Source organism: Podarcis tiliguerta (assembly GCF_965153285.1).
Source record: "Podarcis tiliguerta genome assembly, chromosome: 5".
Classification (NCBI taxonomy): Eukaryota; Metazoa; Chordata; class Lepidosauria; order Squamata; family Lacertidae; genus Podarcis; species Podarcis tiliguerta.
The window spans coordinates 28,742,794-29,031,151 of NC_139538.1; the positions used below are offsets into that span (position 1 = coordinate 28,742,794).

Genomic DNA, 288,358 nt, shown 5'->3' on the forward strand with positions numbered 1-288,358 from the left:
CCGTGCTGGCTCCAACACAATTTCCCCAACCCTCAGTACACCAAAATTACAATGGAATACTGAAAGAAGTCTCGTCTAGAACTAGAACTAGGAGACAAGTATTAACTTGTTGCGGATACTGCATAGGTCAAGATTGACCGGCTTCCTGCCTGCAGTCCTGTGAAGGCTGGAGCCTTTACCAACTTTCCGAGACCCTGCGCACGACACACTTTTAGAAGGGTCTCTGAAAAATTAAAGCTTTACTCCAGCAGACATTGCAGCGGACTGAATTCTGATAGTTTTAACAGTGCATCCGATCTGCAGCAGGTGGGCGAATTACTGCAGGTCCTGCTCAGAGAATGGAGGCAAGTTCCTCTGAATGGCCGAGGACTGCCAGCTAAACGCTAAGAAATCAGTCCAGGCCTTCTCATAAGACCTGAAAGCAGAAGGGGAAATGTAAGCTACTCCTCCTCTTAATTATCAATTGTTGCCAAAGCGCCACAGGAGCTCCAGAAAATCCGGCTATAGCTGGGCGTCCAGAGCCCAGGATCTGAAGCTCTCCAACTGAAAACGGGATATAGTGACAGCGAAAACAATAGATGATCCCGTAATAAAGCGAGCAGAAACGCAATATTAAACCTTAAGCAGTGCAGCTGGAAAGCACATAAAAGTGGGGCGGAGACTGCCGAAGCATGAGGACCATTTTGCCAGGACCCTCACACTGACTGGTTATCAGACCAAGACAGACCCGACGGTCCCTGCACTCCTCAGTCCAGATGTGCGCTGACACTACAATGGGGAAAACTCAAGAAAAGTTAGGTCACATGTGATTGCCTTGCCCTGCCAGGCTCAAGGCCACTGTACAGGATGATGAAGGGACCCAGGGCCATGAGACCACCTGGCCAAGCAGGAATGGAAGGGGCAGCCTGGAACAACCACCCTGCATGCCATTTTTATTTTATTTTATTTTTTAAAACTGACCTAGCAATGATAGAATCTGACAAAGCAACATTTGCTATCAGAGGAAGTATTACAAGAATAACGTCCTTCACGGCAAACAGTTTTTCCACAGGGAAGCAGAGGTATGAGCAACGGTATCCAGCTAGCCCCCAAATACGTTAAAGGGGCAGTGGAGCCACTGTCCTAACCACTGGGAACACCCAGCTCCTCAGGGAATAAAAGGGGCGTACAGTAAGCCTTAGCAGAGGCTGATGTCACATGAACCAGCCAGTAAGATAATCCAAATAATGGTACCCCCAGTTAAACGAGTCTTGACTCGCAATGTTCAATCCAGAAAGATGCTAAAGAACTCGAGTGCTGAACAGCCTATAGTGCAACCCATTGGCATCGCCTTATAAATGCAAGGACCATCCAATTAAAGCCCAACTGCATATAATCTAGAGGGTGAACCGGCAGCAGCCTAACAGCCAATTCAATATCGCATAATGCCAACCAGGCCCTCATCCAATTTGTTGGTAAGCTCAACTGCCTGATCCAAAGATGCATATTTCACGGAACAATTCCAGAGAGTCATTCACTGAGGTGCCTATGGGATGCGATAAATTATAAGGGGGATTATATGGGGCTTTCTTAGGGACGATCCCCAAAGGGGATAAATGAAAATAGGAATAGCAGGAGAATCAAGGGGATACCTCCATACGTCCCAATGAAAGCTGCTTCCTAACCTTCTTACTTGCTACCACAGGTAGCTCTCTGACTGGCTTTGAGTTGCTGTGTTCTGAGCCACTGGCTGAAAAGCCAGAGGAATCCCAAACCTTGGGAAAAACCCTTCTCACAAGCACAAAACCACTGACCCATCTAGATAACCTTTTAGCCAGGCTTTCAAGGAAGATATTTTTATGGAAATATGGGTGAGAGGTATCGAGTTATTGCTTGCTAGTCCCCAGCCCCCACTTGGGCAGAATGCCCTGCCTTGAGTTGCCACCATGATGTGTAAATTTACAGGGCCTACGCCGGCCAGAAACCCTAAAAAGTCCCAACAAAGCTGCTGCCGGGCCAGCTTCCTGCATACAGCTTAAGATTCTATTGCTCAGGGAATTTCCATTTGAAATGTGGAGCTGCGCAAGTGGTCCACATGTCCCCGTCCCTGTGATCCTAGCAAGCTGAGGGGATAATGGCAGCCCTCCATCTAATGTTCCCATAGTGAACTGCAACTTAAAGAATAGTGGGGTGGAAGGGACCCTGAGGATGATCTAGTCCACTCTCCCACAATATAATAATAATAATAATAATAATAATAATAATAATAATAATGATGATGTATTTGTACCCCGCCCATCTGGCTGGGCTTGCTCAGCCACTCTGGGCAGCTTCCAACAACAGATTAAAATACAGTAATGCAGCAAACATTAAAGGCTTCCCTAAACAGGGCTGCCTTAGATGTCTTCTAAAAGTCTGGTAGTAGACATCTGATGTTGACGTACCTGCAAGGAGGTGTAAGCATCATCCCTGCTCCCCTTTTCCCTGCTCCTGGATCGCCGTCTCTGAAGATGCTTCCTTCTGGAATAAGGCACCTAGGCCATCAGCAAGTCAACCTCTGCAGGAGAAGCAATCTCTGGAGGCATCTGCAAAGGCTCTGTCATAGTCTGCAAAAAACTAAATGAGAGGAACTGGTGAAACCAATGCTTTGTGCACCACATGGGGAAGCTATTCAGGCCGGAAACGCTGCCAGAGGCCATCAAATTCTAGGGCCAAGCGGGCCAAGTCTTAAGACCACCTGCTAGGCCAGACATAAATGTTTCCAATGACTTAACAAACTCGAGGCAGCCCACCACCTGTCCAGGTACACCTGTTTGCCCTTTAGAGGGAAGCACGCCCTCAAGAAACCCAAAGTTCTTTTTAGGAGCAATATCACAAGTGGGCCAAACTACCAAGCAACAGAATAGTCCAAAAGGAGCAGCTTGTTTTGTTATGTGATAACAATGGCTAAGTGGGGGATATGAACCCTGTCTCCCAGGTCCTAGTCCTGCGCTCTAGCCACTAAGCCACAATGGCTCGTCTCTAAAATGGCAGTTGCCACTATCAGGGCAAACAAACTTGAAGAAAATAAACTTGTTCAGAAACAGCATAGTTAAAGAGCATACACAGAGTGCTCACTGGAGGCACAGAGAGCCTCTGGTTCCACTCTGTCTGCCTAAGATATACATTAGCAAAAAGTGAGCCTGCAAACAGATAAATTCTTATAGAGAAAGTGAGTCACATGCCACAGAGACTTAACAATTGCTGTACTGCTAACTGTAGCAGGCTTAGGCTTAAATGATATGTGCAGGCCGAGAAGGCCGTGAAGGCCTCCCAGCTTCTGCTCTCTGCCTTTTTTGTCTCATTGCAATATTAAAGGAACTCAATATAGTGCTCCTGCCCAAGGCTAAATTAAAACTTGGCCAACAGCACTGCATGCAACCAAAATAAAGCCAACCTCTGGGGATACTATAGACGAAGTGATTCTAGCTAGGCTGGGAACAGCCCTGACTAGCCCCACAATTAAACAGGCAAAAATGGGGGAAACCTCTTTGCAAAAGAAAGCCCCTAATGGGGGCTCTCTCCCTATTGGGAAAGGCAAGCCCAGGAGGATTATGCACAGGCAGCGCTCACAGGTACAGGGAGAATCTTCCCAAAGGGCAGGGAAAGGGGTGGGGTGAGAAATCAAACAGGAAAAAAGGAGAATTAAATTAATTAAGGGACTAGAGAGGGGAATTAAATTAATTAAGGGACTAGAGAGGATTAAAAAGAAGGGGGAGAATAAAGAAATGTAACCAGACAATGAGAAGATTGCTCCTGATCCGATGCACTCTGCAAAGAGAAAGAGAAACCAGAGTGCACCAATATTTAAAGACTATGGTCCCACCCACCCAATTTGCAACATATAATATGCCCCAGCAACCCGGGTTTCCAATCACAAATGCCAGGCAATAACTATTAACCAGCCGGCAACAAGAGGCCTGGCCCGGTGGCCCACACCGCAACACGTGCTCTCATTTATTGGAGAACACGCTTTAGCTCAATGTGCTACAAAGCAACATTGTCATACTCTATGGTGGACTGACTTTCAGTATGTTTATAAAATGTATGATTATTAACACATCTTGCAAATGTTAGGTTCTATCAGTGAGTTCTAATTATTTCCCTTTTATCAAACTCCATGCTCCAAGAAACTACACCTTTGTACTAGAAAGGGGTCCAGAAATTTTGGGGACCCAAAGACATCTTCGCAAATCTATCAGGATACCTATATAAGACGCTGGCCTAGATATATCCTTGATCAGGTTCACCAAGCCACTTCTGATATTCATAGGTATTTCTATTAACGTGATAAATATTTTAGAGAAGCAAACATTTCAGACTATTTCAGCCTTCCCCAACCCGTTCTGACCGGGGCTGATGGGAATTGTAGTCCAAAGGATCTGGAAGGCACCAGGTTGCAGAAGGCTGGTCTATTTCACTGAATGTACTAAAAGAAACTCTAACAGGCTGTCAGTGTGTCTTCTGGAATGCTTTCAAATTCCATATATATGTTCTGAGCCCACATTACAGGCAAGTGCAATATCATTTAAAAATATGTTTTTCAGCAACAGGAGAGGAAAATATATATTTTCCAGTCCCAGAACTTGTTTGCCAAGTTTCAGCCCAGAGCAAATTTTTATGGTTCAGTTACAAACCTCTGAAAATAGGGGTTTATAATGGAAACACTGAGACGACGTTAACTATAGTGGCACAAGCAGGGCAGCTATAATATACACTAGGAATAGAAAATAAGATTAGATATGACATTTTGGACATGGGGCCTTCTCCAGGGTGTGGGAAAAATAGCTTGTGTTCTATTTCCCCCCCCAAAGCCTGAACAAGGCCCCTTGGACCAAGTGTCACCTCTAATCTCATTTTCCATTTCTACCATGTATTTAATTATCCTCTTTTTATTATTTAGTTTTTAAAAATTACTTTTAGGGACAACCTTATAGGTTCCCCTAGTTGAGGCCTTTGAAGCTGGGGGAGTCCTACCCAAAGAAAGGTTCGCCCTCATTGGTAAAGGCTGTGTAAAGCAGTGATGGGGAACCTGTGGTTCTCAAGATCTTGTGGGATTCCAAGTCCCCTCAGCCCCAGCCAGCATGGCCAATGAAGCCCAGGGATTAAGGAACCTGTAGTCCAACAATATCTGAAGTTCAGGACATCAGGAGGTTCACCATGTGCTGTGCTGTTTTATTGTTGTCTAAGATGCTTTCCCCCTTCGTGGATCACTGCCTTGACATGGCAAAGGGGCTTGAATAACTCAAAGAAGCTGATCGCCGAAGAATTGATGCTTTTGAATTATGGTGCTGGAGGAGACTCTTGAGAGTCCCATGGACTGCAAGAAGATCAAATCTATCCATTCTTAAGCAAATCAGCCCTGAGTGCTCACTGGAAGGACAGATCGTGAAGCTGAGGCTCCAATACTTTGACCACCTTATGAGAAGAGAATACTCCCTGGAAAAGACCCTGATGTTGGGAAAGATGGAGGGCACAAGGAGAAGGGGATGACAGAGGACGGGATGGTTGGATAGTGTTCTCGAAGCTACCAGCATGAGTTTGACCAAACTGCGGGAGGCAGTGGAAGACAGGAGTGCCTGGCGTGCTCTGGTCCATGGGGTCACAAAGAGTTGGACACGACTAAACAACAACAACAAGATGCTTTTGCCATGTTTGTGTTTCATACTCTTTCACAAGCCATTCTTGAGAATGCAGAACGGTTTACCTTTACCTCATACCTTTCATAAAGGAATAAAAGAAAGAAATGGATATAATCTGCTCCCCTGGCCCCCCTTAGAGCTCATGTTTGGTTGCCCAAATAGGGTGGCTGTTTATGCATTGCCAGAAGAGGAAACATGTCACCAGAAATAGTAAACAAAAGAACACAGTAATTTGTCTAAAATTTAAATATGTGAATTTATATGTAAAGATGCAAATTTGGAACTAATTACTTTAATTTAAATAGAAATATATTCTGGAGAAGACTGGCCTCTGTGCCTGTTCTCTCAAAGTGCTGTGAAGGATAATTTCTATGCTCTCCTCCTTCTCATGGCTATCCTTAAACTGGACCTGAAACAGAGGACTCCAATCAAACAAAAGGAAGACTGTCCTCTGATAGTCCTTTAAAACAAAGAACTGTCCTCTGTTATAGTCACGTCATTGAAAGTTGTGGCTCCAGCTTAACTCTGTACAAGAAAATAGTGTTTGAGTGAAGGCAGGGGCGTACGAAGTGGGGGGCGGAGGGGGCGGTCCACCCCGGGGGCCACTCTGGGGTGTGTGTGACAAGATGGCCCCTGCCTCCCCCAGCTGTAGAGTGACCAAGGGCATGCGCAGTCCGTATGGCATCCATATGGGCTGCAGTGCATGTGCACTCGGTACGGGCTGCCTCGCCCCGGGTGCCGGAGAGGGTTCCTCTGCCACTGAGTGAAGGATCAGGGACCCCATATGTGCTCATGGTGTGTCTCAGGTGTTGGAACTAAACATTTCAATGCAGTTCAAGCTTCTAGATTGATGTGCATTTTGGGTTTTTTTTACCAGTACAATTGCCCTTTCATTCAGTTGTCATTTAAGTGTTTGACAAATAATGAAATATATTGTGAATTTGAAAAAGGGGGAAATAATTTCCTTCTCTCTTTAGTTGACACTCAGTGGTACTTGCATAACAAACCCTTGAGAATTATTTTTCTTTTGGTTATTATGAACTTAGTGTACTGTGGCAGCTACCCTGACTTTGTGTTGGGATATTGCTTTTGTCAGTGAAGAGGAGATTAAATAGAAGCTCTCCAGAGACAAGAGAAACTACTTAGACCTATTTGCAGTATAGTGATGCAGTATTGAGATTTTAAGTTGTTTGGACTGGTCATTAATTATAATGGGATAAAATGTACTATGAAGAGGACACTTGAGCTAACTAATGTATGACCTTTCATTAATAGAGTGCTATAATAACTGAACATACAAAATCAGAAAGCATAAAAATGCATAGGAACTATTTCCAGGTATTTACACAGCAAGGCCAGGGAAATCTGATGCCAAAAGAGAGGGATGGCGCTAACAAATCCAAAATACCTCCAAACCATTTCTTCATTTTTAATTGCACTGGTCAAAAACAACTGATGCATTTTTAATCAGAAAACAGCACTGATATATCAGAGATCTGAACATGTTATACATATGCGCCGAGAAAGGGTCACGTTAACTTTATAATGTGCCATGTATGTAACTTAAAAAGCACATGATGTAGTTAAATTTAATATGTAAAACATTGATAACTGCCAGCAAAGCAGGGTCAAAATAATGATTTGACTGTGCAAACCAGGTTGTCTCTGAAGATCATTTTACTTACTGGGTTTTTATCTAATGCTGGAAAAGGTTTGGAAAAGTGCAACCAGAATGATGGATGGGATGGAGCAACTCCTCAATGAAGAAAGTTTGCAGAGAAAAGGAAAGTAAGAGTATACACTTGATAGAAGTACAGTGAGGGGGGAAAGTATTTGATCCCCTGCTAAATTTGCCCATTTGCCCTCTGACAAAGAAATGACCTGTCCATAATTTTAATGGTAGGTTTATTGTAGCTGTGAGATCCAGAATAACAACAGGAAAACCCCCAGAAACCCAGAAGACAAAAGTCAGAGATTGATGTGCATTATAAGGAGTGAAATAAGTATTTGATCCCCTATCAACCAGCCAGATGTCAGGCTACCTGGTATCTTCCCTGTATATAATGAGCTGAGATTAGAAGCACCTGCTGTAAGGGAGAGGTCTTACCTGTAATCCCAGCTCGTTACAATACCTGTACAAAAGACACCTGTCGACACAGCTACAATAAACCTACCATTAAAATTACGGACTGGTCATTTCTTTGTCAAAGGGCAAATGGGCAAATTTAGCAGGGGATCAAATCCTTTCCCCCCTCATTGTATATAAAATTATGTATCGCATTGAGAAAGTGGATAGAGAATTTTCTCTCTCTCATAACACTAGACCTTCTGGAGAGCCAGTGAAGCCAAATCTTCACAGATACAGTACAGATAAAAGAAAGAACTTCTTCATACAATGTGTAGTTAAACTCTGGAACTCACTACCACATGAGTCTGTAATGTCCACCAATCTAGATGGCTTTGAAAGAGGATTAGACAAATTCATGGAGGAGAGGGCTATTGATGGCTACTAGGCACGAGGGCTGTGCTCTGCCTCCACGGTCAGCGGTAGCAATGCTTTTGAATACCTGTTGCTGGAAACCACAAGGGGAAAAGTGCTCTTGTGCTTGATGGTTTCCTACACACATCTGAATGGCCATGGTAGGAACAGGATGATGTGCTAGCTGGGCCTAATCCAGCAGCCTCTTCTTGTCCTACCAGAGCCATGTAACCACTACATGCAAAGTACTCTGGACATAGTTGCATATGTTATACTGCAAACCTCTGCGAATGTCTGACATTGTATATAAATAATGTTTTTGCATGATAAAAAATTACTTTGGGGAAGGGAAAAAAAAAGAGGATTACACAGTTGGTGCCTGTAAAAGTTGCCCAGTTTCATGAGACCTCTTCACAGCATGCCTTTTAGGAAGGTCAGAGTTATAGCAATTGCACATTTCCTGCATTATGTGAAGATCAAGTTGCAGTTGTTAACAAGTTTTTAAAGAATTCAATCAGGAGGAATGTGGGCAGACAAGGGTGTGTTGTTTTGCATGTGAGCACATTCACTGTAGAATTGTTTCCTTGTTTGGGGGATTAGGAACTGTGATTGAATGAAGCATCTTACAGCAATATCCCAAATCATTTTTTAAAGGTCTGTGTATCTGACATGTGATGGTGTTCTGCTATTGCATCAATAGCCTTTGAAAACAGAATACAGGAACTGAGTGCAGTTAAAAAAACAAAAACAAAAAAACCCCCGCACAATTTGTGTAGGGCTTGTTCCAGGTTCAAAGGGGCCCTCAGCTATGTTTCCTCCATGAATGTTCTCCTAGGCTGGTGCCCTCCTTTCTGCTGGCAGCCTGACAGCAGTGCCAAATAACTATGAGTAATCACATTAAATTCCCCACATTGCCCGGGAGAGCCTGATGTAACATTGCTGCAAAGCATTGTGGGAAGTGTAAAATGACAGCCCACAGGGCAGGCGGCAAAAGGTGCCCATGCCAGGGCATGGGGATGAGTAAGTAGAATAAGTCAATATGCCCCTCACATGAACTGTATTATTTATTCATTTCAGAGATTTCTACACCACCCTTTACCCTTTATAGACATGTAGGCAGTGCTGAATCTAACTTGGAGCAAGACATTTCTTCTGTTCCTGATGCATTGCTGTTGTCATAGCTTGTATAACATGAGCTACTGAAGTGCTTCCTTCTTCCTGTTTTTATTTTTGCATTGAATGTTTTTTATGAATGAGAGGAGTTTTACATTGTTTTGTGAGGTGACTGTCCTAAAAAGTGGTATAAAGATAAAAGGACCCCTGACCATTAGGTCCAGTTGTGACCGACTCTGGGGTTGCTGTGCTCATCTCGCTTTATTGGCCGAGGGAGCCGATGTACAGCTTTCGGGTCATGTGGCCAGCATGACTAAGCCACTTCTGGCGAACCAGAGCAGCGCACGGAAACGCCGTTTACCTTCCCGCCAGAGCGGTACCTATTTATCTACTTGCACTTTGATGTGCTTTCGAACTGCTAGGTTGGCAGGAGCAGGGACCGAGCAACAGGAGCTCACCCCGTTGCGGGGATTCAAACCGCCAACCTTCTGATCGGCAAGTCCTAGACTCTGTGGTTTAACCCACAGCGCCACCTGCGTCCCAAAAAGTGGTATAGAAATCTTTTTAAGGCATCCACAGTGGCTCACGAAAAGGCACAGCAATAGTTACCCTGCCGTATATTATCTCGAACATTCCCTGAAGCTTTCCATGGGCATTCAAATCCCCTGGGAGGATGCAACTCCTTCCCACTCCCCCCAAATGGAGCGATGACCCTAACCTCCTGCAACCTAGTCCTGTTCTCTTAGTAGTACAGGAATTTGTGTGTTGCTCATTATAATCAGAAAGTACAATCATATCCTGATGAGCAAATCACACAGTGGAAAGTGAATTGTACAAACATGAAGAGCTGCTCAACATTACACCGGTAGCAAAACTTTGAATGAAGATGTGTTTTGACATCTAGAGAACTGGGACACTGATGGAAACTGATAGAGCCAATACCAGGAAGTCGCTAGCTGCAGGAGGACACCCAGCAAATTAATGAGCTGTTTGTAACAGACCCACTTCCCCTAAAGGCAAAAGCCAGAAACTAAAGACTGGTGCAAAAAAGCAAATGGGAAATACCGGCACTTTTTCTCTCTCTCCATAATAACAACAGTTTAACAGCTTTGAAGAAACAACCACCCTTCTTTTTAAATAATATGCAAAGAGGGGCTCTGCAGGCAAATGTTGCCTATAGAGGCATTTGTTTTCAGATCGCAGGATTATTATCCAGTGTTGATCATAAGATATTTTTTGCCCAGACAGGTTATCTCCCATTTATGTATCAGAACAAAGCCCAAAATATAAAACAATAAAGTAAAACATGATGCGAGAAACAAAAGTTTGTGGTATTTCCCGAGCGCTTCTGGTGAGATGGTTTTTAAGATGAGATCAGCTGTGGATGTTCTATCACCATTCCATTTATTCCCAATATTCAGATACATGGGGCCTCTAGGGAATTGATCATAGAGATACCCCACTGTCATGGAAATTCCTGTCCTTGGAAATTTGCCCAAAGGCTTAAGGACCAGTGTAATATTGCAGCCTCATGTGGAGGGATCCGAGCAACAGATCCTCACACTCCTAGTGACTAGTGATGCAGCAGAACTGCTAAACCTAAGTGTTTCTTTCATAACATTACACTCAGCAGCTGATGTACTACCACTACAGAGCATGACAAACTTCCTAAATGTGAAGGAACAATATCCATGGAGGGAATTCATCCATGTCCCAACTGGCCCCCACAAAATCTCACCTCTGTTTACCTTAAGGAACCTTTGTAAGACATTCTTATAAGATTTGAAAGTGACTGTCTCACAGAGAAAAACATTATTTTGTGTTTTAATTTAATTTTTTTATGAGGATTTAATCCCCCCTGGTTTCCCAGCATTTTTTATACCTGCATAAAGAAAACCCTTTCCCACCACGATCTGAATCATAGCACTGAATGTGACTGGAAGATAATTTTTTATATATATAATTATACAACCAAGTCTGATTACTAACTCAGTAATCTTAAAGACCAACACCTTTATATTGGCATAAGCTTTCGTATACTTCATCAGATGCACAAAGGATTATGATTTTCATTCATTGGTTCATTATCTTGGATTGCCCAAGTCTCTCTCTCTCTCTCTCTCTCTCTCTCTCTCTCTCATACACACACATTATTTGGGTAACTTAGGTTAGGGGAAGTGAACTGCAGTGATAATGATGTCACTCACAAAACAGTTGTCGACACAGACATCCTGACGTTGATAAGCCAATCATCAGATATTTACTAAAATCCTTTCTCTCAGTTGAGCCCACAAATGAAAGTACTGAACATCTTGCAATTTGGTGGTTTTATACTGCAATCCCCATTTGATGTTCTTCTACTTTAATATGGCCACCTGTAAGTCATGACACCATTTCATGTGTCTGATGAACTGGACCATAGTCTGCAAAAGCTTATGTCATATTAAATGTGCTAGTGTTTAAAGTGCCACATGATGCTTTGTTGTTGTTGTTTTTCTGCAACAGACTCTGAGAGCAACACTTCTGGAAATCTTTTCGTGGTCTATGACAGTTCTGAACAGAGCTAAGGTTCTCCATTCAGTTCAATTCCTTCTTGTTACATAAGCTTTCTCTGCCCTGTGTTCTGGTGCTCCTGAATGCTCTCTTAAATAAGTCCCAATCTAAATACAGTGAATGGGAGCTACCCTCACATGCAAATGGCAGGTGTGGATAGAAGCTCCAAGTTGAGCTTGGAGTCTACCTAACACCCCACCTTGCGCTAGCTATTTTCTGAAAGGAAATAAAATATTGCACTGCAGGGAAAACTACATGGCCCTAAGAGAATTCATAAATGATTTCTGGAATGAAAGCATGCCCAATTTGCTGGAAAAGTATGGATGTGCATGTATGGGTAGTGAGAGGGATGTGACGAATGAACCGAAAAACCGCTACAGTCAAACTGCACACAAGTTTGGATTTTTATTTTTAAAAATGAAATGCCCCAATTGAGGAAGTGTCTGGGCAGTTCAGAACTCCAACTTCCAGGGAGAAAAATGGATGAAAAATTTCAGGTGAATCTTTCACTTTAAAGTGCAATTCACAAAGCTGTTCTGATGCAACCAGCTATGACCCCACACTGGTGCAGAGTCAAGCCTGTGAACTGGGTACTAAGCCAAACACTGCTCCCTTTCTGTGTGGAGCTTATTTTTGCAAGTGGTTTTGCAATCTCGAAAGTTCCCAGCCAGAAATGAGACAACTCCCGTTAAGGATTGCACCCTTTGCCTTCTTATTTACTACAATATAATTTTTTACATAGGGGAACAGTAGGGCTAGATACTGCGGTATGTTAATTATTCATTAAATGTGTTTTAATTATCTACATGTGCCCAGAGGCCCTTGGTTACAGGGTGCCTTTTAAAAAACATAAATAATCAGATCGCTATCAAATTAGCAGGGCTTCTGAAAAAGCAACGGGGGTGGGGGGTGGGGTTCTGGCACCGTGTTGCTATAAAATCCACACAAAGACTCAAAGCACTGCATAAAGATGGGTGGTCCTGAGCATCAACCTCTATATCTTTTTGCTTCTTTCATAATACAGTCGTACCTTGGTTTTTGAACAGCTTAGTTCTCAAATGTTTTGGCTCCTGAATGCTGCAAACCGGAAGTGACTGTTCTAGTTTCTGAATTATTTTTGGAAGCCGAATGTCCAATGGGGCTTCCACAGCTTCTGATTGGCTGCAGGAGCTTCCTGCAGGCAACCGGAAGCTGCACTTTGGTTTCTGAACGTTTTGGAAGTCGAACGGATTTCCAGAATGGATTCCATCTGACTTCCAAGGTACAACTGTATAGGAGAAATGAAACCTTGCATATCTGTGGAGAATTGCAAGTGGGGGCAAGAATGATATAAAGGTAAAGGTAAAGAATCCCTGACAGTTAAGTCCAGTCGCGAACAACTCTGGGGTTGCGGCGCTCATCTCGCTTTACTGGCTGAGGGAGCCGACGTTTGTCCACAGACACTTTTTCCAGATCATGTGGCCAGCATGACTAAGCTGCTTCTGGTGAAGCAAAGCTGCGCACAGAAACACTGTTTACCTTCCCGCCACAGTGGTACCTATTTATCTACTTGCACTTTGACGTGCTTTCGAACTGCTAGGTGGGCAGGAGCAGGGACCGAGCAATGGGAGCTCACCCCGTCACAGGGATTCGAACCGCCAACCTTCTGATTGGCAAGCCCTAGGCTCAGTGGTTTTAGACCACAGCGCCACCCGCATCCCATATAAGAATGATATAGGAGTCCCCTATCAGGGCTGCTGAGAAATGCCACTGAGGACTGGCAAGGCGAGTACTCCAGAAGGTTGATTTATTAATTAAATGGATATACCAGTCTTCCTCCCAAAGGGGCGTAGGGCAGCAAACACACAAACCGTAAAACATATTAAAAACATTTCCAATACAGATGCAGGCTGGGAAAGTTTTATTTTAGTATTCCTACTGTAACAATTTGTTGCCTTCTCTCAAATCCTTCTGCGGCTTTCTCTCTCCCCCCCCCTTTCCCCCTGGCACACTTGCAATGTGTGCGTAGAACAGGCCTTTCATGAAAGTGTAGGTGTTTAGGTAGAATGCAGGGATTCCTTCGTGCCTCACAAGGCGCACAATCCTTCGCAGTCATGACACAGTGATTCCATTACAACCTGCCTTCCTCAGTTTGGAGCCTGCCAGACGTTCTGGACTGCAGCTCACATCCCATCAGCCCCGGCCAGCAGGGCCAGTGGTAGAGGATGATGGGAGTTGTAGTCCAGCAACCTCTATAGGGCACCAGGTTGCAGAAGGTTGCCTTACCCTGGTATCAGTTAGAACTTTAGGAAGAGGAAATCTCCTAAATTAGCCAGTTCTCCAGATATAGACAAATAAATGTTGGGGAGGGGTGGGGAAGTCAAACTCTTTTCTCATCTATCATCTATCTAATCTATCTATCTATCTATCTATCTATCTATCTATCTATCTATCTATATCATCTATCTATCTATCTATCTATCTATCTATCTATCTATCTATCTATCATCTATCTATCTATCATCTAATCTATCTATCTATCATCTATCTATCTATCTATCTATCTATCTATCTATCTATCTATCTATATCTATCTATCATCTATCTATCTATCTATCTATCTATCTATCTATCTATCTATCTATCATCTATCTATCATCTATCATCTATCTATATCTATCTATATCTATCTATCTATCTATCTATCTATCTATCTATCTATCTATCTATCATCTATCTATATCTATCTATCTATCATCTATCTATCTATCATCTATCTATCTATCATCTATCTATCTATCTATCTATCTATCTATCTATCTATCTATCTATCTGTCTATCATCTGTCTATCATCTATCTATCATCTATCTGAGATATATGTGTGACACACAAACACACAAACACAGTAACACTTTTACACCATACTACAGATTCTGAATTCTGTAGAGCACCGGAAATCGAAGCACTTTGGGCACCACTATCCTATTCACTGTGAATTTCTCATTTGTGCAGTGCAACATTATTCATGTTCTTATGGAGCCTTTCACTGAGTGACAGGATTTAATAGGTAAGCAGTTGGTAATAGGGCCATGGCTTCGGGCTGATCATAGCTTTTCTAAATAATGGTGCCCTGGCACTGACTTTATTAAGGTTCAGATGCTTTTCTCCACCAAGAGAATTGTAGAATTTGCTTTTCTTCCCCTGAGGACTTCTGAATTACAGCCGCGCTGAAACTGGTTGAAATCCCCAATACTTATAAATGGGTTATTTTAACAACTTATAATGGAAAAAACACACACAAAACATTATTGGTGCGATTCAGCAGGTGTGATGCTCATAAAGGGGCTCCATTGAGCAAACAGAAACCCTTGCATGCAAACTGGCTTATCAGTTCCACAAACTGTGTGCAATGCAGTAGCCGCGGGTGGGGTGGGGTGGAGCTGCAAGCGATGCCTGAGAATTCTAACGAAAACAGAAACAGGAGTGGAAATTGCCTGTTTTCACTCATTCGTCCCATATCTAGAATAGAAATCAATCAAGCCAACACTATCGGTATTGGCTGTTGCTGCAGCTTTCAGTCCACCAATGACACTCACAAATGATTGATTCCCCCCCCCCCAAGAAATTCCATTGCTTTTCCTTTGCATTGGAATATATGGCTGAAATAATGAATGGCAACCTAATGTGATTTATGCAACTTACATAATTATTTACAGTGGTACCTTGGGTTATATATGCTTCAGGTTGCATGCACTTCAGGTTACAGACTCCGCTAACCCAGAAATAAATATTACCTTGGGTTAAGAACTTTGCTTCAGGATGAGAACAGAAATCGTGCTCCAACGGTGCAGCGGCAGCAGGAGGCCCCATTAGCGAAAGTGGTGCTTCAGGTTAAGAACAGTTTTAGGTTAAGAACAGACCTCCAGAACGAATTAAGTTCTTAACCCGAGGTACCACTGTATGTTAATTACTTAAATTACATAATTTTAGCACAGTGGACAGCGAGACAAATCACATAGGTTTTGGTGGAAGAAGAACTGCAGTGGAACAGAAACAGCACTGCATGCTGCAAATACAGGGTGGGATGGGAAAAGATGCTTTCTTACATCCATAGGAGCTTTTCAGCTGACACCAGCATCACTGCTGCTTAGGTAGATGGGACTGGGTGGCAGTGAGGTCAGGGCCATGTGGTTGCACTGGTGGGAGTGCTGGCACCAAGTTGTGCCAGCACATGGCCCTAACCTCACCACAGATGTACCCAGTTCCAGCCTTACCCAGGTAAGCAGCACCCATGCCTGTTTCTGATGGGTGGCTCCATGGCTCTGTCCCATCATGTCACTGCTACTGGTACAATGTGTGCTTTACAGAGAGCCAGTGTGGTGTAGTGGTTAAGAGCGGTAGACTCGTAATCTGGTGAACCGGGTTCGCGTCTCCGCTCCTCCACATGCAGCTGCTGGGTGACCTTGGGCTAGTCACACTTCTTTGAAGTCTCTCAGCCTCACTCACCTCACAGAGTGTTTGTTGTGGGGGAGGAAGGGAAAGGAGAATGTTAGCCGCTTTGAGACTCCTTCGGGTAGTGATAAAGTGGGATATCAAATCCCAAACTCTCTCCTAGTTGTGCATGCTGAGCATTTTCTGACATAGAAAAATAGGACAGGACCTGTGTATGCTGAGATCCAGCTTTAGATCAAACTCATGATTTGTCCCCTGTTTAGAAAAATAAATATACATATATTCTGCTTCTCTGAATATTTTCCTTTCCCTACCCTAAATCTGCCACTCCTGGCATATTTCCAGGAATATCAGGTTGATAAGTGCATCCTCTGAACATAAACAATTGATTTTGATCAACATTAATGCATCTGCCTCCTTGAACATTGCTGATGATTACATAATGGCACTCATTTCCTCCCTGTAATGATTTCAAATATCAGCAGTATGGTTTTTTTTTATTTGTCTGTTACTATTTTGTGTCTTTGCAACTTCCTCTTAAAACAGCATGCTCTGCTCTTATGGAGTTTTATGCTTCTCTGAGCACCCACTTCACCAGTGAAGAGGAGATTGATATAGGAACAATATGTCCACTTTTAATCTGCAACACCATTTCTTACTGAGCAAGTCAATCAGGGATTTGTTTGTAAAAAGTATAGGATTTTACTTTAAAACAAAAAAACCCCCACCCTTTACTCGGTTATTTTAATTAGCAATCAAAACTTCCTGGCTCTTTGCTTCTACTTCATTAATAATTGGAGCAGCCAGCTGATTAAATAATCTTAGTTCATTAGCCACCCGCATTTAGATTCAGGCTGCAATTTTTTTGCACATTCGCTCGGCAGTGACAGAGCAATCCTGACTGTGGAAAGGCGGGGTAAGTTACGCCAACTTACGTCAAGCCGGTGTAAAGTATGCTGGATCCGAACCCATTCAAGAGGACCTGGGAGGGGCAAATGGTCCCATCCTGGTGGAGAGAAAAGAAGCCAGCAAAACAGAGAGAGCCAACTCTGCTGGTGTCGTAGCAGGAAATCTGAGCACCTGTTGAAACACTGGGGAGCATTTGCATGTGCCCTTACCAGGTGTGTGCAAACTGCGAGACCACTCAGAGGTAGCTCATTGGAACTGGCTTGAAAATGGCAGCACAGGGTTGCTGGTGAATGGGAGACGAGCGCAAACAGCCAGACTCAGTGCATGCCACATGCCCCAGGCCTGTCCACAAGGCCACCATGTTTGAGGTGGTGGCCCTCTGCCAGAAACACCCTGCTTCATAGTGTTACTTGAGTCCACAGCCCTGCCACAATCCAAGAGAGGAACTGAGGAGGGAGGGACCCCGGGCATGTGGTCAGATGGGCTTCCTGTTATCCAAATTGGCCTCAATTGTCATCTTCATGGCCCTATTCATTGCCATCATATTTTCACCTATACCTCTGGGTAAAAATGTATGAGATTGTGCTGCATGGCTGATCCTGTAGCCACACTTGACTGGGAGCAGGACTGATGGAGCACAGTGGGACTTACTTCTGGGTAAGTTGCAGTTGTGCTGCAACTTCGATTAAAGTTACATTAATTTGTTTGAAACAACATATCTAAATATAGGTGCCTTTTGGAGATGTTGGTGGAAGTAAAAAGATAGCATGAGCCTGTGATGGTTAGCATGAACCACTGAAGATCTGTTTCTCTCTGGACTGCATATGTAGGCCACCTTCCCCAAATCTTATTTATCTCATATAGGTGTTTATAAAATCCCTGAACAAATTGCTATATATGAATATATACACAGCTAAACTGTACTGATCAAAGAGCTGTGCAGAGGATGCCAGATTCCCACCCTCACCCCCATTCCACGGACTAAGATGCAATAAATGTAAGGAATAGGGAGTGTTGAGCATTTCATCTCAATGGCCCCTTACAATTCTGTGGCTGAGCCCTCGCCTACACACCACATTATCATCAAGTGTTGGGAAAGGTATGTTTTGTGCAGTGATCTGGAAGCTTAGAATCTAGGTTAGTAGCAGACATTTTCCATTCATCTGCACACGGAGTAGAACTGGGAGCATGAGGAGAAGAAGCTAATCGTTTCCTTACTATGATCTCCAGGTTGCTAGCAATGCCTTCATTCATTCATTCATTTAAGAGAATGCTCACAGATTGCTTTACATTTAATATCGCATTCCATCAAAATAAAATAACAAAAATGTGAGACAATTTACTTCCTTCCTGTTGTACTTTTGCTTTGTTCTATTCTGGAATTTCCGGGGGAGAGGGGTTCTAATAAGGGGGGAATTTGAAACCCGAGGAAAGCCACAAGGGAGTTTTGTTTTTGGAGGAACACCTCTAATGAGCATGTAGGCAGCATCCCTTGTAATGATGGCTGGAAAATTCTGCACAGGCTATAAACATAAAAAGCACAATAAATTTGTTCCCCTAGTTCTACTATATTTCTGATATTTCTGTTGCATTTTCCTGGTGTTTACCTGTAAACCCCAGATCCATTCATGCTGCTTTACATCCAAACTGTGCTTTAGACCATGAAACCTGGAATACGTTGTTTTTGTTTTTGCTGGAAGAGAATTAAAAAAGAGAGATGACCTTCCACCTGTCACGCCATGAAGGGCATTCCTCTGTCTTTTTGTTCATCGGCGGCAGGGATGGAGAAAACCCTCCCTTTCTGCTGCACTAAGCGAGCTCAGGTGGAGAGATGCTAAGGAAAACCTTAGATCAGGGAGTGGCTAAGGAACAAGGATTCCCCAGCAACCACACGCTGATGGGGATGCTGCATAATCACCAAACATTTGAATTCTGGAGCGTACTCCGTCTCTGTGCTTCTATGCATGCAAAGCTGCTACTGCTATTACTGCTGCAGCTGCAGTGAGAGGATTTTGCTGAAGTAAGCAGGGAGACCTGCTGATTAAAAAAAAGAGAAAAAAAGAAGAATCTTCCTTGCTTCCAAGAAAGAAAGAAAGAAAGAAAGAAAGAAAGAAAGAGAGAGAAAGGCAATCAAATGTCTGAAAGCAAAGAACTGGTCTTGTTTGTTCTGCTTGGAACTACAGGATGAAGGAATGTCCTATGCAAGATGAACTCCCGAGGAAGGAAGGCTGGATCTGCCCCTACAGAAAGTAACAAAAGATGCAGAGGGGAAAATGGGTTTTAAAAATATATCTTTGCAGGTGTCTGGAAAATTCACAATGGTGCACAATAGCCCAGTTCTGGCCAAGTGATTTCATTTTTTTTTGGGGGGGGGGGGAAGCCGCCCAGAGTGGCTGGGGAAGCCCAGTCAGATGGGCAGGGTATAAATAATAAATTATTATTATTATTATTATTATTATTATTATTATTATTATTATACATTTACAGCTTATTAACACAGTGGTATTTAAAAGCATGTATGGCCATTTATCTCACATTTAGATAAATATAAATTATGTATGTTGTTAGAAGTGATTGTTAGTTGTCTCCTCTTCTTACAGCCTTGTGATGCCTTGTTCATCTAGTGTTTCAAGGCATTCTTGTTCGAAATGGATATTTTCTTTCCATAAACAGGGAGGCTAAAGTGATTTCTGTGGCATGTGTAAGATTAGAATGTAAGAGGATGAGAACAGCCTTCTGGATCAGGCCAGTGGCCCATCTGGTCGAGCATCCTCTTCTCACAGTAGCCAGTCAGATGCCTGTGAGAAGCCTGCAAGCAAGACATTCTTCAGGGAGCCAGGAAAAAAACACAGAGAGAAACATGGTTTAAGCAAAGTACGGTTTTATTACAAGAACATTGGCCTCAAATAGAGTTGTGTATTTTCCCAGTAGTGATGGAAGTGAGAGCTGGACCATAAAGAAGGCTGATCGCCGAAGAATTGATGCTTTTGAATTATGGTGGTGGAGGAGACTCTTGAGAGTCCCATGGACTGCAAGAAGAACAAACCTATCCATTCTTAAGGAAATCAGCCCTAAGTGCTCACTGGAAGGACAGATCGTGAAGCTGAGGCTCCAATACTTTGGCCACCTCATGAAAAGAGAAGACTCACTGGAAAAGACCCTGATGTTGGGAAAGATGGAGGGCACAAGGAGAAGGGGACGACAGAGGACGAGATGGTTAGACAGTGTTCTCGAAGCTACAAACATGAATCTGACCAAACTGCAGGTGGCAGTGGAAGACAGAAGTACATGGCATGCTCTGATCCATGGGGTCACGAAGAGTCGGACACGACTGAACGACTAAACAACAACAGAGTTGTGTATGAATATTCTCTTAAGATTCCCAACCCTATTTGTGGACAGAGAAGTGGGTTTTGTGTGTGTGTGTGTGTGTGTAAGAGAGAATTTCAATCAGGGTTTTTTTTTCAGCCGGAAATCACCTGGACCTCACTGGACCTCAGTTCCGGCACGTCTCAGGTGGGTGCCATTGCCATTATAAGAAAACAAGAAAGCCATTTGTGGCAAGTTCTGGCACCCCTTTTTCTAGAAAAACAGCACTGATTTCAATGAATTTCTCAGTGGGGAGAAAAAGAGAAAATATCCAGCCATTTCTTTGGAGTTTGGGCTCACAACCAGCACTGGTAACCAGCAGCTTCCATCTTTTTGTTACCTAAGTTTTTTTGTTTTTGCTGCAGCTGCAAGTGGATTGCAGAATGAAAGGATACACACTGACTTCCCTCAGGAAACTAAGGGAAGCACATCGAGAACAGTGCACCCCACCCATGAGAGTTGAAGTGAAATTTTCTTTTGCCTTTGAATGCAATTCCTTGTCTCATTAACTGATAGGTTTAAAAAAGGAGGAGGGGGGCTCAGCACAGCACCATTTGCACAGCTCAGCACAGCTACTGCCACTCAGTCTGTACAAAGCTAGGCTCAGTAGAGCAGTAGCCTCACTTGGTACAAATTGTTGTTGTTGTTGTTTAGTCATTCAGTCGTGTCCAATTCTTCATGACCCCATGGACCAGAGCACGCCAGGCACTCCTGTCTTCCACTGCCTCCCACAGTTTGGTCAAACTCATGTTGGTAGCTTCGAGAACACTGTCCAACCATCTCGTCCTCTGTCATCCCCTTCTCCTTGTGCCCTCCATCTTTCCCAACATCAGGGTCTTTTCCAGGGAATCCTCTCTTCTCATGAGGTGGCCAAAGTATTGGAGCCTCCGCTTCAGGATCTGTCCTTCCAGTGAGCACTCAGGGCTGATTCCTTAAGAATGGATAGGTTTGATCTTCTTGCAGTCCATGGGACTCTCAATGGCACAGCCCTAATCCTCATGGCTGACAAATTTTATCTTATGCCCAGTGTGCACTGCTTGGATGCTGTAAATGGTTACATCGGCACCATACACTATTATACCACTTGAACAGTAATGGAGAATCATGGGAACTGTAGTTTCCTAAGGTGCCGAGTTCACAGAGCTACAATGCCCAGGAACCTTAACAAGCTCTCATAACAATGGAAGTTGCAGACATGCAATGAAGCTGAATCTTGGGAAACAGAGAAGCATAGAATGGTCAATCTGGAGGGGACCATGGGTGATCTAGTCCAAGCCCCTGCAATACAGGAACCTTTTTTGCCCAGTGTGGGGCTTGAACCCACAATCCCGAGATCTCATGCTCTACCGACTGCGATGAAAGAAAGGACTTCTTCATGCAGCACAAAGATAAGCTGTTGAATTCGCTCCCACGGTAGCCTGCGATGGGCAACAACTAGGATGGCTTTAAAAGAGGACTGGGCAAATTCAGGGAGGATAAGGTTACTAGGCATGATGGCTACACTCTGCCTCCATCGGTGTGGCGATCACACAGGGTCCCCGGATGTTTAACGGTCTGTTGATCCCTGTGCCACCACTGTGCTCACTTCCTCGCTGCCACCAACCAGTTACTCTATGGTAAAACACTGAGTCCAGTCAGTTGCTAAAAGTGAACCAAAAAACAAGTTTATTTTACAAACATTAACAAGTTTATGGTTTCTCAGATAATATTCCTGTCAGTATCTTAACTTTAGTTTCTTTACTGGCCTATACCTTCCTAATACCTTCTGACTGATTATCTCAACTGTTTGACTGACTCTTAACAAATTCTCTCACTTTCTCACACCAGACTAGCCCAAACCACAGACTTATCTTCTCTGTCTCTTCTAACTCCAGACTGTCTTCTCAACAACCCTAACTAACTAAAAAACCTCTGTGCTTAAACCTTATACAGTGGTACCTCAGGTTAAGTACTTAATTCGTTCCGGAGGGCTGTACCTAACCTGAAACTGTTAACCTGAAGCACCACTTTAGCTAATGGGGCCTCCTGCTGCTGCTGTGCCGTCGGAGCACGATTTCTGTTCTCATCCTGGAGCAAAGTTCTTAACCTGAAGCACTATTTCTGGGTTAGCGGAGTCTGTAACCTGAAGCGTATGTAACCCGAGGTACCACTGCACACAGTTAACTCTGCCCCCTGGGTTCCCATTGGTTAGTCATTGTACAATTAGTTAACCCTTTCCCTATGAACCCAGTATGATGTCACACACCTAGGAGGGCAAACGCCACAATCGGTGGCAGCAATACTGCGGAAAACCAGTTGCTGGACACCACAGAAAGGGAGAGCGTTCTTGGGCTGAGGTCCAGCTTGCGGGTTTCCAACAAGCATCTGGTTGGCCACTGTGAAAATAGGATGCTGGATTAGATGGGCCCTTGGCCTCATCCAAACAGTGTCTTCCAACATGTTTCTTCATCTTTCAGTTCCCAGGAATCTTCATGCCTGTCAAAGTGGTGTAATAATGTGCTGGTGGACTAAGATCATGCATTTCCCATGCTCCAGCTTGGGTGCCCCAGAGACCCAGAAAAAAAGCACACATGGAAAGAACACTGCTGCCTGGTTTTGCACATAAGAAGAAAGCTGCAAGGTTGCTATTTCAGATTTGCCTTTCACAGGGTGAAAATAATATTAGACTTCTGCTTTAATCGGTCGCAATGCTATGCAATCTGGAAATCCTTTAGAGCCAAAAACTAAAAGAAGAAAAGGACCGCCAGCCCCTCCCTAACTCCTAAGTTTTAGTGTATAGCTGCCTGCCTGAAATATTTCCTTAGGGAAGCATTCAATTCAGACAATGTCCTGGAGGGTTAAACAAACAGGAACCCAGAGTTTTATTGGGTTGTTGTTATGTATGTTGCCAAGGGAACCAAGAGCTGGAATGTTGAAATGTGTTCTTTCTCCCCAAACCCATAGGAAGGCAGCTTGAGTGCCCTGGTGTGCTTTAATCTTTGCAATTAGATGCTGTTTGGTGGGACTCATGTGGGGCTGCATCAGACTAGATGCCTCTCAATGGTGCTGGGTAACATTTTCAACGTTCTGGTCCAGTTTATTTCATGTAGCGCAGTACAGGTGTCCTGAAAATGTTGCGTTTCTGTCAAAAGGGATTCTCTGACACTACATTTATAAGGAAAGCAATGAACGGACCTTTGGGTATTGTCAGATAAGTCTGAAACTGGCTTCTTAAAAGAGGCTGTTAATCACAATTTCATGCATGGTGAAGCAATTTCTTATTTCTTTTTAAAAAGAATACTTTGGTGATCAGGTTTAGGCAACCATAACCCAAAACCTACACTTTTTGGCACAGAGCAACTGTATTGGAGGGACGCGGGTGGCGCTGTGGGTTAAACCACAGAGCCTAGGACTTGCCGATCAGAAGGTCGGCAGTTCAAATCCATGCAATGGGGTGAGCTCCTGTTGCACTGCTCCTGCCAACCTAGCAGTTCGAAAGCACGCCAAGTGCAAGTAGAGAAATAGGTACCGCTGCAGCGGGAAGGTAAACAGCGTTTCCGTGTGCTGCTCTGGTTCGCCAGACGCGGCTTAGTCATGCTGGCCACATGACCCAGAAGCTGTACACCGGCTCCCTCAGCCAATAAAGTGAGATGAGCGTCACAACCCCAGAGTTGGTCATGACTGGACCTAATGGTCAGGGGTCCCTTTACCTTTAACTGTATTGGAATGGCAAAAATTAGCCCAGATCAGGGATGATGTGCTACAATGGGCTATGGATGAGCTGTTTATTCCAGTCCCCTACTGGTCTGTGTTCACAGGTCCTGTAAGGTTTCTTACACTGATCTTCCCAAAATAAGACATGAGCCGTCTCTCTCTCTCACACACAGAGATTTACACACATGTTGTAACGTGTGACGTCGAATCTGTGTATGGATAACATAGACTGCACACATTTATCTAATATTTCTCTGCTTTACTGTTATTTTTTAAAGGATTGCTGGTATTTTGTATGCCACTTGGAGTATGTTAACAGAAGTGTGGCTTAAAATTTATTTGCTTATTACGAAATATATGTGTAAGCTCAGTTCTCATGAGGTTTACAACCCTCCCCCCAAGTGGACAGGTTGTCAGAATCGAACCTTTATCTGAGCACTCAATTGTTGAGTCCTTACTTGCAGATTCAATGACTGGCATTTGCAGGAGCTGTGGTTGGGAAAGACATCTGAAGGCACTTCAGGTTAGTAGTAAACTATGGTATACATCAGGCAGCTTCCTTTGTTCTTCAGTTTGAACAGGAGCAGTTTCAGAATAGTTTGGCACACACTTCCTGTCTGCCCTTTACACACACACAATGTTGTGCTAGATATCAGTTTGGTACAGATTTTGGGTTTTGCAGCCATTGTGTCTAGTCAAATTTGGGAGTTTGCAAGACAGAAGGTTTGACTACCATTTCTGTTTCTTCCACCTGCCTTGCTTAAAAGACAGCAAATATTCACATGATATAAGTGGGGTAGGAGGAATTTCTACCCCACCAAAATTGCATGTTCGTATCTTAAAACCAAAGCTGGAGAATATTTGATGCAGCTCATCCGTACCAGTTCAGGCCAGAATTTTGTGTACATTTTGCTGTACTACAGTTTTCCTTTGCTGTCCCAAACTGATAACAGGTATTTTTTAAAAAGAACAGAAATAATACATTTTGTGTTTAAGATGCTGAATTGAAAATATTAACCTTTTTTGAAGCTTAGTTACTCTCTCTATGTTTGTTGACATTGTCAAGGATCCCCTCAAAGCAAGAGTAGGGCTACTTATGACGACTGCCAAAATAAGTTAGCATGGTTATGTCTGAATGCCCATTTCTATGGATCATAAAATTATTGCACAATTTGGTTTGACTGGCAGCTTCAGCTTGTGAGCGGCCAAGTCCCAGAAAACCCAGAGCTTGCTTGTATGATAAAACTGAGTTGTTCTCTCAAGGGTTGAACGCAACTGCCCACAGTACAGCTAGCTTAGACCAATCCTTCATCGTTGAAATTATTTGTTTTAAAAAACAGTTTGAGAGAATCACAGTTTTGTTTGAGGATTTCCAGGTGGGTGGAAAATTTGCTACCTAAACTGATGACTTCAATTGGAACGATGGGTGGACTGTGTTCAAACTGAGGGCCTGATTGGAACTTGCTTAACCTTCCAGGTGTCATATTCAAATGGCGGATAGGCCAAAAAGGTGGGGTAAAATAGGGCTTTGGCAATGGGGTGTGTGTGCTATCCCTCCATTGTCACAAACACACAAGCACTAGACAGCAGTCCTTGCAGTTGAAATTACATCGTGCAAGGGAATGTATCCAAAGTGGACTCATAAAGGTGTCCTACATGTCAGGAAAAGAGATTCCTGTAGATCTGTTGTCAAAAGTTGTTAACAGGGAACAGCATGATGCATATGTACAGAGGTTGCAGTTGTGCTGAAAACTGCAGCAGCGGTGTACATGGAATGGGGGAGGATGTTGGGATTCAATTCCCCCGCTGTGCAGATATGTGGGATTGTATCATCACATGTCTGTGTTTACATTCCAACATTGTTGGAGTCATGGGAGCGGAAGTTGCTTTACACTGTTCCGTTCTGCTTTTGTATTCCCTTCTCTCTGAGGAAGAAGAGAGACAGGAGACATGTTTTTCTTTGTCCTGTTATATATATAATAAAGTAGCTTAGTATTCACACCTTGAGCCTGGCTTTCGCTATTGTATAGACTCTGCTAAGTCAAAGTGTGCTCACATCTTCGGACGTGAGTCGCAGGAGCACGTTGGGGCAGAAGATTGATGGATCTCCCGACCGTTGCTCAAAAGGGAGTAACAGGCCGTGGCACATGCAGTATGTGTAGCCCCGCTCCTGACACACACGTGCAGGTGCACACACATGCGATCAACATTTCCAGTTGTCTCCACTCCAACACTGGGGTGGAGTGATGGAAAGATCTCTGCCTGCTCTTTAGAAAAGAACTCTAAAGAACAGGCACAGGGATTCTATCTTCCTTAGTGCTAAGCACCATACTGCTAAGACTGAAGATAAACCCTCTGGCTGCTCCATAGATGTGAACGGCAGCATTCCACACACCCTAGAGCTGGAGTGGAGGTGACAAATAGATGCTGCCTTTTGCTGTCAAAGAGCAGGCAGAAAGCTTATCTCTGATCTTAGTGCTGTGGTGATCTGGGCGTTCCCAACCTCTGGATCATATAGACCAAATCAGCAAGTGAACATTAATTGCCCTTCAAGTTATCAAACAGGAATGGATAAATTTTGTCAGTTTTTCATCTTTCTAGTGCAGAAACTTACACATCAGTTTTTGATTTTTGTGTGTGAAAATTCTTCCTGAGAATTCAGCATTGTGGTGTGCATTTCTCCTAATTTTTGACAGTGTTACCTAATATAATGCATTTCATGATGCTTAAAAAACCCCCCTATTTTATTATATATTATATATAAAATTTATATACCACCCTTCTCCCAAGTTTCCTCTGACATATTTAATTTTGTACATGTTTAGTAGTTGGGGAACTGCACCATAAAATTTCGGAACATGCACATTTCAAAGGCTATTTGTTTTTTCAGCTTGCGTATTGTTTTGGGACTTGTGAATTAGGTAGGAATCAAACTGAATTTCCCTCCCATCCCTATTATCAAATACCTCAAATCACTTTAACATTCTCCCTTAAAATAAGAGTAATTTGCATCTGTCCTATCACTACACATAACTATCAGGTACTAAAATGTTATTGAAAAATGTGATGTGAGAGGAAGGGTGTGGGGGAACAAAAGAGAATGGATTTATTATATATTTCTTTGAAGGAGAAGAAAAATCCTCATACCCAGCTTTTACCCTCCACAAATGAGCTTCTCAGAGAAACATACAAATCTAAAGCAAAGCTAACAACAACAGTAATTCAACCATTAAAATACAAGTTATCAACCTGAAAACATTAGCAAAGGAATAACAGCAGGAAGAGCAGCATTCACAATCAATATATTAAGCAGCAACGGAACCCAAAGCTTGTTCAAAAAAGGAATGTTTTCAATTGCCAGCAAAGCGCTAATAAAGAGGGAGGCCAGATTCTTTGCTTTTAGTGATCACCATGGACAATATTTCATAAACAGTCTGTATGGAGAAGCATCCTCCTGTTTAAAGATACACACACACACACACACACACACACACACACACACTTTTTAAACTTTTAATTTGTCATTCTAAAAAATAGTGCATGAACATATGAGAAAATTGCCATAGAATCTATACTCTTTGAAGATGTGCAGATGTTCCTTTAGGTCTTCCAACAAATAGTTCCAGGAAAGAAATAATGACATACATATGGACATCTAATGTTATTTCTCATTTTCTGCCCCCCCCCCCCAGTATATGTGATCAGCTATGAACCAGGAGTTCAATGCACACAAACCTGCCCTCAAAATTGTAAAGTTAAGCTACCGTATTTTTCGCCCTATAGGACGCACTTTTTCCCCTCCAAAAATGAAGGGGAAATCTGGGTGGGTCCTATGGGGCGAATGCAGGCTTCGCGGACCTCTCCGCTAGCAGCGGGAGCGCTCCCGCTGCTGGCGGAGAGGTGCCTGCATGCCGAAGCCTGCGCGCGCTGAGCTCAGCGCGTCCAGGCTTCGCGGACCTCTCCGCTAGCAGCGGGAGCGCTCCCGCTGCTGGCGGAGAGGTGCCTGCATGCCGAAGCCTGCCCGCGCTGAGCTCAGCGCGTCCAGGCTTCGCGGACCTCTCCGCTAGCAGCGGGAGCGCTCCCGCTGCTGGCGGAGAGGTGCCTGCATGCCGAAGCCTGCGCGCGCTGAGCTCAGCGCGTCCAGGCTTCGCGGACCTCTCCGCTAGCAGCGGGAGCGCTCCCGCTGCTGGCGGGGAGGTGCCTGCATGCGGAAGCCTGCGCGCGCTGAGCTCAGCGCGTCCAGGCTTCGCGGACCTCTCCGCTAGCAGCGGGAGCGCTCCCGCTGCTGGCGGGGAGGTGCCTGCATGCGGAAGCCTGCGCGCGCTGAGCTCAGCGCGTCCAGGCTTCGCGGACATCTCCGCCAGCAGCGGGAGCGCTCCCGCTGCTGGCGGAGAGGTGCCTGCATGCGGAAGCCTGCGCGCGCTGAGCTCAGCGCGTCCAGGCTTCGCGGACCTCTCTGCAAGCAGCGGGAGCGCTCCCGCTGCTGGCGGAGAGGTGCCTGCATGCCGAAGCCTGCGCGCGCTGAGCTCAGCGCGTCCAGGCTTCGCGGACCTCTCTGCAAGCAGCGGGAGCGCTCCCGCTGCTGGCGGAGAGGTGCCTGCATGCCGAAGCCTGCGCGCGCTGAGCTCAGCGCGTCCAGGCTTCGCGGACCTCTCCGCTAGCAGCGGGAGCGCTCCCGCTGCTGGCGGAGAGGTGCCTGCATGCCGAAGCCTGCGCGCGCTGAGCTCAGCGCGTCCAGGCTTCGCGGACCTCTCCGCTAGCAGCGGGAGCGCTCCCGCTGCTGGCGGAGAGGTGCCTGCATGCCGAAGCCTGCGCGCGCTGAGCTCAGCGCGTCCAGGCTTCGCGGACCTCTCCGCTAGCAGCGGGAGCCAGCACTCGGCTCCCACGGCTTGCAGAGAGCTGCCTGTTTGGGGGCTGGGGTCGGGGGAAGCTCGGGCTTCCCCAACCCCGCGCCTGGGGGGGGAAAATAATTTTTTTCCTTTATTTCCCCCCCAAAAAACTAGGTGCGCCTTATGGGACGGTGCGTCCTATAGGGCGAAAAATACGGTAATCTTTGCTTACATTCTATTTATTTATTTGCTTATATTACAAATTGCTTCCCATAAAGCATCTTAAAGTGATTTCACCATTTTAGGAAATCAGCCATAAATAAATAAAAATTACACAATTTCATGTGTAAATGCAGTTATGAGTATTAGAAGCACTTTCATATATATAAAAACAATTACAAATACTTTCATTCGTAAAAACAGTTTCTAATCCAATGCACATGCAGGCTGGGACAAATATCTCCACTTAAAAGACTTGTTCAAAAAGGAAGGTCTTCAAAGTTTAGGTGCCATTACGCTAAAGACTTGATTCCTGTATCATATGGAATGGTCCTCTAGATGTGCAGGAGGCCCTCTCCCACAGAGCACATTGATCAGTTGGGTATGTAAAGGGCAGAGATGATTTCTAGGTATCCTAAATAAAACTTATAAACAAAACATGATCAAAACTTGAAGTAGAATATTAGCATTCAGACTAATACAAGGTGTGGCTGGAAAGTTCGGTGAATGGTCACAGAAATTGGACAGCAAGAAATATTTGAACATACATACTTTACAGGCCTTCAAAGTAGGCCACCTCTGATACAGTGCACCATTGACAAAGTTTTTAGAACTCTTGGAAACTTCTGGAGAAGTTCTCTTTTCATACTGCTTTCAGTTCTCTCACCACAGCAGCTTGGACATGTGAAATGTTGGAAAATGTGCGCCCTTTCAGTGCAGATTTCAATTTTGGAAAAAGAAAGAAATCTGGTGGAGCCAGATCAGAAGAATATGGAGGGTGGGACAACTCAGTAACTTCAGTAATGATTTCACATGGAATATGCAATTCTTTCGCCATCATTTGAACAGACAAACGCCAACCCCGCATCAATAAGTCACGAACTCTGTTGACATTTGCCGCTGTTCTGCTCGTTGAGGGTCTGCCAGACAGAGGGTCATCTCTGATGGTTTGCTGCCCTTCACAGAAACGCTTAAACCACACATACAATGTCTTTTGAGTTACAGCTTCACTTCTGTACACCGTTATGAACATTTCATGGGTTTCAAATGCCAATTTACCCAATTTGAAACAGAATTTCATATTGACTCTTTGCTCCATTTTCAATCACAACACACTGCACTATTAACAGCTACTAAATGCTACTACATGAATGTAGGCCTGTCAACAAATGTTGAACCACGTGCGCATGCTAGCTGAGATACAGACGAACACCTCCCATGTTTCTCTGCGAATCCAGCAGTTCCCATTATTGCACACAGGGGTGATTCACCTTACTTTCTGCTCACACCTTGTAGATTCATAGAATTGGAAAGGACCTCAAACATCACATATTCCAATCCTCCAAGCCTCCGCTTACCAACGACTAATGAAGGAGAGACAACCACCTTCCAAAGCCATCAGTCCCACTGTCAAACAGCATGTGTCATCAGGCAGTTCTTCTTAACGTTATGTCTAAAGCCATTTTCTTGCAATTTGAGCACAATAGCTTGGGTCCTACTCTCTGGAGCGACAGAAAATCAATGTAACCCTTATCAGTATGAATAATAGTAATTATTAGTCCTTTATATCTGCCAGCCCTTTCCAAGATTTGAAAATGGCCTCTATCACATCACCTCTTAGGGAGCGATCCCGTACACAGGAAGGTGGTGTAAAGCAAGCCAATGTAAATGAAGCCAGCTTTAAGTTACACCAGATCTAAACTCCGTTCAGCAGCACCCTTTTTGCTGGCTTAACTTATGCAGAGTTGCTAGGTGACATGGCCAAGCTGAACGGGTTTAGGATCCAGCCTAAGTCTCATCTCTCTGGCCCCACCCTTAGAACACCCATTTTCAGGGCTTACATTGCCTTAAGATCCACTAGACTCAACTCAGTTGGGTTGGGTACCAACTTAGCTGGGATGGGGGAGTATATACAGGTATATCACCCACTGATCTGCAGTGAGAATAAGAGAGTTAAGCTGGACCCTAACCCTAAACCTAGCCCAGCTGCGTCAGGAACCTTCCAGCCCAGCCAGAGAGCCCCTGGATCCTAACCTGTTCATCCCAGTGGATCTTGCTGGGCTGGAGACTCATCTAACGATGCAGTATTTATATAGTTGTCAGGACCTGTTAATACTGACAAGTTTGCAGCAACCTAAGTCTCTTGATGCAGCTTGCAATGCTACATGGCGAAGCATATTCAGAAAAACATTCGAGAACTGTTGAAACCCTTTACTGTCACAAAGAGACTTTTTTTTTTAGCTGCTTTAAAAATCCCTATGCCTAAATGAAAGCCACCATTTCCACCCATCTCAATGACTTAGGAAATACTTCTGAGGCAGCAGGTCTCCCACATAAACAGTATTTCACTATATGCACAATTAATAACATTCCCCCCTCCCTGCCGCCTTAATTTTGCTCCATCTTTTTTATATATAAAGCAATTATAAGCCTTGAATGACGATGCCTTTGCCGTCCCTACAATTAATAACATTCCACCCTGCTAGATTCAATTCAATGGAAATATGCCCTGACAGCCATCAGCAGAGTGAATGAAACCAGCTCGCAAATTCTATAGGAGGCGTATACTTTTTTCCCCTTTTCTTTTTTGGTACCAAGGTTGAGGCTATGTAGAAAGATGGTGACAACAGAAACAAAACCCCGTAGCCTTTGATTAGTTTAGCCGACATCAAATGGCAAATCGGGCATTCAGAGTCAACACTATAGGAGGCCTCGCAGAGGGAGAGCGGGGAGGGCTGATCCTTCAAACCACTTGCACACACAGCCCGCCAATGAGTTTCAGACAATGCCATTTAAACTACCTTTAGAAGACCCCTTGTCCATTTGTACGCACAGTCTGCCCACCCCCATACAACGCTTTGCAAGGCTTTCCTCCTGCATGTACCCCAGAAGCCTTTCAAATGGGAAATTTACTCTCTGCTGAAATAGTTGGTGTTGCAAGGAAACAGCAAGGGATGGTATTCAGACTGCAATTAAACCTGAACACCATGCCCCTCTCTCCAAGGCAAGGGTGTTGTTTGCATCACGGTCCTCTCTCTTGGCCTCTCCTTGACTGTTATTAGGTGCTGGGCTTTCCCCCTCCCCTTCCACAACGACCGTCCCCATCTCCCCTTCCGACAGGTCATGGTTAAAGAGTGGAGCTGGCAAGCCCATTATATACCATATTGGCCTGAATATAAGCCTCCCCCCCCCCCATTCCAACCGTGAGAAGTTAAAGTGCAGCTTATACAGTGGTACCTCGGGTTAAGTACTTAATTCATTCCAGAGGTCAGTTCTTAACCTGAAACTGTTCTTAACCTGAAGCACCACTTTAGCTAATGGGGCCGCCGCGCCGCCAGAGCACGATTTCTGTTCTTGTCCTGAAGCAAAGTTCTTAACCTGAAGCACTATTTATGTGTTAGCGGAGTCTGTAACCTGAAGCATATGTAACCTGAAGCATATGTAACCCGAGGTCCCACTGTATTTATGACCTAATGGTATGCAGCCAGGAGCGTGGGGCAAACAGCGCCAGGAGCGTAGCAAAAAGGCGCCTGCCCTGCATGTGGTTCCCCCAAGGCCATGAAGGGAGAGAGCGAGGAAGGGGAAAGGCCGCCAGCAACGCAGCACGGTTCCCACCCTCCCCGGCCAGTGTGCAGCCAGGAGCAGCGAGGAGGGGAGCGGCTTATATTCGGGTATTTTTTTCCCCTCTCCCCTTCCCTCCAATTTTAAAGGTGCGGCTTATATTCGGGTGTGGCTTATATTCGGGCCAATACGGTAACATGGAGCTCTGCTTATTGTTTCGGTTGCAAGGCAGTGGGTTGGCCAAAGTGGCCTCTTTTGCTTAAGTTCCTTGAGTTCAGTGAGGTCATTTTTCTCATCTTCTCCTGTTTTCTGTATTTTCCACAGGCATGCGAGCCTCAAACAACACCCTCTTTCTTCATATTAGAAATGGAAACACGTCCTCTGCAGGAATTTTCCACTTAATAGCTTGTGCTTTCCTACCGGGGGCCTCAGTGCACCACCACTGCAATGCTGTATTTCTTTCCTCTGCAGTTTGACATTTTGCAGCCAGCACAATAAGCTCTATTCACTCATTGCAGATTTTTTTTGAAAAAAACAACAACTACACCACACACACACACACATACACACAGATATATCGCCACATCGACACGGAAGATGTAACGGCAAGCACCATCTCTGCCATCACAGAGCAGAAGATATTTGAGCAAGATTTTGTGGATGGCATTGTCAAATAGTAATGATCTTTTATAGCACTTTCCCGAGCTTCTACCCTTTCAGAGACATAAATACAGAAGCAAGCCCTCTGTTTTGCAGCTTGCTTTCCTCGGTGTGCTTTTTTAAAAAAAAGGCAATCCGGGTGTTTGTTCTGTAGCCGGTGATAATTGTTTCCCTTTGTAAATTATACCCTTTGCGTAGCATGTGCAAACTGTACGTCAGTGTCCTGACACTGTGATAAGAGGGGACACAGATTGCTTATAATCTCAGCAGTAAACAAGAAGCCCCCTTGCAAATGTGCTGAGCGACCTGTCTGGAGGCTGTCGTCTCTCTTGCAAGATCACCACCCAAAATTAAATCTAAAAGGAAGCTTGACCTTGTTTTATGGCGAGGAGTTCTGGAAACGCAATGGTAATAATAATGTAAATAAAAGAGCAGCATTGACATTAATCCCCACCCCCACAATGTCATTAAAGCCTCATTTATATCAGGCGCTTTCTCCTTAATTCGGTGGAGATCGCCTCTGCCATTCCGCAAAGCCAGACCAGAGTGTCGCAGTGTTTGCTGCTGCGTTTCTTGAGGGACCAGTGGATTCCCCTGTCTGCCCACAGTGGCAGAGCCTTCAGGCAGCACCAGGTGCCAGTAGGTCAAACTACCTTGCATGTTGAATTTGTGTGTTATCAAACGGAATCAGGGTTTGGAGAGAATAGGTGGGGGAAAGGAGGGAGAAGGAGAGAGAGGTAGTGGGCAGGCAGGGAGGGTGGGCCAGCTGGGGGAGAAAAAGTGATTGATAGTTTGCAGGACACCTAGGGTATTTCTTTCAGGGGGTATTACTTCCACTCTTAGCCAGGAACAAGAGCAGGGAGGAGGGGGAAGCGACAGGAGCTGACAGCCTGGTGTTGATCAAAGGGACATAGCACTGAATGCCTTCCTAGCTATTTATTAGAAAGACCAGGGAGGGGGGCGCTTTGCCATTCTAAGAGGGAAAGAGGGATTAAAGATAAAAAAAAGAGGGGAAGGGGCCTGTGAGGCTCTTTTGTTTATAAAATATACTTTTATTTTTTAAAAAAGAGAGAGCTTCCACTAAAAGAAGAAGGGGAAAGCAACCCTCTAACCCTTTCCCCCACCTGAAGTCCTTCCCTTCTATTTCCAGTGGTCAGAATTTATGATTATGAACCACCATGCCAGCATTTTGTTTTTTTTTAAAATGCAGAGATGTTGTCCCCCCTGGGGAAACCCAGCTATTCGGGAAACGGTCTTTTAGCTTGATTAACCTAGGAAATAAAGTTTTAAAAGCACTGCTGGGATTCTATTAGGATCATCCATTCACACAGTCAACAAGGAGGAGGGTTAAAAATGCTTTTGGTCAGATCTCCTACTGTCAGAATGATGGGCTGATTCGGGAAAGGGGAAGCCAGCTCAGTTTCGGCAGTTCTGGGGCAAGCTACATATTACACTGCGGTCGTGTGCAACACAACCCCAATGGCCCTATCTTTCTTGCAAAATGTCTGTGAGAGGGGGTGCTCTAAAGCAAGAAGGAACAGAAGAGAAGGAGGAAGAGTGTTGATCCTTCCCTTGCCAACTCATTTCCTTCAGAAACCCCCAAAGATGAGCTACTATTCTATAGTGCCACTGTATTCTGCTCTGGTCAGACCTCACCTGGAGTACTGTGTCCAGTTCTGGGCACCACAGTTCAAGAAGGACACTGACAAACTGGAACGTGTCCAGAGGAGGGCAACCAAAATGGTCAAAGGCCTGGAAACGATGCCTTATGAGGAATGGCTAAGGGAGCTGGGCATGTTTAGCCTGGAGAAGAGGAGGTTAAGGGGTGATATGATAGCCATGTTCAAATATATAAAAGGATGTCATATAGAGGAGGGAGAAAGGTTGTTTTCTGCTGCTCCAGAGAAGCGGACATGGAACAATGGATTCAAACTACAAGAAAGAAGATTCCACCTAAACATTAGGAAGAACTTCCTGACAGTAAGAGCTGTTCAACAGTGGAATTTGCTGCCAAGGAGTGTGGTGGAGTCTCCTTCTTTGGAGGTCTTTAAGCAGAGGCTTGACAACCATATGTCAGGAGTGCTCTGATGGTGTTTCCTGCTTGGCCGGGGGTTGGACTCAATGGCCCTTGTGGTCTATTCCAACTCTATGATTCTACCTTTTTCGTCAAAAGCTGTATTACCTCAGGGGCTAACCTGTCACAGGCTGCATGCTGGCTGTGTTTGGGATAGCTCAGTTGGTAGAGTTTGAGACTCCTAATCTCAGGGTTGTGGGTTCAGGATTCCTGCATTGCAGAGGGCTGGCCTAGATGACCCCCGATGTTCCATTCCAACTTTACAATTCTATAATTCTAAATTGAGCCAGAGATAATGATAAGTGAAGCCAGAGGCATAAAAACATAGGAAGATGGATGAGCCATCTAGTTCAGCACCCTGTTCTCACAGTGGCCAATCAGATCCCTGTTGGAAAGGATTCAAACACACAAGAACTGATCCTGTCACCCCACCTTGAATGAATATACATGGATTCCAAACAACTCAGCAGGGCTCTCATCACCTGCTAAAAATTGGTTGCGTATTAGACCACTGTCAAAGGCACAGTTACAATGGCTAGAGAAAAAGAGGACAGGCCTTCTAATGAAGACTACAGGGTGGGGGTGGGGGTGGGGATAGACGATTACAAAAACCATGCACAGCAGAGAGCAAATGATAGACAACGAGGCAAGACGGTAACAAGACCCCTAGATCTCAAAGTGACTCCATTATGACAAATGGTCAAGAATGTTCCACTGCCTTGCATTTGTCCACCCATCACTGAGCAGGCCTTAAGTACATTTCATTGCTTGGGAGTCAGATTTCATGGCAAAGTATCTGTGTTGCCCGTTTCGTAGATGCTACAACTAATTGAAACTGCTTAGGGTTACAGACCTGGAGTAAGGCAGTCAGGGCATCCTGGCTGAAATCCTTACCGGTAGGGGGAAAGGACGCCAAAAGTCTTTCTTTGTTCCCTTTTCAAATGAACGAACTTGAGAAAAGTGCTGGCTAACTATGTCTCCTTATGTATGCCACATTCTTGCTTCCCTCAATTCCCTTTTTTTGTTCTAATTTCCTTGTTTAGAAATCAAAGGAGATTCCCATAGACTGCATAATTAGCAGTAATATGCAGCTTTGCCTTCTTGAGGTGTATACACTTTCTGCATGAGCAGAAGTTTCCCATTGAATATCTAGCAATCACCTGTGGATAGGCTGGTTAATTAACAGAGTTAGAACTCCATTTCATCCCATTTCATACCGCAGTAATTTGGACAAAGGTAATCATCCGCTGCAGTACGCATTCATTTAGGATCCCTTTTCAAGGTTATTTTAGCAATTATAATGCCAGAGAACATGTTGGTGAGCACTTTTGCTATTTCCTACCCTGCTTGATTTTCCTGAACTTTCCCAGCCTGTGGCTCATCTTATAATTAAACTATCACTACTTAGGCCTTCCTTGAGCACCACACAGGGCTGCAAAAATAGTGGAGCATCATCATTCTCAACCTGCAAACGACACATGATTGTAGCAGACTCATGTGCTATTCAAGTGCCCAGTCTTGCTGCTATATTAAACCAAATAAATAAAATGAAATGAAAAGGACCCCTGGATGGTTAAGTCCAGTCAAAAGCGACTACGGGTTTGTGGCGCTCATCTCGCTTTCAGGCTGAGGGAGCCGGCGTTTGTCCACCGACAGCTTTCCGGGTCATGTGGCCAGCATAACTAAACTTCTTCTGGCACAATGGAACACAATGGCAGAAGGCAGAGTGCATGGAAATGCCATTTACAGTACCTTCCCACCACAGCAGTACCTATTTATCTACTTGCACTGGTGTGTTTTCAAACTGCTAGGTTGGCAGGAGCAGGGACAGAGCAATGGGAGCTCACTCCCTCGCGGGTATTCGAACCACCTACTTTCCAATCAGCAAGCCCAAGAGGCTCAGTGGTTTAGACCACAGTGCCACCCATGTCCCATTAAACCTAATGCTAGTACCTTGACTCTAAGAAACCCCACTGTCTGGGAAAGTGAGTTGAGACTGAGGGTGTGTTCACATTATTACCTTATTGCTCAGGGAAGTTGTGTGGGGCTTCTTGCCTCTGCGTTTCACAGCTCTTTCCTTCCTAGCTGTTCATATCACCATAGCTTCAATTCATTTCTGCTTGTGGACACACCAAGAGATGTACACACTGAGAGGTATGCAAAGGTGTTCACATCTTGGCTAGAGATGCAGCCTGTTCCACACAGGATGCTTCACCTGAGGTGTAGCAATGTGGCAATGAGTTGTTCCATTGTTAGCAGTGGCAGGAATAAGCGAGCGGTAATCTCATAGGTGTGGATCTTCCATAGTCTACAAGGGGTTGGCAGCCATTGATTACATTGAAGGTTGGTGGACCTCAAGCATGTGGGATCTGCTTCGTTTTCTTCCGAGAGCTCCACCAATGGGATCCAGATGCAAAATACTGGCTCAGAAAGAATCAGGAACTGTGCAAGTGTTCAAAAGTAGGGTGGTTGGTCCAGTATATCTTCAAGTGTTCAAATGTAGGGCCTCGGTCCAGTATATCTGAAGAAGCATCTCCACCCCCATCATTCTACCTGGACACTGAGGTCCAGCACTGAGGGTATTCTGGTGGTTCCCTCACTGCGAAAAGCCAAGTTACAGGGAACCAGGCAGAGGGCCTTCTCAGTAGTGGCACCCGCCCTGTGGAACACCCTCCCACCAGATGTCAAAGAGAATAACAACTACCAGACTTTTAGATGACATCTGAATGCAGCCCTATTTAGGGAAGCTTTTAATGTTTGATGCATTACTTAATTTTAATATTGTGTTGGAAGCTGCCCAGAGTGGCTGGGGAAACCCAGCCAAATGGGCGGGGTATAAATAATAAATGATGATGATGATGATGAGGGTTCAGAAAAAAGGCAACTAAAATTATCTACTTGATATGGTAGAAGTGTATAAAATTATGCATGGCATAGGGAAAGTGGATAGACAAAAGTCCCCCCCCCCCACCATAACACTAGGACTTGTGGACATCCAGTGACACAGAATGTTTGAGGATTCAGAATAGACTAAAGAAGGTATTTCTTCCCACAGCACGTAGTTGAAACTATGGAATTTGCTCCCATGGGTGGCAGTGATCGCCATCAACCTGGATGGCTTTAAAAAAGGAATAGCCAAATTCCTCCAGATTTTGGAGGATAAAGTTGTCCATGAGTTCTAGCTCTGATGGCTGCGCTCTGCTACCATGGTCAAAGGCTGTATGCTTCCAAATTCCAGCTGCTGGAAACCACAGGAGGGGAAGAATACACTTGTGCTTGTGTCCTGCTTGTGGACTTCCCAGAGGCATCTGCTTGGCCACTGTAAGAATGAGGTGCTGGACTAGATGAGCCATTGGCTTCATCCACCAGGCTCTTCTGCAGGTGGAAATCAGCGCAGGAATTTGTTTTCTGCACCAAAATTGAGGTCACAGTCATTTCACTAAAAAATCCGTTCCTAGTTTTCCCTCGGGCTCTCTTTGTTTTAGCAGCTTAATGTGGGTGGGGGCAGTGGGTGGGTGGGGGCAGTGAGTTGTGGCTGTCAGAGATCCTTGGCGCTCTCCTGTTAATCTACTGGTGCTGTACCAATGGATTCTGGTCTACCTTCAGCCCGACTCTGGTTTACATATTGAATCACCATATACACTCTTTGTCATTGCGTTGCTTACTCTACTACTCACTAAGAAAATGTAAGGTATGCTTCATAAGAGCTACTCCCAGCAAATGTTTGGCTACAACAAGCAACCAAGCCTAGCTTAATATTTATCAATGCATTACAAACATATTACATAATAGAGGCTTCATTAAATAATCCTGAACACATTGGCTTATTCATTGCATCATTTGGAACAATCTGCAGCAGAGAGATGCTTGATCCAAGGATGGGTTTGCCTAGAATAATTTATACACAAGTTATCCCTGCGGGCCTTACAAAGTAATGAGTCCTGTCAAATGCTGGCAAGCTTGCTTACTTTGTAAGTGAAAAGAAAGAAAAGAAAACAGAAAATTGTGAGCAGTATCTCTTTAATTCTTTTGTGGAAGAGAGAATCCTAAAAAAGATCCTTGCTGGATCAGAATGGAGGCCCATCTAGTCCAGATTCCTGGTCTTAAAGTTTCCAACCAGATGCCTGTTGGAGGCCAGCAAACAGGATCCAAGCATAACAGCACTCTTCTCATTTGTGGTTCCTACTAACTAGTATTCAGACTTTTCAGAGGTAGTCCCCTGGTGCACTTTTATTATTTCCCAGGAAAACAACATCAACCCGCCCCTCGTCCCTGAAGGATCAAATGCTTGCCCCCAAACACCCATCCCTTAACATAACTCATCATAGCTGTGATGGGTGTGGGAGAAATTCTGTTTAATTTACATTTCTATGTGAACCTAGCTAATTCATACTTCCTGAGACAATACACAAACTGAAGCACAGTTGACCTTCAGAACTTTCGTTTCTCAGAATTTTGCTATTGAGTCTTGCAACTGAAGAGTGTGTACAAAACTGCGTATACTGGGGGGAAGTGTCCATAAAAATGCATGCGTTTGTGAAAATAACATACAAAAAATTGTAATATCAGGTAAAATGGCATACAAAAATGTGTCCCCCAAAACTTGTACGGGCTTTGCTTTCTTTCTTTCTTTCTTTCTTTCTTTCTTTCTTTCTTTCTTTCTTTCTTTCTAAACATGGGAATGTGAGAAACTGAATGAAGACCTGAAATGTCAGATTTGTCCATCCCTGGCAAAAGGTGCAGAAGTAATTCACTAAAAAAGACAGGTAGTGTGATATAGTGGTTAGAGTGCTGGCCTACGACAGAGGGGACTGTTAAGTTGTGGGTGAACATATCAGACGACACAGCGATTCTTCAAACAGCTCTTGTTTATTCAGAGGCCAAAACAGAACTGAGCTGAAGGGTTCAGTCAACCTGCTTATATAGAGCTCCAGTACACATAATTGTAACAACTTTCTAAAACTAGCCAATCACTGAACGTCACTTTCGATCCCTTATTTGCATAACTATCTACAGTATCCCCCTGCTGGCCCAGGGTGGGAACGTCAGTATATAACAGGGACCCAGGATCGAATTCTCCCCTCAGCTGTGAACATCCCTGAGTCATCATGGCTCATTCGCTTTCTTACAGCTTAATTTACCTCAAGGGTTGTTATGAGGATAAAGTTGGAGGCAGGGAAGAACAGTGTACTGTACATTGTTTTGAGCTACTCAGGGTTGGGGGGGGGAGGAGGGATAGAGTGGTAACAAACAATCAATTTAGTGGCACTTTTTGAACGTCAGTTTTGCCTTGGCTCCTTACCATCGCTTGTATGAATTCCTGTTGGTACTGACTATAAAAACAAACAAAGCTATTTACTCAGATTTAGATCCAGCCCACTTGGCTTCCCAAAGCCCTCTGGGTGGAGTAAAGAATCCTGTGCATGCCAACAAGTTAGCCAGCTTTGCCACAGGCTGGAAACAATTAAGATTCAATACAGGTAAGCTTGTCCCTGAAACCAACATGCAGTGAGGCGACTGTGAGACTAAAACATGAATGCCAGAAACACACTCAAGTGCTGCCTAAGCCTCTGTTTGCAGACCAATCTCCTGTGTAGATATAGTCTACCATAGTGGTTAGAGTGTCAGATCTGAACCTGGGAGACCAGAGTTCAAATCCCCACTTGGCCATGAAATTCACTGGGTGACCATTGGCCAGTCACTGAGGAAGGGGCAAAAGTGATAGGCAAAATTAAAAATCCCTCACATACCCTCCAATATTTCTCTGATGACAATAGGGACATCCTGTATAACAACAACAATTTTACTATTAATACCCCGCCCATCAGACTGGGCTGCCCCAGTCACTCTGGGCAGCTTCCAACATATATAAAAACACAGAAAAGCAATAAATATATATATTTTAAAAAACCTTCCCTATACAGGGCTGCCTTCAGATGGCTCAGGGGTCAGATAACCAATATTACTTTGATGAAAATAGGGACATCCTACCATAATAGATGCTTTTGAATTATGGTCCTGGAGGAGACTCTTGAGAGTCCCATGGACTGCAAGAAGATCTTAAGGAAATCAGCCCTGAGTGCTCACTAGAAGGACAGATCCTGAAGCTGAGGCTCCAATACTTTGGCCACCTCATGAGAAGAGAAGACTCCCTGGAAAAGACCCTGATATTGGGAAAGATGGAGGGCACAAGGAGAAGGGGACGACAGAGGACGAGATGGTTGGACAGTGTTCTCGAAGCTGCGAACATGAGTTTGACCAAACTGCGGGAGGCAGTGGAAGACAGGAGTGCCTGGCGTGCTCTGGTCCATGGGGTCACGAAGAGTCAGACATGACTAAACGACTAAACAACAACAACCACATCCTTCAGAATTTCCACAATGAAAATAGGGACATCCTAAGGAAAAGTGGGACATTTTGGGATCAAATCTGAAACGGGATGGCTTCTGTAAATCTGGAACTGTCCCTGGAAAATAGGAACACTTGGAGGGTCTGCCCTCATCTCTTGCCTTGTCTCCTGTAGGGTTATGGGTGCTTCTCTATGAAATAGCTCTCAAATTCTAGTCCATTTAAATCCCCCCCCACACACACACACAGAGAGAGAAAGAGAGAGAGAGAGAGAGAAAGAGAGAGAGAATCTGCGAGGGTTTCTGCAACACTAATGGTAAGAGACAAATATGCATCCATGTTATTCACATTCTCCTGTGAACGCATGAGTAGCTCCTCTCTGACGACTGAGGCAGGAAATGAGACTCAGTTGCCTGTCTAAAACAACAGCAAGAAGAAGAACCACCACCCTGGAATCTCTTTGGGCTTCTCCTCCCCATTTTCCCTTACCCTGGGTGACTTCATTATATGCAATCCCACCCTTCTCACATGCTCAATTAGCACATGCTTTCACCATAATAAAAAGAGAGCCCTCTTCCTCCACCTTCCCAGCTGCAGATTCCCACCCAGGCTTACATGATGAGTCATGGCAAATACATTCATTTCAAATAATACAAGTATCTCTTTCTCCTCTCCTTCACCTTGCTACGCATTCCCACCCATAACTTCCTCCTCAGCCTGACTCCAGTGAAAATATTCTCTCATGCTCCCCCCGAGCATTGTACATCTCTCTTTCGCAGCAAATCTCTCCCGCTGCTTCCAGAGCAGGACACGACCATAGAGACCTCCACACAGCAATGTCAGGGACTGCTGCCATACTCATTTAAAGTAATCAGGCAAAACAGACACAAAAGGGCAAGGCAAGCTGCATGCAGGCTTTGTGGGTGAACAGAGGAGCAAAGTCCAGGCTTGCTGCTTCTTTGCGAGTTTACAGGGCTTTGCGTACCAGAGGTTAAATCTCTTACGAACAGCTCATTGCAAAGAGATCTCGCTGTGAATGTTAGATTTGTCAGGAAACAGCAATGCATAAACAAAAAAAGAAACAACAAACTTGTATATATCACAGGTGATTTCAGTCACAACTTTTCCAGATAAGACTAAATTTTGCCCTGTGGTTAAGTCCATGCCAGATTTGAATTAAAAATGACAGCCTTTCGATAGGTTTACTGAAGCATCTAATGGCCACTAAAGGAAAATAGTAGTGTTTTTTTTAAAGCCCTCTGAGAGTTAAAGTTATTCAAAAGAATGCATTTGCAATTGTAAAGCAATCTCCCGATTTTAAGTTATTGGATCTTATTAGTTTGGTTGTTGTGTAGATAGCCAAGGGCATTTTCTGGAGATAGGGGCTGGTAGTGCTCTCTGTTTTTAAATGTACCTGTCATGCTAAATCCTTATCCCAGGATTTCTTTGAATTGCCCAATTTCACCAGCCTGGGTGACAAGCTTAGTTGTTTCTTGGAAAAAGAAATGCTATCGCAACCACATGTAACCTTTTTGGTGCCAAACAGGAAAGCTTTTCCGTGTTCACCTTTGACAGGATGATTCACAGCTTTCTGCTCAGGATTCATTAAGAATCTCCGTAAATTTGCAAAGTGATGTGCAGGCTCTGTCGCTTTATTTGACAAGTCATCATCCTGATTGTTAAAAATCCAGAGCTCCAAATATGCATGTGGTATGCTAGCAGGGCCATCTTTAGCATATGCACCGCCAGGGTGCAAAGATCCTCCCAGCGCCCCCCCCCCAATTTAGTTTAGCCCCCAAATTAACTTTGATTATGCTTATGTCAGACACCACGTTTACGCCTTATCTCTTGTTTATAAAAGAAGGGAGGAAAAAGAAACAAACTTTTTTATTTGCTCATTTATTTACAATACACTTATACTCGTTGAGTCTGATAATAATAATAATAATAATAATAATAATAATAATAATAATAATAATAATATATTGTTTATACCCTGCCCATCTGGCTGGGTTTCCTCAGCCACTCTGGGAGGCTTCCAACAAAATATGACAAGCGCTGCCATTGTGAATGACAAGCGCTGCGTCTTTGGTAAATGAGCACACAAAGTCGAAAGTCCTTTAGTGAAACAGTAGGTATACATTTCAGTAATACCTAGGTATATATGTATTTTTGTCTTTCTAGCTTGCTTAAAATTATTTATTATCTCATAACAGGTAGATCGTTAAGAGCTTAGGCGGCTTCAGCAGCGGGTGCCTGGCACCCAGAATTCGGCGCCCGGGTGCCCCGCACCCCTTGCACCCCTGGGTAAAGACAGCCCTTTAAGTTGGCAATGACCCATAACTGGCAAAGAGGAAACTGAATGGCCACCAAAAACTTTGCAAGAAAATTTAGGAAATCTCCAGATTCAGCCTGTTCTGTCATGGTGACTGCAATCCTATGCCTACTTCTCTTGGAGCAAAATGCCACTCATGTGTTACTTGTGTGTAGCACATAAATATGCACACTGTGGCTGTGCTTTGAGCCCTTCCCCCCAACTTTGCATCTTCTACTTTTAAAAAATGCATAGGGACAGAGGGGAAATTCAATTCAGTTTGCACTTAATATGTGAACTCTGAATTTTGCACCTGGTCCTCCAGACAATGAAAGTGTACAAAAATGCATATCTTAGTGAAAATAGCACACCAAGGATGCATTATATTAGAGGAAATTCCATTGTGAAAATTTGTATACTAGGGGAAAATCCATATGGATGTATACATTAAGAGAAATTTGTGTTAAAATTCTGATGAACTTTCATGAGGACTTGTTTTATTTTATTTTGCAAACTAATGTCAAAATGTGGAGCACTGAACTTAATACTGAATAAAAAAATTGTGAAACTGTGAGATGGATTTACTCAACCCTGGTAGTGCACCAGTAAAACCATCTCATGCCTGAAAGATAATACCAAATGCTTTCACAGTTTTCTGAAAATCCCTGCAGCGTATTAATAGGACACAGATCTGAAGGGAGAGTATTCCAAAGCCATGGGGCCACCACTGAAAAAGGCTGTTTCCTTGTGGTCACCCACATCACCAGCCTAGGAGATGGATGTACACCAAGGACAGTCTCTGTTGTGATCTCAGTGCATAGACATGTAGAGATGTAAGAAAGCAACAATTTCCATTCTAACTGGCCTTTGTCACAATCAGCCTTGTTCCCATTCTGCTGCAGTTCAGTTTCCACTATGTTATTTTTCCTCAATGTCTGCTATTTAAGGTAATTTGCACAATTAGTTATGCAATTTATATAAAATACAAATTTAACATAATTATCTACACAATTAGTTCTGCACCATTCATTGCAGTTGAAAGGAAATGGTGAGATAATGTAAAAGAAGAAGTCACCAGCTGATTGCAGCCTAAAAAGACAACCCAGGAACCAAGAACATTGTGTGTAAATATCTATGGTAATTGCTGAACTGATATCAATTGTATTTGAGTTTTTGATTTCTGTTCCAGAGGTGGGGGGGGGGGGGGACACAAACAGTGGCAATTTCCCTTTTTGCTTCGGTTTCCAACAGATTGTCCAACACTCCTACAGACAGGTGTAGGTGGTCCAGTAAATAACTCAGTCTGAAACCACTGAACGCTTTAAAGAATGAAAAACTCACATGATAAATTGGGCCCAGATTGTTCCTATTGGGACTCTGGCAGAATCAATTGAAGTCTCTAAACTATCTTCAAAGACAGCCCCATATAGACCATATTTTGCTAGTCTAATTTGGACGTGACCTGGCCAGGGATCCATGTGGCAAGGTCAGACCTTTCCACATAAGGCTGAAGATAGAAATAAATCATCGTCCTAAATAATGCTTTACTCCCTCCCCCTGCAAAAGCTAACATTCTCCATAGGCCCCTCTAATCTTTGGAGCAACTTTCCACAGATTACCTCAGCTCCCACACATGCAATATGTAGTCAACGAGACACGAACGCCAGTCTATGGCTTTATTTAATGAATCTCGTTTCTGAGTTCTTTTTCTGTGGTAGCTATAAGCAAACGTATAAACAAAAGGCTCCGAGCTATACGCTGGTTCTGAGGCTAGTTGCAAGCAGCACTTACAACAGCTGCCTCAGCAAGCTACTTTGGGCTCATGATATGTGCCAACAATAAAAAGGTCAGGCTGAAGACATAGAAAGCAAAGGTCACTCGCAGTGCCCAATGCAAACAGGTTGGTATATTAGTCCTTTGGCTCCCCTAGCAGTTTGAATCCTGGGACTTCTGCCTAGGTCAAAAAGGGCAGCAATGCAGCATTTAGTCATGACCACTGAACTGGATCTCGTTGCTGTTTATACATATACATTTTTCTGAGGCCACGTTCACACAATTCTTAAAGCACTATGATGCCACTTAAACCAGGCATGGCTTCCCCTGAAATAATTCAGGCAGCTGTAGTTTTTGAGGGTATTAAGAGTTGTTAAAGGTAAAGGTAAAGGGACCACTGACCATTAGGTCCAGTCGTGACTGACTCTGGGGTTGCGGTGCTCCTCTCGCTTTATTGGCCGAGGGAGCTGGCGTACAGCTTCCGGGTCATGTGGCCAGCATGACTAAGCCGCTTCTGGCGAACCAGAGCAGTGCACGGAAATGCCATTTACCTTCCCGCCAGAGCGGTACCTATTTAATAATAATAATAATAATAATAAATTTTATTTATATCCCGCCCTCCCCAGCCGAAGCCGGGCTCAGGGCGGCTAACAACAATAAAACAGTACAAACAACACTTTAAAATCATTCATTATAAAATTAATTAATTCAAGCCACTGGCAACCATTGGGCCAGAGCTCTGCGAAGATTGCCAATGGAGGGAGTCAGGCTGTGCCCTGGCCAAAGGCCTGGTGGAACAGTTCTGTCTTGCAGGCCCTGCGGAAAGATGTTAAGTCCCGCAGGGCCCTGGTCTCTTGTGACAGAGTGTTCCACCAGATCGGAGCCATGGCCGAAAAAGCCCTGGCTCTAGTTGAGGCCAGCCTAACTTCTCTGTGGCCTGGGACCTTCAAGATGTTTTTATTTGACGACCGTAAGTTTCTCTGTGGGGCACAGCCTGACTCCCTGCCAGGAGAGGCGTCTCGTAGGTACGAGGGTCCTACGCTGTATAGGGCTTTAAAGGTTAAAACCAGCACCTTAAACCTGATCCTGTACTCCACCGGGAGCCAGTGCAGCTGGTATAGCACCGGGTGAATGTGATCTCGCAGCGAAGACCCCGTAAGGAGTCTCGCTGCAGCATTCTGCACCCGCTGGAGTTTCTGGGTCAGTCTCAAGGGCAGCCCCACGTAGAGCGAGTTACAATAATCCAGTCTGGAGGTGACCGTCGCGTGGATCACAGTGGCTAGGTCAGGGCGAGAGAGGTAAGGAGCCAACTGCTTAGCTTGGCGGAGATGGAGAAATGCCGCCTTTGTTGTAGCTGCAATCTGCACCTCCATGGAAAGGGAGGTGTCGAAGATTACACCCAAACTCTTAACGGACGGTGCTGGCACTAATTGCGCCCCCGCAAGAGATGGGAGTTGCCCCCCCAATCCCATATCGTCCCGTCCCAGCCACAGGACCTCTGTCTTCGAAGGATTTAACTTCAACCGGCTCCCACGTAGCCATCCAGCCACAGCTTCCAGACATCTGGTCAGTGTGTCTGGGGCCGAGTCAGGATGGCCATCCATTTTTATCTACTTGCACGTGCTTTCGAACTGCTAGGTTGGCAGGACCAGGGACCGAGCAACAGGAGCTCAGCCTGTTACAGGGATTCGAACCACTGACCTTCTGATCGGCAAGTCCTAGGCTCTGTGGTTTAACCCACAGCACCACCCGCGTCCCATTGAGAGTTGTTAGGGGATCCCTGTTCCCCTCCCCAAACCACAGTCTCCAGAGTGGTTCAACAATTGCTCTCTCTTCACAGAGAACTCTGGAATTTGTAGTTCCTAACAACTCTTGGCACCTTTAATAAATGGCAACTCCCAGAATTCCTTGGCTCCAGGATCACCCAGTCATGGGTTTCCCCAACCAATTCATTCTTTGAATGTATCCTGTCTTACGATATATTCCTTAGTAACAACTCGCAGGATCCAAAAATCTCATTAGCATTATTTACATACCATATTTTTTGCTCTATAAGACTCACTTTTTCCCTCCTAAAAAGTAAGGGGAAATGTGTGTACATCTTATGGAGCAAATGCAGGCTGCGCAGCTATCACAGAAGCCAGAATAGCAAGAGGGATTGCTGCTTTCGCTGCGCAGCAATTCCTCTTTCTGTCCTGGCTTCTGAGATTCAGAATATTTTTTTCTCCAAAAACTAGGTTTTCTCCTCCAAAAACTAGGTGCGTCTTGTGGTCTGGTGCATCTTATAGAGTGAAAAATATGGTAATTACAAAGTAATTATTGGAAGGGAGGAACCTTGGTTTGGTGCTAGTTCAGTTAGAATATTTCCTACTGAGAGTTCTCTTCTGTGGCAGGAATGCGAAGTCTGTTGCCTTCTAGATGCTGCTGCAAAACAACTCCCTCATCTCTGACCAATGGCCATATTGGCTGGGAGTCGGAGTCCTACAATAATATTGGAAAGTCCACAGATTTCCCACCCCTGCAATATAGTCCTGATATTACAGGTATATCTTATAGATATATTTGACCTGTACCACCTTGCTGGAACTCCATCATTGTCATGTCACCAACAAATAAAGCCCCAAACAACTCAGGACCAAGTTACCTGAATGACCACCTGCTCCTGTAGAGAGCTGTAATATCACTCGGATCATTGGTGGGAATTTTACTCATGACACCCTACACCAGGGGTGCCCAAACTTTTTTCAAAGAGGGCCAGATTTGATGAAGTGAACATGCGTGAGGGCCGACCAAAGTTGTTGCGCTTTTTTTAGGATTGAAGTTGCTGAGCTTTTTTTTTTAGGATTTTTTTAGGATTTTACCCCAGGACATATACTGCTGCAGGGCCCAGATTAAATCTACTGGCGGGCCGGATTAGGCCCCTGAAATGGACTTTGGACATGCCTGCCTTACACCATAGGGTGCTGAAGCTAAAAGAGGAATTTTCTGCTGTTTCCCCTACTTCTCTGGAATGCCCTTCCTTCTGCCTTCCAAGAAGTATCTTCCATCAGTTGTTTCGGGTGCCTTGTAAAGGCGCATCATTATGTCTAGGCGTTTCCTGCCCTATAAGACTGGGTTGTTGTTTTTTTAATCTCTGCTTTTATGATATTGTTTTGCTGACTTTCTGTTCATTTGTTCTGTTTGCACAGCAGTAAGAAGCTTCAAAACAGTAAGTAATTTTGAGCTACTTTTAAGTTAATAATTAGTAAATAAATCCTTGTCATGTGGATGTAGACCACCACCATTTGGGACTTCCTAAGCTTCCTGTTTTAGCTTTATCTGACTTCCTGGGACTGCAGAAGGGGAGCAGAAGTCAAACTTCTGACCAGTCATGTAACATAGTGTGTGAGCTGCATGTGTAAATGTGTTTTAGGTGTCACCCCATCTCCTTGAACATTAATATTTCCACTGCTGCTTCTGTTTCTTTTTCTTTGAACATTATTTTCAAACCTCTTCACATCACATGTGCTTCACTGGCACAAGATCGAATACGAAGTGGTACTTAATGTTTGAGCTTTAGAAGCTAGATTAGTAGCGTGTTACAACGTACTACCTTTCTCTCCCCCTTTATTCTGAGATGCAGGAAGTTTACTAATGCAATGCTAGAAAACCCGGGAAAGCATGCTGGGTTAATCCTAATGTCTTGGTATAATAGCTTTATGTATTGAGAAGCCCACATCTCTTAAATCTGAAATGCACTAATCCACATATCTACTTTTACAGTGGGTTTACTTATGAATTTTCCAGAATGTGGTTTGCATTTCCAGGCACTTTATAGTGCAGTACTCAGAGCCAAATTAGAACATGCATTAAATGCACGAGTGGATTTAATAGGTCTGGGTTTCATTATTTTTTTTAAAAAAGCTGGAAAGTACCCAGAATAGGACCAGGACCTTGGTGTGTGGCTGCTTTCTCCCATACTGCAGTCCCTCTTCCCCATCTGCTGTGGTCCTGATCCTGACACCATGGCTGCTTTTAAAAATCATACATATTAAATGTCTTCACTTACTTACCTGTTTGCTATATTGTTTTTACTGGCTTATTGTCATTGAGTTATATCCAATGTTAATAATTCTCAAAGTAGACTTCTTGAAATCAATGAACCTAAGTCCATTAATTGCTATAGGTCTACTCTGAGTATGACTTAGCTAAATAATTATTATCTTTAATGCCCTTTTTATTATGTGTTTCACTGTTAGCCACCTTGGGAGCTTTATAAGGAACAAATTGAACAAAGTAACATACAGGGCTCATGCGTGTTTAACTTTTGCCCCGCATTTTCTACACACAGGTAGGCATTTTAAAGCACCAAGAAAAACTCAAATTGCCATTTGTTCCAATCAGGGCTTTTTTCAGCTGGAATTCACTGGAACTCAGTTCCAGCTCCTCTCAGATGGGTGCCATTGTAAGAGAACAAGGTGTTCATGGTGAGTTCCAGTGCCGTTTTTTTCTAGATAAATAGCACTGGTTCCAATTCAGCGGGTTTTTGTGGGTAAAGTGCCAGGGCAAAAACCACTTGGACATGATGCTTTAAAGTGCAGACCTATGTCTAGAAATGTAGCACAAAAGGAAGTCTGGATGAGACCACACACACGTACTCTATATCATTGGGGTCCCTTCCAACTCTACAAGTCTATGAGTCTATGGTTTAGTTTGGCCCTCAGTACGTAAAGGCTTTTGAATAGCTGCTTCAGCCTTAAAAAAGATCCAGCCTTTGTTGAGCATCAATCTGATTCACAATCTGGTTAAACTAAGCACTAGGATTTAAACTGATTGAATTAGCTTTGTTCCAAGTACATAGATTTAGCTGGGTCTGGGCTAGCGCTGCATTCTTACTTTGCGATGAACTAGTCTGCTGCTTAACAGTAGAATCCGTCACAGATGTATGCGTTTTAAAAGGTAACACCGGAATAATTTGTATTTACAGCAGTGTGCTTTTTAAGCGCTGTTATTTAAATGTGCTTGTCCTCCCTTAGCTATATGTAAATAAGCCCCAGGAGAAAACAAGCAAGCAAATAGGTACTTTATTTTGTAGCACTGCATCATGTGCTGCGGCTGACGCCTCTTTGCTTCAGTTTGTGAACACTCCTGCCAGCTCACTTTATGCATTTCTCTACACAGCTTCCGACTGACAAGGAGAATATTTACAATTATGGAAACAATTCAGCAACAAGCTCTGCTGAGGGAAAAAAAAGTGTTCACTTGGTTCACTACTGATAGGGTATTTGGATTTTACAAAAAAACATTGAGTGCCGTGTTTCGAGCCGAAAAACAAACTAGGCCACTGACCTTTCCCATGACCTTGACACAAATTCCGACTCACATTGACCAGCAGAAGGTAAACATGAATGGGACCTGTCCTTTCGTTTTTTTCACCATGCCTCACTCATTTCAAAGTGACAGAGGCAGAACAGAAAACCATAAGTTAGGACTGAAAGGCCTTTTCTTAATGACAAAAATCCCCCCAGGGCCTCACGTTCCTTTCTTTCTGATTTAAGGAAGCTGAGTCATTTTGTTCAAATGCTGATTTTTAACACTGAATGTTGGTGGTGGTTTTAATAAACGGTACAACCCGCAAACAATACACTTAAGCAGGATCAATTTAAGGAATAAATGATTTCTAAAAAAACCCAAAACTTTTAAAGATATGAAGAATGCAAATGGTTGGTTTTATAAAACCATTTTTTGCTGGCATGTAAGATTTCCTTGTATTACAGCAACGAGCTGTTTGAGATTTTGCACGTTTTTGCTGTCACAAAAAAGGCTTGTTGCCTTACATACCACACACCTGAGGGAGCTTCCAGATAAGTGTTTATCGTGGGATTGGTGCTCCTCATGAGGAGAAGAGGCTAATTTCAATTTCTTTCAGGTTCTCATTTTTCCAATCATGAGTTCAGTTCTCTACATTTCCACATCACTTAACAACTTTTTTTTTTAAAAAAATAAGTCTTCAGGAAGATTCATCAGCATTCTGTACAAATCTGTACTGAAAGACACATTTCATTTCATTTTTTTGCAATTTTGCCTAATATGCGGCAGGAAGGTAAATGGCATTTCTGTGCGCTCTCGCTTCCATCATAGTCTTCCGTTGCACCACAAGCAGTTTAGTCATGCTGGCCAGATGACCCAGAAATCTGTCTGTGGACAAACGCCGGCTCCCTCGGCCTGAAAGCGAGATGAGCGCCACAACCCCAGAGTCACCTGTGACTGGACTTAACCATCCAGGGGTCCTTTACCTTTACCTTTTATTGTTTTGGAAAGTCAAAGTTAGAAAAGTTTGCATGCAAGTTACCAACAGCAGCCATGTGATAAGAATGCAGAACATACCACCACTGCGCCCAATAATCTGGAATTACCCTTTTCTGTGAAAACCAGAGAACTTAAATATACTTTGTTGCTGGCAACCCAACTGGAATATCTGAATGACCCATTTGCAATATTAAGGCCCTGGTGTGGAAACACCCAAGAGACTGCTTCTACTTCTGTGTCTCGTTATAGTCTCTGAAGATTCACTGAAGAGCAAAATACTGCCTGCTTCTGTACTCAGGGCAAGTGTGTCTAGGATTGTAGCCTAAGAGCAAGATGGGAGAAATGTCTGCTGCTGTGGAGCCAAGTGAGGATTCCCAGGTAAGATCCTCCCTCAATTGTGTGGGCAGGTAATCCCTCCCCTACCTGGCCTGGTCTCCTTGCCAACGCTTCCCCCAGGTGGGATTGGACAACTGATTGAGGTAGGCGGAGACCTCCAGGTATCCCACCTAAGGGAAGGCAAAGCCAAGCCTATGCTGTTGGAGCCGCTCCAGATCTAGGGGCTGCGCGCGTCCATGCAAAGGGCGCCCTCCGTTTTAAGCGGGGAGCGGTCATAGTGTACTTTTGTTTCTATTGCTTCAGGTGCATATCAGGTGAGTATCCTCATCTTCTGGTTTAAATGCATTAGTCATCTGTAGTGCTACCCAAGTTAATTGCACCACATCGCCATTGCACTTGTTCAAGCAAGAGATTCCTAAGTGTGGTGTCTCCAAGTTCACATTTCTCAAAACAAATGTCAGCAACTTGCTTATAGAGTTTACTGACTGGTCTGCTTCAACTGTTCCAGCCCACTATATCATACTTGCTTGGTAAACATTTTCAATCATCTCTAAAGTCATAAAAACCTGAAGCTTTCTAGTAACAAAATACTTGTTTGTCTCCTTAAGTGCTTGTCTGTAATTCAGTTTAATGATGCCACACTTCCTCATGGTCTCTCCTGGCCTAGAGGGTAGTTTGTATTGATTTAGTCATTGTGTTAGTCTCAGTAACAAAGTACCACATAAAACAGAGACTGGGGAAAGTGGAAACTTTCCTCAGACGGAAAAAGCACATTTGTCAGTGAAAGAAACTTTGTATTCAAGGGACTTTTTTTCTTTTCTTTTTTGGAAAGGGGGGAATCTTAACACTTCATGAAGAATATGCACCAGTATATATTTACCTACACACCCAAAATGAACACATTTTTTTAAATAAAAAAAATAAGAAGTAGCTGAAATTTAGTTTCACCTCATGCATTCAAATTGCTTATTTCTTAATTGAACCCAGAATTTCTTCACAGATCATGCCTCAGATGCAATACCTCATGATCTCTCTTTAGGGTAATGTGCCATGGAAAGCGATTCTGTTGTAAGTGGCTGTTTCTTAGCATTCTCTCACTATACTTTTTGTTTGGTACAGAGGTAACTCAGATTTAAGTAGTGTGTGAATTGCCAGTTTCCCCTTTAAAATGCTTGGAAACATCTACTGAGCACAGAACCTAATTCCATGTATTTTAAAGGACAAAGACTCGATTTATACATGAGGGAATCCTTCAAGGCAAGACTGAATTCCTACCAACACCACCTCTAAGGAGTTTGGAGTTTGGAATTGATATCCCGCCTTTCACTCCCTTTAAGGAGTCTCAAAGCGGCTAACATTCTCCTTTCCCTTCCTCCCCCACAACAAACACTCTGTGAGGTGAGTGGGGCTGAGAGACTTCAGAGAAGTGTGACTGGCCCAAGGTCACCCACAAGCTGCATGTGGAGAAGCGGAGACGCGAACCCGGTTCACCCAATTACGAGACTACTGCTCTTAACCACTACACCACACTGGCTCTCTACACCACACTAACTATTGGATATGCTGGCTGGGATGATGGGAGTTGAAGTCCAGTAACATCTGGAAGGCCACTGGCTTCTCATGCCAGTTGCAGTCAGCACAACTGACAACAAAATGTGCTGGACACAAAATTGCTCAGGTAGAGATATTGTGACCAGAAAAGGAAATTGTGTCACGGGAAATTTTCCCAAACTCCTTTTAAGGATAGCCAACCTCCCCCCCCCCCCCTTTCTTTGTAAAAGTCAGTGGATGATATCTGGAATTCTGAAATAAATGCAGCTATCTTAAATCCATTTATTTCATTGGGCTTTTTCCAAATATGTCACCAGAACACCACCCAGCATCTTTCAAAAGAATTAAGAAACCACTTCAGTTTTCAGATACAATATATTGTAATTCTTTGATTGTCTGTCTGTCTCTATCTGTACTGTGGCCAAAATAATAATAAAGAATTCAGGTTTGAATGCTAGTATTTTCTTACACGGAGTGAGTTGATAAACTAGTTGTTTTTTTAAAAAATGTGCTTTTACTTTGGTGCATATTAAAAATGCAACATTAGCTCTGATAGTCAACAAAGGATGATCTATGATGCTTTCCTTTTAAAAAAGAAATATAAAATCCTGATGTACCCTATTGTAGTAGATGGTTGCATATTTTCGTAATAAATCGTATTGTAAACATATCGTAGCCCCTTTTCACACAGCCCCTGAATGATTCTGAGGGTGGGGAGTGAGTGCCATGCCTGTTGTCTGTGCTGCCTGACTTTCATGCATTCAGGTGAAGGTGTGAATAGAGCCTCTTTCAACAGGTTATATGCACACAGGCTCTCTTCACATGGTCAGAAACTGTGCATTCAGTTTTGTCTATCCATGCAAGTGTACATGCAGTGGAGTGTGTGTGTGGGGGGGGGGTTCCTAACACTTCAGGATTTTGGCTGAACACATGGATGTTGTGGGGCAGAGACTGTAGACACGATTCTCCTGTCCTCCTTGATACATCCAGTGAATGTGAATATGTCATCTGAATAGGCTATGGTGATGTTGCTTGAGAATAAGATAAAACTTATATGGAAGTAGCAGGAACAACTGAAGTGAGGTGGCTCTGGCACTTTTATTTGCTGCAGCAGCAACAGATTTAGCAGCAGCCACTATCCTAGTGATGTCTTGCTGAGTGACGCCCAACAAGACTTTAGGTGGTCATTTTCACATTTGTTTGGACATACAGGCCTGTCTTATTTGAAGGGTTACATGTGCACTGATATTGGGTGGGCTGTAGCTGTTCAACTTCCCTGTAAATCCTCTGCCACATTCAACATATTATAAAAGTTCACTGCAAGAAGCCTGCACAGTCCGTCACAGAGCAGAAAGTCAGCATATTGCTTCTTCACACTTTCCAGCAAGCTAATTGCTCCCGTAGCAATGTAAAGCAGAGATAACTTTCTGGTATTAATTCATGCTAAACACCAATAAACAGCAATGATTCTTATTGTAAAACAATATATGTAGATTTCAATGAATTTAATGCACTGAAATTTTGGCTTTGTTTTCAGGGCCAAATCCTTGTTAAGTTTTTTTTATTCATATTATCAATATAAATCCTTAAAATTTATGTTGAAACAGTCTAGTTACTCTCTACAGCTTCCAGCACATTCCTATCACTGTCTCATTCATCTTCACCAATATTAGGAATGTTATTATGCAGCTTGACATTTAACACAAGCAAAAAGTACAGGAGAGATCTGATGTTCTGCAAGAACTTTATTGTGTTTCCCATTTCATTTTGCAGTTTCAATGGATTGCTTTCAGAAGATTCTCTGATGCTGGAAATCACAGTCATTAGTTCACAAGCTCTCTCTGTAAACTTCCAGCCCATTCATCTGGTAGCAAAGTGCATATTTAAAGTCCAATTATCTGCAAAAAGCACTTTTCAAGCCATGAAACTGAAGAGCTGCTGGAATCCATAGGAAACTCTCTGGCCAAGCAAATGAAGCTGCAGTTGCTAGTTTGATCCTGAAATTCCATCGCAAGAATTCTAATTGTGGAATTTCAAAAGGGGCTGGAAAGCATCATTAGAGCTGCATTGTTGTTTTTTTAAAAAAACTTTAAATAGTGATGCACAGTGCTCTCTTTGGAATTATACACCATTCTTCCCTGCATAGGAAACCCTTAAAGCAGTGATGGGAAACCTGTGGCCTTCTAGATATTTGTTGTTGTTTAGTTGTTTAGTCGTGTCCGACTCTTCGTGACCCCATGGACCAGAGCACGCCAGGCACTCCTGTCTTCCACTGCCTCCTGCAGTTTGGTCAAACTCATGCTGGTAGCTTCAAGAACACTATCCAACCATCTCGTCCTCTGTCATCCCCTTCTCCTTGTGCCCTCCATCTTTCCCAACATCAGGTTCTTTTCCAGGGAGTATTCTCTTCCCATTAGGTGGCCAAAGTATTGTCAGGATCTGTCCTTCCAGTGAGCACTCAGGGCTGATTTCCTTAAGAATGGATAGGTTTGATCTTTTTGCAGTCCATGGGATTCTCAAGAGTCTCCTCCGGCACCATAATTCAAAAGCATCAATTATTTGGCGATCAGCCTTTTTTATGGTCCGGCTCTCACTTCCATACATCACTACTGGGAAAACCATAGCTTTAACTATACAGACCTTTGTTGGCAAGGTGATGTCTCTGCTTTTTAAGATGCTATATAGGTTATAGGCCTACAATTCCCATCACCCTTGACCATGGGCTATGCTATCTGGAACTGAGAGATTTGGAGTTCTACAACATCTGGAGAGCTACAGATTCCACATCCCTGCCTTAATGCCTGGGACTGCTTAGAAAGGGAACCTCTTAAGTCTAACTCTTTGTCTCATATAACCTAGTGTGACTGATGTATTTGATTTCAACTCCAGCCTTTTCCAAGCTCACATTTTCATTAGCATCACTCTGTGTTCTGCTCTTGCAAATGGCTGAACATATAATCAGCAGAACACTTCAAAATCTCCTGCCACATTTTATGACCTGCGGGGAGGAAAATTGTTGTGTGAATGTACTCTGAGACAAAAAAATCCCATAGATTCAAAGCATTTCTAAGACTAATCTAGTTTGTGGACAATAATGCAAGTGATAATGCACTGTAACTAAAATAGAGGACAGAAAGCAGACAGAGACATACAGTGGTACCTCTACTTATGAACACGATTTGTTTTGGGGTGTCGTTCACACCCCAAAAAGTTCATAAGTAGAGCGCTGCTACTGTGCGTGCTCAAAGCACACAGAACCTGGAAATAAACCCTTCTGGGTTTGCTGCATTCATAACCTGAAAAGCCGCAATATGAAGCAAACATAACATAAAGTATGAGTGTATCTCTGATAAAGGTGGGCTCCCCTGGTCTACCTACATTTAAAAGCCAGTGTGGTGTAGTGGTTAAGAGTGGTAGACTCGTAATCTGGTGAACCGGGTTCGCGTCTCCGCTCCTCCACATGCAGCTGCTGGGTGACCTTGGGCTAGTCACACTTCTTTGAAGTCTCTCAACCCCACTCACCTCACAGAGTGTTTGTTGTGGGGCAGGAAGGGAAAGGAGAATGTTAGCCGCTTTGAGACTCCTTCGGGTAGTGATAAAGCAGGATATCAAATCCAAACTCTTCTTCTTCTACACTTAAAATGTTAAAAATGTGTGTGAAAATGCTGCTGAAATTCTAGTAAAACAGTTAGGGCTTGTTCACACTTCCATGCCGAGAAAGCATGGGTCTGAGCAGTTTCCCCCTTGCCCTCTCTTTTTCTATAGAAAACTTGCTCTTTAGCTTTAAACTGTAACAAACAGCAGTCCACAGAAAACCTTACTGCTGTTTGTTCCAACTGAGCGCCAAAGAGCATTTTCCCCTGGAGGCAGTGAGAGAGAAACAGTGGCAGAAGAGGAACTGTGGATAAGCCCTTAGTTTCTCTAGTTCAGTCTTTTCCAGCTTGGTTCCCTCCACCTGTTTTGCACTACAACTTCCATCAGTCCAGCATGCATAGTCATGCAGGCTGGGGCTGATGGGAATTTTAAATCAAAGTATCTGGAGGGAACAATGTTGGGGAAAACTGAGCTAGTTTCCCCCCACCCATCCAGTAGTAAAAAGCTTTACAAGGCAGTCCTATGCATGTCTTCTTAAAAGTAAGCTCCATTGAATCCAATGGGGCCCTACCCAAAGGAAAGTAGGCTTAGGATTGCAGCCTTAAGTGCTTTAAAATAAAGATCAAAGTTTGTTACATTTTACTAATTTTAGATGAATTTTACTAATGGGCAATTTCTACAGAAAATATGCTACATTTAAGATGAATTTCACTAATGGACAAATTCTGCAAGAAATGTGTTATTCGATTTCCTGATGCCTATTTAAAAAACAAAACAAAATGGAAGAAATGGACTGGGTACCCATTTTCTCCCAACAATAGTGCAGGGGAAGAGGGTTGGACTTTTCTTCAGATTCTCATCCAGATCAAAGTCCGATCTCTACCCCCACCCTGCCCACCAGCTGATGTTAGCTCTGCAGATAACTAAGATAAAATAAAATACTTCGGAAAAGGCTGGGTACATGGTGTGTGTCAGAAAGGGTTAATATTCCTCCTCCCTAGCACCAGAAACTGGCAACCCCCATACAGTTGATTTTTTTTTTAAGAGTTTCAATCACAAATTTCAGCAAAATATGAAGATTGGCCCTAAGCCCAGGCACTTGGATTTAAACTGATATCGCCCCTTTGGCTTTAATGAAACTAAACTGGCTTTAATCCATTTGACTCCAGCTTAACTAATTTGTGGACCAGGCAGCTTGTATTCTTGTAATTCATTTATGGATGCTTGCATTAATATTTAACAAACAAACAAAAAATGTATCAAGCCTTCGCTTAGAATAAATCATGGCAAAATAAAAAGCTACTTTCCTCAAAAGTCCAACTTCTCAGAATTATTGCTTCCATTTCAACTCCCAGGCATAAATAAAATATTTATATAAAATTACATGCAACATTAAAAGCAGAGCGCTAGTAAAAGTACTTGAAATAATTTATGGTAGATAAACAGCGCTGCCGGCATTTTCTTTGGCAATTTATAATCGACCATATTAGAGAAGACATACAAAAATCCCTTTCATTGTAAAATATTCAGGGCTCTGCTGAGTTAGGAAGACACACTTTGTCATTTGTCAGCTCCAATCCCAGGGCACCTCTTGATGTTTCCATGAATCAAATTCATGGAGGATTGGGCTATTGAGGGCTACTAGCCATGATCACTGTGCTCTGCCGCCACAGTTGGAAGCAGCAATGTTTCTGAATACCAGTTGCCAGAAGCCACAGGAGGGGAGAGGCATCTTGCGCTCAGGTCCTACCTGCCAGTTTCTCACAGGCTTCTGGTAGGCCACAGTGAGATGCTGGATTAGAATCATAGAATTGTAGAGTTGTAAGGGACGTGTGTGGTGCTGTGGGTTAAACCACAGAGCCTAGGACTTGCCGATCAGAAGGTCGGAGGTTCGAATCCCCATGACGGGGTGAGCTCCCATTGCTTGGTCCCTGCTCCTGCCAACCTAGCAGTTCGAAAGCACGTCAAAGTGCAAGTAGATAAATAGGTATCGCTCTGGCGGGAAGGTAAACGGCGTTTCCGTGCGCTGCTCTGGTTCGCCAGAAGCGGCTTTGTCATGCTTGCCACATGACCCAGAAGCTGTATGCCGGCTCCCTTGGCCAATAAAGTGAGATGAGCACTGCCACCCCAGAGTCGGTTACGACTGGACCTAACAGTCAGGGGTCCCTTTACCTTTAAGGGACCTGAAGAGTCATCTAGTCCAACCGCCTGCAATGCAGACATCTCAGCCATAGCATCCATGACAGATGGCCACCCTGTTAGAATTCCTGCTCCATTATTGCAGTCATGGGATTGTTGTCTATCACATGATGGTGAATGTTTTGACTCCACAGAGTGGGAAATGACAGAGACAGGATGTTTGTGTTACTGTGTTCCGTGAAGTGGGACTATTGTCCTTTGTTCTTTTTCTCTTTGCTGTCTGATACTAAAGAGAGAGGGAGCCATGTTGCAGTGCTTTGTGTGTGTTTATATGTAAATAAAGTAGATTAGCCAAAATGCTGAGTTGCTGAGGTCTGTTACACAAGATGCAAACTCTGCGGATCCCTAAGTGTGCCGGTGTCGGTTTTGCATCGGTCGCTGTGATGTTCAGGCTGAAGAAAGCTTATGAAGCTCCTGAATGATCGACCAGGAGGGAGGGAACGTGCCAGTCGGGCACGTGTCTCTGCCAGGGTCCTACTTGAGTGTAGGCTGAACTCCTGACACACCTAACGTCTGCTTAAAAACCTGCAAGGAGAGTCCACTTACCTAGGAGAAAGTTCAGCTGAACTCAGCAGGACTTCAGAGTAGTCACTGATGGGATTTTACTTTAACATCTTGAATATTAAATAGTATTCATAGTTTTTTAAAAAAAAAATCTACCAAAATACTTTTTTAAAAAAAAACCCTGCTATTTTGTTTGCTTGTTTATGACAGTGTGATGGCTGGCTGCCAATTATTTTATTGGGAAGATTCCTTACAAATAGACCTGAATGGTAAATTGGTATCTCTTTATGGGAGCCAATATTATCAGAGTGTTTCTGGAAACTTCTCTGTAGTGTTTTGAGTGAGAGAGGCATCGGAGCATGGAGAAGATTAGGTGATTTCCTTCTCCTTGAGGGAACCGATTGAATGTTGCTAGAGATCTGGCGCCAGCGGTTAGATTTATAAAATTTATATATCACTTTGCACACACGCACATGCACATATACAGTCCTGAAGCAAATTACAAAAGATATCTCATTTTCTCTTCTCCAGATATCTCCATTATGTTATGGGCATGAGTCAGGTGCCAAGTTCCCAGCTGCTTGGGGGCACCCCCCCTTCTTCTTATTGCCATTATCAGAGCCGGATCGGAAGCAAAATAAGCAAGAGAAGCAGGGTGGTAGCAGGAGGGCCATTAAGGACTTGTGGGTCAATAGTTCCAGTGCTTTTTTCTGGGGGGGACGCAGGAGTACGCATAACCCTAAACATTTTGTGAATCTAATGGGAGAAGGAACTTTTTTAAAAAACAGTTTCTTCTCTAGCACAGTGAATCGTCAGTTCTGTTGAATAGCGTGGTGAATCATCAGTTCCATTGCTAGCCCCGATGGCGGCCTCATTTCCTGTCACGGTGTTTCCTGGGTCTCAGACACAAGTGAGCGCTTAATGTGTGAAGCAGTGTGGAATGTGGATGTGTGGTGTTTTACTCATGAATTTTTGGTTTCATTGAGGGGCAGTATTTCAATATGAGTAATTTTGTCCAGTTACTGTATTTATTTCCCCCCGATCTGAATTATAAAATGGTGATTTGCTTGAGTCAAAATGAGAGTACCCCTAGACATTTTTTTAAAAGGGAAAAAGCACTGGCTAGCTCAGTGGTTGGATGAAGTGGATGTGAGAGCCTGTTGCAGATGGGCACTTGCACATTTACAAGCAAAAGGAGGTGCATATGCTAATCTGTGCGGTGTGTAATGCTTTTCTCCTACTGGAGGCTTAGGATTCAAGTTAAATCATGGTGAAACCTTTTCTGAATTTGCAATTCCTCTACAATGTGCAGTTGCACAGAAGCATTTAGGAAATTGCTTCTCATCACCCACAGAATTATTGCACTTGGAGAAAATGAAACCATTCGTCAATTACCAGATTGGCTGTATTTCTCCCAAGATGCAGTAAACTGTGTTCTTTAGCATCCTTTCTTCAATGCTGGATAATATCGTTACGCCACCAAGGTATGGATGTTTGCAAACACCGCTGTTTCAGCAATCTCTCTTTTCCATTTTTATGTGTCATGATTATTGGCAACTTTGTTTGCATTTGAGCAGATGTTGGGGTAGAGGTACGATTCAAATAAGACCTAGAAAATAGTTCAAAGATGTTGTGTTAGCTAAGGTGCTAAGGTGGTACTGATAACTCTGTAAGCGACAAATTTCTATCAACTAGTCAAGGGATTTTTTACAGTACACACTGGATAATGTTTTTATCTTATTACTTCATTATGGGAGGAATAAGCTACAGCTAAATTTGTGACACTGTGTCTTTATAACTTAAATAATCAAATCACCCTCTTTTAAGTGACCCAGCTCCTATCAGACATGGGCTGAGTTACTTACTTAATAATGAATTCAGTCTCACTTCATTTTCAGCCAAGATTTCAAGCTATGATTGGCTGAGCGCAAAGTTAGACCCGAACTAAACACAATTCCTCACAAACATTTTTGAGCTCTGCCTGACAGGATATTACTTTTTCAACAATTTTTTTGACATTTTGTGTGTGGAAACTTTCACCTATTTATTCGCTTTCTTCATAGCACCTTTCAGTAATATCCCACAGCCAGGTCTGATTTGCTCTGCAGTAGGAGTGTGTGCAGACCCCAAGTTTCACCTTATATCTGTGCATTTTTAAAAATTCAAATTTGCTTCTGAGTCACTCTGTGCACTCCCCACTTCAATCTGTAATTTGGCTCCTTGAGCCACTCTTATTCACTATGCCGGGGACAAGAAAAATGGCTATAACTTTTTCCACTTTGGCAAAGTGGAAACAGAAAGACACTTCCTGCTGCTACGTGAAGCCACACTGAGATTAAGCTCAATTAAAAGAGAGAGGAAAAAACAAAAGAGAGAACTTAATCTCTCCTGCCTCTCACCTTGATCAATAACTGATAGCTCATCTTCAGAACCATTCTGCTGATTTCAGCAGATGCTTTAAAATATGAACTTCTGGCCTCCACCAGAGACTCTAATTTGGCTGGAAAGGATTAATTTATTTATAGCATGCTTCTCTTTGAACTGGTCACACAGATAATAAAGAAACCCTCTTAGAAGACAGAGTGCAACCTCCTTGCAGAGCCAGGGCTCCTATTTTAAGCCATGATGATAAAGGGTCCCGAGGTTCCTTAAAGGCATGAGTTTTCAGTCAGCTGCTCTAGGACACCATTGGCTGCAGTCCTGAACATGTTTAGGTTGTCGCTCGTGTGTGTGTGTGTGTGTGTGTGTGTGTGTGTGCATAGCTCAGTATATAAAGCCTTCAGTTCAGTCTCCAGCACCTCCAGTTAAAACAGAGGTGGGGAACCTGTGCCTCTTTGCATGGTGTTGGACAAGAACTCCAATCATCCCTGACAACTGGCCATGGGATCTCTGGGGGGTCACTGCCAGTTAAATACAATATTGTATGGGCTGCTATGCCAACAGTCTGTATAAGAACGAAGCAGTCCCATACACTTTCATATACTTGCATTGTAGTCAATAGCACACAGGTGGAGGTGCTTTGGGGGTTATAAACAGGTATTGAGTTGGTGCATGACAGGGGTGGGAAGCTTGTGGTCCTCCATATATTGCTGGATCACAACTCCCATTATTCCTGAACACTGGACATGGCGGCTGGGGGTGATGGAGACCAAACAACATCTGTACACCTTTGGACTCTTCTTCCATGTAGGCTTTTAAGCAGAGATTGGATGGCCATCTGCCATAGATGCTTTAGTTGAGTTTTCTACATTGCGAGTGGTTGAACTAGTTGGAGCCTCAGGGTCCCTTCTACGTCTACAATTCTATGATTGGCACTTATTTCATTATTTCCCCTTCTTCTGGCCTGACCTGTACTCCTCTGACTCTTGTTTCCCCTTTCATTGCCTCACAGTTCCTATCCCCCAAATCTGAATTTCCCAAAGCACATTTATTCAAAATAACACACTTTGGACAGCCTAGTAGTTTAAACACTGTGTTTCCCCATGGCAACTTGAACTTAGGACGTGGTCAAGATGGAACATTTCTGTGACTTAAGTTCATATCACATCTTTAAAGATTATCAACATCCTTCTCAAGGTGCTGCATTTGTGCAGCTGGACCATTTGAATTAAAATTGTTTACACTAGTAAACAATTGATGCTTTTGAATTATGGTGTTGGAGGAGACTCTTGAGAGTCCCATGGACTGCAAGAAGATCAAACGTATCCATTCTTAAGGAAATCAGCCCTGAGTGCTCACTGGAAGGACAGATCCTGAAGCTGAGGCTCCAGTACTTTGGTCACCTCATGAGTAGAGAAGACTCCCTGGAAAAGACCCTGATGTTGGGAAAGATGGAGGGCACAAGGAGAAGGGGACGACAGAGGACGAGATGGTTGGATAGTGTTCTCGAAGCTACCAGCATGAGTTTGACTAAACTGCGGGAGGCAGTGGAAGACAGAACTGCCTGGTGTGCTCTGGTCCATGGGGTCACGAAGAGTCGGACACGACTAAACGACTAAACAACAGCAACAACAACACTAGTGAAATACTATGAGGCTAGCACTGGGCTGCTTTCTTTCATAAAAGGGAATCCAGGGAGACCATTGCCATTTTTTTTTTACTTTAAAAAACCACCAGAATGTTTTCCACATTGAACATTAGGCAGAAATTACATTCTTTTCTTCCATTTCACAGTCCTTTTTTGGGGATAGTGATTTATTCTTTTTTCTTTTCTTAAAGAGGCAAGTAAATAAATAAATGCTGTTCAGCATTTGTACAAAACTCTTGATGGAGGACCTATTGTTACAAACAAGTTAATAAGATAATTATAGAAGTTCAGATTGGTTTCCTTAGATACATAACAGTACCCAAACATTTTGGTTGCAATTCTGTGGCAGTGGCCTCAGAGTTATATTTGATTAAAATGCAGGGCTGCTTCAAGCTGGGAGTGCCTGATATCACTGAAAACTCCTTAGAAGTGCTTCAATGTACAATTACAACATACCCTATTTAAAGGTATATTTTTAGTCTTTGGTGCCAAATATAAACATAGTTCCATACATCACTTGTAATGTCTCTGATGAGCTGGTCAGAAAAAAATCCCTCACCCAGCATCAATCAAAGGTCAGCAATTTGGTGTCTGAAGCAAGCAAGCAAAGCAAAGCATTAAGTTCTTTATGTGCAGCTCTCTGCTGAAGTTACACTGGCTGATGGCCTTTAGGATTTGGGGGAAGCCACACAACAGCCAGCAGTGGTGTGTAAGCAGGGGAACAACAGGAATGGTACCATTTACAGTAGCGTAGTGGCAAAATTTAGATGTGCAAGGTCTCTTTCATGATAGTCACAGCCATGCACCCTCACAGTCCTCTTCTAAGATTGTGGATAATATTATAATTGAACAATAATAATACTTGGGGACAGTGTTTTTTTCTGGGGATACTCAAGGATACACAATACTGGCACCTTTTTATTTCTAGAAGAAAAGCACTGCTCAGGGGTGCATTGCAATGATCAGCGCAGATCTCCATGTGTTTCTTTTCCAGCTAGATCTGCTATTTTATGTGCACATACATGAGCAAATGATTTGGAGTGCTGCATATCTTCTTTCAGAGTGACTTAAGTTGTGCTTTCCTTGATGTTCCACTGTATGTAACAGAACCTGCACACCTTTCTCTTGAAGTGGACACACTTTGCATTTTCAGTATCCCTAAATGCTTAGCTTTGGAGCATACAGAATAACTGCTGCTTTGGGTTCGTCCCATGCATCTTCTCCAGAGTGACCCTAGGAGCCGATTCCCAGTGCCTGACTCACCACTTTCCCCTCTGATTGGCTCTAACCAGCACAAAGGGTGAGGAGGCTTATTCTCAGTGGATGAAATCTCCCCTTTCATGCTAATGGGATGCTGGAGATAGAGACTCTGCTGAAGAAATAGTAACAGGTCTACTGCCCACCCCCACAACCCTGAACCACTACTTCTCTGCCTTTCTGGCAGCAGTGATATGGGGGGGGGGCGTTTCTCTCTCATTTCCTGCCATTTTTGTAATTTCTGGTTGTATGTTTCCCCCCAGCCTCACTGGCCAGGCTACATACTTGAATATGGTAGCTGCTCCCTTTGAATCCTACAATTCCATTATTCCTCTGGCATGGCAGAAGCATATTTATGATCTTAGCATAGTGTGTATAGAATGGCTTGCTTAGAATCATAATTCATATAATTGTAGAGTTGGAAAGGACACCAATGGTCATTTATTCCAATGCAGGAATCAACTACATCATACATGACAGATGGCCATCCAACCTCTGCTTAAAAACTTCCAAGGAAGGAGAGCCCACCACCTCTTGTGGGAGTCTGTTCCACTGTCGAACAACTCTTACTGTCAGAAAGTTCTTCCTGGTGTTTAGTCGGAGTCTCCTTTCTTGTAACTTGAAGCCATCTGGAGCAGGAACAAACAAGCTTGCTCAATCCTCCATGTGCCAGCCCTTTAATAATAATAATTTATTATTTATACCCCGCCCATCTGGCTGGGCTTCCCCAGCCACTCTGGGCGGCTTCCAACAAAATATTAAAATACAGAAATGCATCAAACATTAAAATTTCCCTAAACAGGGTTGCCTTTAGATGTCTTCTAAAAGTCTGGCAGTTGTTGTTCTCTTTGACATCTGGAGGGAGGGTGTTCCACAGGGTGGGTGCCACTACCGAGAAGGCTCTCTGCCTGGTTCCCTGTAACTTGGCTTCTCGCAGTGAGGGAACCGCCAGAAGGCCTTTGGCACTGGACCTCAGAAACTTGAAGTTGCCTATCAGATCTCCTCTTTTCCAGGCTAAACATTCCCAGCTCCCTCAAGCCACCCAAATTCCCCAGTTACTCTTTAAACAACAAAGCTTGTAAAGTTGAAATGTGATATTCTCCAAAAACAACTAGGTTTCAAATTACAGAATCTTGCTGACACCCTTTCAAATTACGTTTTTAGAATCTGTTTGGCCTTTTGCAGTTCCCATTTCATTGATGCCTGATGGATTTTGCCATATTTCATAAATCCCTGATACGATGAATGATGATACTATGATACTGTGAATGATGAAAACGATCAGAAAGCAATAACAGCTTGATGTCTTCCCCTGGCCTTCACAAATCTGCGGAAAACCATTTTGTTTAGTAGGAAGGAATGGGATTTGCATAGCTATTTCCCAAGTGGCCTATTGTGTGCATGTGAACATATGTATTTAATTCATCATGGGATAAAACCCAGCTTTTTAAAAAATGGCATTATTAGTTAAACAGTAGTTCATCCTATGCTCCAGCCAAAAGTTCCATCTATTATTTAAAAGGTGAGAAATCTATTGGCAGATGACTGGAAACTAATCATCAAATATATCACCTATCCCACAACAAAGACAGCACCTGGAAAGTGTTCATTAAAGCCTGCCTCCATAAGATATTTTGGGATGTGACTCACAATAATTACTAATAGAAAATGACATTATTGCTCAATCTGCTTTGGCATCGATGCACATTTTATCATTGGTTCAACAAAAAGCAGAACAATTTAGCAAGATGTTCACATACAGATCCAGTTCACATGATTGGTTCTATAGCTGTTGAAAGTGTAGACCATTGTGATATTTTGATACTATGTTTCAGGGAAGTTTTCTTCTTATTTGAGGCGTTTCTTGCAATAGAAATTCCAGGTAAACCATCTAAAGGCCAAAGCAGAATTATTATTATTATTATTATTATTATTATTTAAAAAAATAAGGTCACAGTAATCACAAATGCATTAATGTTGCAGCAAATCCCATTAGTTTTAGTGGAATGTCCTCCTAAATACCCAATCTGACTGCAATGAAGAATTTAACTTGTCTTAAATAAATCCCCCTAAAACATTTTTAGCACATGTGGGTACTAAGGACATGTGTTAAATTCATAAAACATCTCAATACTTTGCATTTTTTAAATACTTCTACCTTTCATGTGAATTGCAAGCAGGTTTCAGGCTGCTTTCACTTTAGAATGGAGAAGAATTTTGACTGTGTATCTCTGGGCTGGGAAAACCTCCAGTCCATGGGGCAAGTTAGGGCCCACAGTTTCAATCCTGTTTGGTTTTTGTTTAAAAAGTGTGCTTAATATAACATGTAATCTGGCCCTAAACAATTTCAAGGTGAGAGGTGTCTTGATAGAATACTACAAGCAATGAAAAAGATGGCAAGAGCCAAAGCTTGTTAACAGAGCATCTGCTTTTCATGCAGGAAGTTCCAGGATCCATCACCGGACTCTGCAGGCAGGCTTGGGAGAGACTCCTGCCTGAAGCCCTGAAGAGCCTCTACCAGTCAGTGTAGGACATACTGAACTAGATGGACCAGTAATCTTGCTCTGCATAAGGCAGATTTCCTCTGCTAACTTTGTCACAACAGAGACTATGAGAGAAGGAAGCAGGTTATTATTATTATACTGGTGAAATTTCTAAGGGACTTCTGCACACCCATAAGCTTTCACCAGTTTTGCTTAAAGTGACATTATGAAACAAATGTGGAAGTTCCTGTTTGGGGGAAATGTCCAAAGTACTTTGAAGAAAGAAAGAAAGAAAGAAAGAAAGAAAGAAAGAAAGAAAGAGGAGTTCTGACTAATATGTATCTCACCAAACAGCAAGGGAAATTCTTATAATGGGAACTACTTAGTAAACACATTCATAACTGTGACGAAAATTCTTTTAATGTGGAACTCAAAACCATTTTGCAAGCTGCTCATTGGCAGAGATATACCACAGCTGAACAATAGCCAGGATTCAGTGCTCCTCTTCCACATGCAGAAACAATATCCTACACCATGGGTAGGCAAACTAAGGCCTGGAGGCCGGATCCAGCCCAATCGCCTTCTAAATCCGGCCCACGGACAGTCTGGGAATCAGCATGTTTTTACATGAGTAGAATGTGTCCTTTTATTTAAAATGCATCTCTGGGTTATTTGTGGGGCATAGGAATTCGTTCATTTTCCCCCTTCAAAATATAGTCCAGCCCCCCACAAGGTCTGAGGGACAGTGGACCGGCCCCATGTTGAAAAAGTTTGCTGACCCCTATCCTACACCATGCAGAACAGCTATTTTTTTCTGTTTCATGAAGCTCGTGTAAAACAAAACAAAATGCACACTCTTTTTTTATGTGAAGGCAGTTATACTTGTTCTCACTCATGGTTGTTTCTCTGACTGAGAAGAAGGGATGCAGATTAGTGGTAGAGCACAGGAGGTTTCAGGTTCAATCCAGGCAGGACTGAGAAAGAATGTAGCTTGTCTGAAACCCTGGGCAGCCACTGCATATCAGTACAGTGGTACCTCGGGTTAAGTACTTAATTCGTTCCGGAGGTCCGTACTTAACCTGAAACTGTTCTTAACCTGAAGCACCACTTTAGCTAATGGGGCCTCCTGCTGCTGCCGCGCCACTGGAGCACGATTTCTGTTCTCATCCTGAAGCAAAGTTCTTAACCTGAAGCACTATTCCTGGGTTAGCGGAGTCTGCAACCTGTAGCGTATGTAACCCGAAGTGTATGTAACCCGAGGTACCACTGTATAGACAATACTGAGGAATATCTGAGTGGTTTACACTGAGTTGTCTGACTTGTTATAAGGCAGCTTCCTGCGTTAGAGGAGAACGAAGGGTGGTTTCCAATGGACAAACAGCTTCAGAGAATGAGAAAGACCCTCAACCAGAAAAAGCATCCAGTTCTGCATCCCAAATCGCCTGTTTTACACAGCTAACTGTGCTCATATCTAGCAATTGCTTACACATCTGTGCATGGAAATGGCTGGGTAGCATTTCTTCCCCCTGTACTGCTCCATAGTCCTCTGGATCACAGCCAATTCTCAATACATAGAAAGTTCACCATTTCCTTCAAGTGGGGAATCAGTGATGTACTGTTTTCATTTTTATATGGGTCTTTGGTGGTGGTCAAAAGTGAAAGGCAGAATGGTTTATTTCCCCTGCTCATTTCATGTGAAACACACCTGCTTGTGTTGGGACCAGCAAACCAAATGCAGCCCACCAACTGTGCATTGCGGGCAGTCAGGTGCTTGAGAACTGTTCTTGTAGGTCAAAACAGGCAGCAAAATCATTCAGTTGTGGACGCCTCCCATTCCCCTCATAGTACCTATGTACAACTAGTTGCATGTCACCTGCTGTTGGAGGATAAGACAGGCCAGACCATCTGAAATGGAGCGGTGTGTAATTCACCGCCATATTTGTCAGCAGACAAATGGAGGGACCATTCCAGTTACTTTTCTCCCAAAGGAAAATAAGTTGTCCATCAGTTTCACAGGGCTGGGCTTCACCGTTCACAGTGGGGCTGCTGCATTAAGTTTATTCTGTTTCTCTGACATTTCCCAAACTGTTAATTTCTGCATAAGATTTGAGTTTTCACCCATCTTGCAAATTAGGTGTTTGAAAGAATATCATCCTAGTAGGTGACAGTCTACACTGGTCATCCTTTGCTTGCTCCCTGCCTTAAATCATGTCATCATTATCTTATCAGGTGTTGAGTAGACTTTACTTGGCAACTTCATTTACAAGGTGTGAGGAATTAGAATATTTCCTGAATGCCTTCCAGGAGATGATGCTGGAATCAGACTTGTACCAAGGTCACCACAGTTCATAATGGGGTATCTCTTGCCATATTAAGGTCATGCCAATGTTTACATATGCCATGATTGACATTAATAAACCATATAGATTCACACACACACACACACACACACAACTATTCATAACAGCAGTCCCCAAATTGAGGTACTTCCTGCCCATAGAAATGTGTCAAGTATCTACATTGTACAGTGGTACCTTGGGTTAAGAACTTAATTCGTTCTGGAGGTCCATTCTTAACCTGAAACTGTTCTTAACCTGAAGCACTACTTTAGCTAATGGGGCCTCCCACTGCCGCTGTGCCGCTGCGCGATTTCTGTTCACCTCCTGAAGCAAAGTTCTTAACCCGAGGTACTATTTCAGGGTTAGCGGAGTCTGTAACCTGAAGCGTATGTATCCTGAAGTACCACTGTACAGGTTTTGCCATACACTGAAGCGGCAGCTCTTTATCTTGACAGGTAAGGCATTTTATTTCAAAGAACCCACCTCTTTCACTTAATATATATTGTTCTGTTCCATGTGGAATGGTTTTGCATGTTTTATAATTGTAATGGTTTCAGCAGTTTTTATAAGTGTGTATTCTAGTGTTGCAACCCACCCTGGGACCTCGTGCTGGAGGGCGGGTAAGAAATCTTATAAATATGTGTTCAAAATAATATGAAATGCAAGGATTTGGAAGTAAGTTGATCTGGCTGCTCTCATGTCATGATTCCTGGCAGAATTTCTTGCAGTCAATCAACACTACACTAAGCTTCAGCTGCAATACAGGCAGGGCAAACCAAACCTTGTTCTACTCAGAAGTAAATCCTATTGAATTCAGCACGACTTACTGCCAGGTAAGTGGGGTGCTAGTTTACAGCCTTATAAGTCTGTTTACCTGGAAATAGGCCTCACTGAAATCAACGTGTCTTTTTGTTCAGTAGACATATTAGCCACTTGCTACGTTAGACTCTTTAAAAATACACCTGGACTATTGGAAATACATTGTGCTTACACATGGATGGGGCTAGTTCATTGCTGTGCTGCATTATCACCAACATAGAAACAGCAATGTGCTAACAACCGGCAGCACAGTAAAGAAACCAGCTCTCTGATCGTGAAAACAAGCTTTGAAATTGGCACTTTGCTGCCGTTGGTCACATTCCAGGCATCTAAAACTGGGCAATAACATCCCTTTCGCTTTAGGACCATCTGTGATCATGCTGGCAGGTAAAATGAAGATGGAAATAGCCGGAGTTACCACCACAGAGGGACAGGGATAGAAAGTCAATCAATATATTTACTTGCCTATTATTGCAGAGTTGGCTACAGCTGAACAGTTGGCCTGGTCTAGCCCCGAGGAGACATAACAGGTATCCTAAACTTAAAGGCTGTCCAAGTATTAAAAATACTAGATTATGAACAGCTCATTTCCCTTTGCCATTTGAATACAGAGGACTAGAATTTAGCATCCTTATACTTTCAAGGCACATTTTCTTCCGGGGGGGGGGGGCAGGGGGATGTTTGGCAACGTGCTATGAAGACATATCTGGCTCCACTAACATGGCTTAATATCATTGTTATTTCCAGCTCTCAAAAATATTAGCACAACGTGGATCATTCGTTTGAAATAGGCTTGGTGATACGGCTCTTGTGTTTCACGTAGGTTTCTAACCTTTTCTTAAGGCTTGCCTCATCATTTATTATGAGGGGCTAATACCCATATTCCAATACCTTCAGAAAACTTTGGCAGCCTGAGAGTATGATTCACCAGGACAACAAATAAGGACCACATTGATCAAACATGTACAATGTCACAATATCTTGGAGGGACTGTTGAAAAGACAGATGTTGTACTGTTGAGAACATGCAGTTGCCTTGCCAATAGCACAAACAGACCAGCATTTATGTCTTTAGCCAAATGCTTCTGGAAGCTCACAAGGAGGTCCATATCCTGTGGTTTACATCAAATGTCCAATGACCAAAGATCAGGGCTGGCTCAAGACATATTTTTCGGCTTCAGTCCGGCTTCCGCGCTGGTCATGGGTCCGAGACGGCTCTGGTTGCCCTAACAGATGATCTTCGTAGACAGCTGGATCGAGGTGGGTCGGGGCTGCTGATTCTTCTAGATCTGTCAGCCGCTTTTGACATGGTCGATCACGAACTTCTGGACCACCGCCTTGCCGACGTGGGGATTCAGGGCACAGCCCTTCAATGGCTGCGCTCGTTTCTCTCTGGTCGGGGACAGAGGGTGGCGCTTAGGGGGGAATTGTCATCGCGCCACTCTTTGGTGTGTGGAGTACCTCAGGGTGCGATACTCTCCCCGATGCTTTTCAACATCTTTATGCGCCCCCTCGCCCAGCTTGTCCGGAGTTTTGGGCTGGGTTGCCATCAGTATGCTGATGACACCCAACTCTATCTGTTGATGGATGGCCATCCTGACTCGGCCCCAGACACACTGACCAGATGTCTGGAAGCTGTGGCTGGATGGCTACGTGGGAGCCGGTTGAAGTTAAATCCTTCGAAGACAGAGGTCCTGTGGCTGGGACGGGACGATATGGGATTGGGGGGGCAACTCCCATCTCTTGCGGGGGCGCAATTAGTGCCATCACCGTCCGTTAAGAGTTTGGGTGTAATCTTCGACACCTCCCTTTCCATGGAGGCGCAGATTGCAGCTACAACAAAGGCGGCATTTCTCCATCTCCGCCAAGCTAAGCAGTTGGCTCCTTACCTCTCTCGCCCTGACCTAGCCACTGTGATCCACGCGACGGTCACCTCCAGACTGGATTATTGTAACTCGCTCTACGTGGGGCTGCCCTTGAGACTGACCCAGAAACTCCAGCGGGTGCAGAATGCTGCAGCGAGACTCCTTACGGGGTCTTCGCTGCGAGATCACATTCACCCGGTGCTATACCAGCTGCACTGGCTCCCGGTGGAGTACAGGATCAGGTTTAAGGTGCTGGTTTTAACCTTTAAAGCCCTATACGGCCTAGGACCCTCGTACCTACGGGACTGCCTCTCCTGGTATGCCCCACAGAGAAACTTACGGTCTTCAAATAAAAACATCTTGAAGGTCCCAGGCCACAGAGAAGTTAGGCTGGCCTCAACTAGAGCCAGGGCTTTTTCGGCCGTGGCTCCGATCAGGTGGAACACTCTGTCACAAGAGACCAGGGCCCTGCCGGACTTAACATCTTTCCGCAGGGCATGCAAGACAGAACTGTTCCACCAGGCCTTTGGCCAGGGCACAGCCTGACTCCCTCCACTGGCAATCTTCGCAGAGCTCTGGCCCAATGGTTGCCAGTGGCTTGAATTAATTAATTTTATAATGAATGATTTTAAAGTGTTGTTTGTACTGTTTTATTGTTGTTAGCCGCCCTGAGCCCGGCTTCGGCTGGGGAGGGCGGGATATAAATAAAATTTATTATTATTATTATTATTATTATTATTATTATTATTATTAAGGAGGTCCATATCCTGTGGTTTACATCAAATGTCCAATGACCAAAGATCAGGGCTGGCTCAAGACATATTTTTGCTTGAGGTGGAGTAGCCAAAGTTTCTTCCATACCTCAGTCAAGGCGCGCATTACCCTAGGGCAGTCAAAATATTTTTGCTCTTGAGGCAGTCGGACTGGGAGTAAATAACTAACAATTTGTTGCCTTTTCCATGTCACTGAAAATCAACTGCCTTAGGTGCAGCCTCAGTCGGCCAAATGATAAGCACCAGTCATGAGACATACTCAGCCAGACCAAAAAATTGCATTAAAAAGTAGAAATGTATCTCCCAGTCACACTGTTGTACCTGGAAATGTCAGGGGTTGAATTTGGGACCTTCTGCATTCCAAGCATAGGCTCTGCCACTGAACTATAACCTTTTTGAAAGGAAGATAACGAAAATTATGCTAATTATGAGACAAGCTGAGAAAGGGGCATGGGAGGAAGGGGTTGGGGAGGGTCCTGATAGCTACACAGTTGATATGGTTACCAAGACCAAAATGTGGCCAAAATGTGTAGATCTCTGATTTTAAACATATTTTCATGATGCTTGAAGTGAAATAGGTAATGAAGAAATGTCTAGATATTGTAAAGGATTTCCCCCCAGCTGCAGTAGATACCAAACTTTGTAATCTTGAACTAAAAGGAATGATAAAGTTGAGATTCGATAGGTATAGGACTATGCAGCATGATTGCAACCCACAAAGATAAAGTGAAAACATTTTATGAATGAATAATAATTGATCAGAGGGGGATGTGTACACGGGGAGGCATCAAGGAAGTTTGGGTGTTCTAAAATTGTAACCTGCCTCAGGTGCCTTGGTAGCAATCCATTCACTGAATCTGTCCTTATCATCACCTCCATAATTAAAGCTACAATGGAAACATCACATTTCTTAACATTTTTTTTCTTACTATTGCTCCTCAACCAACCTTCTGTGACTTCAGAATACGATCTTGGATTTGGGCTTTATGGAAACGTTTGTCAAGAATGTCATAACCACAAAACGACGGTTGTAGCAGTATATGCTAAAGACCTTTTGGCAATGCAATTAAGCATAGTGTGACTCTCTGGCATGAGTAGCACTGGGATTAATCTCTTCAACCAAGGGAAAAAAACCCATCAGATGAAAAGGCAATGAAGAAAATCATCAGCCGCAAGGTCTCCTTCTGTCATCACCAGAGCCAACAATGGTATGTGCTTTGTCTTGCTTTTTATTTTAATAAAAAATGAACTTGGTAATACAGTCAAAGATCTACAAGTCAAAGTATTAATGGCCATGTTAATTAAGTTAAATTTCTGCTATCTAGCTGTCTCCCCCTCTTGACCACATTCTTGGAGGCCATAAATATATGAAGGTTTAAGAAGAGTTCAGATGTGCCTCTCTGAATGTTATTTGGGTTGGGAAGTTGATTCATTTAAGGACTCAGACACCACTTTACATTCAGAGAATACCCAAGCTGTGTACAGAAATGTTGGCACCCATCCGTCTCAAAAGACAACGGAGTGTGCCTCTGGGGATGGAGTCAAATTGCTAGAGAACCAAAGCATCCACTGTGGCTGAGGAGACTGGTAACTCCTAACTGCTGCCTCCCGTGTTGTTTTTGCTGTGTTAGCAGCACTGAAGTGACCTCTCTGGGGCTCAAGTCCGGGCAGTGTATACAGAAATATGAAATGAATTACCATGAATTGTCCTTTCGAATTGTCACTCTTTTATATGATCAAATCCTTTTATTAATTTTTTTTTTTAATGTCCCAATCTGTTTCTCTTCCAGGCATTTGGTAGCCCAAGAAAACAGTTCCAGCTCCTTCTAGAATCACCTGGGGTGTTCTCAAGGCAATCGCACGTGAACCCTTAAGTATTTTGCTCATAAGGTATTCATTGTCAGATGGTGTGCTCTGTGCAAGTCAGAGAAAGTTAATTTCCTTGGGGGAAAGACACATCGAGTGAGTAGGTACCAGAGGGCTTGGTTGCTTCAAGGGCTTCAAGCAGAAATCCGATTCCCAAGTCGCTTTAGCACATGTTTTCTTTCTTGAAAATTCTGCCGTCAGCTCAATTTCCACAACTTTAGAGTGAGCGTATTCATTTGAACTCTAAAGTGTGCATGCAGGCATGATTTATATCTATCCTCCTAAGCATTTCCCCACAGTATTCTTTAGACGTTTGCTCCATTCAAGCCAATGTACAAACAAAACAAGGGGGAACTCATATGAAGTGAAGTCTCTGCCACAAGGCGATTCAACTTCACTTAAGGTTTTGCTTATAAGTGGTTTAAATCTATCAAGTGTTCACCCAAGCGGTTGCCTTAAAAAAAAATCTTAATCCATATAGCAGTAATCTTTTTCTAAAACAAAAAAAAATCTGGAAAAAATGATTGCAAACAAACAAACAAACAAACAAACAGAAAAGATATCTTTTTTTGTTTCATTTGATAAATTAAAATAGTCTGTTGACAAAATTACACAGTGAAAAATGTTGTTAATATTTATTTTGCACTTGTTTTTTTAAAAAAATATCAAAACATGTTATAATAGGAACAGTCTATGTTTCTTAAAGATAATGATTTCATTTCAACTATAGAGAAAAAGGGCAACTTATTTTGTTTCTGTAGTGGCTGTTTACAAAGGTAAGATTGATCAGGTAACAAGTTCACAGCAAAAAAAAAAAAAAAAAAAAAGTCCAAAAGCAGAGCAACACCCTTGAGGCCTTAAGTGCCTGTCATATCTAAATGTAGAGCTTGCCAAATAAAGACATACCTCACTGGGATAAGTGGCTTCATATGTTGCTTGCTCTTTGCATCACAAAAGCCCTACCACCAGCAGCAAAATCCATTGCTTAACTGACCCTTTAAGATGATGGGGTAATTTTTCTGAGACAATGGTCAAGGGTGATGGAGGGCTGTTGTCCAGCAGCATCTGGCGGGCCACAGGTTCCCTCCCCTGGGTTAAAGGGAGAATCCAAAGGAGAGGTGGAGCCCAATCAAGAAGGAACTATCTCCTTGAGGAGACACACTTCAGCGTCTGTTTCACACAGGGCTTAGCTGAACAATGGAATATCCTATCACACATTGTAGTGATGGCCACCATCTTGAAGGCTTCAAAAGGCATTTCATGAAGGACAAGGCTGGCAGTGGCTGCTAGCCATAATGACCACGTTCTACCTCCAAAGTTGGGGTCAGTAAGCCTCTGAGGATCAATTGCTAGGGCTCACAAGAGTGCTGTTGAACTTGCATTTTGCTTGTGGGCTTCACATGGACAGCTGGTTGGCCACTGTGAGAACAGGATGCTGGACTAGATGGGGCCTTTGGTCTGATCCAGGTCTTAATGGACCATTGTGAGCATTGAATGGGGGCAAAGCACAGATCCATGTTCTCCATAGTGGCCATCAGATTTCAGGCTCCTGCCACAGTGCATTATCTGTTTGTGGGACTAAAAGACGAAAACGGAAGGTCCATATTTGGATCTGCTCCCGCAACATGCACATATGGATGCAAGAGTGAATGGATCATGCCCTGTTATTCAGCATAATAACATTAATAATAATAATAATAATAATAATTAATAATTTATTTATACCCCGCTCTCCCCAGCCAAGGCCGGGCTCAAAGCAGCTTACAAGTAATAATAAAAACAAGTAGAATGATTACAACTTAAAAACAAAATTAAAATACAACATTAAAATATTGAAACATTAAAATATTAAAATGTAGCCTCATCGCAGGAGGAGAAGGAAAGGAAAAAAGAAAGAGAGGGAGGGAATCAAATTGGCTCCAAGCCAAAGGCCAGGCGGAACAACTCTGTCTTATAGGCCCTGCGGAAAGAAATCAGATCCTGCAGGGCCCTGGTCTCATGAGGCAGAGCGTTCCACCAGGCTGGAGCCAGAGTTGGAAAGGCCCTGGCTCTGGTTGAAGCCAATCTAACTTCCTTAGGGCCTGGGACCACTAGGGTGTTGCTATTTATGGACCTTGAGGTTCTCTGTGGGGCATACCGGGAGAGGCGGTCCCGTAGGTACGAGGGTCCTAGGCCGTGAAAGGCTTTAAAGGTCAAAAGCAGCACCTTAAATCTGACCCTGTACTCTACCGGGAGCCAGTGCAGTTTGAAAAGCACTGGGTGAATATGCTCCCATGGCAGAGACCCCGTGAGGAGCCTCGCTGCAGCATTCTGCAGCCAGGTTCTCAAAAACAGTAAAACTATTGAGAATAAACCCAAGAACTCTAAGTTGACTTGGTTGTGGGTCAGACTGCCTGCATGATAGAATTAGATAACTCACGCTGAAAATAAGAGGAAGGGGAAAAAATCACTTCTTGCTTTATAAGGAGTTTCAGAGTTTTCAAAATAGAACACAGCAGATTTTCAGTGGGAACGAGTGAATTTAAAACTATTTTAGATGTTTTTACCATAAAGACAGCTCAACCTCTCTTGAGCCTAAGATAACATCTTCAAGGGGCATTATGTACCTAACTGACATAAATAAAATATTTTAATTACAGCTAATAAGGATTGGATTTTTGTTTCTGAGCTCCATAATGTCAAATTTGGCAAGCTGCTGGAAGGAATCTGCACAATAGGTTTTTCTATAACTCACTCCGACTGCTATGTTCATGTCAGTTTGACCTTGTAAAGAACACATTGTGCTTAGAGTCTAAAAAGCACATTCTAACCAAATGTTCTTGCCTACAGACTTTTCCCAAAACTTTTAGAGTGCAATTTGTTAGTACCGCAGGAGAATGAAAGCAAAAGAGAGAATCATAAGTCTGGTTTGTACTTTTAACTTCGTCTAATGTAATGCAAGGAGAGAGCTCATTTGCATTTGCTTATGGGTGGAATTGTTCCGATTTTGCATTTGCTACATGATCACTCCACCCCAAAGCTTCTTTTTGTGCTGCAGCGTATAAGATTGTAAGGTCCCCGTACTGCATATATTTACATATGCAGCGAATGTCCCATTAAAGTCAGCGTAACTCACAGAACTGCAACTATTTGCAGCCTTCCAGCGCTATGACTTGATTACTCCCAACCTTTTGCCTGCGGGCGTGTTTGTTCCACCCCAATGAAGGAGGAAGACTCTAAATAATTCCTCCCAAAGGGAGAGAGGGGAGAACTTTTCCATATGGCCTTTATTAGGCCTCAGGGAAGGGTTACCTATAAAAGATGGCCTCTCCCTGAGTTCTTCCTGTTTCTTAGTTGTGGCACTTCACCCTTTGAATAGCTTGGCCAGTTGCCACTTGGAGCTTATTAGGAATTTTCCAGTGCATGGACTGCATACCCCACAAGTTTCCCAGGAAAAGGGGACACCCTGTTTTTTCACATGATAGCACAGCAACCATCTTGGGTGCTGTGAGCTTGCATGATTTCAGACCACGACCTCGCCTCCCCAAAATGCTTTTTTCAGGGCCGCAATCTCACAAACACAGCAAAATGTGTGTTTTGGGGTACTGTGCAAGCAAGAATGGAGGAATGGAGGCAGTCCTGAAACCCTTTAAGCATTTCTTTTTATAAAAAACCCCACTGTTTCCATTTGCAATTTAATGCAACAATGTATACACTTTCCATTTAGTGATCTTGTCTGTAAAATTTATAGCCAAATCATATCTATCTATAAATTTGTTCCCTTTATGGGACATTTATGAAGTCCTCATTCTGATTGTTGTCCAATATATCTCCACTTCACTTAAGTATTTTCACCTTCCACTTGTATTTCTGTTTTAGCTTTGTTGCTTGCTTACACTTTTTTATTGTAAGAAAGTACAGTGGTACCTCGGGTTACACATGCTTCAGGTTACATACGCTTCAGGTTACAGACTCCGTTAACCCAGAAATAGTGCTTCAGGTTAAGAACTTTGCTTCAGGATGAGAACAGAAATCGTGCTCCAGCGGCACAGTAGCAGCATGTCCAACCTTTAGAGGATGGGAGAAGCTCAGGAGTGGGGAATACATTGAATGCTACATTGTGATGTTGGTGCTGTGTATATGTGACTGGAATCTGATTACAGTGGTGCATTGGGTTAAGAACTTAATTCGTTCTGGAGGTCCGTTCTTAACCTGAAACTGTTCTTAACCTGAAGCATCACTTTAGCTAATGGGGCCTCCCGCTGCCACCACACAATTTCTGTTCTCATCCTGAAGCAAAGTTCTTAACCCAAGGTACTATTTCTGGGTTAGCAGAGTCTGTAACCGGAAGCATCTGTAACCCGAGTTACCACTGTATTAACGTTTTGTATGAATGGTGGGATGAGTTTCTGTACAATTTCCCTAAGTGGTTGTGGGAATGTGTGTTTATGAAATGAGACACATTGATGTGATTTGGGGACAAGGGTGTGTGTGTGTGTATTGCACCCACCCACTTCATTCAGATATGCAATAACCCACTTTTTTTTTTTACACAGTTGAATGTCTGAATGAAATGGTTCATGAGGATGGTGAGGGATGAATGATATGAGTATATATCTGAATGGTAGAGACTGAACAGAGGCAAATGCTCAGCTGCTATCCTTCTTGGAATATACTGCATAGTATATATTTATCTCCTTATCCTTGATACATAATTTATCAGAGGAAACTTTAAATGTCTTTCAAGTTTTTAATTTTAAACCAGATCCTCACATTCCTTTGCCAAGCAGCCATATCCATCAAAAGTCTCAGGAACCACAAGAAAGCACCCGGTTTCCTTGTTCTGACGCTCGGCTGGACAAGCTGGCAAAACCACTGTCAGAATTATGTAAAGTTGTAAATAACTAAGTTTTTAGCTCACAGACTAACACTTCATCCAGATGTGATGCAGAAACCACCAAAAGTTGTCTTCAGATATAGATCTCTATTGAGGCCCCAATGAAAGGAACTGTGGAGTAACCACAAAGCTGTGAGATCATTTATGATATAAACAACCGTGACAATAATGATTTACTTAAACACTATCAGTTGGCCAGAGAACCATATTGTATGCACGCAGAGAGGGAAGTAGCTTAATTCTCTAAGATGAAGTATTAAATATGTTGTCTCCTTCTGACATCTAGTGCTTTGGAGAGAGATTAGTGGCACAATGCTATGTATTCTTCATGCACTAGGATAGTTGTGCCAGATTCATATTCACTAAATTTGTTCCCAAACTCTTTGTTGGTGGTTCCCAAAATTGAAAAATAGAGAGACTGTGTATCAAACACAACGGCTTCATTTTATGAACTGTGTGGTGGCATTAAAGAAAGATTTAGCGATTGTAATTTATTCCAGATTTTTGCTAGAATAAAAGAGTATATTTTCTTAGATGTTTAGCAAGTAGGGATGGAAGTTGACGTAACTTTGTTAACTCTGAATGACTTTGGTATTCAAATGTAAGAGTTTACTTCACCTTCATGTGTAATTTCCCATTTGCTAAATCCATCCTGCAGGTTTAAACAAAGATGTGACCTTAGCTAGGAGAATGTCTTTCACCTTACCTCTAAGGGTCCAGTATTCAACAACTGCTTGAACAAGTACCACTCCACTTCTTGTAAGTTTGCAGTCTTCCCAGTGCTATTTTTCTAGAAAAAGTGGTGTCGGAACCAGTGCTCTTTTTCTAGAGATACTCAAGGCTATGAAGTACAGTGGTACCTTGGGTTAAGAACTTAATTCGTTCTGGAGGTCTGTTCTTAACCTGAAACTGTTCTTAACCTGAAGCATCACTTTAGCTAATGGGGCCTCCTGCTGCTGCCGCGCTGCCAGAGCATGATTTATGTTCTCATCCTGAAGCAAAGTTCTTAACCTGAGGTACTATTTCTGGGTTAGCAGAGTCTGTAACCTGAAGCGTCTGTAAACTGAGGTACCACTGTACTGGCCTCCCCCACCCCCCCAATAAGGTTAAAAGTGTGTTGCTTACTGTAATAACTTCATGGTGAGTACTGCCACATTTTCCCCTAACAAAAAAGCACTGCCCAGAGCTCACCATGGATGCACCCCTTTTGCCCACCCAAGAGGTGCGGGAACTGAGTTTTCGGCTGGGGAAAAAAAAGCCCCGAGTCCTCCTATTCCACTGGAAAATCTGGCCTCACCCTGTATCAATCTCTTTTACAAATATGACCACCTAGCAAATGACCAGCACCTTGCTCATGGAATGGTGCAATGTTTTGAAGACCTTGCTGTGAAATCCAGAGATAGCTAAAATGCCCATTAAAGTTCCTGGGAAAGTTCTGGTTTGCCAGCTAGGAGAGTACAACCATCAAACTAAAAATCTCAGGTCTGATAGGTAATCCCAAAGCTCCGAGAATGGTGACAAGTCTATATAATATTAGGGAAAGCCTTTATGGGGCAGATTTCATGAGGCCAGAGCATCATAAATAGAGACCCCTTGTGTGTTTCCTTTGCATCAAGTATAGAACTCTTCTCGCTTCCAGCTTTCAATCCCCTCCTTCAGTATTGCAATATATTAGCCAGCTGATCCTTTAATCTCAATGTGCCAAACTGGAATCTTTGTTCTCGAGCAATGCATCTTTTCCTAAAGCCTGCATGCTGTCTCAGAGGCTTATTGCAATCTCTGCTGTGACTCCTAAGGTATTTAATATAATGATTTACCCGGAACCAAGATATGCCCAACTTCTCACAATTTGAAATTTGCACTTGAAACAAATTCAGACTTGTTGGGTTGACTGAATCTTTTTTTTCTGACATTCCTCAGCAACAGCTATTTATTATTTAATACTACTGAATCCCTAAACCTGGCTCTTTTGGTTTTGTAAATCTGTCAGCATCCACAATAGTTGGCATTTAACCATCAGAGAAAGTTGAATTCGGCTTTATCATGTTATCAGAGCTACTTGCTTCTGTCTAAGGAAGTTTAACCTATTTTAGAGGTTATTCTGTCATACTCAGCCACAGGGATTAATTTGGGTCTCAGAACCTGTTTTCAGCATTCTAATTCAACACAATAACATGTAAAATGATATCAATTGATGGAGCCCCTTAGAGCATGTTATGGTGCCTTTCTGGGAAACCTGCGGCCAATGTCTCTACATTGAAGCCAGCCAGGAAAATGTGACATTTTTAGTTTTAAACACTGGTGTTTTTTTTTGACTGGCTGCCTTATTGATTGTTGCATAAGGCATGTTGTGATCAGGTTATAAATATTAAAAATAAATGACTAAAATGAGCCAAAGGAATCTCACCCATCACTATCTATGGTACCTATAGTGTTTTATCTGAAAGTAAGGCTGTCATCAATAGAATTCTCACAATGGAACCCTAGAACCCTAGATTGTTTCCACACATACATGAGTTTCTAGCTAGATCAGGGTAATGATAATAAATGCCCCATATTTCTTAAAGTGTTTGGTGGACCACACTGTTTGTGTTTCTGCTGTTTGTGATTTTATAATGCTGAATGGCAATAATTACAGGATTCTGAAAATTGCATATTCCAGACAGTCAAAGAGCTATAGATGTACAACATGTACAAAGATGAAAAGAGCTAAATTAATATCTAATAAAGTAACGTTGCCATTGTCATAAAGGCTGAAGAGCTACAAGCCAATATTTTCCTTAAATAAAAAGGACATTCCAAAAATGGTTTCTGGAATATCAAAAGCATGTTTAAGCCACTTTGTGGAACTTTAAAATAATAAAAGCAAAACAGATTGAAATAAATCAAATGTAATTGAAGTCTAAACAAAGAAGGGCTGAAACCATTAGACATATGTGCCATTAATTTGACACAGACTAATATTTTAAAGTCAGGACATAGTTTCTCTTGGAATATTTAGCATAAGGTATTATTAACACCAGACACCCAAAGGGGTGTTTATTCCAATCATGTAGAGATTTATTTTATTATCTGTTAGTTCACTTACAATCTGTATGTAGGAACACATGGAAAGTAGGAAACTTGCACTTGAGGAAATAGTCATAAGCATATACAAAAAGAAATATATTGAATATTAGAAAATAGTCACCTAGTATATATTGCCTAATATGTGTTCAAACATAGGAAAATCCACCAGAAGAAGCAAAGGGCAGCGGCACAGATTTGTGTTTTTGATGTTTCCCCCCAAAATGTTTATTTTTCACATGACGCACTCAGAGCAGGTGTGAATATTTTCCACTCAGTTTTAAAACTCCTTATTGTCCTTGAAAAAATTTAATGTATTGGGGAGGCGGGGTGGGGTAGGGTAGGGTATGCAACCACTAGTAACCTTTAGGAATTAAGCTATGAATAAAGCGTTTAGATTTTTTAAAAAAATGTAATCTTTTTATTTTTTCAAAAACCTTGTAGAACTATTTGTGAGTGCATGATTGTTTAATTTTCAGGTTCTGCTTATCTGCAAAAAGGTCCTTATTTTTCTTCTGCAAGGAAGTATTTTACTATGTGTCTTAATGCCCTTTTCATTGTTGGGAATATTAATTGGCATGTTGATAAGTCCCCCACCCCACACAGTGTTTTAAAAGTTTCCATTACATGCATTTAAAGGAAATTTTACATCTAGGTTCAGACCCAACATGTCTGCTATGTCAGATTAAGGGACATTGAAAAGCAAAACATCGAGTCAGCTGTAAATAAAATTTCCTCCCTCAAGTTTTATTGTTTAAATCCAACAGATAACAGGGTCACTTACATTTCAAAATTAATAATTCCAGTCCAACGCAGGGCCTTTATGTTAGCCTGACTGAAAGTTTCTCCCTCAGCTTTTGTCAAGGGCAGATATTTAAACATCCCCAAAAACAACAGACATTGCAGATGTTTTTTTGAATATGCTGGACACAGTAGAACATATTCTTTTCTACTGTCCACTGTACAACCAGCTACATCATGGCAGAATGAAAATATCAGATTCCATCTGTCTGACATTAACCTGGAGGTAACTGCAAAGGTGGCTGTGTTTTTATCAATAGTATCTCTTAGAGTGGCAAATGGCACTATTTCGTGGGAAGAAACTTCAATGAAACCCCTTGTTATTACCGTATTTTTCGCCCTATAGGACGCACTTTTTCCCCTCCAAAAATGAAGGGGGAATCTGTGTGCGTCCTATGGGGCAAATACAGGCTTTCGCTGAAGCTTGGAGAGCGAGAGGGGTCGGTGCGCACCGATCCCTCTCGCTCTCCAGGCTTCAGGAAGCTATCAGCAAGCCTGGGGAGCCCACGGGAGTTCCCTCGGGGCTCCCCACGCTGCAGATAGCAGCCTGCTGCCTGGCGCGCGGGGTGCCCTGAAGCAGAGCGCCCCGCGCGCCGGACAGACATCCGCAGCGTGGGGAGCCCTGCGGTTTGGAGAAGTAGTAGTAGTACATGTCTGCTATAACACACAGTGTCAGATTGAATGCTAGGAAGAATGTATAGCTACCATATACTCACAGGGGAACCCACAAGAATGTAGAAGAGCCTTCAGAATTTCTTCTCACCAGTGCTGAAGCAATGATTCTTCAACATCAACTTTGTTGGACTGGTCATGTTGTGCAGATGCCTGATGATCGTCTTCCAAAGCAACTACTCTATTCCGAACTTAAAAATGGAAAGCGTAATGCTGGTGGTCAACAAAAGAGGTTTAAAGACTGTGTCAAGGCAATTTTTAAAAAATATAGTATAAACACCAACAACTGGGAAACACTTGCCTGCGAGCACCCCAGTTGGAGAACAGCCTTTACCAAAGGTGTCATGGGCTTTGAAGACGCTCGAACTCAAGACACAAGGGAGAAACGTGCTAGGAGGAAGGCACACTTGGCAAATCCACACCGTGATCAACTCCCACCAATGTCTCCACTGTGGAAAGATGTGTGGATCCAGAATTGGCCTCCACAGTCACTTACGGACTCATTGTTAAAACCGTGTTTATGGAAGACAACCTTACTCGACTACGAGTGATCGCTAAAGAAGAAGAAGATTTCTTCTCACAGCAGCAATGGGGTCATCTGGAAGACAGGCTGGTCTGGTACATGATCCCTTTGTTAGATAAGCTAGGTTCAGACAATCACTGGCCCCAGGTAGTAGTAGTAGTAGTAGTAGTAGTAGTAGTAGATAAATAAAGTCATCCAGTAAATATTATGGCTGTGAATCCAGGTCTTCTCAACCAAAGTCCAACATGCAGGCTACCACACAACCCTTTGCTATTTCTTGCACTTTTCAACTTTCCATGGGGATGTGGCTCTGTAGTGTCTTTGGGAGTATGACTCTGGGGGCTTTGAAATGAGCCCCTGCATTTCAAAATTTACCATTGCACTACTGCTTACTCAGATCTCTTCCCAATAAAGTTTTGCTTATCATAGCAAGGAAATTAAGGGACAAAAGATAAACCTATCTTGTCTTCCTCCAGAGAAGGATTTTAATATTTCTTGTGAACCATTTCGTATCGCTTTCATCACCTGTTTTTGTTGAGTTATATTGATGACCCTGTTTGTTTCCACCAACATACAACTACAGTGGTACCTCAGGTTACAGATGCTTCAGGTTACATACGCTTCAGGTTACAGACTCCGCTAACCCAGAAATAGTACCTCGGGTTAAGAACTTTGCTTCAGAATGAGAACAGAAATCGCACGGTGGCAGCACGGCGGCAGTGGGAGGCCCCATTAGCTAAAGTGGTGCTTCAGGTTAAGAACAGTTTCAGGTTGAGAACGGACCTTGAGAAAGAATTAAGTTCTTAACCCGAGGTACCACTGTATAGCAATGTTGGAAGGAATATTGTTGGAAGGAATGCACTGTCTGGGTTCCCACCCAGCCAGCCAGGTTCTCATTTATCATTATGTACAAACATTCATGCTTCTGGTCCATAATGGCATTATTTATAAACGACAGAGAAAAATGGTCAAGGGTATGTGACATTAAAACCTAAACACAAACTAGCACAAGAATGGGCCAAGCTGTAATCAAAATAGACCTAACTATATCAGGAGTGCTCTGGTACCCTATTCTTGTTCCAGTCAGATATTTTCCTTCATTGGCTTAGTTTCATTAAAGGGAGTGCATTTTTTCTTGTGGGTTTTGTTTTGAATTGAGGAAAGAAAGTTCAACAAGGTAATTGCGTGTTGATCCATGTTAAAGAATTTTTAAAAATACTGCCCTGGAAAGTTGAATAATGTTCGTCCATAATGCAGGCAAAGGATGGAAAGTGGCAATTATGATGCAGAAAGAAGATATTATCGAAGGCCAAGACCTCTGATATTTCTGAATTGTTGGTAAAATATGGGGGACTGGCTGCTATTGAACTTTTATTAAAGCCGAGATTTATCTCTGGCAATTTGAGCCAGCCAACCCAGGCTCATCCAGAGATAAATCAACCCTTTGTATAATATTCTCTGCCTAAGGTAAATCTGAAGAGGTAGTTCTTCAGAGCTTAGTGGCACGGTGAATGCACCATTAATTATTCTTCCCTTTCACATTATCCATGCTCTTAACTTGAGGTATGGTGTGTTTGAGGACAGAAGACATCCTGTCAAAATCAATGTTCTGTGTCAGCATTCTGTCTGGGTTCCTCACCACCACTTTTCTCTCTCTCCCAAAGTTTAGTGTTGAAAGACAAATGCACTTTGGAAGAAGGACCTTGAGGACAGAAGCGGAAAGAAATTTTGGAGGGGATCAACCTCACATTCTCCACCTGTTGCCATTGAAAGCTGTACAGTGGGCCAGCAGACACAAAGGAAAACACGGGGAATGTGTATAAAGAAAAAGTTCTAGCACATTGGCAGGTTCAAATGTTGAGTAGTAATAGCAGTAGTACTCAAGGTTTAGGTAATATGAAGAAGAGGAAGAAGAAGAAGAAGAAGAGGAGGAGGAGGAGGAGGAGGAGTTTGGATTTGATATCCCGAAGGAGTCTCAAAGTGGCTAACATTCTCCTTTCCCTTCCTCCCCCACAACAAACACTCTGTGAGGTGAGTGGGGTTGAGAGACTTCAGAGAAGTGTGACTGGCCCAAGGTCACCCAGCAGCTGCATGTGGAGGAGCGGAGACATGAACCCTGTTTACCAGATTACGAGTCCACCGCTCTTAACCACTACACCACACTGGCTTTATTAACAGTAGCAATGAAGACATTATTGATTTTTTTTTTGTCACTTTATATTTCCTGTGACTCAGAACAAAATGAACAGGCAGACTGAAAACTACACATAGATACATTAAAACCAAGTGGAAAAAAGAAATACATTTAAAAACATCCTGGTTACTTTTAAAAGGCAACAGGTAGTTAAAGGCAAAATGCCTGGTTATAGAGGAAAGGTTTTTCCTGGCACCTAAAGAGATATAATTACCTATGTTGCCAGGTCAGCCTCTCTGGGGAGAGCATTCCACAAACAGGGAGCCACTGTAGAAAAGGCCTGTTCTCGTGTTGCCACCATCTAGAACTTTCATAGAGGAGGCACATGAAGAACAGCTTCAGATGGTGATCGCTGGTTCCGAGTCAGTTCATATGGAGAGAGGCGGCCCTTGAGGTGTTGTGGTATAAAGCTGTGAGGTTAAAACCAGCACTTTGAATTGGACCTGGAAACTAATTGGCAGCTGGTCCAGTCGGGCCAGGATTGGTGTTATATGCTCAAACCACCTTGCCCTGGAGAGCAAGTTATAGTAATAACAGTAGTAAGTTAAGCTGAAATCAGCTGCTTGCTGAGCATTTAGGAAGCTCCATGCAAAGGACTTTGCGAGCTCTGTGCTTCTCAAATGCCAACTATATGTCTTACACAGCATTTTCTAAGTGCCTAGTGATCAGATGGTATGTTGGCATGAAGTTAAACAACTTACTATCTCAACCGCCCCACGTTCTTGTAAGCAAAAGCAACCCACCAGCAGGGAATCTGGCAAAGCACTTCTGGCAAGAAAGTACTGGGGAGAGATGCAATTCTCCATGAACATCACTGAAGTCAGTTGCCATTAGAAGGGACAGTATTTGCTCTCTCAATGGGCACAAGTGTCAGTCTGCCTGTTGCCCATGTAGGTCTTCAGTCCTCTCGTCTTGGCAAGTGCATGTTATTGTTTTCCCCAGACAGATTTGGGCCTCAAACAAATCTTCACCTTGTGGAATACTTACATTTTAAACCATTAAGTGTGTGCTGTGCTGCAGAAGACAAAACTCTTGGGGAACAGGACATATACAATCTCTTTAAACCACCCTTCCTCAACCTGATGACCTCCAAATACTTAATATTGATATGAATCTTTGGGGGTGGTCTTCTGGGGCTTGGTGTCATCAACATGTAGAAGATATCTCACTCTACCTCTCTATACTAACTAGACCAGATGGAGCTGTCTTGGTACTTGACTGGTGCCTGCATGCAGTTATGGATTGGATGAGGACCAATAAACTAGAGTTAAATCCTAACAAGACAGAGACAGTGTTGGTACGTAGTTCATGGGTTTGAGAACATGGGAGATCAACCTGTTCTAGATGAAGTTGCTTTCCCCCTGACAGAGCAGGTTTGTAGCCTGGAGGTAACCATGGATCCAGCCTGTATACCCTGAAGTTTGTTAAGAGTGCTGAGAGTAGCATTAGGAGAAATGGGGTTAGGAGAACCTTATTTCCCTCAAACAGCTACAATTTCCAGAGTTCTCTGGGAAAATGGGATTGTTGAACCACAAAAATAAATATTGTATCTGAATATGTGTAAAAGGCTCAAGGTTTTATTTATCCTCTTATTTTGCTCCTTCCAGACAAACCAGCTTGAATCCTGGCATAATTAATCGGAGATAAAAGGCTGAATATTTAAACTATTGCTTTTATTATAATTACACTGGCGCACAAATAAATAAGCACTAAGTTATTGTAAAATATTGTCAATGCACGAAAGGAAACAAAACTGATTTTCAAACAACATCTTATTACTTCAGAAGTATCAAAGTACATTTAATTACATTTTACTTAAAAAAAGAATCAAGTACAAAAATGAAAAGAAATAAATATGTATTCATACTGTGTATATAGAAATGGCTAATTTATGATTACAGTTATCATCTAGCTACTCCGTACACATTTCAGGCACATACCTGACATTTCTAATGAAATATGAAAAAGCAATATGACATTCAGTTTTAAAATATCGGTAAACATATTACATTGGAATGGGCATGTTACGGTTTCATTTCCTTTAAAAACCCTGTTGCTTAAAAATGTAGGGCCATTGGCCGCTTAAAAAAACCCAACATACTATTTAATACCATCAGCTATAAATTAAGGAGGGGAGCAATAAAGGAAACATACATTTGCTAATATACGTAAACACATTTTTAGTGCAAGAATTAACAAGACCTGTGACCTTACTGTGCTTTCTTGAAATCACAGTGCACTTGACACAAATTGCTACGCTAGAATGTTGAACTTTAGAAATTTAAAGCAAAGTTAAGTGCATACCAAACATTTTCGTATATACAGTCAGTATAAGTGTGTGGGTATATATGTGTGACCTGGATGTTAGAGATTGCATATTTAATCACAGCTTTTTATGAGCTCCCCATGCTAATCCTCGTCATTCTCCCTGTACAGAAATAGGAGAGAATCAAGAAAATGCTTAAATAGGATTTGGTAGTAGTGGAGGCATGCTATTTCTTTGTGAGCAGCACCATCTCCTTATATCAGTGACACCCACTTTTGTGTTTTCAGGAATGATGTGTAATTTGGGAGAGTGATGGCTTCATCCCCAAACCATTTGTGTTTTTCCAACGTTTTCCTGTCAAACGCTTCAAGGGATTTTTGGAGCATTGAACAGGAATGCCTGCAAAGTCCAAATGGGTAATATCTGCCTGCCCAATAGAGGAAAAAAATGTGAAATGCTCTGGAAAGTGTGCGATAGCACTTGCTTTGATACAACTTCATCTAATCACCCTGTAATCAAATCTGAATGGCTGCTCATTAAATACCCAATGTTGTCTAATCTCCCTGCAAACAAATCAAGATGAATCTTCCATAAACAGGTCATTAGGGAGAAACCCCAGAATAAGGCAGTGTCCTATGTTGCTAAGCATGCCCCAAAATGTTCAGAGAATTTCTTTTCCTCACCCCCCACCAAAAAAGCAGCAGAAAATCTGCCTATGTTTTTATAGGGGGGGGTAACGTTTCATGAACCTTAAGGGTGGGGAAGGAAGAGTTCTTGACAAAGCTCTACTATATATATATAATCACAGATGTGCTAAGGCAAGTTACTCCTATGTATGAAACTGCATGCTGAGTCAACATAACTTCAGAATGACAACACCACACACAGGTCAGTTTACTATGAGTTAGAGGACCTGGCTGGTGAGATCTTTTTACAAATAGCTGTGGATATGATCACTTTACATTATATTTGTGTGATTAGACATTTTAGGGCTGAAGAAAGGTTTAAAAACTAATCTAAGACTTGCTTGGTGGTATACAGGCATGTCCAAGGGTGCTGATTTGTGTTGCTAAGAGCAGCATTCATTAAAATGGCACATTGTTTCCGGAATGGCACATGGGGATGCAGTGCCTTTCTCAGACTGACTTCAACAAGCCAAACAACTGATCCCTGCAAACTGGAATTTGGATTTTCCATGTTACATATGCCTACATCAAGCTTCCATTGGGAGCTCAAGTCATTCCCCTAACTTCACCCACATGAACCTCCAAAACCATTTCCCATTCATCTATTTCCCTTGTGGCCACTCATGCTCTTATGGCTAAGGAGAAGGAGCACTCTCTCTCCACCCATTGCCCCTACCCAGTACCTGGTGTTGATGCTGGCATAGTAGCAAATCAGGAACATTTGAAACACACCTTTTTCAGCACTCCTGATACATATTAGGGACACTGGGGAAAGAACATTTCCCAGCATCCCTCATGCTCGTCTCCTCATTTCTGCCAGCATCAGCACCAAGTATGCATAAAGATCCCCAACAAGAGGAAAATTCCTCCCTTGTGCCACCAGAACTTAAACAGCCTCAGGATAAGCAAATGGGAATGGATTTCTGGAGACCTCCTTGACTTTCTCCCATCGCTGGAGCAAATGGAAAGGTGGGTGTCGCATAGGATTAAAGCTGGAGACACTTGCATTTGTGGAGGGAGGAGGTGGAAACAAGTAGGTGAGTCAGAGGGACTCGGTGGCAAGTTGTGGAAGGGCTGTGGCTCAGTGGTAGAGTATGAGTTTTGCATGCAGAAGGTCCCAGGTGCTAGCACCTCCAGGTAAGGCTGAAAATGTCCCCCATCTGAAACCCTGGAGAACTGCTGCCAATTAATGTGGACAGCACTGGTCCAGATGGATCAGTGGTCTGACTTGTCGTAAGGTAGATCCCTATGTTTCTAACCAAGTGAGGTGCTTAATGGGCGGGCTAGTGGATGGATGGAAGGATTAGTGAATTGGAGACAAGTTCTTCTCCAACTGCAATTCAAATCCAAGTCAGAAAGAATTCAAGAGTCATAGTGCTTGCTGTGCCTTGGAGGCCCTTCAGGAGTCTCGATCCCTGTCCAAGTAATTTCAAAGCTAAATGCCATCTCTGTGCAGAAGGAGAAGCAAGATGACTCTTAGGAGGACAAATTCTTGGACCACTCCTGGTTATCTTAAGAAGCGAAGTCCTGCACACTTCAAAAGAAGTGACAATTTTGCAGTATTTCCAAGTATCTATTTCAACATTTTCTTTGCTAAGAATGTAACGGTACTTTCTTTTGCATATAACATTTTCTTGGATTGCTTCCAACATGCTTGTACTTTGTTTTCTGACTTGGGGCATGTGAGCAGGTGTAAACTAGCAACTGAATCACATACCCATTTTTGCTGCTGCATATGCACAGAGTGGCAACATGCATGCATGTATATGTGTGTGTGTGTGTGTGTGTGTGTGTCCTTATGTTGTGGATAAAACATAAATAATGATGCTTGAGTAACTCCTATATACACTTATAGACCCCCACACTACTTCTTCTTTTAAATCTGATACAGAAATTGTCAATTTGGACATCAAAATATACATTAGTTATAAAATATTTAAAAACTTTATTTTTTTTATTTGTCTGGAAAGAAACTACTATTGGTAAAGTAATAATCAATTTTATCAATATAGATTACAAAATAACCTACTAAAATTTTGTTTCATTTTTGGTCTTATTGATCAGCAGTTGCACTTGTGGCACTGCTGTCAATATCATTTTAAAAGAAAAAAGAAAAAGCCAATATGACAATAAATTCAAATGACACATTTTTCTTCTTCTTCTCAGAGAATATAATATTCTTAAAATGATTGTTAAAAGAGGAATCCTTTCATGCTGCCAAACTTTTAGAAGCATCGATAAAAATTTAAATATATAAAATATATGTGATCACATCAACTCTACGGCAATATGGATTTTTAAAAATCTTATCCTACACAGTGCCTTCTAGAAGATACTTTAATGCACAGATCTCACCCTCATGTACAGCATATAAACCATCTCTTTCTCCTGCTAAAACCAAGAGGTCATAATTCTTTGGTCATGACATTATAGTCTAGTAAGATGGGTGTGATGTCACAGAGGACTATGACCCAATTACAGGATCAACCAGGAATACGACAATGGTTACTTGAGAGAAATGTGCTCTACAGACCCAATCCAAAGGGTCAGACTTTCCAAGATGAAGTCAACCTTTCTCATTGACTTTAGTGAGATTCCACACTAACTCATTCTATAACTGGACACAAAATACAATATATTAGAAAAGTAACGTGAACATTGTGAACGGATTTTCTTTTTCTTTTTTTTTGTTACCTTTACTTTCAGGGACCCAAGACAAATGAGGATGGGAATTGGAGCTGCATTATCACCATTTCAACCTGCTAAATGAATAGAGGATAACTGAATCATGTGATGTATACAATTCCTTAATCACAGTGAACCCTGGTCTCCACAAATCATCTGAATAGAAGAAGGAAGAGTTCTCCGTTGAAGATAACCTTTCTGCAGCAAAGCTAACTCACATTTCTAGCTAAACTACTTGATCCGTTTTGCTCAAGACGTTCACCCTGATCCAGACGGTTGATCCATGTGAAGTAGTCTATTTCTTTGTGCAGATCCTCCTTGCATTATTGTTTACTCAAAGTTATGTGGTCAAGGCTTAACCCCCGCCCACCATATCAACATGCAATATTCCTGCATCTGCTATACAAACATCTCACTAAGCTGAGTTGTTAGCTCTGACAACCTATCTGGAAGGATGGGGTTCGAGTACGGGCCTGATTTTAGACACCCTTTCCCTACCACCAATTCCTTCTAATGGACTGAATGCTGTTTGGCAGGAAAAATCCTTGCACAGCTTCTGCACAGACAGGTCTTTGGATCAGGGCCCTATGGTACAAGCCATTAGACAGTCTCCAGCCACATTAGCAAGGCTGATGCAGGAGGTTGCGAAGCAGTCGCGCTTGTTTCTAATGCGTTAATACAATTTTACAATAGCAAATATACTTTTTTTAAAAAAAAAATGACACATTGTTAACATAATTCTGACATCTGAATGAATACTGTTTTACCTGCCTTGCTTGCAGTTCCATCCACCTTCCTGCCAAACGGTATACAGAAAATGAAATCAAATGAGTTCTTTTAAAATTATTATTTAATTTCACTTCTACATCCCTAGCACCGGTTTGTTACTGTTAAATAAAAAATGTACAACCACATGCTTATGTCAAGATAGAGAATGTAGGCTTATGGGATAATTTCAAATTGTTTTTTTAAAAAGAACAAAAAACAAACCCCAAAACATAAAGGTAACACATAGAAAACAGTTAGAACAGTTTATGAGTAAAATTCTTCATACATGTTTGCATTATATTTTAAATAGTGTATTGTCTCAGGTTTTTTTAAAGAGATTGGCAAAATATTTACATCTTTCTATTTTTTTCTGGATCCCAAAGAATCCTCAAAAATGTGCATGCCTTCATTTAGTGGGAGACATAGATTTTTCTTTTGATTGACAGGTGGGTACCGCTTTAGCAAGCTTTATCCCTAGGTAGTTCTTCACCTGAAAATTAAGTCCCAGCCACCACCTTATTAGGAGGATAGGCTGACAGTGCATGTTTTAGCAATGTGCGGAAGATAGCCCCTCACGCTCCTATCATATTGCAGTGTCCCAGAAAACGGTTTGTTGCTTGGAATACGGAGGGGGGCTGTACTTCTTGGACCCTGTGTTCTTCTTCCAACTCGGCAAGATAGGCATGCTGTCCTGTTTGCAAAGTCCTTTCTCGGATTTCTGCCGTGCCTTGATTTCTTTGCACAGGCAACGTTTTTTCTCAATCATTTCCAGCATTGTATGGTCTCCGTGCAACCACTGCATACATGTCACCTATTAAAAAAGGCACAAGAGTTTAACTGCAGGCAAAGTGGTAGTGCTGGTTCTCAGAAAGCATTTTCAAAATACTTACGGCAATCACTGGAGGAGAAAGAAAGAAAGAAAACCAGAAACTACACAGCCGGGCACCTTTAACTTTCACCCCCAAGACCAACAAATGGGCACAAGTTCTGTGTTAAATATACATAATAAATTTTGGACTGATAGCTAGAACAGTAAAGGACCATAGCTAGACAGTTCAGTACCTACTTAGCATGCAGAATGTCCCATGTTCAAAACCCAGGCATCTCCCAGTAGCACTGGAAATGTCCCCTGCCTGAAACAGTGGAAAGCTACTGAGACAGATGGATCAATAATCTGGCTTCGTAGAAAGCAGACTTCCTATGTTCCTTTACACAACAGTTCTTGGATGGAACCATGTAAGGGTGCAGGTAGTGGTAGGGTTTTCTTGTTTGAACTTTTCTCACTGGAAGGAAAATCCTTACACAAGGGAAAACTAACATGCCAAAGAGAAGGGTAAGGTCTTCTTTTTTATTATTTATTTAAAAGAAACCTAAACTCTTCTTTCTGTTTTCTTTCTTTGTACATCCGCTGAGTTTTAAAATGAGAGAATTCGATCATCCAGTTTCCGCACTTGTTGACTCAAGTGATACAGGAAATTTTGTGCATGTAATCAACCATTTTCTTTAGACCAAAGAAAAGATTGTGAGTGAATTTCTGTATGCAGAAGCCATCTTCGTCATTCTTCATTTGAGTTAACTAAACACACATGAGGGGTAGTGGGAATGAGTGTGCTAGATTCATCTCCATTGTTATTCCAGTCACCCTCCTTAAGTTGGAGGGTGAACTTGTGAAGTGGGGAGCCTTCTGTGCTTGCGGAGAAACCCTACATGTTTTGCAACTCTGAAAAATCAGGATTCTCATAGTGGCACATTTCCTGGAAAAGGTACGGATCAAGGCCGTGTTATTTCTCTAGAAAAAGAGGTGCCAGAACTCACCACGAACACCTCCCTTGTTCTCTTATAATGGCAATGGCGCCCACCTGAGAGGTGTCGGAACTGAGTTCCGGCAAGTTCCGGCTGAAAAAAAGTCCTGGATCAAGGTCATATCACATCACTGTGTGTTGTTCTCTAAACATGCTGGGGAGTGCGGCCAATGAGAGTGGAAGAAGACTCTCTTCAGAGTTTCCCACTGGCTGCACTTCCAAGTGATATTCAATATGGTAAGCAACAATCATCCCCCCATAATTTTGGAGAAATATCTCCTCCTGCCTCCGCTCAGTTTTGCAGGGGAGAATATTTTCTGGAAACAGGAGAAGCTGATCTAGACCTAGCCTATGTTCTGTCCCCTAGACTTCTCTTCTCATTCAAAGAGTCCCTATGCCAGAGCAGCAACTTCTCTCAATTAGAAAAAATGGTGAAGTTCAGCCTTCTGCTCATCTTTTCCCTCAAAGTCTCTCTCCCCACTGGTCTTCTCCCATTCAGTACTGATCTTTTAGAGTTTTGCCCTGGAGCAATGCTTTGTTTCCATTTGTATGGCAAAGTTCCCTTTATTTTTATGACTTCCAGCAAGTGTGAGTCTGTGTGAGAGAGATAGAGAGTGTGTGTACATGTGTGTTCAGCATGTAAAAATCGTTCCAACGATGTGTTCCCATATGAGAAGATCACAATAAGGTGCAGAGTTAACCCCAATGATTAGCCACCTGACAGCTTCTTCAAATGTTTAAGTACAGGGCAAAATTCAGTTGGGTGCCAAATCACAGCAAAAGAAATGGATGCCCACCAAAGAGTAAAGATGATTCTGAAGGGCTCACTAAAGGTAACATAATATTGTTCAGGTATCAGATGGTCACCTTGGCAACCATGCTTATTCTCCCTCAGCTCTGTAGTCAACAGTGACTGAAGGCACGTTCAGGTGGCATGAAACTGATCATTGGGTGGCCCTGCAAGGTGAGCACATTAACTGCACCATCCCTCCATCATTATCATCACCCTTCATGGTTTGGTGGGTGGCTATATGCCCAAAGTCAGAACCCTAGAAAATCAGGGTCAAAAAATGTGTGGGGATCCTTTATTAATGCAGGAGACTCCAGCTTCACACAGTTGCCCCCAAATTCATGGAGGGCACTGAGACTGCTCATGAGGTAAAGCAGAGGCAGTGCACATATCACTTTAACCCCCTCTCCCCCCCCACATGACGACAGTGTTACAGCATTGCAGTGATGGAAGAGGGCTCAGGGTGCCTCTGCATCTGCCTTGAGATTTTGGAAAACAGTGGTTTTGGTAAAAAGAAACCACAAAAATGGCCATAGCTTCCATAGCATTAAGACTGTTCTCATGATGTGTGAAAGCTGGGGAATTGAGGTAGTGATGTAGGAGGGAGCTGTTTTAAATTGATTTACACAGGCAATTCCAACCAGTGGCGTGTGGTCAGTGGACTAGGGGGCTAGGCTAGTCCCTTAAACATTTCTGGTAAATTAGAATATTAAAGTATTAAAGCCCAGCGCCTCCTTCCCAAAGTCCAGGAACCTTCTGCCCAGCTTAGGAAGGGAGGATTGATCATAGAATCATAGAGTTGGAAGAGACCACAAGGGCCATCGAGTCCAACCCCCTGCCAAGCAGGAAACACCATCAGAGCACTCCTGACATATGGTTGTCAAGCCTCTGCTTAAAGACTGCTTAAAGATTGGTGTTCTACAGGGTCCAAGAGCTTTCCCACCACCTTTCTAAAGCCTGCCTGCATTTGGGAAGGAGGAAGCAGGGCTCCAGCATCCTGTCAGAGGCCTGGTGCCTCGTTCCCAAAGCCCGGGAATTTTCTGCTTGGCTTAGGGAGGTAGGTGTGATGCTCACACACATGACATTGGGACGTCAGGATATTCCCTGCACCACCACCATCCGCAATCTTGCTCACAATCTGGTGCCTCTGGCCCTAACTGTTCCCCTACGGAAAATTTCACCACACGCCACTGGTTCCAACCCCATCATTCTTTGCTCACATTGAAGCAGGTCTTGCATTGAGCACCCAGTTATGTCTGAGCATAACATACTCAGCTGCAATGTCAGCCAGTCAGAAGATGAGGAATACAACAAGCCTGCATTCTTTCTTACTATTGGGTAGTAACATTGCATTCTGAAGAATGGTTACACAATTCAGTCATTTCCTGAAGAGGAAATAGGAGTGCTGTTAATGCTTGGAAGACAAAAAAATTAATATTTCACTGAATTAGTACGAGCTTTTAAAAATGTCAGGCACTGCAATGTCGACTAATTAAAGGGTTTTTAAATCAATTAATTTTATTGCCTCTGAGCAAATTAACTGACTCGTTCATCAATTAAAGTATCACATAGTATGTAAGAACTGACAAACCTTTGTATGACTAAATAATAAATATATTTTGTCTGTTAAATGAAAACTAGATAAAATGTATTTCCTCAATCAAGAGATGTGCTAAGCTTGTCTACCACAATGCTATCAGTGCACAGCATCCTTTCAGAGGGCACATCTCAAATGTAATTTCATCTTTTTAATCTGCAATTAATCAAATTAGGTCCACTGATTAGCTGATTAAATTGTTCATTCCTACTCAGACATTTATGGCTAGTTAGTTTCAATAAAATGTGACTCTCAATGGAGGCAATAATATCAGCATTTCAATATGCAGATCTTCTTTTAGTGCCTCTCAGCACTGAAAGCACCAAACACGCACCACAAGAAACAAACGGTGTCAACACTGTACACAAAGTCAATAAGTCAATACACAAAACACGAGTGAAAAAAAATATGGAAACACCTATAAGAAAACACCTTTTTTTCTGCAAACGAAAAAGTGACCAAAAATATAGAGAGATTATGGAGGTGGAAAAAATGATATTAATAAAAATAAAAGAAGAAGACAAAAGCCTTATCATTATATGAATGTGATTCTGCTTCAGCAGCCGATTCTCTTTTTAATAATAAACTTATTACATGCACCCATGCCTAATTGAACAAAAAGTGCATCTGCACAAGCCCCACTGAAATAAATGGAAACATTTGCTGTGTTTCAGTGCAGTTCTTGTTCAATGGAAGTTTGAGAAGGGGAACTTCCAGTTAGAGTGTACCTAAATATGAATCGATCTATTATGTTATAGGGATGCAGGTGGCGCTGTGGGTTAAACCACAGAGCCTAGGGCTTGCCAATCAGAAGGTCGGCGGTTCGAATCCCCACGACGGGGGTGAGCTCCCGTTCCTCAGTCCCTGCTCCTGCCCACCTAGCAGTTCGAAAGCACGTCAAAGTGCAAGTAGATAAATAGGCACCACTCTGGCGGGAAGGTAAACAGCATTTCCGTGCGCTGCTCTGGTTCACCAGAAGCGGCTTAGTCATGCTGGCCACATGACCTAGAAGCTGTACGCCAGCTCCCTCGGCCAATAAAGAGAGATGAGCGCCACAACCCCAAAGTCCGTCACGACTGGATCTAATGGTCAGGGGTGCGTTTACCTTTTTATTATGTTACCATATAGCATTAGCTATCTTCAGAAGTTCCCACACCACATTCTTCAAGCACGCAAGGGGAAGATGAGGTTGTGGGTTCGAGTGTTCTAGCTCCCTTCTCCTCACTGTCACTCTCATCACCTCCAAGAGTTGTAGGGGATGATCAGAATGATGATGGGGGAGGCGGAGCTAGCTAACTTGACCCCTCAGCCTTACCTCGCATGTTTCCAGGGCACAGTGCTGGAACTCCTAAAGATGGGTAGGAGCATATTCCCCTCTCATTCTTCCACCCTCAACTCCACAGCACCTTAATTCTGCTTTGCCTTGTGGATGGGCAAGATACTACTGTTTTCCCCCAGCTGCAGAGCTATTCTCAAGTAAATAAATAAACAAACAAATAAATAAACAAACACATTGCTGTTCACAGCAGAAATGGGGCAAATTGTCTCTCTCCATTTTCTCTCTCCATGTAGAACTATTTAAAAACAATGCTGAGCCATTGTGCTGCAAAAACCCTTCCAACTGCAGCTCCCTGGGACAAGGTGGTTGACATCATAGCGGGGAAAAAATTTCTTCTTAGTTTTCCTCAGAAGAAAAGCCTTTCCCACCTCTTTATGCATATGGCAGCATTTGAAGCTCTGGTCACTGAGACATGCCCACACTTCAGTAGGTGTTTCCATACTTTCCCCCAGTATTGCATTATCACACTTACTTTACTGTAATTGTTTACGCTACTAGGCTGTGGAAGTGGTTGTTCTCTCCTGGTTCTGGTGGGTTTCTTCCCTCTCCTATTGGGTGTGCAGTGGGGTTGATTCTACATTTAGAGTAGGTATGGGGGAGAACCAAATAAAATGATTTCGGTGTGATCATGGAGCTCATTACGTATCAAAACAAAGTTCTTTTCCACAATTGCTGCACAGGAACAAAATGGACAAACCAATGTGAGATGAAAGGATGCACAGAAGCGATGGCTGAATTTAATTAAAAATGCAGTCGTTTCAAAATGGCCAGTGTGTCCAAAAATAAAGGAACCCGTAAGGTGGTTTCCTGAAAAGTGCAACGCTTTTCACTTTTTGTAGAGCTCTCATCAGGCAAACAAAAAGGAGAAGCTTGTTGAAGGAATCACTTACCGTTTGCTTTAAAGAGGGAAAAGTGAGGGCACTACATGCCAACTCTGACTGGACAATTAAGGCACAGGATTCTTCAAACTCCTGGATTCAGTATGTCTGGTGAATGCATTTTTCTATTATATTGATTAGATATGCAACTTCTGGTACAAATCTATTAACTATACAAATATGGGATGTCTCTGTTATTTACCTGCAGATTTTTGAAGCAAGACAGCTGGCATGTTAGATTATGAACCCCGGGTTCTATTAATAGAATCATAGCATCATAGATTGTAGAATTGGAAGGGACCTGAAGGGCCCTCTAGTGCAACCCCCTGCAATGCCGGAATCTCGACTAAAATATCCATGACAGATGGCCATCTAACCTCTGCTTTAAAACCTCAAAGGAAGGAGAGTCCACCACCACCTTCCAAGGGAGTCAGTTCTACTGCTGAACAGCTCACCATCAGAAAGTTCTTTCTGATGTTTAGTCGGAATCTCCTTTCTTATAACTTGAAGCTATTGGTTTGGACCCTATCCTCCAGAGCAGGAGAAAACATGTTTGCTTTATCCTCTATGTGACAGCCCTTTCGGTATTTGAAGATGGCTGTCAGTCTCTTCTTTTCCAGGCTAAATATGTCCAACTCCCTCAACCGTTCCTCCTAAGGCTTAAGTAGTAGTTTTCGTACCCTTGATCATCTTGGTGAAACTCCTCTGTACACATACCCGCTTGTCAATATCCTTCTTAAATTGTGGCAGGCAGAAATACACACAGTACTCTAGGTGTGGTCTGACCAAGGTAGAATAGATCAAGACTATGACTTCCGTCATTTGAGACAGTATTCTTCTGTTGATAGAGCCTAGAATAGCATTAGCCTCCCCCCCCCCTTTTTGCTGCTTTTGCTTCACACTGTTGACTCGTTCAGTTTGTGGTCTACTAAGACCCCTAAATCATTTTCACATAGTTGAACAACCGTGTGCCTAGGACAGAACCCTGCGACATCTGCTTGCCACTTCTTTCAAGTTGATGAGAAACGATTAGTGAGCCCTCTTTGGGTTTGGTCAATTAACCAGCTACAGATCCAACTAACAGTTACCTTGTACAACCCACATTTTACAGCTTCTCCACAAAAATATGAAGCTTTACTGAAATCAAGATACACTACAACCACAGCATTCCCCTGATCCACCAAGCTTGTAACTGTATCAGAAAAAGAAATGAGATTCGTCTGGGATGACTTGTTTTTGAGAAACCCATGCTGGGCCTTTGTAATCACACTAGAACATTATCTGTTCCAGGATCTTTCCTGAAGGACCACAGGATCTCCATCCCTTGAGTAGGGCTAGAAAACAGGCTGTAGAAGGGAAGAGTCACAGTACAATTATTATTAAGAAGCACACGCGAGATAATGTCAAAACACTGAAGTCATTTGAATGACACAGGGACAGATTGTTTTATGTCTGAGGCCTAAAGGTTTAATTCATCACTGTTCTGTCTTCTGAGAATGTTTAGGCTTATTAAATTGATGCATCCCACATCTGAAAAGGATGCAGGATTAAGTAAAAAGGGAAGATTCTCCCCACTCCTCAGGTGACAAATCCTTAACATCGAAGTGAGTCACAGAGCAGCAGGCAGCATGACTCAAGGTAAGTCACTGCCAGTAAATTCAGTTCCCTCCTGCACAATGAAGTAAATGGGAGTATTTTCATCTTCTGTCAGAAGAAAATAAGAGGAGATAATTCTTGGCATTTGGAGTTCTGCAAGTTATGCTGTGAAGGGACTCATGGAACAGGGGAGGACCAGACAAAGGACCTGGAAGTTATCTTCACAGGTCAGCTGTATTTTCCAACATGGAACTAATGTTCTGTCGGCATAGTGCTTATTTCTTGCGCTAAAAAGAACAGCAGTGGGAATATATTTACATTCATTTTTTATTAAAACAGGCAGTCATTGGGAAGAGTCAACATGCATTCAGCAGGCTGCCCTGCAGCAATATGCCCTCAACCCATTGAGAGCCTTTGGGTGGGATGTCATGGTGGGGGCAGGACAAGCACACACAACCCTGCTCTTCTCCCCCAAGCAATTATCAATGCTTTATTTTGACCATCTGAGCAGGGCAGGATTCTGAAGCACTTTGTAAACCTGAGCACACACAGTAGTCCAAGCACTGTCCAGTACAGAATTTCCAACCCTAGTGACTGTGTCCTTCAACACTTAAGGCTTGAGTAAAATTTCTTCTAACTCACTAGAATGAATCTCATTAACCCGAGAGAGATTTGGATCAGATTGGACTCCCAAGAACCTCTGGTGGAACATATCCTCAACTCATTTTGTTGTTGTTGGTTTCCAGAATCCATCCTTCTAAGCTACTTCCTCCCTAACCCCATAAGCTACAGGCTACAACTGAGTTTCTGAAAATGAAGAAGAAAAAGTTAACCTGCAGAAGGAAGGTCTTGCATAAAAGAAGGATTTTGAGTTTGGCAATCAAAAATTATTATTTTAGAACAACCACCCACCACCTCTTTTTGTGAAAATGTGTTGTCCTTCCAGAAAGAAGGTACATGAGGCTGCCATAATTTATTGTTCAGTTAGAGCAATCCAGCTGGACCAAGTCCCCAAAGATAAATAATAAAATTAACACTAATTGAATGGAAGTTATTACCCTTAAAAAGTAAATATGCCTTATGTTAGCACAGACAGTTCCTAATAGAGGCTGTAATCCAGCAAAGCACTTATGTGCCCAATGTAAAGTCTGGTGTTACTGATCATCTGTATGTCCAGTAAGAACAGGCCAAGATTTCATCTGGAGCCTCTTTGTGGCAGGTGTCCAGTGTGGGGAATAGGATGTTAAAGTGGGGCTGTGGAGTGGTACTCAGAGCCAAACATCACTATGGAAACATATTATGAGCTGGAGGGCAACAGCTAGTTTCCATGTATTATTTACCTAACCAGGGACTGTGAAAATGATCGTGTTGAGAACTGTGATAGATTCCATCACCTTAAATGCATTTTTACTCAGTGAATATGATCAACAATCTTAGCACCATCCACCCATTTTTTTTCTTTTTTTAACGACAAGCATGCTAAAATGAAGACGGAAACATTGACTTTGAGATGATGAGATTTTTGACACCTAGTACATCTGGGATTCTTTTCATTGAGACTTTGGGCTACTCACTGCTGCCATGCTTTCGATTTGGGTGGGGTTACAGTGGGACATGGTTGCAGACATAGATAAAATTATTGAGAGTTGGGGGTCCTAGACCAACTTGGCCCCACATGCACAGCAATCTCTAATTACCCCAGTTGCAAGAAGATGAAAAGAGGCACATATCATATTCTAACAGAATGAAGGAAATCCAAAGTGGCCAAGGTAAATATTAAAACCAACCGTGTTTGTACTTTAAGCCAAATTTAACAATGTGTGATTTACCAGCATCAGCCCTATGAAACAGAAAACATCTCAGGATGAACTTTAATTTAGCAATGATCAGGGTTAGAAATGTTTCATTTGTTTACCATTTTGATTTTAACAAGAATGCCTAACCCTAACAAGTCTAACTCAATACTATTAATACTATTTATTGGCTGCAAGAAGTCACACCACGATATAGCTTATTGAGTCTGCTTTTAATTATCTGAAACACATATCAGTGCCTATAGCCCATGGTAACTAGCATGTAGTTATGAACCTTGCAAAAGAAATGAATATAAAACTAAGAATATAACTACAAGGCTGCGACCTTCATTATTTGTTAGAAGAGAACTTAAGAGTAACAACCCTTGCTGCTTAACTAAACAACCCAAACTAGTTGAGCAAAGACCGAAATACCCAGGTGTGGGAATGGTGTTTAGGCTTCCCTCTGTGGTGCCTAAGGCTAGGAGAAGAAAATGATGGCTAAATGCAACACCCTGTGGAGAAGCTCTATGCTTTATGAATTCCCCTCTTGTATCCGAGTTTTCCATCTCTGTCCATGTATGGGCAATGATATAATGGGACAGCTAGTGATAGACTGTGATTCCCCCAGTGAGGGACTAACATTGAGGCACCCCTAATGTTTCTATAAAAGGGACACGGGTGGTGCTGTGGGTTAAACCACAGAGCCTAGGACTTGCCGATCAGAAGGTCGGTGGTTTGAATCCCCATGATGGGGTGAGCTCCCGCTGCTCGGTCCCTGCTCCTTCCAACCTAGCAGTTCGAAAGCACGTTAAAAGTGCAAGTAGATAAATAGGTACTGCTCTGGCGGGAAGGTAAATGGCATTTCCGTGCACCACTCTGGTTCGCCAAAAGCGGCCTAGTCATGCTGGCCACATGAGCTGGAAGCTGTACCCCAGCTCCCTCGGCCAATAAAGCGAGATGAGCACCGCAACCCCAGAGTTGGTCACGACTGGATCTAATGGTCAGGGGTCCCCTTTACCCCCTTTAATGTTTCTATGGCAATTCTCTACAGATGGTACAGCTTTCCCACCCTTCAGTCTAATATCACAGCACTGATACTTGTTTTTCTGCTGTTCTGCCTTGTCCCCTTTAAGGATCGCTGGCTTGTTCGCCATTAGGAAGCCATTTTCTTGAACCCAGACAGTTGCTCTCTACTCCCTGAACATAAACATGAGATCATAAGCATAGCCCTGCGGGATTGGGCCAATAGCAGATATAGTCTAACATCCTGTTCTCACAGTGGCCAACCAGAGGCAGGAGCCAAGCACAAGAGCACTTTCTTCTCCTGCTTTTTCCAGCAAAAGTTGGTGGCCATCACTGCCTCTGGAGTGAGAGAATACCATAGTTTAAATATGTGCTGTGCGAAGAAATACTTCCTTGGTTCCTCCTGAATTTCCCAACCTTCAAATGCACTGAATTGTCCATGAGTTCTGGTATGACAGAGGGAGACTTTTTTTTAATCTACCTTTTTCATGCCATGCATAATATGATACGCTGAGACCTTTGCTCTTAAGAGGGAATCATTCCAGCTGTCCACCCTACACCTGAACCAAGAATCCCCACACAGGCTGCTAAAACAAATGACCCCACCCTATCCCAAGGGGCCACGCTTGAAAGCAAAAGAAAAGTAACCACTGTTTTAAAATTCTCATTTAAAATACACGAAGTTTTTATTTTCATTGTTTAACAAGACAAAATGAAGGTTATAAGTTATCAAAAGTGAGTGCTGGCATCCATACTTCATCATAACTTGCAGACATATAATGTTTGTGAGGAAGTCAAACATTTCAGAGACAGACTATGAAGAGACACACATACATATACAGATATATAAACAAACTATACATACATACATGGGTGAATAAATATACATATTTATGGGCATACAGTATACAGACAAGATACTATACAGTTGCAGTAAGTGCAATATACTGTATAAGGCTATACAAACATTTGAGGGGGGAATCTGATGAAATTATGGTCACCATGGCAACAAGGCTAGAGCGGTCTGTGATGTAACAAAAGAGATGGTGATAAAGAAAACGGTACTTTTGTTCACAGTGTCCTGTGTGGTGTCTCCCTCTCTCACACACACAGTTTAAACAGAAGACGCACGGGTGAAACCCAGCAAATTCACATATCAGAAAGGCAAAAAAGCAGTGTTTGTGGATAAAAGAGAAATATGTGCTGGATGAAAGAAGTGGCACTCTATTTATAGCACATTATAAATAGGCTCTCTATTTTTCTTTCACAAGGGAATGGCGAAACTACAGGCAGTCTGCCATGCTGCCATAAACTTTTGCTTCATGCCACTTTTAATCATTGTTTTCTCTTTTTTTCTCCATTTATGAGTAAATACCCTATAAAATTGTTGCCCTGAGTCAAACATAAATGTACACCAAAGGAGAAAAGAAAGGCACAAGGATTTCAACAGCAGGTGCAGAAGAGCCACAGGAAAGCAACTGAGCAGTCCTGTGTGGGCCACATTTATTTTCTCAACTTGATTAAAATGATAATTTCAGCTCCAGGTCTTAGAAAGCAAATTCCCCCTCTCCCCCATTATATGAAAAGGTGAGTCTCTTATGAAGGATCTTGGACTCTTACACAATAAAGTTACAACCAACCTATAGGTACACATAGGCTGACAAGTAATATTAATATCTTATTATCATAAGCTTCATTTCATTCAACCATCACGTAGTCCCTCGTAAGTCCACTGTGATGTTTGAATGGTATCACATGAAAGGCAGTTATAAAAAGCGAATGAAGCACTTACATTTTATTTCTTTTTATTTGCTAAGTAGACAAAAACAAAACATGGTTCAAAAGCCGTAATAAATTCAGGAAGCAGTCCTATGCCCAAGAAACTAGCACCAAGCAGGCCAATGTAAGTTAAGCCAGTGTAAAGTTACACTAGTTGAAATGAGAAAGCCTCTCTGGAATATCTTCCACTGAGCAGGGGCTGGGGACTTAACACTGCTTGAGCCAGGAATCAGCTGCCTGAGCTGGAGATCTGCTGCATCCTAAACTACCGTATTTTTTGCTCTATAAGACTCACTTTTTCCCTCCTAAAAAGTAAGGGGAAATGTGTGTACGTCTTATGGAGCGAATGCAGGCTGCGCAGCTATCTCAGAAGCCAGAACAGCAAGAGTGATTGCTGCTTTCACTGCGCAGCGATCCCTCTTGCTGTTCTGGCTTCTGAGATTCAGAATATTTTTTTTCTTGTTTTCCTCCTCCAAAAACTAGGTGCGTCTTGTGGTCTGGTGCATCTTATAGAGCGAAAAATACAGTAATCACCCTGGAGAACCCTGTCATGGAATAGGCCCCTGTAGACCAATGAAGCCATAAGGATAAAATGTTTGTCTACCAATAACCACGTTTGGTTAGTCGCTGTACAACTGCCTCACAGATGCCGCTGTGCTGTTGTGACTGTGAGGTCTTTTTGGTGGAAATAATATATTTTATTGCACACATTTACATCTGCATAAATTTTTATAGTATACTAGTATAAAAACTAACACCCTGATCCTAAACACATCTACTTAAAGAACTGTTTTACTTTCATTTAATAGCAGGTACTTCCGAGGAAGTGAGCTTAGAATTGCAGTTTTCAGCTGCACTCCTCAAAGCTCTTACGTGCACCACATGTTCAAAAGGTACCTATGGCTACAATCCTCTACATGCTTACATGGGAATAAGCCTCACTTAACCCTGTAGAACTTCCTTCTGAATAGACACATCTAGGATTGCATGGGAAATGACTGTGGATGAGAGACTTAACAGGCATCTCTGTGCATCCTTATCCCTATTTGTTTTGCCTTTGTTCTGTTGCAGTCTACAGATCTGCCCTACTGTAGCCTAGCCTCAACCTTTCATTATCAAATTGCCTTTCTGGATTCTGGCTCTTATCCTCCAGCTTCTGATTCCTGAGCCGTGATTTGGCTCTAGTTCTCTATTTTCCATCACCTACATCTTTCAATCTTTCTTCATTCCTGAATAATCTAAGCTCAAGTACAGCACCCTCAGATCTTTTGGACTGATTTGCTTGATTCACTTGAGCTTTTTCTCAGATTATAAGGAAGGCCATCATTGGTTTATAGGAGACCCTGGAAGAGTTCTTAACATTTCTCCAATGAGGACCACTTATTCCCTTGGTCTGGTGTCTGCCTTTCCTTCCATGAATTTCCCATTCTTATTACAGCACTCTTATACCACTTTAACAGTCATGGCCTTCCCCGGGGAATTCTAGGAACTGTAGTTGGTTGATGGTGATTAATCCACACAACCACAATTCCCTGCACCCTTAACAAACTACAGTAACCAGGATTCTCTGTGACTGTTCAAAGTGGCATAAGAATGATTTAAATGTTTGATGTGGACTGAAACATGACACCAGGTATCTAAATAATACTCATGGAAGGTTCAATTTCCCTGTTAGCTTTCTATATTAACAGGGCAGTCAGCAACTCCATATACAGCTCAGGACTTTGCAATATGGATGTAGCAATGTTGCATGGTCAGGTGTCAGTGAACCAACTTATGGATAATACCAAGCTTATATAACACTGGTCCTGAAAGATCTTCATTGGCTTCCAGTACAATTCCGAGCACAATTCAAAGTGTTGGTGCTGACCTTCAAAGCCCTAAACTGCCTTGGTCCTGTATACCTGAAGGAGTGTCTCCACCCCCATCGTCCAGCCCGGACACTGAGATCCAGCGCCGAACGCCTTCTGGTGTTTCCCTCGCTGTGAGAAGTGAGGTTACAGCGATCCAGGCAGAAGGCCTTCTCAGTAGTGGTGCCTGCCCTGTGGAACACCCTCCCAGCAGATGTCAAGGAAATAAGCATCTATTTTACTTTTAAAAGACAACTGGAGGCAGCCCTGTTTAGAGAAGTTTCTAATGCTTGGTGCTGTATTGTTTTTAATATTAGGTTGGAAGCCACCCAAAGTGGCTGGGGAAACCCAGCCAGATGGGCAGGGTATAAATAAATTATGATGATGATGGTGGTGGTGATGATGATGATGAAAACCTCCATAGGTTAGTGTTCTGATGGGGTCTTGTCTCCAATGGTAGTTTTGCACTAGTGGAAAGCACTTCCACTCATGAAGGGTTGGTTACCAGGTTTTTGCTAATCCTCCTGTATCCACTACAGCCCCCACCCCATACCTCCTGAAAACTGCTCCTAAGTGTTGGGGAACCCTCTCTAGCAGTATGCGATGTGGCACAGAGGGCTGCAATAGGAAAAAGAGTGACTGGTGGGAAATGGATGAGCTGCCTTGCATGGGCATAAGCAAAACCACCATTAAATCACCTTTAAAATGTGGGTTCCAGTGTACAGTCTAAGGGCACACGAGGCCACCACCTTGCTGAAGCTAAGCAGGTCTTGGTTCAGTTAGTCCCTGGATGGGTGACCATCCAGTGCAATGCTTTGGATTCCATGCTTGGATATTAAAAAGTAAGCATGCCAGAAATGTGAGGTGATGCCCTGCCTGTGAAAACTCTGGCAATGTAGTTTGTATGAGATGCTACTCGTGTGTTGTGAGAGCAGCTGATCCATAAGAGGGAAAATACTGAGATAACCTGGATGCAACAGTTTGTCTACAAAAATGTACAGTATTAATCCCAATGCCAATAATGGTGCTGGATTCAAGTTATGGATCACTGAATGTTAATAAATGAAAAATCTGTCAATTCAGTATGTGAAGGAAATGGGAGGATGGATGAAGGCTGATGAAATCTGTGCTGACATGCTTAACCTTATGAGAAATGTGTTTTATTTTAGACCAGTTGTCTGACTAGATAAACCCCAATGAAATGCTGCCTACTGTAAAGGAGTAAAATAGTTGTCACTGTGTTTCACCAGTTCATTTTCAGAAAATTTAGAAATTCTAGGCTCCATCAGACCACATGATTGTTCCTTTGTATGGTGGGTAAAACTTTTTCCTTTACTATAAAACAAAGTAGATCAATACCTCCCTCTTGTGGGCACCCAAAAAAGAGAAACACAAATCTCAGTTAATAACCACCTACACATCAAACAGTACAAAAACAATTGTACACAACACATTTCAAGTCCACATAAGTTTGTGTGTGTTTTAAAGTTTGAACATCAAAACCAATAGGGTTTGGGGAACATTTTGTACATCTTTCAAAGAAAGATGAGGCTAAATTTTAGAGGTAGATTTTGCTAGGCTAGGTTCCATCAATTAAGCAGTTCTTAATCTTCGAAAAGAGGGATGCGGGTCTGCAGAAGCGGACAAACGCCGGCTCCCTTGGCCTTTAAAGTGAGATGAGTGCTGCAACCTCAGAATCGTTCACAACTAGATTGAATTGTCAGGGGTCCCTTTACCTAAGCTTTGAAAGGCTTTTACACGAGGCAAATAACAACTTTAAGACTGCAGAGTCACAAACTGTTTATATCATCTATGTATCTTTTATATGTTCTTGTCCATTAAAGACATCAAACTTCACACATTTAACACCTACCTTCCATATAGAACCAACATTGGTTCCTCCATCTCTTTAATTTTTCTGTCCAGCTGCTGTCCTGTGTCACATTTTCTACCCTGGGATCCACTAACCCTGCTGTAGAGCTTTTCTCTTGCAGAACACTCCTGCAACACCTGGCTATAATGACCACCCAACAGACCCCTCTCCCCCCCCCACTTTCCTGGAGTAGCAAAGGGAGACTAAGGATCTTTCAGAATTGTGGCAACTCATAGATTAAGGGGAATAGTGATGAGGCATGCAATGGGCTGTATCTAATGTTCTCTGCCTGTTAGCACAAGAACTCTTGCACTAGCAGACAGGTAAGTTTTAATGCTGCACAACGGGGGAATCCAATGCAACAGTTGTCCTAGTGGAAACCCGTTGTGCAACTGGTTGTGCAATCTGTTTTGCAACAGAGTTAACAGCAACCTGCTAATGCATTCTCTTGTGTGACAATATTCCACTGATGAAAAGCAATTTGCCAGTAGAACAAGTATACCTCTAAATGAGTTCAACTTAGCAATGCATTGGATACAACCCCATATTTGAAAATAAAAATTAGGCCTTGGGGTGGGATTGGTGAAATGCATACTCTGAAGCACAATTCACTTTAAGGAAACATCATAGCAGTAGCTTTGATTCAACTCATTTCCTTCCAGCTTCCTCCACCAACAGCACAACTGTAATTTTTTTATGATGCTTCCGTACTTTCCCCTTTGCTGGAATTGCTTTGACTTGATCTAATATTGATGTCATTCAGTGAATCACCTGACAGTCTTTCTGAGCTGTTCTGATTGCACTAGCAAATATATCAATGGCAGTCAGAAAATAGCAGGGAAAATGGAACTCCCCTCCATTTCCCTTTCATAAAAATAAAGCAAGATATTCACTTAAATAATAGTGTGGATTCCAGCTCCATCTAGTGGCTGTTACTGTGCACAGTGCAATGGAAGAGTATAAACATGCAAGCAAATTCATTTCCAAAGTAAAAGCTGGAAATTATGCATAGACAAAGAACAAAACTGCAATGGACAGATTTCATATTCACAAAAATAATCTTGACTTTGATGCTGTCAAGGGGAAATACATGTAGTTGGTTTGCTTTGCTCATTCTAAAGCATTACCAGAATGCACCAGCTTAATTTTAAGACTCTGAGAAGCAAAGAACAAATTTCATAAGCTGACTAGTCTCACAGTCATTGCAAGGCCAGCTTTTTTGGACCTCTCCATAGAGATCTTCTTAAAGTTAAAACCTATTACTAGGGAGAAATTTGATTTACTTCACATGCAAAGTCAGATTTATCAAATTTGCCATTTCTGAAACAACAGCAATCCTTCAAAATTCGCAGTTATCTGAATTTTGCAATGCAGTTGTCCAACCAAACAACTTGAAATGTGCATAAAAATGAACATATTGCTTAAAACAATACACAAATGCATTATATTAAGAGAAATCGCTTGCAAAAATGTGTGCATTAGTCAAAACTGCATCCAAAAATACAGTGCTACCTCAAGTTACAAACGTTCAGGTTACAAACGCTTCAGGTTACAAATTCTGCTAACTACTTGGAAGAATTACCTCGAGTTGAGAACTTTGCTCCAGGATGAGAACGGAAATCGTGTGCCGGCGGTGCAGCGGCACCAAGAGGCCCCATTAGCGAAAGCACGCTTCTAGTTAAGAGCAGTTTCAGGTTAAGAACGGATCTCTGGAACGAATTAAGTTTGTAACTAGAGGTACCACTGTATGTTTATCAGGAGAAATTTGCACTAAAGTACTGAAAATTTCTCATGAGGGTTTTATAGCAGAAAAATCTGCAAATTGTGGAGAGCTGATTTTAAGATTGGAAAAATGAGAAACGGAGAAAACCAAAATGGACAGATTCTCCTACTCCCTAGCCGCTACTTATACATGTTATTTCAGACCTACAAATGGAACTATGAAGGACTGGTGCAGGAAAGTAGTAATAGTCAGTGAGGCAGGGTGGGAAGGAGTGGCACAGCTTAGCTGGCTGGAGTTACATCCGGGTACCAAAAGGGGGAGGGGTGAGGCAATGGGCAAGATGGCACGGGTTGGGTGCAGTGGCTGTTAATCTGACACTCTGTGCCACCTTGCCTATGCTACCAGAACTACCCGACTACATCTTGCTCCACCAACCACTGATGGGAATAAATCAGACAACTTGGTGAAAATAAGGAAAGAAAGAAAGAAAGAAAGAGAGGGAGGGAGGGAGGGAGGAAGGAAGGAAGGAAGGAAGGAAGGAGAAGAAGAGGAAGAGGAGGAGGAAGAAGAAGAGTTTGGATTTGATATCCCGCTTTATCACTACCCTAAGGAGTCTCAAAGCGGCTAACAATCTCCTTTCCCTTCCTCCCCCACTACCCTAAGGAGTCTCATAGAATCATAGAATCATAGAGTTGGAAGAGACCACAAGGGCAATCGAGTCCAACCCCCTGCCAAGCAGGAAACACCATCAGAGCACTCCTGACATATGTTTGTCAAGCCTCTGCTTAAAGACCTCCAAAGAAGGAGCAAAACGTCTCAAAACGGCTAACATTCTCCTTTCCCTTCCTCCCCTACAACAAACACTCTGTGAGGTGAGTGGGGCTGAGAGACTTCAGAGAAGTGTGACTGGCCCAAGGTCACCCAGCAGCTGCATGTGGAGGAGTGGAGATGCGAACCCGGCTCCCCAGATTACGAGTCCACCACTCTTAACCACTACACCACACTGGCTCTCACCAGCACCTCACAGCTAAAAAGAAGTAGATTTGCGGCCTCAAGTGCCCAAAGGACTTGATGAACCTTGACTTAAGGCGATGTACCATTTGTTGGTCTGCTAAAAAATGAGCAAGTCTGTGGGGTTGCTTGTGGGTTGAATCTGTGTCAAGATCCTAGTTGCTGGGGTTAGGAATTATTATACCCCCACACTGTGGCTCAATGCCCTGTGCCTGAACTCTGCATTGGGGGAAAAGTCCCATTCATTTTGATGACAGTTTTCCCCATGTGTCCCCTGTGCCCCCCCCCAAATTTCCCTGGAGGGTTGAGGGAACACCTAGAACAGATTTAGAGGGTATTGGGTGGGAGGAGTGGCAAGTTCCATTGCACAAGCAGAAATCCTTGAGCTAATTGGAAAATGTTAGTTGGATAATGCCCAAGCATTTAGTCAACACACAGAGCTGGTCTTTAGAGGTTAAAGGTAAAGGTAAAGGTACCCCTGACCATTAGGTCCAGTCGTGACCAACTCTGGGGTTGTGGGCTCATCTCACTCTATAGGCCGAGGGAGCCGGTGTTTGTCTGCAGACAGCTTCTGGGTCATGTGGCCAGCATGACAAAGCCGCTTCTGGTGAACCAGATCAGCACACGGAAACACTTCACCTTTCCGCCGGAGCGGTACCTATTTATCTACTTGCACTTTGACGTGCTTTTGAATTGCTAGGTGGGCAGGAGCAGGGACTGAGCAACGGGAGCTCACCCCGTCGCGGGGATTCGAACCGCCGACCTTCTGATCGGCAAATCCTAGGCTCTGTGGTTTAACCCACAGCGCCACCCATGTCCCATTCTTTAGAGGCTAGGCTAGTGCATATCTCCCACTTACATGAAGGCATGCGCATGGGGCCCTATAGTCACTATTCCTTAAAGTTAAATGGCATCTGCACAGAGAAAACTGCATTGCCCCACCAATCCATAGGCATTACGTGCAGCACAAGGGTTCACTGCTCTGTAATCTTACCAAGTGGCCTGGAAATTCAGAAGTACAAACAAACAGTAGGATGCTATCAAACGGCTAGAGCTTTGTCTTCCTTTGACTCCCTTCCATCCGGAAAAGATTTTGCTAGAATATAGCCAGAATGTGGCATTTCTTTAGAGTTTCTGCAACATTCTAGTTTCACCAAAGTGAAACAGAAGAGACGCGGGGAAGGATTCAAATATTGCCTTCATACTTTGGGTCTGAGAAAAGACGCTAATAACACTTAAGTGAAGTCCCTGTTCCTCCAGTTCCTCAATCCTAAACATGTTGCATGTTTTGGATTGCTGCGTAAGTAATTTTATATTTTAAATCTTGCACTTACGTAAAACACTACTTGATACGATCTCGACATTCATCTAATAAAGCTAAATATTCATATCTTCTTATCTTTCTTCAAGTTATATACATAGAATGATTATTCTACTGACTTATCTGCTGCCTCTGCAGTTGTAAAATCTTTGTAATATATTGTAAGTAGTAATATTTAAACTGGGTAGTTTTTAAACACGATTTATCTATCTATTGCCCTACCTACCTACCTACCTACCTACCTACCTACTTTCTCAACATTGCATCCTATTCTCTAATGTGACTATGGCTTGGTGTAAACATGCAGCAATATAGGTAGCAGAATGCTAAGGTGGTATCATTAGTGCTGAACTGAAAGTTCAATGGTATGAACTTTCAGCTCAGTGTAAAAAAATATAAGGCTTTGTTTTGTTAAACATATTCACTGCCAGTTTCATAATTGTGGTGAAGAGGCACTTCTCCTTGTAATTGATGCTATGCTGTTTAGACACCCTCTCCATTTCACAACGCCAATCCCCAGAACCTCTACTATTTTTCCTCTTGTTGAACTATAAAGGACTCTTCCACTTCATAGTATAGGTGGGGAATACCACATTTGAATCTCCCTTGCTAAAACCAAAACCTCCTTGCAAAGAGAAAACTAGTACACTGGCATGAAAAGTTCCAAGCCATCCCTTTGCCTAATGAGCTAGCTTTCTGTTTTTAACACAATGGAGCATTCAAATGTGAGATACCCTGTGAAGCAGTGCTGATCACTTGGACATCTCAGCACCTGCGCACCTTTTACTGCTGCATTTGTAAGCTAAGTTTCTAGGGTGGGGCTATGTAGATAGGCTTAAGGAGAGAAAACCCTGTCTGCTAACCCAGAAAAAGAGGTATCCTTTACTTACTCTAACAGTTAGAGCCCAGCTGAATTGACGTATTTGCTTAGAAGGTTCATTTTGGAGACAATATTGTAGTGAGGGCAAAACCTGAACTAACACAACAGAGAAGATTACAAAACAGCTATGGGGGGGGGGGGACTGGGAAATCCAAGAACTTAAGTGTCAGCTGCACAAACATGTAGTTCCCAACATGTTTTGAGAAAGGAAGATAAAAACTGCTTTGGACAACTTTTCTCTTCCAGTTCACTGAAAGTCTGCTTTGGAACCATCTCTATTTGTGTAGCTGTCTGAGATGTTCTTGTTCTTGGGAGCCAAACATGCCCAGAGCCCCTAGGTGACTTGCCTGTGTGATTGTGGTGGGACCTTCAGCAGGATATCCTCAGCGGACCCATCTACTCCTTGCTTCTGTTCCTACTGCCCATTCAGTCACCATTTCCCCCAGGGCCCAACCACCCAAAGGCAAAGTGCACAGCAAGCAAAGGATGCTAATTTATCTCCTCCTTCTGGTCCAGCAAATAGGCAGTAAAAACCAGGAGAAGGAGCAGTGGGAAGAGGAGGCTTCTGGAATTAGCAGTGGGCCTTCAACAGTAGTGTGGGCCTTGGCCAGTGCCCAATAACACCTAGCGGACAGGAAAACCCATTAGTGAGGTGGTTTGCAGAGAGCACATTGCACCGCCTGTCATTCACAATATATGGGACTTCCTTCCATGTATACCAGGCTTCCTCAACCTCGGCCCTCCAGATGTTTTTGGCCTACAACTCCCATGACCCCTAGCTAGCAGAACCCGTGGTCAGGGATGATGGGAATTGTAGTCTCAAAACATCTGGAGGGCCGAGGTTGAGGAAGCCTGATATATACCCTGCTCATTGCAAGTTTTTGCCAGTTTATAAAAACGCAAGATATTAATTTATAGTCCCACTACTATTATATAGAAGCAAGAGCTGATGAAAAATGAGCTGCCACATGCAGAAAACAAAATATTTTGCAGCTTCGCTAAAATGTATGTGTATATATATATATATGTATAGACAGATAGATAGATCTATATGACTGCTAATCATGCACCAAGCTCAAAACGGATGCACGTATAATTTCAATACAAGAAGTCAAAGTTCAAATGGTATATACAAAGTCAGTGAGAAATAAAGTAAAAAAAAAGTTGTACGTGAAATATTTAAAAGAAATATATGTTATAAACAGCATCAATTAAATTGATAAATTGTTGATAAAAAAATATACCACAGGATCATTTTTTCCCTCAAAAAAAAAAAAAAGCGCGCACAGCATTCAGCTAATATATAGAGTATGAAAGGTCAGCACATTTATATTACAGAATGAAGAGGAGACAAACAGAGATTTAAAATGAATTAACAGCAAAGAAAGTCTTGACATGGTACTGGAGAGGGTAGAATTTCTTTGCTTATAAAAGAGAGAGAGAGAGAGAGAGACACGCACATGTACAGGCATACAAACAGAAATCAAACCAAATACACAGAAGAACAATTTACAGCAACAGATGACAGACACACAGAGAGGTGAGAAAATTTGGCATGTTGCATCACAGGAAGTCATTCGCGATTGGCTAACGATGGTACCTGGCTCGGTTGCAGATCGCTGGCTTGCCTGAGAGGAGTAACGGAGGGAGGAGGCACACCTGATGTGGATGCAGATCGTCCTAACCTGCAGCTTGCTTTCGGCTCTGGAAAGGAAAGGAAACAGGTCAGAGATCAAGTTCTGGAGTCCCTTGTCCAAATCCAGACAGCCACGGAAAAGCATAGTTGTAAAAGACAGTGGTTTATGATGTTCTCGTTTCTCTTTTGCTCTCTATATTCTGGCAGCGTGGTCTAGGTTGCTGCCCTCCAACGGTTCCCAACTTGTTTTCGTTTTTGAGATTTGCCTCAAAGAAGCCCTTGATTCTCCACCACAAGGGCCTATGGAACAGAACCCGCTGTCAACAAAACACAGCTGAAACATGTGCTTAGCAGGGAGTGGATTTGATCTCCCTCAGGTGACTGTGGAAATAGGGATCATGTGCAGGGAGCACACTGACATCAAGATGCTCAGGATGCCATGCCGAGACAAGGTGGCACTGGCATCATGATAAAAGCTCTCCCCCCTCCCTTGTCAGCCTTCTTTGGTGTGGCATCCCACCTGCCTGCTCTAGGTTGAGAATCAGCTTCAGCTGGCTGCTTCTTTGGAGCACTGAGTAGTCCCCCCTCCCGCCCCCCAGATTTCCCGATTGGCCATGTGGTTCCCTCTTTTTCCACACAGTCCATCTCTGGGTGTGATTTGGCAGATTGGCTTTTGTCATGGCTGGCAGGAAGTACAAGCAGGAAATCGCAAGTAAGCTGAATGATTGGCCAGCACTTGAGGCCCTTGCGAGGTGGCACCAGAACACCTCTTTGCTGTCTGGCTTGAACTGGATACTAGTGAATGGTCCTGGGGTCCATTGGTCATACCCCACTGAACACCAGGAGTAGGGTTGACCACAGTGCCTCCTCTTCTCCTCTTCTGGAGTAGGCATTGAAGATCTGGGCCATGCCAATCAAATAGTTTTGAGCATGTTATGTCACTGTAAAGTGACTGAGGGTGAACTCAATAATCATTTCTCCAGCACTATGCAGCCTCCCTGGTTGCTCTCACTTCCTGATTTGAAAAAAGCCCTGTGGAAGCAGTTACCTTGTGACTTCTTCCCATAGGGCTATCATTGACACTTAGGCATCCAGGAAGGCTACAGACTGCAAATTGCTGGAGAGATTATTTGCAGAATGAACGAAAGGACACTCGCAAATACTCCCCAACCACCTCAAACATAAGGCAAGTGCATCAAAAACCCTACACCTCACCCAATAAAATTTCACCCATGTTTTCTCCCCCCTTTGATAATTTTTGAACATAATTCCCTTTCTCATTAATTGACGGAGAATCATTGGGGTAGGGGTGTTTGGCACATCTCTGCTTCTTGTAGGCAATGTGGCCTTCTTTAGTTTTGTTGATGTGAAAAACTGCAAGGTCTTGTCTACCACAGCTTCTGAACTGTTTGTTTCCAGAAAATGGAAATGCTAGCATTCTCAGTTGGGCACATACATCATCATGGAAGATTATCACATCTTCAGTAGCAAAAAAAACCCTTTCATCTGGCATCAAAGGAATGGAATGTATCATACTCAGAGAGAATGGTTGTTCCTTTTAAAGCATCTACCCTGCCTTATATTTCTAGCATGGTGTGCCTGTTGCAGCTTTCAGGCTACAATCCAATACACACTCGCCTGAGAATAAATCCCATTGAATGGGTAATAAGTAGATAGGTATTAGATAAGGATTTCATTGCCAGTTTTCTAGTACTAATAATTTCCTGTTACTGCTCCAGCACCTTCCTATGTCCATTATTCTAAGACTCAAAACAAAAAGTGATTGTTGTTTATAATATTTCAAAACTATTTTCTTTAAAAAAAAACCAAGTAAGAAAATAAAAACAATATTGAAATCATTCAAATTATTTACTGACGCCTTAGTTAGGAAATAGCCTATTTCTTTCTCATGCAAACAATGCCTCTGTATGTTTATTCCCATTCAAGATCGAAATGCTGCATTTTAAATTCCTTTATGTAATAATGGAGCTGCATGTCATACAGAATTATAGAGTTGGGACCCTGAGGATCATCTAGTCCAGGAATATGTAGCTGTCCCATACAGTGATTGAACCTGCAACCTTGGCATTATCATCATCAGCATCAGCATCAGCATCATCATCATAATATTTGTATGCTTGCCTATCTGACTGGGTTGGCCAAGCCACTCTGGGTGGCTCCCAACAGAATAGTAAAACATGTCAAAACACCATGCTCTAACCCACTGAGCTACATGTGTGTGTTTCAATGAGTAGGTCAGCTAAATATGCAGTAGTTTCCTGGTACCAGTGATCAGTAGTGGAGGCTGCTTGACTCTAGATGTCACTGTACTGCCAGATTTTCCTCTCCAACTCTGGGAGAGGAAACTCTGATAAACCCCACCCTCCTCTGTTAACCCCTCCAACTAATATACCGTAGTTATTAACAAATGAAAAGGACCACAGCAAGCGTTTCTGTTCCCTTGGGGTCCCTTCCAACTTTACAGTTCTATGACTGTATAGCTTGGTCTCTTCTATATCTATCTATCTATCATCTATCTATCACGTTTATATCCCACCTTTTCTCTAAGGAGATCATGGTGGCATGCACAGTTCTCTTCCCATTTTATTCTCACAACAGCCCTGTGAGGTAGGTTAGGCTGAGAGACTATGAATGAGCCACAGTCATCCAGTGAGTTTCATGGCTGATCGGGGATTTGAACCCTGGTCTCCCAGGTCCTAGTCCAGTACTCTAGCCACTACACCACACTGGCTTTCTCTAAAAAAAGGCACAGATTATTATTACTTTTTAAAATTGAATTTATATACTGCCCTTACCCGGGGGTCTCAGGGCGGTTCACAGAATAAAATCAAGATATAAAACCACAAAATACCTGATAAAAATAAAAACAACAACCCAATAGTGCCCCTAGTAGTAATTTTACTACCTTGCACTTGTTCCCGGTAGAAAATCTAGTCTCTTTCTAAGTAAGAACAGGGCTGGCCCACCTGTGAGACAGACTGAGCCAACTGCCTCAAGCAGCAGAATCCCCTGGGGAAGCGAGGAGAAGCAGTGGCAGCGGCTTCTAGCAAGTTCTCATGGGAGTTCCACGAAATCTCATTAGAAGCCACTTCCACGTGACTCTGGTGAGCAAGTCTTTGATGGAAGGGCAGCAGCGGGAGGGAGTGGCTGCCCCTGGTTAGGAGTGCCATCTGGCAACTCAAGAGACAACTCTGCAGTGCCTTGCATTCTTCCCCTCACTGTAGCAGGGCACCCAGAAAGTTTGGGGCACCCCCCTTCTCCCTGCTTAGGATCATCTGGGGCTTATCGGATGATGGCAGGTGGCAGTGCTGTGAGCAGCACCACAAGCAGGGGTGGAGGAAGGAGGTTGTGGTGGGGTTGGGCCACCATGGGGGTCTTAGCTGAGCGGGGTGACATTTGGCATGAACCCACCTGCGACTCCCAAGCCTACCCTGAGCCATCGGGGGAAGCGGGGCGGAGAGCTGTGTTGCTTTGCTGGTGACAATCCTTCCTTCCCCCTTCATTTTGACAGCTGGGGGAGGCTTGGGAGTCGGGGATGGGCAGTGCGTCAAATGTTGCCCCATGGGTGGCTCTCTCCGCCCCTGGCACCAGAGCGGCTATCCTGCACCTGGGAGGGCACCCTTGGAAGTGTGCCCACCTTGGGCAACACAAGCATATGCTCCACTGCTGAACATAAGCAGCCCCAGGCGACTTGAGCTCAGCCACCATTTTAATTTCCCACAATGCCTCAAGGATGCTGTGTTAGGTCCATTGTGGGGAATTACTACAGTGGCTAGACTCAGTCACACAGCTCTATTCAGACTGCTGCACCAGGTTCTTTCTTTTTTAAAATGGGGAGCCCAAGGTAGGCATCAGCTTTTGGCCCTCCTGGAAATCTGACAGCCACAAAAGGATTCCAGGTGCTGATTTCAGCCCTGTACAAAAGTAAATTGGGGGTGGGAGGAAGAGGATTTCAATCCAGATTCTTGTCCGATAAGCCCTAAAGTCCAGGCGTGGAGTATCAGCAATAAAATGTGCAGCAGATGACATGATGACTTTAATTGTATCGGCATCGCACATCTCTGGGTAGACTCTTTCAGGAAAGGCAGCAGAAACTGGTTAATTTGTTGACAAACTGGCAAAGGAAGTTAGTAAAGTGGTTTTCCTCCTGCTGAATTAAAAGAAGAAGACAGAATTTGCTATTCCCCTTGCATTAGATGGAGGTGAGCGAAGGCAAATGTCTCGAGCATCCTTTTTGTCAACATTTAGACCTTAATATCTAAGATTAATTATGTATTAGCACCATTCCTCTCTAATCCTAAGCACCTTTACTAAGTGCACAACTGTTTTACTTGCAAATCGCTTTCACCTGACTTCTAAATGATCTGGCCAAGTGCCAGCTTTGCAATGTTAAGAAATGAAAAATAAAACCGCAAGTAAACAATACAGTGTGGGACAGCATCTTAAAATGGAGAGCAGTGCATCTTTGCAGCAGTAGGTGGCAGTGCAAAATGCCTTATATCCCAAGCAGGCAGCAGCCTTCTGGAAAATGCTGTTTGAAACATCCACAGTTGAGTTCGATGAAGCCTCCCATTTTGCCAACCCCCTGTGGTTTTCCACTGAAACAGCAATGGCATGTTTTTGAGGCTGCAGTGTTTCTTTCTCTTTTTTCTTTTCTTTTTTAAAAAATCACTGACAGCTATTCCTCTAAAAAGCCTCCTGATGGCAGAGACCTGAAATGAAACGTCCCTGAGAAATTATCTAAGAGACGAGGGGATGACACATAGCAATGAAAGGCAGCGGCGAACGCAGTGCCCAAGGTCACCTTAATATTTACAAACTCAGAGGGGAAATAGCCTAGTTTCAAAGGTACAGCATCCCAGCACATGGGCTATAATGACACAGGCTGGGAGCAATTGAAACTAATTGAATGGCGCCACGCAGTATCAGAAGTGGAAGTCGGCGAGAGGGGGGATCAGGTGAACCAGATCTGATGCTGCGGGAATGCACAGCTGTGCCTCCACATGAAAGGGGACTTGGAAGGGAGGATGGCCGCCTGCCCTCCGCTTTCACGCTGAAGATAACAAGAGGACTAGTGTGAAGGCTCTACGTCCCACTGTGCAACACCAGAACCAGCTGGGTCCTGCTGAGCTGTTAGGCGGCTCAGCTGCACGGATCCTGCTGTCTGCCGATGCAGCAGGCAAGGGGAACTGCACAGAGCCAGAATTGCTGTTTGCACTCCAGCTCAAGTAAGAGAGTGAGGAAGCTGGGCTCTTCAGACCTCTCTGTCCAGGCCTTGGGAATCACCCCAGTCCATACCCTCACCATCCCTGTTCCACATCCTTCTTGAGTGTTTTTGCCTGGTTGGGACATGTGCTGTGATCATGCCTCCTGCTCGCCTGGGTGGAAGATGATGTACATAGAGCCATCTTCCTTTTGTGGGGTTGAAACAAAGGGTCCCATCCATTGCTCTTCATACTTTTTCCTAGGGCCACATCCACCTTTGGGAATGTGAGGCTGAACAGTGTTTCCATCCCTGAGCCACATCCCAGGGGTAGGTATTATGGGTAGTTGGCACTGTGGGTTAAACCACAGAGCCTAGAACTTGCCAATCAGAAGGTTGGCAGTTCGAATCCCCGCAATGGGGTGAGCTCCCGTTGCTCAGTCCCTGCTCCTGCCAACCTAGCAGTTTGAAAGCACGTCAAAGTGCAAGTAAATAAATAGGTACCACTCTGGAGGGAAGGTAAACGGCATTTCTGTGCACTGCTCTGGTTCGCCAGAAGTGGCTTAGTCATGCTGGCCACATGACCTGAAAGTTGTACGCCAGCTCCCTTGGCCAATAAAGTGAGTTGAGTGCCGCAACCCCAGAGTCGGTCACGACTGGACCTGATGGTCAGGGGTCCCTTTACCTTTACCTATTTTCTCCTACTTTTTAAATTGCAGAGTCATCCAATCCTCAAAACAAATCTTACACAACACATCGGCTTCTATGCTTAGCAGAGATAACAACAGCAACAACAACTTATTATTTATACCCCGCCCATCTGGCTGAGTTTCCCCAGCCACTCTGGGCAGCTCCCAATCAAGTGTCAAAAACAAGCATTAAATATTAAAAACTTCCCTAAACAGGACTGCCTTCAGATGTCTTTTAAAGATAAGATAACTGCTTATTTCCTTCACATCTGAAGGGAGGGCATTCCACAGGACAGGCACCACTACCGAGAAGGTCCTCTGCCTGGTTCCCTGTAACCTTACTTCTCGCAATGAGGGAACCGCTAGAAGGCCCTCAGCGCTGGATCTCAGTGTCCGGGCTGAACGATGGGGGTGGAGACGCTCCTTCAGGTATACAGGACCGAGGCCGTTTAGGGCTTTAAAGGTCAGCACCAACACTTTGAATTGTGCTCGGAAACATACTGGTATCCAGCCTTCCTTGTTGCATAGTTCTGTTGCATTTTTTTTTTTAATATACAGCTGAGAAAATGAACACTCAGCTGAGCAACTAGAGACCATGAATGTTAAAAATCTAGGAATGGAAAATTTCGGTGGTGCCCCACTTCCCTCGATGCCCTTAGCATGTACTTGTTTTGCTTAATGGGTAAACCAGCCCTGCCTGACAGTCACCCTGACCATGGCCCTTAACTCCTACAGCTTTGCTCCACATGCAACTGTGCCAAGCTAGGACTTGGGCCAGCATCACTGTAGTGTCCCGTAGGTTTGAGAAGGGTACTGACCATGTGGAGATACCTTACACTGAGTCTGCCCTAATACCAGGAAGCCAGCGGGGGTCAAGATAACTTCAAAAGTTATCAGCAGAGCAACTAAGCCTTGTTAGCAGGTAAGACTAAGGTTCCAGCTAGTTTCCAATTAATTATGGAAGGAACCACACCCAGGGAGGAGTGCAGTCACACTACAGTGACCAAAGAAGGAAACTTTAGTATGCAATAGCTACACACTCTAATAGGAAGTAAACTTTGCACTCATTGCATGTAAGGAGCAGGGGATCTGGAGAGATGCAAATGTATTACTTTACACTGGATCCCCTCAACAACCAGCCACAATCTATTTCCTCCCTGTAACTGGTGGACAGGACAATGTCTTCATAGCACACTGCAAACTGCTACCCAAGATCTTGAAAAGTGCAGCTTTTTCGGTGACACATGCACACTTGATGCATTTTAACAATCCGATTCTGAGAACAGTCTCGAAAGCTGGTCTACATGGGATTATATCCCCCCCCCCCAATCCACACACATAAAAAAAAGATTGTTATAAAGCAGAAACGTTTTCTGGAAGTGTTGCAAAATATTGTGATTTGATTGGCTTTTGACATGTGGGGTTAGCTAAATAAGGGGCAATTTTAATATTGATCCCAACCCACTCTGATCAGCTGTGCTGTGGATTTATTTGCAAAATTAAGGATGCTCATTTCAGGTGTGCTGCTGATTCAGGATTATCTTAAAGAAATAATGCCCTGTCTAAATGCCTACAGAAATTCCACCGTGTTTCAGCTTTATATCATTTTGTTCACCATCTCAAGTCATTAACAGATCAGTTTGCCTGCATGAGTTTCAAAACTCCAGCTGTTTGTGATAACTGTAGATAATACAGCTATGTTACTTTTCTCTTGATCACTTCTCCATACTTTAGAGGCACGTGTTGCAAAATGCATTCACTGTATTTTCCTTTCTTTGGATAACAGCACCACACTCTGTATCTGAAACAGATAAGACTGCAAGCAATTTTAAATTCTAATCTCTGTGTTTTATAATTATAACACATTCTAGCCCAGAGTCAGGTATACTTTACTCTGGGCTGGAATATGCCAGAACTATAAAAAAACAGAGATTAGAATTTAAAATTGCTTCCACGTGGAAAGCAATCTGCTTCACTCTTAGCTGGATTTAGTGGGTCCACTTACACATCACCAACAAAGAGGAAATTCACCAACAAAACAGAGGACAAGGAAGGACATTGATATAATAATAACTACAATTGCATATACTGATTTATGTGTATATGTATACGTGCCAAGTTAGAAAGAAGTTTTAGAATTTAAAAAGAAATGCAATACATCTCGCCATTGTGGGGAAGACTGTGACCAGGTGACCTGTGTGCTTGTTCATTCTGCTGTCTTGGTACTAGCTGCTGAAGCAGATTAGTGCAGGGTGGGGTGGTCCAGCTGCTAAACTAGTTAGGTCGCTGTTGTTTACTGGGAGGAAAAGGGGACAAGATGCCAGGGAGGGTGGCATGGATTTGTCTGGTCTGCTTTAAAAAGAAAGAACCATGAGAAGGGATAGCAGCAGTGACCCACCTGCAGAGAAAATAGCATGCTGGCTTTATCCCATCCAGTCAGCTGCTTCTGACTAACTGTTGATGGGCAACTTCAAGGCTGCTACTGTCCCTTCTTGTGGTTCTTCATTTTTTAAAGCAGACCAGACAAATACCTGGAGGGTAAGGCTATCAACGCTTAGCTAACCCTGATGGATATGTTCTGTCTCCAGTACGATTCTGAATACCAGCTGCTGGAAAGAGCAGGAAGCGAGAGTGAAGTTGTGCTCAGATCTCCCAGGCAGGTTTCCCATAGGTATCTGGTTGGTCACTGTGAGGACAGGGTGGTGGACTAGATGGGCCACTGGCCTGATCCTGAAGGCTCATCCTTTGTTCTTCCGTTCTTGCTTCAGAGTACAGTCCTCTGTAAAGTGTGACACCTGACCACCCTATCTGGAATGTAACTGACTGACTTCAGCACACTTGCAATGTGCAAAATTAGGAAGTCCTTTGCTTTGAATTCTGCTATTGCAACAGTCTTGTGTGAGGAGGGCCTACAACGGTGGTGGGCTGGGAGGAAAGCTTAGACACACTCAGCAATAGAACTGATACACAATGTAAGAAACACACTTACCTGTTGCTGGACCAGTTTCCATTGGTGAGTGTGTGTAAGCTTTCAGTCTTCTAATTTAGGTAGAAGTCACTTTAGCAAGATGCATCACCTTACCTATTTTGTCTCTGGTGTTCTGGGACCAGCACAGGAGTAGCACTATATAACAAACAAAAGAAGTTGTTCAACACAGCAGGAATAGCCTTACCTATTTTGCTTCTCTTTCTACGGGACCAAACCACTGTCGCATTCTCACGCCCTGATGTAGGAGAGTCCTGATAAGCCAGAAAGCTGCTGATCTTGGATCAATGAAGCTAATAGCATGCCACCTTGGATTCTTGCATAAGGACAATGCGAAACGTCCAAGGCGAGAGCTCAAACTCCCCCCCACTCCAAAAGCCCGGCTTCATTTTGCATGGGAGAAAACAAGAAGTCCCATGATCCCCAGCAGGAAACAGGGCTTCTTGCATCATATCCACTTAAGGAGAGTCCTTGCAGGGCTTCTTATCCTCTGTTCACTCAACTGGACCCCTTTTGCATTCCTACAAAATGCTCAAAAGGCTCACATGTCATTAATCTCTCATTAACTAGTACTTCCCAAAGAGCTAGATATTGTGCTAGGTAGCCCATTGCACCTGATCTAGAAACTCAGCCCTTGCATATCTATTTATTTTCTTCCGTACTCACACTTACCTGAGCTATTATTTCCTGCCAACATGGTTGGACTAACAGAAGACCTTCCGAGTCTGCTAGACACAAGTGGTGGTCCTGGTGTGCCATCCCATTCCTGAGCTTTTATTGGCTCTCTGGAGGAAGATGCCCCATGGTGACCTCCTCTCTCTTTGTTTTCCAGCTTTGGTAGTGGCTCAGTGCTGTGGCTCCTGATCTTCAGCTCATCTAATGGTTCTGCAAAAGAGGGAAAGGTCACAATCCATTATACCATGCAAATTGATTCCATCCATACTCCAATGCTTTTTCTTTTTCTCCAGTTTAGTAATCAGCTAATTGAGCTCCACTGTAAATGCATGCCATAATCAATAGAGGACCACGATAAACGGACTTTATTAAAATTATAGTGGTGATTGAAGTTTGCGTCAGAATAGCAGGGAACATTCAGAATACAGACAGAAATGCTACATGCAGGCTTAGAAGGTTGCATTAAATGTATTTCCTGAAATCTTAGATAATATAAAATACATTTCACAGGAAAGCTTTTGTGTGTTTTGTTATTGATGCTTATCCCATAGGGAGAACTCCTGTTTTCTTTTTCTTGAAAGTATGGTCACAATTCAGCTTGGATGTGCTTAACCAATGGGCCTAGTGTTACCTAACTATGCCAGATTGTGACTAATCTTGGCTGCTTAATGCAAGAGTTGCCCATGGGGTACCTGTGGGCATCATTGTGCTTGCCAGTACCTCTTATGGTGCCTGCAAAAGTACATATATAGCTCCCCCAAAATCCTCATTCCATGAGAAATGGTTTACGCTTCCTGCTCACTTCCTGTTTGCACTGGTTCAGCCTCTCCTACACTCAAACACACCCTTTCAGACTTGCCCACATTGGATGCACTAGGATTGGACGCATGGGGGTGGGGGATGATGAGGGCATGCAAATGCCGCCTTCATGCTCTCCAACATCTCGCCAGTCAAAATTGGGATACTCATTTTTGGGTCCTGAGCTCTCGTGAGAACCAGCTGACTCGTGCAAGAGCATGAGACCCAAAAATGAGCATCTTTTGGTCCAGCGCTCTGGCGCAAGCAAGCTGACTCGCACCAGAGCAAAAGACAGGACATTCCAGGATCCAATCAGAAGCTGGGGTGGCTTCTGTAATTCTGGGGTGTCGCACTCAAATTGCGTCTTGTACTCCTGTCTCTTTTTGTGCTTTTTGTGTAGAAGCCATTTTGCGTCAAGCTACCCCTCACAGCAGCCATTTTCTGATTGGCATCCATGACACTTCCTCAAAATTCTAGATGTGCCCACTGGCCCCCAAAGGTTGGCCACTCCTGGCTTAATATTATTCCTTTCAGAGCTTTCCATGTGAGTACACTGAATACTTGGTCTTAGTCAAGGGTCATCAATGTGGTGACCTTCAGCTGTTGTTGAACTACAGTTCGCATCATCTCTAACTGTTTTGTTCTGTTTTAATCTGGTTTCAATCTAGTTGTTGTTATTTTTTGGAGATTTCACTGAACACCAGTGTTGCATTTGTATGTAAATGCTCGAGAGATTTCGGTGGTTTATGAACAATTTATAGCACTTAATATAAATAAACAACCCAAGTCTACTCCTTCTCCAGTTGCTTTTAAGCTTAAAATATTAGTATTTGCATAAACATTATGCATTTCTGTTTCACCCGTCCTCCCATAGGAAACCATGGCAGTTATGCAACATCAGGAAAAAAATCTTTACAATAATTAAAAATCTAAAGCTGCATCTCTAAAAGATGAAAACATAACAAACAACAACAACGGTTGGCCGGAAAACATTAGCCAATATCACTATCTCTATTTAGCGGCAAAATGTGTGGAACATTGTGCTTGGGGGGGGGGGGAATCACCTGGTGTATTAGATTTTTGGCTGGAAAAGCTAAACTGGACTTACTTAGATATTATGTGGATAAACCACAGAGAAATAGAGAACCAGAGCTGGAAGGGACCATGAGGGTCATCTAGTTCAACCCCCTGCAATACAGGAATCTTTTGCCCAATGCAAGACTCAAACCCACAGCCCTGAGATTAAGACTCTCATGCTTTACCAACTGAGCTATTTTGTGGGCTCTTTTACCACTGTATGGTGGGGCTTCGTCTTACATGTCTGTAATGAACAATTGTACCAGTCTCTTCCCTCAGCCTTACCGAACATATGGAAAATATAATTTTTGAGCCCCATGCCTTTTCCACTCCATATTGACTTTGCTACAAAAATATTGGGATTGATTTATGTAATCTATGGTATACCTGATATGTTTTCTTTTCTGCAGGGTACTTCATCCTGATCCTATCTGATTTGACCTTTTAAAAATCTTTTTCTTGGTACTGTTTTGCATTATTTTCATAAAAATCACAATTAAAAATATTACACCAAAAGCAGGAATTCCCTGGCAGTCCATGTCCTCGGAGCCATTGCCTCCTCTAATGAAAGATGTACCATGCCGCTCTAAATGGTCATAGCTTCCCCCAAAGAATCCTGGGAGTTGTTGTTTGTTCAGGGTCCTGAGAGTTGCTTGGAGAATCCTATTCCTTTCATAAGGCTACAGTAACCACAGTGGTTTAACAGCCAATCTCTCTCCCCAGGAAACTCTGAACATTGTAGCTCCATGAGAAGCACAGGGCTTTCTTAAGCTCCTAAGCACCCCTAAGAAACTATAGTTCTCAGGATGTGGGAAACCACAACTGACTAAAGGGTAGGGTGGTTCATAATTATTATTATTTTGAAAATGCCTGCTCCAAAAGTCATATCTTACTACACTAGGGATTTTATAGCTATATCTGAAATTTCATGCGTATCAGTTAATATTTTGACCCTCCTCCACGAAAATACAGTGGTACCTCGGGTTAAGTACTTAATTTGTTCCGGAGGTCCGTTCTTAACCTGAAACTGTTCTTAACCTGAAGCACCACTTTAGCTAATGGGGCCTCTTGTTGCTGCTGCACTGCCAGAACACGATATCTGTTCTCATCCTGTAGCAAAGTTCTTAAATTGAGGTACTATTTCTGGGTTAGCGGAGTCTGTAACCCAAAGCGTATGTAACCCGAGGTACCACTGTAGCTGTTTACTTGGCTGTTTTCCTTTGTCGTGAGGGCCGAAATTTCAATTCAGTGGAGCAGGGTCAAGATATTAACTGATATGCATGAAATTTCAGATATAGCTATATAATCCCTAGTGTAGTAAGATAAGACCTTTGGAGCAGGCATTTTTTTAAAAAAGATTTTTATGAACTGCCCTACTAAAGTGGCATGATACTGCTTTAACTGCGTGGTGTAGATGTAGCCAAACTTTGCAGCATTTCACTACAAAACAAAAGCGTTGGCTGGGATGCAGATTAATAAGCATCCTGTTGTAATATCAACATTGCAAGATAACCTCCCAGGCTTGAGGGCTGAACGATGACATGGATGGAAAGGATGAAGAGGGGGACTCTGGGATGAGTTCTATTTGCATCCCACCTTTCCTTGTGGTGGAAATACATGCCCCCCCCCCCCCCCGTTTTATCCTCATAGCAACCCTGTGAGGGAGGTCAGGTGGAGGGACAGTGGCTGACCCAATGTCAGTGAGCTTCAGGGTTGACTGGAGAACAAACTCCCTGTGGTTGCCTAGGAAGATGAAAGGCTTAATAGGGGACAATGAGGATAATAATACTTAGCATTTGTGCAACATTTTAGAGCATTCAAAACACTTCACATGCTAGATCTCAGTAATTGTACAGAATATCTAAGCCTTGACATGCACTTCCAAATGAAAATTTGCAGTCCAATCCTAGCAATGTTTACAGGGAAGCAAGTTCCACTGAGTTCAATAGGATTCACTTGCTTCCTAATATGCATGCTTACGATGTCAACAGGGGATGTGTGAGGCGGCCCCACCTTGCCGCCTTGGGCTCCTTTGGGAAAGGCAAGATATAAATGCAATAAATAATAATAATAGCAGCCTCACAGTCAGAGCTCTGGGCTGGGCCCTTCTTTGCTTTGAAGTGTCCCTGCCTTAGACCCTGCATAGGAGAAATATTTGCAAATCCAAATATTCAGTCCTCCCACTGACTTTCATTGGTAAGATCAAAGCAACAATGAACTGCTTGTTTTTGCAATTGGTACTTGGAAACATTGTAGCCCCTCAAGAGGGGGATTAATCCTACAGATCTTCAGATAGGTAGGTCCAGCAGTGTTTCCCCCCTGCTAGCCACTATCTCATGACTTCATGCTTCCTGAACTGCGTGGTTGATCACCTAAGCCCCTTGAGGATTGGAAACTGAGAGCTAGCTGGGGTATTGCAAGAGCTAGCTGAACTTCCCAAGGTCCCTGGCCAACACTGTAACCACTACACCATGGTGGCTTTCAACAGGAACTATTGGAAGAGACAGCGTGGCTGAGAGTAGAAGGAACAGCATGGCATGTGGGTAGAAAGAGGGCAAGGGTGTGAGATCTGTGGTGCAAAATAAGAGGCAATGCAAAACTGGCCCTTATCCAGCTGACAGTGATTTCTGCTTTCCATTACAAGCCATGTGGCCTGCTATCCAGAACACATCTCCAATACTCCATGAGAACCCTTTGGGTAAAATGTTGCAAGTCAAAAACACACCCTCGGTAGTGTTAACCAATTCTGTTAATCAATTCTTGAGACCATTCTTGTGCACAAAAATCTGTTTGCAGTTGACAGGTCAGTTAATATATTTACATGGCAAGCTTCATTTTTGTGGTTATCTAAAAACTAATAAAGCTAAAAGAAATGAAACAGTCTGGATCAGTCTGCCATCTCACACGGTCCATTCTTTGCCTAAAGGACATTGTTATTGGATGATATTTATCAGCAACACAAAAGCACAACTTTTAAAACATTGCTATTTTCCAAACCCTATAAGAAGGAGGAAAAAAACATAAACCAAGGGAAATTACATTTTCAGAGAGCATCATTCAGGAGACCTTTCCATTGTCTGGATGTGCAGTGGTGAACTTTTTCCCCGGATTTAATATTCTTTGATGAATATGAAAAGATAATTTGGTGTGCCTGCTCTCTGAAATCTCCAACAACATCTGAAGCAAAGGTTGCCTTCTTTTCTGTGGTCCAATTCATCACACCTCTGCAAACAAATTGGGGCTGTGCTTGCCACACATATCAGCACAGATAAAGTTTTGTGACTAATAATAAAGTTTCAGCTCAGCTGCAGCAACTAGAGCATGTCAGGAGCTCGTCCTACACTCGAGTAGGACCCTGGTAGAGACACATGCCTGACTGGCATGTTCTCTCCCTCCTGGTCGATCGTTCGGGAGCCTCAAAAGCTTTCTTCAGCCTGAACATCACAGTGACCAATGCCAACAGACATCGGCACAGTTAGGGATCCGCAGAGTCTTTGCAGCTTGCATAACAGACCTCAGCAACTCAGCATTTTGGCTAATCTACTTTATTTACATTTAAACACACATGGCGCAATGCAACATGGCTCCCTCTCTCTCTAGCATCAGACAGCAAAGAGAAAGAACAAGGACAATAGTCCCACTTCACGGAACACAGTAACACAAACATCCTGTCTCCGTCACTTCCCACTCTGTGGAGTCAAAACATATATCGTCATGTGATAGACAACAATCCCATGACTGCAATCATGGAGCAGGAATTCTAACAGAGCAGTGCAAATTATATCACATCAGAGCAAATTCCATCATTGCAGCTCTGCTGGTGCAAAGCACTTCGATGCATGCAATGGAACTTCCTCTACTGTCCCTGCCACCCACCCCAGGGACAGTAGAGGAAGTTCTACTGAGAGCCAGTGTGCTGTAGTGGTTAAGAGCGGTAGTCACGTAATCTGGGTAACCGGGTTCGCGTCTCCGCTCCTCCACATGCAGCTGCTGGGTGACCTTGGGCCAGTCACAGTCTCTCAGCCCCACTCACCTCACAGAGTGTTTGTTGTGGGGGAGGAAGGGAAAGGAGAATGTTAGCCGCTTTGAGACTCCTTAAAGGGAGTGAAAGGCGGGATATCAAATCCAAACTCTTCTTCTTCTTCTCTTCCCAGCACCCTCAAAATAATCTCTGGAGCAAATTTGTGGGTTGAGGGGCAGGAGCAGAAGAGGGAATGGAAGTCCTGTTGCATAGCATTGGATACCAATGTGTATTGTAGGGTGTATTGCATCACAAAATACATATTTTATATGTATTTTTTATATATGCAGATCTTGAAATGTATTTTATAATTGAATTTGTATTTCGTAAAAAAATTGGGTAACTTTTCTGAGCCAAAAACTATGTCACAAATTTTGGAGAAATGTGAAAACTGAATAGTAAGTACATTCCAACTGACACGTGCTGGCCACATCACTTCCCACTGGAATTCATAGGGAAGGAATTCCTCAGGCACCTCAACCTGTTGCATCCCTCCGTGTTTACTAGGCTTTTAAATGCAGAGTCTGGCAGGAGAGGGCATGTAGGCTCTGTACAAACTGTGAATTCCATTTAATAAGCTACAGCTTAAAACAAAAGCAAGCTGATAAATCAAAGCTGCGGAATTGCTTAATCTAAAAACTCTCTCATTGAAATGAATGTACTCTACCTAGTCAGTCTCACACGCCTCCTAAGCACATATTAATTCTGGAGCCTGGCTGTTATAATGCTGAGTGACAAACAGTAAAGATCTCTTTTTAGGCAGTGGAAAAGCGCAATCGAAGGAACTGTAAACGAGGGCAAATCTCAGCTAGTCTTCTATAAGTAATCCAAAATGTATCAGATAACAATGCATGTATTATTCATTCATCTTTGTCCCCTGCCTGTTATAAATCTAAATAAATCATAAATCACCTTTGCAGAAAGCAATTTTTTTTATTTATTTAGAGAGATAATGAGAGCCAGTTTTGCCAAACTATATTACTAATATGAAAGGGACTTTTGAGCAGCGCTGCAAAACAAGGTCACACTGACCCATGGTGAAATTTAGCATACTGAATAGCTTTGAACCCATTCACTGAATGGTTTCTGAGTCGTCCCCCCGGGAGCTGATTTATACAACTACCCAGTACCTGGGAAATCACCATATTTTCTTGTTGATGGGTTTTGGAATGATAAAGCAGTCTGATAAATACTGGCCTTTATGTCAGTATCATGATTCATGATGTCCTGACTGTAGCACCTTGAAATATATCAAATCATTATTTTTTTATTTAGGTAATATAGGCTTTGTGGAAAGATTGCCCCACAGACATCAGTTCAGCACCAAATGTTGGGTACATCCAGCAACCATTAAAAACATGCTTTGAAACATCCTCTTTTTCATGGGTAGAGTCGTCATCGCGAACCATAGTTAGAAGTAGAAGTTGACAGATGTGTCCCTCTTTTTCGCTCTTCAGAATATGGCACCCCAATTTCCTGACTATTAATACTAGCTCCTGACACTGATTGTTAGTGCAACTGATACAGATGTTTTACTGACATGATATGTATTGCTATACGTTGTTATATGCCATTTGTTTATCTGCACTACAATTCTTTTAAATGAAAGCTGGTTTACAAATTATTCCTTTTATTTTTATTTTTTAGAAATGCATCAATACGATGACTTTTCCATGCACACTACACTTATGAGAACCAGCCCCAAGTTTCTTAAGGATCAGTTTTCAAAAGCAAAAAAGAAATGTTTTTTGTTTCTCAGTGTGGAACTCTGCTTGGGAACCATATCTGAGAACTACTTGGAGGGCTCAGATGGATGACACCCACATTTAACTATGCATCTGAATGCAGATGATGTTCATCCACATGCCTTTACTTTTAAAGGGATGCACATCTAAATGCACACCTCCATTCTGCCCCAACTTACTCATTTTATACAACTGGGCTGGATCAAGGAGCATCACTTTGGTTTCCTTGACAATAGAGACATGGTCTTTCTCCCTGCAAATAGTTTCTTACCCATTCCAAAAGCTCCTATTTTGCACCCTGCATTTCACACTAATCTACATGCATTGCACATACAGCTTCAGCTAAGACCTGAATGAGTCCTAATCAAGTTGATTTGATTCTGGGAACCAACCTTTGAATAGATCCTTTGATTTCCCACCCTGTAGTCACTGCCAGCTGCCACCGCCATCTTTTCACTTGCCCTCACTGCTGCTGCCACCATCTTACCATTATTTAGATCATATGGGCCACGCTCCAAAAAAAAAAGTTGAGTCAAAGGACGTAAGTGCACTTAACTCTCTGGTGGATTGCCTTGGCACATATGTGCACAATACGTTTTAAATGGCCATTGTAAGGGAACGTCTATAGGAGCTCTTTCATATGTAATGTACTTTGATTGTAATATTGAAAAATCTCTGCATTCATTAGCAAACTGGCAGGGATTGGCATGCCAGCTGCAAATCAAATACATTATTCTGTAGCATTTAGATGCATATTATAGTTTTAAAAATGCTACATATTAAAATCTGCAGCTACAAATATAAAGTATTATTCAATTTTGAAATCAGAGAGAACAGACCTCTGTTCTATGAATGGATATAATTTCTTCAGGAAATGTATAGAGATATATGAGTACATTTATTGTAACTAAAAAAATGTATTATGGACCTTATTGTCCAAGACCAGACATTTTATGGCTATTTATTTTTTATTAATATTATTATTCTTAGAGATAAATCTGTTATTCAATAGGCATGAAATGGAATCTTGAACTCACATTTCCCAATGCATCTCTTGTAATTTTGTATAAAGGTATTCTGCAACTGCTGTGACAGATTTGTATCTTACAAGGTAAATGCTCAGTCAATGAAACCTGATGTTGACTGCGGTAGAAATATATACAGTAGGTTGGGATTCAAAGCATAGCTTGAAGATTGTCCAAAGGCTTGGCTATGCCTGCTGCCCAGTGAAACTGTTGACTTTCTTCCCACCAGTTAATGCCATGCCTTTTCACAAACTACAGTGGTACCTTGGTTCTCGAACTCAGTCCGTTCTGGAAGTCCATTCAACTTCCAAAACGTTTGAAAACCAAGGCACACCTTCTAATTGGCTGATTGGCCCTAGAAACAATGCCGACAGCTGAAATGGATGTTTGGCTTCCATAAAACGTTCGCAAACTGGAACACTTACTTCCAGGTTTGTGGGGTTCGGGAGCTGATTTGTTCGTCAACTAAGCTGTTCGGGAACCAAGGTACTAGGTAGGTAATCCTAGACAAACACAAGTTTCAAACCTCTTTTTGTACATACAATTCATTACACAATTCTGTAGATTATACTGTAAACCAACCTTTTATTCTCAGATGAAAGGGCAGTCCAGAAATTCAACAAACAAATAAATAATAGATTCAGGCCATATATATGAACCAATTTATGTGGTCAGAACTGGCAACAGGAACTGGATGATAAGTTTTCATCCCATCTACTGCATCCTTCTGGACCAGAACAGATTACATTATCAGACTCATCACATTCAAAGGACTCTCTCCTCACACACCCTCATTGTAAAAGCCAAACTTTTCTGAATAAGGCAACAGCCCTTTCGTCATGAACCCGAACTCAGATTCCCATTCTTTAGGAGAAGAGGCTGAGGACTCTGAACTTGAAGGGGAAAGGAATGCAGAGCCAACCTTGGAAGACTTTCCAGCCCCAGAAGCACTTTCACTGGACAAGCCTGTGTGGTCCAGCCCCACAATGTGACACTGCTGTCCTTGGACTCGGAAAACTCCATTGTAGAAATCCCAGTGATGGCAGAGCTCAGCCACACAGTTACAACAGGAGACAACTGAAGCAAGTTGGGCCCCTTTAAAGGAAGAAGCACTGTCCTGTGCAGTTAGGGCTATATAGGGATCAGTTTGTTGCTTCAGCAATGGCAGAGCTCTGTGTCCCTTAGCAGAGCCTGAGCACTCCATTAAGCCTGACCCCTAACTTGCCTCATGCCTGAGCCTTGTCTAAGATCTCAGAAAGTGTTTGCTCCCTGCTGAAACAACTCCTCTTACTACAGATGAGCAGCTTCAGCCTGTGATCTGTCCATGGTACTGATCAGTTCTGCCCCTAGTTTATATGATTCTCCTCAACCAGCATAGTCTTGGCTTGCTGGCTTTGACATTTGCTTTGTTCAAGTTTACGTTCACTTTACCTATTGAAACCTAACCTTGATTAATGTGACCTAAGTGATCATGCTTCATTCACCACTATGCTACCTGATTAAGAAGTGCCACAATAATATTTCGTTTCCCTAGAGCTCAGAGCCTAGCCAGAGCAAGACAGGACAAGCCCCTTACCCTGTTTCAATGTTGCTGCCTAGTCAATCACCTTCTCTAACGTTCTGTACAATGCTATAGACTGCATCTAAAGGGATAAGGCAACTGAATAAGCAATGGTGATGATTTCAAGGGAGTGGACCCATTCCAGAAAAGGTTCCCAGTAACAACACATTGACTAGAGCTTCCCATGCCCCAGTTCTGGAGCTGATGCTGAATGTGGATGGTCAGGAACTTCTCATTCTCACTATGTCAGAGAAACAAACTGGTTGGGTGAGATAGAACATGAAGCTGCCTTATACCAAGCAGATTGTTTGGTCAATCCAGCTGAGTATTGTCAATTAGAAGACTCTCTGGAAGGAATCTTGCTCCCAATATCTGTTTTTGATCAGATGCCAGGGACTGAACTTGGGACCTTCTGGGTGCAAACCATGTCACTCAGTTACAGTCCTTTCTACAAAGTGTTTGCATCCCCCACCCCCGGGTGTGTTTGTGTGTGCTGGCACATAGGAATGATTTAATAAGGGAGGAAATCAATGATACAACTCCCTCCCCCTGAACATCACCTGTATCCTATAATCCACATCAATAAGTGCTTTACACTTCCAAGCTTTAGTTGCTAGTACCATTTGCTTAGTATGCTTAGTAAGTTAGGTAAGGTAAAGGGACCCCTGACCATTAGGTCCAGTCATGACCAATTCTGGGGTTGCTGCACACATTTTGCTTTACTGGCAGTACAGCTTCTGGGTCATGTGGCCAGCAAGACTAAGCCGCTTCTGGCAAACCAGAGCAGCACACAGAAACGCCGTTTACCTTCCCGCCGGGGTGGTACCTATTTATCTACTTGCACTTTGAGGTGCTTTCAAACTGCTAGGTTGGCAGGAGCAGGGACCGAGCAACAGGAGCTCACCCCGTTGTGGGGATTCGAACCGCCAACCTTCTGATCAGCAAGTCCTAGGCTCTATGGTTTAACCCACAGCGCCACCCGGGTTCTGGCTTAGTAAGTTAGTTCCTCCTTAAAAGAAATGTTTGCCATGGCCCTGAATGTGTCCCTCTTCTATTTGTAGCTCTCACGAACAGAGCAGAGCCAATCAGCCGTGCAACATGTTCACACTGGCACACTGCAGACATTTGTTGTCTTTTCAGTCATTCCTTGCTGAGACTGTAACTTCTGGAAATCTGTTGGATAAATTGCAACTCAAGCTTGAGCAGTTGAGTAAACAAAGAGGAAAAATAAAAAAGTCTGTGTGCATCAGTGTCAAACAGCAGCTGCCTTGAACAACAATAAATAAAAAGAAACCCAAAATTACATTTGTTACATAATTAGGTTCCCTTCACTGATTCTATGTCCTCTTGCAGCATGAAGGCAGATTGGTCTTTTTTTATGATGATCCTAAATTCATCAAAGAGAAGCAAACACAAAATCAGACTCCCAGTGAGGAAGCTTTTCTAAAATGGATTATTTTTGTGTCCATTACTGAAGGCTGCATAGACCTCATGTGCATCCACTTTGTGTGTGGCTGAAAGATTGAATGACTGTACCCATGTTCATACCCAAAGCATAGATGGTGGAACTTGAACAAACTGGTGGTTGAAGTCACTTTTACATACATTACAGTACATACAGTAGTTGTGTGAACTACTGAACATGTAGCAACTATTTATCTGTGCACAGCTTTATTTTCCAAATTACAGCAACAGCAATTTAAGCATCGTGCAATCTGCCTACCCAGCATGTGGTGTTGATCATTAGCATTTTGTAGTATTTCCCACTTGACTATTTCTGACTCATTCCCACTGTAATGCAGACTGGGATTTCTACTGAGAACTTGCTTAAATCAGAATGCTTAATTAAATGGGCTGAAGGTATGAACAAAGAAAACGAACATGTATACAATGGTCAATCTACATTTGGGTAAACCCAGATGTATATGCTGATTGTATGTGCATTCCCATTCCTTATCTATCCCCACTTTGTGGATGGGGGCCACTCAAGAATTAAAAGAAGGACAAAGAAGACGGCAGGAAGCATGGTGGTTGGAAGGTCTCTGTTTCATGTCAAACAACCAATAAGAGGCAGATCAGATCAGAAACCAAGTCACCCAGCTCTCTTCCCTTTCCCCCACTAAAGTGGTGTTGTTAGAGGCATGACACTCCAACCTAGTAAGCTGAAGATTTTTACAATAAGTTACAAAGCAGAGTGAGCTAGTTCAGTGCTGTACAAGCACAACAGAAGTCTTAGGGCTTTATTCAATGTAGCACTAATGCAAATGTTCCATCAGTCAACAGAATGTTCTCCACCTGCGCACACCCTAAATCTATCCTGGGTTTCCTCTCAACCTTCTGGAGCAGGTTTAGGGTTAGTGGGGGGGTGGGGAAAGGAGGTGTGTATGTCCTGTTGTGCTCTTGGCAGTTCTTGCATGTGCACAACTATTTAAATAGCCAGGGAGCTCCCAACTTCAACTGTTGTCATTGGGGAGTTGAACACATTCTCCCCACAGTGATGATGTGTTTGGCTGAGAGGTCTACAAACACAGCTGCATCCGTGGCTCAACAAATTGCATCACAAACATATCAATTTCAATATTAATCAATTGATATTAATCAAGGTGGGCTGATGCCATCTGATGAATTGTTCAGCCTCAGGAAACTCCGGCTTGATGTTCTCTCTTTAGCAGTCTCTATATTGACAGAAGTTTCATTGAAAGCCAATGTATAGGTGCTTTTAGTTTGCACCTAGTATGGTCTGTGTATCATGCAGTTGCACATGCCTTGTTGTTGTTTAGTCATGCCCGACTCTTCATGACCCCATGGACCAGAGCACGCCAGGCACTCCTGTCTTCCACTGCCTCCCACAGTTTGGTCAAACTCATGTAGTACAGTTTAAATAGGTGATACATAGCCATACGTATCAGGGATAGCTTGAGAACTCAAATTCTAGTTCATTTATATTTCTCTCTCTCTCTCTCTCTCTCTCTCTCTCTCTCTCTCCCTCCCACACACACACACACACTCACACTCTCTCTCACACACCGCTTTGTGCATCATCTCACTTCCTTAGGACATTTGCAGATCATCCCTTCTATGCAAATGCTACTGTTACCAGAATTTTTTTTAAAACGGACTTTACCGTAAAACCCATTAGAATGATTAGTGTGCTGTGTCAGTTCTTGAACAATCCCTAAGATCCTAATTTGCGATGAGTAATAATTGTAATGCAACTCTCTTTAATTTCCCTGCAGGGGTCTCTCAAAGCCTGCAACCCTTCCCTGTGCAAAAATTCATGTCATTATCCTCAACTATGGATGGGAAGGATTATTATGCACTCACGTTTTCAAAAGATTTGAGGTCTTAGTTAGGCATCTGAAGATTTCAATAACTTCAATGTTTCAGGTTTTTTTGCTGGATGAAAAGTGAATCTTGGGTGTTATAGAATTTAATTATCTGTCAAGTGACATATATGGGAAGTTGAAAGTGACTAATCATATTAAAAATTGATACATTTGCATATCAGGGTACTGCCAGCAACTCAGGGATATTCCAGGTACAAAAACAAAACAACTGATTCCAGAAAGTCTTCAAAAGCTGAATATGGGCCAGCACAGTTCAAGGCCTAGCTTGCCAGCCACATGCCCAGGGTGCTGGTCATGGTAGCAGCTAAATATGTTGACCCTAACTTTGAGATAAATGTTCTCATATTGCAACTGTATCATTGCTCATACTGCTCCAAGCTCTAACCAATTAAAGTTTAACCATGGCTTTGGTCTTGAGGTAGTTTGTTCTTCATTACTTCCTAACACAAATACAGCAGACCCTCCAAGTTTCCCTGTTTTCCAGGGACAGTTCTGGATTCATAGATCTGATCCCAGAATGCCCCACTTTTCCTTAGGACATGCCTATTTTCATCGGATGAATGTTGAAGGGTATGGAGTTTTCTGACTCCCCAAACTGTCTGAAAGCAGTCCTGTATAGGGAAGTTTTTTAATGTTTAATGTTTTATTATGTTTTAATATATGTTGAATGCCACCCAGAGTGGCATTCCCCACCCAGACTGGGGAAACCCAGTCTGATGGGAGGGGTATAAATAGTAAAATATAATAATAATAATATATTGTGGGGGGCCCAGGTAAGCCCCACCCCACATAATCAATCACATGACATGGTGCACACACACCATTTGAATGGCAATGCCCATCAACTTTGTGGGGGCCCAGCCCCCTCAAATATTTTATTGCAGGGGCCCAAGCCCCCATGGCCCCCTAGGAGTTGGCTCTCTTAGTTTGTATGTCCTCTCTATCTCATACCTAAGACTAAATTGATTAATTCCCATGGTGCTGCCACTGAAACCTTATTAACATAGTGGACAGCATCCTTTTCTGCCATGGTAGTGACCAAGGGGTTTGATTCCCCAATGGGGAGATCAAATACTTTGATAGTGAAGGACAAGAGTTTAGTAGTAGAGCATATGCTTTGCATTCAGAATATCCCAAGTTCAATCCCTGACATCTCTAGATAACACAAATCTGGTAGTAGATTGTGGCATAGGCCTCTGTTTGAAACCCTGGACAACCACTGCCAATCAGAATAGGCAATACTGGACTTCATAGTCAAACAGTTTGCCCTGGTATAAGGCAATCCTAGATTCCTGAACTCTCCTAAAGTTCCATATAAGTGAAGCAAATTCCAGTCAATGATCAGAGAAGTGCTGTCTATAAAAGAGAGGAAAGTGAATCCACACAATTCACACACATCTGCAATCTGGCTCATTTCTTTCTGCAAGTAACACCATGAATGCAGTTATCAAGTACATTAGACCAGGGTGTGTTCAGTGTTGCTCTTCCACCCCAAAGGCGTAATTTATTGCCACTTGCTACATAAACCCCAGGACTAGAAAATAAAACCCTTCTCAAATAAAAGCACCTCGGCTATACAGGCTTCAAGATACCTCAGACTCACTCATAAAGTGGTTTTATAGGACCTGCAGGGGAAAGTATATCATGCTCACTTACTTCGTTAAACTACTAAAGGCTTAGAATACAATCCCTGCCTGCGCTTGATTCATTTTCCCAAGGACTTGAATCAAAAGCATTTCCGACATGCTGAAGGCAAAGCAGAGACAACATAATGTGAGTGGCGAGAAGGACAGAAGTCAATTGCACCACCTGTTTTGTGCCTTCTGATTCTTCCGACAAAAATTAAGCTCTTCCTGCCTAACCTGAGCATGAGGATAAAGAACCACAAGGCAGTAACCAGCAAAGAGCAATTTGGGGACCTGAGCATTTTCTTTTACTCGGTAAGAATACCTTTTAAAAATATACAGCTGTCTAGCCTTCATGGCTTTCATTAAAGGTTTTCATTGCATTAAACATTTTAGAATCGCAAGGGAGACTTTTGAGAGAGGAAATCTCCGTGATGATCATTCAGTGGTGGTTATTGTTTTGTTTGTTAGTATGCTAAGTATTTATGTGTTTTTGTATTGCAAACCACCCTGTGATCCTTGGATGACGGGAGGCATAGAATCCAATCAATCAATAATAAATTAATACAAACTCAGATATGCAAAGGGCCTTATATGAATAGTCCTAAACTAACCCTGGAAACTCAAAAAGCAAATGAGTAAGTTGCATGGCTCCAAGTACACCAAACTCCTGAAATCCCCAACAGTAGGATAGTTCATCAATGGAGGTACTGCACAGTTAGAAATTGATCAATGGCATGACACTGATCTCAGTGATCATCAGTAAAGAGTAAAATAAGTAAATACATGATTTGAAGCACTTACTCTCTGCAGGCTCTTTAGATCTTCTTCCGCTGGAGGATTTCCTCAGTAAGCTTCGTCCTGAGGTAAAAAGGCTGGTTAATTCCTCTAGGGGACTGGTAGGTGTTCTAGAACGGGAACTACTTTGCGATGATGACCCGTAGGTATTGACAGAGGTGTTTACCATTTTCCCTCCTTCTTGCAATATGTTTCTGGCTGTAGAATGAGGCACTGATGGAGAACTTCTTGAGAGACTTCCTGAATGTACAGAATCGTAAGGAGGAGGTCTTTTGAGACTTAAGGGGGTAAGTGACCGACCCATATTCACAGGAGAGGGGGAGGCAGAGTGGCTTTTAGGATAGCCATGCGGAGACTGTGTTCTGTATAAAGTAGAAGGATGTGGAGGAGAAGAAGAATGTCCTGGAGTACTAGTTCCATGAGATGCTGTCTGGTCTTTCTCCAGTTTTTGATGACTTGGAGTGTGAGGTGGCAGTGATGATGGAGAAGCTCCAGCTTGCTGCTTGATATAAGACACGTTTTCTAGCACAGGAAGCTTTGTGACTTCCAGTGGTGTTAAAGGAGATTCATCAGAATTTGGGGAGCATTGCACTGGTGCAGGTGGAAATACCAGGAGTGGAGGTCTATGAGAAAGCAAATTTGGAAATGGTGGGGGTATATCACAAAGAACACCCTTGGGAGTGGATGGCACTGAGGACTTGGTGAAATCAAGGTCAGGCACTGTGGGAGTAGCACACTGAGAAGAACAGCTGTGATGGTCATACTCACATGGACATTTTGAATCTTGGCCTCCATCATCAAAGATGGGGTATTTCATTTCCTCATATACTGCCTCACTTTGATCCTCCTCATCTTTTTTGAAGTCTCTAAGTATATTTCCAACCATTTCAATATAAACTGGTTCTTCTTCCTCAGTATCTGGAGCAGGACTGCTGACCTGTGATAAGGAGGTATCCCTGCTTAGTGTTGACTTTGTGGGGCCATGTTTTTTGATGTATGTCTCATCAAAAGATGCACTTAGCTGAGTGTTTGGGTTCCGTTTCGGCTTAGGGGGAGGAACCTTCTTTGTATATTCATCGCTGTGAGGCCTTGGTTTGGCCGACACTGCAAAGGAACCAAAATACACATCGATCAGATGTTTAGTCAAAACATTGTCCACCTTTCAAACACCTATAGTTTAGCTACTCTGTTTTCACACCTTTGTTTCATCATTTCTCCTGAACTACATGATGCAATGGAAGCAAACATTTGACAAAACACCATTCAGACTTCATGAAGCTCACTGTTATTTAAGATTTAATCTCCAGTGTTCAAAAATGACTTTGTTTCAGGATAACTAATGTAAATGTGCCTCATGTTGTGCAGTAACCTTTGCTGATCACCTACGTATTTTTAGATGAACTTGAGAGATCTAATCTTTTAACATCCTAAGGCTGCAATCCTATATCTACTTATATGATAGTACACATCCATTAAACTGAATGGGGAAATGAGCAGACATGCTTATTGGCTGTAGCTTATTCTGTAGCCTTTAAAACAGGCTTCCTCAACCTCAGCCCTCCATATGTTTTTGGCCTACAACTCCCATGATCCCTAGCTAGCAGGAGCAGTAGTCAGGGATGATGGGAATTGTAGTCTCAAAACATCTGGAGGGCCGAGGTTGAGGAAGCCTGCTTTAAAACAGCTTCTTTCTGCTTGCTTTAGGAAGTACAGAGCTTTAGAATGACAATTAGATAAATGGCAATTAGACTGGGAGGAGCTGAATTTAACCAAGTTTCTTAAAAAATCAAAAACAAATTGAGATAACCATAGAAATTTACATAAACTGCTTTCTTGATTATTCTGTAGAGATTAATTTGTATGAAATCCTTGACCTTTCTATTCAAATGATCCCAAAGCAATGTTTTTATTTGCAGTTTCAAAGACAGTCCAATGTGTTGTTCCTGGGTTTATATTTGTAAAAAACAGGTAAGATCCTGGGACACACTGAGCCTTCTAGACTTCCACTGAAGCCTTTACAATACATTCATATGCATAGAGTCGTAGAATGATAGAGTTGGAAGGGACCCAACATCTAGTACAACCCCCTGCGATGTAAGAATCTTTAGTTGTGATGACAGATAGCATGCATTTGAAACAGGCAGACACTGTTTAATTTTTAGATGCCAAGTCTATTTCTGCTATATGTGTTCGTGGTATCCCCCCCACACACACACTGTTTGTCATCTGTAAATGCCATGTGAAAAAGAAGACATGAATCAATCATGGCTTCCCCATGTGTACCTGAAGCTTGTTCCGCAGTTTATGCTCACCACAGGGAGTCAACTATGCGGACCATGATGATCCTGTGCCAATCCTGGGCACGTGAGTAAACTGGTGAGCAACCAAGGTGGACTCAAGTACCAATCAGTCTGGATTTCAGGAACTGGAAACAGTGCCTCCAATTCCATAAATTAGAGTTCTCTGGATGTACTTTGACAGGTCCCTATAGCACAATATGCTTCAGCTCCATGCTGCTTTCCATTACACAATGAGCAGCATGGATTAAGCTGTTGGCTTTCATTAGATGTGGCAAGTCCTGAACCGGGACAGGAGATTGTATGAAGTGACCTTCAGGTTCCTTCCAAGTCTTCCCTTTTTTTCATTCAGTGAAAAGGTCCTTTTCTTTCCTCCCCCCCGCCCCTTACTCCAATTCCCCAACAATAATTCAGGCATTATCTGCGTTTTCTATTTTGCATTGTGCTGTGCAGTCAAGAAAAGGAAGATAACATGGTTTGAAGTGCACCGTGGAAGCGTCTGGCATTTTCTCATCTGGTGTATGAATGCCATGTTATATCATATACAGAAAACAAAATACAATTAGTGGCATAAAGGTCGGCTGACTTCACCCTCATGCATAATATGGAAGATAGATGTCTACAAGAGGGGTCCTCCTCTCTTATCCCTTTACAAGACTCTTATATCTCTCATGCTACTGTTTGCATGAAGCAGTTTTCACAACGGAGAAAAGAAAAAATATATTTTAGCCTCTACCTCCCCGCCACCCCACACAAAGTCTGGACTGTAAATATTTCATAACACAATTTATTTAAAATGATCTATGGTGTACTTTCCTGTTATTTCAAGCCCTGCCTGAATAATCACTTACCTTCTCAGAATATTAAGAGCAAAGAAATATTGGGGAAATGAAGTTCTGCTTACAGTAATCACAGAACAACACAAAAAAGTGCAATGGTAAGTAGGCAGTTGCTGCACATTTACGTGTAACTAATTATTGGCATGGATAGTGTGTGTGTGTGTGTGTGTGTGTGTGTGTGTGTGTGATATCTGGGAGCATCCCACAGGCAATGAAAAGGAATTATTTGGCAATCTATGTGCAAGAGAAAAAGGCACAACATTGCATTAGCATTGTGACATTTAGCAGACAAGGAAAACATTCCACGCATGCTGAGAACACAAACTCCCATGAATGGCTCATTCTGGCCAATTGCCATACTCAGTGATATCCACACCATCCACTGTTGTCTTTTTATAGATACTAAAACCTATCCAAGAAGAAACCTGCTGGTTTAGCCCATGTACTCCAGGGCAAAAACAAATAAATATACTTCTACTCTCCCCAGACCATTCACGGGACTGAATCCAAGCTCACTGATTTCAACTTGGCTCCCAACTAAATCAATTGCATTTAAGTCATGATTAATTTGTCATGCTAATTTCAGGTGGATCTAAATTCAACTAACCTAATCTCTCTCTCATACACACACACACAACCTAAATAAAAGCAAAACTGAGTTTACCCTGTTTTTTTTGTCACATTTATGTGTGTGTGTGTTTTACACAATTTCTGGTCTCTGACACATACATTAAAATCCCCCAGGACCTTAACAATAACCCAACCTTCTACCAACATGTGTTTCCATTATTGCATTGCTCTCATGGGATCATTAGAAATTTGTTGAAGTATTTTTATGTTGGTGTTTTGATGGATATACCCTAACCTTAGATCATTTGATAGAGTCCAGGCTTTGAAATGTTTTAAATAAACACACACCACCAGTTTAATTCAGGTATTTATGGGTCAGAACACTGTTGTTCTGCAGATAGCTTCACAGAATCCAATTCCACATTCCATCTTTTACATCATACTCCTGAAACCCATATTTGGTAGGTTCATTGATATGCAACCCCCTTCTTACCTGCAAATCCTTTTTGTGGGTGGGTGGAATGAAGTCCTGTATACCAGGACTCTAAAACAGCATATGCCGGGTGAGCTTCACCCACGTTTCCTGACGGGATGTGGGTGGGGAGCGAGAGTGACTGCATAACTCCCTACAGTCTTAGTTGGCAGGCCTTCCTAGTGTGTTAGCATCTTCATCCTGTCTAGATTAAGGTTCAGTTTACTGATCCTTATTCATGAGAATGATACACTACAGTCTGCTGCCATACCTGAAGCTTTCCAGGAACCAGTTAAAGGAGCTCTAAACAAACAAACAAACAAACAAAAAGACACATGGAGGTCTCCACTATAGTATAGGAAGAGAGAGAACCAATTATTTTAATAATTATTTTATTACTTTATATGGAAATTTAGGCAAAGGGAGAAGAATATTAATGAAGAGATTTATGTATTTGTGGGTGGTAAATATACAAGTCTGCTCCAAAACCTAGAACTGGAATAGGAAACATGTTGTCCTTCAGATCTTGTCAGTCCCATCATCCCTAACTGTTGGCCATGCTAGCCAGGGTTTATGGGAGCTGGTGACTAAGACTATCGGGATGTCAGTATGTTCCCTGTTCCTAACCTAGAGAGCTCAGTTCTTGAAACAGATCTGATGGCACCCCAACTGAAGAAGCAGACTGATAATGTATAACATTTTTTAAAGGAGGTATTTTTGCAGAACAAAAGATTGGCAGAGCTTTCAGACATGCTTGCCACATGCTGCACTTAATTCTAGAAGTTCTGCGAGCTCTTTGTCCTCACCACCTCCTTTCCTGCATAAGAATAGATTGAAATACGAAATTATGTTGTGACATTTCTTTTCATGATTGCTCAGAGTGTGAGGGGAAAGGGCAATTAAAACAACAACAGCAACTAGTTTGTCATTTTCTATTGTGCCTCACCTGTTTACCAGCTTTTGAGACCTCCATATGGAGTTAATTTACTGTGCAATTCAGCCCACTTAGAAGAATGACATTAAGTGCACGGGAAAATTAAACTCCTGCCTCCTCATTTATAAAGACACTATGCCATTAGGTATTTTAAAGCTGAACAACCTTTCTCTCTGCATCGCCTTAAAAACACACACAAAAAAATCCTGAAATGAAAAAGCCATTCTCTAGAGATCTCACCTGCACACATAGCACATAGACTTTGGTACCACACTTACTACAGGGTGAGTCCCATTAAATTAATCAGGACCCATGTCTGCATAAACATGCTAGGATTGCACAGTTTATCAGGCTATGCTTGGACAGATGTTGCATAGCCTATTATAGTGTGCATATGGGAGTGAATGGCTAATTTGCTCTGCATTGAACTCCTGATTTGCATTACAGTCAAAGCTGAAAATATACACATAACTAGGAACTGAGGAGGAATATGTTGTAAATGGGTTCATACAAGGAATCTGGCAGTTCCAACCTGATAAAGCTTTGCCCACTTTGGACCGCCTCTTGCACTGATCTGCTTGTATGCAAAAAGGAACAATATATTATACGTATAGTACATATAAAAGAGGGACGCGGGTGGCGCCGTGGATTAAACCACTGAGCCTAGGGCTTGCCGATCAGAAGGTTGGTGGTTTGAATCCCTGCAACGGGGTGAGCACCCGTTGCTCGGTCCCTGCTCGGGCCAACCTAGCAGTTTGAAAGCACATCAAAGTGCAAGTACATAAATATGTACCACTCCAGCGGGAAGGTAAACGGTGTTTCCGTGTGCTGCTCTGGTTCACCAGAAGCGGCTTAGTCATGCTGGCCACATGACCCGGAAGCTGTACACCAGCTCCCTCAGCCAGTAAAGCGAGATCAGTGCCGCAACCCCAGAGTCGGCCACGACTGGACCTAATGGTCAGGGGTCCCTTTACCTTTACCTTAGATATAAAAGAGTCAAGACCCATGTAGTGCTGTATTTCTGCAACACAATTTTCTAAGTACAGTCATACCTTGGATCCCGAACGCCTTGGTACTCAGACGTTTTGGCTCCCAAACGCCACAAAACCCAGAAGTGATTGTTCCGGTTTGCGAACGTTCTTTTGGAAGCCGAACGTCCGACGGGCTTCCACGACTTCCAGTTGGCTGCAGGAGCTTCCTGTAGCCAATCAGAAGTCATGCTTTGGTTTCCAAACATTTTGGAAGTCAAACAGACTTCCGGAATGGACTCCATTCAATTTCCAAGGTACAACTGTAATAATATATAAGAATTTTAATACAGTGGCATGCCTTCTTGGGTGTATAATATGCAAAATGATACATATAATAACTCACAAAATAGAATTGTGTCGGGGGTTTTTTTTTAGCAAAATCGGTAAAAAGTAACTTGGAGTGTGATTGGAATTAGGAGTAAATCAAGGAGCGTGATTGGAATTCAGAAAATATTCTGTGTTGCCCAATACTTCCATTCTCCTCCTTTCCCTTCCTCTCTGCTGCAGTTGCCTGCACAGCCTGAAAAACAGCTTCAGAGAGCTAGAGAGCCCTCTGGAGAAGATTTGGGGGTCACACAGAGGAAGGAGGGGAAACAGAGACAACCTTGTGCTCTGGTTACAACTATGTGTGGACAAACTCAACACTGAGATTTTCAGAAAATTCCATCTCTACAAATAACTCATTTCTACTACTACTTTTCGGTTAGTTGTGGTTTGAGATGTATCAGAGCTAAATGCCTGCAATTTAAAAACAGAGCCTAACTAACATGATAAATGCTGAAGACTGATTAACAGCACAATTCTGTGGATGTTGGTTTGAAACTCAACTCCACGGTACTCAATGAAGTTTACCCCTTGTGAATAGAATTGCAGGCAGTATAAATCAGCTGATGTAGATACCATAGTACGAAATCAAAGCCACAAATGTCAAGGTTCCCCCCCCAAAAAAAATTGAAAAGGGCTTTATTTTGAAACTAAAATTGGAGTTGCATCTATGATTTTGAGGATTGTTTCAGAAGTAGTTTTAGCTCTGTATACAGCATGGATGAAGATGTCTGCCAGTCTTGAATGATGATATATTGGATGGATGCAGTCTTAGTCTGCTTGAATCAATGGAACTTAACTGAGTCATGACTAACTTGTCCTGCAGTTTTCGCAAGCAATGTGAAATAAAGGGGAACAAAGGCACAAAGGGTAAACACTGTTATTCTGCCCTTAATCTGAGAGCTCCAGGCTGCCTTGTCTTCTGAACGAAACCAGGGACTCAGCTAGACTGGTAAAGAAAAAGCAATTTATATGCGTGGTATGTGCAATCATTGCGCCATCAGATGGTGACGTGGAGTCCTGTTTTCCTCTACCTGTTTTCCCTGTTTAAATTTACAACGCTTCAAACTGAAATGCTTCTTTGAGGTGTCTAGATCCGGCCCAGCTCTCTGCTTCTCTGCTTCTACCAAACTGAATTAGTTAACCTTTCCCACAATGAAGTATCCATCCACAGAGTGTTCTTGGCAAATTACAAAATGACTGATTACTCTCTCCACTTAGGGTCCTTTGCCTCTGGACTTTACACTTTAGCACCATATTTTTCATCAGGACTGTGTAACTGAACAACCTTGAACAACCACAAGAAAATAATAAAAATTCATCAAAAAGGGCACTGCGGCTTCAAGTTTTGTTTTCAACCAAATGGTTTGGAAAGAAGTTGTCTTACGCCTTTCTTTAAAAACCCAGAGGTTTCTTTCTTTTTGGTGAGGAGGAACCCACATGTAGGGAAGCTGTAAAGAGCTTAGTAGTTAGATTTTAGATTTCTTTGAGAGTTTGTTTCAGAGAGAGAGAAAATATCAGTACTTTCTGATCAAAATGTTTTCATAGAATCATAGAATCATCATAGAATCATAGTTTTCACAAAATATGGTTTGTAACTGGGAAAATATTAACATTATTTACAGTTAAATACTTCATTTCCTTCCATCCCCGGTAATTGATGGGAATTTTTTGTGTTTCTTGGTAAACCCGAAAAGCTATTTTGGAAACAGGACAATAGGTGAAGCCTACTGAAATTGGGTAGGCACAAAGCTGGTGCCAGGCTCTTTGCTGTCTGTGATAAAGAGGGTGCCCCCTTTCAGTTCCACATAGAGAAGTCAGCTGGGCTGGAAACTGAATCTCGGGGCAGTCCTCCAATACTTCACTACCACTTCCTGTCCCCCAGCATCTGCCACCTGAGGCAGTTTCTTCACTCTGGTTGCACCAGCCATGCAGGGTCAAAATGTGGAAAGAGTAGATCTGCAAAGCAGAAGTGCTTATAATCACAGGGCTGATTTTGAATCCCCAAGTCAGTTCTCCAACTGATTTGGGTATTCTGATGCTCCTCAGTTTCCTCTGGGTCAGCAGGGGCTACCCCTCCCAATGTCCAAAAAGCATGGAGGCGAAACACGGAGTCGACCACGGCCTGGCCCCAACAGCCAGTTCCTCCTCCTCCTCCTCCTCCTCCTCCTCCTCCTCCTCCTCCTCCTCCTCCTCTTCCTTGGTGGTGGAGGTGATGGAAGTCCCATGGTGGAGGTGATGGAAGTCCCACGGCTGCCATGTTCGGCTCTGCCCCGTCTTCTCCCGATGTCCTGATGGCAAGCGTGTGGTGTCACACTTGTCATCAGGACATTGCATGCACAATGTTGGCCCCCCACAATCGGCCTCGCAAACTGGTTTCTCTGCTCTGTGCTGACCTCCTTACCATGGTGTGGATTTCGTACGGAGCCCCCGGTCGTCTCACGGACTATTGACCCGTATACCACTAATCCGCTGCCACCAACCAGGTCCTCCCTGGTAAATCACTTAGTCAGGTTCTCAAGTTAATAAAGAAGAGTGTAGTTTATTGCAGATACAAACAAACTTTAACTGCATTCCAAACGTTGTTACTCTTCACCTTCATAGTCTTAGTTTATCCTGTATCTATCTCTTCTACCTCCCCTCACACAAGAACCAACTGCACTGTCTCTCTATTTCCAACTGCCTGCCAACTGCTCTTCCAACTGCCTTTCCCAACCAACCAACCAACCAACCAACCCACTAAAACCAACCAGCTAACCACCCCCAAACCTCGGGCTAAGCCCTTTTATAAACAGGTAGGCTCCGCCACCGGCTTTCCTATTGGTCTACATTTTAACCCTTTCTCTCCCGCCTAATCAAACACTTTCAAATGAACGGGCAAACGCCACACATGGGAATACATATGCCATATGAGCAAGCTAAAAAATGACAGATGCTGTTGTTTGACCAAAGAGAACTATGCAAAGTTTAAACTCTGCAAAGAATTGCCCCATAAGCAAATCTGCAGTGGCATTACGTGAGAAAGTATCCAATGAATCAAAAAAGTATTAAGAGGAAAGCAATATGTATTTGCAGTCTCCCTGGAGATTAATCTGTGCATCCACAGATCAGCTGTAATTAAACTGATATCACTATGTACTCTCACTGTTACCAATCAAGTGACAGGATTTCAAACTGAAAATTAGCAAGCCGCTAAAGATTACTTGTGAAAAACAGGATTTTTCCTGTAGGGACAGAGTACCAATATTCTCATGATAGCCATTTTTAATATAAAAAGTACTCCTGCTGTTATCGCCCTAATTTGTTTATCAATGGGTTGTCTCATCACCACCTTATGCAGTTTGGAAAAGAAAAGAAAAACATTAACAGGACATGCAGTTTTGTTGAAGGATGACCAGCAAAGCACATTTTAGTTCACATTTGATCATTTCAGGCCTGAGACCCAAGGGCCTTCACTGAAGTTTGTCTTGATTGCATGCAGGAATGGGGAAGAAACTCAATGCAATTTGCATATAAAGGTGAAGCTGCCAAATCCACATTTTTTTTAAAAAAAATGATCTGTGAATGAAAACATGATAATCCTTTGAAAAATCACACTTTTCTGCATTTTGCAATGCAGTTCTCCAGCTGAGCAAAGTGTACAATGATGCATGGATCAAGGCAAAGTGTGCATACAAATGCCTAAGTCAGTGACAATAACGTACATAATGCATTGTATTAAGAAAAGTTGTCTGCAAAACTGTGCATTTTTTGTCAAAACTTCATGTGTTTATTATGAGAAGTTTGCAGTAAAATGCTGAATAATTTTTATAAGGATAAAAAAAGCACAAATTGCTGCAGAATCACGGAGAACTGAATTTAAGATTGTAAAAACGAGAAACTGAGTTAGCCTATTAATTGGCAGATTTGTTTCCCCCTCATTGTGTGAAGAAGATTTGCATGGACAAAGTAGGATCCTGCGGGAGATCATGGCACTGTCCTAAGGTGAGGTAGTGGAGCTGGAACATGGGAGCATTCAGCTCCAGAACTGTTTTCATATCATTGAAGTTTGGATGAAAACTTGTCTGTCCGCCCAATATGATATTGCTGTGGTGGTTGCTTTATATTCTAATTTTCTCCAAGGAGCTCAGGGCGACATGCACAATTCTTCAACTCTACATTTTATGTAGAAAATAACCCTGCGAGGTCGGTTGGTGTTAGTGACTGGCCCAAGGTCACCCAGTCAGCATCGTGGCTGAGTGGGGATTCAAACCTTTACCTCTCAGGTCCTAGTCCAGCATTCTAACCACAACACCACACTAAGGAGTCACCAGCATTATGCCGCTGCTGCAGTTGAGGAATCCATAGTATGGCTCCTGGGAGTATATTTCAAAGATATGCTGTATTGCCATTTGTTCTTATACAGCAGCGGAGCCATATCGCTTTATATTGTGAGTGCAGACGGGGCTTTGGCTGAGCAGCAGATATTACATGCTACAGTCGTACCTTGGAATTCGAACAGAATCCATTCCGGAAGTCCGTTTGACTTCCAAAACGTTCGTAAACCAAAGCACGGCTTCTGATTGGCTGCAGGAGCTTCCAATCAGAAGCCGCAGAAGCCCAGTCAGATGTTCAGCTTCTAAAAATACTTGGCAAACTGTAGCAGTCACTTCTGGGTTTGCGGTGTTCAGGAGCCAAAACCTTCGAGAACTAAGCTGTTTGAAAACCAAGGTATAAGGGGTTTACCAAGAGTGATACAAATAATGCCTCTTTAGACTGTGCTGCAGCGCTTGTGAACAAGCAGAGGAGAGCCATTTTCAAATTGAAAGGACATCCTAGCAGCAGTGTACATTTTCCTACCTCAGATAAAGGCACCAGAATTGCAAAAGCCCATTGAAACCCCCCTTGTGAATATGGCCAGGTCAGAGAAAGGAAAGGAAAACCTGAATAATTTTGAGGAAGTGTCCTCTTTTTAATGTATCGTTCTGGATGCTTTTTTTCCACAGCAATTGCATAGCTGACAGACTTCTCTGTAGTTTATTATACCCATTAGTCAAGTACTGTATTCCCCAAACTGAGCACACCTAGCAGTTTTGTAGTGAGCTGCGCTCTCCATTCTGAGCATCTTACCCACAGTATTTAAAGGAGTGCATCCCATGGATACTTCACAGAGCTTGTGCTTCACCCTGGTTAGGAAGCTTGAATGGCAGTGACCTAGAGGCACTGTATGCCACATTTGGAGACACTGGTGTTATCCTTCTCACCCATCCCAGCTTTTGTAGGACTTGCCGATCGCATGGTCGGCGGTTCGAATCCCTGGGGCGGGGTGCACTCCCATCGTTCGGTCCCAGCGCCTGCCAACCTAGCAGTTGTGCAAGTACATAAATAGGGACTGCTTACCAGCAGGAAGGTAAACGGCGTTCCCGTGTGCTGCGCTGGCTCGCCAGATGCAGCTTGTCACGCTGGCCACGTGACTCGGAAGTGTCTGCGGACAGCGCTGGCTCCCGGCCTATAGAGTGAGATGAGCGCACAACCCTAGAGTCTGTCAAGACTGGCCCGTATGGGCAGGGGCACCTTTACCTTTACCTTTAACTCCCTTAAGCTCCACAAATACCAGTTTGCCACTACAGAGTTGATGGAGGACATGGGGTTAGGCAAAGGTCAAATAGCTTTGGATGTCATTTTGATGTCAAACAGCAAATCTCTGCCAAACATTCCCTGCATGTCCACAACTGGATGAAAATAAATATTTGGTGAATAGTGAAAAAGAACGTAGAAGGAATTTCTGGAAATAATAATAAGTGAAGAAAATAATAATTGGGAGGGAGGGAGGGAGAGAGAGCACACACTGGGAATTAATGAGTGAATAGTGTGGTCCAGAACCCATATATATATATATATTTACCAATCTGCATAAATGAGCAAAGATTACACACAGAGCAGAGGATGTTTAAAGTGAGTTTTTATCCCCTTATCAGCACAATTAAGCACACAATCCGCAGACAGGTTAGCGTATCTTGACTAGGAGTGCTTGCAATCAGTTTCTCAGCACAACATAATTCCCAAGCTGCTAAGTACGTGTCATATATTTTAACACCCAACAGACAATGCTTTGCAGTGTTTGCGACTTCCTTGAATGTTAATGTGTCTATAAGTCTCAAAGGATATGATTCCTGTACAGCTTCAGTTAATGCAGTATGAAGTGTTTGCGTTAAATGTTGGCTTTTAAGGAAATCAAAATACAAAATGGTAAAAGACAAAGATATGTAGCAGAAAGTACAATCTCTGTGATTGCAATGTGTGCTATTGAAATATTGAATGAAACCTCTAACATGCCTGAAGTTGTTTCTTCAATAATGACTCCAGGATCTGGTATTCAACTTGCTATTGATATGTAGATCAAACGCACTAAATTCCACAATGTTCTTAGTTAGCAGCACAAATAAATGTAAGGCATTTGTTTAATCAGAGTCAAGTGCTTCCTTTACTTATTCTTGCACCTCGGAAAACAACTGAAATTATTTTTTTAATGATCAATAGCAGGTATAATGAAGTGGAAACTTAACAAAAATAATCAGGGCCAAAAATATGGGCTGTCTGCAAAATGCAGTACCCTGTTTCTATTATAAAGATGGGATAGGCAGATGTGAAACAAGGTTAAAATATTAGCCAGTTCAGAGTATTGTCCTTATTCTAGTTTGCATTTGTGATGATATCACATATCTGAATGAAAATCTGACACAACCCAACTTCCACTATGCCTATTGCTAGGAAATAAACTGCTGATGAACAAGAAGAATACTGGGTTCTACTAAACCTTAAGTCCTTCAAACACTAGTTGGTCATAAGCAGGATAGGAACACACGTACCTCGAAAGAAAAACCTGACAGATTCAACTTTTTTCTCATCCAACTCATATTTCTCTGCTGTGGCAAGAGTGCACTATGGGTGTTTGGCATCCTGGATGGGTTTGTAGCAGTGATTTGATAGAAAATGGTGTTGCTTTGGTGTGTATGGGGGGGGGGCAGCAATTACTGGTATAGTAATTGCCTCTCCTAAAAGGTAAATGCCCTCAATAAGTCAACCACTTTGAGAGATTATAGTGCAGGAGAAACACTTTTGTCTGAGAGAGAATTATAGAGCAGCAAGGGGTACCTTTTCCACGCAGGGAGCTCACTTGAGATTGCACAAAGAGTAAAAATTGCCAAGAAAATGTTCAGCCTAAGCCCCATTGAAACAAAACGCAGTTGATCGAGAGTTGTGCTCTTGTTCAAATCCCATCCATGTTGATGAGATGCCCAGAGGAGGAGATGTGACTGGCCAATTGCGCCATTACAAAAATAGTGTACATGTGGAAGCATTGTTAAAAGCCTACATGGGTCTACATCTGTTCCAAGTGAAAGACACAACGGCATCTATTGGAATCAGAATCCAGTAAGCACAAATCATTCCCCCCCCCTACTGTTTTGAATGCAAATGGTCCTTATCTTTTCCTATATCACCCTGCACTTCCTCCAAGTAGCCCTTCACATTTTATCCTAACAGCCCTCTGTGGTAGGCTAGGTTGACAGATAGTGATGGGCCCAAAGTGACCCAGTAAAGCTACATGGTGATGAGGGATTTTGGAACCTGTAGTCTCCATACCTTAGTCCACAATGGCACCACACCCTTCTCTTGCTGGGTGGCGGTTGCGACCCCTCACACACAGCCCTCCATTCACAAGGTGTGAGGAGTCACGTCCCAGCGGCCAACCTTCTAAATTTCCTGGCCAGCTGCGTTGCAAGGCAGAATAGCCCACCAAAACAAAAGTTAAACTGCTGAATCATGGGCAGCCAATAAGTGGAGCCTGCTCCGCCGACTATGAATAATAATAATAATAATAATAATAATAATAATAATAATACTTTATTTTTATTATTTATACCCCGCTCATCTGGCTGGGTTTCCCCAGCCACACTGGGCAGCTCCCAACAGAATATTAAAAACACAATAAAACATCAAACATTAAAAACTTCCCTAAACAGGGCTGCCTTCAGGGCTGCCTTCAGATGTCTTCTAGAAGTCAAACAGTTGTTTATTTCCTTGACATCTGATGGGAGGGTGTTCCACAGGGCGGGCGCCACTACCGAGAAGGCCCTCCACTTCTCGCAGGGAGGGAACCGCCAGAAGGCCCTCTGAGCTGGACCTCAGTGTCTGGGCTGAACGATGGGGGTGGAGATGCTCCTTCAGGTATAATGGGTATTTATACAACATTTTAGAGTTTTAAGTCTTACTATAATGCTATTTACAGCATATCTCCTATCAAGATTCCCCAGAAGCCATTTGGAATGGAGTTTGGTGTTAGCAAAGTGATGCAAGCATAAGCCATTTACACAATTAGAAAACGGAAGTAATATTTCAATTTATTTATTCTGTGTTTATTTTAGGATAGTTCTTAATCACTGCCAATAAAGTCAATGAGTACTGAACTAAGTGCAAACTCAGATTTGCATTTAGAAACTTGCTTTACATTCAGAAATTTAAACTTTAATGTTCAGTTATAACAGGAGAATTTAGCTTTGGCTGGGAATTGATGAAGAATACAAACACTTGCATTTTGGTGATGGAAACTGAAGAATACCCAAGTGCAGAACCTCCTTGGAGTTTGAGGAATACACTATGAACAAGTGAATATTTAATAGTACCTTCAAAAGTTAACAGAAGCTAAGCATTTACCTTCAGTTCGGTCTGGTAGCTTTCCACCCTTACTTGTTGTTCCAGCATTTACAGTTTCAGAGGATGTGCTTAGTTTGGTATTGGGATCTCGTTTCGGTTTCGGTGGGGGTTGTTTGCGGGAGCAGCTACTGCTTTCATCATCGGTACCTCCAACAGAATGAAGCGACTGGGATCTCACGGAAAAGCCACTCGAACAAGGATGAGGCAGCCTATCCTGAGGGGCGGGCATTGTCATAAATCCCATGCGGAAATGCTTGCCAATGTAGCTTCCTTCATTTCCTCTCACCACTTCACCTCCTAAGCTGTAAGGAAAGTAAAACACACATGCATATATATGAAGCTGATAAAGCCATTTGGATGCTTAACAAAATAATAATAATAATAATAATAATAATAATAATAATAATAATAATAATAATTCTGCTGTTAAGCAATTTACCCCTTAATCACAGAAAATGCTTTGAACTTATTTGAATACAACCCTATAATACACACACACACACACACACACTGCAACTAGTTATACTTTAGTTAAAATACAAAATTCTTACACTTGGCATAGATTCAGATTTGTTTTGCTATTGCCACTCTGCCCATGCACCCACCCAGCCTAAACACCCATGAAATAGATTTCCCAGCTTTACTCACAAGAAAAATTTGCTCTCCCCACACCAATTTGTTTTATTGATAAGAAATACATTGGAAAGAAAATAAAACTCTGAACAGTGCTGGGTTTATAACGTAGAACCCCACGAATTGATGATGTGATCATGGACATTCAGAAATCATAAAACAACGCAGCTACATAATAACATGGATCATTCCCAAAATATGATATTGATTGTGCTTGAATTTTGCTGCCACACTTGCCAGTGTCTCCTGCCACACCAGTGTGCGCGCCACACCATTTGAGAACCACTGAATTCTAGACTGATTCTAGATGCATTTGGATCCAGGGCCTTCTTACCCATAGGCGCTAGGGGTGTGGGGCACCCTGGTGCCAGGCTCTCAGGGGCGCCAGGCCAAGAGTCCGGGGCCTGAGAGTTGAGTCCGGAGAAGAGCCCACCTGTCGGTCAGAGCTCTGCAGTGGGCTCTTCTGCTGCAGGTAGCTCTGCGTCGCAAGTTTGGGGGTGACTAAGGCAGCGAGATGCTGAGGTGGCCAGATGGCTCTGCCCCCCTGTATGCCTGGGACTGGGCAACCTGGGGGGGGGGGGTTGCCAGGCGGATCTTTCCACCCTGGCACTGCATGTGCTTACGACAGCCCTGTTTGGATCCCACACTTTCTGATTATCCTGCCTTTCCCCCTCTAAACATGCCCTAGACAAATGAAGAAGGAAGTGGAGCAATGGATCCAAACTACAAGAAAGAAGATTCCATCTAAACATTAGGAAGAACTTCCTGACAGTAAGAGCTGTTTGACAGTGGAATTTGCTGCCAAGGAGTGTGGTGGAGTCTTCTTCTTTGGAGGTCTTTAAGCAGAGGCTTGACAACCATATGTCAGGAGTGCTCTGATGGTGTTTCCTGCTTGGCAGGGGGTTGGACTCGATGGCCCTTGTGGTCTCTTCCAACTCTATGGTTCTATGATTCTATGATTCTATGAAGTGGTGATTGTGATCTTCCTATAATGCCCACCCACAACATTATCAGGAAAGTGCTGGGACTGCTTAAATCTGTTTTCAGATGGACATTGTAGTGTAATGCAGAATCAATCTGCAATGAGCTTTTATTTTCAGAATGAAACCAGTTTCTCAAGAAGAGGCGAGCAAAATATGCATTAGATCTTGACTGCATGTACAAGTACTCAGCCTCCATCGATTTGAAAATAAAATCCTGTGTGCATGCAGCCTTAGTTAATGAATTAAAAAGAGATCTAGTTCTCTCAAGTATGACAAACTGCCATCACTAGAGAGCACTAGTGTCCAAATACACAAACCAGTACATGTTTATTACACCAAACCATTTCTAGATCATAGTTGGTGTCACTTCCCCAGGGATGTCAATCCCAAAAAGATCAAAAGCAGTGTTCATTAAATGCTCCTTTACAGTCTGAAACTTTAAAAAATAATAATCTATGACTAATTTGAAGATTAATTATGCCTCAGTTAATATTTCTAAAAATTGTTCTGCAAATAAAGTGTGGTCCCAAACTTCTATATAGCAAAAAAAGCTATTTATGTCACTTTTTTTAAAAAAAAGGATTGCCATTGAAATATATAGAGGATGTTATACACGGGAAGATGTTCTACTCTGTAGGATTTCGGCTAATCTATTTGAAACTCAGGTGTTTTGAGAATGTTGCAATTAAGGGACATAAAACTGATTTTGAATGTCTACATTCTGCACAGTTGCATTTGCTCTCTGCATATGGCACATTGGTTTGGTGGATTGATGTAGGGCTAGTGAAAAAAAAGTATTATTATTATTATTATTAAATTTATTACCTGCCCTTCACCAGCAGGTCCCAGGGCAGGTTAAAACAATTTAAAATTCCATACTTTTTTATATAAAAAAATTACAGCCACAGGAATAATCAAAATCTCAGGGTTTATTTAAAATGTATTTGGATATATATATATATATATATATAGCAACTCACTAAATTTTCACTGCTTCTATTTTTATCTGGCATCTAGTAAATCCCACACTATTACCTACAGATTATCACCAAAAGTCAAACACAAGTCCCCCCAAGTTCCCTGTGCTTTGCTTTTTTGTCGCAGCCTTCGTTTTGCCCTGCCCAGTGATGTAAAGAGTTCATCTGATCTTCCTGACTGTAAATAGCAGGGCTGACTGGCCGGAGCCTGCTTTGTAGCAAGAGGAGGAAAGTGAGATTTATGTGGCACTTTCCTGTAAAGGAAAATGAAGACAGCGAGTAGAAATGATTGCGTAGATGATCTCATTCCATTACTTTTGACAGAAAGGAGACTGTGCTCTTACTGTTCAGATGATAAGCTCGAGCTCGTTTCAAAATTATATTATACGAGTTGCCAAAAAAAAAAAAAAATGTGGCATGGCTTATTAATATATATGGAAATGCATATTTGGATTATTCCCCTGAGAGCTTTTCATTTGGGCTTGGTCAGGTTCAAACTGCTTTTATGACAAGGAAAAACGATCGGCTGAAGTACAGCATGGGAAAGGTTACTTTAAAAAGAGGAGGTGGGGAAAAACATTTGTCAGGAAAGAAAAGTAAGAGGACAGTTTTCAGACCACTTACCCCAGAGTAACCTTACTGAACGTTACTATTGAACACATGCTTTGAGGTGTTGCATTCTTATATCTTCATGATGATAAGCATTATAGTTTGATGAATTAGCCCATGGGTAGGCAAACTAAGGCCCGGGGGCTGGATCTGGCCCAATCGCCTTCTCAATCGGGCCCGCAGATGGTCCGGGAATCAGCATGTTTTTACATGAGTAGAATGTGTCCTTTTATTTAAAATGCATCTCTGGGTTATTTGTGGGGCCTGCCTGGTGTTTTTACATGAGTAAAATGTGTGCTTTTATCTAAAATGCATCTCTGGGTTATTTGTGGGGCATAGGAATTCATTCTTCCCCTCACAAAAAAATATAGTCCGGCCCCACACAAGGTCTGAGGGACAGTGGACCGTCCCCCTGCTGAAAAAGTTTGCTGACCCCTGATTAGGGTGCTATTCGACATTAGTAATAATCAGAGTAGACCTAGTGAAACTGATATGCTTAGGCTGAGTAAACTCTGCATATGACTAACTCTGGATTCCAACCTATGTTTGGCGCTGCTGGAATTCTGCCATCCTAAATAACTTATTGGATTGAACTACCCATGCCACAAAGTTATTCAACCATGGATCCCCAGATGGTCTCTCAGCTTCACTCACCTCACAGAGTGTTTGTTGTGGGGGAGGAAGGGAAAGGAGAATGTTAGCCACTTTGAGACTCCTTAAAAAGGTAAAGGGACCCCTGACCATAGGTCCAGTTGTGACTGACTCTGGGGTTGCAGCACTCATCTCGCTTTATTGGCCGAGGGAGAAGACGTACAGCTTCCAGGTCACCTAGCCAGCATGACTAAGCCGCTTCTGGCAAACCAGAGAAGCGCACAGAAACACCGTTTACCTTCCTGCCAGAGTGGTACCTATTTATCTACTTGCACTTTGATGTGCTTTCGAACTGTTAGGTTGGCAGGAGAAGGGACTGAGCAATGGGAGCTCACCCCATTGTGGGGATTTGAACCGCTAACTTTCAGATCGGCAAGTCCTAGGCTCTATGGTTTAACCCACAGCGCCACCTGTGTCCCTTGAGACTCCTTAGGGTAGTGATAAAGCGGGGTATCAAATCCAAACTCTTCTTCTACAACTCCCGGCATCCATGACCATTGACAGCTGGCTGGAAGTTGTAGTCCAACAATCATCTGGGAATCCCAGGTGGTCTATTGGTTTTTGCTGGCCCTGATATGAGAACCATATAGCTGAGAGTGCCCCCCCTAGCAACAATGAACTTTCCACATCTCACCTACGAAGCCTTAAGCGGCTTAGGACTAAAATATCTCAGGGTTGTCACTTCTCACATGAACCAACCTGGATCCTACATTCATCATCTGAGGTTCTTCTCTGTGTGACCCTTCTGAGGGAGGTGCAGAGTGGGACAACACAAGAATGGGGCTTTTCATTGGTGGCTCCCTGGTTATGGGACAGGAGGGCATGACCGATGCCATCACTATTCCATTTGCCAGGCAAAAAAATTTCATTTCTGCCAGGCCTTTGGCTTTTATTTGGAGGGTTTTGATATTCATGGCCTTCTTTAGTGCCTTTCATAAATATGCTTTTTCTATTTAAATATGAATGTATTTTCAGTTTTAAATCTGTTTCAGTGTTATGCTGGCTTTCAGTTATGCACTACCTGTCAGTTACTTTTTTTGCATGGGGAAAGCGACTTGTAAGTGCAATTGTTGTTGTTGTTGTTTCTGTTGTTTAAAAACTGATACTACCAGGGGACTCATACCAACTCCAGGTACATTAGCAGGACAAAGCTCAGTTTAAGTGGAGTGTGGGGGGGGGGGGAGAGGATAAATCAAAATGCCAATCACCTCAATGCCATATTCTGTCACACGCCATAATACCCAGACTAACACACATACCACCACACCACTTAACAATATATCTAAATACTGTTTGCGATTGAGGAGGGTAGTTTGTGAATTTTCCCTTTTCTCTTCTTTGAGCCCAAGTGTTTCATTATTTTATTCTCCCTTTTTCTGTATTATGGCATTGCTAAATTTTGACAGAAACCTCATTAGGCAGCTGTAAACCGAACGTGATACGATTATGCAATTTTCACCCTTTTGAAAATTTAAGATGTCTTGGAAATTTCCTTTCTTTAAATGTTAAAGAACTGATGCAGGATATGATAGTACTATGAAACCAGAATGTTACAGACCCAATTTGTTTTCTAAACTGACCACCAGTTTCTACCTTCTACACTGCCCTGGAGCTTTTTCTTATTAATTCAGATCTATAATATGATGGTTTCTTGCCTCAGGCTTTACCATCATTCTGTGTTTCATGTCCTTTTGTCTAAAATTTATTTTCTCCTTCTGTGAACCCATGCCTGATATTTAAGTGCCACATACATTTCATTAGAGACACCAATTTCCTATCTAGCTAGTGGATACCTTCTGGATATTTTGATCCATGATCCATCATGTGCAGAAGCATATTTCATTGTTGCACAGGAACTAATTCATTCATACTTACATGCTTCTTGATCCTTCAAGTTGCTTTACACTTCAAAGTAGAGCTGCACAATTTTTGACTGGTTTTTAACAAGATCTTTTAAAGGCATGGAATGACTCCTGCAAGTCGCTCCAGTTCCTGCACAGATGTGCTAATACGCTGGCTGAATAATGCATGCAGGAGTGTGTTGTGGTTCATTTTATGTTCCAAAAAAGTTAGAAAAATGGGTGAATTGGGTCTTGGCGAGTTGTGAACGTAACTCAAGCTGGGGCATTCACCATGTTAAAAATCTGCTGCAAAGATTGATGCAGTATAATTTCAGGGTGTAAAAAAAATAAAAAATAAATGTCTCAGTGAATTGCAGCCATATTTCATCCTCAATGGCTCAATTGTGAATTGACATTGGGAGCCAGTCACCCATCTGGAGGCAGAAAGTTACTGCCTTCAAATTTCTTATACTGTACTGTCAACAACCTTTATTGTAAGATGTTGCAGCCAGAGGTGCTGGTTGTAGAAGACAGAAGGGGCTTCAGCTTGCCCAATATTTTTGGGCAGGGGACAGCACATCCCAATATTTAGGCAGCCACACCACCACCACTACCAGGTGCACACCCCAGTTGCACAGCTAGTCCCTTGGGTGCCTGGTGTGGGGGCATGTCCTGCAGCCAGGGGTGGGGTGAGCTGCCCAGGGGGGCAGGGCAAGCCTTTCAGACACTTGGGGCCTTTCTGCTGCCTCCCACTCAGCTGTCGAGTGGCTGAGGGAGAGGCAGTAGGCAGACGCAAGTCTCATGCTGCCATTTCAGGCAGCATGGAACCTGTAGGTGCCTAAGCCACCATGTCTCTCCTAAAAAGTTTTGTGAGCCCTTAGAAAACAACAACTCATTTTGCCACCCCCTCTCACTGATGACACCCGGGGTGGACCTCAACCCCCACCCCTTTCCTCTGCCACTGGTGCATCCCAGCCTCTGCCCAGCAGCCCAGGGGCCAGGCAACGGCTGGGACAAACATGGGAGATCTTTGCTTCACTCGTTCCAGCAGCAGCCCAGCAGACTAGGAGCTGAGCTGTGGCTATGTCAAGTGAAGGAAAGATTGCCCATGCTCATCCCAGGAGCCGGGTGGCAGCAGGGATGAGTAAGCCCAGAGATCGCCCTCTGCATGTCCCACATGACATGTCACATGGCCATGCCCCCTCAATGTGAGGGGCACGTTGGCACCCCTGGTTGCAACTATGTGAGATGTCTCAGCTATGGTTAGCTCTTTATAGCTATGGTGAAAGCTGAGTTGTGAAAACAGATGTGAACTGAGCCCACATAAACCCAAAGAATTAGACCACCCGAAGATGCTTAATGATAAAAATCATATGTTCAACACTAGAGCTATGGTAAACCTCTGCATGTTTGTTTTGGGACTCAAGTAAACATTGGCAGGTTTCAACGGTAACTCATATTGTATTTGGACAAATGATAAGTTTGGCCTGAACACACTGTTATATTGTTATTTGTTGTAGTTTGAGAAATAAATCAGCACTTTAAAGCAAAATAGTTCAAGGAAACTATCTTATCTAGTCCAGCAGTGCTCCATAACATTCTATTGCTGGAATATTGCCAACAAGTGCTACTCAAATTCAACCTGTTATCAAACCATCCCTGAAAGAAGTTGCTACTTTCTTCCTGGGTTATGGCACTCTTTAGGAGCTTCTTCCTAAAGTTTATGCTGGCAATCTTATATCTTGATGGTTAAAATTTTACTGTTCCATGCTCAATTCACAATGGAGACTATTAAAAAGATCAAGCTATCCGGCATATAAAAAGATGCCTGGCTTAAGAAGAATCAGCACAGATTCTTCAGACATACATTAAGAGTTCTTTGAGAGAGTAAAGAACCATGTCAATAAGCCAGCAGACATTTCATACTTGAGGGTTGTTTGGTTTTTTGGTTTTTTTTAATGATAGGTTCTCACCAGAGATTCCCAAGTAAATTTAGCAGTCCTGGAATAAGAGGGCAGGTCCTCTTACGGATCAGTAACTGGTTAAAGAATAGGAAATGGAGAATAGGGATAACTGGACAGTTCACCTTCTTATGGTGGGACTATGGAAATTAATGGGCTTAAGTTGTGTTCATTAATTTTAGCGAATATGATGAATACTGGGTACAACCCCCCGATCTTTGCCCTATCTGTTCTTGTCTTGTCTTCTAAAATGTATCATATTTATATCTCTCTCCTGCACGCTTCTCAACTTGCATCATTTGTTTGGCATAAACACAGTGCAGTAGAAGAGGTTCTCATCTGTGCTGAGCAGAGTGGGACTAATACTCTCCAGATCTTGGAAATGATTTTCTTGACAGTGTATCCTAGAATGGCCTTTGCTTCAGCCCCACCACAGTGACTCATGTTCACTTTAAAACAAGTAAGCTCCAAATCATTAAAAGTGGAGAGGCCTATAACTATATGCCTATAGAAGCAAGCGATGGTTCCTTGCAAATAGTCATTTTTAAAAAATCATTTAATTTTGCTTACCTAATGCACAAAGCACAGGGACATGGGTGGCGCTGTGGGTTAAACCACAGAGCCTAGGACTTGCTGATCAGAAGGTCGGCGATTTGAATCCCCATGATGGGGTGAGCTCCGGTGCTCGGTCCCTGCTCCTGCCAACCTAGCAGTTCGAAAGCACGTCAAGTGCAAGTAGATAAATAGGTACTGCTCCAGTGGGAAGGTAAACGGCGTTTCCGTGTGCTGCTCTGGTTCGCCAGAAGCAACTTAGTCATGCTGGCCACATGACCCGGAAGCTGTACCCGGCTCCCTCGGCCAATAAAGCGAGATGAGCGCCGCAACCCCAGAGTTGGCCATGACTGGACCTAATGGTCAGGGGTCCCTTTACCTTTAATGCACAAAGCATTTTCTAGCAAAAGAAAGAAGGTTGTTGTTTTTCTCTGCATCAAATAACACATTCACACTTCAGAAAATGCAGGGCACAATCCACTAGAAAGTTCTCCTGCGCAAGCCCCATTGACAGCAGTACAAGGAAAGGGAACCTGCTGGTGGATTGGGTCCTGTTTATTCATTGTAGAATTTTTTTTGCCTCTTGTGGCTGCATATGCCATCTAATTACCACATCCCCTCCCTACTTGTGTCTAATTTTCTGAGATAAAGGACTAGGGTGCCTTTGAAATTTCTGCTTCCCCTAAGAATAAATAGAATAAATTATAGAGTTTGTTTGTGTGTGTGTGTGTGTGTGAGAGAGAGAGAGAGAGACTCTTTTCTTTATTTCTGAAAAGTGCTTTCAAGATTAGCATAAATTGGATTTGTAAATCGGAACTTGCCTAAAAATTGAAGCTGCACTATTTTTATCCACTCAAACAAGATTTCCACAGTCCATGAAGAAGTCTAATAAAGGAAAGGGGAAGAAGAAAATAAAGATGCCCTACATTCTGACAGCTGCACATAAGCCACTACTGTAAAATATAACTGTTGTAAATTGGCCCAGATCTTTCATCAGGCAAACACAAGCAATGGGATAGGTCTCTGCTTCCAGAGACATACAATACTGTTCAGTTCAGCATCTATGAACAGGTGTTGGGGTGGTGGTGATTTTGTCTCAGCATCACTTTTCCGCACAGCACCATGATTAAACCCTGTCAATCCTGCTCCTGTGCTTACTGAAATGTGACGAAAAGAAACACTTTCCCCCTCATCCAATCCTTAAAGGAGTTGAAGGCAGAGGTGGTGGGCTGAGATTGTGATGGACTTTGGTTTCGTGTGACCTAGCCAAAGACACAGCATTGCCAGATCTTTGTAAAGTGGCATGTCTCTCCCTGGGCAGCCCAGACTCTTTCAGAATTGACAGGTAGTTGCCCAGCTAGTTAGCTAGTTGTGGGAGCGGGGAAGAAAGATTATTTTGGCCTTTCTTTTTCTGATTGACTTTAGGGGGCTTGCATTTGCTTACCCATCACTTATAGGTCAATATATATAGGTTTATCTTAAAAAGCATCTTAAAAACAGAGACATCACCTTGCCAACAAAGGTCCGTATAGTAAAAATAAAATCTATGGTTTTCCCAGTAGTGATGTACGGAAGTGAGAGCTGGACCATAAAGAAGGCTGATCGCCAAAGAATTGATGCTGTTGAATTATGGTGCTGGAGGAGACTCTTGAGAGTCCCATGGACTGCAAGAAGATCAAACCTATCCATTATTAAGGAAATCAGCCCTGAGTGCTCACTGGAAGGACAGATCCTGAAGCTGAGGCTCCAGTACTTTGGCCACCTCATGAGAAGAGAAGACTCCCTGGAAAAGACCCTGATGTTGGGAAAGATGGAGGGCACAAGGAGAAGGGGACGACAGAGGACGAGATGGTTGGACAGTGTTCTTGAAGCTACCAGCATGAGTTTGACCAAACCGCGGGAGGCAATGGAAGACAGAAGTGCCTGTTGTGCTCTGGTCACGAAGAGTCGGACACGAATAAACGACTAAACAACAACAAATCTTGGTTTATCTGCTATGCCCTACCAACAAAATTTATTAGGCAGAGACCAGATACCATCTTGACTGTGAGACCTGGAAGACTTGCTCCCTGCCTTGCAGGACTTTTCCAATATGGTCTAGAAGAGCAGGGCCCTGACTGACTCTAGCTACAAAATTGGTTGAAGAGGCCAGAGACCTTGGCTGTCTCTTAGTGCAGACCCAAGTCATTGAGCCTGAGCTTCCACAGCCATCGCCTGCCATGAACCACTATTGACAGGACTGGCAGCAACAGCAACAGATATGTTCTATACTTAAGATAATATATTCTCTTGCTAATTTTGCTGTTTTAAATATACATTTTATATTTGACATTCTTAAGTATTTTTTTGAAATGTTAAGATAATTATTTTAACTTTGCTGCATTAAATGTGCCTTCTGTAGTTGACCTCCTTTGTAATGCTTTTTAAAAAAAATCTTACGGTAATCATTTCGTTTCTTGTTAATTAAAAGTTGCTTTGATTGCATACTTCATATTTGCCTTTCTTCAGTAATGTTTCATTCTGCATTGTTTTATTTGATGTTGTAATGTAGCTGTAAACTGCTTTGAGATCTTTTTTTTTTAAATATAAAGCGGTATAGAAACAATAACAACAACATACGCTGGCAAAGTTCTCCTGACTGGGTTTCAGAGCCAAAATTCAGAGGCTCATAAAAACCCTCCTCAGATAGCTTTATAAAATCCCATATTATTAGACTACTCAGTTACACACCTACCTGGCAGTTACTTTAACATTTTCCATGGGGAAGTACCCTCACAGGACCTAAGAGCAACAGGCTAGTTTTTGGAAACCTTGCCCCTCTGCCTAATGGTAGGGCCAGCCCTGCTCCAAGCTGCCAAAGCCTATTAGATGCCTTTTTAGCTCCTTTGGACCACTTGCATGTACTCCAAACTCTGGCTACAAAAGACATTTGTCTGTAATGAATCTCCCTTATATTGTGTGACCCTGGCTGCCTAGCCATGCAATTTATTGAACAGCAGAGTGGCTATTATACCACAGGAACTTCTAGAATGCTGTGGCGAGGCTCCTTGCCACGGGATCACATTCATCCAGTGCTTTACCAACTGCACTGGCTCCAGGTGGAGTAAAGGGTCAGATTTAAGGTGCTGGTTTTGACCTTTAAAGCCCTATGTGGCCTAGGACCCTCATACCTATGGGACTGCCTCTCCTGGTATGCCCCACAGAGGACCTTAAGGTCCACAAATAACAACACTTTGGAGCCTTAAGGTGGTTAGTTTGGTCTCAACTAGGGCCAGGGCCTTTTCAATACCGGCCTAGACTTGGTGGAACGCTCTGTCACAAAGACCAGGGCCTTGTGGGACTTGACATCTTTCCGCAGGGCTTGCAAGACAGAGCTGTTCCGCCTGGCCTTTGGTTTGGACTCAGTCTGACCCTTATGTTTCCCTCCCCTTATGGTTTTGATCTATGGGCTACTTTTAAAATGAGGCTGCATTTTAATTTGCATTTTAACCTGTGTTTTAAATTGGTCCCCCCCCCCCATTATGTTTTTACTGTAATTTTACCGGTGTTAGGCACTCTGAGCCAGGGTGGGTGGAGTATAATTTATTATTATTATTATTATTATTATTATTATTATTATTATTATTATTATTATTATTATACTTAGACAGTCCAGCTCACCATAGAAAATTTCCTGTACAAGGGACCATCTGAATCCTGGCTGCAATAGCTCTGAAGAACTCTCATCACCCACCCTTCCTAGTTTCAAAGGAAAACTCTGAACCTGGGATGGCTGCCTTTTACAGCCAAATATTGAGCAGCCTCAACTGAACAGGTTGTCCCAGGGCACACAGTTATTGATTCCATAATGCAGCCTCTCATACATGCCCAATTTAGACTCCAAAGAAAGCCTAGAGGATGTTCTTTGCAGCCAAACATGGTGCGCGTTGTCAGGGGACCCAATTCTCAGTTTGGTAAATGGAACACAAATGTAGAACACAAATGTATAGCCATCATTTTCCCCTGAGAGGAAACTCCCTCTCCCTCTTTTATGAACCATGCAAGCACATTTTGCTGCACTGTTTAACACACACACACCAATCTGCCTAGTGTACAGTTTAATTTAAGCCCCAAATAAAGTCTGCAGGACTCCAGTTAAGTGCCTTAACATCACATCCACTCATCCAGCTCTTGAAGTTTAGAAACAGGAAATAGATTGCACTCCCTAATATCTCTGGACTGCTAAGCACTAGACTTGGCAATGCTGAAAATAATTATTCATTTCACCTTTCTCTTCTTTTTGCTCCAGAAGAAAACAAACTGCTTTTGTTCTCACACCCAGTGGGATACTAAGAATCTATCATATAACACTGCCAACACATGCAGTCCCAACATACCACAATATTTCATATGTACTACCCAGTCTTTTTCATTTCTACAAAATCAATGCATTTGAAAGCTGGTCATATATTACACAGGCACATATATTCACAATTACACATAATGCAAAGCACCAGGAAATCACTCTTAAGGCTTTGAAACCGTAGCAACTAATGTTCACCACCTTTATTCCCTCCCTCCCTCCCTCCCTCTCTCTGTGACTGGTTTCAATATGATAAAACAAGTGCGTCAAATATTGTACATCAATATTGGCAGCTTTCAGGCCTGCTTTTCATCCAGGCCTAAAAGGCTGCAGGGTCTTGTTCACTAACATTCAAATTTCCCTTTGAACGGCTGGCTAGAGTTCTTTTTATAGAACATCTTTATTCATAACAAAATGATAGTTATTGCCACAATGGAATATTTAAACGCTTTATTCCTAAATCTAGAAGCAGAAAGCCTACTTCTTGATGGATGCAAATCATCGAGCTGTTGAATGGTTAGTTACAATAAACTAAAAATCTAAATTTAAAGAAATAAATAAAAAATAGATGCTTTTTAAAAACATGAAATAAGGCTATCATATGATCAGTAAGGAATTTTGGGGAAGTATGATTTGGATTGTGTCTGAAATAAATAAGCAGTTTCATTCCAAAACATGGAAAGGCAAAGTTGTGACATCTGTTGGAAATTACTGAACCTAAGCAAGTCTAACATTTGAATTCTACTGCACCTATGCCCACTTACCTGGGAGTAAGCCCCACTGTTGTCAGTGAGACCTGAGGAGGCATGTATATGATAGTGATGCAATTCTAAACATATCTACAGTGGTACCTTGGGTTAAGTACTTAATTTGTTCCAGAGGTCCGTTCTTAACCTGAAACTGTTCTTAACCTGAAGCACCACTTTAGCTAATGGGGCCTCCTGCTGGTGCCGTACCACCAGAGCCAGATTTCTGTTCTCATCCTGAAGCAAAGTTCTTAACCTGAAGCACTATTTCTGGGTTAGTGGAGTCTGTAACCTGAAGCGTGTGTAACCTGAAGCATATGTAACCTGAGGTACCACTGTATTCAGAAGTAAGTCCCAATGAGTTCCATGGGGCTACTCCCAGGCAAGTAAATATAGGGTTTTAGCCATCAGGATGTAATACAAAGTGGCCCTAACAATGTGAATCTGTGCACATGGTTGGTTTAAACAAGTGGCTTCACACACACACACACACACACACACACTCCTTGTCAAAACATTGATCTGTTGCAGATGATTCTGATGCTCTTGCTCTTGCTGCATTTTGCATGTCAATATCAATTTATGTCCAGAGCTCAGCCACAGTAGTCAGGTAGACTCCAGCATAAAATGATATATTTCATGGAACCCTTCTTAGGTCACTCAAAGGACTGACCAATACAGCTGGATAAGAAACTGGAAAGTGAACTTCATGTCCAGTTACTCTGCTGTGGGAATTTAGAAGGTCAGGACATTTTTAACCTCCCAAAGCATCTACAAGGTAGGATGGAAGTAGAATATGTTCTTGACTGGACCAGTTCACTAGGGCTAGGTGAATTCCTCTCACTTCAATTTGGAAACGGGTCAGAAATTTAATACACCATTGGAGAACACTAAGAACACCCTTTCTTAGTATCCTAAATTAATGTGTTCTAAATCTGAAACGATGCTGGAAAAGGACCTAATTTACATTTGACCCTGAGCCTTAGGGGATGAAGAAGCTTGGCCTCGCCACACACACATGCCATACCAAGAAAATAGAGGCTGGGCGGGGGGGGGGGGAGAACAAAAGTAGCATGAATAGCCTTTGTGTAAGCTATAAGCAGTGCGTCCACCTGAGAGGTGCCCATAGCTGTCAACTTTTCCCTTTTCTTGCGAGGTATCCTATTCGGAATAAGGGAATTTCCCTTAAAAAAAGAAAGAAAATGTTGACAGCTATGGAGGTGCCGGAACTGAGTTTCGGCAAATTCCAGCTGATAAAAAGCCCTGGCTATAAGTTTATTGAGTTGGAAGGGTATGCATGTTTCAATGTTTTGACAATGGTAATTCCTTCTTCATCCACACAGTAACCCTGTCACTGAATATTTGCTGCCAAGGAGTGTGGTGGAGTCTCCTTCTTTGGAGGTCTTTAAGCAGAGGCTTGACAACCATATGTCAGGAGTGCTCTGATGGTGTTTCCTGCTTGGCAGGGGGTTGGACTCGATGACCCTTGTGGTCTCTTCCAACTCTATGATTCTATGATTCTATGATTCTATGATTCTAATATGCATGAAGGCAACCAGTTCATGAAGAACAGAGGTGCTTTCCCCACTTCAGGAATACAGGAATCTGCTTCATGGCAAGTCAGACCATTGGTTCATGTAGCTCAGTATTGTATACATCGACCGGCCACAACTTCAGGTGGGGCCACCAATAATTACATTTGTGGCCCTGTTATTCACAGTCCAAGAACAGACTCAAGGTTCAAAAGAAGTCTATGCATAGCCACCAAAAACTAGAGAAGAAGAAGAAGAAGAAGAAGAAGAAGAAGAAGAAGAAGAAATTTCCATCAGATAGTGAAATCCCAACAATAATGTGCTGCAGAATTTTGCAATGCACTTCTCCAGTGAAGTAATGTGTATAAAACTGCCTACAATAAAATGTGCATAAAAATGCATGTGTTAGTGAAAACAATGTAGGAAAATGCATTATAGTAGGGGAAATTACTTGTCAAAAATGTGTATATTAAGAGTAACTAGCACTAAAATCCAGATTACCGTATTTTTCGCCCTATAGGACACACTTTTCCCCCTCCAAAAATGAAGGGGAAATGTGTGTGCATCCTATGGGGCGAATGCAGGCTTTCGCTGGAGCCTGGAGAGCGAGGGGGGTCGGTGCGCACCGACTCCTCTCGCTCTCCAGGCTTCAGGAAGCTATCCGCTAGCTGTGGGGGAAGCGAAGTCGCGCGGCTCTCCCACGGCTAGCAGATAGCAGCCTGTTCTGGGGGCTGGGGTCAGGGGAAGCTTGGGCTTCCCCAGCCCCGCACCTGGGGGAAAGATATTTTTTTCCCTTTATTTCCCCCCCAAAAAACTAGGTTGCGTCCTATGGGCCGGTGCGTCCTATGGGGCCAAAAATAAGGTAATTTTCATGAAGATTTGTTTTCTAATATTAAAAAAAAAATCAAACCAATGTAGAACTGTAGAGAACTGAACTTTAGGTTGGGAAACTGAGGAACTGAAATGGACAGATTTGGCCATGCCTACCAGTGATAGGAAGGAGCCCTTGGCAGGCAAGCCAGACAGGTTTCTTTTGCACAAAATTCAAAATCGGGACAAATTCTGAGTTTGCTTGCGTTTTATCCACTCCTACACTTTTGACTTACTTGGAAATCTCTGCACTAACTTCTGTTTTAGTGCCTATCTCGATCAATGCATACTGATTTAAGTATGGTCTCATAAAGCTGAAGTGAACCTTACATTGAAACAAAGCTACTGCTCTCCTCCTCGTTCCTGCCAATTAATAAAGGGGAACTTTGTAGTTCTTTAATTCCAGAGCAATATATTTTGCCTTTGATTAAAGGTAACAAAAATATGCACAGACGATTCTTTCTTGTTTTTCTTTTTCTTTCGCTGCAATTCATTGCTTCTGACACCTAAAACAATTTCTTATTATATATCTGCCACATCTCATATATTTCTTACTCATAGAAGTAAAGTTTGAGCTGTCACTTAATGATATTTGCTGCATATAAGTATGAATTTCTAATAACAGCATCTGTGTCTGCTTCTCTCTCTCTCTCTCCCCCCCTTATTGTGCAATTCATGAGTCCATTGATGTAGGCTCCCCCCACCCAAGATTTTTCCTGGAGTAATCATTAAGCTCATCTTACTTGCTTTTATATGTTTAAATACGTCTGCCTTGCACATGAATGTTAGATTTTTCTGACATTCCAACTGTATGAGGAACACACCTTGCTTACATCTGGAAAAATGATAGTCCAAAACAGCTTGCCCAAGTTGGGGGGAGGGGTGGCGGATGTGGGTTTTCTCTGACATTAATTGATTGCCTGTCACATATGCTGCAAGCAAAAAAATAAAATTAAAATTAAAAGTATGTGTGCATGTTCTGCAGTACTGCTTCCCCCCAAAATAAAAATAAAAATTCAACTATTGTTGCAAGCAGAAAGACAATATGTGGATGCTAAAAAACATAGGCTATTTGAAACCTAAAAATTTTCAAATCATTCCCCCCCCCCCCCCCAGCAATTTTTGCAGCAACTGTGAGAGAAGCCCATTAAACTGAACCCTTCTGTCAGAGGAGCAGCTTTTCGCTCTGACTGAAATGCATGGTTCTGTTTTGTATTTCCACTCCCCAACACCACAGTTCAGTCAACGCTGGTCCAGTTGTTTCAATTGAGTTTAAGACAAGAGTATCTGAGACTGAGAGTAATAAATTACCTGTCACCATCTTTTCATGCTTTTATGTGAGGCCAGGCAACATGACAAAAAAAATCGTTATATTTGCTTCTTTGTAATTAGCTGTACATGAGGAGGGTGGTGGGGAGTTTAGGAACACTTAAGGTTGCTCCAGACATGCTACTTGAATGAATCCTGCCTTTGTGTGGTCCTTCTCTATCTCGTTGTCTTCTACTCTTGTCTTGCAATCTTTCTTCTTCATTTTATCAAGTATCAAACCACAGTCGGGTGTTATAACTGAACTGGGAAAACTACAGTTACCTCTGAGCAAACTAAAGTTTTGAATTGCAAATCCGGTTCAGTTCAAATTATGTTTTACAAACCGATCATCATTTTGCTTTGATGCTCTATACCAGGGGTTGTCAACCTGGTCCCTACCGCCCACTAGTGGGTGTTTCAGGATTCTTGGTGGGCGGTAGGGGGTTCTACGGCACAAGCTGAATCCTCCTTCCATCGAGCACTGGTGGGTGGTAAGGAAATTTTACCATCAAGAAAGATGCATTAGTGGGTGGTAGGTCTAAAAAGGTTGACTATCCCTGCTCTGTACAAAATAGGCCTATCAAAGTGAGGGAAAGGGGTGCTCTTCACAGATTACACACTCTCTAACATGCTGAGACTGAAAACCAGAATGTGTGTCTTTTCGGCCACGCTCCTGCGAGAGTCATGTGACCTGTACGAGATCACAGAGCCAAAAAACATGTTTTGGAGATCAGTGATGCATTTTTGGGTGATGTGCTGAGAGCAATTTATTCAGTTGAGGTGTATGAGTTTAGAACAAACTAATGTGGGGTTAGTCAATGAGTATTCATACACATGCTTAGAGTTGCACATGTGTGGACATGCACCCAACACACAAATGTATACCAGGCTCCAAGTCAGGGCTTGATTTGACTTAGCTAAAAACATTGGGCAGAAAAATATGTTGTTGTTGTTGTTGTTGTTGTTGTTGTTGTTGTCATCATTGCAATCCTGTTGGGACTTAAGCCTACAGTCCCATTTTTGAATTTGATTTAGGCAGTCCTCATGTTTCTGAATTGTAGCCACCAAAAATAAATGTATTGGTGTGGTTTTTTTTTGGGGGGGGGGGGAATATGAAGAATTATGAAGATCAGCACAAAACAGAAGCACATATGGTGGTAGCCAAGCAAAAGAGACTTTGAAACTGGTATCCAAAAAGAGCCACCTGTCAGCTGCAAAAACTACTAACATAGAAGGAAGGAAGAGTGTTTATATTTTCTTCCATTATGCTCATAGCACTGAGAATCATTTTTCAGAATGCTACAAAATATTTAAGCTACAGAGGCAACAATGAAAATGAGTCTCTATTTCCAATGACCAGTCACACAAAGTGACCTTGGGCCTGTCACTGGCTTTCAGCCCAACCTACCTCACAGGGTTGTTTTGCAGGATGATATAGAGAGCAGAGGAACTATGTCCACTGCCTTGAGCTACTTGGAGCAAATGTAGCATATGAATGTAGTTAAGAAAGTAAATTCAAAATTTAAGTAATCTCTGACAGAGTTCTGGATAAAGGCCATTATCTCATGATTTCTGGTTCTGTGCTTTAGCCATTATCCCATCCTTAAAGTCTAGAAATATTTAAGAACAAACCATAGTAGAAGCATAGAACAAACTATAGTAGAATTTTGATTGCAGTTCAGAAAAGATTTAATTGACAATTACTGTATTTTATAAACACTATACTCAGCCAGTTTACAGGAATCTGCTGTTTGTTTACCAACTTTACACTAATAGCTGTTGCCATTTGTTTGGTATAGAAGTGAAATAATTACAGTCAACGGTTATCCTAAATAGCATATCTTTGATCAGGTGGAAGTCTGAACCACGTTTGGCAAAGTTGCTGGACATTGTTCAGCCATTCATGCAACCAGGTTTCGATTTGTCCATCTGAACATTAGGTGTGTGGCCTCCATTTTCTTGCCATTTAAATCATGGAAATAAGGGAAAAGTAAAATAAAGGAGGCCGCCTTGAAACTTACAGAAGGGATGGGTATAGGGACGAAAGAAAAAATAAAGGAAAAGATTAATTCCGTTAATTTGCTTTAATACCTTGCTCCATCACCACTCTCATGTGGTTTCTTAGTTCATTATCTCTGTGACTTAGAAATGTAAAAAGAGATAAAGTGAACTTAAATGCTTCAAAAAACTCCATTCAGGATTATGCTGTTTGGCAGCAAGATTCTGACAGCTTACCCAGGCAAGGCAGCCACACACATTGCTGAAGGCTTCCAGTTTGGGCCCTGGCAGCTGCTGGCAAAGATGTTGCCCAGAGAGTATTAAAACCATATTTTGAGGAAGGGCCATAGCTCAGTGGCAGAGCACATGATTTGTATGATGATGATGATGATGATAAATTTATACCCCGCCGATCTGGTGAGGTTTCCCCAGCCACTCTGGCCAGCTTCCAACAAAAGATTAAAAATACATTAAAACATCAGTCATTAAGATGTCTTCTAAATGTCAGATAGTTGTTTCTTTCTTTGACATCTGATGGGGCTCCACTACCAAGAAGGCCCTCTGCCTAGTTCAGTTTCCTTCATCTGCAGGTAGAGCTGGGAAAGACTCATGCCTGAAATGCTAAGGCGCCCCCGCTAGTCAATGTAGACTGTCCTGTGCTAGATGGACCAATGGTCTGACTCGGCATAAGGCAGCTTCCTACACTCCTGTGATAATGTATCAGTCCAGTGCTCTGAACTGGATAGGTGGGAGTCAAGGGAGAAAAATAACGTGGCCATTTCAAAAGGATACATAAGTACCACTATGCAAGAAACACCTCCCATGTTACTCTTCAATGCCTCAGTTGGGAATAGAAAATGCCGTTCTTACTGCATGAGGGAAGGCCTTAGAAACTAGACTATAAATCCTTTCACGCTGCTGCCGTTACCACATCAAAAAAGTAACATGCAACTCTTAGTTCAGAAAAATGGTAAATCTCCTGGAAAGCTCATAGGCTGTTGCCAGACCTGGAAGATGAATTGGCAGTGCAAGAGCAGCAGCTGAGGGCAGCCAACAGTGCTCCCTTTTCTTGGCAGCGTCGTCTTGTGTTGGAAAACACAAAAACAAATGAAGGTAGAAACATCAGACGCAAAGAGTAAAGAGATATTAAAGATTATGAAGCACTTCACGGATGGGAGACTATTTGCTGCACTACAGAAGAATGGAAATAGGATCCATTTGGTAGATTAATGATGCTGAATATTTACACCACACACTAACTGATCCGGAAAAGCTAGCATGATATTTTTCATTGACTGAGATGACAAACCCATTAAAACCTGGGTCTTTGACGCAAATCAGTCTCGATATATTGTTATAGCATCACTGCTGGTACACTACATTTTAATGGGAGCAGCCTGGATCATTTTTGCCTGATAAAATTCAGATTTTGCTTTATAACTAAGCTTCGCTCCTTCTATCTAGCTCAGGGTTTCAAAGAGAAGATATGCCCAGACTAACCTGGAGGCGTTTGGGGGCTGAACTAGAGACCTCCTACATCCAAAGCATGTGCTCTGCCATTGAGCTATGGCCTTTCCACCATAGCTGGTGTCATGTGCATACATATTCTTGTACCTCTTTGGAAATTGACATGCTTTGATAATGTCAGCCGTGGGGGAAACCCACGAGGAAATTCTACTTTCCCTCCACCGTATCTGGAGACAAGAGAAGGCTTTAGACTTGGAATGTGGACAGCAGCATCATAAAACTTTTGAAGTCAAACAGAATTGATCGGCCTCAACAGAAGATGCTCACCAACAAGAGACTGCTTGGCCAGAGATCTAGTCACATAATTCAGAGCAATTTATGAGAGTTTCATTGAGAGCAGGTAGTTCACAATACGGAAGACGTACATTAGCAATGTTGGCTTTTGAGCTCATATCACAGGCAGCTCCAGGTTTTTGTGGGCCCTTATGAGTATTACAGCGGAACAAATTAATATACAGTACAAACCAGCTAATTAAGAATTTTGATGACTTTACTAATTGTGATGGACTGACTCTGCCTCTTGAGTCACCATTTTGCAATTGGTTCCAGCTGGCGAACTCAAATAAATGGTGCAATAGTGACATTTACCCACCACTATTCCTGGGACTGCAATTTGTTTTAACTGTTTTTAATTTTGATTTTTACATTGTTGTAACCTGCCCTGGGACCTGCTGGTGAAGGGTGGCAATAAATTTGATAACAGCAGCAGCAATAATAATAATAATAACTGCCCTAACTCAATCTGTTGGCTTGGAAGGACTTGCTGGTGCCATCTTTTCTCATTCAGACTTTCAAGATGATCTCATAAAGAGCATGTAGACCTAAAAAAGTTTATCTCTGTCCTTTGAAGAGGCTGCAAGTGGATGATCTTGTCCCTTGAATCTCACAGTGCCTATTCAGATACAGGTTGTGTGCATGCTCCCATTTACTTTGCATCTAGTGCACTCTCACCACTGTGCACACAGCATTAGTCACTATCCATATTTATTCTGCATCTATATTGCATTTTTACCCAAACCAGCTTCGATATGAATTGAGAAAAATAACAACCTAGCTGTGTTTCAAGCCAGTAAAGTATACGCAGCCATAGTCCGCACACAACATTGTCTAAACTACTGCTCTGACTACTTTGAAAAGGTACTAATGTGGGATATAAATATGGTAAAAACAACAAGAGAGTATGCATGACTATTGGTTCTTATCAGGATTGCAACATAGGTCCCCCCAAAACCAGAGTCCTTTTTGTTGTGGATAACTCAGACTGAAATTCCCAAGTGTCAAAAAAGGTTATTTACGTATGGCTACTACTGTGGCCCGTGTTTTGTTAGCCCAAAAATGGAAAACGAGCAAGGTCCTTGCTAAAGAAGAATGGCAATTAAGTTGACAGAATGTGTACAACTCACAGACTTAACATACAGAATAAGAGAACAAGAAGAACATATGTTTAAAGAAGATTGGAAAATGTTTATTGAATATATGGGAAATAATTGTATACAGCTGTAAACGCTGGCAGCATTAAGATAAACTCAACAGTGTAAATAAGTTTTGATGGATGGAGTAATGGAATACTGAATGGTATAGTTTTTGTAAAATATGCAGGGATTTTTGATATGTAAAATGAACCATGGAAAGAGAAGAAGGGAAGTCATTGATATCTTAAGGTTCCAAAATGAATATCTTAAACTGTGAAACAGAAAACTTAATAAAATCTCTCTCTCTCTCTTTCTCTCTCTTTCTCTCTCTCTCTCCCCCTCCCTCTCTCTCTCTGTCTGTCTCTCCCCCCCCCATTGCAAGATAGGTGAGAAAGCCTGTCCATCTCAACTGTGCCCTGTGAACAGAGGTCAAACTGAATACTTCACATCTGGAAGTGAATCATGATACAGGTGTGCACCAGATGGGTGGTCGTGTTCCACTAGGGTGTGTGTGTGTGTGTGTGTGGTACCCAGCACACCAAGGAAATCTGTGCATGGAAGCATATTTCAGTGTGTAGCTTGACTTTGGCGGATCATGACTCATATCCAAAGGTCTGAACAACGTCTTCTTATGGATATATCATCATCATATCCTTCAAACCCCATTTTGCAGCTCTTGTTTATTCTTGAGGCTGGGCCTCAGAACTTGAATGCATTCTCAGATCAAATCATTTGTGGTTACTTTGAGCACCGACAAACTGTAAATGTCACTGTACATATAAATCAATACAGACGTGTCTTTGCTTTGCCTGATTCCAATACACCAGGATGTTTACAAGATGGGCAAAGTCAGAAAAATTATTGTTACAAGAAGAGGGAGAATAGCAGAAGATGGATATGCAGTATATATCCTTATAAATATGGGGCGGGAAATAGTCCTAAGAAGAAAAATGTGCAGTGCAAACCTATACATAACCCTATACATAACCTGTGGCTAGAAGAAAATTACTAGATAAATATTCATAGCAGCTTTCACGAACCTGTTGCCCTCTAGATGTCACACAAGGTCACACAGTGAGTTTCATGGATGATTTTAATCCTGGACTCCCCAGTCTCAGTCCACTTGATACCCCTCCACCTTATTCCACATTCTGGAAAAGTGAATAAGCTGGGGAAGGCTAATTCTATTATCCCATAGGTCTGGAAATGTATGGTTGCCCTTGTTAACACTCCTGTGAGGCACCAACTCAGCCTCCATATTGTACTTACCTATCAGGGAGCAATCTCCATGAAATTCAGATTGTTTGGCATGGCACTTAAATGCTAAGCATTGACAAAACTGCAATGATTGCAAGGCCATTGTTTCTTTGCAAAGGAGGAAGATAGTGAGAGAATCGGTACAGGTGTGAGGGCAGGGCACACAACTTTTTCCCCAGCAGAGAAGCAATGATGACAGCAGAGACTGCTTCTGAACCAAAGAAAGACACTTTTCAGTTTAGTTAAGGGCTAACTATTTGTAAAATTACAATACTTAACTACCCATTGTAGCTTTGAAAGGGAAGAGGATGGGAAGGAAACCAGAACATAGTATTGCATGTTTAAAGGTAAAGGTACCCCTGCCCGTACGGGCCAGTCTTGACAGGCTCTAGGGTTGTGCGCCCATCTCACTCAAAGAGGCCGGGGGCCAGCGCTGTCCGGAGACACTTCTGGGTCACGTGGCCAGTGTGACATCGCTGCTCTGGTGCTCCACACGGAAACGTCGTTTACCTTCCCGCTAGTAAGCGGTCCCTATTTATCTACTTGCACCCGGGAGTGCTTTCGAACTGCTAGGTTGGCAGGCACTGGGACCGAACAACGGGAGCGCATCCCGCCGCAGGGATTCAAACCGCCGACCTTTCGATCGGCAAGCCCTAGGCACTGAGGCTTTTAACCACAGTGCCACCCGCGTTGCATGTTTACATTGTTGTGAATGCCCTTATGGTGAAGGGTGGGTAAGAAACCTAATAATGATGATAATGACGATTAACAAGAGCAATAATATAAGCTCTTTACATTTCAGTGTTTAAAATAGCATGCAGTATATGTTATTTTAATATTTAAGTAATAAGTATGAAATATATCTTTAGCTGGTGGATGATTAATTGGTATTAGAAACACCAAGTGTTGACAAATGAACACCGTTTCAGATTCTCTCTGAAAATGTATTAAATGAAAGTGAAAAAAGACATTTTCAAACTTGGGGTTGGGAGAATGTTTGCTGAGATAATGAGGATGTAAATGGGGACTGGTTAGTGGGAGGCAGGGAGTTGAACATTTATGGGAGGCAGTACTGGTAATTGGTTTGTTTTTTCTCTTTGTTTTTATTAAGCATTTTGTGGTTTTTTTTTATCTTGCATTTTTATGTTGTGAACTACCCTGAGATCTACAGATGAAGGGCAGTATGATAAAATTCAATAAATAAATAGATATATACATATATAATAATGAAATCATGTCCCTGAGGCCACCCACCTCATCCCACCCAGCCAGGTTTAATTCTAGGTGCAGAGCCTCCTTGCAGGAAACAGTCACTGCTGGGTGAAGTAGGGGCATTTGTAGACATCAACAGGTAGGGAAAGGGTTAAGTGTTTCCCATTTGCTTATTCTAATGCCAGCCCTGGTGTGAGCATTATGAAGAAAACACAGGCTTGGCAATCTTATATTTACCCCATAAAGAGTTTGGAGCGTAGTGCATGCCTCCTACGTACCTGTGGGGACCCCAGCGTTTACCGCTGAAGTCATTCCTATTTCTGCCCTGGATGTTCATTCAATAATTAAAAGTGCTGCCATGGATTTAGTCCAGCCTCTCAAGTAACTAATAAATATTTAACACACAGTTGTAACTTTCCAGGAAAGATTTCATGTGAAAAGTGTAGAGTAGTTTGCGTTGAATTTTTTATTACAAAATGGTGCCTAAATCTTCAGCTGCTAAAACTGTAAAATTGATGCTGGCACTTCTCCCAAAACATGTACCATTAGTTTCTCTTGAATTAGATTTTTTATTTTTTTTAACACTCTGAGTTAAGAAAAGAGTGTTGGCTGTCACACTCTTGCTGTTCTGTATATTCCAGCAGATCCTCTCATTGTATTTTGTTCCCAGTTTGAACTTCCTAATGGTGAAAGAACCCCGAGCCCAGGGGGTGGGGATACTGATGATATGCTTTTGACTGGAGCATAGTTTGACCCACATAGTTAAATCCCTGCACACTGCATTAAGGCATATGCCTTCAAGAGTTATAGAGTAATTTTAAAGTTTAATTAGTAGTCACAAACATGAATATTAAAGTATTCTTAGAAGAGCTCTTCCCCCCAATCTCATGTACAATTTAAGATATATAACAGCAGAAGCAGTGGAGTTGCTAGGCAAGCTACCCAGCAGGTGGGTTGCTATTGCTTATGGGAAGCGGGAGAGGGAGGGGTGAGGCAGTGGGGAGGCTGGTGCGGGGCAAACACACCGGCGGGAGTGCTGGATTGGCTCCACCAATGTGTTTGCACAACACTGACCTCCAAACTGCCTTACCTTTTCTCTTCCCAGTAAGCGACAGCGTCTCACCTGTTGGGAAGCTAACATAGTGGCCCCACCCAACCTGACAAGCTGCTCCTGTACACCTATGTATCTACAGGAAGGAGATATACAGGAAAAGAAAACAGGGGAGATCATGACATCATGGACTGCACATCAAAACAGTATACAGGGTGCACTTGAACAAGGTTGCACAATTCTACAAAGGAAGAAGGCCTCCACTACCAGCTCCTTCAGACCCATGCTGTACCAATCGATCTGCAGTTTTACATACAAAGGGGGTGCTTGGTTTGCCCTAGTGGGCAGGAGGGCAGTGATCAAATAGGAACACCACTGGGGGAAAATTAAAAACCAGACTTTTGCCTCCTCACAGAGTTTCAAGTAGAAAGGCTGGCCAGGGCCAGCTACAGGTTTGTGGGGAGTAATGGTCAACAGGTTCCCTTCATCTATCTATAGGCCCTGGCAGGTTTATCTAGGTGTGGTGGTAGTGGTAGGGGAATGGGTGAATGGGTCAATTTTGGTTTCTCTCATTTTTTGAATTTTCACAATTCAGTTCTCCACATTGTCACATCAATCTGCAATTTTTCTTTTCTTCTTTTTAAAAAAGAAGGCCCAATGAAAATTCATCAGCATTTTTACTGCAAAGTTATCCTAATTTTTTATGTACACATTTCTGGAAGAAGGAGAAGAAGAAGAAGAAGAGGAGGAGGAGGAGTTTGGATTTGATATCCCGCCTTTCACTCCCTTTAAGGAGTCTCAAAGTGGCTAACATTCTCCTTTCCCTTCCTCCCCCACAACAAACACTCTGTGAGGTGAGTGGAGCTGAGAGACTTCAAAGAAGTGTGACTAGCCCAAGGTCACCCAGCAGCTGCATGTGGAGGAGCGGAGACGCAAACCCGGTTCCCCAGATTTCGAGACTACTGCTCTTAACCACTACACCACAGTGGCTCTCCAACTTTCACTAATACATTTTAAATGATATTGTCATGAATATATCCATTTAAATGCACATTTTATGCCATTATATGCATTTCTGTCCAAGTAACATGACTGGTAAACTGCACTGCAAAATTCAGAGGTGTGTGAATATCAAAGGATGACTCCATTTTGGTTTGCATGCTGTTTGGGGAATGCAAATTAGATAGGTTCACCTTTAATTTGAACTTAACCAAATTTATCCCCCATTCCTAGTGCTTAGCTACCCTTTAGTTTTTTTCACAAATCCCCAGAATTATACTAGATCCAACTGTTTGGTGCTACTTAGAGGGCCAGCTCAATAATGAAGCTAAGGGGCCCAGGGTAGGCATCAACTGTGGGCCCTGCCTAGAAGCTGACACCAGTTTCATCCCAATTCCATAGCACCATAGGGATTTTCCTAATGACCCTGATTAGCCTTTTCATGTTCTCCTACTTCTAAATACCATGTTTTCAGCACTTACTATCTGATTCTTTTTAGGTCTATCGGGCTGCAGTATAACAACCACAATACTTTAAGGTTTCGTAACAGAGACAGAAACAATGAGATTGTTTTGTTTCAGTGGGTCTGTGACTACATAATAAATGATTGATGATCAATTTAAGTTGTTTTGTATTGTTTCTGAAGAAAGCAACTCCACTATTTTTTTGTGACAGGTGCAAAAGTGTCAGAGATGTTAGTAATTTTGCAGTTGCATCTCATGTGTGCTTGCTGTACTTTGTCGTGATTCTGATGATAGATTGGCTCCTCATCTGCATATAAGAAAGAAGTCAAGCCACAACAAACTGGAAGAGTAAATTATGGATCCGAATTCCTAATTAGGATCAAGTGTTTTGATGTTTATTTCCAGGTAATTAGAGCTGATGTCTGTCCTTGTTTAGAATTTCACACTATAGCTACCTCTATCTCTCAATTCAAATAAATAATACAACAAAGAGGAAATTGGGGTGTGTGATTGAGTAGCTTCTGTTCCTCGTCTTGCTAAGCAATACAATTATAAAGAAAGTAAATTAACTGTGCTGGATTTTAATTAGATCAGAACAACAATAAGTAACATACAGTAACTCCAGACTGCCATGCCATAGAACCAAGACTTCCAGTTTGAATCTCTGTGTTGGTGTGTGCTACCTGTCCCCAGGTGACTAAGATGCACACCACATGGGACTTATATAGGCCTCAGGTTCTTCAAACCATACTAAACACGTTTTCATCTTGAAGAGCCCTTGAACCTCTTAGAAACCGTGTGTGAGAGAGGTGGGGATATCCAGCTAAAATGATCTGCTGGCGCAACACCTTTTGACTAAATAAAGGTACTCGTCTCTCTCTGTTCACCTCATGCACCACCTCCCAGGGCTTCCCTCAAGCTTTCAGAGCAGATTTGGGGAGGGTAACGCCCACTGTGCTGGAGGAAATCCTTGTGCTAGTGCAGGCTTCTTCAAACTCGGCCCTCCAGATGTTTTGAGACTACAATTCCCATCATCCCTGACCACTGGTCCTGGATAGCAGGGATCATGGGAGTTGTAGGCCAAAAACATCTGGAGGGCTGAGTTTGAGGAAGCCTGTGCTAGTGGATCTATTTCATTGGATAGTGCCTTGTACCTTGCCAGAACATAAAGCAGTGTCACAAGAAGCAAGGATATGACAGCTCTTAGGTCATGAAAGGAAACAACCTCTCTCCCTCTCACCTTACATGCCACATTTGTGAAAGAAAGAGCCTTCCCCATTCTACCGCAGGAGGGGGGGACTAGTAAGAAAGCCATTTTCAAATATATAAACGGCTATCATGTGGAAGATGGAACAAGCTTGTTTTCTCCCACTCCAACATTAAAAACTTCCCTAACAGGGCTGTCTTCAGATGTCTTCTAAAAGTCAGGTAGTTGTTTATTTCCTTGACATCTGGTGGGAGGGCGTTCCACAGGGTGGGCACCACTACCAAGAAGGCCCTCTGCCTATGATTCTATAAGTGCCCCATATACAAAAGTCTATGTTCTATTGCAGTACAGTATTGAATTTTAAATTCACCTACATCCAAATTTAACCAAAATTGCAAGAAACCTTCCTGTTCTTTCCACAGTCCCCAAGTTGACGTGGTTTATAGCAGCAAGGTGCAACCCTAGCACTATTTTTTTTAGATAAGATGGATACAGAAGACTCCACTTTGGTTGTCTTATATTTCTGCTTAAAGATCAAGGATAACCTACATCAAAATCTTTTTGTTTAATTATACAATAGCTGAGGGGATGTGACTCAGACTCTTTGAAGTGCCTCAATGGCTGTGCTACTTGCACAAGTGAAAGGATTCATCACTTTGAATTCCACCAGCTTAGATCTGTAACTTAATGGGTGCCATATTTCATCGGATATATTTTTAAACTGGTAAATATAATGTCAACAAGCCATTGAATTAACTAGCAAGGTAGTGGCTTGAAAATATAGGTTGTCAGGCATTATTCACATGCTTCCATTCTACATTCAGATAATTAAGGTGCCAGCAGCACAGCTCCCCTTGTGTATAGCAGAGATAGTGGGTGTTCTTTTTCCACATATTTTGTAATATTGTTATTATCATTATTCCACTTTTTAGCCCAAAGGGATGAACATTATAGTAAAATTTGATTTTTAAAAATATACAGGAGCAGTATAGATCTAATAGAAGAAAATAAAAAAGTACAGAATGAAAAGACACAAATAAAAGAAAGCCTTTCTAAGGTGAAAGATTAAAGAGCACTCCCACTACCCTTCTGCCCTGTATGCTTAGAGGCTAAAAACTCAAACAGATACTTATGCAAATTAGAGTAATTAAGGGGTGCTTGCAGGGCTGTCTTAAGCATATGCGGTGCCGGGGTGCAAAGATCCGCCCGCCTGCCCCCCGGTTGCCCAGTCCCAGGCGTACAGGAGGGCAGAGCCGGCTGGCTGCCTCAGCGTCTTCCTGGCTCGGTCGCCCCCAAACTCACGGCACAGAGCCACCCACAGCAGAAGAGCCCATTGCGGCACTCCGACCAATGGGCGGGCTCTTCCCCGAACTCAACTCTTGGGCCCCAGACTCTTGGCCTGCCGTCCCTGTGAGCCCAGCACCCAGGTGCCCTGCACCCCTAGTGCCTATGGGTAAGATGGCGCTGGGCACTTGCATCATCATCCCATCCCAAATATTCAGTAGCTCAGGATGAATGAGTGATCAGTATAAAGAACTGTTCAGCCTTTTAAAAAAATGTGGAAGCACTTCCAATATTAATAGTTACCACAATGGGATAGAGTCCAACACATGATCCTATACTATTGTAGAAGGTAAACTTAAAAGGGGTGGCACTCACAGTCATGTCAAACTAAATGGATGACCTAAAGTGCAACGATTTCTTTGAAATTGTTCCCTTTGACAGCGATACACTAGTGGTGACAACAGCAACCTGTCAAAGTTAGCCCAAACCTCCCTGGGATGACAGCCACACAGCTGCAACTGCAAAAAATGTTCATAGGGAGCAGAACTAACTTCTGGACTCTGGTAGCTGTCTACTACTCCCATTTTGCACTCACAGCAGGCATAAACATTGGGTTCAGATATACCAATTGATGCTTCTTTCACTGTGGGATAAAAATGCTTGCTCTTGTTTCTTTGTTCTAGCCTTGCCTAGCTTGGTATCTTCTGGGTGCCTTGGACTACAGTTCCCATCAGCTCCAGGGCATGACTGTGCTGCCTGGGGCTGATGGAAGTTGCATTCCAAAATATTTGGAGCACATCAGGTTGGTAAAGAATGCTTTGTGCAGTAGACAGTATGACCAACTGAACAGGAGCTTGGGCCACTTGCAGCCTGCCCGTTTTCTAGGTTCTGGAAATGGCTTTGGAACATCGATGCTCAACTATTTATTTCTATTTTATTTTAACATATTTTTTTCTCAGAACACTTCAAGTCAAGCATGCCTGCATCTTTCACACATGGTTGAGAGCTTGTAACTAAACCTATTAAAGGTAGATAGCAGCAGCCAAATAAGTAGTGTTTCATGAGGGTTTTTTTTTAATAGAAAACAAATGAACAAAGAGTCAATGACAGTGGTACAAGCACATTTTGGAATTCTAGACCTCCAACATCTGCCGTTGCATTAGTAACTTTATGGATGAAAATCAAATGTAGCAGTTATTCATACAAATAACGATCTGCACAATTAAAACCAGTTGTCCAAAAGCTTAGCCACAGTACTAATGTTTAGCTCATTTATAGAATGTGCCAAAAAGAAAAGTCTTCCCTTTATATGTTTGTTGAGATAATGTTGATCCCACATACATTGCATTCATCACACTCCCCCTCTCTCATATACACATAAGCAGTGCCGATAACTGAACAGAAAATTGTGCTACAAGAGCACACACCTCTTGGCTCTTAGCTTCACACTCTATGGCTCCCTAACGCTCATACTGACAGCATGCTAAGAGCATGGTAAATATGAGGAACAGGTGCTGGATGCTCAATTATAGCCACTGTTGACTTATTTCTACAGTCTTCTCTAACCTATATTGCTGTATGTAAGTAAACACAGTTGACTTTCTAGAGCTGTTAAAATGTATCCTTGGATTTTACCCCAAAGAAACCCACACTTTAAAACATTTCTGATATCAGTGATCTCTGAAAGATTGCTATTATTAGGGCTTCTGCTGCCAAAATCTGGAAAAGTAAAAAAATCTGATATCAGGAGCATGTTTGGGCATCCAAAAAGGATGACCTACTGATAATTAGTTTTATTTTCTTGACTATATTACAGGGTTTCTCTTGTTCCAGATTGCCTCTCTATCCAGTGCTTGGATACCTCTGTGTATTATGTTGCAGGTCATAGAGCATCAAAGGGAATTTCAGTATTGCTCTAGCCCACAAAATGACTCCACTGGGGTAGTCTGTGGTGGTTAGTGTGGAAGAGTCAATACAAGCCTTGGAAGCTACAGCTTGGTTGTCATCAGTATGCCCTAGAGGCTTAGATGCTAGGTAAGAATTTTACAGGATCCCTTTAGGATCCCTTCCAACTCCACAATGCTATGATTCAATGTCTTATTTTAGAATCTTTATCTATGGTGTTCCTTATCCCCATCCTATAAACTATCTCTTACCAGGAGTGAGAATTCACTAAAAGATATTGAGTGATTGATTTACCAATGAAAGTCTTGCCAATTCAATTACACAGTTGATTAATAATCAGAATAGCAGAGGGAAAGGGGGGAATTATCACTTAGACAATACATTGTAAGACATGAAAGCTGGTATTTTCCTACAGGTCCTGAAAAAAATAATATTTTATGACACTTGCCCCTATTCCAATCTAAATATTTTTTATTAAAAAAACCAAGAACAGAACTTTTCCCTGCAATCATAATTTTGCTTCATTAACCAAAGGAAAGATGTTATGCAATTATATATTATTTATACCTGACATGTGGCATGCAAGACGTGGTTAAGATTAAATGACACTTATCACTGCCTACTTACAAAAGCTCCCTGGAGAGTCATGAAAGGGCATCTTGCATAATGGAGTCATCTGTTGAATTGCAGCCATTATTAACGGTGTACATTAAATGTACTGAAGGTGAACACCAGGTCTCTTAAAGTACTGGGCTCTGATAGCTTAGGTGTGCCTGAGGAAATTTTGCTTTCTTCTGGTTTAATTATGTTTTTATGTTCAAGTACTGAGAAAGAAAGATGTGTTCTCAACAATGAGTGGAGTCTTTGATCCACAGCAGGTTTTTACTGTAAGAACAAAACATCACTGCTCTTTGTGAAAGGAAAAGGTGTTTACCATGACAACTGACAGCCACTGCAATCCTATGCTTGTTTACTTGGGAGTAAATCCTACTGAACTCAATGGCACTTACTTCAGAGTAGACATATACAGGACTGCAGTTTTAGAGACTCCAGTCATAATGAAGGTTTAAAGATATGCCCAAAAGATAAGGACTGGCCTGCAAACTCTGGATGTCAAAAAAAGAAAGAAATACAGTCGTGGGTCCCGAATGCCTTGCAATTTGAATGTTTTGGCTCCCAAATGCCATAGAAGTGAGTGTTCTGGTCTGTGAACGTTCTTTGGAACCCGAATGTCCGTTTTGGCTTCTGCAGCTTCCCATTGGCTGAAGGAGCTTCTTGCAGCCAATCGGAAGCCGTACCTTGGTTTCCAAACATTTTGGAAGTCGGACGGACTTCTGGAATGGATTCCATTCGACTACTGAGGTACCAATGTAAAGGAGATTTTGTATAAAGAAAACCCAAAACAATTGGAAGGCTGATTGGAAAGAACTGTTAGATCATAGGAAGCTGCCTGATAGTGAGTCAGACTTTTGTTCACCTAACTCAGTTTTATTGCCTTTGCTGATTGGAAGCTGCTCTCCAGGATCTCAAATATGGGTCATTTCAAGACCCCCTTTGAGATTTCAGGGATCGAACCTGGGACCGTTCACATGCAGAGCCGATGCTCTGCCACTGAGTTTTGGCTCATGGCCATTCAACCCCATGACCTCCTTAGGATTAGGATCATATGCTAGGTAACTCTTTCTGTCCATCTAGCCCAGCTTTCCCCAACCTAACACTATCCAGATATATTGAACTACAAGTTGCATCATCTCTGGCCACTGGCCTTGCTTGTTGGGGCTGATGGGAGATGAAGTCCAGAAGAAAGTCTGGACGGCACCAGGCTGGAGAAGACTGGTCTGTCCCATTACTGTCTACACATCAACTGGCTGCAGTTCAGCTCCAGGGACTCAGTCAGAGGAATTTGACTTCACTTGCTGTCTGGTCCTTTTAATTGGCTGGTATGAGGAATTAACCAGATAGGAACGTCTTGCATATAAAGCACTTGCTGTCGCCCTGTGCTGTAGCCTCTCTCTCTCGAAATGCCAGATAATACACCTGTAGCAAAGGGGTGCATTTAGACTTTTAGAGGCCCTAAGCCCTGAATAGATTATGGTGCCCCATATGTAATTCAAAATAAAAACAATATTAACCTCCCTCCTTTCTTTTCTTTTTACCAATCTACCTTAACAGGATGCCCACTGGTTTAAAAAGGTAAAGGGACCCCTGACCATTAGGTCCAGTCGTGGCCGACTCTGGGGTTGCGGCACTCATCTCGCTTTATTGGCCAAGGGAGCCGGCGTACAGCTTCCGGGTCATGTGGCCAGCATGACTAAGCAGCTTCTGGCAAACCAGAGCAGCGCATGGAAACGCCATTTACCTTCCCGCCGGAGCAGTACCTATTTATCTACTTGCACTTTGAGGTGCTTTCGAACTGCTAGGTTGGCAGGAGCTGGGACCGAACAACGGGAGCTCACCCTGTCGCGGGGATTCGAACCGCCGACCTTCTGATTGGCAAGTCCTAGCCTCTGTGGTTTAACCCACAGCGCCACTCGCATCCCACTGCCTACTGGTTTAGGCGGGGATAAAAAGAGAACAGGGGAAAAAAAGCTTTGTTTGCCTTCATGATGTCCAAACATAGCCAGATTTGACTGGATAGTTAGTGTTGTAACATCTTCACATTCACTACAGGTTTCCTGAGTGTCCAGGAAAATGGAGTGGGGGGGTGGTGCCAAATCAGAAAGGCAGAAGAGAGGCAGGTGCAAAAATGAGAAGTGAACGTTGCCATCATTAGCGTACTTTGGAGAAATATTTCAGGCTAACTTGATGTACTACTTAATTCCTGAATATTGAAACGGGCCAACATTTGGCCCAGCCCCCCACTCAGGCCCGTACATAAAGAACGCTGCAGCTCCTTCAATATTGCGTTTCACTGTTGTAGCTGCAAGAGTTCACGTAGACTAGGACTTCTGTCATATGGCAAGCTTTGCACATTGCTTTAATTTGACGTTCACGATTTCCTGACTCAACACAACAATGCATAAATCATGCTGGCTATCGCACGCAATGTCAACAGTCCCTGTGGTTGTTCTTTTATAGCCTGTCACATGCAGAGGGAGATGAAATGTAGAGCAGCTGGTGCCTGCATCAGATCAGGCAGGAGGTATTCTCTAGGTATAATTTCACCTTGACTCTTCACTGTAGAAAAGCCATTAGTAATTCTACCTTGCTGGAGGATCTGTTAGGAGAAAGAGGCAAGAGGCATTTCTTCCCCGTATAGCATGAGCTAATGAAGTCTTGAGAAAGTTTAATATTTGCTTGAAAGTGGCCTGAAGTATTTGTGACATTTTTTTTTTTTTTAAAGTTTTCCTTCCCATTTTTCTTTTCTCTTAAAACAGATGGCAAAATATGGATTTTATAACAGGCTGCTTGCTTAAAAAAAGACATGACATGCAAGGATGTCTACCTGATTGTGCAATGCATTTCTGTTTGGTCAGTGGTCTCCCACTCACTCTTCTTCTTCCTCCATAGTCTCTCATAATCTGTCTACAGGATGGGATCAACCTTCAGAACAGATTTGGGGGTGTACAAAGAGCTACAGAGGAGAAGAACATGGTGTGGTCTTCCCTGGTGGTGTAGTGATTAAGAGCGGTAGACTCGTAATCTGGGGAACCGGATTCGCGTCTCCCCTCCTCCACATGCAGCTGCTGGGTGCCCTTGGGCTAGTCACACTTCTCTGAAGTCTCTCAGCCCCACTCACCTCACAGAGTGTTTGTTGTGGGGGAGGAAGGGAAAGGAGAATGTTAGCCGCTTTGAGACTCCTTGTTGTTGTTGTTTAGTCGCTTAGTCGTGTCCGACTCTTCGTGACCCCAAGGACCAGAGCACCCCAGGCACTTCTGTCTTCCACTGCCTCCCACAGTTTGGTCAAACTCATGCTGGTAGCTTCAATAACACTATCCAACCATCTCGTCCTCTGTCGTCCCCTTCTCCTTGTGCCCTCCATCTTTACCAACATCAGGGTTTTTTCCAGGGAGTCTTCTCTTCTCATGAGGTGGCCAAAGTATTGGAGCCTCAGCTTCATGATCTGAGACTCCTTAGGCTAGTGATAAAGTGGGATATCAAATCCAAATCCAAACTCCTGGTATTATTGCTAATGCTAGGATGGTATAGAAATGCTTCAAATGAATAAGTAAATAAAGTCTAGCTATTGGGTGAAAAAAAAAATGAATTCCAATATAAATCCCATCCTTATTCAAAGCACTTCACCCTGCAGGGCATTCTATTACAGAACATACTACTACTAATTAAAAACATAATTATTTCAGAAGAGGTTCGTGTATTGGAGTATGAGTATATATTGACTCCTTTAAGATGAAAAGGAGTGAAGAAAGTGATGACAGTTTAAGATCTGAGTCAAATGGTACCTAACTGTGCAATCCTAACTACAGCTACTCTGAAACAAATCCTAACAAATTCAATGGGGCTTCAATAGAGCACAATTAGCAAAGTCAACTGAAAGCAATGAAATACAAGCAATAAGATAGCTGCAATAAAATAAGAAGCAGAATTCTTTTTTTAAAAAAAAAAACCTTTAAAAAAATAAGTTAAGTACCAGAAATTTAATGTTGGATGTGTTTTAATGAGAAACTACGTGATTCACCCTTCTCAAACCAGAGCATGGACCCCAACACAGGTATCCTTTTATAGTTTAATTTTGTGGTGCATTTCTCCAAAAAAGAAAATGCACATAATAGTGAAAATACAGTACCATACAAAAATGCATTAGAGAAAGTTTATTGCAATAAACTGGGCAATGGTCAAAACTGCATACAAAAATGTGTCTATTAAGAGATACTTGCACTAAATGCCTCCCTGCCCCCAGACACTGACGTTTTAGTTTGTGGTACCATATAATGTTTCATTGACCAAAACTCCACTTCACTGCTCTGGCTGCTTCATGCGTGAGTCTCGGAAGTTTTGATTTTGACACCAAATCGCTGATGAATTCTCATGGGGATTTTTAAAAAAATAATACTCACAAAATGCTGATGCATCTTCATGAGGATTTAAAAAGTAAATAAATTACAAATTGCTGCAGAAATGAAGATTAGAAAACATGAGAAACTGAAAGATTCACCCATTCTAGATATAATAAACACAGTAGAACTTAGGACCATTGTGCACAATTGCGCAGTTAGCTTCCCTAATTGCAAATATGTTTTGATAATAAATAAATACAGCATTTTCAAAGCATATGAGTGCTACACAATAAACATAATAGTTAGTTATGCTTGCAGTGTTTGATGACCCCGAGTACTCTATTCAGGGGGGAAGTGTAGTCGGTGAACTTTTGCACTATGAAGGCTGCAAATGCTTTGGAAATCCATATTGGCAGGGGCTTCATATTAAGCTTAATGCCTCTCTCTGATGATAACAGGTCAAACAGTCAGCACCAAGAATTGGATTAGAAATTCTGGCTTAAAATTTGCAGAGTTCCACTTAAATCCTAGCTGAGCATACATACAAGATAATATAAATCACTCTCCAGGTACTGTAATTCTACAGAGAATGTGGCTATTTAATCCTACGATTTTAACTTTGGGGCACCCCTGCCGCAAGCAAGCAAAGCTGCCTATTGTGATATCATGGCCTCACAAGCTAATAGCAAATTTTCCATTACATTTTATCTGTTGAGGTGGCTTTTACATAGAGACCTAATGGAAAACAGGATGCGCAGTGTGGGCTTCACTATGGCCTCGTGCACAGTGTAGAGAGTGAATTATGCTATCATTCCAGATTGCATGTGGCACAACTCCTCATAAACTTCCATATACTGAATAAAGTAAACATACTAACTAGGGGTAGAAGCTTTGATTGTTAGATTAGCTGGATGTAGCCATAGTTGCTTCATCATTGATTGACAAAATCTATTCTGAGAGTCAAAGACAATTTGCAAGGGGTTATTTTAGTTTCAGTGTACTATTGAAAAAGATATATATTGCAGATGGTCTTTTTAACTACGACTGCTTACATAAATGACATAATTCCCACACTTGCTCCAATATCTCTAAGAGTCGCTTATGTTACTTTTTTACTATACAGCTCCAGATTGACTGATTCAACTGAAATAAATGCAGATAGGTAAGATATTCTTCGATAAGTTGATAGTGAAACACCTGAGGTTACTAATAAGTGGGGACCTGTCTTTTCCTCCTTTTGCTTCTGTTTCTGTGCAAAGTGCAGTGCAGAATGGTGGCTCTAAAATCAAATCCAGTTAGCAAAAAACCTTGGTATTTAATACGTTGTGTGAGGAGGGGCTTTCCAGGTCCACTCAATATCAATAATGCTGGGGAATCACAGCTGTTAAGGACCAGTGAACATAATTCATTCTGATTAAAACTCAGGCCTTTTCATTCAAATTAAAGATCCCTCCACCACCCATTCAAGTTCAGGGCATTTGTCAGCTTGGTTTCATTTTAAAATAATGCAGCAGTTGCTTTAGAATAGTACTGTTTTCTGGACACCTGAGTCCACAGATCAACTCAAGATTTCAGAGAGCCCTTGATTTGATTCCAGATATCTTGTTAATAGCACAGTCCAACTCAGGAATGTGCAAATCTCACCTGAATCATCTCTATTCACCTAATAGTTCAGGAAGTGCTGTTTATGTGCACCTTACACAGGGTTTACATTCCAGGGAGTTGCACATAAAGCTGAAATCATGTATAGTCCAAACAAGCCCCTGGAACCACCTCCACATCAGCAATCCTATCTTCTGGAGCTGATGTGCTGAATGGGTCTTACTGCCCCCCCTTCTCCTCCCCCCATGCAAAGCTCTCTGCCTTGCTTACCTGACTCTGGGAGACTGTTGCACAGACTCTGGTGTCTCTCCGCCTTAAGAGCATGTAATTTGTGCAATTCCAACTGGTCGGCTGCTAATCATGTAAAGTTGAAATGCATGTGAGTTGTGAGTTGACTACACAGAGCTGATGAACACCCCTCCAGCTGAGGTCTAAACTTTGCGCAATCGAAAGTGTAGACCATAAACGTTTATGACATAATAAATTTGCTAAACTTTAAGGTGCAACAATACTTGTCCTTGTTTCTACTGCAACAGAGACTAACATGGGTAACTTTCTGGAAACTTGAAGATCAGACTACCAGAAAGATTTCCCTTGAACCTATATGTAGACTCAGCATTTTAAAAATCTAATATCCATCCCATAGGTCCTGGTCTAATGCATGTTGAATGCATTTTAATAACTCTGACTGATAGCATGTCTGCATCACGAGCAATTAGAGATTTCTCCTAGTCCCATAGTGAACCATGCCAGTAAGAGCACTGCTTCTATGGCTTTTGTATATAGCGTCCATGCTGGCAATGCAGTTGTTATGACAGTACATATGGAACTGGCACTGCTGTGAGAACTTCATGGGCTTTTGACGTAATTCACCAGCCTTTTTATCACTGTTCTACTGCAGTTACCTTAAGCAGGCAGGCTGTATGAGAGACCTTGCTATGGAAGTCTTCAGTCACCATATTCCGGACCAGGGAGGATTTTGCCTTCAGACAAATTCTGTCTTGGGGTTTTTGCCTGCCTCAATGCAATTGTCACAACTTGCTGGCAGATGAGGCATTGTGATGGATCCTTATTGCTAAGTAGACAGGGAGTTGCCCACCCCCTGCCCCTGTGTGCCAAAGGATCAGAGTATCCCCTTAAAGGGATCCGGGGGAGGTGCTTTGGGCTGGATGCCAGGGTGGGCATCTGCCAGGGTCAGCTGATGGGCCATAGAACTCGCAAAATGGCAGTCTTGTGGTGCTCACCCCAATTTGGTGTATGTCATAGGGAGATCCTTAACCTTGGATAACTCTGCCAAATAATCAACTAGCAGATAGGTTTGTTGATTCAGGTTGCACACCTGATGCCTCCACCAAAGCCTGTTAACAGCTGTAATCAATAAAGCTGTGGCCTGCTTAAATCCCAGTTGGTTGTGCTGTGGTTACAGCATCCTTATCATGCCTTCACCCCCCCCCCACCCGCAACCCCACTGAGCCTGGACCTGCAAACACATGTATTTTAATATATTACAAGCCATGCTTACTTGAGGGAGTTCTGCATGTTAGGCTATAACAAAAAGTAAATCAGCAGTGAATATTAATGCTTTAAAAATGGTTTAATGGTTTTCAGCTGATATCAAACGTTCATTTTCATAGGCGCTGTAAATATACGCAGGAAGTGACATAAGTATTATTCCAGCAAGTTTAAAATTTCATACATCAATACTTGCAGCAAATTCTACTACCTTGTAGCTTTAGGACCATATTCAATTACATTATCTCTTTTAATAACACTAAGTGCCTTTGCTCCTTCAGATGACACAGTGCATTCCAGTAAAACCAAATGAAGCATTTTACTCTTCCTATTACAGGCATGTAAGAGCAAAAGACCAAAAGACCCTTTTGACTTACAAAGACAAAGATTTTTCTGCTAAGGTGATATTTCTTGTTTCCTATTTTCCCCCTAGATCATTGATTGCTTATCTGGCATTTCTCTCAATTTCATACTCTGAAAGAGTTGGGAGTTATTTCTGCCATTAATAGACTACTGAAAAAAAGATGCCATGTTTACTGTTACAAGGCCCTTCAAACACTTACCGGTATTCCCCCTTCAAACATTTATTTCAGCGAGCCAACCTGACAGTGATGTGGGATTGAGGACTGCCGTGATCATTCTGTGATATTATGGCAGTGGACAAAGCTGTATTGTAACTTTTGAATAAAGTTTAAAGAACCACATTTATTTCCTCACCAGGCAACTACAGTATCAAGTGGCAAACTTCCTGTTTGAATGGTGAGGTCTTTCATATCTCCTCACATCACTTCAGATACAACGGTTTTCAGCGGGGCTGCCTATATATTTTGTGGTCAATTGAGTAATCAGGTCCTGAGAAACCAGGTGATAGGTGTGTTATGAGTAAAAGAGCCCTACATTGGATTGATTAGATTGCTCTGGGTATCCTTGCCTGGAAATAAAAGTATAATTGGAATAATCTCTTCAGGGTGAACATTCTAATGAAAAAGTGAAAGAATAGTATTAAGAAGTGGAGGGAAAGTAACTGCACTAATTACTCCAGAATTATGAGTTTATCCATAGTTAAACTATGGATTTATTTGGCATTCCACATCCACTGAGCATGTTCTGTCTTCATTATTGGACTCCTGCCGCCTAATACACTCAGTTTACGTCCACCCCACCAAATATTATTTGTACTTCTGCAAATGTTGTGTGCAGGTATCTCTCTTTTGTGTGGTGCTATGTAAAGCAAAGGTAAAGGACCCCTGGATGGTTAAGTCCAGTCAAAGGCAACTATGGGGTGCGTCACTCATCTCACTTCAGGCTGAGGGAGCCGGTGTTTGTTCACAGACAGCTTTCCAGGTCATGTGTCCAGCATGACTAAACTGCCTCTGGCACAATGGAACACCGTGATGGAAGCCAGAGCACACAGAAACACTGTTTACCTTCCCTCCACAGCGGTACCTATTTATCTACTCGCAGTGGCATGCTTTCAAACTGCTAGGCTGGCAGAAGCTGAGACAGAGCAATAGGAGCTCATCCCGTTGTGGGGATTCAAACCACCAACCTTCCAATCAGCAAGCCCAAGAGGTTTGGTGGTTTAGAACACAGCGCCACCACATAGCACCCACACCAGTGCTATGTGGTGCCATTTGGCTACATATGGAGTGTCACTCAGAGAATGGAGACTGCTAAGGGCATATGACACATCCAGATATCTTCTGGATGTGGGTCATGTGGGTTTTGAAGAAGCAGGTGAATACCCAAGAAAAGGAAGCATTTCACCAAAGGCCATTCCCACCTGCTCCATTTAATGCAGATTATGGGCATACTTAGGAACAATGCCATTCGAATTTAACTAAAACTATAGCCCCTTTGCACCAGCTTTTTAAAAGCATGAAGTATCATTTATAGCATACTGTAACCAAGGCTGCAATTTCTAGTTAACAAAGAGAGTTTTTTTCTCCTGGTATCTGAACTATTTTCATTTGCATTTTTGCACTAAGGTGCTTAGAAATGTATGGCTCAATGAGAAAATGTAAACAATGATAATGGAACAGTATCTCTCTCTATCTCTTGCTCTGAGAGAGAACTTTTCATTTCTGGATTTGTCATATTTTGGAAGGGATTAATTTAATTCTATATAAAAACCTTACAGACAAGTTCCCAAGTAAATCAGGGGGGGGGGCTTTTATTTGAACACAAGTGGTTGACTAAGGCATGTTTCTCACACATTTTTCACACGAACGGCATATGCAGAATAATTTTAACGAAGTTGAGGATTAAAAGCTCTGGTGATTTCCTACTTCCTTTGACCTAGTTGGACATTTCTAGCTTGAATGATGCAAAGACTACATGATTTGCCTTGAAGCTTCTGTTTTTTAAAAAATAAAAAGTAAAAGTAAAACCACCTTTTCTTTATATGAATAAAACACGAGGAAGAGGAGATAATGGTGGGGAATGATGTTCATTTCAGAACTTCAGGAACATATGTTCCAGTAATCTACTGGGTTCAATTTACAGTTGTGCCAACACTTATCCCAAATTTTCCTATGTTTGGTTTACTTTTCATCAGGGCAAAATAATCTGTGGATATTTGTGCAGCTAACCACCCTGGACAAACATCCGTGGGGGTGGGAAAAAGTGTTATCATGTAATTTAGTCACTAGATGACACTGGTATTAGCTGTATCCAGGTGGAATCAGTAGCTTCCTGTTGCTGTTATGTTCTGGAAGAGACAATAATATATTATATAGCTTCCTGGTTGTGTTTTCCTCCAAGCTTTCCATGATGGAAGGAGCATAAATATTGAATATGCTCAGGGTTGTTGATGCACATCCAATGTTCGTTGGCACAGAATTACTCTCAATAGGACATGCATTCCAATGTTTATTATTCCCATCCACAGTTAGTCAACAACACACAAAGACTGGCCTGCTGCTACTATATTTAGGTGGTTGTTTTTTTCTGAGGGAGAAAAAACACCAAATAAATATTTCACCTGTGCTGAAGTTGTTGAGGAACCCAAGGATGTAGGGGACACTCTGACTCTATTTGGGCATTTTTCTACTTGTGTGAAAGGGGGAGAGAGCAAGTACAAGCCTGCTAGTTCCCATCCCACGGCCATTGGTCTCCAGGAGCTGGAGGATTAACCTCTGCTACAGAGAACCTACTCGACTTATGTAAGCTTCGGGTGTAATTGAGGACCCTGGAAAATTAGGATAACCTATCATGACAGGAGTCAACAGAAAACTCTGCTGCTGTAGAAGGATTGCAGCAGGGACAGTGACATGTTGACTGAACACAGAAGAATAATTTAATAATAACTTAATAATCATTAAATTTAATATATTCTAATAATATTTATTTATTCATTTACAAAAATGCCCGCCAATATTAAGGGGCAGGGAATAGCATGGTGGTGAGCAGAATGAAATCAACAATTAAAAATGATGTTCCAAATACAAAATAACACAAGTCAGTAGATCAGGTTAATGCACCAAATGTATGCCTGAGTATGAATTTTGTGGATTTTCTGAGACTGTGGGCAGGTAAAGGAGAAAACCTTGAAGGAATAAAGCTGGAGATTTCATAAATCCACAAGCCTAGGTTAATTTAAAGGGTGGGAATAACTTTATCTTGATAGGCATGTCTGTCTTATTGTCTGTCTTTCTCTGCCTCTCAATATTGTGCACATTAGTGACCCAATTGGTATAACTTTTCCCTTCAGCTTCCTTTAGGTGAAATCTTGTTTTTTTCTCTCCTCTGTATACCACAGTAGGCAATTTTGTCTGTGTGCCTGCTCAGGCAGATGAGTGAGCAAAAGAACCCAACTAGGTCCCAGGGAGAGAAGTGTAACCAGCCTCTGTTAAATCCCTTCTGAGTGCTTGTGGTCTAGGAGACAATTTGCTACAACAGAGTTAGTTGGTGGGCATCAACTGTAATAGGCCAACTGGGACCAAATCCTTCAGCTATTTAGGTTTAAGTCTACCCTGGGGCTTCTATCAGTGCAAGTTAGAAAGATGATTATTCGCAGAATGGGCCAGGGTGGTTGCAGCTTTGTCGCTTCTGATGGACCCATCAAAAAGATGGGTTTAATTAGAATTTCAGCTAACTTCCTTCTGCAGTAAAGTTTCCCCCCCTCCCCAACCTAACTTAAATGAAAAGGGGAAATGAGGGCACAGCAGCTTTAGCACTCTTCGTTTATTTTAACCTCAACTACAGCAGACTTTATTTGCTCATTATGGGAGGAGACAGACTCTCCACCATCGTGGGTTGAGAAGCTGGCTTAACTACAGTATAAGGTGTGGGCGACTTGTGAAACTGTGATTAATCTAAAATGGAAGCAGATGCTTCTGATCTCTTCCTCACAAACAAGCAGGAAGAGAGAGGAGCTCAGAAGGTGCAAGCCCAAGGATCACTGCAACTTGTAATGCTATATCCCAGGCTTCCTCAACCTCAGCCCTCCAGATGTTTTTGGCCTACAACTCCCATTATCCTTAGCTAGCAGGACCAGTGGTCAGGGATGATGGGAACTGTAGGCTCAAAACATCTGGAGGGCAGAGGTTGAGGAAGCCTGCTATATCCTGTTCTAGCGCTCCATCAAAACGATGTCAGGATTTGATTATTTATTATTTATATTTATGGGTCACCTCATCATATAGTGACATAGAGTAAATTAATCAGAACAATTTTTCAAACAATGTCAGAATATACAAATGCATGCCAAACCAGCATAAATGAATAAATGAAAGCTAAACACAGCTCATTTTAAAAGGTAAGCCCAAACCATTCTGAAGAATTAACCAATCATCATCGAGCAGCAGCATAGAACGTACTAAAAATGATGATAACATATATTAAAAGGCGGTCATGTTAAAGTTATCAAAGGGTCTGGGAGAATATAAGTATTTGCCTCGTGCTCAGAGGGCATTAATGTGTGGCACTAGGGAACCCTTTCCCTCTGCCGGGGTGCCCAGGTTCCATGAATCTGATCCTGTGGAGATGAGGAGGAGTAAATAAGGAGGAAGAGAAAACCTTCCATTCATAGTGTTCATGATGTAACCAACAAGTATTAGGTGTATGTCTAAAATATGGAAAGGTAAACAGAACATTGGGGTGTTGTGGGTGGAGTGCTGGACTAGGACCTGATAAACCAAGGTTCAAATCCCTATTCAGTCATGAAGATCAGTGGGTTAAATCAGAATCTCTCTCTTTCTCTGCCTAACCTACCTCATGGGCTGGTTGAGGTAGAGATGGGCATGTGACCACCATGAACTCCTCAGAGGAACTCTGAACTCCTCAGAGGAAAAGTGGGGTGGGGTGGGATATAAGCATAACAATAAGTGAAATGCAATGAAATACACACTTATCAAGGAGCCAGGATTGGCTCCCTCAGTGGCAGATTCAGGCCTGTTCTGCCTTACATTCAAGGTGTGACCCAAGAACATGAATGTGAATATGTAACTAAAGCACCCGGTGGTAGCTGCCTAGAACACCTCAAGGTTGTTGATTTAGGATATGCATTTTACAATCTCTGGAATAAGGCAGGGTCTCTTGGTAGTGTAAACAAACCATAAACCTTTCATGAGGAAAATACATCCCCCATCATAAATTCACTCATGAATAAGTGCTGTTTTATCCTTTAAAGGCCCGTGCATGTGATACAAGCTTGAACATTTACAATGCACTTTAAATCAACAAGGTGATTCATTTTACCTGTGGATCCAAGAGTGCCTTCCCCTAAAGTAAAAGCTAAGTATTATGCCATGGCACTCCTTAAGATGCTGATAAATGCTAGCACTTACGGTAAATGCATTACTAAATACACATGGCGAGACACAGAGTATGGTTATATCAGCACTACAAGATAATTTTGAATGAAAAGCCCTCAAAGTGGGTGGGGGGGAGTTTCCTGGAAGATACAGGGAGGGCACAAGTGGGGTACCAACAGTGGCATGGGAAGTGGTGAGGACTGTGGCAATGTCACTGGGATGTCACTGAGTGGAATCCTATGTAGTGGTAAGGCCATCATTGAGTCAGCACAAAGTTTTCTGATTGCGTAGTGGGACTTTCCCTCCCTCCTCCTCCCTGCACCCTCTCCTAAATCTGTTCTAGGGGCTCTGTCAACCCTATGGAGCAGATTTGGGGAGGGTGCATGGGGAGTAGAGAAGGGAAAGTCCCATCATGCAAGTGGAAATCCTTGTGCTGATGGGAACGTCTTAGTAGGATCTTGGCCAAAGAACCCCAAGAAGGAGCTCTGAAGTTGCCCACCAGAAGTTAGCTCCTGGACAACAGACTAAACAAGCACACAGACCACAGTCTTCCCCATTATGGGGAGATGTACTGTATTACTATTTAAACTATAGCAATTATTTCTATATTTTGCATCTACATACATAAATCAACATACACAAATTTCATGCAGCCATTTACTTTTTGGGTGGTGCACTTCTAACCTTTTGACTATCCAGTAAGGTGTTTGAGAAGGTGTGTCTTGACTAAAATATAATAATTTTAAGTGCAAATGAAAAGTCCTACTCAATAAGACTGAAGGTCCAGTCAGTCATTTTGAAAGAAGCCCACCCATGGAGCTGAAGGGAACAGCCCTTCTCTTAATGTTCCTCCTTCGGAACTGATATTCAAGAGTTTTACTGTCCCTGAACATGACATCTCCATTTAGCAAATGGTGGTTGATAAGCCCACCCTCCATGAATCTGTCCAATCTCTTTTCAAAGCCCATTTGACATGCTTTAGAACAGACACTTTGTCCTGTTTCTTACACCAAACTTAACACTGACTGTTATGTGATGCAATCCACAGAAAGCTAGGAACACCAAATCCCTTGAGCTAACAGCCTTAGGTCTCAGGCCTGCCTCGGCATGTGTGCATGCGTTAGCTTTCCGGCAAAATTGTGGAAAAGGGATGCTGGCGCATTCAAACAAGCACATCTGCACATGTATTCTGCAGAGGTACAGTGCCTACGAGAGCATTGTGCTGGCAATCCTGGCTTGGGCAGGGGTTCAAGCTTCAGTGGAATCATCAGGACGTATGTGCCTGGGTTGGCCCTACTGTGAGGCAGAGTGAGGCAGCTGCCTCAGGCAGCAAATTCTGAGGGGTGGAAAGTGGCTAGAAATGTGAGCCATGTGGTTTGCCCTGCAGCCCATAGGCTGGCTTGCTGCCCTGGTATGGCCTGATTCAGGCAGCATGTTCCACAGCGGGTGGGAGATCCTGAGGCAGCCTTGGTGCAGCTGCTTTCAACTCAGGGAAACTGACGATGCAGCCAAAAGTTGAGGAGAACAGCAGCAATGCCTCATGCAATGCCTGCTTTTTCACCTTTGCTCTTGGTGAAAAGGAGGTGCTCCCACAGAGAATCTGTGTTGCTGCTGGTCTCCTCCTACCCTGCCAGGGCATGGGCCCAGATCTATGGGGCTGTGTTGGTGGCACACCTTGCCTCAGATGGTTGGCAGGACCGGGCTGGGACCGAGCAACGGGAGCTCACCCCGTCGCGGGGATTCGAACTGCCAACCTTCTGATCAGCAAGTCCTAGGCTCTGTGGTTTAACCCACAGCGTCACCTGCGTCCCATGATAACAAAATAAGAGACAACAAAATAAGAGACAGCAATTCCTGATTTCTGTTTTGAGATGTATCCTAACAACGACTATAAAGATGTCATTTCTCTTTAAATGACCTTGTGGGTACCAAAGCTCATCTGCAACCTCAATTATGAAGCATGCAAGGGCTCTTTTTTCTCTTTGGATTCTTTACAAACACACACACACACGTTTGAAACAGATAACTTTATATTCAATGACATTTGGAAGTAAATGTGATTGCTAGAGAAATAGAGATGAAAGTCTCATTGATTTGAATTGAAAATCGAAAGGAAGCTTTTCCTGAAGTTCAAATGCTGCATCGCAAATCACAGGAGTCATTAATTCCAGCATGCAAGCACTTTTCAAAATGGGCTCTCTTGATGTAACAGGGGAGCTTAAGCTGTGGCACGGTAACTGACGAGAAAGGCCAAATAATTGATTGTGCTTCATTCATTAAACCAGCATGGTCTTCACACCTTTTTGGTTCTGTGCCAGCTCTGCCGTCCTGCCTCTTTTCGTTGATGCAGCACATTTTTCTACATAATTTCTTGTCTGTAACTTAGGAGGTCAAGTATAGCTGCTGTAAATTAAAAACGAAGTCCAAATGCTTCCTTTTTTTTGTATATATAACTGAATTAACAAAAATAAAGCTGATCTTCCACTCAATCCAATATTGCACTGAAACCTCTTCCCTTTGTAAATGTATGCATGCTCAGTTGTATGCATACTCAATAAGTAACTGGTAACCTTTGGAAGACATCAGAAGGCAACCCATTTTTAGGGACATTTTTAATGTATGATGTTTAATTATGGTTCTGTATATGCTGGAAGCCACCCTGAGTGGCTGGGGTGACCCAGTCAGATGGGCAGGGTACAAATAATAAAATTATTATTATAAGTAGAGCTATGTGTCATCAGCGTATTGCTGACAACGTACCCCAAAGCTCCAGATGACCCCCACTCAGCAGTTTCATGTAGATTTTAAACAGCACGGGGGATAAAATCAAAGCCTGAGGAACACCATATTGAAGGTGCCATGGGACCGAAGAGCACTCCCCAAGCATCATCTTCTGAAAAAAAACAACCTTCTAAGTAGGACTGGATCCACCACAAAGTGTGGGTGCCACCCACCCTGAATTCAGACAGCCACTCCAGAAGGATACCATGGCTGATGGTAGTGAAAGCCATTGAGATGTCAAGGAGAATTAACAGGGACACATTTCTCCATCACTCTCCTGGTGGAGGTCATCATACTGGGAAACCAAAGCAGTTTCTTTGCCAAAACTGGGCCTAAACCCCAATTGAAATGGATCTAGAAAATCAATTTCCTCCAGAGTGCCTGGATACCAATAAGAGAGAGATACAAAACAGGACTCCTGATGTTGACTGGATTCCATGGGAGGGAAGTGGAGTTTGGGAAGTGGAGTTTTAACTCATTTAGTTTGCTTTTCTATAATATTCCATATATGCAAATCAAGGATGGCCAACCTGTGGGGTTCCAGATGTTGTGTGACTCCTATCAGGCTCAGCTGATGGGATAATAACATCTGAAGGACCACAGGTTCCACATCCTTGCTATAAAACCTATAATATGGATTTATAGCCTTCCTCTTTTAAGAACAGCAACAACTTAAGAGCAATAATTAGTGTTGATGTTGTCCCTACTGGGCTACCTGGTGAATAAGGCTAAATATAGGAAACGAATTACTCCAGAGCCATAGTTTCTGCCATTAGCATTTGCACGCAGTGCTCCTTACTATTCTGGAATAGCATTTGGAGGAAGAAAACAACATTTGCCTCAAATAGTGCAATAGGTTTGCTCCCTTTAAAGCACTCTATTTTTGAACAACCCACTGCAATACTCAACATTCATCCCCTGATATTCCCATTGCCTGCAAATATTCAATTAAAAGTACGTTTCAGAAATTAAATTACAATGTGGTTTTAACTGAAGGTATGAAATACTACATTTGCCCTGGCATTCAAGGAAAGGCTGTACTTAGCAATTTGCTTAATGGCTCCAAACATGTGATCTCAACTTAATAAATGAAAGTGCCCTCAGCTAGCACAGAATCTACTGGGGAGAGATGTCCTATATAATCTACTAGAAGGAAAGGATTAAATGATATTAATTTGCTGCACACCATGTAACTGTCAATATTTTTAAATGGAGGGTTGGCATCATCTCATTTTTGCCAAAGGTCACATGTGTCATCCAATGCCATCTGTGTTTTGCACAGCGGCAATTTCAAAGATACCTGCAGATTCATGAAGCTTCAGGACCACCTCAATGGTACATTGTAGTGAATTACCTTCCATGTGTGTGTGTGTGGCAGGATTAAACAAACTAACAAAGCACTTGCATTGCCCTTCCCCAAATGCATAATACAGGTATCTTTCATAAACAACAGTGACTCTGTTTATGAAATTGGAGCATCAGAGTTGCCTTCTACATCCCTTCTTGTCTGATTCTGTGTGCAAATGTCTGCTTCCACACTTTCAAAGATTTAGGGCCTGCCAGCTTGCAAACTCAGGGAGTGAGTCTATCGTGTTTTCTGACCCTTCTGTACAACCTGGTTTTGTTGAATTGTCAGAATTCAGCCAGCACTGAAAAAGACCCCATGGCTTATATCCTAAGGGGTTTTGTGCCGGCAGAGCTCCCACAATTGTCACCTATCCTCCCTATTGACTACAGCCTCCATGCTGAGCAGGCTTCCTCAACCTCGGCCCTCCAGATGTTTTTGGCCTACAACTCCCATGATCCCTAGCTAGCAGGACCAGTGGTCAGGGATGATGGGAAATGTAGTCTCAAAATATCTGGAGGGCCGAGGTTGAGGAAGGCTGCTCTAGAGGTTTAGGGAAGTTTTTAATGTTTGATTCTATTTTTAATATTCTGTCAGGAGCCCCCCAGAGTGGCTGGGGAAACCCAGCCAGATGGGCAGGGTATAAATAATATATTATTATTAATATCATCACCATCATCATCATCAAGGTGACCCCCACACTCAGCTTTTGGGGGGTACTGCAGTGGGTAGCGAGAACAGCAAAACCCACAGTCACCACCCTGTACAAGTGGAAGTTCTTTCCACTCGTATGCTACAGAACCTTTGTATGCTACATATTAGCTTTGTTTTATTTATTAAATGTCTTTCTAAATTGCTATGATCAAGATTTCAGCTTGAATGAGAATTGAAATATTTGGAGGAGTTGAAGCTTTTTCATTACCAGTGCAAATGTTTCGGCAAATTAAGCTGCAGCTCAGAACTATGACCATTGCGGGGGGGGGGGGGTTGTCTCAAAGCGCTGGACCTGTGGCAGCCTGAATTCACCTTCCCTGCTGTTGTCCTTAGTGAACTTCTGGGGGTCATCCTTTGGGCCAAGGCTAATTCCCTGCAATGCTGGCCAGAGTAACTGTGCCCAATGAAAATGCTCCATCCCACTAGGCCAGCCTTTCTCAACCTGTGGGTCCCCAGATGTTGTTGAACTGCAACTCCCATCACCCCTAGCTAGCAAAGCCAGAGCTCAGGGATGATGGGAGTTGTAGTCCAACAACATCTGGGGACCCACAGGTTGAGAACTGCTGCAGTAGGCAGCCAAAAAGTTGAGAATCATTACAGGGAAATCTTCAGAGCAAGGACCACTTTTCAGAGAAGATTTGCAACTTTTACTTTGGGCCAGTCACCATTGCCTTGCAGGGGGTTGGTCTAGATGACTGTTGGTGTCCCTTCCAACTCACAAATCTATGATTTTTGGTCAAGCAACATGAAAAAAGCTGCATGCCACCTTCCCACCTGCACAATTCCTCTGCAACGGATAGATGATTCATTGGAGGGAGGGTGCCCTGTCCTCTAGCTGCTAAGAGAGTACTACTCACGAGCAATTAGCACCTTCCTTGACTCCATATGCCTTACTCATGTGTGTGACACAAATGATCCTGCCTTTGTTAATAGATTCAGTGGAGAAAATCACTCTCGACGCTAAATTTTAAAATTAGATTATTTTTAATCTGATGGCAACTTTCCAGAGGGAATTGCGTTGACACTTTCAAATTACTTCACTTGGGATCTCAAGTCAAATTAGAACAGAAAAGCATTTGATGGAAAAGGCCACTTCGTGAAGTAATACATTTTACAGTTCTTTCTTACGCCACTTTTACAATCTATAGTTTGCCTGTCCAATCATATGGAAAGGTAATCCAGTAAAAAAAAAAGTGGGGGTGGGGAGCAACATTAATATTTTCATATCATTTCAGACAACTACCTGACTGATGACAGGTAAATACCCCCTGGCAGATGTTGGATTTCAGTAAAAAGATGAACTTTAGGACAGAATTTTTATCTGGGGCATTTGCAATAAGATATATATCTATATATGGATAGGCAAGTATAATCTCAGTTAGATGATAGCTTGTTTGATTGGATTACCAGGATACTGAAATATTTCTACAAACTATTGAAAATATTCATATTAAAACTCTGTAATCTGATATGGCAGGGCACTGCTGATAGCTTGAGATAGGTCAGCTTAGTTCAGGGGCAGCAAATATGGTCCCTTCAAGACATTGATGGACTACCAACTCTCAGCATCCCTGACACTGACCCTGCTGGCTGAGCTGATGAGAGTTGTAGTCCAATAGCTGGAGAGCAGTATGTTGACTAGCCCTGGTTCAGTTACTAGCAGAGTTATTTGTCAGCTTTGGGGTGGATGGGAAGGAAATAATCCCTTTATAATCAGAAAGTCCAATACACCAAAAGGGGACGGGCAACGTATAATGTTTCTATATGTGAATTTACCACTAAAGTTTTATTTGTGAACCAAATTTTCACAAGGTTCAGCTTTCATGTTGAAATTTCAACCCACAAGAATGTTTCATCCAGCTACAATGCACCTTACACAATGGAAATTAAAACAGAGTTTCCCTGTTAATTTAAGTTGCACAAAAATGAAAACTAAACTAAACTGGTAGACCTTGCCCCCTTCTGCAAGTGCTTTTTAAGAATGTGTGAACTGACTGCGAATCAGAGCAAAGTCCCCCTAGTCCAGGACTAGATCTCTTAAGCCGCCAAAGTTTGACTGTTTTTTTAATCTGTGCAACCAGTCACTCCCATTTTCCTACACAGGCGACAGCCATTTCGCATGGGGGTTATGTTCCTGGCCCCCGCACACGTTGACTGAGTGCGTATAAGCATGCCCAGCCCTGTTCTACCCCACCCTGGCCTCATTACGCCCCCCCCATTCTTCCTTCTTCCGGGTCAACAACTGTGCATCATTTGGACATGCCTAAAATGGTCACCATCTGTACAAACCTCCACTTCCTGTTTGCAGATTTCAGCTCTGTAAACACAAAGCATTTACTATGTGAACAGCTCACAGGTCACTGCATTGTGAGTCCCTTGTGAGGCAGTGGCAATATTCCAGCTTCCTATGGAGGCTCTAGCAGTTGGGCTAGGGCCAAGGATTCAGACAGCAAGGGGGGTGGGTCTGATTACTCATCTTACCCTAAGCCTAGCCAACCCTACTTACTTGCTGGTAAACAGTAACATTATGGCCTCTTTTTATCCATGGTTGGTCTAGTCTACCTTTCCTCTGCTGCCAGGGGCCAGACATCTGTGTATGGGCACAAGCAGACTCTTGCTTTGTCCCTCCCTATTCCTGCTTTGCTCCTTAGCCTTTGTGCTCCTTCTGCAGGCTCCTCATGCCTTTGAGCCTTGCTACATGCATCTCTCCTTGCACTTTCCTCCTCATCTGCTTCTAGAATTGACCTCAGCTTGGCTCTCCAGTCCACAATTTCACCTTGCTCCCGAGACAGATGCTTTCATCAGCTTACCTATAACTGGAATAAGATAGCTCTGCAAAACAATCCAAGTCTTTCTTTTCTGCCTCCTAGTTTGCCCTAACCATCTAGCATATCGTCCAAAATTTCTCCAATGAAAATAGGGACATCCTAAGGAAAAGTGGGACATTAAGTGATCAAATCAGAAACTAAGACAGCTTCTCTAAATCAGGGACAACCCTGGAAAATAGGGATACTTGGAGGGTCTACTCTAGAGAGACAGCAGGACATGGAGACTCTCCTGTGTAATTCAAGTAACCTTGGTAGCATGCTGTTAAACATGGAAGCTCCATTTAGCTATTGGGCAAGGATTTACACTAACACAGCAGAACTTTCTCCTCTCTTTCCCATGTGTTCACCCCACACCCTCCCCACATTCAGAGCATTGTGGGGTGGCGGGGGGAACCCAGAACAGATTTTGGAGGTATGTGGAAGTGCTGTTTCCATTGCACAAAGGTGATCCTTTCACTGATGGAATAAGTTACTTAACACTACTTTGGATACAACCCATTAGATGTTGATCGACCCATTCTCCATGAATTTATTCAACCTCTTTGAGGCACTTAGAATTAAGACCGTATTTCATACAAGAAAATCAACGCTGCCTTTTCTGTAAAGTTACGAACACCAAACCCTAGAACTAAACTGTTCCATAAAATAAATACATGCATCAGGGTGGGCAACCTTTTCTAGCCTGTGGGACACATTCCCTCCTGAGTGACTTTTTTTATATAAAAAACCAAAGTTTTAAATGAATTTTTGTTAAATATAAAAACATGTACACACCGGGGGGAAACAGGTAAGTAACAAAGCGGCTTTCCAGGGGCCGCACTCTAATAGTGGATGGGGCTAGAGTAGAAAAGTGGATACAGCAATGAGATTCTTACCTTTGCTTTGTAGGCTACATTCCAGACATACAAAAATCACCCACCCACCCACCTCCATCCATGCAAGCAAAAGGCATTATATCCAACCAGGCAAAAGCATTTGAAGAAGGCAGGGGGCAGGGCTGGTGAGGCATGTGGCCTGGCCAAGGGATTGGTGACTGGAAAGGAAGCATGGCTTGGGGAGAGTCCCAAAGTTCAGATACAAAGACCTGGATAATTTCTCGTCTGTGACTGTAATCAATCAATTCATTCAAAGACCTGGATAGCTAAATTTGGGCCCTGGGCCTGAAGTTCCACATCCCTGGTTTACATTTTGCTAAAAACAAACACATATCCATAACACCTCAATATTGCACTTTTCCCCGAATTTGCATGTGTGTGTTTGAAATATGCTCTGCCAGCTATAGAAAATATTAGCAACCAATTTCATTGTTGTTGTTAAGTATATTCGTGGATTGGTGTCACTGCAGGCAGATTCTGAGGACTGTGGAAGTTCATAGTCCTTTGCACCTGTCCTTTTCATTAATATCATTCCCTTGGGTAATGTCACCCTTTCCCCTAACCTTTACAGTACAAGTCACGAGTAATGAAAGTGTTTGTTGAGAACCACTATGGCATTTCTGAAGGCAGAAGATCAACATTCAGCACAGAAAACTAACCAAAGCAGGCTTTGCTGATGCACGCAACAAATGGATGGTGCCATTTTGCTCAGAGTATTCCTTTATTAATGAGATTCAACCCCTTTAGTGAACTCAGAATGTAATTGGTCAGCAGTCAAGATTCTTTCTTCAGTCTGAGTCTGTCAATAAAATTTAATTCCTTCTGGGAATGTACTTAATTTAATAGATAATAAAGCTTCTCTGGTATATGTATATAGTAGCTTTTCTGTTTTAGAAAGATCTAGAAACATTATAAATTGCAATAGTCCATTAAAGTGCAGGCATAATTTCTAATAATGTGTATGTTTCAGAAAGGGCTGTGTCCATTAAATTTCATCTAAGTGTTTCAGTTGGGGTGGGGGAACTACTTTGGTAAAATATTTGTGTAGGATTAGGAAATGTTTGCTATCCTTTAAAAAGGTTTTTAAGAATAAAGGACCCCAAATCTCTCCATTCACATTATCCTGCACACCCTGGAACTTAGATGTTTTGTAACACTAAAATGTTTGATGTCTGTTTTTTATTCCCTCTTTCAAAAACCCTCCTTCCTGGTTTAAGCACAGTCTCTTGTCACTGGGAGGCCAATGTTTGTACATTAAATTCATTACACGTGACAGTTGGATTCAAGGTAGATTGGTTATCTGAATAATATTCTGTCCTGTACCAAATAAGGATAATTTGGCCACATGATGGAGCAATCAGATGGTTACTTTGCTTGTAAAAATCACAAGATTCACCACTAGGGTTGCCATATTTCAAAAAGTAAAAACCAAGATACCTCGAAAATTGTTGACTAATTTTTTTAATTGACTTGCCTAAGATCCAGGACTGTCGCCTGCCAGAAATTCCCCCCAGATGTCATTTTTTCCTTTGAAATCTCAGTAATGTCCGGGAAAATCCAGATGTATGACAGCTCTATTCACCACAGATAGAAAGCTGATTTTAGACCCTACTCCTTTCAGTAGGCTTCTATGGGGATTTAGTTATCTGATCACTTTTTTTGGTTTCTTGGTTTCCTTTCATCTGTTGCCTGTATATTTTGTTTTGTATTTGAAGATATATTTTAATGTTCTTGCAAAATATGCACTTCTGTCACATTTTATCCTCAATGCATATTTTTATATGCCTAAAAATATTTTTACATGCATTCTGGTACATTGTTTCCTCCTTTGAGAACTGCATCACAAAATTTGAGAAGGATAACTGCATCCCACTCTTCCACACATTTGTCTGGGTGCTAAGAATCAAGTCAGTTCTTATCAGAATTTGCAAAGGTCAATTCCCTGAAGCTAGACATGCAAGGCAGTACTTTGATTAGGACCCCACTTGACTGAGTCCTGTCCATATATGCCCCTCCTTTTTTGTGCATCTGCTCGGCAAAGTTCTATCTACCCTGTTCAACCTCTTCAATCTCCTAAGAAGCTTAGCCAGGCTGCATGTAGTAATGTCAGCATCAACCCACTGAAGGACTGGACTATGGCCAAAAAGTGATTCATAACAGGTAGCAATAACATCTATTGACCCTGGAACTATGGTGTATTTTTAGACACTGACTGAAAGATGAAGAACATTTTGCAATGCCCATGTCTCCGTGTTAATTACATTGTTCTATACAAAGGTACTAGGACGGCGGCAAAGTTTCAACCAGGTCATTTCTGCTTTAGGAGTATTAAAGGAAAATATCAGGCTATCAGCTTTCTGGATTAGATGAAGTAAAATGCATGGCTGGCAAGATCACAGGATGAATTTGTCTAGGGGCTGTCCTTCAGACAGGAGGTGCAAGGGCAGAATATATGGTTGTTGCTCCATATGGAAAATAAAAACAAAACCCTGCACATACAAAACTGGTACATCAGACTCAGTTAGAACCCTCCTTCTGGGCATGCTAGCCTCCTTGGTCATCTAGGTTACTCTTTCAATAGATATATTGATATAGATTGGGGTAGGGAGCTTAAACTTTAGAAATTAATAAATGGTAGGATTTTGATTATTGGGAGTATTGAAGGGAAGATGGCAGGCCAGAAGAAAAGTACAAGCTAAACTTCCTTTCCAAGATAGGGTCTCACCTGGGATAGAGGCATTAACATGACAAAAGGTGTTGATGGTCTATCTAAGAGGAATCTTGGGCCTGGGCACATAGAGATTACCATGGTGATGGGGTGTGTGTTTGAAGTGACAGGAAAACAGAGTCTTTAGAGGAAGGTGTGCTGGGAAAAACAAGGGGAGAAGAAAGACTGAGATCCATCTTTGACCCCAGTACAGTGGTACCTCTGGTTAAGTACTTAATTCGTTCTGGAGGTCCATTCTTATCCTGAAACTGTTCTTAACCTGAAGCACCACTTTAGCTAATGGGGCCTCCTGCTTCCGCGCCGCCAGAGCACGATTTCTGTTCTCATCCTGAAGCAAAGTTCTTAACCCGAGGTAATATTTCTGGGTTAGCGGAGTCTGTAACCTGAAGTGTATGTAACCTGAAGCGTATGTAACCCAAGGTACCACTGTACTGTACTGCTGTGTGGAACAAGCCACACTTGAAATCACCATGCTGTAAGGGACGTGGGTGGTGTTGTAGGTTAAACCACAGAGCCTAGGACTTGATGATCCGAAGGTCAGTGGTTCGAATCCCTGTGACGGGGTGAGCTCCGGTTGCTCAGTCCCTGCTCCTGCCAACCTAGCAGTTCAAAAGCACGTCAAAGTGCAAGTAGATAAATAGGTACCGCTCTGGCGGGAAGGTAAACAGTGTTTCCGTGAGCTGCTCTGGTTCACCAGAAGCGCTTAGTCATGCTGGCCACATGACCCGGAAGCTGTCTGCGAACAAACGCTGGCTCCCTCAGTCTACAGAGCAAGATGAGCGCGCAACCCCAGAGTCGTCCGTGACTGGTCAGGGGTCCCTTTACCTTTACCTTTAAGATCCAGACTCTCTCCATGCAGACTGAAGGTGTACACATGTGAACAAATCATCTTTCTTAAAGCTACGACACTCCCCATGACATCTTCTATTCTCCAAAAGAGCACAAACGCTAGGTGACTGCCTGGAACCCCCTGGTATCATACTACCATTCAGCAGAGTGGGGATGACACCCAGCTTCTGTCACACTGTTTATAAAACAGATGTTTCAAAATTGTAAGGAATAACACAGAGTCAGGCTTCTGAATGGTCCTTCTAAATGGGTTTTTGTGTGTGATCCCTTCTTATGCTCAAAAATGATAATTGGGACGAAATTTCTCTTGCCATTACCATTCGCTTTGTCTTACATATGGGGAGCCATATGGATAGAAAGCTTTGGGAAAGGCGGATTTGTTATCTAGTTCACCTCAATTATTTATAAATACGCCGTAATGCATTTGGAGGGCATCTATAATGAAACCATTTCATTGACAATGGGTAGCAAAGCTGTAGATGGCACCTTCTCCACATTAACCTGTCTATAGCAAGGTCATGAGATAATGGCATGTACATTACAGTATTTACTTTGCACGCAGTGGAGTCACTATGTCAACTATCCAGAAAGATCATGAAAAAAGCAGCTCTATTTGCGTCATGATTCCATCCTTCCATAGGCACAAATCCTTTGATTAGAGCTGGCTATTATTCAGTCCTGGGAAACGGCATCATGTTGCATGTGAAGCATATGTTTATTAATGCAACAACTAAATAAGACATTGACCCACATAATCTTGACCCAGATAAATATCTGCCTTTGTCAGTGATACCCAGCTTTTTACTATCCAAGTGTTTAGATTACCTTAGCACCTTGAAACTTTGGCTACTCATTACTGGGTGCATCTACCTTGCACTGATAAGAAGCAGGAAATCCTACTCTGATGCTTGCTGCCTCCAAGTCCATTATCGACGCTTACCCTCAACTAATATTGGAAATGAGCACATTGGAGATGTTGAGAAATCATCCCTGATCCTTGCATCATCATCATCATCATCATCATCATCATCATACCTCCTTTCTTTTATATGCTACACTTTTGATTTGACCTGGTCACTGGTTGTTCCCAGCACAATAACACCAAGCCAGCTTCATATCCAGCCTTTGTTTGCAGCACCAGTTGAAAGCCACAGGTTATGACATTGCACTCTTGCAGCAGTCATTGCAAGCCATCCAAACACATTTTCCACTGTGGCAGATCACAGGGTTGGATAGTTTTCCTGGAGGACTGACCTACAGCATGTTGTCATTGACAAAGCATGAATCCCATAGCATATTTGAAGCATGAAGTTCACTGAGCACAATCTTAGCCAGTAGCAATTTCAAAAATATAAAAGTAGTCTGTGCCTTTCTATTTTGTTTTATTGGCCTATGGCAGGGGTAGCCAACATCGTGCTGTCTTCTCGACACTACCACATTATTGCAATCAAATGACATTATGATCTTTGATGAATTAATAATTGTCAAACCCTTCAATGTGGCCATTTGCAGAATTCTGGGCTTTGTATCTATGGAAGACTTCCTTGAAGTCAATGACACACATTTCCAAGCAGATACATTTAGGAGAGAGATGCTAATCCAATATTGCATTGTATTTTGTCAGCTAAGACAAAATTTGTATCAGCAATAAATCAAGTCTTGCTGCACATGCAGCCGTGTAAGATGTCAAAGGTACTCAGCCCACGCTGGGGCTGAAAGCCTATTTACACTTCTCCTTGAGTAAGCCCCATTGAACACAATTTGACTTACTTCAAAGTAAACAAGCATAGGATGGCACTGCAAGATCCTTCTTATGTCTGTCTGTCTGTCTGTCTGTCCCTTTCACACACACTCTCCCCCTCCCACATCCCTTTTTCTGCTTTAGATCCAGCTCTCTAGCTAAGCTAAACATAAATGCACACATAAAAGAATATGAAAGAGAGTTGTTTTCTTAAAGGAAAGCAAAAAATAAATAAATGTGCTTACATTTGCTGAAGGGTTAGTCTTCAGTGTGCGGCTTGCCATAGATCATGAGGGGTTGAGATGACAGCTGTTCATTACAATTACTTGTTCTTTACAAGAGCTTAGCTCTGCTCTTGCCTGGCTGGCCCATTTCTGTTAGCTCTGGCACAGAATGGAAGCAGCAGACATGCTCCTCCTCCTTTGCAACATCTGTCTACTTATTCCCGGGAATGAGCAAAACAAAGCCGCATGCAGTGGCACTTCAGTGCTCGGAATGGGACTAAGGCTGGACCAAAGAGTGCTGGAGCTGCATTTAAATGACGATGTGCAAGACTTTCACCATTATGTGCATTGGGATTGGAAGGTGCTCAGTGGGAGTGAATGAAAAGATTAGCGGTTGCTGGGAATCAGAGGTCCTCCTTGCGGACATCTGGTTGTCCACTGTGAGGACAGAATTCTGGATTGGATGGGTCTTTGGCCTGATCAGCAGGACTCTTTCTGTATTCTTATCATGGCCATGGATTTACCTCTGGCTGCAACTAGGAGACCTTCATGAGCAGACCTGCTGCTCTACCTGCTCAAAATCCACAGCACCCAAGGATGCTGTCCCAAGACCATAGGATTGCACCCTAAACCTCTTGCCCTTTTCTCTATGGAGATACAAGAAAGGCACCTCACCTTCTGATGCAATAAATAAATACATAAAAGAGTGTGCATTGAAGCGGGCTTGAATTATGTCAATCTTGCCAAAAACAATGTTAGCCACTGTAGCCATACAACACATTCATTCTCAATAAGCTCATTCAGGTTTCGTTGTTATTGCCAATAGCAGTATTAAATGATCCTAATATATAAGCTATTTTAAGGTAAAGGGACCCCTGACCATTAGGTCCAGTCGTGGACAACTCTGGGGTTGTGGCACTCATCTCGCTTTATTGGCCGAGGGAGCCAGCGTACAGCTTCTGGGTCATGTGGCCAGCATGACTAAGCCACTTCTGGTGCACGGAAACGCTGTTTAACTTCCTGCCAGAGAAGTACCTATTTATCTACTTGCACTTTGACGTGCTTTCGAACTGCTAGGTTGGCAGGAGCAGGGACCAAGCAATGGGAGCTCACCCCGTCGTGGGGATTCAAACTGCCAACCTTCTGATTGGCAAGCCCTAGGCTCTGTGGTTTAACCCACAGCGCCACCCGCATCCCTTTTAAAAGCTATTTTAGAGTGGGGATATGTTTCAGAAGGGATGAGGAACCCTTTTCAGCCTGCGTACTACATTCACTTCTGGCTAACCTTCTGGTGACCTCATGTCAGTGGTGGGTGAGGCAAAAGTAGCAGAGCAATGGATGTAAATGTTATGTTTGTAGAGTAGAGTAGTTTCCACACACAACTCTTTCTATCCTCCATTCAGACAAGAAGGGAGAGATCAAGGACATATGTCAGCCAGGCAAAAACATATGGGGCACAAGGCAGGAGCAGTGAGGGGTGTGGCCTGTGGAGAGTATTGAGGGCTAGACAGAGGCACCTGGAAGATGGAATGTGGTCCCTGAGCATGAGTTTCCCCATCACTGTTTTACTACCATGCATTTAAAAAAGTATTTCATGAGATGATGATGCTAGGGGAGCATAAACATGGAAACATTAAAATCAAAGCAACTTGAATTATCGGGATGTCTGCTTCAGCTATGAAAAGGCTGGCAGGCAAAGGTCTAAAACCATGAGTGCCTACAGGTAAACCCAAAATATCCATCTGTCCTACAGCACTATGAATTGATGGAGCCTCCCTGACATTCGTATCCAGAAGTAAACCCTCCAGCAATTGGTGTACTGTGATCTCTTAAGAGTGGGCAATAGACGTCTAGAGGAATGCACAGACCACCCATGAGAAGGAAAGTAGGTCCATGCTTCCTAGGAAATGTGATGAGCAGTGTTGCGCTTTAACAATATCAACGTGTGAATAATGGTGTGTTATATTTTAAAATAACATTGTTTTTTGAAATGATTTTTTTAAAGAAAAGGCTAACAATAAAACGGCCACAAAACAGTCACAGACATACTAAATGTTTGTATCATCATTTCATCTCATTCTCTTAATCACCACATTAACCTGGTATTCTTTGCACAATTGCTGACTGCTATACTAAAATTAGGTCAGAAATTCATCAGCTGACTCCATCCAGTAAGAGACAAAGACTTTATCAGTACACTCAGAAGGAATAGCTTAAGACTCACTTATTAGGAAAGATATATGGGGTATGAGTTTTGTTTTGTTACTATTAACCATCCTGCCAAAATCATTCTTAACGCCACTGCTATTCATGAAAGCATCATTTTCACTTCCATTTTACTCCAGGGGAAAATGTGCAATACAATGGATGTGAATGTTTTTTTGGGGTGTTTTTTTTTACACAAGAGGTATGTAATACTTCTTATTGCCTTAGAATTTTTTTACAACTGTTTTTCACAGTTATTTTTTAACAACTGTTTAATATACAAGACATTTATTGTATGGTTCAGCACATAAAACACACACATACCTATCAGAAGCCCTGAAGCATAGCAATTTGTTTGGCATTAAATGATGTATTGTTGAAAATATTTCCTACCATCTTATTCACAGATCACCCTGTAATACATATCACTGTCCAGAACTATGGCTACTGGTATTAGCCTTCCTGTTTTTGTTCTTTAAAAAAAATCAGTATCCCCCCCCCCCCTATATACACACAAGAAGACACATTAGAGGAGCCAGTCTGTGAAAAAGTACCAAGTCCTTTATCATCCTTCTAAAACTCCATATAAAAGAGCATTATTGTCTCCATATTTTTTTGGAGTGGGCTCAAGGTTTTTTGCTGCCTGCAGCAGAGCTCAAAAGGTGTCAGGCCAGCACCTTCAAATGTCTTGCTGCTTCATTCAGATGTGATGATGCTCCAGACCTATCCAAGGCACTCCACTCAACCACAGCTACAATGTCAGTACCATACTCCATCTCAGTACCATACTCCAGTTGGAAAACAGACAGATAGATGAATCTAGCAAATCAGTAACATTCGTCTGCACTTGGAACCTGAAGCCAATCATATTATTTTTCCCACCCTACTTGGCCTTCATCAGGTCAGCATGGGCTTGGCTCCAACTCACAAATAATCACTTGTATCTCTTTAAGCTCACCAGCCAGTTGCTACCCATCTGTGGAAGCCACGCTTTTCAATTCCCCATTGAAGGCTAATTCATATATGCATGGACATCGCTTGGTAAATGCCAGCACTGACAGTGTGTGAGCATTAATTACCCCATTGAAACACTGCACTTCAAGTGAAGTGAGGTGATATGACACCCATGCACTTGTGGAGGTGCGATGTCTGTTTCACAGTTGCAGATCTTTATTGATGCTGTAGTCCTCAAGTGATGAGCATGCGTATGTAAATATAGGAGTCCAACAAGCATGTGAAGGGGAAGATATCTTTTGCTTCTCCTAAGTGGAATGCTACTAAATGCTGCAGAAACCTTCTCTAAGATTCTTCCTCTTCTCTGCGACCAAAGAATAGGTTTCTAATTTTCTCTCACACGGCTGCTGGATAAGGAACAATGATACTGGTGCACCAGACAGCACTGTCTGGATATTAATAGATAGTCTGTTTCACTGTTTTGTTTCTAATCTATCAAGCACTCAAAAACATGTCCTCAATATAATTAAAACAAGTGAATCTCTCCAATGTGCTTGGAAAGAATAGATTTCTTCCTGGGCTGGAGTCCCAGTAAATGTGAGAATTGCAATTATTAATTTCTCTATATATGTATTTTTAAAAATGGGCAAAGTCTTCAGCACTAAAGGCCATTTTGGAAATGTGTCACAAGCCTGAGGGATGTGGCTGATTTAAGTGTAAAATTAGCATGATCTGCATATCATCTCCATGTTTCTGATACAATGAGTTACAGCCCGGGGATGTAATTGCATCTATCAAAACAATTTCGGAATAAGATTATTGTATAGCTTGGATAAGAAAAATCTGGGTTGATCTTTGAAAGAAGATTCTTGTTCAATGGGCTTGGATATCATAGCTTCAGAATTCTCAACCAGTGATATCTATGGCAAATCTAGACAAGATGTAAGTACTGATGGTAGAAGGGAAGGCCAAACTGGGAAGAGGCGTTCAGCCAATTCAAAATGGGGATCACACTCCCCCCGAAGAAACACTTTGGGGAAACATTTCCTGGCTCCAGTTTTTGCTCCTGGATAGACAGGAGAAATGACATTTTCAGCCGTATTCTACTGTTTGTCCTTCTGAGAATATTCACTAGCTGACTACCAGTAGCATACCACCACATAAGTAGGAAAAACGTCACATAATACAAGCACCACATAAAGGTCAATTGAAACCACATGCTACCTTCTCTCCATCTCTCTTCCAAGAAATATAAATTCAGTGTAATCCAATATTCATTTGATTTGGCGGCGGCGGGGGGGGGTGAGATATACAGATATAGATGATACATAGCTATTGATATAGATATGTGGTATGGAGAAGCTGAAGCCTTTTCTGTTGTGTTCCCCATTGCAGCTCATGAGGCAAGCCATGGTTTATGCCTTAAAGTGGCGTGCTTCATTCAGCTGTGGAAGCAGTAGAACGGGAAGCTACAGGGGAAATCCATGGCTGTACTTGTGGTTCTCCTATCCGCATTCAAACAGCCAAACTCTGAAATCCATAATGCAAAACAGTGTTTGAAATCCACGTTCTCCTTGTGACATTTCTGGCCAGAACAAGTGACCCTTGTCTTTGCAAACTCCCTTAGACATAGATAGCCAAAGGATCCCCTCCTTTTTTATATACATGCAGCTGAAAGCATTGTCAAGTGGGCCCCTGTTTTAAGCCATGGTGTATGTGCAAGTTCTCATCTGCCACTCTCCTGAAGGCAGTGCAGTGAGGGACAGGATCCCCTCTTCCTTCCTTCCATGACATGCAATGGGATGGGTAACACAGCTTGGACAATCTGCCGGGAAGTGGACTACATATTAGCTTCAACAACATCATTATATCCTAACAGAGCTATCGCTGTTCCATTAGGCTACCAGTCTCACTGACCTCCAAAACCAACATCACTTCCTTGAAATAGCCATGTCAACCCTCAACTAGTGGAGACAATCTTTTAATCTGTAACCAGCATTTCAGATTTTGAAGGGACCTGTTTACTCTTTCTCAATCAACCCTGATTTTTAACAAAACCAGATAGTTACCGTTTTATTGCTTCTTCTTGCTTCCGACGTTTTTCATTCTTTTCTTTCAAGTAAGCCAGGTTCGTTTCATTCCTCATCCGATCGTTCTCTCGAGCAATGTCAGATGCGTTCTGTATAACCAAACCATCATAGGCCTTCATGCCCATATCTTCAATATACTGGAGGAAAGTGCCCAAAGTGACTTCCTCCTGATTAGAACTCATCATCTTGTTGGAGATAATAAATGGAGGAAAATACTTCCTGTAGGTTGACAAAGAGGGAAAAGAAGTCCATACAGATAAATCATTTTTAGCTTACTAGCTTAAGATCAACTTTCTCCAATGTCATTTTACATAAAGCTGAAGAAAGATCTGAATGACTGATGAATTTTATATTTTAAAAAATGGGGGATCAGCCACTGTGTTTCTTTTCATCCGGGAGTCCTAGCTGAAATATGAAACCTTCCTAGCAACTAGGTGAGCATAACCTACTTCAGTTTGCTTTCTCCTCCAATGCTTCATCTTAAGACCCGGAACAAATGCAGACTTTCTGGCTACAAGTTACCTGGTTTAACATTCAGTCTGATGAAGAGTAATGACAACCTCAAAGACTTGCTCACTTTTTTGCACTGCCCTACTTTGGATTTCAAAATTTGCTTTTCAGATATTTTTGAAGTAGACCTAAATTTAGAGCAAGCATGGCTTTTTGTTGTCACCTTAGGCACATTAATTTTGTCTGACACTGTTTTTCATGGTTTTGCAGGCAGATTAATGCATGGATCTTGGCTGCCAGGGATGTGTTTGCACTAGATCCATACGTGCATTCAGATTCATTGGATCATCTTTACTCCAATGGTTTCCCATGCCATATGCACAAGTCTCTAAATACTCTTCAGGGCAGAAAAAAGCAAGCTGGGGCTTCAGAAGGAAGAACTGAAAGCCAACCCAATAAGCCCCAAAGGGCTCTTAACAATGACATTGCTACGTGAAGATTATTTGCAGTTCTCATTACATTCATTTATTATCATATTTGATTTTAAACACTGGGAAAACATTGTGCAACCTCTGTATGAATGAACTTCAAGCAAGTGCAATGGACATGAGGTTTGGATATGGTGGAAATAGCCTGCTCACATCTTTCAGTCATTTACTTTGTTCACACCCCTTGAAAAATTCTTGCAGATGCTCATGACTGTCTTAGAACCAAATTTTCTGATGAGTTAATATCAGCATCATTCTCAAAATTTGCATCGGCAAAGACTTGGATCCAGATAATACACTGAACAAGTGGAAGGCAATTCTACTCATACAAGGAGTGTTTTGTTTATTCCAGTTTCTCCTGTCGTCAGTCCCCTGTGCTCCTTTTTGAAAAACTGATTCCACAAGGGTAGGCGGACTGTTTGGAGTAGCCTCTTGGATGACATAGGAGACTACAGATAGGATGACCTTGCCTACTCCTCCACACTAAGGAAGGACCTTCCACTCATGCAGAGAGATCTCTAAATTGCCTTTAAACTGGTTATATAGTTTAACTATGTATCGGGAGTCTATTTTTCTACTTGGTCATTTTCCCCCCCTTCTGAAATGATGAAATTCATTGTGACACCTCAACATGAAAATGAAAATTCTGCCAGGATACAGAATTTCACAGGAACTTTCTATGGCCCTGCAGTAGAGATGAAAATGGCGAGACACTGGATCTATACGTGCAGATGTTAATAGGGACCAAATCAGCCTAAAATCCAGGAACATCAGTTTGAGTTGGGCTGTTTGATCTCTTAGAACCAGTTTGAGGGAAATAGTATTGGATCAAGGGGGTAAATCATAACAAAACCAATAATGTTGTGTTTAGAAATGAGGCTCCAAATGAACTGGTTATAAATACCAGGTGCCCCTTGGAGCTTCATGAACATCATTGAATTTTTAATGTATTTTTTCTCAAGTTGTGTCTATACCTATAATGAATTAATCAACAATGCAGAACCTTCATCTATCACTTTTTCATGAAATTTGAAGCAGGGTTCATACCATGCTTTCTTAGGTTACCCAGCTGCCATATAGGCTGCATACATCTCATGCATTCAACACACATTCCCGGCAAAGAGTCCTGGGAACTAGCTTCAGGGTGCTGGGAATTGAAGTTCTGTGAAGGGTAAAATGCCATTCCCAGGATTCTTTGGAGGAAAAAATGTACTTCTCATGTACTCTAAAAGTATGATGTACACACAGCCATAATATATATTAATCACAAATAATTATAATAATAATTTATCCATTTCAGTAGACTGGGTTAATAAGAGTCCTTGCCATATAAATATTATTGGATGTTTCTGAATTTTATATGTTAGATGTATTGTTGTGTGTGTGTGTGTGTGTGTGTGTGCTGTTGTATTTGGTCTTATGTAGGCTTTGTACTTAGAGTATGCAAGTGGAACCTGCAACAAAATGTTGTCATTACAAAAAGCAGTGCTCCTGTTCAGGGTTCCAGCTGCCTAGTCTCTCCACCCCACACCCCACCATGCTACTCTCCTGGCTGTCACTCTACATTCTGAGATTGCTGAGCTATTCCAATACTTATTGGGCTGTTGGAGGGAGGGTTCTGCATACTTAGGGTTTTTTTAATTGATACCTCCCCTCTTGTTTCTGAATAGTTCTGTTTCGGCTACAATTTTGGTGGCACCTCTCACCCAGATTTGATTGCTGCCTGATCATCTCTTTGGCACAGAACATGTGGGAATGGGCTATAAGGAATAACCACACTGCTTAGACAACCTCCCTGGAGTTTGATCATTTGGGGAAAGGTCTGGAGCATTTATGACAGCGACAGCCAACAGTGTCTATAGAATAGGAAGGTCATCACCGCCTATAAAGCACAGCATGGTTTAAAATTTCCACTACTTTCTCTTCCTCTCACAGCTAGAGTCAAGAATCAGTTGCAGGATAGTAGGAGATGCCTTCGCCCCTGCAATCAGTTATCAGCAGGGAAGAAGTGAAGAAAACCAGAGAATACATGTATTTTTAAGTTTTACTGTTCCTGCCAGTTTGTTCACTTTATGGCAAGGTGAATCAGCTCAATGAATAATATTCCACCCAAGGACTCTCATGACTAACTGAAATATCATTATAATCATTCTCGTGCAATTTCTGTAAATGAGGATAAATTATTAATTGAGTTTGCAATTCAGGAATGAGGGAATCAAGTATCTGACTTTTTTCAAAGTGCAGACTTGATATGGCAGAGGGAAGGTTAATCTAGTAAAGTAAAAACAACAGCAGAATACATCATAACGTTCGAGCAACTAAAGTCACATGTCCCCATCCAGCTAGGGCTACATTAAGAGGCTCTGCGTGCATCGCCCCTGATCTTGTCCTCCAGTGGGCTGCAGTATGAATGAGATTTTGTCCAGATAATTAGCAATACCTGGCTTGAACTGCTCATTGGAAAAGAGGGAAAGCAAGAGGGTAGATTTTGTTTTCCCATCCCTTATTTCCTCATATAGATAACTGGGATTTTAGCAGATCATCTGATCAGGTGGATGTAAAGAAGTCTGATGTTTCATGTGCACACTGTTAGATAAGAGAGCTGGACTTTGACCCAGCATGAATATGAAGTTCTAACGTGTGTAGGCTTCCCCATTCATTTCAGTGGCATGGAAAATTCTGCATATGCATAGGAATGGAAACCCAGAGATTTTCCACCTACTGATCTGCACAAGGAAGCCCTTTCAAGAATGCAAAATTAGAGTGCGCAACAGAGCTCCTGTGTGTGAAAGGGTCCTCCAAGTTTGGCTGCGTTCTGAAGAGGCTACAGTGCCAAGGGGGGTGGTACTGAATATCTGGATTGACCCTAAAACTCAATGAATACATGCACATTGCAGTATGCAACTCATTTGTGCAAAGCAGGTCCCTACACAAGTTCTGGAAATTTTCACCACACTACTGCAAACATTCATTTTTGGTGTTTCTGACACCTCGCTCTTTTACAATGAAACCTTACAATGAATACTACTTGCCACATGAAGCTGCTACTGCATTGCTTGCATTGCAAGTGTTTCCCACTCTGCAATTTGCATGTGTGATTTGAGCTGTAAAAAAATGCTGTGCTGCAGGAGAAATAAAATATGGACCATCAAACAGAACAAGTTGCAAAAATAAAGATAACGAGTGCCTCCCATAGTTCATTGATATATATCAAAAAGAAACCCACAACCATTTTCTATCAGTTTAATAGCTACGTATCACATTTTTAAGTGCCAATTGATTTCTTTTCAGATAGGCAGAAGAATTAAAAAAAGAGTTGGGCACATACCCCAGTAGTATACCATCCCTCTCTATGAATGTTCACTTGCATTTTACAACATAACAATTAGCTCATCTGAAGTACACTCTTCTCACCACAGATGTTATATGGAGTACCACTTGTAGTGTTTGGGCTCTGCTTTCATTCTGTGCTTCTTGAATTGCTTACAAGACAGTAAGTGCAAAGAGGCTAGGCCACATCCAATATCTGGCAGACTGCTGACTACAGCACCACTGTTAAAGACCTAATGGCACTGGTATGTTATACACTGGGTTCCCACCCCCACTTCTTCAGAGTTGCTGTCTTTTATGAAATGGCTTTCAGAAGACAAATTATTTATTTGCTAGGCACATTGTCAATGAAGCTCTCATATACATGTCTGCCTGCTGCCTTGTTAATTTTTAAGCAGACTTGATTTTTTTTATTTATTTAAAGGAAATGTTTTCCAATTCCACATGGCCCACATACAGGGAATAAAGCATTAGGCTTCTTCAAAAGCACAAAGGCAGACTGCAGTGCTACACATAGTGCAAAGTTTGCAAGAATCAACTCTTCTGACATACTCAACCAGGTTGATCCAGAAACTTTCTATTCTGTCGCTGGCTACCCTTGTTGTAAATGGGAATTATGCCAACTGTAAAAGGACCTCTCTTTTAATAACACAAATGGTTAAAAGGAGCTCCTTCAAAAGAATGAGGGAAAAATGCATTGCATACTTGAAATAAAACAATGCTTTCAAGAAGGTGTGTTTATATTATGTCTCTTTGTCAGAAATAAAGAGCTTTACAAACCCAATAAATGTGCACAAAGGATAGATCTCCCCTTCCTTGTGATTGCACTCCTCAAAGCCTCTAGAATGTGGAGTACTACTGTTGTTGTTTACTTGTCAACCAGAAGTCCTTCACATATGTGTTGTGATCCCAAAATGCACAATTTCCTAACAAGCAAGTAGCATGTAACTGGATAGCCAACAGCCAGCACTACCTATAATTAGGAGATTAAGATTATCCCAACATTACCAGGACAATAGGTCTTTTAATTTAGGAGAAATACTTATTTGCTTTCTGCTTAACTAAATTGTTTTCCATGTTCTTCAAGGCGTGTATTGTGAGGAGGGCAAGATAAAGTGAAGATCTTTTGGCTAAGGGAAACATATTTGAAATGTTGTGAAATATTAATGGTGTGGGATGCCTAATAAGTAACTAACACAGCTGTTAGGTATTATATCACTTAATACGTCAGAAAAATAGCTAGCAACCTTTTAATAATTTAATGTTGCCTTTACAAATGAAAACTCCAGACACCAAATGTTCTTATTATCAGGCACCTAATGTGTAGAAGAACATTAAATAATCCCAAATATATTACAGTATTATTTGGTTTTGCTGTGGTTTGATTAATGTCTCCCCAAACAGACAAAGTTCTTGCTTAGATATTTCAGGGTTGTAAATCATTCCATTTCTGCCAATATGCCTCTCTGATAAGTGATATAGTGATATATAAATATAGATAAGCAGTGTATTTCATTAGCATGCTTAGAGATTCTTTTTTTAAAAAACCAAAACAAACCATGTACATACCAAGATTAAAGTCCTCGGGGGACTGCTAAGTGCAATAATTAAAGGTGACTTTTGTCTGTAAAAGCCCTTTCCTGTGGTTTATCTCAGTGCAGTCTGAAGGGATATTTCAGCACCATAAAAACAGATTTTGCAGATTGGCTCAGTTTTTCTTCAATTAAAGTGCTTGAGATCTTCTTGGCAAACATTTCCAGATTGTAGCATTCTGCATCTCTAGAAGTCAGCGTGTTGCATTAAAAATAAAAGAGCAATCTTCTCGGCGTGGGATTAAAATAGCCTTTTTAAAGTTTGACTTTCAAAAATGCAGTGGGGCTGGGGGCAAAGAGGGGATCTGGCATCTTAAATCCACATTGAGAGAAAGAACAGCAAAGGTTTCAGGGGGGCATCAACGGCACCCTGCTTTGAAGTCCAGCAGGAAAGAAATGGGAGGAATTTTTTCGCCCACTTCGCCACACAGAAGATTACAACACCAGCATATGCAGTGGCAGAGAGGTGGCTAAGGTGCCTCATTGGAGTGGATGCTGTGGAGACCAAAAGAAAAGACAAGGAGGGATAGAAAACATCCTATCCAAATGGCTTCTTGCAACAGAAAAAGATGCTCTCTCCTTTCTCTCATTGCCACCTAGACAGCGAAGATTTGAAACAGTCTCTCTCACGCTCGCCCGGTGACTACAGGCAGGCTCTCTCTCTCTCTCTCCCTCTCTGTTGATGCTGTTGTTGATTAATCAGGGATTCTCAAACAAAGAGCAAGCCTACCTTCGGCAATGAGCAGTAATCTGGAGCTCCTCTTTTTCTGCAATCCGTTTGCGTTCAGCATCAAAGCAGCCAGCATTCTAGCACCCTGGACAGTTCCCGTTTGCTTAGGCCCATTGGAGAAAAAGGAGGCGAAGGAGCAAGTGAAGAAATGACAAGAGACCGGAAAGCAGCCGCCTTCGACTTCAGCTCGCTGTCCCCAGGGGCGCAGCTGCTCATTAAAGCTTCCTATCTAGGCAACAGATTCTCCCCCTTTTATCTTCGCTGCACTGAAGTCTGATTAGCAAAATAATCCAGTTTTTTGGGGGGGGGGCGGGAGTGGAGGAGGGAGGGACCTGCACAAATTCAGGCTCTCTAGGTAGGACACAGCACGGCACAGCACTGCTCCATTCTTCTCCCCCTCCTACTCATAAAAAAGAAAGAAAGAAAGAATTTTTTTTTTCCAAAAAAAAAAAAAAAAATGTCCCTCCACAGAGAATGGGCAAGTTAACCTTTAGCCCATGTTATGGCTCCAGGAAATGAGCAGCCACTTAGAGGGAACATCTAAGTCTCAGTTTGATACCTCATATTGATGTATCGCTTGCACTCACCCTCACTGTAAAAAGCCGTGCAAGGCTCACAATTACTGCTGACGCAGATTAGGCTGCTGCTTGGGGAAAGGTAGGAGGAGCTTTTTAACCTCATCAAAACAACCTCCCACCACCTGCTCCCACTGCATGAGCGAATAGACCTCCCCTATTTGGAAGGCATATCTGTATAATGTGCGATTTGACAGCAGGGATATTTGAAACACAGCAGGGCAGTTTTATGCCCTCCTGCAAAGTTCATCTCTCTAAAGAAATATTTAGTTTCTGTTCACTGATTCAGAATCCTGGGGATAGACCCACCAACCACCTAGTCCAAATCCCTGCTATTCAAGGCAGAGTTCTCTGTCTACCACTAAGGTTCTATAATTCAGCCTGTGCTATCCACAAAACAATGCACTGTGAGGAGGTATCCTGCAGAGACTGCGTTGACAGAGAAGAGAGCTTCCAAAGACTCAAGCAAGCAAGTCAAGGCATAGCATTGCAGAGAATGCAAAAGGCTTTTTCATATGTTACAATGAAGACAGGTACAAGCTATCTCTGCACATGCAGAAATGTTTGTGTGGAAGAGTATACACTTGTTAATTTCTACAGCTCACCTATTTTGCAGACAGGTACACAGTTTCTAGACATTTTAAATGTTACATGTGAATAATGGTATGAGTGTACACCTCAAGTATTAGTGTACATGGATTGTACTCTCATTGGTGTGAATGCCCCTAAAAAGAACCCAGATCTAGAGAATTCATCCAACCCAGTGAATCCAAACTGCAGGAAAATCTTCAGTGTCAAATATGGCAATTACCATATTTTTTGCTCTATAAGTCTTACTTTTTCCCTCCTAAAAAGTAAGGGGAAATGTGTGTGCGTCTTATGGAGTGAATGCAGGCTGCGCAGCTATCCCAGTAGCCAGAACAGCAAGAGGGATTGCTGCTTTCACTGCGCAGCAATCCGTCTTGCTGTTCTGGCTTCTGAGATTCAAAATATTTTTTTTCTTGTTTTCCTCCTCCAAAAACTAGGTGCGTCTTGTGGTCTGGTGCATCTTATAGAGCGAAAAATATGGTAATAAGAAAGCAAGGAAGACCTGACCACTGACTGACACTTCCCAGAATAAATGGTTGTGGTAGGCAAATTTAATTCTATAAAACTCAGCACTGTGATTCTAGCTGTGACAGTACCCAATGACACAGAAGTAAGGCCTGGCATCTCAAGGACTATAGCCTGGTGCAGCCAGGATTGGTACAAATGAAGAATTAAACTTCCATTCTGAACTGATGTAAACAGTTGCTTGGTGCTCAAATCTGCAGCCTGATTTCACAATTCAGTCAACAAAGCAGAACTATATATGACCTGTGGCTTAAGATAAAGTGCTGTTGCCATCCGTCTGTCTCAAGCGACACTGGAATGCACCTCTGGGGGTTTATAGTCATGTCCACCTTTGGTCCCCACTCTGCACTCAGCTCTCACCTGTGGTTCCTAGAAGTTGTCAGCAGGTGACAGTGGCCAGAAACCAGGAAATGGCTTCGATTGCTCAGCTAAACCAGGTGAGGGTAGCCAATGGTTCCCAAACCCTCAGTGAGTTAGGGACTTCCCTTGCAGACAGGCTCCAGAAGATTGAGGTGACAAGATCAATAGTGGGTCCAACAATCAAGAAGACAGTTTCTGCACGTGCTGTAGAGGGAAATGAGGGGCAGATGGGGCTCATCAGCCTGGGAAAGTAGCTCCTCTAGGACAAGAAAAACTCTGGTCCTAAACCTCCACTGCCAAATGGCTATAGTTATTCGTGAAAAAGGCTTTGGGAGGATGAGATGTGATGGTTTGGATTTACCAGACTTTGAGAGGACGATATGGTTTGGATTTAGTACATTCTCTCCTTTACGCCCCTCCAGACAGCTGATATGTGTTACTCAGATCATCTGAATGGTTTTCATATACTGTACTTTATAGTGTTGGGATATTTCTTTTCTGACTCCAGGGAATTGCAGATACATCATGGTAGAAAATCACACAACATTCTGGTTTTACACAGAGTAGGAGTGCTTCCCCCCTTTTATTTATTTTCATGGCCCCCCTGCCTGTCCTTTTCATCTCTAAGTATATACTCCAGATATATGAAAGACTGGTCAGTGATCGTTGGACATACATTCCACCAAAGCTGGAGCAGCTCAAAGCTAAAAACAGTGATTATACACTCAAACACAGTTTAAAGTCATCTTAAAGATAGCATAATACTACCCCTTGATAGTGGACCTCACTTTGCCCCCACTTTCATTTTCACACAAATACTATAATTTTATCTAACCTTTAAGAGAATTCAAGGCATTCTTAAGAACATAGTCCAATTCTTATTTCAAATAACCATAAGTCTAAAACAGAAGCAAGTAGCACGCACTCACATTCAACTATATGCCCTCTCACTAATGGCAAGTGGGCTGCCCAATTCTGCAGCAGTTTGAGATTTCCTGGTGCCTTCAGAATCATTCATAGAGTCACTATATTGGTTACAGAGTCACTGAGGTTACTGGACTGATCATATGCAATATTATTCCATGGGAATTGGGCATGCATTTTGCTGGATACTATTGAGTGATGTGCATGTTGGAATCAGCTCAATATAGAATGGTGGCAATGGTTTTCCTATAGAGTCCACAACACAGGAAAAGGGGACTGACAGGAGCCCAGACAGGCCCTTGAAATTAATATGGGCTTCAAATATAGCAGCCGTCATGCATCCCACTTTAGCAATCCCTTAGAGGCCTATGATAGAGGTAACAGACCCTGAACGTCATAATCTATTTATTATTAGATTTATGCCCCACGTTTTGTCCAAGGAGCTCAGGGGAGCCTGCATTGTTCTCCCACTCCTTGTTTTATCTTCACAACAACCCTGGACGTAGATTAGGCTGAAAGACTGTGATTGGCCCAAAGTCACCCAGTGAGCTTCATAGCTGAGTGATGATTTAAACTTTGTTCTCCAAGGTCCTAGTTCAGAACGCTAACCACTATACCATATTGAGACCATATTTTGCTCCTACAGAGTTGGGCAGGTGGGAAGGGCAGTTATATTTTGCTTAAAATAGAATGAGTCACAAATGTGCCCTTCACTTAACTGATACGGAGACATCCAACAACTATTTTTTTTAAATAAAATATTGCATTCTTGCTAATCTTTTTAACTATTTCACATTCATTAGTCTTGTTGAGTTTCCCTCTCGAAAGTATCTCCTAATGAAGATCTGAGCACTGAGCTTTTCCCCAACCCTTTTGCACTGAAAAAAGTTGCGTATTCTTTCTGACTAACAGAACCACTTAATCACGTTTAACCTCACCCTGTGTTGATATATATTTGAGACCCCAGCATGGCTTATTGTAGGTCAGCAACAGGCAACAAATGAAAGCTGCAATCTATATCTTCTATACCTATATCATGTACCACTGCATTCTATTACATCACTTTTCCTTTTGTTTAAGTGGGCTCTTAGCTAGTGGTGAGGCACAGACAACATTGCCCACCAATTGATTGTAGCCTCTTTTAGATGCTTGTTTCATACCCACATCATCATTTGATGCGGTGATAGTTGAATGATCCACATATGAGTATAAGCCCATTAATGGGCCACCTAGAATGGCAGACGATAGGAATCCAATCCAATCCGCATCATCTACCCTCTCACAGGCAACAATTTCTCCACTTTTCTACTGAAATATTCATTGCACAAAATACTTGGGCATAATAGCTTGCCTTGCCTGTTCCTGCTGTCTACTTGCTGCACATTATAAGTATGTGAGAGAGAGACAGAAATCCTACTTTATGTGCTATTTCCTTCTGTTTTAGACCTATGATTGTACTGAAGCCAGGGGATTTAATTAATTAATCAATTAATTAGAATATATAAGTATGTGTACTTGATATAAGGGTGCATGATAGGCATTAGACAAATTTAATGTTCGTGTGCTTATTTATCATTTTTTTAATAAAAAAAAGGTAAAGGACCCTTGACAGTTAAGTCCAGTCACGAACGACTCTGGGGTTGTGGCGCTCATCTCACTTTACTGGCCAAGGGAGCCGACATTTGTCCGCAGACAATTTTTCCAGGTCATGTGGCCAGCATGACTAAGCCGCTTCTGGCGAACCCAGAGCAGCACACAGAAACGTTGTTTACCTTCCCGCCGGGGTGGTACCTATTTATCTACTTGCACTTCGATGTGCTTTCGAACTGCTAGGTTGGCAGGAGCTGGGACTGAGCAACAGGAGCTCACCCCATCATGGGGATTTGAACCGCCGACCTTCTGACTGGCGAGCCCAAGGCTCAGTGGTTTACACCACAGCGCCACGCACGTCCCTTATTTATCATTAAAACGGCTAATATACGGAAGGCACTTGTATCTGCAGTATCTGAATTTAAAAGACAGTCTATTTATTGTTTTCCTTATGCAGTTGACATCAGTCTCCTGTTCATAACTCTGATCATGCTAACCCAATGATATAATTCAGTGAAAACCGAACAATAATACCATTTTGCGGTGAATAACAACACACAATGCCCTGGAATTATAAAAGGAAACATCCACAACAACAGGGGAGGAAATCTCTTCGCTATAAGATTGAAGGAGGCCTGCTATCATCTGAAAATGGCACCTCCTCTGCTGTTTAAGTTTTAAGCATATCAGGGTTAAGTTATTATTTCAGTCCTCATTTCTCTTTGTTGTGATGAGATGATAAAGAAGCTTATTAAGATATTATGGCTTAAACTGTGTTACAATAGATTTTATTATCCACTTTTAATTGCATTCCACTAAATACAATTAGAATGGAACCAAAGCTTGCAGAAGGGTAGAGGATATCGCCTTTCGAAACCTACTTCGTATGACCTATTAGTACCTGATCTAGTAGCTAATCTATGCTTGAGTTATGAATGTATCAATAAACGCTGACAAAAATCAGCAATCTTATTTATGCTTTTTTAAAGGAGTTGTTTTTTATAATATATATTTTATATATTGTGCTTCTTTTGTAATGGTACTCACTGTTATGGACAACCATCACTTCCTCTTTTTTCTTCCCTGGACACTCATCTTGTGCTGACACCCACAGCACATTTATCAATAAATGAGTATCAGCACCTCATTTTTTAACCCCCCAAAAGCATTGTACATGACAGTGGGAAGGGCTCCATTCAGCAATAACTCTAGGGTATATTAAGATTAGCCAAAATTATATCCACTCTTCACAGATATGTGGTCTAGCAATCTATTGTTTTCACTGAAGATGAACTAGAGCTACTACTTGACTCAAACCATGGCTTTCTGGATTTTGCAAAGCAGATCTTCAACCAAATGATGTGTATATTAGTGAAATGTATATAATGCATATAAAAGTGAAAAATAATATGCAAAAATTTATTATAATAGGACGGAATTGCTTGAAAGAATGCAAAATTGCACACAGAAATATGTATACAGTTTTTAATGTGGACTTTTTGTTTTAAAAATTAACAAACATACAGACAATTGGGGTACATCAAACTTAAGACTGGGGGAAGTGAGAAACTGAGAGAAACCAGAATGGATAGGTTCCTCTATTTCTAGAATTGCAGACTTAAGATGTTATCAAAAATGTTAATAAATGCACACAGCTCCCTTTCATTTCAATTATCATTTTTCAAGAATTTATACCTTTAATGTAAAGTACATGTCAGCTAGTGTAGTTTTACAAAGGGTTTCTCCACTGGGGAACTCAACGTACACAAGAGAGTCAGATCCATAGCAGTGGCAGACCTTGACACCTCAAATTTCAGTGCTGCCCTGTGCAATGCAAAAATCCAGCACCACCCATCTTCTCTCACCCTCTTTTCTATGTCTTCGCTGTGACACCCCCTGCAACACCCTCTTGGCTCAGCACCCAGTGTGGGCAAACCGATGACACTCCCTTAAATCACTGTCTGGCTATAAACGTATGATGTGTATGTAGCCTAACTCTGCCACTCTCACAGCCAAACCTCGAAGGAGAGTGATAGCCCATGTGGAGTACAACTCTGTTTATTTACTTCAGCAACCTTCCCCCAAATCCTGGTGATTGGAGTGGCCTCAGAAAAGGGTTCACTGTGATTAAAAGCTAGACCTGTCTGTCAAAAGAAAAGCTCTCTCTACCACCTCGCCTCTTGAGCTCTGGAGATTTCAACAGTCAGATTGGTTTCTTTTCTCAGAATGGGAAAAAAGCTATACATTTAACTTTTGGGGAAGAAATAATAATAATAATAATAATAATAATAATAATAATAATAATAATATTTTATTATTTGTATCCCGCCCTCCCTGGCTAAGGCTGGGCTCAGAGTGGCTAACATCATAAAAACAACACAATATGCATAAAAACAGACATCAATTAATTAAAATACATCTTAAAATTAATTCAGACAAGTTAAAATCTGGGCAGGTGGCAATTATCAGGTTGGAATTGAGAGTGGTTAATACTTGCCAGGATCAGCTGTTTCCACTGATCACACAAGGACCTGTGAGTGGGCTGGGGGCCTCCTTCGGGCTTGTTTTATACAAAGGAAAGTAAGTCAAACTGCATCCTGCCCAAAGGCCTGGCAGAACAGCTCTGTCTTGCAGGCCCTGTGGAAAGATGTCAAATCCCGCAGGGCCCTGATGTCTTGTAGGAGAGTGTTCCACCAGGCCAGGGCCATGGCCGAAAAGGCCCTGGCTCTAGGAAAAAGAAAAGTAGGCCATAGGGGTGACTCGGAAGTCTGAACCACTGCCAGGTGACATCTTAACAGTGTGATCCAACCCAGAAATAGGAGGTCATTGTTAGGATTCTTGCTCCGTGCTTGCAGTCATGGGATTGGTTTAGCACACAGCAGTGTATGTTTTCATTCCACAGTGTGGGAAGTGACGGCGACAGGATGTTTTGGTACAACTGTGTTTCCGTGATGTGGGACTATTGTCCTTTGTTCTTTCTCTTTGCTGTCTGATAAGAAAGTGGAAGGAGTGTATTATATGTAAATAAACATAGTTTAGCCAAAATGCTGTGCTACTGAGTCTGTTATGGAAACTTTTGGTATCAGTCGATGTGATGTTCAGGCTGCAGAAAGCTTTTGAAGCTCCCGAACAACTGATCAGGAAGGAGAGAACATGCCAGTCGGGCATGTGTCTCTACCAGTGTCCTACACTTGAGTAGGCCAATCCTAACAGTCATAACCTAAATCACCTTGTTCAGGATAGACTCAGAGCCAGCGTGCACTGTTCAGAATTTGGGGGAAGGCTGCTCACAAAAAAGAAATTCTTCTTTAAGAAATGAATTCTTTCTGAAACTACTTCTGCTCCCCCCCCCCCCTTTCTTTAAATGAAATACTACACAGGGTCATACCAATGTTTGCATTTACAGATAAATTCAAATAAAATGCTGGGATAAAGCCACATGTCCTTGTTCAGTTTGCACCAATAGTGACTTAAAAATAATGAATTTATATAATTACACAAATGACCACTCTATCAGCTAAAACAATATGATTCAAACTCTCGGATCCCTGCTTTATTCAAACTTCTGCCACTTTAAATCATCACTATTCCCTTCTCAGGACTCAGCTATATAGCTGCAAATAAAATGTTTTAAGTATTGTTGTTGCAAAGTGCATTATACAAATGTGACACTAGATGGCGATGGTGAGCTATGGAAAATTCGATATATTTTTCAAAACATTAAAATAAGCATTTTCACGGCCTATATAGATTCCACCTCAGTGTCCCTCCATTCTCGTTTCCATGCAACCTGCCTTCACTTTTCTAGTCTACTCCTTCAATAGGGGCTGCACTCCAACTTCATGCAAGTCTAGGATCGTGACGTGGCCCTACAAATCCTCCAGTGGGGGCTGCATGAGGATATTTACTACATGGTTATTATATGTAGAAATTGCATGTGGCGGCGCTGGATTCTGACATAAATAAAAAAGGTAAAGGTACCCATGCCCGTACGGGCCAGTCGTGTCCGACTCTAGGGTTGTGCGCCCATCTCACTCAAAGAGGCCAGGGGCCAGTGCTGTCCGGAGACACTTCCGGGTCACGTGGCCAGCGTGACGAAGGCTGCTCTGGCGAGCCAGCACCAGTGCAGCACACGGAAACGCCGTTTACTTTCCCACTATAAAGCGGTCCCTATTTATCTACTTGTGGGGACGCGGGTGGCGCTGTGGGTTAAAGCCTCAGTGCCTAGGGCTTGCCGATCAAAAGGTCGGCGGTTCGAATCCCCGCGGCGGGGTGCGCTCCCGTCGTTCAGTCCCAGCGCCTGCCAACCTAGCAGTTCGAAAGCACTCTCGGGTGCAAGTAGATAAATAGGGACCGCTTACTAGCGGGAAGGTAAACGGCGTTTCCGTGTGCGGCTCTGGCTCGCCAGAGCAGCGATGTCACGCTGGCCACGTGACCCGGAAGTGTCTTCGGACAGCGCTGGCCCCTGGCCTCTTTGAGTGAGATGGGCGCACAACCCTAGAGTCTGTGAAGACTGGCCCGTATGGGCAGGGGTACCTTTATTTATCTACTTGCACTTAGGGGTGCTTTCGAACTGCTAGGTGGCAGGAGCTGGGACCGAAAGACAGGAGCTCACCCCGCCACGGGGATTCGAACCACTGACCATGCGATCGGCAAGCCCTAGGCGCTGAGGTTTTACCCACAGCGCCACCCACGTCCTCTGACATAAATAATATGATGTAAAAACAGGGTGGCCATATGTCATCCTCTTTTTCACACACCTTTTTCATGGCCAGAGTCATCATAGCAATCCATAGTTAAAAGCAGAAGTCGTCAAATGTGTCCTCTGTTTTGTTCTTCAAAGTATGGCAGCCCTAAATGTTTAACCTGAATTTGCTATTTTAATTCTTCAGGACATGCCATTTGATTGTCTCTTTGAAGGAGATTAGATTAAATGATTTTGGCACTTTTCCAACCTCTTTAATTACTGGATAGCATATTCTAAATGAAAATGTTCTGCTTTACCTAAGTGCTTCTAGAGCCTGTCAACTCCTGCTTCTAATCAACTAAAATCTGTAAAATCTACAACTCTCCACAAAGTGCTAAATCTCAATTCAAATATAATGATATTGCATTTTGCTAACTTTTAATCAAGGTGACACCCCTAAATCTTTCTAACTATATTTATGGGGGAAATACATCCCCCACAAATAAATGGAACCCTCTTCTATGTACATACATTGTTGACACAATGATGAGTCTTTGGAAGTTTTTTTTCTTTGTCAAGGCAGTCTCCTAATAATAATAGGATTTTTTGGACTTTTTTCATGAGAAGGAAAAGAAATGAATTTGAGACATTTGAGTCTGAAAATTGGGAAAATATTGCCCAACAGAAAGTAGAACAATTGGATGTTTTGTGGAATGAATGTTTTGAATAGATTCCTTTATGTAAGTGACAGATGGAAAATCTGAAGGCCTTTTTATTTTTCACTCTCTCTTCCTTTTTCTTTCTTTCTCTTCTTATATACATTCCTTCTTTTTATCTTGTTTCTTCTCTTTCTTTCTCTTTGGTGTGCACTGCTCTGGAGTCCAAGGATTATACAAATATGAAGGTGGTTGATGAATGGAAAAGACCCTGGGTAAGAGGCATGGAAGGAAAGATCTCCCAGGGTGAGAGCTGAGAGGGTCCCCTACTTTCTGTGTGATCCAAGAAGAAGAAGAAGAAGAAGAAGAAGAAGAAGAAGAAGAAGAAGAAGAAGAGTTTGGATTTGATATCCCGCTTTATCACTACCCTAAGGAGTCTCAAAGCAGCTAACATTCTCCTTTCCCTTCTTCCCCCACAACAAACACTCCATGAGGTGAGTGAGGATGAGAGACTTCAAAGAAATGTGACTAGCCCAAGGTCACCCAGCAGCTGCATGTGGAGGAGCGGAGATGCGAACCTGGTTCACCAGATTACGAGACTACCACTCTTAACCACTACACCACACTGGCTCCACCACACTGGCTCAAGAGTTAAGAGCTACCTTGGAGAGAGGACTCTGCATTTCCTTTCCTCTTTCTGTCTTTGTTTTTATTTTATCTAAATTAGTTTCTTTTATCTTCTTGTATTACAAAAATAGGGACGCGGGTGGCGCTGTGGGTAAAAGCCTCAGCGCCTAGGACTTGCCGATCAAAAGGTCGGCGGTTCGAATCCCCGCGGTGGGGTGCGCTCCCGTTGTTCGGTCCCAGCGCCTGCCAACCTAGCAGCTCGAAAGCACTCCCGGGTGCAAGTAGATAAATAGGAACCGCTTACTAGCGGGAAGGTAAACAGCGTTTCCGTGTGCGGCTCTGGCTCACCAGAGCAGCGATGTCACGCTGGCCACGTGACCCGGAAGTGTCTCCGGACAGCGCTGGCCCCCGGCCTCTTGAGTGAGATGGGCGCACAACCCTAGAGTCTGTCAAGACTGGCCCATACGGGCAGGGGTACCTTTACCTTTACCTTATTACAAAAAAAACAAAAAAACTTTAGGAAAATCTTATAAGAAAGAAACATAGAATTTTAAGTCTTAAAATATGCCTTATTATTTACTTAATCAAGAATATAATTAAATGAATAAGGAATAAATAAAAAACAAAACATTGAAGGAAAATAATAATTAACACAGAGACATGATTTCTGGCCATTCCATTTACAATCCCTGGGAAAAAATTATTATTAGTGTGTGGGGGAGGCAGTAACTTTTTAAATTTCCCTAATTAAAAATATATATATATATCAGGATATTGTCCTTGAATCTTGTTATGTTCTCACGTGAAGCTGGAAAGTTGATAAGAATTCCAAACAGTAGCATATATCTCAGGTGGCATTTAAACATCGTAGAAATATAAAGCTGGAAGGGAACTTTGAGGTCATCTAGGACTATGTGGTGCTCAACTGAAGCATCCCTGACAGATGCTTTTTATATAAAACTACAATACAGTGCACTTGCATATCAACCTGTACAATCATACACGGCCAGATGGGGAAATGAAACTTTCAATAACCAAACTTTGGCCTTCACAGGCAACTATCAACATCTCCCTGCTTATTATAGAGTTCATATTGTGCCTGGTATCTGTGACAGGTGAGATGTTTTCTGAAGTAGCAGTCTGGCTGAACCACTGACCAGCTACACTGCAGCCCGGGCTCCATCGCAGGATCCAATCAGATGTGCCAGTTTGTCTTGGGAGGCGTGGCTTGGGAGAGAAACAGAGAGAGGGAGCCTCCCCTTTCTGACCTGCTCTTGGGCTAGGAATTAACCCTCAGATCTGCCTAAGCAAAAGTGGGCTGCAGCCTCAAATCAAAGAAAGCTGCAGCACGAAACATACCTACATCTTACTCTGTTATTGACACAATGACACATCTGAATTTATTTTACAACAACTGTGGGGTCTGATAGATCTGTGGGTGTTCACTTCCTTTCAGTCAGTTGTCTAGTCCAATGGTGATCCGGCTGATGGCATGGCTGAGAGATTATTTTTTGCTCACGCTTTGTAGAAAATAATAGCAACCAATGAGAGCTTTTACATTATTTATCACTGTGCTCTGTATTCCACACACACAAAAACAATGCTTAAAAGAAGATGTTTAAATGTAAATTGTTGCTGCTGGCTAAATCCCCTCATCCTTTCTTTGTTTTTCAATGGGCATTTAGTTTTATTTTGAAATTCAAAACAAAGGCTATTCATATGCTCAGGTCCTGTAATTCATACGTTGCCTTTTAATCAAAAACCCTGACGGATATTGGCAGTGTTACTACTCCAACCCCAAACTTCCAAAGAATTTAAACATCAATAAAAAAGCATTTGAAGCAATCGTTTTACGGCGGCTTTTGTCAAACGCTTGTTCACAACACATTTCAACCTGCATTCATTTCAGCAGTAGTGGATGGCATGATGGGACAGAGGCACTTACTGGACCACCTGGCAGGTACGTTGCTGCTGCTAACCTATTAGGGAGGGTAACAGTGAGGGTGGTGTGGGGTCAATGCACCAGAAGGACTGCCATAATGGAGACGAATCAGCATATAGAGGGGAGGTCCAAAAAATATCTACATGGTGCCTAGGGAACAACTTGCACCTTAATATCAGCAAGACAAAGGAGATGGTGTTGGACTTTCGGAGGAAGAGAGGAGAACTAAACTCACTGTACATCAGGGAGGGCTGTGTGGAGAGAGTCTCTTCCTTTAAATTCCTAGGAGTTTATTTCAGTGAAGACCTTACTTGGAAAATCAGTACAACCCAGGTGGTTAAGAAAGCCCAACAGAGACTCCATCTCCTCAGAGTATTGAGAAAGAACGATGTCAATCAACATTTGATGATCTCTTTCTACCGGTCCACAATTGAAAGTGTCCTTTTATCACGGTGTGGTACGCTGGTTTGACATCAACTGATAGGAAGTGCCTACAGAGGGTGGTGAATACAGCATAAGATATTATGGGCTGTAAGTTGTACAAGTGGCAATAAAGTATTTCATTTCATTTCTGCTGGTGTATTTGCACCCCACTGGCACCTCACCCCTCCATCTCCTCTTCCTAAGTAGTAGCAACTTACCTGCTGGAAGGTAAAGGTCATGAATCACATCACAATAGTAATATTTACCCTGGCAAATACTCACATCCAGTTAGTCACAACCATTGATGGGAATATTTGGAACAGTGGTGTATTGGAAGGGAAATAAAGGGCAGTGCAGCTCTGGGCCTTTTTTCAGAGCAGGAGCGGTGACCTCTTATACCAGAACACCAGGGTAAGAGACAAACCCTCCTTTCTCTGAGGTGATAATGAGACTTTCAAGAGTGTGTGTGACTGATTAGCACAGAGGAAGTAAGAGAAGGAAGGAAATTATCCGGCAGCAGTGTTTGTCATAACTATACCTAGGAAGGAGATCGCTTTTCTTTGAGAGGATTCCTAGTTCACACTCGCAGCTTAAATGATAACGCAATGCAAGATTACATTTTTAATGATAAGCTAAAGGTGGCATTTCAGCTGGCTGGAGGTCTTTTGTTAAAGCTAACATATTTTGCTGGTTGAATTTATGAGGTAAGTAGCACTACAGCCCATAGAGCTTAATCCCCAAATGTTGATGGTGACGATATTAATTCTGTGCCCTTCACCAGCAGGTTCCAGGGTGGGTTATTGCCATTTAAAATTCAGAATTAAAAGCGATTAAAACAAATTACGGTCACAGGGGCCCTGAAAACACCAATAGGATTGCAATCATGCTGGAACCTGATAAATTTCATATTATACCATGTAGCACTATTTTTTGGGAGTGGGGTATGTCATGAAGCGCGGATGTCCAACAGGTCGATTGCGATCTACTGGTAGATCCCTGCAATGTTTTGGTAAATCATGGTCGATCTCTGGCTCCCTTTTCCTCTGCGTTGGTAAATCTGACTCCTGCCCGCCCCCTCCATTGTTGTTTGAACTCAGGAAGGGAAGATGGAGCTCCCGCTGTGTGGCTGTTTTCATCCATAGCAATGTTTTAATCCCCCCCCCCCGGAACTCCCCTCCCCCCAAAAAACCTGCACCTTAACCCTCCCAAAATGGGGCTTTGCTCCTTCCCAAAAAGATCAACAACTTTGAATTCAACCCTTTAAAAAAATGGGGGTAGATCACTGCCAGATTTTAATTCTGAAAGTAGATCATAGCCTCTTGGGAGTTGGCCACCCCTTTCATAAAGGATGGACCCAGCTGCTTGTATTTTTTGCCTCTTCTTAGGGGTATGGCTATAGAAGCTGTCATGATGAGCTCATGCACATCAGCATTTACCAGTCCACCACTACATGAGAACCATGTTTTGTTTTGTTTTTAAAGCCAGGCAGCGGCCAAGGGTTTCAAACCGCTGTGGGTGATTGAAGGATCTAAGCTATGCGTTAGTCGATGGAACCGCTGGGCTAAGCTGGTTCTACATGAGAACCATGTTGATAGTATCATTCTCTAGTAGTAGGTTGTTGTTGTTTTTATGAGATTCCTAGATTGCCCTCAGTCTTGCATACTTCCTGCATAGAAGCAGGGAAATGAAAAATTCACACCAATCTGATTTTGCCATTTAAAGTGTGATTTGTAATATATCCTCACCTTTTCCCTTTGTAGCTGAACGCAGTCTAATATTTAAGAGTCTGCCCTTTTTATTTTACCTGCTCTATTTTATTTTTGATAAAAATATTAATAAAAATGGTATGATCAATGTCCTCTTTAGTAGGGTGGCCATACTCCAAAGAGCTAGATTTGGTGAGAGAAGTCTCCTTGCAGTGCCTGAGTAGCAGGAAAACCTCCATTGTTTAGTGTGTCATTAATGAACAAACAAAACAGGCCACACACTCGGAGTTTACACAAAAAAAACCCTCACAAAATGTTTAACGTATTTCCTAGCATATGACTTTTGTGACTCATGCCCTTTTCCAATACCCCGCAAATCAGCTAGTTTTTATCGAGGAACGGTGTGCGGTATTAATAGCAACCGCAGAAAATAGAACAGAAATAGAAGCTGCTTTTCCCAGGTTGTTGTCAAAATAAGGCTGTAAGAAAGCCTGCCCCCCTCTTGAATAGGCCTCATTAATAGTAGAATGTTTCACTTGTTTTCTTTAGGAGAATGTTATGATCTTCCAAATCCTCTTAAGATAATAGCCGTTCCTATCAGTGGATGTGCTGAAAGTGCCACCACTAAAGAAGGAAAGAATGTAAATGCGCTGTCCCAATTAACCTTCTTACAATTAAAAAACATCTCTATCTATTAGTGTGCCCATTAGTGATATTCTAGTTAATGGTCTGTCAACATTTCTATTAGACCTTTCCTCCCCCACCCTACCCCGCTGCACCCTTTCAAAAGTCTCTGCTAATCACCTTGGAAATACATCCCTGTGGATTTACAAGACACTTCATACATGCTTTAAAGGACTTAAATGTGGCTTCGCGCTATTACAATTCATTGCCAACGCATTTGTACAGCACATTCAGAATGTACGGAGCAATTTACTGGATGGATTTATCTTTTAATTTCCCTGCACATCAGAGTAAAAGCACATTAAAATGCCTGCCTTAAATTAAATTATTTGTGCATTATTTATTTGTAGAATTATTTTTTCTTCATCCAGTTTATCCAGTTCTTTCTCTTCGAAGCTTCGAACCGAGCAATAAAAAGCACCTATTGCCACTTTTATCATAACAACCATGTGAAGCAAATTGGGCTGAGAGATGTTACCTAGTGATCTTCATGGCAGACCAAGTCTCCCCAGACATGCACTGCAGTCCTAGGCGTGTTTACTCAGAAGAAAGTTGCATTGAGCTCAATGAGATTTGCTCCTTAGAAAGGGCCTAACTACATATTAACATTGACTGCATGGGTTTAGAAAATTTAATCCTAGGCACAGGGAGCCTGGTTCCCATTAGGATTGCAGTTCACAGGGAGGAGAGGCTTAAACCTTCCCTCTTAAGTCATGAACCTGTAGGCAATTCCCACTGCACTGCAAGTAGAGCTTAAAAATGCTTCTATTGGCACCAATGGGAGTCCCCCCCCCCCAACAGTAATTGCAACACAGAGGGATTTCCATCAATATCATGACTGGAGAAGGAAGGGTTAAACCTCTCCTCTGCACACTTTGGTCCTACTAGAAATTAGGGGTCCCCATTGTCTTTTTAAGCCACATTACTAATTAACTTGTAGTTAAGCCCTCTGAGAATTTAAGATTCCTGCCTTGGTCCAACATTTTCCAGTGGACCACCTCTGATAGATGAGCTGCATTTTTCATAACTGATGTCTGCCAAGCAACAGACTGATACAGACAGAAGCTTATATCTGATGATATGATCCTTTATTAGGAGATTTGGGACAGTAGGTTATGTTTTGCGCTCTAATGCCTAGACAACATGGGGTGAAGCAAGGACAAGGTTTCATCCTTAATAGCATGCAATCCCATGACATCCTGACGGCTAAGCCACACTCCCCACATTATTGTCATGTAGATTCTTTGTGTGTCAAATGCATTACAAATTTAACATGCTCATGTATATTGCATTTGCTACTCCTTTAAACTTTAAAAACACATTTAAACATTTTATAGTGCCCTAGAAAAAAAATATGATATTCTAGTGGCTGGCAACACAGAGCAGAAAAGAGTTATTCAGGGGGTGGGGGCTACAGAGAGAGACTGAAAAATCTTTTAAGTGCAGGTTATAAAATGCCATTTAAACACATGTTTTCAACCCACATTTTATGTTCCTACTGAAACCCTACATAAAATCAGAACCACTAGTTTTAAAGACTGCCCACCCAAAGGCAGTAAATTCTTTCACATGCCCAGCCGAGTTTACTTTGGGCAGTCTGAGATGACTTGCATCAAAACATCGCCTGCCCAGTTTGGTATGTAATTGAACTTCAACCCAGTTGCTGTTCTCTGCCTCCTATTTCTATAATGTAGATTTTTATACTTTTGGTCTGCATGACTCATCAGAGCCTGGAAAATTCCCCAAAATGATGGAAGATGGCTTCTCATTAGCCAAGATTAATCCATTCAAGCCCCAAGAGATTTTTCTTATTCTGTTTAATTGGATGCAAGCCTTGCTCATTTTCTTTAGGTATTATCACCAGGACTACGCATGTGTGAAGATATATTCACAGACTCTGAAACCCTGTCAAGGTTGCCTTTGTCATTATTATAGAGAGTCTATGTTCTCCAGTAATATGACTTTGGAGATTTCGATTCAGAGCTCATCACAAGCCATGCAGCCATACAACTCGCTCTTACACCCATTCTAATAGGACACCTCTATAATTATGTGCTGACCCTCAAGAACTTGCAGGACAAAGGGGAGGAGGGGGATCCCAGTGAGGGGTGTAGCTGGGACTGGGACACACTCGGGCAAGCAGGGGATGGGGAAGGAAGTACTCACAGGGTGATGGAGGATGGCAAGGGGCTGGCAGTCAGTGCACAGGAACCAGAGCAGCAGGACCCATCGCCAGAGCCAGAAGGGCTCCTGTCCCCACAAAAACAGTGGGCTCTGAGGTGTAAGAGAGCAGTAGGAGTGGTGCTGTAGGAGGCTGAGGCCTGCAAGGGCCCACAGCCCAGCTCCCTGGCTGGCCAGGTGGAGCTCGCTAGCTCTGTGAGGAGGTGTGTTATTTCTCAGCTGGAGTAGGCTTGGAACAGGCAAGGGTCACATGCCTCATCAAGCGCAAATGCTGCAATCAGCATGCAAAATGCAAGAGGGAAGCAGAGGTGAGGTGCTGTGTCTGTTTATCTGCCCATGTTGATGGACCTTCGCTTGGATGCTCCTGGACCTCTACAAGACTACTTTGGGTTTGACTCTGGACTGTAACCTGACTGCTGGACTTCAGAGCTGGATACTGTGTTTCCTGACCTTCCTGAACTTTGGACTTGGCATATTGATTTGCTGCCAGGTAGGCCAGGGGGTTAGGACACTCTATTGTCTAGCCTAAATCTCCTTTCTGTGTTGCTGCCTTTGATGGCCCTACGCTGGGGATGAGAAACCTTAGGCAAGGGGACTAAAAGTTGCCCAGCAAACCACTCTTATCTGGCCTGCAGGACTCTCCCCATGCCACATCCCCTCTCCAGCTACACCCCCTGTTCCTCTTCTTGAACATTTTAGCCTGGCTGCTGTGTGTCCTTGGGCTCAGATCATGACACTTGCTTGTCTGCATAGGGGAGTTTATGAGTGTGCAAACTCATGTACAAAGCTAAAATTCGCCCTCATTGCTTTGTCCACCATTGGCATGTGGACCCCTGAAAGCTGCCCAGAAGGAAATGTAGCCCTCAGGTGGAAAAAGGCTTCCCAGCCCTGTTCATCCATATGTTGCAGTGTGTCTGAGATACTCCTGCAAGTGTCAGCTACATTTCCTTAGGGCCTCCATAGCATCAAAGGGATGCTAGCATTACAACCCTTCAGGCTGCCATTGGCTAAGCTGCCTCCCTATAACAAAGCCTATGTAGATGTCACTGCAAATTTTTCCCTGTGTAGTTTTCTAGGTTGTAAGCCCGTTGGGGAAGGGACCTGTCTTCTCAGTCTTTGTGTGCCATGTGCACAGAAGCTGCAATAACATTGGATTCAATTGGGACTGAACAGAACTGCTCCACTTGCTGCTTATGTAGGTATAACAGTGACCCAAATTCCAAGGTGCTTATGAGGACGGGTCAGAAAAGGAAATGTTATTGTAGATCCTCCCCCTATTGTGTGGGCAGGTGGTCCCCCCCCCATCTGGCCTGATCACCTTGGCAACACCTCCCCAGGCGACATTGGACAACTGGCTGAGGTAGGCAGAGACCTCCAGGTATCCCACCTGGGGAAAGCGAAGTCAAGCCTGTGCTAATGGTGCTGCATAGGGTCCAGGGGGCTGTGCGTGACCAATCAAAGGGCACCCCCCATTTAATGTGGGGAGCGGTCATTGTAGGTATCTTTATAGATGGGGAGGCTACACACATCCACACATAAATATATTTTTCTATCTTGACTGAAGGAAAAGTTTGAATCCCAAAATGGAGGCCAATTTTTTATTCAATCAAATGAGCTTGAAGCCATTCTTGGGGGTTTATGGGGTGGGTGGGTGGGCTTTGGATGTGGATTCTTGACACGTTTGGACAGTTGGGACTAGCAGTATTTCAAATATGCCTAGCCTACTTTTTATGCGTTTCTATTATTCTTTCTACCATGCCTGCATTCAGACAGCAGTGAAGTTCTTATCAGGGGTCCACAACAGGCTGCTATTAAGCTTTGTGCAGAGAATGTTCAATGCATGGCCACAACATCTCTGAAGAAATAATTTATGTGTGGTGAAGGCAGATTAAAAATACAGGCACTTTAGTGCAAGACCCCATAAAGCAAAGATGTTTTGAATTTCCTGAATGGATTTTTGGCTGCAGATCAAGCACAGACTGGTAGTTAGATTCAGCTTTTCCATTTCTAAAAATAAACACAAAAACCTCCATACCTATCAGGCACGTGAGTTTAGTGGTAGGGACGATTTGAGCTTTAGGGCATCTTGTACCTAGCATATGGTGAAATTATAGCAAAATGGGTTTTGAAAATTATGGTACAGTATAAGGCAAATGGTAAAACAACCAGTGATTTCAGTTAAAAGGAGCAATAGAAAATCTAAACTATTTTTAAACTTCTTTTCAGGCTTTGCTTATTTGCTTATAAAAATGTGAGTTCGTTACCCAGGAAGGTAATGTAAATAAGGGTGTATCTATGTCTTTTAATAAGACCTAATAGATCAGCTAATTATAGTGCTGAGAAAAACACACAAGCAAATGTGCTACCCTATTTGCAGTGGAGATATTTTCCCAGAGAATATTTCAGCATGGAGGCATGATTCATGTTCCTCCTGAAAGTTTGTTTGTTTAACAAACAAAATGACACTGTTGTCTGTGCATATTAAGGTCACCTGTAGGAATAATTTCTATTCCAGTGTTGCCAACATAGCATAATGCTATATATTATTGTTGCTATTCAGGGAGCGATCCTAAAGGAAGATCCGCCAGGCTGAGTGATGTCAGGTTCCAGATTTTGCTACCTGAACTCCTCCTTCCTGGCTCAGTCTAAGGTCTGCCAGCATTTTCTCCACATCCTGGCTTAGTCAGAGCCCAGCCAGCTGAGCCAATTCCAAGGGATTTTAAGCTGGTGTAAATCTTGAAAAGGCATCCTGGAAGCAAGGCGGGGGTGGGAAGGAAAGAGGGAGACATAGACAGTATCCTAACCCTGTTCAGCATGATCACATGACCTAGCAACCCAGCATAAGTTAAGCTAGCAAAAAAAGGGTTTTTAGGACAGAGAAAAAACGGTGTGTGCAACAACAGATAATTAACATGGAATTTGCTGTTACAAAATATGATAATGGCCTCCAGTTTAGCTGGCTTTAAAGGAGGATTAGACAAATTCCTATGGGATAAGGCTATCAGCCATATTAGTCTTGATGGCTGCATGGATTCCCCTGTTCAGCAACAGCATGCCTCTGAACACAACTTTCTGTGGGCAGATGAATGGTGGCTGCTCACAAACATTTGCTGGAAACGTGACACTGGACTAGGCATTCTTTTCGACCAGGCATCCCCAAACTCAGCCCTCCAGATGTTTTGGGACTACAATTCCCATCATCCCTGACCACTGGTCCTGTTAGCTAGGGGTGATGGGGGTTGTAGTCCCAAAATATCTGGAGGGCCGAGTTTGGGGATGCCTGTTTTAGACTGATCTAGCAGGGCTCTACTTGTATACTGTGTTCTCCATGATACAGGGAATTGGGGTAAGACATTAAAGCAGCATATGAAGACAAAACTACTGTTGTTACTTAATACTGGCTGTGCGAATGCAGCAGGTGTCTGTTTGTAGCAATAATTTTGCATTGGCATGTTTAAAAATCTTTAAACAATATTGTTGCTTATTCCATTTCTCGCTCATGTTCTCTTTTTGTTAAGTTATTGTTACTGATGATAAGTCATTGGGAGATGAGAGATGAGAAATAAACATTCTAACAGGGTGTAATTATGAAATGGGAAGCTTGAAGATACCATTAGCATGCATTTACTCATATATATTTAGAATTTGTTCTTGTTTTTCACTACCAGTCCAAGGAATCAGAAAATCAAAAGCTAGGTTTTGCATCGCTCTATAATAACAAAAGATTCTGCCTGTTTGATACATAAGTTCAAGGAATGCTCCTGTTACATTTTAGAGCAGTGATATGGTGAATCATAATTCCAAGGCAATTGTGTGATATTCTATCAATGCATAATGGATATGGGGTTAGCCTTGCTGGATAATGCACCACTTTTGTGTGGAGACAATATCCACTGACAATATCAATGACTGAACTTGATGAACTCTTGCACAAAAGAAGAAGAGCGCTTAACCTGAAAGGAAGGGTCATGCTGAAGCTGACTGGTCTCAGGGTACATTTGTTGTCAGTTTCATTTCAGCTATAAATCCCACCAAAGTCTCGAGGCAATGTCTAAAGATTGACTCCAGATGTTAAGATATGGGGTGATGTAGCTGAAAATGACAGGTGCCTTCGCCACACTGATCTGAGATTAGTCCATTTCAGTGCCCATCCTTGTGCCCATCATTTCTGGCAAAGATATTAGGATCAAAAATTCTTGGACCATTATCTGGGCACAATGATGTGTTGGGTGGGGGATAAGAAGCTGAGGCTTGATCTAGACAAATGATGGTTTTGGTCAGTAAGAGAGTTGACCTGGGCCGTGCTGAATGGGGTTGCAGTCTCCCTTGAAGGATCAGGTCCACAATTTCAAAATGATCCTGGATGTGGCCTTGTTCCTGGAGGACCAGGTGGCAGCAGTGCCTTCCATCAGCTATGGCTTGTGTGCTCTTTCCTAGATCGTGCAGATCATATTACATTCATGCCTTGATCCCATCAGAGTGGGATCTTGCCATGTACTCTGCATGAGGCTGTGCTTGCAGAATGTTTGGAAACTCCAAGTGATGCACAATGCAGTGCCTGAGTGGTTTCATGCGTTCACTTCTCAGAACATATTGCACCAGTTCTTGTTTTTTGTTTTCACTGGCTTCATTGCCAGAGACACTATTCAAAGAGCTTGTTATAACCTATAAAGCCCTAAACAGCTTGGGAACAAGTTATCTGAAGGGTCAGCTCCTCTCGTATGAACCCAGCTCATGCAACTCGCTCCTAAAAGAAGCTCGGCTGGCCTCCATCCTTTTTGAATTTTAGGGCAGCAAATGGTTGTTTTTCATTCAACTGTGTCTTGCATTTGTTTTAACCACCTGCTGTATCAATGTATCTTGTTGCTTTCACATCCTCCTCCTGGGCTTCTCAGACTCGCTTTGCTGGATTCTGTTGGAAATGGGACTTGATAGAATCTAGATCTAAACCAGTAGAGCTGTGTGCAAGAAGGAGTAACAGTGCTTCACACTAGTGATGCCACACACATTGCCTAGTAGTTGCCCCAAATAGAGAAAAAAAGCCCAATGAGTTACTTCTCACCTAACAACATGGTATAATTTTTGCAAAATGGAAAAAGGTGCTATCACACCAAACAGAAGTGTTTCCTTGATAATATGCATGGTCCCCACACAGCAAATGATCAACAACTGTGTGCCTGTGGGACTCTGCATTGACCATCCCGGAAGGCTCGTAAAACAACTTACTGCTGGCATCTGTTTGTCTCAGGAGATAATGGAGGAGTGTGCTGTTGGGGGTGAGGTGAAGCTGTTGACAGGCTGCAGTGCCTGCTGTGGCTGTAGAGACTGATATGGGAGAGACATGTTTTGTTGCAGCTGGGGTAGATGAAAGTGTCCGGTTGTGCTGCTGGAGATGCACCATGCCGTTTCTTCTCTGCGCTCCTCCCAGTGGTTATTTTTCCTCTGGTCATAGCACATTACTGGTACAGTAGACCATTGGGTTACGTTACTCGAGTAACGTAAACTTTGGGTTGCGAAAGCGCCAATCCTGGAAGTATTTTTCTGGGTTTCACCGCTCGCGCATGCGCAGAAGCGTTCTATCGCGCTGTGTGCATGCACAGAAGAGGCGCCTCTGGATAGGGATTTCTTGGGTTGCACACAGACCCCCAGAATGAATTAACTTCATATCCAGAGGGTCCACTGTAGTTGAAATATGGTAGAATATTTTGGTTGCATACAGGTTTGCCTTCGTTCTGCACAAATCAATGAGGACTCTCTGGTTGTCTTTGCAATCCAAGGGGAGAATGCAGGATTGGAGGCCCTGCTGCCAGAACATTCTCTCTCTCTCTCTCTCTCTCTCTCTCTCTCTCTCTCTCTTTCTCTCTCGCTCTCGCTCTTGCTCTTGCTCTCTCTCTGCCAAACCATTGAGAGCACAAGAGCACCTCATAGTCTTTGACAGAGGATTAGCTTTCCCCTAAGCAAGATCATATAATCAGTCCGACTTAAAGAAACCTGATTGTTTGCATTCAAATGCAAATTCTGCAAGGTTTTGCAGAATTCTGCTCAGGCACTAAAGCTGACACTTCATCCCTAGTGTAAACATTTCATTCATAGTCTCCTTGTCAGGTAAACCAGGCAGAGAAGGAAAACACTTGTTTATCTGCAAGATCACCCTGAAGCGGCATGTATTTATTTATTTATTAGTTCACAATCCTCTTCAGGTTCTTCTGGCAAATCCTTCTAACTCTAAAGAACTTGGAAAAAGTCTCAGAGTAGATGGTATCACTGTGTAGATAAAATTATGCCTCCAGGCTGTCTGAAACTTAGCAATTTAGATTGGTTGCAACAGATCTCCTTGGGCTCCTGGCTTAAATTGAGCTATACAAGACTATAAGCATCCCTATCTCTTGGTTAAAAGATGCACTGTGTCAGGTACTTTATTAAACCCAAAGAACAGAAAACTATCTGCACCTGATGTGTAACAAAGGGCAAGGAATAGGGGAAATCACTTATTTCCTCCATACAGGGAATCAATCCATGCAAACCTTGCACAATGAGGGCAATAACATTAGTTAATTTTGAATGTTCATTATTATGTTTTTTCTGTAGTATTAAAATATTAATGCTCTCCCTCCTCCTCTGTTTGCATGGAACATGTCCACCAGTTTATGGTCTAGGCATTTCTGGAAGGAAAAGGATCTTTTGCCCTTCTTTTGAGATACCTGTCACACAACATTTCTTGCATAAAAACTCAGATCCTAGAACAATGTTATTTCTCTCACATCTTATCCCCACCATTTTCAATGCATGTCCTGCTCTTCAGAAGTATGGTGACATTATGACATCCTGCATATCTTAGTTCTGCTGAGACTGACATTCCTTTGCTCCAGTTTAAGGCCTCCAAGGTCATAGAGCTGAGGGTGGAGAGTACCTTGCTTTGCATTGCAATAGCATGCATCTAGTGAGTGAGGAAGAAGTCAAAAGGAAAAGAAACTTTATAACTTTTATTGAAAGTGGAAAATTTAGATTAGCATACATCTAACATGCTCACAGATGGAACCTAATGTCCCTGGGGAGGTTTAAAGAATGAAAGTGAAGAGCAGTTATTGCTTAAGGCATTGTTGCGTACAAGACTACTAATGCTATTTTTATAAATGGCTTCACTTGGATGAAAATTGTGTGCAACCTTACCATTGTTTTCCTCTCTGAAGGCAACCTATCATTCTAGTTAACTATGTCAGATTGTGTGTGTGTGTGTGTGTGTGTGTGTGTGTGTGTGGAATCTTCAATTGCTTTAGAAGCTGTGCAATGTAGCTTATCAGCAACATTGGTAAGAAAATTGATCAGTGGATCACACTCATTGGCATTTAGTCATCAGTTCATCTCTAATAAGCTGAGTCGGTCATCTAGAATTTAATTGTGGATACAGAGGCTGACCTAGCATACGTAACCAAGACTTGGGTGGGGGAGCAGGGAGGAGTTAATCTCTTCCAATTGTACTCCCCTGAGTACTTGGTTCAGCATTAGGAGGAGGGGTGGCGTGGGGGAATGGAGTTTGGAATGGACGTACTTAGCCACGGCTTAACTTTCCATCAGCTTCCAACATATACGATTGCCTTGCCCTTGCTTGAAACTCACTCGAAAATAGTGAGCCTGGAAGTGCCCTTCAACTAGTTGCTGTGTTAAATCATGTCCGTGAGGCTCCTTTAGACTGTTTTGCTCAAAGCATGAATGTTGGGGGTGAGTGCACTGAATGTGCATGCTCCTATCCTCTTTCCCAGTCTTGGAGCCATAAGTGTGTGTGTGTGTGTGTGTGTGAGAGAGAGAGAGAGAGAGAGGGAGGGAGGGAGAGAGAGAGAGAGAGAGAGAGAGAGAGAGAGAGGTGCTTAAATTTGAAATGAATGACCTGATTGTGCCAGTCCACAAGCTTTCCAATTTCATCCTTTAAACAGAAATCAAAGCCCAAAGTACTCCAAACAGACCTTTCTCTCAGCCATGGCGCACACAGGATATGAAAGAGGGAAAGTGACAAGCATTTTCTGCCCACATATAGGACTCCAGAAAGGAAGTGGCATTATTACTTCTGTTATCGCCACCTTCACATTCTTCACCGGTCTCGAGCCACTTCAGTGCCAATGTGATTTCGCATTTCTGATGTTAGATATCCTGCTGTTTTTCAGTTACAAATATCAGCATACCTTTGAAACGATGGCAATAGAGCCAAACATGTTGGGCAAGATTTTTATCTAATTGTGAAGAAATAAAATATTACTGGCAGATTTTAGAATGGAATCTGATGATGAGAAGGAGGAGGAGGAGGAGGAGGAGAAGCCAGACTAGTTTCTATTAATTAACATAAGGTAAGATTATGAAGTTTCATGCTTCCAGTCCGTGATAATGCATGATTATGGAGCCAATCCTAAATAAACTTCCTAGGGAGTAAGGTGGTTGTTGTTATTGTTGTTTTGCTGACATTTGCTTCTAACTATGGATGGATTGATCTGTCAATTTTGCTATATCTTTATTTTTCCAGTCTCTCAGTTCTCCACATTCCCACATTGGTTTGCAAACTTAAAAAAAAAAAAGACCTCATGAAAACCCATCAACATTTTAGTAATAATTCATCCTAATATAATTTTTTTATGCAATTTTGCCTAATTTACACATTTCTTCAAACCAATTTTGCAAAGTAGAATTCATTTTTGTCTGTTACTTTCACTAATATCCACATGGCTATTTATGTAAACTTTGCCCTAGTGGGTGCCTTTTTGTATGTATTACTTTGTTGTAGAACTGTATCACAAAATTCAGAGAAGTGTGAATCTTGAAGGGTAGCTGTGAAATATGACATTTTAAATTATTCCAGCATAAATTGCCCCAGTTCCAAACTTGGGAACCTCTGAGAAAGAGATTGTGGTGAATGTGGATCTCAGTTTTGAAGTATGAGTCTTTGGTCACATGACTGAGCTGAGCAGGGTTTGGAATAACTTGCCTTGTCTCATCCTGACCCATCACACACCTCTTTTGGGGGGACTTATGTAAGTGACTTATGTGCTTATGCATAATGATACACTCAAAGAACTCTGAAAAGTTAGTGAGTTTGTTACCTTTTGAGAAGCCATGTTCTTCAGCAAGACTTGTTCTTCTTTGTTCTTGATGATTAATATCTTTAATAATGCTTTTGACCAATTTATGAAGACCTGCACCATAACACTCTCCAGACATTTCCATTTAATTAGTTATGGTAATGTGATCATTGCTAATATTGAGAGGACAAACACTATTACAGAAACAGAATTCCCACTGGACTTATCTCAACTAGCCTTTAACAATTGCTCTAAATATTGTTTCCCAATAGCAGATGGCTAGAAACTATGTCAAGATGTTAATCCACTGAATGTGCACTTAATAAAGTGACAAAGGAAAACCCCTGGGTGAAGCCCAAGAACAGAAGGCTGGAAAATGGAGATGGGCAAGAAGAAAGGAACCAGTCAGGCATGTAGGAGGAAATAACTCACTCAATGGAAGGTTGAAAAGGAAGAATCTTCATTAAAAGGGTCAGTTTGTGAGGATGTTGAGCCAAGGATGTTCCTTTATGCCCTTAAAATGATTTGGCTCAGAAACACCATGTCCACTATCTTCTTCCCCAAAACAAGAGCTGAATGAATCTAGTCAGGTGCTAGCCCAGACCTGGTGCCAGACACTGAGTCCTTGGAACATGAACCAGCACCCCACAGATCAATAACCTTGTGGAGGAGGCAGCATCTTCTGGAACTAGAGTTAAGAATCACTTAGAGGAGCTCTCCAGTGGGAGACCTGCTGAAGAACCCTTGGCTCTGTCGGAGAAGGAGGTGGAGAATGCTGGTGCCAAAAGGTTGAGGTCAACTTTTGAGACAGCAGCCCCTTAAACTGTTTAATACCAGAGGCTATGGTTAGGGTCTAGGAAGCCAGAGTGTATAAAAAACTACCCTCTGGAGTCTTTTAAGTTGTTGATAGCAACACAGGTTTCTGGCTCCTGAATCTAGTTTGTCTTTCTTAATATGGTGTACCTCCCCATACCTTTTATATATTTAAGTTCTAATTGTGTTGCAGGTGGCTTTGTGAACTGTTTCAGGGCTGGTGGCATCAATCAGAAATTGAACTGGAATAAAGCTTCACAGTCTGCCACTCCTCCCCTCCAAAATAGATTGATAAAGAGTAAAACATTTCTTAAGCAATCCAAGGCTCAGCTAAACAGCAGCTGCATTTGTATTTGCATTGAAAGAATGTTACAAAGCAGGGGCATGCAGTGAATGCAGAAAACGAGATCAACTGATCAGTATTATTTTTGATATTGGCCTTGGCTCTGTACTGATTCCCAGATGTTTCTCTTGACCTTTTTTATTCAAGGCTCCACTTAAGACAACATGTGGAAGTAAGTATCTCTAAAACATGTGTGGGTACTTTCTATCTACATTTTTACTCTTGCTGGATGAGAGGTTTAACAGGTTACCCCAGCACCACCACATATATCAAGAGTTGCAGCTCAGGGGTGGAGTATCTGCTTTGCAAGCAGAAGGTCCCAGGTTCAAGATTTGACATCTCCAGGTAGAACTGGGAGAGACCCCTGTTTGAAAACCTGAAGAGCCATGGCAAAGCAGCGTAGACAATACTAAGCTAGATCAAGTTGGACTTAAAACAAGGCAACTTGCTGTATTCCTATAGCCAACACAGTGCAAGGCTTGTTCCCCATCTGAAAACAACCAAGCTAAACCTGACAGGTTCAGGTGTGGCAATTCCTGTTATCTGATGAATACTGGGCTGATTGTAAGGTAAAGGTAAAGGACCCCTGTTCAGTCCAGTCCAGTCAAAGGCGACTATGGGGTGCGGCGCTCATCTCACTTTCAGGCTGAGGGAGTCGGCGTTTGTCCACAGACAGCTTTCCAGATCATTTGGCCAGCATGTCTAAACTATGGAGGACCATGATGAGTGCATTCTTATACAAATGCACCCTTTGCAAGGCTGCAGGTAAGATCATTCTGCAGTCATTCTAATGCATTGGTGAGCATCAGCATCAGCATGACAATCTGCAAAATGATAATGTCCATATTCTTCAAACTTTGAGGATAAGTGAATTTGAAAAATGCTTGGATACCATGACGTGACCATAGTAACCTAATGTGTGGAGCTGTGTGTTATCTTCCACCTCTCTCAAAGAAGTTCAGTTCTGTTATTGTGAAACAGCTACATTCAGGTTTTCCATATATACATTTTTATCTTCTATGTAGTATTGGAACAGGAGACTGAACAACAAGATTTGTGCAATGCTTTGCATGCTGAAATCTACATGCAGAGCTGGCCCTGAATCCTGATCGTTCAAAGCATGCAAATTGAACAATTTGTGAAGCTAATGTTTTACGGACACGGGTGGCGCTGTGGTCCAAACCACTGAGCCTCTTGGGCTTGCCAAGAACTGCCAATCAGAAGGTCGGCAGTTCAAATCCCTGCAACAGGGTGAACTTCTGTTGCTCAGTCCCAGCTCCTGCCAACCTAGCAGTTCGAAAGCACGCCAAAGTGCAAGTAGATAAATAGGTACCGCTCCGGCGGGAAGGTAAACGGCGTTTCCGTGTGCTGCTCTGGTTTTGCCAGTAGCGGCTTAGTCATGCTGGCCACATGACCCGGAAAAACTGTCTGTGGACAAACACTGACTCCCTCGGCCTGTAAAGCGTGATGAGCACCGCAACCCCAGAGTCGTCTGTGACTGGACTTAACTATCGGGGTCCTTTACCTTTACCTTTACCTTTAATGTTACATTTGGAATCACTGTGTTTCAGACAAGCCTATACATTTTCTAAGAACTAGCAAAAGAATAACAGTGTCTTGCTATTGACAGATGTATACAAACACACTCATGCACCACTAGACAAATGTAATGTGATCCTAATGCAAATGAAAGTCCATGCACTTTTTAAAATGGAAATTTGGACTATGGGTTTTCAATCAAGGTGATTGGGGTGCAAATTAAGTTCTGATTAAATTAAGTTGAGGAATTGTTATTAATTCAGCAGCATCGAAATAGACAGGCAGAGACTGGAGAAATGCACATTGAAGAATTCCCAGCCTCTCATTAACCTAATGGGAATTTTTCATTTTCCAAACCTTACAGTATAACATTTGTGGAACCAGGAAAGTGTGGCTGAATGCCATATCAAGGCACAAAGTTGAACAGGAAAGTTCAAATTATGGCTCCTCATCTTAATGGCAACTGACACCATGGAGTGCTTAAGGAGCCTAGGACTTTCTAGCAGCCAGTGAGCAAGCAGCAGTAGCAGCAAAGCTTCAGGAGCTGTTTGGCAGCCATCCACATCCTAAGAGCCAGAGAGAAAATTGTAAATTCTCATTCATTTAGCAATGACATACTGCAGAGGGGGGGAATAAGACTGGGACCAAAACCACTTATCACATTTTATGAACACGTTTAGCAGTGTTGAAAAACCGCTTCACTTTCTTACTGGAAAGAAAAACATTTCTAAACCACTTTTCATTTTAAAAATCCCAGTGTAGTTTACAACCGTGGAGTATATTTCTACAATAAAACAACAGGGCAACCGTGATAAGACACAGCAATACAGTAAAGCATCAGCAAAACAGTACAGGAGGCATTTCAAATCTGGCATGAATGGTCACAAACCACTTGGGTCAAAAGGTTAGGTTTCCATAAATGACAGAAACACTTACCATATTTTTTGCTCTATAAGACTCACTTTTTCCCTCCTAAAAAGTAAGGGGAAATGTGTGTGCGTCTTATGGAGTGAATGCAGGCTGCGCAGCTAGCACAGAAGCCAGAACAGCAAGAGGGATTGCTGCTTTCACTGCGCATCAACCCCTCTTGCTGTTCTGGCTTCTTAGATTCAGAATATATTTTTTCTTGTTTTCCTCCTCCAAAAACTAGGTGCGTCTTGTGGTCTGGTGCGTCTTATAGAGCGAAAAATACGGTACCTGTTGGAGCCTGCTGTGGGGTGATTGTTCCACAAAAATAGGCACCACCATAAAGAATGCCCACCTCCATGTTTCCACAAGATGGGATTCAACAGGTTGCCTGATGGCCAACATAATCCTCCAAAGAGAGTGATCGAACAGAGCTATATGGAAATGAAGTAGCTAGATCAATTGTTCAAAAGAAACAAATAGTACAAATACTCCCTCTCAGGGCTGAAGTACACACTGCATGTAATTCCACAATGCGATGTAAGAGCTATTCCCCCATCACTGGTGCTCCAAATGTAGAGAGGCTTCTCAAATTCTCTTTGACCAGCTTTCTCCTTTGCTTTTTGAATTCAGACTGGCAAACCTTGTTTCCACATTGGAAGCAACACACTGGGAAGCCTCCGCTTGAACCAACAAGGGAAAGGATAGTCTGAGGCAGGCAGATTTACCACTGAAGTAAGTTAAGTCCAGTAGGCAGGTGTAAGTCAGCCACGTTGATGCAAGTCCAAGTATGTCAAACCAGGTCAAGGTAAGCCAGTTCATAGCAACATCAGAACCATGGTTAACTCCGGATGTGTATTACTATAGAAGAGACCATGAGAGTCATGTAGTCCAACCCCCTGCAATGGAGCAATCTCTTGCCCAATGTGGGACTCGAACCCATGACCCGCAGATTAAGAGTCATAAGCTCTACCAGCTAAGCAATCTCTGAAAGCAAAGAATATTGTCTTGGTAATTTTGACAATTTTCCTGAACCCCTTTGCAATGAAGTTTGGCAGGTTTGTTTCACCTCCCTCATTTGTCATTTCCCTAAGTTGCCTTCAGTTGACAGTATCATCTAGTCACATGTTCTGTTATTTTCTTTGATGCCATCTTCTGCACTATTAATTGATAGAATGGGGTTAGCCATAGCACTAGTCCAGAAGGAGAAAGAAGATAACAGAAGTCATGCTGAGGAAACATGCATCTTACACACAGCCTCATTGGATCGTTTCAGTGATAACTTGGTCCATTGCCAGGCTCCTCTTTGTGTGATATTAATGCTCTGTCCCAAAAAAATCTTCTGCTTTTTAAAAAAACTATTCTTCATCAATTAATGAGAAATTAAACATGGGGAGAGAAAACTTTTGTGAAATTCTCATGGATGGGGATGCTATGGGACAGCGGGTGGAGTTGTTGTACTTAGCTTACATTTGAGGTGGCTGAGAGCTTATGTTTGTTTTCATCCTACAAGTCATCTCTCCAGATGTTCAATGGAAAGAAGAACACACACACACACACACACACACACACACACACAAATACCACCTTCTGTCATATTGCAATAATAAGGTTAGCTCAACTCCATACCCATTTGAAGTTATAAAAAAATTTATTAGCCCCTTTAGCGGGGAAAGAACATATCTGGGGAATTGGAGGACAGATTCTGGCATGGTACTAGTCCCTATTACTTCTGACCCATCAGATGCTGCTCCCAAGGTATACACGCCACTGGGAAAGGGAAACAGCCTCTCATTTGCTGGTACAGCAAATTTATCGTGCTGGGACTGTAATAGAACAAGCTCTATTACCACACGGCAATTCACGTAGAAATTGATTGGCAGGAGATTCAGGGCAAACAAAGGAAAGTACTTCTTCACACAACATGTAATGAATTTATGGGATTTGCTGCCACAAGATGTGGTGACAGCCACTAACACAGACAGCTTTGCAAAGAGATTAGACAAAGTTATGGGCGATAGGCCTATTGATAGCTTTTATCCCTGACAGTTATATGGAAGCTACACATTCAGAGGTAGGAAGCCCTTGAAATTCTGTTGCTGGAGAATCGCTTCATCATGAGAGGGCTACTCTTCTCGGGCTTTGCTTTTGGGCTTCACAAAGGCAAATCATATTGTATGCCTAGATCCATTCACCACTCACCAGAAAAGTATTGATACTTTAGTATGAACTTAATTTGAGTACTTCTAGAGGTATTATTAACATGCATGAGATATTGCTGTGTCTAATCTTCTTGTCTTCTTGTCTGGAAAGCCTGAGAGAATTTGTTCATGATTACATGCAGAAAGTAACAATGAGCTTTTGAAAAGCAACAACAACAACAAATAAAAAACAGCTCATATAGCTTTTTTTTTTTTAAGGTCCTTTCCACCCATCCATCGCAAAGGCAGATAATAAAATATTGTATATGACAGAAAACCTGCATAAAATATCCAGACACTCATAAATTTTAATATAGCAACTTCAATATTCTTTTTGTAGTCATTCATGAGTTTATTACATATTCTGTTTTCACTATAGAGATATGAACGGTTGTAAACAGGGTTGTCAAAAATGGATTTTTCCAACATTCCAACATTTTCTGGCTGTCTTGAGGTCTTAAAGTGACATAAAGAGATTCTGACTAACATTAGGAAGAAGTTTCTGGTGGTAAGAGCCATTTGACACAGGACTTGACTACCTTGGAAAGTGGCAGAAGATTCTTTGTTGGAGGTTAGATGGCCATTGAGGTCCAGCGCCGAGGGCCTTCTGGCGGTTCCCTCCCTGCGAGAAGTAAGGTTACAGGGAACCAAGCAGAGGGCCTTCTCGGTAGTGGCACCCGCCACTTCTAAAAGGCAGCCCTGTTTAGGGAAGATTTTAATGTTTGATGTTTTATGCTGTTTTAATATTCTGTTGGGAGCCACCCAGTGTGGCTGGGGAGGCCCGGCCAGATGGGTGGGGGATAAATAAATAAATAAATAAATTATTATTATTATTATTATTATTATTATTATTATTAGATTTTTAAAGCTGTGGTTCCTGCATTGCAGGATGTTGCAGGACTTGATGGCCCTTGGGGTCCCTCCCAACTCTATATACTCCCAATTCTTCAATATGTACATAGTGATGTAGGCACTTCAATCTCCTCCATGTGATTGGACCAGATGCTTGCTTTTTGTCTGTCAAGCCCTTTCACATGCTAATGAAATGTGTACATGGCAGGGGGGTATGTGAACCTCTTATTTCTCTCTGTGTGTGGAGGGGATCTAACAGCTCTTCATCATCCAGCTGCCATCATACCTTCCGAATACCTTCTATCTATCCATCCTTCCATCTATCCGTCTGTCCGTCCATCCATCCATCCATTACACCTTGCTGTTTCCCCATGGAGCTCAAGGTCCCCCTTCACTTTATGCTCACAACAACCTTGTGAGTCAGGCTAGATTAAGATGTGGTGACCAAGGTCAACCAACTGAGCTTCATGGCTCGGAGGGGATTTGAACCTGGGTTGCCCTGATCCTAGTCCAGTGGTTTTGCACCACTGTTCTTCTCTTAACTGGGCGAAACATAGACATTTCCCTCTGCAGCTCTTGTTTTCCTTTCCAGAGTGTTTTGTCAGTTAGAACCACAAGAGAATGTTTAAAAGGTGACAATTTATTTTTTTAAAAAAATATAACATTCTGTGTTTCAAAAATAAAGATAATATGCTAGCATGTTTACTAAGGAATCTTTTATTATTTCTCTTAAATATTTTGTTCCAACCGGATGACAGGGCATTTATAATTAATAGAATTTGTTACACACAATACAACACTTTGAATTGTTGAATAGCTGCAATTTCAGAAAGGGTATGCATTATAGAGAAAACAAATGAATATCATGTCTCTGTGTGAGGTGTATATCTGAAATTAGTAACAGTAGATCAGGAATGGGGAACAGCCATAGAACACCTGCTTTTCAGGCAGAAGGTCCAAAGTTCAATGCTTGGCATCTCCAGGAGAAGGTGGGGCTGTCTCATGTCAGAAACACTCTAGGGTCACTGTCAGGTAGAGACTGTCTTGGCTGTGAGTCCTGCCAGACCTACTCTTTGCCTTGCAGTCCTTTCCCCACCTAACCTGTGCGTATAGGGCCTTGACTGACTCAAGTTACAAAAGCTGAGGCTGCTGAACAGACTCTTGGGTTGGGGTATCATGCAGCGGGGTTGTTGCTATTGCCGATGCTAATTTTATGTGTCTTTGTTTTGCATCTTATTATGGTTTATGTGGAAATTTTTCAGTTTGGTTGTGTGCTTTTTGATCTCTTATTTATTGTTTATGACTACTTTTGTTACGGTCTACTCTGAGTAAACTTTAACTGAATACTACCCTGTGTATTTAGTGTGTGTGTGTGTGTGTGTTTCAGGGGTAATATTTCAGCAGTTTGGGACAATCATGGCAAAAGAAGCCAATTTTTTTAGTTTGTGCTAGTGCTGAGCACTGGCTTATACTTTCATTTGTATCTGGAGAGCACCAGTCAGTTCCTCAAAGTGAGAAGAACACATCTTCCCTGTCAAGTTGAGATGGTATGTGTTCCCTATAGCCCCATTGTCATTACGAGTAGGTTAAGCATTAAAGGCATCATTTATCAAGCATTCCAGATGTTACTAATGATCTTGCTTGACTTTATTACACTGTCACTGACTGGCGCTCTCTTAGAAGACCGATCATTACTTGCCTCTCAGAATATGAATCCCAAGATGAAATCGTGTGTCTTTCTTCATAATCCTGTTATCTTGATAGGATAATCCTGAAACCAAGGGCATCTTTGGTGTGTGACAGTTGCAGAACCCTACACGGAATGGCTTCCTGCATTGTAACAATGAGCAGTGATAGTCATTATGATTAGCTAGGTTTGGGCACCCAACTGTCCATACATGAAGAGGTGCACAAATGCAATCCAGGCTAAATCGTTCGTGAACCATCAGAATTCAGAAAGAAAAAAAACGAAACCAAAATACTTCCTTTCATTGGCCTGGCTAGAACTGAGCATAAAGAGCAGGGTTTCCTCCAGTTACAAAATGGCTGTGTGAGGAGGACCATTTCAACGAGCACAGAATCTACTTTGCGCCTGTTCACATGCTGTGCATGACAACCTCTCACCAGCTTCTCAGGTTTGGTGAGCCCTTGTATTACAATAATCATCCCAGCACTAGGGTAACACAACAGGACTGGGAATGAATGTTTAGAACTACTTTCATATTTCATTTTAACATCTAATCTGAATTGCAGAATTGTCAGAGCACTGACAGGCAATGAAAGGCCCAAGGGCTTTATCCAGTTTCTCGTAGATGGAAGCAGAGGTGAAAGAGGGCATAGAGATGGTACCCCAGAAGGCTTAAAAAAATGCAGATTACTGAATGTATGTCCTTTTGTATCAAGGTTATTGGTTTCACATTCACCAGCCCACAGCCTAGCCAAATCAGGGCTCTGGCAAAGAGTTGCTACAGTTCTTTTTCATGTACTTTAGCTTTAATCAAGATCAGCTTGTGAACATACCATCCTCAGGGAAATGTCTCACAGGTTTTCCCATCTTTTATTTGTAATTGTTGTCATAGGAATTAGATTAAGCATCTATAGAGGGAAACAACATTTATTGGCTTTCATGGGTAAAAATATGAATGCTAGCTTGAAAAATATTTGAAGATTAAGTTGCTGGGTTTAGTGGTTTGATAGCGCCTCTGCATTTTGAAGACTATATTGTTAAACAGTGGGTGCAAATCATATGTGCAAAACCACTTGTCATCACACTACAATCCACTATGCTTTCAATACGTCAGTTTTTAGGCTGAAATCCTGGAAGGAAATCTCACTGAATTCAGGAGAGACTGCATTAGTTATTGTTTTATTTGTCACATATTGCACAAAATGTTGCAAAGCAATAAATCAATAAATGAAAAAGTTAAAGAAACTGAAAATATCAGTAAAATAACAGAATCCTTAAAACACAAGGCTTGCACATAGCTGCTGTGGATGTAATATAATAATGGACCTCTGTATTTTATGTTTTGTTGTTGTTTTTTTTAAAAAAAACATTTTTGCCAACAGCAAGGAGGACAGTGTAACTCTGGTTCACAAGTCATTCCAGAGTCAAGGACACACCTCCATGTGGGAGGAAGAGAAGGCCCTTCCATGTGCTTCTAAAGATTGAGAGTAGTGTACCCCCTGAAGCAAATTACATGTATTAAAGGAGAGGAAGGGATGCGGGGAGAAATTTGGTTCAGTTCCCATTTCAAGGTGAATCAACCCAATTTGCACTTCCTGAAACAATATGTGAACCAAAAGAGAGCCAGCCTTTGAAACAGATGTAGAAATGTGGAGAACTTAACAGAAGAATGGAGAAACAGAGATCTAGTTTGTATCTTGTAAAGTTAAAGGTACCCCTGCCCGTACGGGCCAGTCTTGACAGACTCTAGGGTTGTGCGCCCATCTCACTCTAGAGGCCGGGGGCCAGCGCTGTCCGGAGACACTTCCGGGTCACGTGGCCAGCGTGACAAAGCTGCATCTGGCGAGCCAGCGCAGCACATGGAACGCTGTTTACCTTCCTGCCAGTAAGCGGTCCCTATTTATCTACTTGCACCCGGGGGTGCTTTCGAACTGCTAGGATGGCAGGCGCTGGGACCGAGCAATGGGACCGCACCCCGCTGTGGAGATTCGAACCGCCAACCTTTCAATCTGCAAGCCCTAGGCACTGAGGCTCTTACCCACAGCGCCACCCGCGTCCCTTTGTATCCAGAAATGCAGCCTAAAGCTAGAAGTAAAACATTTTCAAAGTTTGGGAAGGCTGGAAAGGGGACAGGAAAGCACAAAGTCAACAGTCTATGCTCCCCTTTAGGCATCATCTGCAATCAACATGGCAGGGTGTACTACATTTTTTCCTTAGATACTGCTCTAGCACTAAGGTCACGTTGTCTATGATAGAGCCTCAAGCAGGTGACTGAATCATACAGTCAACCTCATTGCTGATGCTCAACACCACAGACAACTCCAGCAGGATGTCTGGGTGCAGTTTTAGATGTCTAATGATGTATTTCCATTTGAATGAATGGCCTAAACTAAATAATGAGAAAACTGCATACTTGTAATACTGACCACATCCTCAGCCCCTCATTTCAAGGCATGAGATGTTCCAGAATGTTTAGGGAACTTCTGGATGATGGTGCCACAATTGTTTTTAAGACAGCTATATTCTGTAACATTCTGACTTCCACTTCTAATATTGTGTAATTTAGCTTTTACTCTCTTTTCTCTTTTTTGCAAAGAGCTTTATGGAACAAACAGGTCACTTTAATATCAAAAGCCAATGATCCATACAATCAAGTAAACAATAATTTGCTTCTGCCAAAATGGCTTTATTTCTAATTCATTCCCGCCTTGGTAATGACTTTTCTCTGTTGTGTCTATTCTGCTGATATTAACCACAAATTGCTTTTCATCATCATCATCGTCGTCGTCCTAGCACTAAACAAACTGCAGCCAAAAAGAAATAAAAAATAGAATATGAATTAGCTATATATCCATCATTGTAATTGTAAGCCGCATAAAGTAAAAAAGGAGGGACTGTTCTTTGTTTTTCGTCATTTTCTTTAGCGGTATTTTACCCGCATCTCTATTTACAGCGTTAGTGCAGAATCTCTAAATTGTTTATAAAAACCAGTGTAATTAAGTGGGCATGTTAATGAAGTGGAACTTTTTAAAGACCTTTTAGAGTCCCCTTGGGTTTTTATCTGGGAATCACTGGTTGGTGTTTTTTTCTGCCATTACCAGAAGCCTACTTTATATACTGGTGCTCGGGAAATTAGGGGAGTACTCAGCGGTCTCGTAATCTCACACAGTCCTCAGAGCTGGCTGTTCATAGCTAGGCTGCCTCCAGCCAGCTCCCTTGTATGGCCCAGCACTATAACACATGCCAAGCAAGCAAATGGATTCTGATCAAATTGTGCAATCTCAAAAACTAACCTTTCTCTTATTATACATGATATTCTAAAAGGGAAGAAGCAGATTTCCAGGAGGAAAAGAAAGGTATGGGTTCTAAATGTAGTTCTGGATCATTTCAGACTCTATTCAATAGGGATGTTTAAGCCCCTACCATATTTTGTGGGAATGGAGTGGGGAAGCGATATTGCAGGAAACAAGTAGCCATGGATATTTCCGTTACCTGAATGCTTTTCTGTAGAGCTCCCCGATACCCAGGAACGACATTCCTAGGCCCATGAACGAAGGTGCTTCCTATATTTCAAGGATGGGTCTAAATTGTGACCAAAACAACTGCAGCAAGTACAGTAGGTCAATACCTAGAATGCATCATGCTTACTGCGTATTTCCGATACAGTGGTACCTCGGGCTAAGAACCTAATTCATTCTGGAGGTCTGTTCTTAACCTGAAACTGTTCTTAACCTGAGTTACCACTTTAGGTAATGGGGCCTCCTGCTGCCGCCGCGCTGCTGGCACACAATTTCTGTTCTCATCCTGAAGCAAAGTTCTTAACCCGGAGTCTGTAACCTGAAGCGTATGTAACCTGAAGTGTCTATAACCCTATAATTACTGTACTGATATTTCCTATAGGGCAGGAAATATTCAGCGGCCAAGTTGCTCACTGGAGCAAGACTGTTTGAGCATATTACACTGATTCTAGTCTGACCACTGGCTATCAATTAGTTTCTGGGCCCTATTCAAAGTGCTGGTTTTGACCTATAAAGCCTTAAACGGCTCAGGACTTCTATACCTCAGGGACTGCCTCTTTCCATACGAAGAGATCATATTCTGAGGCCCTTCTTCGTGTGCCTCCTCCTTGAGAGGTCTGGAGGGTGGCAACATGAGAATGGGCATTCTCTGCAGTGGCTCTGAGGCATCTGATCAAGATCTATATCTTAAAATAAGCTTAAAAATATATTTGCAAATGCTTGTTTCAGGCCAGGCAGAAACCAGCTGGCTGAGTGCTTTGTTTATTCTCTTGAACAGGGCCTCATTGACTTATGTACCTCAAAATTATAGAAGGGAATTACAAACTGGGAGCAAAGGTCATACAAATTACAGAATACAATCAAGCTGCAAAAACACTAATTAAGAGTTGGTAAATAGTTTATCTATGGGCCTCCCATCAGCCACATTTTCCTAAGGTTAAAGGCCAAAGAGCTAATAGAAACAGCACCTGGCTGGGGAAGGGGGGTGTAAATTGAAGGGGTTGCTTTTGAAACTGTTTTTACTAAGTTCTTCTCTTCTAAAAATCTATTTATGTTATGTATGAAATGTATTGACTTTAGTGTAATTATGCAAAAGATCTAGAAAGTAAGAAATGTTAGATTCTTATGTTAGATTCTTATTTCATTGATGGTGTGTGAGAAGGTGAACTCAAGATCTCGGTTTATGACAAAAATTAAAACCATGCGCCATCTGTTTTAGCCATTTGCCCCTGTTGCCAGGGGCAGAAGGGCAAAAGAGCAAAAGGGCAATAGGGCAAAGATGATCTGGTAATTAAGGTGCCTTGTCAAGGCAAATGTAAGACATATGACTACCTGTCTGCCATTTATGGATAGAAGGAAATATAGCTCTTTGTCTCCCATAAAAGGTAATAGGAAATGGGTGTATCTTTTATGATTGGTTCTAGCAAACAGCCAATAGGAATTTCAACCAGGCTGATTGGACAGAGGCAGCCAAAGGAGGAGTAAGGGGGCTGGGCTGAGGAAATATAAGTGCTGGCCACCAGGGCTGGAGTGTGCAGAGCTTTTGGTAACCATATACCACTGTGCCAGTAATTTATTTGTCTGACAAATAAATTATTATTTTAATTTCTCTATTGCTGCGTTGAATATTTCATTCCAGCTAAGCGTTAACCACAAGCAGGGTGCTACAGCTCCCCATCTGTGGAATGCTCTCCCCAGGGAAGTTTGCTTGGCGCCTTCATTTTACATCGTCAGGCGTCAGGCAGAAACATTCCTTTTTAACCAAGCCTTTGGTTGATTTGATTGATGTCCTGTGCCCTTTTAAAATGGGGGGGGGGTTGGGTTGTTGTTTTTATTTTGATTATGCATTTTGTAGTTTTGTATTTTGATTTTGTTCTGTCCTGAGACCTCCTGGTTTGGGGTGGTATATAAATTCAATAAATAATACTAATATAATAATAATGATAATGATGATAATAATAAATATCAATGCCCCCACCATTTCACTGCCAGTATCAATGACTGGATACATATAGCATTTTTTCTGCAGATATCTGCAACTTCCCTAATGCTGGTTGGTCTCTATATCTAGGATAGTACTTTCCATAGATACAATTCCATTTTCATTGTTCTTTTCAAAATCTGACCACCAGATTGACCCATGAAAACATTGTGTTAGGTAATGGCTATAAGAACTGATTAGATTTTCTGAGGATAAAACTTCTGATGACAGAAGCTCCACTTCTATGTAGTGGCTGTAATGGCAAATCTGTTGTTGTTATTGTTATTATTATTATTCCAACATACATATATTTGGTTCTAATTTTCTATGGTGAGGTTAATATACTCTTTAAATTTCAAGCTTTTCAATAATGGAGCCCTACAATTTAGCATTCAAACCCACCATTTTAAGATCCTCTCTCTTAGAAATTGCAAGTTTTCCTTAATTAAGGCATTTCTATTTCTGCAGAAGAGAAACGGCTGACCCAGAGGTTGCTATGAACCTTAAGGAGGAGAGGTAATTTACAACAATTTCCCCTCTGCAAATTCTCCTTAATGTGTTTAGCTCTAAATTCTTCTTTTGATCATTATACTTGAATGAGGCTTCTTCAAAATAGTGAGAACATATAAATGCTACTTAAATATATCACCACAAATTTGTACTATCTGGTGGGGGAATGAGTAGCTTCCTATTAGCCTCTTGATAGCCTCATCATTCCTCTTTGCCAATTCTGGGCAGTTAGAATGAAGCCACATATTTTATTTTAAAGAAAACAATTGCAGAATACAGGATTATTATTTAAAAAAAAAAAAACAATTCACCAGAATTCTCAATACCATCACCATTATTATTACTGCTGCCTATGAAAAAATGAGAAGAGCCAACTGCATCACATGATAGGCTAGGGATATAAAAAGGCATCATTTTCCATTTTGTTCTTCAGTGCCTTTTCCATTCTGCTGCAGTTTGGCTTCCGCAAAAGAAAAAGATTATTTGTTTTTCTGTGGCCAAATTTAATAATGTAATCAGTTGTGTTGTTGTCATATGATTCCACACTATTCACTGTAAGTGGGGGAAAGGTAATGTACTGGGGACAAATAACAACAATGAATTGTGAACTGTGATTCCTTTGTGGCAAGGGATTGGACCCATGGAATCCCTACAAACTCCACAATTCTATGAGTCTAAGATCTGAAGATGATAGCAAATACCAATTATACTCGCCTGCCTGATTTGTGTTCCTGTTTGCAGATAGACACGAATTCTGGTACCATTTCCCATTTCAGTTGCGTCCTCTGACATGCCTGCCAAAAGCACCCAGTTTCCCACAGTAACCAAACAGATACCTGTGGGAAGCTGATATGCATGGGGGGAAGGAAAGCATCTTTTGGGGGCACCAGCACAAAAACGGTAAAGGACCCCTGGACGGTTAAGTCCAGTCAAAGGTGGCTATGGAGTTGGGGCGCTCATCTCGCTTTCAGGCCGAGGGAGCCGGTGTTTGTCCACAGACAGCTTCCTGGGTCATGTGGCCAGCATGACTAAACCACTTCTGGCACAGCAGAATGCCGTGATGGAAACCAGAGCGCATGGAAACACCGTTTACCTTCCCGCCGCAGCGGTACCTATTTATCTACTTGCACTGGCGTGCTTTCAAACTTCTAGGTTGGCAGGAGCTGGGATAGAGCAACGGGAACTCACCCCGCTTTGGGGATTTGAACCGCCAACCTTCTGATCAGCAAGCCTAAGAGGCTCAGTGGATGTAATGCCCCCCCCCCACACACACATGGGTGTTTGTGCTCACTGCAGTGTGGGCTATTGTCTGATTTCTGGCTGAGTGGATACAGCTGGGGTGTGGGGTGGGATCCAGGGCTTGCCCTGCTATAAGAACAGACTCTGCCATGGGCAGCAAGGTCAACTTTTCCCTCCTCTTCTCTACCTTGGTATGCAGCAGTGTGGCAACAGGAGGAATGTCAGGTAAGCAGCCAGCTCCACCATACTGCACCCACTACAAACATTGCCCTTTCTTTGTTGGCATTCAGCCTTGCAGTGCAATTTTATATAAGCTAAGTCAGACGTAAAACCCACTGTGTTCCATTGGGCTTTGTTGTTGTTTAGTCGTTTAGTCGTGTCCGACTCTTCGTGACCCCATGGACCAGTGCACGCCAGGCACTCCTGTCTTCCACTGCCTCCCGCAGTTTGGTCAAACTCATGCTGGTAGCTTCGAGAACACTGTCCAACCATCTCGTCCTCTGTTGTCCCCTTCTCCTTGTGCCCTCCATCTTTCCCAACATCAGGGTCTTTTCCAGGGAGTCTTCTCTTCTCATGAGGTGGCCAAAGTATTGGAGCCTCAGCTTCACAATCTGTCCTTCCAGTGAGCCCTCAGAGCTGATTTCCTTCAGAATGGAGAGGTTTGATCTTCTTGCAGTCCATGGGACTCTCAAGAGTTTCCTCCAGCACCATAATTCAAAAGCTTCAATTCTTCGGCGATCAGCCTTCTTTATGGTCCAGCTCTCACTTCCATACATCACTACTGGGAAAACCATAGCTTTTTAAGATACTGTCTAGGATTGTCATTGCTTTTCTCCCAAGAAGCAGGTGTCTTTTAATTTCGTGGCTGCTGTCTCCTGCAAGTAAGAGTAGGATTTCATCCTTAAAGAGTGTTTTTTTATTATTATTCCATACCCCATTGTATGGTGCTGTGCTTTACCCATTGTTTCACCTGCTGTTGTTGTCTCCCAATATCATTTTAGTCTTATTTTAATAATTTGAACTTTTAGTGCATTGCAATTTGCTGTTTGTCAAACAATTACAATGAGCCACTTTGCAAGGATAGAGGCCCTGAAAGGTGGATTAATATATTTTTTAAAAAAACAAAACCCCTATTGAATAAATATGCTTGCCTTTTTCAGTATCCTTGGAGTAGTTCTTAATAATCTGAACATTTCTTGTATCAAGATATCTAGCTTGAGATTAATTTAGAGCAAGGCGACTGGGGAACTGGAATTGGAAGCTGAGCATCAGCTTGAATTGCTGCTGAGAAGCAAAATGTACTCCTCCACAGAGCACCAAATGGGAAGCACCATGGTGAGCCTGGGGAAAGCCTTCACAGTTTGCCTCACACATTCACACATGTTGGAATCAAGAATCAAAGAAATTGCTCCACCATCCTGGGAAACTGAATTAAACCTGACAAAGTTCCAAGCAGTTATCTTGCTGGCAAGGCTATTAGAACATATAAAGAGCATTTAAAAGGACATTATGGAATATAAAAGGAACCCTTAAAAAAAAACAACGAGTCAAATGCTTATTACGGCACAGTGTTTTGCTCTCTAGATCTGTAGTCATGCATTTAGACAAGCAAGGTAGGGATCTATATCTATATCTATTTACAGAAAATTGCTTGTTTGAACTCTGAAAATCAAACGTCTAATTTTCCAGTGAAAAATATGCTGCCCTCTCCAGTAAAAATAAGCATGCAATATATATTGTTCAGTCAGAATGTTACGCTAATTTTTCTTTCAATGATTTATGACCCATAAAATAATCTAATTAGCCATTTGAAATGGAAGGCACTCTTTCAATACAATGTTATGTTGGGTACAGTAGACATCCTGTCCTCCGTTTCATCTTATGGATATAAAAAAACTATCCGTCTTGTACCTTTGGTAGTAATCACGGCATATTGTAATGTTTGGAGTAGATTCATTGAAATTAAAACATGACTAAAGTCCTTTCATGTCAGCTTAGTTAGATATATTCCTCCATGTATTTCAAGTGTTGTGCTTCATGATCTTGGTGATCAGTGACAGAATATTAGTAGGGGGAAGGCAGATGTTTATACTGTTTATTCCTAATGTTTATTCCTAATTCAGTTTTGATCTGTACCAGCAAAATAGAATTATTTTGAATTCCAAAATCAGCTATCCAAACTTCCTCTGCCAAATCAAGTGATATCAAGGCTGTCAAGCTTCCTTGGCCCCCTTTAAATTTATTAACAGCTGGCCGGCTAAAAGAGTTATAACCCTGTAATTATGTGTGTGTGGCAGGGGAAAGGGTTAAGTTCCTGAGACCAAGTTTCTTGCAAGCTTACTATATCAAATTGCTAGAACAGACAAATAAAATCCTTATCTGCCTTCTTATTAACCCAACCCCCCAGGTTGGGTTAATACCTTTCTGGATGTTAAGACCTGTATGTTTTCTAGTCAGTTATGGTATCTTAAAGGTAAAGGTAAAGGGACCCCTGACCATTAGGTCCAGTCGTGACCGACTCTGGGGTTGCGGCGCTCATCTCGCTTTATTGGCCGAGGGAACTGGCATACAGCTTCCGGGTCATGTGGCCAGCATGACTAAGCCACTTCTGGCGAGCTAGAGCAGCGCACGGAAATGCCGTTTACCTTCCCGCCGGAGCAGTACCTATTTATCTACTTGCACTTTGATGTGCTTTCGAACTGCTACATTGGCAGGAGCAGGGACCGAGCAACGGGAGCTCTCCCCGTCGTGGGGATTCGAACCGCTGACCTTCTGATCAGCAAGTCCTGGGCTCTGTGGTTTAACCCACAGCATCATCTTAAAGGAGAGCTAAAGGCATTATAATTTGCTTTTCTATAATTATCCCTAGGCCTGGGTTTATCTTCAGCATTTCTTCATGGATAATCCTTTTGATTTCTGGATGATATATTGCTAGCAGGGTAGGAGTTTGGGGGATTTAACCTGGGCATATTTCTTCCAATGCTTGCATTTGTGCCAATATAATGAATCTTCCTTTCTTGTCCATTGGAGCACATCTGGCTATTATTAGTATAGGTGACAAAGGCAGGAGTCATATGACTTGAGAACCTCCTGCTCCATCCTCTCAAGTTGCCTTTTCCAGACTGCAATTCCTTTCATCTAGTAAGTACAGGGAATGGATTTCTAATTTCCCATTGGGTGCGGAGCAGGAACATATGAATCAATAACCAAAATTTATCCTGTACATCTGGATCCTGAAAGGTTAGTTTGATACTGCCTCTCTGGTCCCAATTAGACCGGTATTTAAAATGTAAACCATTTCCTAAATCCAGGGAAGCCCCTACAATGGCTTAAATTCCTGCTTGCAGCTCAGATTCTGCTTTCATTATTCCACTGGATTTCATTACTGAATGACCACCTGTAGAACATCTGGATACCTCTTTCTAGAAGAGTCATCATTGGAAATTGGACTTTCCAGGTGTGTTTATTAATCCATCATTCGCTGCCTTTTACTCCCGTCTGCACTGTGGGGCAGGAAACATGGAGTGTCAACCTGTACCCTCCAGAGTTCGGTCAGAAGAAGAAGAAGAAGAAGAAGAAGAAGAAGAAGAAGAAGAAGAAGAGTTTGGATTTGATATCCCGTAGTGACCTGAAGGAGTCTCAAAGCGGCTAACATTCTCCTTTCTCTTCCTCCCCCACAACAAACACTCTGTGAGGTGAGTGGGGCTGAGAGACTTCAAAGAAGTGTGACTGGCCCAAGGTCACCCAGCAGCTGCATGTGGAGGAACGGAGACGTGAACCTGGTTCCCCAGATTACGAGTCTATCGCTCTTAACCACTACACCACACTGGCTCTCCAGATGCCAGATTGGGGTTTGAACCAATTAGGTTAGGTGACAGACCAGGAACCTTTCCTTGGAAGGTAGCAGGTGAGTTTTCAGCATACTCATCCACTATAAATAGCTTTGGATCTGAAGGGCTTAGATCAAGAATGGAAAGCAATTCCAAGGCCATGTCCTGAGCATTCATATTGTAAAAGCAGGCCTCTGAGTCCAAGTTCCAATCTTGATAGATGTCATTCAATTGTTTTGCTACTGAATCTGATAGGGACGTAGAGATCTCATCTTGATCCCCATCTTGATGTACCTCCAAACGATCACCAACTTCAGTTTCTTTGCTGGTAGGCCCCATCTGTGGGTCTACAGTAAGAATTCCTGTCTCCATTAACCCAAACAGTGTACCAGTTATGGCACTGAAACAAAAAACTTGCTTTTCCAATGCGTTGATTCTGCTAATTCACACCCACACCCCCTTTGCTGTTTGTTTCGTTAAGAGACATTGGTTGTGTAAAAGTTCCCACAGAGAAGACTTTCAGTCTCTGTCCTCTCTGTTATGGCAAAATTGTTATTACACTTTGTTGTGGTTTTCGTTATATGTCAGAAGCTGAGGTTGTCTAGGAGCATATGTATCAGCTCCCAACACTCCTGCTGGGGCTAAAGGAGCCTCTTCTGAACCGTGTTTGCTTAGGAGTAGGGGATTTTTCTTACACTGTCTGGTGGCGGCTGTTCTAGCATTAGAAGTTTAGCCGCCACCAGCAATCAATGTATCCTCCTGGGCTGCTAATTGAGAAAGAGCAGCCACCCCCAATGACATTCTGGCCTCATAGCACCACATTTGGGGCCTGGTTTGTTTCCTAGTGCTGAGAAGGGGGCCCATCTGTCTTTCCTGCGCCATTTCCTGCAGCATTCGGAATGTCTCTGGCTGCCTCCTCACCAAGTTCTGACCTCGCCTCAACCTGCTTAGTTTATCAGAGCTGATGAGCTCGCAGCTTGAGACTGTTTGGCTGCAGGCAACAATTTGACTTGACTGCTGCTTTTATATTTACTCTACACACTCCTTTGGTCCATGGAGGAAGACGGCGAACAGGTGGTGAACCTCCCAAAAGCGGCCAAAGAACAATTAGTTTGTGACAGCTCACTTGCCATTGAAATGAAATTGCTTTATAAGAGTTATATTTCTCCAAGGATCTTTTCTGCTTCGTTTCTAGGGCCATTCCCAAGGCGTCTAGTGAAGAATGCAAAAAATCTAGGTGAATTTTGGAAGCATTTCCCACTCAGCTATTCTTACTTGCTGGAAGTGTATTGGGGGGGGGGAAGGTTGGTGGGGCAAAAACCCCCAGACTTCTTAAAGAGGATTTTCTCCCCACTCTGATTTGTCCACTGTGTTTTGCTTCTTTATTTAACAGGCTGTGGGCACAGAATCTGCTTGTGAAGGTGCAGCACAACACAGGATTGGATCCTCCTGCTTAGAAGGCAAAAAGGTAAAGGGACCCCTGACCATTAGGTCCAGTCGTGACCGACTCTGGGGTTGCGGCACTCATCTCGCTTTATTGGCCGAGGGAGCGGGTGCATAGCTTCCTGGTTATGTGGCCAGCATGACTAAGCCACTTCTGGCAAACCAGAGCAGCGCACGGAAATACTGTTTACCTTTCTACCAGAGCAGTACCTATTTATCTACTTGCACTTTGATGTGCTTTTGAACTGCTAGGTTGGCAGGAGCAGGGACCGAGCAACGGGCGCTCACCCCATCGTGGGGATTCAAACCGCCGACCTTCTGATCGGCAAGCCCTAAGCTCGGTGATTTAACCCACAGCGCCTAGCAGTTGGTAAATGGGAGGGTAATGTACAGTGATACTTCAGGGGGCAGGAAGGAGGAGAGGCCCAGCAGGAAGGAGAGGTGCAGGGAAGCTACTCATGAAGGAGCAGCCCCATGCAGCATCTGAACCTGTTTGCTGCTGGTGCGCCCCCTTCCCAGCCATATTTTGAAACCCTGTTTTAAATGTGTAGTAAAACCCTCAGCCCTACTCCAAATTACTTCATTGGCAGATCTGGGCTGGGTGATCCCTGGGGTTGCACACAGTGAATCAGCCTGGTCCAGGGCCCACAGGGCAGATTGGAGGGCCATTGCACAGCCCCCATTTACTTTCAGCAGCAGGGCTGCCTGGTGCTGCATTGTTCATACTATTGGGGCCAGGCTGCCCATGAGGTGGCAGAAGCACAAGACACAGTGCCCATGCCGGTGCCCTGCCCACTCTGCCACTGGCAGCACTGGAGAAGCACTGCCAGTAGTGAGATATGATGAGATCACATAGAGCTTGCTGAAATCTTGCAAGAGTTTGCCAAAATCTCATTGAGATCTCAAGCATTTTATAGGATCTTGTGAGAACCCCTTGAGATCTTGCAGAAACCCACCACTGTGCAACCCAGGTAAGGGGGGGTGGAATATTCCCATTTTGCAGCCCCTGAACTCTATAGGCAGCCCTGCTTAGGGAAGCTTTTAACGTTTGATGTATTATGGTATTTTAATAGTTTGTTGGAAACCACCCAGAGTGGCTGGGGAAGCACAGCCAGGTGGGCAGGGTATAAATAAATTACAGTGGTACCTCAGGTTAAGTACTTAATTCATTCCAGAGGTCCGTTCTTAACCTGAAACTTTTCTTAACCTGAAGCACCACTTTAGCTAATGGGGCCTCCTGCTGCTGCCGCGCCGCCGGAGCACGATTTTTGTTCTCATCCTGAAGCAAAGTTCTTAACCTGAAGCACTATTTCTGGGTTAGCGGTGTGTGTTGTATAACCTGAAGCATATGTAACCTGAAGCATATGTAATGAAGCATATGAAGCAGTTTGGTCAGGCCCATGTTTGTAGCTTTGAGAACACTGCCCAACCATCTCGTCCTCTGTCGTCCCCTTCTCCTTGTGCCCTCCATCTTTCCCAACATCAGGGTCTTTTCCAGGGAGTCTTCTCTTCTCATGAGGTGGCCAAAGTATTGGAGCCTCAGCTTCAGGATCTGTCCTTCCAGTGAGCACTCAGGGCTGATTTCCTTAAGAATGGATTGGTTTGATCTTCTTGCAGTCCATGGGACTCTCAAGAGTCTCCTCCAGCACCATAATTCAAAAGCATCAATTCTTCGGCTTTCTTCACTTACTATTGTCAATACCCTTTTGTGCCCTAGTGAATGCATGATTGAATGGCAAATCAGTTATGTCTTATTTCTTGTTCTCCCACTACTCTATTATCCAGATAGGCTTATTTTTTTCCTTGGTTTGGAAAAGAGGAGGAGTTGGGTTTTATTACGATTTTCCCATTATAGTGAATGATTGAACACAGATATTCATTTCATGCAGTAGAGTTTAGAACTTGAAGCACAGATCAAAGAGGAGGGAGCACAGTCACAGAGTGGCTCAGAAACAGATCATTTTTATTTTTATTTTAATGTAGAAAAATAGGTACAAGAAGAAACTCCAGTTTAGGCTGCCATGCTGCTGTAGCAGAGATGTCACCCTCCCACCCATTACAGAATCACTAACAAAATCAATAGTCCTTGCACCAACAGAACCTGCTGAAAACTAGAAATGTATCACAAATGAATCATATATTAATCATGAGAGCAGCTTACTGTTCTTACACTTAACAACCTTGGGAAGCTGTAGTTAAAGCTGGAATTCCAAATACAATAAATACCTTGATTTGTGAAGGTCTTTCTCTCTTCTGTGTCTCTTAAGTCCCTCCACAGGAGTTTCAGCGGATCTCTTCTACAATAAATATTGTATTCCTAATCATTTGCATGTTTTTTTCATTTAGCTCTAATCAAACTTTCTGATGACTAGAGAATATAGCCATGCACCACATAGGAGATCCCATAACTTTGGCATCAGGTGAGACTCTGGAAGCGGTGAATGAGTGCCTCAATTCAGTAATAAGCTGGATTTAAATGGAAAGTGAATTCTTCCATTTTGACAACAGGGAATTGCTATGGATGGGTGGTCTTTTTGCATTCACTCTGAGAGAGTTTACAGGAAACTTGCCCTTGCTTCTGAGCCCAATTCAAGCTGCTGGTGCTCCACTGTAAGGACCTAAATGTCTTGGGTTCTATGAACCTGATGCAGAACGTATCTATACAGCATCACCACTGCTGACCTGTCATATCCAAGTAGGACACAAAGCTGTGTGGGAAAATGTTCTCCCTCTCTGGCTTGCTTTTTAGCCTGGCCACCATTTGTTATTCTCTGAAATCCGCCATACTTAATGTCATTTCAGACATTGTTGCAAGGAAGGAGTGTGAGGTACAGCAACAGTCACATACATGTACAAGAGTGAATATTCAAAGGAAATTTTGCAAAATTGCCTTCATTTTTCAGGGCAGAGAGGAAGAACAAGAAAAAATATCAGAAATTTTCTCAGAAAATTATATATTCTGAGAGATTTAGGATAAGATCTATTTCAGATACTTCCCCATCTTCTGTTGAGCAATAGGAATAGCTGATCATCTGTAACACTATTCGAGTGATGTTGAGAAAGCTGGTTGTGTGATCAGTAAAGGTAAAGGGACCCCTGACCATTAGGTCCAGTCATGACCGACTCTGGGGTTGCGGCGCTCATCTCGCTTTATTGGCCGAGGGAGCCGGCGTACAGCTTCCGGGTCATGTGGCCAGCATGACTAAGCCGCTTCTGGCGAACCAGAGCAGCGCATGGAAACGCTGTTTATCTTCCTGCCGGAGCGGTACCTATTTATCTACTTGCACTTTGACATGCTTTCGAACTGCCAGGCTGGCAGGAGCTGGGACCGAGCAATGGGAGCTGACCCCATCGCAGGGATTTGAACTGCCAACCTTCTGATCGGCAAGTCCTAGGCTCTGTGGTTTAATTTACAGCGCCACCCGCATCCCTTTGTGTGATCAGTAGTGTGGTCCTTAAAAGCAAAAGACTTGAAATATTGTCTGGTTAGAAGAAGCCCTCGAGTGCAACTTTGTTGTAGCTGGTTTCTCTTTGAAGAATCATTTCCTGTTCTGGTTTGGGCTTTCGCAGAGCCTTCTCAGCATGCTGAGTTCAAAAAAGCAACCTAGATTACTGGAGCTGAATGAACTGTATATTTCATAGGATTTCTAAGTTCTGTTATTTCCAGTGCTCTGGTTTTTTTCAGTAACTGGAGCAGAAAGAATTTTACTCTACCTTAATGCATCCCAGGGAATACTTTTCAGTTACCTTCTGCTTATCAAGGGAACTGGGAGGAGAAAAATGTAAACCACAGCCTTTTCCAGGACAGGAAACCTGAAATGTTACACCGAAACCATTGTTATGAATTTTAACAATTGACCAGCTTCTAAAGAACCCTTCATACAAAAACTAAATACTTGGCATCTGGTCATTTATTTTCCTTAAGGAAACCACATTCTCGGTCTGCCTCATGTATTTTTTAAGATTCCCAACCAGCTTGTACGCAAAAGACTTCATCAGCGCACAGTCGGTTTCCGTGCAGCTGTGAATGAAATGTCAGAGCCTGTCATGCAATACATGCTTTACGATGTAAACAATGAAATTGCTCTGCCTCTCTCCTCCCTGCAAGTGGCTTCTTGAAAGATGTTTTCAAACTAGTTCTGAGGCACTCTTTTTTTCTTCTTCTGGATGGCAAGTTCGGCATCTCACTTCTTTCTACACTTTCCATACATTTGCTGGTGGGCCAATTGTGGTGTTGTTGGTGGTGGTGTTGTTGTTGTTGTTGTTTCATCGTTTAGTCGTGTCCTACTCTTCGTGACCCCATGGACCAGAGCATGCCAGGCACTCCTGTCCTCCACTGCCTCCTGCAGTTTGGTCAAACTCATGTTTGTAGCTTCGAGAACACTGTCCAACCATCTCGTCCTCTGTTGTCCCCTTCTCCTTGTGTCCTCCATCTTCCCCAGCATCAGGGTCTTTTCCAGGGAGTCTTCTCTTCTCATGAGGTGGCCAGAGTATTGGAGCCTCAGCTTCATGATCTTCCCAATTGTATTTTTGTTCAAATATTATGGATATCTCATAGTGGCGAAAGAGATGCAGTTGTAAGTAAATTTTGGTGTTTGAGATTCTAGAATCAGTGTAGTCAGTGCTGGTTGGAGCTGTTGTACTCCAGTAGAATCTGGAGGGCAGCACACTGACTGCCCATGTTCTAGAACAGTGGTTGGCAACTTAAGGCCCATGGGCCACAAGCGGCCCACAGGGATTGTTTAACTGGCCCATGGACCCCCGCTGCCTGCTCGGTCAGCTCCCATGCGCCGCGCTAAACCGGTGCAGAGCAGACTGAGTCCCGCCTTCTGCGACACTGGTCAGCTTCCCATTGGCTGCAGGAAGCTCCTGCAGCCAATGGGAAGCTGTGCACACCTCTTTCGCGCTGGAAGGAGCACAGGAGCATGTGTTTGCACATGTGTGCATGCACACTCAGGCCCAATGCAGCATCTGCGGGACTGTGAATCGGCCCAAGTCACAAAAACTTTGCCGACCCCTGTTCTAGAATGTCAAAGCAGAAAGATGTCAAACAGCAGTATGAGATATATAAAAGCAGTAAAGTGGTACCTTGGGTTAAGAACTTAATTCGTTCTGGAGGTCTGTTCTTAACCTGAAACTGTTCTTAACCTGAAGCACCACTTTAGCCAATGGGGCCTCCTGCTGCTGCTGTGCCGCCGGAACACGATTTCTGTTCTCATCCTGAAGCAAAATTCTTAACCCGAGGTAATATTTCTGGGTTAGCGGAGTCTGTAACCTGAAGCATATGTAATCTGAAGCGTATGTAACCTGAAGTACCACTGTAATGTAAAACAGCAACATTCTGCACAGCATTTTAATTAAAGGCAGATTGGAACAGAAAAGACCTCAAAGCCTATTTTAAAGAAGGTGACGGGGCCATATTATTTTCCTTGGGGAGAATTTCAAAGCTGTACAGTCACCACTGAAGGTCCTGTCTCTTGCCTCTATCTCCCATGTGACAGCCCTTTAGATATTTGAAGATGGCTATCAGATCTCCTCTCAGTCTCCTCTTTTCCAGGCTAAACATACCCAACTCCCCCAACCATTCCTTATAAGACTTGGTTTCCAGATGCTTGATCACCTTGGTTGCCCCCCTCTGCACACATTTCTGTTGTCAATATCCTCATTAAATTGCAGTGCCCGTATCTGGACACAGTACTCCAGGTGTGGTCTGACCAAGACAGAATAGCGGAATACTAGTACTTTCCTTGAACAGAACACTATACTTCTGTTGATGCAGCCTATAATTGAATATCCCTCTCTTTTGTAATGCACAGGTAAATATCCCTAAACAAATTGTTGTATCAAAAAATAGTAATATATAAAAAAACCTGGTAGGTATCATGTAAGTGGTGCATATTTTGATCTAGTAGGCAAGGTTATCTTGACTTGACCTGTACTGCTGCAGTTTTCAAAAAGGCAGATGACCCCACTTAGGCTGTAATCTTTAAGCCCCATTCAAGTATGGCTGGTATCAGCCAAATACTTGAAGAATCGTATATTTTTCCTGCAGCATCTAAATCATTGATGTTAATGTATATGGATTACTTAATTCCTCCCTCTGCTTTTGCATTCTGATTTAAACACATTTGGCTTCTACAAATATGGATGACACTGACCTATTTTATCACTATTTATTTAAAGCCTAATTCCAGCCTTGTCACACAAACAATAATCTTTTGCATCGTGCAAATTCTGCATTTGTAATAAAAATGCCTTGCAAAACTAGATAATTTGCAAATGATATCATGTCTAAATCCATCTCCTATGACAGCTGAGTCGTTTGCATCTCAGCAGAATTAAAAGTGACACTAAAAGCATGGGATGATTTAAGGGAAATGACATGGAAAGGGGATACTGTATAGTTTAATGGATGAAAAGCAAAAGGAAAAACAGCACATGGTCACACCTTTCTGATTCATGGGAAAGGCTCTGCTTAAAAAGGAACAGGATATTCAGTTCAGAAAGTGTAAAGTACTAGATACTAATATCTATTCCCTATAGAAACCATGTTATAGATCAGGGGTCAGCAACCTTTTTCAGCGGTGGGCCGGTCCACCATCCCTCAGACCATGTGGTGGGCCAGACTATATTTTTGGGGGGTGGGGAAATGAATGAATTTCTATGCCCCACAAATAACCCAGAGATGCAATTTAAATAAAAGCACACATTCTACTCATGTAAAAACACTAGGCAGGCCCCCAAATAACCCAAAGATGCATTTTAAATAAAAGGACACATTCTACTCATGTAAAAACATGCTGATTCCCAGACCGTCTGTGGGCTGGATTGAGAAGGTGATTGGGCCTCATCCGGCCCACGGGCCTTAGGTTGCCTACCTCTGCTATAGATGGTACAAAATTCACAATGCAGCAGCAGAACAAACATCAGTCGCATGTCAATGACAATTCAGGAACAGACAAGAGTTCATTTTGGCCTTCTGGTGCTAAGTCCAAATGATGTCAGAGTGAGGTGAAACACAGGACACCCAAACAGTGCTACTATCTTGCTCTGCTACTGTCCTCTACTGAGTTATTTCCAGTGTAGCATTGGTTGCAATTCTCAGAGTAATCGATAAATAATACTAAATGCCTGATTTTTTCTATACCCTGTACACATGTTAAAAGCGAAAGCAGACCCTGTCCATAGGACCACCATTTAATAGATATGACACAAGAGGAAGATGGGAGGGAGACAGAGGAAAGTAAGTGTTGACGTTCTGGGCAATAGATGGGGTCAAGTTGGCCTCCCCCTTGTCATTATGTTCTTGTTCTTTCTAGCTCGAGGAGGGGGAGAGACCTGTCACCTGTAACTGCTCTATCTCTAGCCAGTGAATGCTGCCAGGTAGGTCTCCTCTTGCTGCAAGAAATACAGCTTCCCATCGCAGGATAGCTGTCAATGTTTCCCCTTTTTAAAAGGAAATTCCCTTATTCCGAATAGGATTCCTCGCAAGAATCCTTTATAGCCCTATACGGCCTAGGACCCTCGTACCTACGGGACCGCCTCTCCTGGTATGCCCCACAGAGAAACCTACGGTCTGCAAATAAAAACATCCTGAAGGTCCCAGGCCTCAGAGAGGTTAGGCTGGCCTCAACTAGAGCCAGAGCTTTCTCGGCTGTGGCACCAATCTGGTGGAACGCTCTGTCACAAGAGACCAGGGCCCTGCGGGACTTGACATCTTTCCGCAGGGCCTGTAAGACAGAGCTGTTCCACCAGGCCTTTGGTCAGGGCGCAGCCTGACCCCCTCCTCTGGCAATCTGCACAGGGTCTTGCTTGCTGGTTGCCATCAATTTGTTTTTGGTTGATTTTATGGTGAAAAGTTTTTAGAATGTTGGATTGTTTTAATTGTTGTTAGCCGCCCTGAGCCCAGCTTTGGCTGGGGAGGGCGGGGTATAAATAAAATTTATTATTATTATTATTAAGAAAAGGGAAAAGCTGACAGCTATGTATCCCAGTAACTCTTGGTCAGTTAACTGTAGATAGAATTTGTGGAGCTGACTATTCTGCATGCTTGATAACTATTTGCCAAGCCACCTGCATGAAATATTTCAAAGAAAGAATGAGTTGGTGTTGCTTTCACTCTAGTTTAAATATCTCCCAAAGTTGATCACACAAACAGTCACGTAAAGCTAGCATGGGGTGCTTTGCAGTTAAAATATTTCAGTTTCTTTTTGTTTTGTTCTACTTTATTTCCTTTGATGTATTTGTCACACTTATTCTTGAAAGCTTAAAGCTGGAAAAGATATATATTAGTTTTTCCTCATAGCACCAATAACTTGCTTTTCATAAAAGGAGACTCAAGAAGGACAAGATTTCAGCATGAGAGAAATGTACAGTGAGTTTCAGGAAGTCAGTCTCAATGATACCCTGGCTCCTCTCCCAGCTGGCGATCCTCTATCTTTGAGGGTAGGCTATATAAGAGGCAGGCTGCCAAGCTACTTCCTTTGTCAAGTTAATGGCTTTGGCTGCCTACTTAGGCGCCATGGTTTAACATATCCAAATATGTTGCTCTGTTGCCATAGTGACAAATGGGTGGGCCTTTTCCCACCTCACCTGGCTGGATGCCATGTCATTCTAGAATGAAGAGCAATAGGTCAAGGGGGCTGGGTGTGGAAGATTGTGTGAGATAGTGGGTCTGATGCTGGAAGCTGAAGGGACAGAGGCATGCCTTGCTCTGTGCTGGCTCCAAAGCAGAGTTTGAGGAAGCAAGATCGCTGGAGCGTTAATGCTGCAAGCGCCTCCATTGTATGCTCAGGTTGTATATACTGTATGTGTAAATAAAACCATATATATTCTAAATACACCACAATCTCTACTGATCCTCATTCCAAGGGAACCAAACCCTGCATAAAGCACAGACCTCCCCAGAATCTGTTGGCGCTAGGAGATTGAAGTAACATTTGGCACAATGCTGTAACTGGAAAAGGTACATACAGAAAATTCAGAAAGCTTATTTTACATTTTGCCCATTCTTCATTTCAGATTAGCTTGGAAATTTCCTCTTTTAGTCTGGTACAGGCATCCCCAAACTCGGCCCTCCAGACGTTTTGGGACTACAATTCCCATCATCCCCGACCATTGGTCCTGTTAGCTAGGAATGATGGGAGTTGTAGTCCCTAAACATCTGGAGGGCCGAGTTTGAGGATGCCTGGTCTGGTAGACTATCACTAACCTGAGTTGTGTGGCATGTGCAAGAGGGCAGTCCCTGAAAAAGAGGAGGAAATGGGGCATACCAGCCCCATGTATGGGTTAAGAATTTATTGATAACAGGAAGCAAATGGGGTTGGCATGGCATAGGGCAAGTATCTGAATTTGAACAACCCACCTGCTGGTAGCTGCCAGCACAACTGTCTCCATCTTGGTTCATGCCATGCATGTGGGAACCAGCTGACAACTCAAGGTGAGTGGCATTAGGGTCACCCCACTGAGCTAAGGCTATGTTACCCCCTGCAGACCCGACATGGGGTCCCTTGGCATATCCCAATGCCATATTCCACCACAACAGCCAGGCTGTGAAGCTGACCAGCTCACCAGTGCTTCTGCCACAACCAAGTGACAGACTGGAATGGTTGGTCCTTATTTATCTATTTTGATTCATTGACTCGTTGAAGGATAATTATAGAGCTTAGTGTAAGGAAGGTCACTTATTAATTTTCTATCTTTATATTTAAAACTTTTTCTGCTTTGTAATATACCATTATATCTGACATCTGTACAGTTCCCTTTCCTTCCTTCTCCTTTATATTGCCTCCTTGCCTCCTTTGCATGCCATTCCTGCCGGCTAACTTCATAGGTTTTCTCTCCATGAACAAAACTAATGGACGACTTCCTTTTTTGCTCCTGGAAAACTGCCTTGTTAGTGGCTCGTGTACGTCCACAACCACTGAGGGACGGTGATGCTTTAGTCCAAGAGAGAATCCCACTCAATGATGCAATAAAAGCACATTAATGAGGTGCTAACAGGACAGTTTCCCAAGGGTATAACAAACTGCCCATTAACTTCTGTTTATGGAGCAAGGTCAAAGTCCAACCCCATAAAGGGAATGCCTCACAAATTTCACAACAGATTGCTTAGGTTGTTCATATATGCCAGTAGTACAACTGTTACTTCTTCGTAAATAAAAGTCTCTTTGATTTACTGGTCTTTTAACACTGAGTCCAATACAAAGATGCGCCCCTTTAAGTAAAAATATCTTACATCTGAGCTGCATGATGAAAAAAATGTTTTCCAGAAGAGCAAAAGAGCAGGAAGGAAAGTCTCAGAAGAACAGGGATTAAAGGTGCAAATGCGGACACACCCTGAAGATTATTTGAGCCTGTATCAAAGGTCCCATTTTTCTACTTCTCACTAATACATTTGAGGATAAATAGTGACTCCAGAGTCTAAAGAATGTCAGAAGGCTTAGCAACTATCAGTAATCCATCTGGTAGAATACACCCAAGGCAAGCAGCTGGGTCATTGGGATTTGCATGGTTTAAATTTCCAGGGCTGGGCAATGAGGGTAATTAAGAAAACAGAGCCTAAGGTTAGTGTGCAGTGAATCAAGCTGCATGTAGGTAAACGGAGAGCAACAATGCCAGGCCCCAAAGGCATAGGCTGATGGAAGTGAAGCAGTTAATTCCTCACTTACTGGCAGCATGTCGTTAACATAATGTCGAAGACCAGCTGAAATGAGTCAGGTACAAAACTATCAGCTAAGCAGCGTCCAGAGTAGGGATGGGCGAATCTGGCAGTTCTGGATTCTCATCTTCCCAGTCTTAATTTCAGCTCCCCACGTTTCCACTTCAGTTTGTGATTTTTCTTTTCTTTACAAAAAGAAAAGTGTGGATTTTTCCACGTATGCACAACTATGCAAGCAATTTTGTCAAATATATACAATTTTGCAAAGCAGTTTTCCCAGATTTATTTTGTATGTTAATTTCACTAAGATATGCATCTTTCTGCACAATTCAAACTAGTATATGCAGGGTGGGTTTTTTAGTTTTTTTAAAAAACATTATATGGAGAAATGCACTGGAAATTCAGAAAAGTGCAAATTTCAAAGGATGGCAGTGTTTTGGTTCATGTATTGTTTCAGAAAGTGAAAATTAAGTAGGTTCACCTTTAAATGAGAACTGAATCAAAGGTTTTCCTGGCACCTAGTCCCAAGTTACTACTTGTCTCACATTTTGCTATATCTTCTGCTGTGCCTTCCTCTAGCACCAAAGAATGCAGTGCAATGGGGCTGCCATTGGCCTATTCTACACACAGAACCAAATGAAGAGGTTGAAACCTAAGGTGGAGTCATAGAATTGTAGAGTTGGAAGGGACCATGAGGGTCATCTAGTCCAACCCCCTGCAATGGAGGAATCTGTTGCCCAACATGGAGCTCAAACTCATGACCCTGAACTTAAGAGTCAATGGAACTGAGTAAACTCTTGGCTTTCTGATGGGGAATGTCAAGTTTGAATGTCCTAGCCCTTTTCATGCATTATCACCCAAAGAGAGAACATGGATAGGACAGGGCTGTGCAGATGCACCTATAGCTCCACTCCTAAACCATATAACTCCACCCCAGAGCCACATAATTCCTTCAGCTCTTTGCGCTTTTGGACAGCTGAACCCACAGAGAAACCTGGAAGCCTCTGATACAACTTGAGACATCTCCATTGATTGTATGAAGCATACCTTACTGCATTGTGGGCAGTATGAGCAAGCAAGGTACCAACTGATCAAACCCCTACTGGCAAATCTACCGGGAAAATCTGAAGCCTCCCATATTAAATATCTTTTGGAGGACAGGCCCAACGATATTACACTGG

At 42.5% G+C, this 288,358-nt stretch overlaps 1 protein-coding gene and 1 long non-coding RNA gene across 8 annotated transcripts; one reads left to right on the top strand and one right to left on the bottom strand.

Annotated features, from left to right (window-relative positions):
- Positions 1–76,882: 76,882 nt before the first annotated feature.
- Positions 76,883–87,610, top strand: LOC310678744. 3 transcript variants are annotated; one of them, XR_014511923.1, is made up of 3 exons: positions 76,883–77,209; positions 81,421–81,504; positions 87,489–87,610. It is a non-coding gene; the product is annotated as an uncharacterized lncRNA (long non-coding RNA). The 3 variants fall into 3 exon arrangements; XR_014511924.1 differs by having other exon boundaries at positions 81,421–81,521; positions 87,494–87,609; XR_014511925.1 differs by having other exon boundaries at positions 81,421–81,521; positions 87,489–87,569.
- Positions 87,611–94,369: 6,759 nt separating this feature from the next.
- Positions 94,370–229,743, bottom strand: NYAP2 (neuronal tyrosine-phosphorylated phosphoinositide-3-kinase adaptor 2). 5 transcript variants are annotated; one of them, XM_083442683.1, is made up of 9 exons: positions 229,123–229,743; positions 222,512–222,751; positions 158,050–158,351; positions 142,895–143,992; positions 126,889–127,101; positions 126,313–126,354; positions 117,282–117,385; positions 100,424–100,525; positions 94,370–95,234 (listed from the first exon to the last, which is right to left on the bottom strand). In XM_083442683.1, exons 2-9 carry the CDS (start codon positions 222,715–222,717, stop codon positions 95,007–95,009), a joined length of 2,295 nt encoding a protein of 764 aa, XP_083298809.1. In that variant the 5' UTR covers positions 222,718–222,751; positions 229,123–229,743; the 3' UTR covers positions 94,370–95,006. The 5 variants fall into 5 exon arrangements, with proteins under 5 accessions (XP_083298809.1, XP_083298808.1, XP_083298810.1 ...); XM_083442682.1 differs by having other exon boundaries at positions 228,370–229,743; XM_083442684.1 differs by lacking the exon at positions 126,313–126,354 and having other exon boundaries at positions 228,370–229,743.
- Positions 229,744–288,358: the final 58,615 nt, after the last annotated feature.

Coding starts and splice junctions, on each gene's coding strand:
- NYAP2 (XM_083442683.1), bottom strand. CDS start 222,717: ATGATGAGTTCTAATCAGGAGGAAGTCACTTTGGGCACTTTCCTCCAG. Junction 143,993..158,049: donor GCTACCAGACCGAACTGAAG/GTAAATGCTTAG, acceptor GTTCCTTTGCAG/TGTCGGCCAAACCAAGGCCT. Junction 117,386..126,312: donor GAACACCAGAGACAAAATAG/GTAAGGTGATGC, acceptor TTTCCTTTCCAG/AGCCGAAAGCAAGCTGCAGG.